The sequence below is a fragment of the Equus asinus genome, chromosome 13 (genome assembly GCF_041296235.1).
Source record: "Equus asinus isolate D_3611 breed Donkey chromosome 13, EquAss-T2T_v2, whole genome shotgun sequence".
NCBI lineage: Eukaryota > Metazoa > Chordata > Mammalia > Perissodactyla > Equidae > Equus > Equus asinus.
In genome coordinates this window covers 37,179,816-37,431,509 of record NC_091802.1, presented here as the reverse complement: position 1 = coordinate 37,431,509, position 251,694 = coordinate 37,179,816, and the positions used below count along the sequence as shown (strand labels likewise).

Genomic DNA, 251,694 nt, shown 5'->3' with positions numbered 1-251,694 from the left:
TTTCAGCACTGCACGAACCTGCTGGCCGGAGAGCCACGGAATGCAGGACCGACTCGTAGCTGATTGGATGAGATTCCAGCCCAGGGCCAGATGCAGACCTCCAGAGAGCCCAGCGACAGAAGAGGCTATAATGTCTCCCCGACCACCCGAATCAAAATAGAAACAGGACCAATTCATAACACACCTCCAAGGAAGTCCAGCGAAGTTCTCATCCCCCCACTTTCATGATGACTTCTCTGATGTGTGCTTGAAATTTCAACTACCAGATTTTTTGGGAAAGATTTCTAATGCCCCTGCTTCACTAATGCTTAGGAATGTGCTTAGTTTGCCTTTAGGTAAGCCAGAACCGCTCAGTTCCAATTAACTGATCCCTATCCCCTTCACATCCAAGGTTTCTATGAGCATAAAGCCAATTTTGTGGTGTTCTCCCCTCCTTTCTCACCATCAAAAACCCTGCCAACCTGCTCATCATTTCAACCCCTCTCCTTTGATGGCCGAGTCCTCGTGCGACTTACTAACCTTTTCTTCCCTCACAAACTCTTTGGCTTTTTAAAAAAGATATCAATAATATCTTTATTACAGGGGCTGGCCCTGTGGCCTTAGTGGTTAAGTTTTGCATGCTCTGCTTCAGGGGCCCGGGTTCGGTTCCTGGGTGCAGACCTACACCACTCACTGGTAGCCATGCTGTGGTGTTGACCCACACACAAAAAAAGAGGAAGATTGGCACAGATGTGAGCTCAGGGTGAATCTTCCTCAGCAGATAATAATAATAATAATAATATGTAGTAAAATTAATTCTAATTTATTATTATTATTATTATTGGAATACTGTAACATTAAAGGAAGCTTAGGGGCCGGTCCTGTGGCTGAGTGGTGAAGTTTGCATGCTCTGCTTCGGCAGCCCAGGGTTTCGCAGGTTCAGATCCTGGATGCAGACCTACCACCACTCATCAAGCCATGCTGAGGCAGCATCCCACATGCTACAACTAGAAAGACCCACAGCTAAAAATATATACAACTATGTACCGGAGGGCTTTGGGGAGAAGGAAAAAATAAAATCTTTAAAGGAAGCTTAGAAAAAGGGTAGGGTGGGAAATCCTCATAGCTTTTCTACCTTAGCATAGCAACTTTAGCCTCTTTGTGTAGTCTCTTTTATTCTTCATTTCCAAGCATAATTATTCTTATATAACTGTAACCATAATATATAAACAATTTTGTATCTGCTTTTTGCCCACTTAATATCATATCTAAACATCTTTTGGGTTGTGGCAGAGTTTACATGTTTCTGGTTTTTAATGGTTGTGTAATAATGTCCCACTGAAGGAATGTGTTTGAATTTAACCAACCGTCATCCTATTGTTGGCAATGTAAGTTGCTTCCAATTTTGCTATTATATAAACAGCTCTAAAATGAACACTTTCAAGTATAAAAGGGCTTTAAGTAAAAGGCCTTTACTTTAGAATTATTTTCTTAAGATATATATCCAGAACCAGGATTACTAGGTTAATGAATATGAAAATCCTATAGCTTCTGGTTTTACTTATCTAGTTATTAAGTTATTTATTTATGTCACCATATTATTGCCCAGAGGGATTCCAACAATTTGGACTACCACCAGCAATATGCAATTATAGCAGGCTCACCAGTCACATGATCTCTTGGGAATCCCTTCCCTCTGTACCCAAAGTTGCTAATTCCAGACAACTTTTATACCTTCTGGCCATGTTTCTAACGTTTCTACGCCCTTCCACGTCTCTCCGCCCCTTTCCCAAACCAAAATTGGTGGTGGGCAGTGCTCTAACTTGGAGGCTACCTATGAATAATGTAATCATAAGCCCTTATGTGGGTATAGTTTTTTAAGCTTTCCAAAGAATTGTCACCTACACCATCTCACTGACTGCTCACAACCACGCCCCGGAGAGGGAGGGCAGAATTATTAAGCGAGCCAGGGATTGCCGCTTGTTTCTCTCTCTTCCTGAAGAGGGCTTACACCCAAGTCCCTTTATGGTGACACCTGAGCAGGGGGAGAAAGAGTGTGCTCAGTGCTATGGAGCAATGAGACTTGGGCACGGCGAGTCCGTTTCTCCCAGTGAACAGGCACATTCTTGACGAAGTTCAAGAGGACTAAGCTACATGAAATCTTGACCTTGGGCTGTTCCCTTCCTTCCAGGTAAACAGCCAGCTCCACTCCCCCAGCCCTCCGCAGCAGCTCCTGTTTACCAAGCCCTGGAGGAGGAGTGGCTCCGTTTACCTAAAGGTTAATGTTAACTGGAGGAGAGAAAACTGACCCTGAATTTGGCCTCTGGAGTTGCGGGTTGTCTCTACCCTTTTTTGAGTCCTTGCCCAAGTGATGAGAACAAACCATGGCTGCTTATATTTGTCTGCCTCAAAAAGAACAGAAAAACAGTCAAATTCTGGTATGCTTGCACAAGAGGGCCTCGGGCACATAGAGCAAGGAACGGAGCCGGTGTTCATCATGGCATTCCCGCCTCCTTCCCCTGTAGTCTAGGCTACCTATGACACGAGCGCCACTGGATGGCACCTGAGACAGGTGCAAGATGGCAGACAACTGGCATTGCCACCAGTGACTGTTTTTGCTTTGTCTTTGGTCCCCTGGTTTTCTCTCCCCCGAGTCCTCTCCTTCCTATTTCATCCCCAAGACTAAATCCTGCTGGCTTCTCTCCAAAAGCTCCTGAAAGAGAATATCTCACTCCAAGGTTGCCTACCAGCGGCTTGCTTCCTAGATCTGGCCTGCAGAAACGTTTACTTGGCCCACAGTAATGTGTTGTTGTTACAGTTGTTAAACAGAGGTAGTTGCCAATAACTAGAAAATGTAGATTTATCATAAAAATCCAGATTTCCATTCCTTTTGGAAAAGTAGGTCCCCATTGCTTCATGCCAGCAATCAACCAGAGCTGAGTAACGGCTCCCTCCTTAGATATTTTCCAGTCTGCCCCAGTCCCTAACATTCCCTATTGTCTCCCTGATACAGGAGCCAAGTGACAGCTGTCCTTATGCTATTAGTTTCCTTATAGTAGTATTAAGAGTTCCGGAAGGAACATTTTCCTAGGGTACACTACATCTGAATTTACCCATCTACATCTGAATTTACTCCTCTAGGCTATCTCTGGCCTCCCAGCAGCAACCAGTTAGAACAAAGCTGCTTTCCCCAGGGCGGGACACAAAGCATTATAATGCGCTCATTTTCAGAACAAGAATTAGCTCTGACCTTGCTGGAGCCAGAACCCTCTCGGTCTTTTCAGATGTGGGCCTTATTGGGCTCTTCCAGACTTCTCTTTCCCAGTCTCAGCAACCACTCTCTGCCAACCTGAGGGTTCCCACCCAAGTACGCTCGTAGCCTTGAGGAATGAAAGGAGGCCAGGCAATCGATTCAAAGGACAAGGCCCAAGGAGAACACAAAAGAGTGAAGGGGGCTGCTGCTGGCTTCCCGGGATATACATACATCCCGGCGTAAGGGCCTCTTGCTAAGGCAGCTGTGGTGAAGTGGCGAAGAACTCAGATTCTGGAGTCTGTCTGCCTGGATTTAAATCCCAGCTTTACCCTTCCTAGTTGTGTAACCTCGGGCAATTTACTTAACCTCCATCTGCCCTAGTTTCCTCATCTGTAAAATGGTTCACCCAGTTATGGGAATTAAATTAAATGAGTTAATTCATTTGAGTTAATACAACGCGCTTAGAAGAGTGCCCGGCACACAGGAGGTGCTCACTAAATGCTATCTATCATTCTCAGCTGTTCGGCCCTGGACTATGAACTCCCTGATGGAAGAGGCTGTGTCTGGGAATTCTCAGCCCCTCCCATGGTGTCCGGCACATAGCAGAGGTTCATATGCTTCCTGAATGAACAGACTGGAAGAACGGATAAATGCATGAACTAATTTCACCTAAGGCTCATTTTCCTCATCTATGTAATAGAAGTCTTGCGGTGAGCATTAAATAAATAACATTTATTTAATACTTCCATATAGCAGGCACTTAAAACACTTAGTTTCATTCACTTATAACAGTAGCTACTATTTGCAAGCTACTTAGCAAGTAACAGGCATCATACTAAAGCACTTTACACACATAGTATCTCATCCTCATGATATCATGTCACAGATATGATCTTCTCTCCATTACAGATGAGGAGACCGAGGCCCGGAAAGGCTAAGGTAGAGGCAGAGTTGGGATGAGAAGCCGTGTCCGTTTGACCCCACAGCCTGTCTCTCCTCCACATTCCACCCGCTGCCTTTCCCTCTCTGCTGATCACTCACTAACGGTGGGCCGTAAAGGGAAGCAACTGATCTCCGAGCTCCCAGAAGCAGCCTTCGTGACTTCAGTCCCTTAAGAATCAGTTAGTTCCACATCATTTTCCCTAAAGCCACTGCTTCTAAATTCCCACCTCCAGGAAGGGGCCTGGATCTCCCCAGATTTGCCATAACCTGGGAACAGCTCCATTGTTTCTACTTTGTATTTATTTTCACTTTCTTTCCCTTCTTTTCACCAACGTCCACGTTGTACCTGGGCTCTTATTTGGGGTGTAATTAGAACATTTTCTAAGCTCTTATGGAATTCCTGAATATTACAGCCGGAAGGGACATTAGAGAGTGTCTGGTTCAACCTGTTTGTTTTTTAGAGGTTTTGAAATCCCCCTGCCCAGCTAGGGAAAGAGACTTGCACAAAGTCAGAGAGCAAGTCAGCAGAGCAGGACCGAAGCCCTGGCTTCCTGCCCCACTGTGTACCTTTCCATTATGCCAGGTTAGAGGGCAGGCAATGCGGCCTAAGTGCTTTGGGGAGGTTAAACAAGAAGACTAAGTTGTGCTACAAATGTAGCAAACATAGTAAATACCTCTTCAGTTTTTCTTAATGACACAAGACACATTCCGTTCACCTTTCCAAATAGGATAGTCAAGACAGTGAAAAACTTTGATGTTTCCTTCCATTTTAGTATGGGGTTTGACCTTGGGATCTTCCAAGCCAGAGGCTGTCAAATCCTGTTTAGACAGCATGAAAATGACCTTCATTGGCCACCAGGGGGAGGGGATGAGCACTGGGATGGCTCCATGCAAACACATTGCTGGTTACTGGGGACATTTCACAGGGACCACGTCTCACGTCCACTTCTGAAGGACTGTACATGTTGACTACTCTTTCTTCCCCTGAAGGTGTTGCAGAAGGGTGGAAAATGTTTAGTGCTTTCTTTTGTAAAGCTGAATTAATAGGGGTGTCCTCTAAATGGGTGGAAAGAACCATTTGGCAGTTAAGAAAGATTGGAACATGTTCCAACTTTTAACCAAATTTTTTCATCCTGACCTTCGCAGCCTAGGCTTTTCTTCAGTCTGTAGGAACACATATAGCACTGAAGAGCTCTCCCATGATGTCTGCCTGTGACTTCCTTCTCTTCCTCCAAATAATAGGTTTTCCTGCGCCCCTCTCCCCTTTTCATCCTTTGGTCCTCATTCCCCTACTAGAAGCATCCCTCTGAAGGCTTCCAGTGGCTAGCTCTTGGAAAGGACCAAGTGGATGGGTGTGGGGAGACGTGGAGGGAAGACCTCTGGATCTTGCTTTCAGCTTTGCCTCTTTGACATAGCATATCATAAGAAGCCAAGCGATTATCTCCTTCCTTCCTCATTCCCTTTCTTCTCTGTGATGACAGGATCACCAGGAAGATAAAAGCTTCATATCTAGAAAAGTGCTTTGAGCTTTGATGCAGGCAGGATAAAATAACATGTCTTTTATGGCCTTTTGGCTTTTCATTCTAGCCACCCTTTGAATTTCAGCACAGGGCCTGAAGGGGTCTTTAGCATCACACGGACTAACAAGGGAGGGGTGTGGGTACTCAACTGCTCAAGGGGTTTGCCAATAAGAAGGGCTGAGAATGACGTGCCACATTCACTGGGACAATAAGAATCTTGCTGGGGGCCGGCCCTGTGGCCGAGTGGTTAAGTTGGTTAAGTTCCTGTGCTCTGCTCTATCGGCCCAGGGTTTCCGGCCCAGGGTTTCACCGGTTTGGGTCCTGGTCATGGACATGGCACTGCTCATCAAGGCACGCTGAGGGGGCATCCCCACATAGCACAACCAGAGGCGCTCACAACTAGAATACACAACTATGTACTGGGGGGCTTTGGGGAGAAGAAAGAATAATAATAAAAAACGATTGGCAATAGTTGTTAGCTCAGGTGCCAATCTTTAAAAAAAAACTTCTTGCTGACTCAGATGCCATCTTTTATTCTGCTGGAAACTGGGGAATTCTGCAAGATTGGAAGATGCAATTTTCAGGGCAGGCTTATGCCCAGCCATTTTCTCCACAATACTCAGTGTGTTACTAGCAAAGACAGATGGCTCTGGATCCAAATCCAAGCTCTACCACTTACTAGAAGGGTGACTGTGGGGGAGTAACTGAGCCTCTTTGTACCTCAGTTTCCTCACAAGTAAAATGAGCGTAATAATGTTCATCTTATAGAGTCATTTTAAGGATTAAATGGGTTAATATTCCTATTGCTCTTAAAGCAGTGTTTGGTTCAAAATAAGGGCTTTATTGTAAAATGAAAATATAATGGTAGGATTGGTGTACATATTAAATGACTTATTGAAATGCCTGGCACATACCGGTGCTTAGTACATGTTAGCTCCCTTCCCTTGTCATCCCCAGATGTAAGTTACATTTTTGCTAGGATCCAAATCCCACAGGAGAACTTTCCTCAAGCCTGGAAGAGTTTTCCTTCAGGAGGGTGAGACATAAAAACTGGAAGTGAAAGAAAAAGACTGGAAAAAGGATAGGGGTATTTGCAGAGGCTGTGCTGCCATGAAAAACAGAAGTGTGTTTCTGGGAGGTTTCTCCAGACAAAGGAAGAAACGTGATCAAGAGAAAGATCCAGAGATGGGGAAGGAGGAGAGGAAGAGATCTGTGCATTCCCAGGGCTCTCTGGTATAAGGACAGCTCCCTGGGGGCACCAGGGTTGGTAAATGGAGGGAAGGCAGCAAGTGAGGGTGCACTCGGAGGGCGACCCGGGTTCAGGAGGGACGTGAGGACAGGAAGAATGGAGCTGGGAAAAGAAGGGTCGATGTGTGGGCAAGGTCCTGGCCTTGGGGTCTTGAGGATGAGAAAAGGGCGTGAGGGTATTTTAGCGGAAACTTGAGTAAGGAGCCGGGAAGAGGGCGCTCCTTACCAAGACCTGCTGAGGAGAGCTGAGGTACGGAGCCGAGGGGGAGCAGGGGCCGTGAGGGTGAGTGGCTTGTGCTGTAGAACGTCACCAGGGAAGGCAGAGGGGTAGCCCTGGGGAACTGGTACCGTGGGGGACATCGGGTTTTCACTGGGAAGGCACTAGGAGGCCGCGATCTGGGGCTAGCCCCTGGCTTTGGGGCGCTCTTACCCGCGTTTCCCACTCCCCGGTCTCGCCCCGCTGTACCGCTCCAACCACACTCGCGGGCCCCTCCTCGAAGGATTAAGGAGACGTGCTCCCACTGGCCGCCAGACGAGCCCTAACCACCACCCGCGCTCCTCCTAACTTGGGGTCCTCCTGGCCCTCACATTTGCATATGGGGCTTTCTAGGCCCTCGATTGGCCCCTGCGGTAGGCTGCCGTGCCCCGCCCCCTTCCGAACCCAATTAACCGCCTGGCGCTCGGAGAGAAAAGCGCTCCAGGTTGTCCCGGGAGACGCCGAGGACGCTGGGCCGCGCCGGCGGCGCGCGGGGCCGACCACCGCTCGTCCTGCGCGGGTCCCTGCCCTCCCCAGCCCTCCCACCCCGTCCCACCACGCGCCCCAGCCCGGGTCCGCGGCCACCCCGGCCAGCGCGGTCGGGGAGCCTTGCGCAGGCGCGGCCGGAACATCGGGGTGGGCGCGGATCCGGGGGTCTGGCTCCCTCGCCCGGCTGCGCTGGGCTGCGCTGAGCGAGGGGGGTCTGTACATCCTTAGGCCTCCAGGGAGATAAATATCCACAACTAGGGGCAGGAGGCGCCGTGCGGAGAGCGTTGGATTGAGACCCAAGTCAAGATCTCAGGCGTATTACTGCTTGTGTAACCTCGGGCAGTTGACATTATCTCTTGGAAGCTTAGCTTCTTTAAAGTAAAATGGGTATTGAAAACCTATAATGAACCGCTCAGACTTAGTAAATCATCCGTCTACTCAGAGTGTGTAGGGGGCTCGTGGCCCCTCTACTGAACTGGCCGATAAGAGAGGGCTGCCTGGAGCTCGGGGGTCTTGGCTTCTCATAACGTCTTGACTGTCCTCGGACAGATTGGGAATGAGAGTAGAGAACGGATTCAAATTAATTGTGGTTTCCTTCGGTTTCCACCTGTCTAAGCCCAGACTCCTGCCTGCGAAGGATTGGCAGTCAGTAGAGCTGTTTCTGCCTGGGTTAATTCAGGATGGGTGAAAGAGCAAAGGATCGATTTTAAGTTCCTGAACCCTAATGATTTTAGGAAACTCCCTTGTGGATTGATCCAAGGATTCTTGTTGCCTATTTTCCAGATGCTTGACTTGGTGCCACTGAAATGCAGCTGCTCCTGTGAAAAAGAATTGTTTATTCTTAGACTTCTGGAAGACTATGGGTCATTCCTCTCTACTGAGGGCTCTTGGAAGACATGTGAGGAGGAGAAGCAGGCCCTTCTTTGAAAACCTATAGTCAAGAGAACTAATGGAGGAGGCCAGATCCACATCTTTCATGTGAAGCCTGTTGGAGCTGGTCCAGGAGAGTTTCCCAGAGGATGTGAGCTTTTAGCAGATTCATTGGGAGCATTGCATCCGATGAGAGTGCCCAGTCTTCATGCTGTGCTCTGATAGGATGCTGGAGGAAAGGTGAAGGGACTGAAAAAACCCTCCAGCATAGTTTTCACTTGAAATGAAAACATTTGAGCTACAGCAGATGCAGAAAGATGTCTTATCTGAATTTCTCTTATCTAAATAAAGCAGAGCTTTATGAGAGTCACCTGCCACAACTGCCTCCCTCATCCTCCAGGAAAATTGCCAGGGAGGCAGGCTCTGTCCTTGGACACATGGACATTCCAAAAAAATTGTGTTAACAGGTCTCATCAGGGTCTTCCATCCTTTGAAGCCCTAAACCTCCCTTTTTAAGCTGATGTATAAACGTTTATCTCTACCTGTTTGAAGAGTTACTCACTCCTGAGTGCTCTCATATATATGTGAATATACTTTGTTACCTTTTGCACCTAAGTTGGTAGAGGAAAAGTTTTCCTCCCAACACAGGACACTGTCCCTTTACCTGCTGATCTGCGCAGGCAGGAGGCTAGAGGCAAAGGCATAGCTTAGCCCCAAGCAGACACTGAAAACCTGCTCACCCTGGAGGGCCCGAGGGGGAACCAGCAGCCCATTGCTGCTCTTCTAGAAACCTTTCTGCCGTCCTGTTGTCTTCCCTCTTCCCTCCAGGTGGCCCTGGGCTATCTTGCCACTCCCCCTCTCCAGGGCTCTGGGGACCCAGGTGACCATCATCAACTGGCCACCCAGCAGATGCTTCCCTAAGACCAACTGCCCCAGCTCTGTTCCCCTCCCCCATCCCGCCTCTTTCTTTCCCCAGTGTCCTACCAATCTGCTCTGCCACGCTCCGCTCCCGCTTTGGTCTCACATCCCTCTGGAGTGATATTGTGATGGAAATGAGGGAGAGGATGCAGGAGCGAGCAGCAAAGATTTACCGCTTCCACAGGGTTTCCATTAAAATCCCTGACAATCAGTTATTTATGAAAGGGCTGGCTGCAGTGGGAGCTAATAGGCCAGAGCCTGGCACTGCTGTCCGTTCAGGGGTGATCACAGGAACAAACGCAGGGTGAACAGTAGAGCTATCCCACTGAAGAGCAAAGGCGGATTTGACCCCATCAGACATCCCCTCCAGGGCCAGAGAGCAACAGCCAGGAAGTCAGAGAGCATCCGTGATTTGTGATTTGTGCCGGGCAAACCAGAAACAAACATCCACATAGCAAACACTGAGGGTTTTTCTGAGCCTGGTGTGAAAGGCTGAAGCAATGTGTTGGAGCGTCCTTCCAGTCATCAAAAAACTTAGACTGGGTCCCCTCCTCTGAGCTCCAACTCAGAGGCAAGAGTGTGCAAAAAACGCAGATCTTAAGCTGCTGTTTTCAGTGTCTTTCTGTTCCTAAGGCACCACTTGACTAAATAAATCCCTCTGAAGGTTGTTGGCTCTACAGTTGACACGCAGACTCTGTGTCTCAGTTTGGGACTCTTCTTTTAAGTAGTTAATGAAAAAAAGAGTCCTCCTTCTGCCCGCCTGAACCAAGGTCCCTCCTGTGATAAATAAATATAAACAATAGGATATATTGGAGTATATGAGGAAGCCATTTGGTGTAAAGCTAATTTGGCCTGACCTTGTTTTTCCAAAAGGGCCTGACATGGCCGTTGAGCATGTGTTGTACATCTGCTTTAAGCATTTACTGTGTCCCAAAGACAAGAAGAACAAATGCCCTTAAGATAAAGATGCAACTTCCCCCACATTGGCCTTTCCTTAAGGATAAGCATCTCTCCCTAGGCTGGGGATAATTGCTGTGCTCACCTGTGACCACCCAGCTTGAGACAGCACACCTGCTACCCTGCTGTGCCGGCTAGGCAATCTCACGATGGTTGTAAAAAGGACATTCCTATCATACGTGATGTCTGCTCTTTGTTCTAAGACAGTATATAACCCACTCTGTACACCCCACTTCCTTGGTGCCCTTCCTTCTTTGGGGAAGAAAGGCCCCGGGCTAGTCCTCAGATCTAGCTCATAATAATCTCACCCCAATTTTGATTTATACATTGGTTATAGATTATTTGCTTGACACCTGGAAGCCCTTTCTTCCTGTGCCAGTCAAAATATGTACCAGGCGTGGGGTAAGGAGTGAAATGAGGCAAAGATGCTTAGAAGATCTTTTTTTTAATTCTTGTGCATAACTCGGATTTTTTTTTTTTTTTTTGTCTTTAAGTCTGTAGTCTACGAGGGAATGTTGTAGAAGTGTGTGCAATCACAGAATCAGGATTCTTGTTAAATCAGAGGAGATCTTAGAGACCCCCTAGTATTTCTCCTGTTTTCAGAAGAAGTTGAGACCCAGACAAATGTGACAGCTTGGCCAAGGCCTTGCAGTGGCTTCCTAGAGCCCACTTCTCCTTCCTTCACACCCTCTTATTACTGTTATTGGTGGAATAGAAACAGAAATTGCTGCCCAGCACCTCTTTTGAGTTCTCCGGGTTTGAGGCGCATGTGAGGGAGCCGAGAGAACCCCTGGCACTGGGGCTGCTTGGCCAGGAGCAATGGAGCTTCCAGGCTGCTGTTTTTGATCTTGTCCTTCTTTGTCTTCCCTCTACCTTCTGGGGAAAATGGCTTTCCCTGAAAGGAGCTCTTCATGGTTGTTTCTAGGCATCCTTTTCTTGATGGGGATGGCTCTTGGAAACGAGTTCCATAGAAAGTGCCCTGACTGCAGGAGAAACATGAGGCACGCAAAGCAGATTGTTGGGTGCCGTGGGAGACACAGAAGCACATGCACGAATACACACCCTACGTGTAGCCAAGGATCCTCTGTACTCAAAGTTCCCCTTTAATTTTTCTTCAGAGTACTTGGAGCATCCACTTCCCGTTAACACTTATTTTTGGTCAAACGATATGTATGTGTGAAATGGGTACACAGTACAGAGTCCTCTTACTTACACATTGGTATCATTTTGTGTGGTAAAAATAATAATATTTAGTCAAATCTGGCCTTCCAAGCCAGTTAAATACATGCCGAATCTTTGCTTGTTAATGACTGTTTATTCAATAGTAAGTAAATTATGGTAGAATCACCACTGTAACAAAAAATAAACCAATAATTAGGAAGTTTTATAGTGATATAAAAGTTTTTCTACCTAATAGCACTAAGTGAAAAAAATTTTGTAAAGGCTATGACTATAATTATGTCAAACATGTATTTATATACATAAAAAACTGAAAGAAATGTTAAGAGAATTTTCAAAAACAAGGTTAAAGCCCCAGCTCTCATACAGATAGAAAACAGTATTAAGGATTTTATTTAACTCATGCAATGAGGGAACCAGTCAGTCAGATGGTTCAGCTGGTTCAAAAAAGCAGCAGCACAATTTGTCTGAGAAAAGGAATGTTGACAGGAATTGAAAATGGAGGCAAAACTGGTTTTTTCCACAAGGAAAAGAGGCGGAAACAATCAAATCTCTGTCAGATCAGACAGAAATTGCTTGCCTACCAATTACCTACAATTTACACCGTTGTAAAATAATTCCCATAGTCAACTCGAATCAGCTAATTCAGGGAAGGGTGTCCAACAGACAAATTTTCCTCTGTAGATGATAGTCTTGAAAACATGAGTGGGATTATGGAATTTTGTTTAGTTTACTTAATGTAGTTTTTTAAAACAAAGACATCTCTCTCAAATTTTTTAAGGGAGCGTTGCAAAGTATCTTTAAATATTAACATCCCCTGAGGTGTTTCACAGGCGATTTGGTGTCCCAGCACATTTTAGAAACACGTGGTTAATGTGAGGCGTACCTGGCTCCTGATTCTCCTGAAGTTTATAAAACACCATCGTTTCCCTCCGTGGAGGAGCGCCCAGTGGTAGCCCAACCTAATTAGCAGTCTCCGTCTTCCATTGATTACTCAGTCCTTCTCTTCCTCAAACCTGGGCATAGGAACTATCTGTACTTTGTAGGTCATCCAATTGCAGAGTCCTAGGTGGTTACGGAGACAGCAAGCTTCAGGGATAAAATTCCTCTCACCCTCTTTTTCCATGGAGCTGAGAGTCCAGTGGCCATAAACATTGCTACTGGGCGGGACTGGGCAGGGCCGGAGCGGAGGGCAAGGGTGAAAGGAAGGAGCAGCTGCTGCTTGGCACCTCCTCCTAGGCTGCCTCCTGCATCTCCTTCTTACCACAGTCCACATCCCTGTCACCCAGATGCTGTAGACGGGCACTAGCCAGGACAGTGACCACAAGCCATATATGGCATTAAAATTAAATTAAAATTCAGTCCCTCAGTCACAGTAGCCACTTTTCATGTGCTCAGTAGCCACATGTGGCAGTGGTTATAGGACCCAATAGTGCAGATATGGAACATTTCCATGGTGGAAAAAAATTCTACTAGACAGCACTGCTGTGGATGACCACTCACTCTCTCCGTCTCAAATTTCTTTCCCATCCTTTTTTCCCACTTGCCAGGCTTGCTACTCACATAAATCAAATGTCACCTCTGACAAAGATTCTCTCTTTGACCAAACTTTAGTTAGGTTCTTCTGAGCCCTTTTCTCGACTATACCTTGACCTGGGGCTTTTGTTTCTGTCCTTGCTGAGTCCACTTTTAGCAAAAATCCTAAGTCAATTTAGAGAGATTCCCTGACCCCTGACATGTGATCAACCCCTGGCCTACCTTCAGCAATAATCCTATTAAATCGGTTTGGCAAGAATCCCCCACGCTTGATGTCTCCTCTTAGTAATTTTCCGTCCACTGACCCCCATCACTCTGCTCATTCGCTATAAATCCCCACTTGTCCTTATTGTATTTGGAGTTGAGCCCATTCTCTCTTCCCTGTTATAATGTCCCCATTGCAATCAGCCTGAATAAAGTCTTCCTTACTGTTTGAACAGGCTTCAGAATATTTTTTTCTTTGACACCTCCTTGATGAAGCCTTGCTTCTTGCCCCTAGGAAAAATTAATTCTATGCTATCTTAGCACTGTGTAAATTCCTCTTCTAAAGCCAATATCCGGTGGTGTTATACTCATTTATGCATTTGTCTTCCCTTATAGGTTACTGAACTCTCGTAAGAAGTACAGTGAGTGTAGTGATTAAGAGTGTAGTCACTTGGATCAGAATGCTGGGTTCAAAGCCTTCTGATGGCACTTCCTAGCTGTGAGCTGGGGCAAGTACCTTTGTCTCTAAGCCTCAATTTTCTCATCTGTAAAATGGGGATGATAGAAGTATTTCCCTGTAAGAGTTAATGAGCTAATCCACTGCATCAGGCACAGAATCACTATCGTCACCCCCGGTCTTTGTTTGCCTTCATACCCAACAGTTGAAGATAGGAGTGGAAGATTTTCTCTGTAGGTCCGAATGTCAATTCCCATTCCTTCAGCATCCAGTCATAAAGGGTGGCGCTTGCAGCCTTCCCTTGACACTTCTATTGGAAGTAAATCAGACTCATTAGTTGTTTTTAATTCTGTACTTTCAAATTTGTCTCCCCCAAAAGATCAGCAAAACAACCTTTTGATGGGACAAAGCTGAGTTTATTCTTACTGCAGTCGGGAAAGACACTACTCTGACAGAGCTCCAGGAGCAGCTCCGAGTGGGGCAGGACAAAGTAGTGGTATTATTGAGACTTTGAAGTCTGGTTTAAGGGAGGTGGTTTTTCAATACAGTGGGCAGGAGTTGATTGGGATTGGGTAAAGATCATGATATAAGAGTTTAGGATTGGTGGACACAGCAAGGCGAGGATTTTGAGGCCAGGGGTTCCAAGAGTCTTGGAGTGTACAAAATTGTCATGTGATGCTTTCTATTGAAGAGTCGATGGTTCTTTCAGGAAGCTCCTAAAATGAACAGTGGATTTATTTGCATTTTTAACTTCCAAGCAAGACTGCATGAAATAGTTGTCATGTTAATGCAGACAGTAAGCTGTTGGGTGTGGGAGTTTCAGTTCTCAATGCTTTTTAAAAAGCTAATAAGTAAAATTAAGGGAAATGGATCCAGGATACTGAGGGCTCTTATCCCTGTAGATAGAGCTCAAAATGGAAAAGTAGTATTTTGGCAACTCAGAAGGTGATTGGAACTTTCGACAGAAGCCCCACTGTCTGGTTTACTCATCATTTTCCACCATCCATTCATCTCAGTTGAATGCCCACCTTTGTGAGAAGGCAGAATTAAGAATGCTCATTCTCCTGCCTGACACCTAAAGTGGCTTTAGGGGCATAATTTCCCTGGTTAGATGACATAGAAAAGTTTCTTTCCACATTTAGACGATTGCCACTCCTTGGAAAAGGGGCACTTCTGAATTTAACCTTCCATAGATAGCACATGCCGTGTTTAACTAGCATCTTCTAGATGTTAAAGAAATAATTATTCAGACACTTGTTAAAATGGTAAGAGAGACTTTATTCAGGACTATTGGGACAGGGATATTACCATAGGGGAGAGAGAACGGGCTCACCTCCAAATACAATAAGGACAAGTGGGGATTTACAGCCAAGGAGCAGAGGGAGGAAACAAGGGATAGAAAACTACTAGGAGGAGACATCAGGGTAGGAGGATTCTTGCTAAACCCACTTAACAGGATTCTTGCTGAAGGCAGGCCGGGAACTGATCAGATATCAAGGGTATGGAATTCTCCCTAAACCGACTTAGCGGGATTCTTGCTGAGTTTATTCTCATCGCAGGTAGGAAGAGCACTACCTCGGCAGAGTTAACGCTGAAGAATAATTTCTTTATAGAAAGAGAATGATGAAACACAGAAACTGGGCACCCACGAAGATTTCTGGGTCTCCTAGGGGCAGGTGGGAGGCATGATTAAATGCCAAAGAGAGTCTTATGTATAAGACTCTTAGTGAAGTGTTAAGTGGCCGCAGGAGAAGGATGAGGATGACCTCTCAAAGGCTCTTCAAAGGTGTGGAGCTCCTTCTCGTTCAGGAATGAAAGAAATAAAGTTTGTTTTTTTCCAAAGTTAAGTAAACGGCTCGTTCTAGGGGATAAAATAGGCTCCTTGGGATAAATAGCTGTGTGGGACTAGGGAAAGCCATAAAGCACAGCGGAGCAGCCCCTGGAGCCAAGTCACCGGCGCACTACAAGTCCCGGCAAGCATCGGAGTGAGGGCGGGGCTTGCTGGCCGTTATGACGTTGTGGGCGGGGCCAGACGGGATCAGCTTTCCCTAGGGTTTTTAGCCCCGCCCCTGACCCCTTCCCTGCCCTGTTGCTGTTGCGCCGCCGTCGGCTGCAGGCCCCGGTGAGTCCCTGGAGTGAAGGAGGGTAATTAGGGGCAGTTGGGCCCTCGGGTTCCCGATTCAGACTTGTAGTCCTGAGAAAGGGTCTTGGGCCGGTGAAGGTGCGGCCAGTTTCGGTTTTCACCTCCTTCCATCTTCTTGGGGTGACAGTAAGTGGGAGCGGCGTCCTGGAAGTCCTGGAGCCCCTTCCGCGGCCTCGGAGGGGTGGAGGCAGTTTTCTCCCGAAGAGGGCAGGACTTCAGTGCTTGTGAAGGCCTTCTGGGCCGCGTGGCAGGCTCCTTGGGCAGAAGGGACCCCTCTGACGGGAGTGAGGGTCTTGACGTCACTGCGTCATGCCCCCTCCCGCCGGCCGAGGTCGTGGCGGTTCCTTAATCCCTGTCCTTGACGTCATCGCCGTTTGCTTCCAGGCCGAGGCGGGGCCTTGCCCAGTCACCCGAGGGCAGTTACTTTCTCTTTGGGCCTCAGTTTCCCCGTCTACGAGCAGGCTTGATCCCTGATACCCCTTTCCTTCAGATCAGGCCTTCTGCAATTGGAGATGTTCTAGGCAGCCTAGAAGAAAAAGCAGCTGGAGAGAAGTGACCTGCGTCTTTACAGCTCATCTCCCATAGCCCTTCCCCACCGCCACCATCAGCCCACTACTCACAGTAGGATCTCGACCCCTCCCAGGGCATGTTGACTTTTTTCTATCACTTGGATTCTTTGCCTCTGGTGCAAGCCAACAAGTGGCCGTGGTTGCAGCTGAATAGAATAATGCAGATGCTGCATGTTATGACTTCTCTCCACTGTTAACAAAGACCGTTTAAAGGGCAGGACTTTTCAAGCAGTAGGTCTTTGTAAATGATGTGGTGCACGTGGTTAAGGAATATCCAGGTGACTCACTTTCACAGGTAGTTTCAGAGGACCTCGACCTGAAATTCTTTAACAGACATGACAGCTGTGGTGTGGAAAGGACCCTCAGAAAGGTAGTCAGTAAGAGTTAGCCAGCACTGAAGTCCGTGTTGTCTTTCAAGTCAGATGGTACATCTAGGACGCTTTAAAATTCTCGACTGTGCTTATTGATAAAATACCTTTCTTAATTTTGGGGATGAAAAGAGAGAGAGTTAAAATGAACTCTTTCACTTCCTTTTTCTTTCACTTAGGGTCATCATTATAGCTGGGAAGTTTCTTAGAGATATTCTAGCCTGAGGCATGCAGTTCACTGATGAGGAAACTGAGGCCTAAAAGGGGAGGGCGTGTGACTTGGCCAGGGTCTCAGAGCTGGTTAGGAGCAGAACAAAGACATGAACCCAGGTCCCTTGGCTCCTATCCTAGTCCCCTTTCCACTACAAACACTTCAGGGGTGTATCACTGTATCACTTCAGGGGTTAGCATAGTCACCCCTTTCAAGCAAAAAGTGCATAATCTGGGGCCAGCCCTGTGGCACAGCAGTTAAGTTCTCATGCTCTGCTTCAGTGGCCTGGGGTTCGTCGGTTCAGAGCCCAGGTGCTGACCTACGTACCACTTATCAAGCCATGCTGTGGCAGTGTCCCACATATAAAATAGAGGAAGATGGACACAGATGATGTTAGCTCAGGGCCAATCTTCCTCAGCAAAAACAGGAGGATTGGCAGCGGATGTTAGCTCAGGGCTAATCTTCCTCCAAAAAAAAAAAAAAGCAAAGTGGATAATCTCAGTAAAATGGAGATTTAATACATAGCTTTGACCTTTTCACACAGTTTCTTCTGGTTGCCTGCATTCATGTCCCAGAACTATTTTTCTGTTCTTCCCTCGTACTGCTGGCACTGTGGTGCTGTGGGATGTGGGATGAGGGCCTGCTTAGAACAAGCTGGGCAGCCAGTGCAAACAGTTGGTAATGAGTAGTGTTAAAAGTCTCCTGGGGGGTATAAAATTTTTCTGAAGCACTCTGAAAGATTTTAGGTAAGGAACTTGGAAAATTTGGGTTAGAGCAAGTGGCCCATTAACATGAGGACAAGTGACTGTGTGTCTTTACTTCTGCTCCCTGTCTCAGGCCATCTCCACCGTCAGTGTTCTCTCAGGGTAGTTCTGTGTAAGCATCTCTTCCAGGACCAAGGTGGCCTGGGAGTCAAATCACTGCATCCATTTTACTAATTGCTAATGGTTTAGAAAGTTAATTGGGCACAAAGATGAGGGAATTAGATTAAATGTGAGTTTGGTTTTTACTCGTCTTTGTTTTTACTGTTCCCACATGAAGAATCGATTTGCATTTCTCTCTTGGCTGTGGAAGCTTTTGCTTTCCTTCTGTGAACGAATCCAGAGAAACTACATATAATCTTCATTTCTCTTAAAAATATATGCCCACTGGTATAAAAGGCTAATGTAAAAATGTTGAGCATTCTTTAAGGTAAAATTTTAGTTTTTTTTTTTTTTGATGAAGTTATCTTTTTTTTTTATTTTAAGATTTTATTTTTTCCTTTTTCTCCCCAAAGCCCCCCGCTACATAGTTGTGTATTCTTCGTTGTGGGTTCCTCTAGTTGTGGCATGTGGGACGCTGCCTCAGCGTGGTCTGACGAGCAGTGCCATGTCTGCGCCCAGGATTCGAACCGACGAAACACTGGGCCGCCTGCAGCGGAGCGCGCGAACTTAACCACTCGGCCACGGGGCCAGCCCCAAATTTTAGTTATTTTTAATAAGGTCTCTTCTTTGTGGCTTTGGAAAATTGGTGAGTTGATTTGGTTGAACATTTGCATTGTTAGAATCTGAACCAGGAAGCTTTCGATATTTTTAAAACTTTTCTGCTAAAAAGCGTATCGGTGTAATGTACAGATTCACACGGAAAGAGTGGAAGTGGAAGTGGCCGTTGTTCCTTTTCTTCAGGAAAACATAAGAGGATCTGCCCTCACGGACAGTCCTGGGAGGAGCATATTAGGTTTGAAAAGCTCATTCGATGAAAATGTGTCAGATTTTCTTAGGAGTCGGTTCAGGGGACTCATTTTAAAATACATTGCTGGGCCAGCCCAGTGGTGCAGCGGATAAGTGCACATGTTCCAATTTGGTGGCCCAGGGTTCGCTGGTTCGGATCCCGGGTGTGGACATGGCACCGCTTGGCAAGCCATGCTGTGGTAGGCGTCCCACATATAAAGTGGAGGAAGATGGGCATGGATGTTAGCTCGGGGCCAGTCTTCCTCAGCAAAAAGAGGAGGATTGGCAGCAGTTAGGACTAATCTTCCTCAAAAAAAAAAGAGAGAGGCTGTACCAAGCCCCCATTCTTATAGCTGGTCTTGCCTTTCAGAGAAGCATCCATGTGCAAAACAGCTCGCCAGAGTTTGAGTGTGTAGAAGGTGGGTAATGGAGTATGAATTTTATGGGCCCTTAGGGAAATCAAATCTGTGCCTTTTGTTTTTTGGCACCATGCCACTTGAACCAGCTTTGCCAGCTGAACCAGCCATACCAAGAATTGACATAGCACTTGAAGATTATCATCTCCTCACTCTGTTTTAGAAAAGAGAACACTGCGAAACAGCAGCTTCTCCAAAGGTACCCAACAAATTAAGAACAGGGCAAAAAAAGAATTAGCCCCACCGGCATGCACACCGTTGTTTACCTACAAAGCCCCTTCCTTTCATTTTTTTTTGATGAATTACATGCATATCTTATTCATTTATTCAATGAATACTTAATCAGCAATTACTATGGGCTAGGCATTATGTTGTATATACTGTGGTGATAGCATTATGAAGGAAAATACAGGGAATATGGTACTTGGGTCAATTGAGAGACAAGCCTTGAAGTCCCTGTTACCTGTACTTTCTTCACGATCCTTCGACAGAGGACAGATAAGTCATTTTACCTGCTCAGAGAAATGGTGCTCCAGGCTTAGGACAGAGAGGATATGCTGACCTGCTATGACTGGAAACCACTAGGAAAGATAGGGCTCTGCAAGCTGAGAAGCCCCCCTGCCCCACCCTCCTATAGCATCCAAGAGATCACACAGGCAGCAGCTTATCGGGAGGAACAAGGCCCGACCTAGACTGGAATGTGACCTCTCCCTTTAGAAAAACTGATCTGAGGTTTGAGGTTAAGGATGTGGCTAAACTGTCACAAACCAGAAAGCCAGTCTATTTCTTAGTTCCTTCACTCAATCCCCAGAAGAGACAGCTCAGTGCCCCAAAGTGCCTTGTCTTTGTGAAAAAAGTAACTTTTGGACGAGTTGGACGAAGAGGCCTGGTTGCTCAAAGTTCAAAATGAAACCAGGAAATAAGTTGGGCGGGGCCGGTCTTTTGCGCATTTGCATATGTACAGCTCCTCGTCTGCTGTGTGGAGCTGCAGTGTTGTTTTCATTTCCCGGTAAAAGCCTGGCTTCAGAATCCTGGACTCACTAAATGTTAGAGGAGGGAGGCGCGTGGAAGACGGAGCATGTGACTCTGGGAGGCAGGAAGTATCAGGTCTCAACAGTTCAAAAGACTTTGCTTCTTTTATGTATTGTTTTTACCTCCCAAACAGTTTCCCATCCATGATCACATTTTATCTGTCCTTTGACCTGGAAAGTGAAATACGGGTTATTATCCCTATTCTATAAACAGAGATTCAGCCTTGCTTGCTGTCTTCCATGGGCTGCATTTTTCTTTTCCTTTGCTTTTGTGCATGCTGTTTCTTTCACCTGGAATTTCCTTACCCCCAAGCCCACTTGTCAAAATCCTAATTTTCCTAGAGGGCTTATCTAAGATTCTACTCACTCCCCGAAGCTCTTCTTGGTTTTTCTAGCCAGTTGCCTCTCTCCCTCTTGAACCCACGAGCGTTTTGTTATTAGCCCCATTTCACAGATGAGGAAACAAGCATACAGCCCAGTGGATTAACTAAATTCCCCAAGCTCATGCATTTAATAGGTGGTGAAGCTAGAATTTGAGCTCTGCCATTCTGATTTCAGAACCCATGCTTGTCACCACTGCAGGTCAAATAATAATCTCCTTTTCTCATCTTCCTTCTTGCACCTATGCCCAGCTTCCAGCAGCGTGTCTTAATATATGGAAGGGCCCAATAATTATGGGGAAAATGGAATTGAATGGAAAAGCTGAAATCTAGAGAAATCGACATTCGAAAAGTCATGGGGCTTGCTGGAATGAAAAATCTAGAATCTAAGTCTTAAAATTCTCAGCTCAGGTTATTTTCCTTTAGGCTACCTCACTTATTTAAGACATTTAGAAAGGGAACAAACTAGCTACAAGCAGAGAATAAGGGTATGTGAGGGTGGTGGTGTCTGTGGGTGAAGAAGTCAAAGATCTTCTCAGAAAAGTCTTATAGTTTAGAAAGTTATGAATGCAAACTGGCTCAAAGTGAAAGAGAAAGCAAGTTGTATGATCTCAATACTTGTCAGGCTGTCGCTTTTCCTGTCTTGCTTGGAACGGAATGTTCCCTGGGTGAGAGCCCAGAGATCTCCAGCATTTCAGACAACCATTTCAGAGCCTTATTCTATCTCATATCTCATAACAGGACCCCTACCATGGAAGAGATCACAGAAGACCCCCCCACATCAGCCATCTTGCTGGATCATTGTCATTTCTCTCAGGTCATCTTTAACAGCGTGGAGAAGTTCTACGTCCCTGGAGGGGACGTCACATGCTACTACACCCTCACCCAGCATTTCCTTCCCCGTCGGAAGGACTGGATTGGCATCTTTAGGGTAAGTGGTTAATTTCCTATCAAGTGACTGGAAATTAGAGGTGAATCTTCATTACCTGAGTGTGTGACCATCTGTGTATTATAAGCATTCTGCATATTATGTCTGATCAATTTTTAAATCTTGCACTAAGCTCCCTAGCACTTCCCCTTTCCTAAACCAACATGTGCTATGGGACTCAAGTTTTAATTTCAGCTGCAAGCTAAAATAAGATGGCCTATCATACAATCTCCAAGTTTTATTATGCTTGCAAAGACCAAATGTAAATTGAAAATTATCCTACTTTAAAATATTCATCTATAACTTGACTGGGATGGGTGGCCCCTTATATAATTTCTCTGACTTGAAACATATTTCTTTCTTAGTAGAGTGTTTAATTTGTTTGTGTTTTGGTGAGGAAGATTGGCCCTGAGCTGATATCTCTGCCAATCTTCCTCTATTTTGTATATGGGATGCTGCCACAGCGTGACTTGATGAGTGGGCCTATAGGTCTGCACTCAGGATCCAAACCTGTGAACCCCAGGCCACTGAAGCAGAACGTGAGAACTTAACCACTACGCCACCGGGTTGGCCCCTGTACTTTGTTTTAATGAGTATTACAAATCTGGAAAGGATGTTGAGAAGTTACCTGGTTCGACATCCTGCATCCAAGGAGTTTGTTCCTGAATAAGTGTCTTACCTTTTTTGTAAAGATTCCCAAGGACTGAAGGTTTATGAGCTTTCTCAGTGACCTCTTCCAGTGTCTAATCAGTCAATTGGTTCAAGTACAGAAATGGTACTTTTTGGGCCAGCCCAGTAGCTCAGCAGTTAAGTTCGCGCATTCGATTCGGCGGCCTGGGGTTCGCCGGTTCAGATCCGGGGTGAGGACATGGCACCGCTTGGCAAGCCATGCTGTGGTAGGCGTCCCACATAGAAAGTAGAGGAAGATGGGCATGGATGTTAGCTCAGGGCCAGTCTTCCTCAGCCAAAAGAGGAGGATTGGCAGCAGTTAGCTCAGGGCTAATCTTCCTCAAAAAAAAAAAAGGTACTTTTTTATTATAGTCAGCTTACTGTCTGCCTCCCTTCTGCCCAATCTGTGTCTCTAACATCACACACACACACCCCATAATGACAAATCTTCCTATTTCCAGAGACAGGAGATAAAGGTCAAATTGAAGTAATTTACACTGCTGAGTCCCAACGTCAGTGACCTTTGTTTTGACATCTCAGTATGTCATGTGTGTGTTTGCCAATGTTGTTCATCCTGAAATCAGACATTCTTCTTCACTGTAGTGTGAAGGAGCTGGTGCTTATTCACATCCCTCATTGAGTGATTTTTCCTTAATTGTTTGGAATTCCGAGCTACCGATGGAGCCATGGATGCTAGTGTTTAAAGGGTGGGAGAGTAGACAACGAGAAGGACGCTGGCAGGTATCGTGACAGCTCCCGAGACTTCAGGATATTGAATCATAAGACCAAAAGATGTTCTAACATAGAAAACTGACACACTAGTGTTTTCTGTTTTGGAAAGAAGACAGTAGTTGTTTTTTCTTCCCTATGTGTAACAAAGCTGTCCAGTAGAGCTTTGCAATCAACACTGCCCAGTAGAGCTTTGTACAGTAGACATAGCTTCACTGTCCAGTACAGAAGCCTCTAGCCACGTGTGGCTCCTGAGCACTTAAAATGCGACTAATCTGACTGAGTAACTGGCTTTTAAATTTTATTTAATTTGAATTGATTTGAATTTAAATAGCCTCATGGCTAGTGGCTATCATATTGGGCAGTGCAAGTGTAGACGAAAATAACAGAGGATGATTCACAACTACTTAGTAGGCTTTGAAATGTATTCTGTCACTTTTCGTTGTGACAGTTTTATTTCTGTTTTGCTTAGGCTGATTGTATGCCCCGAGTACTCAGTCACTTCTGGAAACCAAGTGAAAAGCTTATGCTTTTTAAAAACAAATGTTTAAAAACATTAAAAAAAGAAGAAAGCTGCCTGCATATTTGGAATGCTTCATGCATTTCAGTGGGATTGCCATACCTCAGTAAAGAAATCGTGGCTAATCTAAAGAATGGCCTCTAGTGTTCGTTGTCCATAACGTTACTGATTTGAGCAGCAACCACTTTGAAGCCTAGAAGAAAGTTTTAAGACTAACAGAGAGAACACAAACTTCTTGAGAACATACAGTGTGCTGGGTCCACGGTGAGGGGATGTGTGTGTGTGTTTTCTGATTTAATGCTCTCGGCACGGCAGCTCCCTCAGCTTAGTGGTGCTCTCTCTTGTGCACGGATGAATACAATGAATATGCTCGAGATGGTGACTTTCCCAGGGTCTCCCAGTGAGTGGATGGTAAAGCAAGTTTGACTCCCAAACCTCTACTTTTTCTCTTCTGTTCTGCTAAATTCCTTTAAACGACAGATGGTAAATTGGAGAATTAAGAGGTGACTGAAGTTTTGTCCTGCATATCTCACTTCTAAAGCTCTCCTGGTGTTCTCTCGCTGTAGTCTTAATCATATGCCTCAGCTCCTTATCAAGTCTAACACTGGTGCTTCCTGGCACCCAGTAGGCACTGGTGGAATGGGTTTGCTGTGCGCTCTGCTACGGCTTCTCAATGCAGCAAAGGCTACCGCCTTCAGTGGAGCCTGAAGTTGGTGGAGGCAGCTTTCCTTCCCTCCGTGAAAGTCCTGTGCTCCATGCTCTCCTTTACCTGGGCATTTAAATGTTTCCCCGCTTTCCGAGAGGAGCGACAGCAGGCCGCGAGAGGCAGGCTGGGACCAGGACTACTCAGGTCGGGGAGCCCAGGACAGAAATTGCAGGTGGCTAAAAGTTGCTTCCTTGTTCCAAGGCAGCAGTAATTCTTCGGCCTTCCCAGGTGCTATTTTGGTCACAGTGCATTAGGAAACTCCAGGATGTGAATGAAGGCTCCATAAAATTCCTGCTTCCTGGCCCACCGCCGGCTGCAGCGGCTCTGAGATGCTTGCAGCAATGGGGTGTGTGTTAATGAGACACTAAAACATGCCCTAGGATCTGCTGACGAGCTTTCAGTGTAGCCTTTCAACCCTGCCCTGGCTCCTTAATATATAAAAATGGAACTTATTTTTATTCCTTCTTCCCACTGGGCTCAGGCAGGGTCAAAATATGGCAATAAATGTAATTTTGCCTCTCTCTGAGTGTTCTCGCCTTGAAGACACAACGGCTCTCTTTCTATTCTCTGGTGTGCTCTTACCTTCCAGATCCGATTTGAGCCATCTTTTACCCTGTTCGCATTTAGTGAGAATATTTTCCACTTAGCCACCTTTCTGCTCTGAGGCATACTGTACGGTATCCTTGTAGCTTATGACTGATTGCATTCAGTACCTGGAAGAGATTGTTACTATCTTTATCCCCAAAAAGGCTTCATTAAACATGCATTAAGAAGAACACTGAAGAGAGAAAGCTGTGTAGACTGGACTCAGTTATCTGGTGTCTTATAATCTAAGAACTCTCTTGCCCCTCCACCCCCAACACACACATTATTCAAAACATACATTTTTTAAATGCAGTAGTATAATCAGGTTGGTATAGGGGACAAGACTGAATTGGACAGAGGAGAGGACAAACCAATGGAGAGGGCAGATCAGGGTGCTTTCTGATTAAGAAGTTCCAAGGCCACTGTTGTAAGAAGATAGCAGGATCAAGGTTCGCACTCCCAGAACTTTTTCCCCAAACACACTCAGTTCTCTCTTTTTTTTTTTTTTTTTTTTGAGGAAGGTTAGCCCTGAGCTAATATCTGTCGCCAATCCTCCTCTTTTTGCTGAAGAAGACTGGCCCTGAGCTAACATCCATGCCCATCTTCCTCGGCTTTCTATGTGGGACACCTGCCACAGCATGGCTTGCCAAGCAGTGTGGGTCTGCACCCGGAATCCGAACCGGTGAACCCCAGGTGCCAAAGCAGAATGTGTGAACTTAACGGCTGCACCACCGGGCTGGGCCCACACTCTCAGTTCTATGTCTGACTTGGAGAAAAAATTTTTGGAACTCTTGTCCTGGGTGTTGAGTGGCCAGTGTTCATTTCTTTCTAAGACGGGTATTTTGGACTGTGTATGCCTGCCAGTTTTTAAGTGCATTGGACATTTTACCGTATATTGTCATCATAAGTGAAAAAACAAGACTTGATCCATCGTGAGTGGATCTTGTCATAATGAACTCATTCTATTGTATTTTCAACATAAACAAATAAAAAGTAAGTGCATTTTAAGAAGACATGGCCACATGAGGATCTCCCCCGAGCACTGTCAGATGCTGAATGCGAGCCTCTTGTCATTGCAGGTGGGATGGAAGACAACTCGTGAGTATTACACCTTCATGTGGGTTACTTTGCCCGTTGACATAAACAGCGAATCAGCCAAACAGCAGGAAGTCCAATTCAAAGGTGAGGAAAATGCTGGATCAAAGGTGTTGAAGACAGTTAGCAGCTAAGATTAATTAATTCTCTTGAATTTGAGCTTTCTGAGGCAGATAAAAGACTTCCAGATTTTTAGTTTTCTGAATAGACCTTATTTTGGATTAAAAATCATGTTGTGTTTTCAGCTTATTACCTGCCCAAGGATGATGAGTATTACCAGTTCTGCTATGTGGATCAGGATGGTGTGGTCCGGGGGGCGAGCATCCCTTTCCAGTTCCGTCCAGAAAATGAGGAGGACATCCTGGTTGTTACCACTCAGGTCTGTAAACATGTCACTTTGATCCCTTCTTGGCACTAAGAGTAGCAATTCCATGGGCCAGCCCCAGTGGCCTAGTGGTTAAGTTCAGGGCACTCCGCTTCAGAGGCCCGGGTTTTGGTTCCTGGGCGTGCACCACACCCCTCTGTTAGTGGTCATGCTGTGCTGGTGGCCCACATACTAAAAAACAGAGGAAGATTGGCACAGATGTTAGTGCAGGGTGAATCTTCCTTAGCAAAAAAAAGAGTAGCACTTCCAGAATAGGGTGGAATTTGACTCGCGAAGCCTTTATTGAATGTCGAACAGATATGGTTGGGAAAAATTTACCCAGTACTCACTCAAACCCACTCAGGAATGACTTAGTATCATTAGCAGGAATCATAACAATAAATGATTTCTCCCTTCTCTAAAACTTCTGTAACTCAGTTGGCATTCATTTATTCCCGTAACTTTTCCAGTTGCTTAATTTTTGTCATCTGCACAGCTTATTACCTCAGTAAAGATAAGGTCTTCTGGGGAGAGAAGCACCAAATATTCTTTGTATCTCTCAGTTCTGACTCAGAGCCTGTCATACGAGAGTATTAAGATTTATGCACTCACTCGATCGTTTAACAGGATGCCTCCTTTCCATCCAAAACCAGGTAGGCGTTATAGTAGGCACTAGGAATACGGTGAAGAATCGATTAAAACACTGTCCCTGGGCCTCAAGGAGCTAAGTCCAGTAAGAGAGACAAAGAATACTAAGTGTGTGCGAGAAGAATCTATATTCTTCTTCCATTCTCCCTTTTAACTTTTTATGGCCTTAATTTTCTTTACCTTTCTTTCTTGGTAATGGCAGACTCGATGCTGCAATTGTACAGACATACCTCTGTTACTCCCTTCCCTACATGCTGAGGAGCTGCACCCATTTGGGGTACACAGATGTCACTACAGTGGGTGGGACTCAGCCAGACCCCCACCATCCCCTACAGAGACTAGAATATCTGTTGAGCTATAAAGGGTCAAGTGTGAATTCGTAGAATGCTCTTTCATAGGGTGAAGTGGAAGAGATTGAGCAGCACAACAAGGAGCTTTGCAAAGAAAACCAGAAGCTGAAGGACAGCTGTGTCAGCCTCGAGAAGCAGAACTCAGACATGCAGGCTGAGCTGCAAAAGAACCAGGTATGGATGCTGGTTAAAGGTGAACTTGGAGTATGGAGATCAGAGTTGGACGGTGCCTCTTATCCAGCACTGTCTTCTGTTTTGCTTGTGATGTCACTCCCTTATACATATCTTTGAATAGGCACAGTGTTAAAAGTTTTATATGGGTTATTTAAACTTTGTGGCAAACCTTTGCACTAGGTACTACTGTCATCCCAGTTTTATAGTTGAGTATCCTGAGGCTGAAAGGGATTAAGTGATCTCTTATACAGCTGATCAGTGGTAAGGCCAGGATTCAAACCCAGGCAGTCTGACTGCTTCTTTCCATTGTCTATTAATAATTTGAAATATTTATTCCAATTAGCTGGAATGTGGACATCAAGAGAGACAAGAGAGTATTAAAGTAAGGTCGTGGGTTATCCAAATTCTTTGCTACTTCTGTTTTGAATCATCCTTTAAATCAGCAGGTGGTGAATGAGAGTGGAGAATGCTAGAAGCTAAAGAGGAGTGTTTTCTCTAAAGACTTTAAATTGATTACACCAAGGTCAAAGCTTAGAAGTTTCCAGAACACACAGACCTTGGCAGTTACCACCTGTAAAGCCTTGATCTGCAGGTGAGGAAACTGAGGCCCAGAGGAGAGGAGAAGAGGTCTGTTTAGTGATGACACTGGGTTAGGACCCACTTCTCTTGACTCCCAGACAGTGCTCTGTTCTTTACACTTTGCTGTCACACAAGTGCCTGTGATGTCCTCAGCCCTGGACTGGTATATAAGTGTAGGTGGCAGATCCAGCCTGCAGACCTGGCCTGTCCCAGGCAGTGAGATAACAAAGGTGGCATAGGCGTAACTCACAATCTGGCTGTCAAGAACCAGTGTGTGGTCAGGAGCCCTACAGCCCACCTGCCAGGTTCCAGCCAAGGAATCAGAGGGTCTGAGTTCTCGGGTTAGCTCTCCCACATACTTGCTACCAGTTATTATAATGATAACAAAAGTCACTGTTTATTCAGTACCTAGTATGTGCCAGGCACTCTAATGAAGCACATCTCTTCACTTAATCCTTACAACAGCCCTGCAGCTCAGAGTTTAAGCAACTTGTTCAATTCCATAGTCACTTCGTGGCTTTGGAACAAGCTGGGATTTGAACTCTGGTATTTTGTTGTTAAAATCCATGCTTTTGGGGGCTGGCCCCGTGGCCAAGTGGTTAAGCTCCGCTGCAGGCGGCCCAGTGTTTCGTCGGTTCGAATCCTGGGCGCGGACATGGCACTGCTCATCAAACCACGCTGAGGCAGCATCCCACATGCCACAACTAGAAGGACTCACAACGAAGAATGTACAACTACGTACCTGGGGGCTTTGGGGAGAAAAAGGAAAAAAATATAAAACCTTTAAAAAAAAATCCATGCTTTTTAGAGGCCAGATCATACGGTGGTTAGGGACCTTGTCTTTGGAGTCACGCAGACTGGTTCTCCCATTTATTTGATGAACTGAGAGAAATTTCTTAGCATCTTTGAGCCTCAGTTTCCCTTTCTGTAGAAAGGGCATTGATAATACCTGTTTCCTCAAAGAGATACCAGTACACTCATGTCCATGGCAGCATTTCTCACCATGGCCAAAGGGGAGAGGCAGCCCAGGTGTCCAGTGACGGATGGATCCATAGACATGGTGTGGTGTGGGCATACAATGAAATATCGTTCAGTTTTAAAAGGGAAGGAAATTCTGACACATACTGCCACACGGATGAACCTCGAGGACATTATGCTGGGTAAAATGGGTCAGACAGAGTGACAAATGCCATGTGCTTCCACTTACATGAGGTACCTAGAATAGTCACCTTCATAGAGACAGAAACTAAAAGGGTGGTTGTCAGGAGCTGGGGGTGGGGGCTGGGGCGTTAGTGTTGAATAGGTGCAGAGCTTCCGTTCTGCAAGGTGAAAAAGAGTCCTGTGGGTGGATGTGGTGGCGGTTGCCCAACAATGTGAATATACTTAATGCCACTGAAGTGTATGTTTAAAAGTGGTTAAGGTGATAAATTTTATGTTATGTATGTTTTACTATAATTTTTTAAAAATAAAAAATGATTTAAAAAAGACTATAAACTAAAATTTTTTTTAAAAAAGATTGGCACCTGGGGGCTGGCCCCGTGGCCGAGTGGTTAAGTTCGTGCGCTCCGCTGCAGGCGGCCCAGTGTTTCGTTGGTTCGAATCCTGGGCACGGACATGGCACTGCTCATCAAACCACGCTGAGGCAGCGTCCCACATGCCACAACTAGAAGGACCCACAACGAAGAATATACAACTATGTACTGGGGGGCTTTGGGGAGAAAAAGGAAAAACATAAAATCTTAAAAAAAAAAAAAAAAAAGATTGGCACCTGAGCTAACATCTATTGCCAATCTTTTTTTTCTTCCTCTTCTCCCTAAAACCCCCCAGTACATAGTTGTATATTCTAGTTGTGTGTGCCTCTGGTTGTGCTATGTGGGATGCCACCTCAGCACAGCCTGATGAGCAGTGCCATGTCTGCGCCCAGGATCTGAACCGGTGAAAACCCCGGCCACTGAAGCATAGTGTGCAAATTTAACCACTCGGCCATAGGGCCAGTCCCTAAACTAAAAATTTTTAAATCTTAGAGCCAAAAGCAGGGAGTTGTTATTGATGCACAAAATTGGCTTCTGTGCAGAATGAAATTGGGGAAGGAGAAACAAATATCGAAGACCAGTATGGTGGCCACTAACCACATGTGGCTATTGAACATTTGAAATGTGGTGTATTGTGATATACTGTAGCATAAAATGTATACCCGGGGGGCCAGCCCCCTGGCCGAGTGGTTAAGTTCGCGTGCTCCTCTTTAGCAGACCAGGGTTTCACTGGTTCAAATCCTGGGTGTAGACATGGCACCTATCATCAGGCCCTGCTGAGGTGGCATCCTACATGCCACAAGTAGAAGGACCCACAACTAAAATATACAACTATTGGGGCCGGCCCGGTGGCGCAGCGGTTAAGTGTGCACGTTCTGCTTCGGCGGCCCAGGGTTCGCCGGTTCGGATCCCAGGTGCAGACATGGCACTGCTTGGCAAGCCATGCTGTGGTAGGTGTCCCACATATAAAGTAGAGGAAGATGGGCACAGATGTTAGCTCAGGGCCAGTCTTCCTCAGCAAAAAGAGGAGGATTGGCGGCAGATGTTAGCTCAGGGCTAATCTTCCTCAATAAACAAATAAAAAATAAAATAAAATAAAATATGCAACTATATACTGGGGGGATTTGGGGAGAAGAAGCAGAAAAAAATGTATACTGGATTTTGAAGACTTAGTATGAAAAAAATGTAAAATATTTCCTTTTCATTGTTTACATATTGAAAAGATATTTTAGGTATATTGGGTTAAATATATGCTCTTAGTGAACTTAATTTCATCTGTTTCTTTTTACTTTTTTTTAATGTAGCTACTAAAATTTTTTAATTATATATGTGGCTTTTGTGAATTTATCGGATAGCACTTTTCTAGGAGAAAAGCAACTTTATTTTGTCCACTGCTGTGTTTATAGTGCCAGAACAGTGTCTGGTGTGTAATAGGCACTCGTTAAATATTTGTTTAATGAATTAATGGACCAATATAAGCTCCAGTGGAGGAGAAATTAAGGTAGATGCATTTTTAATATGGAAAGGACATATTAAGAACATTTTATATGGAAGTCCCTTTACTTGGATATTTCATTCACTGCTGTGTCATACTCTGCTTGACTTATAATTAAATAAATGTTGAATAAATGTTTGGATGCCTGAGATACTAAAAACTGTCTTAGAAGTGATCTGTGCCTTTGATGTTTCAATCTACAGGAGGAGCTAGAAACCCTAAAGAGCATCAATAAGAAGTTGGAAGAGAAAGTGAAGGAGCAGAAGGACCATTGGGAGACAGAACTGCTTCAGTGAGTGTAATTCTCCGATGGGAGGCGCTGCTGTGTTACGGACGCCCTTAGATGGGGTCAGGTTAGATTGCTAGAATTTGTTAGAAAACAGTCTTCCTGTTATGACAATGATAGATATGATTCTCCCCCTTTGAATCATGAGCTCTTTGATTCTAGGTTAGAGAATTAGTATCAGAATGATGAGAAGAAATGAGGTAAATTCAAGTATTAACATTAAGTATTGAATACTTGTAGTTTGAAGTCAGGAAGCCAAAACAGGACTGAAGAAGAGGGTAGTGGACTTTTAAATAACTCCGTAGGCTTAGGGTCAAGGCAGCCTTAAATCATTGAAGGCCTGGGGGTGCTGACCTGGAATCAGCATGTTTTTCACATAGTCGTCTCCACGTCCGCAGGCTGAAAGAACAAAACCAGAAGATGGCCTCAGAAAATGAGAAGATGGGAGTCAGAGTGGATCAGCTTCAGGTAGGTAACGCCACCCTTCGCCAAAGTGTTTTCTTAGTCTTGCCACCACTCTTCTCTGGTGGCCTGGAAAGTTGTGTTTCATTGTTGTGATGCCTAACTGTGAACCTTTCAAAGCATCGGGCTAAAGTTTCAGAGCCTGTGTTTTCTATTCTTGACCCTCCACACCCTTTTTTTTTTTTATAGTCACAGTCCACAAGGAAGTGAATAATATGTTCAGTTTTTATTTATCATGAGCTCTCAAGAGGGATGACTGTCATCTGTACCAAGATTTTTGAACTTTTTTCTTTTAACTACAAAATCTTTTCGAGCAAAATCTTACTCAAAAACCTGGAACGTAAAGCAGAGAGCTGCAGAAGCGCTGTCATTTTTAGGAAGCTGTGCTTTAAAGAGTGATTTGTTACATTTTACTTGGTTGAGTCTCAGATTCTTAGTGTAAGGTCCAGAAGCAGAAAAGTAAGGAAGTTCTAAGGGGTATTTGGCAGCTGGGAGGTGCTGGGAACACACATCTCTTTATGTTGCTGTACACTAAAACGCATTGTTCCTGTTTAGTTTTCCTTCTTTCATATCTTGGTTATATTCACTATTTCTGCTTTAGGCCCAACTATCAACTCAAGAGAAAGAAATGGAGAAGCTTGTTCAGGGAGATCAAGATAAGACAGAGCAGTTGGAGCATCTGAAAAAGGAAAATGGCCAGCTTTTTCTCAGTTTAACTGAACAGGTAGAGTCATGGAAGAAATCAACACTTTTAGGTATTTGCAAGAAAATATATACGTTGTTCTTTCTTTACTCTGTCATATACCTGGATATCACTGGCTCTGGGAAAGGTCTCAGAGGAAGCCATCTGAAATGAGGTATCTCATGGCTTTCTCAGAAACTAATAAGAGAAGACTCGCTTCTCTCTCCTCATCCTGCTTGCTCATTAGCTCAGCAGGCTCTTGCCCAGTGTGTGCGTGTGTTTTCCCAGCAGTGGTACTGATAATCTGTTTTTGTGCAGAAGGAGCACCAGAAGAAGCTCCAGCAGACAGTGGAGGAGATGAAGCAGAAAGAAACTACTGCAATGAAGAAACAACAGGAGTTAATGGCATGTCTGTCTTTGGATGGCTATGTGGGAGGGAGCCGAAAGAAAGGAAGGGATAGGGTCTACTTTCAGGTGATGGAAAGGGTAAATAAGATAGATTAGATAGCATTTACCTCTGGACATTTTGCTCTCTACCCAAAAGGACAGAGAATCTGCCATTTACCAAATGTTTAGGAGAGGTGGGCATTTCTAAGGTGTGATGAGTGATAAAGGAATATTGAAAGTTGAAGTTTATGATAAGTTGTAGCAAACAGAGCCTTGGGCTCGGACTCACACAGAATAACCCCTGCCTCCTTAAAGAGTTATCGTGGGGGCAGACAAATTAATGGTTATAATGTTGAGTTCTACAATTGGAAGATACTACAGTGGTCAAAACAAATTTTGTTATAATTAATAATAGCCATTATCATCATTATAAATTCTTCTGAGCTATAGTAATATACTAATGAAAGGCTAATTGACTAATAATTTTCCATACTATATTGTTGGAAAAGAGGCCTCATGGTGATGATAGGTGCCTAGAAGCCCCATTTTCTGAGTTGATGCAAGGACATGAGAAATCTGATGTCTAGAGGATATCAAACTATTGAGATTGGAACTCATATCATATCCATATATATGGGATATATAAGATACAGTACTATACTACTATATATAAGATACTGTATGTTTTAGCATGATATAGTAAAGAGTAGAACAAAGTTTGAAAATCCACAGCTCATGGGTTAAGTTTAGCCCACAGAAATGTTTTATTTGGCCTAGGTGTTTTTTTAAAAAATTGAATTGTTTACCAGCAACTAAATATGGGAACATTTCCCATTAAAGAATTTTGTATTTCCAGCTTCTTGAAAACTTAGCGGCTCTGGCAGCCTTGAGCCCGCATTGCCCCAGCAGCTGGAGCTGGAGCTGGAGCTGAGGAGCTGCTGCAGCCTTTAGATGGGTCCTGTTCACTCCATTTGGCTGCAGCCTTCGCTGTTTCATTGCATTCAACTCCTTCATTCAATTGCATTACTTCCCTGGCCCCTATTAGCACATTTGAGTTTATGACCTCTGATGTAGCAAAGAAATTATGGATTTAAATAATCTAGAGCCATTCAAAGGGTTGAGCCTCCTTATAGCAGGTATGGGTTTCTTTGGTTTTCATGGAATGTCTTTTCAAGACCCCGGGGCTCCCCAGCTTTCTGATAGCAAGTCTTCATTCCTCATGCATCTGAAAGGCCCCTAACAATGAGGACTATGTATCTTATACTTCAGGAGCCTAGGAACAAGAAAACAGCAGTGGAAGAGCAGTTAGTACAAGAGGTGGAACGCCTAAAGGCAAAGGTAGAGACCGGGAAAGCCTGTTTCTTAGAGAAGTACAAAGAGTGTCAACGGCTCCACAAACAGATCAGGCAGCTCAGGGCTGCTGCGCTGGTAGGTGACAGATGAGGGGCCCAGAAGCAAGGGCTAGGAAGGTTTATGGTCCTGACCAAGACCACAGCACTGTACACCCTTGTTAAGGAGAGAAGTTTATCTCTCTGCTAAAAAGAGGAGGGATGTGGGGCTGGCCTGGTGGCTCAGCGGTTAAGTCCGCATGTTCCACTTCGGTGGCCCGGGGTTCGCTGGTTCGGATCCCGGGTGTGGACATGACACCACTTGGCAAGCCATGCTGTGGTAGGTGTCCCACATATAAAGTGGAGGAAGATGGGCACGGATGTTAGCTCAGGGCCAGTCTTCCTCAGCAAAAAGAGGAGGATTGGCGGCAGATGTTAGCTCAGGGCTAATCTTCCTCAAAAAAAAAAAAATTAAAAATTAAAAAAATAAAAAGAGGAGGGATGGAGTGTGCGGCCAGAAACCAGCCTGGGGAATCCCTGAAAATATGGGCCCCAGCTCAGCCATGGGTCCCGGGGAAGGTTTTGGTAACCATTGAGCAGGTTTCTGTGCAGACTCAGATAGTCCTTTCTTATTTCTGCCTTTTGAGGAAGTGAAGCAGGACCAGAAGACCCAGCAGGAGCCAATGGGGATGGGGAGCCAGGAGCCTGCAGTCAGCACTGTCATCGGGTAGCCCCCTCTTGCATTACTACCTCAGGGTCGGCTAGAAGCGCACAGCAGTTTGAGCACCAGCATTCAAATAAAAAACCTTGGAAAAAAACCACACCTAGTAGGATTAGCTTAAGTGTTTTCGTGAGGTATGCACACGCGTATGTATGTAGGTAGGAGACGGAAGCAGTGAAGCCTGCCTGTGAGTTTTGTGTTCATGAAACTAATCAGGTCAGCCCATCCTACTGGGAAGCCCAAGACCCCTCCGGGTTCCTTGTAGCCTTGGATAAATGCCTTCCAGGCTTCCTTCTTCCTCAGTGTAACTTGAATCCAGGTGTCTGTCCTCACATGGGGGGAGTCAAACCAACTAACCCTGAGTGCTTCATGCTGTGTTGGGTGACATGTTTATTCAAGACAAAGATGATTCTTTCCATTTTTGGGTGAGGTTAAACAAGGCAACATCCCTAATTCTGATAAGGCAGTCTTGAGGTTTCCCCCAAACTTACTTGTTCTCTCTTGGGTTGCTTAAACTCCCAGCTAAACCAAAAGAAACTGGCATCTTGATGCCAGCTCAGGCCTTCAGGCATTTTGTTAAGTCACTTTTCTGCAAGGCAGCATCTGCCACTCCTCGCTGCCCCAGTGCCTTCTCCCCACCTCAGTCCCACCACTTTGGAAAGCCAGCTCCGCTCTGATCCCCGCGTTTTACCCCACCTTGGATCCAGATTACAATATGTGATCCTAATCTGAATTCTTTTATTATTGACAGGACCAGAACTTTGACCTGTCAAAAAGACTGAGTGAAAACAAGATTATATATGATGCTCTGCAGAGAGAGAAGGAGAACATGGAAAGAGAAAATGATGTAAGTGTGTCAAAGAGGGTAGAAAACCCCAAGGTTTTAAGGGGAAGGAGCAGGGTGACCCAGAGATGTGATAAAAAGAGAAACAAAAGAGCTCTTTCTGGGACAGTGGGTGAGACAGTTGCTCTTAAACAAAGAGTAAATTTAATCTGGTTTCCTAATCTACCGCAAATCCCTCTCTTTGTTCTTTACCTAAAACTTGTTTGGCATGGCAGTAGTCAACTTGAAAGGAAGAGCTTTGATGAAAATCTGACTTAGTATTTTTGCTTTTAATTTCACAGCCATTGTAAGTATTGTCTTTGAGAAGTAATATCCTACATCACTTTTATGCTAGCTGAGGAACCCTTTTCTTAAGCCAACTTTTTCCTTTTTCTCTGCTGCCAACCCAGGAGCAGAAGTGGTAGTCTGTACCAGTGCTGGACCCATGGTAGGCCCCTAAATACATGCTATGCATTGACTTATTCCTCAGTCCATCCATCCATTCATTCATTCATCCAACCAGTATTTCTTTTCTGCATGCTCTGCTTTGGTGGCCCAGGGTTTTGCTGGTTCGAATCCTGAGTGCGGACATGGCGCCGCTCATCAAGCCATGCTGAGGTGGCATCCCACATGCCACAACTAGAAGGACCCACAACTAAAAATACACAACTATGTACTGGGGGGCTTTGGGGAGAAAAAGGAAAAATAAAATCTTTAAAAAAGAAGGTGTTCTAGGCAGGAGACTAAAAGAAGCATTCTGCTCTCAATAATGTACAACAGTTTCAACCTTAATATAGCTCCTGCCACCCTCATATAGCCACACAACTTTTGTGCCCCTCCCTTCAGTTGGAATGTATTTAGAGATTTAAAATTATTTTTTGCATTAATCTAAACAAAACTCAGTATATATTTAAATTCAGTTATTAAGAAGTTAGATCTTTGGAGTTGAGGCTGCTGCTTCCCCTCTTGAAGAATTATGGTTTCTCTTTTCTTGGGCCTCTCCAGTGCCACAGTTAATTGAAAAGTACCTGCAATGTGCATCCCCTAGCCAGTTCCTCGTGGCCGTTCTTTGCTGTTACCTTTCAACATCTCTATAAATATTCTGTCCTTAGCTTTTGAAGAGGGAGAACAGCAGATTGCTGAGTTACATGGGTCTGGATTTTGACTCTTTGCCGTATCAAGCGCCTACTTCAGATCAAGGAGGTGCAGGACAAAACCCCAGACTTGTCTATGGAAATCCATATTCTGGTAAGACAGCTTTGCCATTTGAGCTGGAAGGCCCCTGCCTGCATCCCTTTTCCCCTCACAAGTTTTCTGTGTGTGTCTGAGATGCTAATTAAGACCAGTCCCATTGTTAAGACTTGCTGGGCAGAAGCTGAGGACCCAATAGAAAGATTGCCAGGCAAGAAGTGTTAATTGAGAAATAAATCTGAATCTGGAAGACGCAAATCAGATCATTCGCCTAGAGGCAGCAGACACAAATTGAGTCCCGTGGCTATATTCCAAATAGATAAATCAGAGAAATGTCTCTATGTAGAAGATATACACATCCAAAGCTGAGAAAGCTAATTAGGGTTTGGAAATGGAAGCACGGGAGGCGGGTCATGCCGCCCCGGAATGGGCAGTTCCAGCAGCCACCCTGATGGCCTGCCCAAGGGTAGCAGGCGTGTGCTCCACAGAGAGCCCTGGGTGGCTAGGAGGCCAGAAAGTGGGGGTAAACACCAGTCTTAGCTCTCAAGGACTGGTGGTCGGATGTCCTCGTCAAACAATGCTCTTTCCTCTTTTGTCTCCAAAAGCAGTCTGAAACCTCATGTGCTTTTTTTTGGACAGTTTAAAAGCAGGCATGTTCTCTTAAGAAGCCGAATCGGATCTTTGTAACAGGCAGGGATGCAAGTTTGTTTTTTTCTTTAAAAATATTTTTAAGCATTTGGGAAACAACTGCTTGGATTCAGTCTTAAAATCTATTCTCAGACTATTTCTTGGTAAATTGTTACTATTTTTAGTAAAAGCTCATTTTCCCCACACTTAAAATAGGTTTATTGGGGTTTTTTGGTTATATAACGTATACATGGCTGTGGAAAATGCGACTTTATTATTTTGTCCTCTTTGTCCTTTATCGTTGACTTAGATCCCCTCCAGCAGAAGTAAATGGTACAGCTGAGAGAGAGAGTCAGAGGCAGTGGGGAGAAAGGGAACAATGACGGTTACATGAAACAGCTGTAACCTGTTTACAGCTTCTCCAATTGCTGGAGAATCTAGCGATGATATTTTTTCATTGAATGACATCTTTTTCATTACCCTCAGGTATCCAGGAAAGTTCCGCCCCTGGCCAGGTAAGTATTGGATTCATGAGATTGCCCTCGTCAGATCCTTGAGAAAACGCCCCTTCCTGCTCCAGTCCATGGGAGAAGCATAGGGAGACTGGTCCATTTTGGTAACTCCAGAAGTCAGCTGGATCAGTTTGGTCAGTACCCAAGGCTGAGCGAGCCTGTTGAGGGTGGCAGAGGAAAGCACAATTCATCCATCAGCATTCTGCTCAAGATGGCCACTGTGAGAGGAGTTTGGTGGCAGGACCAGGGAGGAGATGGGAACTAGGCAGCTAGCCAAGCAAGGTCTGGCCAGTGCCCCTTCCCGGCTGGAAGCTGTTTAACTGCTTCAGCGATATTAGGGCCTCTCAATCCTGGGGTTAGAGAAAGCCCCAGTGTTTATCTCCAAATGTGAATTTATTCACATTTTTCACCATGTGCCAAGCGTTATCGTAGATGCTGAGGATATAGTGGAAAATAAGATAGACATGGTCTGTGCCACCTATAGCTTACATTTGTGCTGACCTCTTTGCTCTTCCTCCCAGCTCTCCATCAAGAAGTGCCCCACCTGCAATTCAGACTTGGCTGATGACATTTTTGATCCCACCTTGGAGCAGCAGCACATGCAGTCCCTTTGTCTGAATTGTCCAATTTGTGACAAGGTCTTCCCAGCAAAGGAGAAGCAGATCTTTGAAGACCATGTGTTCTGCCACACTCTATAAGTGTCCCAGCCTCTTGTATCGATACTATACCTAGAGTTTATAGAGTAGAACCTGTAGCTTCTACTATGAGTTATGACCCAAGATCCTGCCTAACCTGAAATTATTAGGGAGGCGCTCAGTCCTACTGCCCTAAAGATGGAGTCATGTTTGTTACCTGAAGGATAGTGTTAAGGGCTGTTACTTCCATCCTTGTGAGTTACTACCTTTTAAGTCACATAACTCTAGCTGTGTCAGCCTGTCACCTGTGGTGCCCTTTCTTCCAAGGATCTCCAATACAGGAGCCCTGGGATGGAACTGACCTGACTCTTCACAAGCCTGACTCCGAGTACTAAGTGAATAAGTTTCCAAGTTGTTCCACTGCCTTTCAAGATCGGGCTTGGAGCGTATTTGTTCTCAGACGTCAGTCCTAACCCCAGAGCTGGACATTGACTGGAGGTTGAGAATTCCTTCCTCTTCCTCCTCCTCAGGCCTCTTTCTCCAATTGCTTGCATTATACTAGCCAAAAATGGCACAACAGAGAACTCAGAAATCTAATTTGGATACCAAAGGTTTCTCATCTTGATTTCTCACCTCCCGATAGAAGCAGCTTATTCCTGAACCATGGACACGAAATATTATTTCAATCACAGAAAGCCTTCTTTCTCTCTGGATACCACTGATTGGCATTTTCTACTCTTTGATCTTTCCTATGCACATAACTTTTATTGTTGTAAGTCCTTTCTTAATGGTTAGTAGGAGGAGTTAGAAACTGTATGGGTTTGCAACTTTTGAGCAGGTGAGTTTGAATATGGATGTCAGAATAATGAAAACTATTGTTAATCTTCTTTAATACTAAAAATAAACTAGTCCTCTATTTCAGGGACTTTGGTAATTTAAAATAAACCTTGAGTTTATGGTCTTTTATTTTTAAGCTTATGGGAAAAGTGTAATCAAAAGGATTGTGGGAATTATAGGTCCCACCAGTGATTTCTCTTCACCTGTCTTAACTAGTCAAGAAAATGTCCTGGTAGTTTTCTTGAGGTGGAGAGAGAGGTGACGAAGCATTGGTTTGAGAAATTGGAGCCCTGACTTTCTCTGCATTTTTGAAAGGGGGCAGTGTGGATTTAGGCGCCCTTTGTTAACTAAGTTCAGTTCTCTCCATCCAGGTTTGCCTAATTGAACTATGAGAAAGCAATTCCATTTTCTGTCCCTCCAAGGGACTGAACAAATGGAAATGGCTCCCAGGCGGTCAACCAGCTGGCCCCTATAAAGACTTTTACAAAAACTTTTGAATGATGTGAAACATGGCGTCGTGGATAAGGTTGAGCCAACGATGGCTCTGCCTTCCTGCTGGGATTTTCTCTGGTGCCATTGGAGTTGTCCTTAGACAGACTACAGTGCCCTGGTCACAGCTTCTTGCCTTCAGTTCTCCTTTGGTAAAATAAAGATGAAACTATACGGCTCCTCCTCCTCTATCACATTTCAGTAAAAGGTCTCTCGGACTCATAAGCCTTTTGCCCCTGAAGAATCAGATGTGACATTGAGAGTAACTCTGGGATAGGATATAACAGGGAGATGGTAAAGCAGTGTTCTGGCAGATACCCTTCCTCCCTGTGAAATCTCTTGCTCCCCAGATAGGTCCAGTGAAGCATTGCAGTTCCATTTTTTTGTACTAGTCAGCTCTTAATTAAGCACATGAATGGAGGGGTGCACATAATGCAAATGAGTGAATACCATTTTCTGGTGAATTACCAGCCCCTTTGCCCCTGCTACCCCGAGGGTTACCACGATTATCAACAGCAGCAGGAGCCCTTCCAACAGGCTTGGTAAAAAAACAGAGGAGGTGTTAATGATCCTTTTTGCTGGATGTAAAACAAAGCATCTTTAACCACTGTTCATTATCCCCAGCTGCTCTTACCAAGGCTTTGAAGGGGAAATTATGCTCCAGGCGGCTACTAGTGCTAAAGGAAACAATCATTCTTATATAATCCACTCCTCACCCCAGCCTTTCCCTTTACACCCCTTGCACCCACACATTTTATAGCTGTAAACTACCTGCAAAACCAGCAGGAAGATAGGGGAGCAAATAGTGTTTGTATCTAAATTGGATTTTAGAATCTTTGTACTTATTATGGCAACAAGTTTTCCTTCCTAATTCATTTTCTCTTGGTCTAATATTAAAATATTTTTGCATTACCTTAGCACACTGACTTGATGAGCAGTGGCGAAGTCACCCTGGCACATGCGAGTGCGAGTGGTGAAGGAAAGCTACCTAAAATCAGCAAAGGGAGAGTTGGCAAGAAATGGTAAACCTAGGCCCCCTAAGAACACCTGTAGCTTCAGCTGTTTTCCCGGGTTTTGCTAAAAATTGGGATGAAATGAAGCTGCCTTGATGTTTAAATATCATTCTCCTATGATTCGAGTGGTTTTCTACAGTGGCCATGGGTTGCACTGAGCTAAGCATACTCTAACCTGGTCTCCTAGCAACAAACGTTAATGAGACGGCTGGCTGGGCTTGAGGGATGCAGTCCATTACCTAGGAAAACAGCAAAATGGGACTAAATACGGAGATCAAACCCAAAGAGATACTCATCTAATTCCCCTGAGTTAACCAACAATAGGCCGCTCAAGCTCAGGGAAATGATGCTAGCCCAGTGCTCTCCTTAGCTGATCTCATACAAATACTAAAATAACGTCTTTACATGCATGTAGTGCTTTGTAGTTTAGAATAGAACTATATTCACATATTCCATGTGTACTTTCAGCAATCGTTTGAAACAGACAGCTAACTCCCATTTTTATTTTATTTACTTATTTAATTTATTTTTTTATTGTGGTCATAATAGTTTGTAGCCTTGTGAAATTTTCAGTTGTACATTATTATTTGTCAGACACCGTATGTGTGTCCCTTCACCCTTTGTGCCCATCCCCCAACCCCTTCCCCCTGGTAACCACTCAACTGTTCTCTTTGTCCGTAAGTTTGTTTATGTTCCACAAATAAGTGAAATCATATGGTGTTTGTCTTTCTCATTCTGGCTTATTTCACTTAACATAATACCCTCAAAGTCCATCCACGGTTGCAAATGGAACGATTTTGCTTTTTTATGGCTATTTCATTGTATATATATACCGCATCTTCTTTATCCAATCATTGGTCGATTAACTCCCCCTTTGTTTTTTAAAGATTGGCACCTGAGCTAACAACTGTTGGCATTCTTTTGTTTTTCCTTTTTATCCCCAAATTCCCCCAGTACATAGCTGTATATTTTTTTTAGTTGTGGGTCCTTCTAGTTGTGGCATGTGGGACGGCCGCCTCAATATGGCGTGATGAGCAGTGGCATGTCTGCGGCCAGGATCCAAACTGGAGAAACCCTGGGCTGCTGAAGCGGAGCGTGCGAACTTAACCACTCGGCCACCGGGCCAGCCCCTAACTCCCATTTTTATAGATGTGAAAATTAAAACATGAAGAAATAACCTGCTAAAAGTAGAAGCAACCTAGATGCCCAGCAATTGAAGAATGGGTAAATAAAAGATGGTTATCCATACAATGGGATATTTGGCAATAAAAAGGAACGAACTCCTGATACTCGTCACAATATGGATGAACTTTGAACACGTGCTGAGTGAAGCCAGTCACCAAAGACCACATATTGTATGATTCCATTTGTATGAAATGTCCAGAATAGGCAAATATTCTATAGAAACAAGTGGATTAGTGTTTTCCTAGGGCTGGACGTCGGGGGACATGGATTGCTAAGGGGTATGGAGGTTCTTTTTGGGGTAAAGAAAATGTTCTAAAACTTATTGTGGAGATAGTCACACAACTCTGTGAATATACTAAAAGCCATTGAATTACACACTTAGAATGGGTGAATGATATGCTATGTGAATTATATCTCAAGTTGTTATAAAAGATTAAAAAATAATTTGCTGCAGTCATCCATTGTGGCGTGTCTTACACAGAGCACGTTCAGCAGTGTTGACCTTGCTTAGAGTACGCTTATCTGAGTACAACCCACTGCCACAACAGTTGTGGGTTCTCCCCCTACCTTGGCCTGGAGGCAGCAGCTTCAGTTGTGATTAAAAGGGTCCAGGCAATTAATGGTAGCCCACCATTTGGCCGGCAGCATTAGTCGTCTCTGGGAATATCTATTCTGTGGAGATGAATGTACCCAATAAAGTTGGGGGAAAAAGTCACGAACCCACAACTCCCAGGTAATCATATTAAGGGAGCCAGCCTGCTCTGTCTAATGTTATTACTTTCTCCCTCTGGGTAAAAAGAATACGACACTCAAGGGGAGTAAGTCTATTGTTTACTCTGTCAATCAACATTTATTGAGCACCCACAGTGTGTAGAACTAGTGTAGGTCCAGGATTGAAAAAAATAGAAGACAAGCTCTTCCCTTAGATGTACAAGATTAATGAAGACATTCTCTCCCCCTTCAGGGAGCTCTCAAACTGCGGGGGCAGAGAGTCTCAGGTTTCGAGGGTCTTCATCTGATGGGGAAAGAGAGAACCACCCACAAAAGCAATTTAAGGACACAAAGATTATTAAGGGAAGTCATCTTGCAAACTGAGGGCATAAGGGCTGTGGGACCTGAGTGTTAATTAAGGTGTGACCAAAGCCCGAGATAACGATGTCTTTATGACAGTCTGCTTTGGAAGAGGGTGGGGGACAGAAATGGCAGACAGAAATGGGGAATATCCTGAGGGTCTCCACAAAGTGGGAGGGAGAAGTGAAGAAGGAGAAGCTGGCCTAGAATGCAAAGGACTTTTAAGCAGAAGTACTAGCATATGAAAAAGAAACCGGTTTCCGTCCTGAAAGACACTACAATCTAGTTGAATCACACCTAACACAAGCTCCTCTGAGCTCAGAAGGGACAGGAATGGGGGTGGGGAAGGATGGTGGTTCTAGGGTACAGGAGCATCTGAGTCCCAGGCTTCAGGACTCTCAGCACTCGGAGCTCCAGGTAACACAGATAGCAGCCCTTGCCATCTCATCCTGCTTCTCTGCCTCTGATTCAAAGCTTCTTTCACTCTAGGCTGACTCTGCCGCCTGGACCACATGATGTAAAAAATGGTTGCTGCCAATAGCTCTGGGTTTTTAAGCTACTCTGCTAAACAAACAATAACAACAAAACAGGTTTTGAAAGGATGGGAATCTTTTAGCCCAATTCTATTTCCCCGAGGGAGGGATTCAGGGGCCCTGCTAGGGGGAACCAGTGCAGTGCTCACTCCTTGTTCAATCAACTGTGGCCAGAGGGTGTGGTCCCCTTGCACCAACACGGCTGCTCCCAGTTGCCGTGAGGATGGGGAGGGTTGGGTATGGGGACAGGAAGATACCAGAGAACAGTTGCGAGCTGAGCACAGAATGAATGACTGCAATAATATGTAACAAATGCACCCTTACACAATGCTGGTGGGAGTGCAAACTGGTGCAGCCACTATGGAAAACGGTATGGAGATTCCTTAAAAAACTGAAAATAGAACTGCCATATGACCTGGCTATCCCACTACTGGGTATCTACCCAAACAATTTGAAATCAACAATCCAAAGTAACATTTGCACCCCTATGTTCATTGCAGCACTATTCACAATAGCCAAGACATGGAAACAATCCAAATGCCCATCAACTGATGATTGGATAAAGAAGACGTGGTATATGTATATACAATGGAATACTACTCAGCCAGAAAAAAGACAAATTCATCCCATTTGCAATAACATGGAAGGACCTGGAGGGTATTATACTAAGTGAAATAAGCCAGTCTAAGACAAACACCAGATGATTTCACTCATATGTGGAATATAAACAAATACATGGACAAAGAAAATAGTTCAGTGGTTACCAGGGGAAGAGGGGTGGGGGGTGGGGGGGTGGGCACAGCGGGTGAAGGGGAGCACTTATGTGGTGACAGTCAAGAAATAATGTACAACTGAAATCTCACATCGATGTAAACTATTATGATCTAAAAAAAAATCTACCAAATGCAGGGGGTGGGAACGTGGGATTTGAATCTGATATTAAAAGATGAATGGGCCTTAGGTGGAGAAAATTGGGGAGGGCAGAGTAAAAAGCCGCAGGATGGAATCCCACTCAGCAATAAAAAGGAACAAACCTGGTGCATGTGATAACTTGACTGAATTCTCCAGGGAATGATGCTAAATTGTAAAGGCATTTTAAATTACATAGATTAGCGATTGCCAGGGGTTAGGTGGAGGCAAGGGGAGGGAGAAGGCCGGTGGGTGTGGTCTAAAGGACTATGCTAGGTGGTGACAGAACTGTTCTGTGTCCTGACTCTGGTGGTGGATACACAACCTACATGTGATACAATTGCAGAGAACTAAATACACACAATGAGAACCAGTAAAATGGGAAATCTGAGTTAGACTGGTGGATTGTATCACTGTTGACCTCCTGGTTGTGATATTGCACTAAAGTTTTGCAAGATGTTACCATTGGGGCAAAATGCCTGGAGGGTACAGAGGAGCTCTCTGTACTATTGCTTACAACTGCCTGTGGATCTATAATTAACTCAAAATTAAAAGTTTCATTTAAAAGAGAGGAGCTTCAAAGAGCATGTCAAGATGCGGGAATCGCAGCCATCCGTGTGATCAGGGCACAGTGTTCCTAGTGGGCACAGTGAGAGAAGGCTGGAAAGAAGGTTAAAGCCAGTCTGGGAAGGGCCTTGTGTACCATTCTGAGGAATAATCTGGACTCGGTCCTATTATAGGCAATAGAGAGCTTTTGAGATTTTTTTTACTAGGGGAGTGATATAATCAAATTTATATTCTAGAATGATCCCTTGTTTCTAGGTTGTAGAAGCACCATGGAGAATGAATTAGCAGTCAGAAGCGGAAGCCTGGAGGAAGGGGGGCCGGTTAGAGACCATTGCAGGAGTCCAAGAGAGAGCGGCAAGGGCCTGGACCAGACAGCGGAGATGTACAAGGGAGGAAAACCCAAGCTATTTAGGAGTTAAAATCAACAGGATTTCTGTGATCAATTAGCTGCCAAGGAATCAGGGTGTATGAGTTTCCTAGGGCCGCCGTAACAAATGCCCACAAACTGGGTGCCTTAAAGCAACAGAAAGTTATTCTCTCACAGTTCTGAATTCTGGCGGCTCTTAAAAGTTCAAAACCAAGGTGTTGGCAGGGCTGCATTCCCTCCCGAGGCTAATGGGACAGTCCGTTCTTTCAGTGGCTTTTGGCATTTCTTGACTTGTGGCATCACTCCAGTCTCTGCCTCCAGGGTCACAATGCCTCCTCTTCTCATTTGTGTGTCTCCTAAGGACACTTGTCAGTGGGTTTAGGACCCACCTGGATAATCCAAAATAAACTCCTCTCAGCATCCTTCATCACATCTTTTGTCACGTAAGGCAGTACTCTTTAGCCATATAAGGTAATATTTACAGGTTCTGGACGTCTTTTTAGGGGGTCACCATCAACCCCCTACAGAGAGGTGGGGAAGAACAGCTGATTACTCGGACTCTGACCCAGGCCGCCAAAGCAGACACTACAGAAGGAAGAGAGCTCTCAGGGAGGGCGTTTAAGTTTCAAGCATATTGAAGAACTTGTAGGGTTGGTCAGTAGGCGATTGGATAAAGGTTTCAGCAAAGAGCTGGGTTGGCACCACAAACTGTTATTGACATCGGGCCCTATAGCTGAAGCCACAGGAGTGAAGGAGCTCACCCGGAGAGAGTACATAGGAAGGGTGACTTGAGGACAGGCTCGAGTAACATCAACTTTAGCAGTTAGGCAGAGGACCGGAAGCCATCCGAGAAGAAAAGAAAGGCCAGGAGAGAAGTGGCAGCCTAAAAGCCAAGCGAGAAAACATCTTCTGAAGATGAGCTCGCTCAGTAGTGTCAGTACTGGTAGGGCAGGGCCGGGAAGAAGCCTTTGATTTTAGGAACTTAACGTTGATGTTCAGATGTTTGGTTTCTCTTTAAAAACCACTATATCCTCATCAAAGAACATTTGAATTGAAAGAAAATTAAAGTCAAGCATAGTTCCATCAACCAAACACAACTGCTATTACCATTTCCATCCAATTTTTTCTATGCATAGAGGAGCTTTAAAAAAACAAGACTGTTTAGGGCCGGCCTGGTGGTGCAGTGGTTAACTTCTCACATTCAGCTTCTCGGCAGCCCGGGGTTCACCGGTTCGGATCCCGGGTGCAGATATGGCACCGCTTGGCACACCATGCTGTGGTAGGCATCCCACATATAAATAGAGGAAGATGGGCATGGATGTTAGCTCAGGGCCAGTCTTCCTCAGCAAAAAGAGGAGGACTGGCAGTAGTTAGCTCAGAGCTAATCTTCCTCAAAAAAAAAAAAGACCATTTATTGTTGTGTGTGTGCACGTATGCATGTGGGTGTCTGCCTTGATTTCCAACATAAGCATCCTTCTCCAAACCCTCCTGGGGGATTTGTCCCCACCTAGGGAGACAGTTCTGGACCTTGGTGAGGGCCACAGGACAGTGTGCTGGATGCGGACCTCCAGACCTGGGGCCCTGTCCTGCACCGTTTGGCCTGGACAAACACCAGGCACTCTTCCCTGGGTCAATATTTCACATCTCTTGCCAGAATCTAATCCATCTTCAACATCTGCTCCCTGTGTGGTTGCTCTCTGCCCTAACACCTCTGACCCCTCATGGTCTCTCCCTCCAAAACAGGCTCTCTGCCCGCACCCAGGGCCAAGGTGCTTTCCCCAGCTCAGCGCTTCTTGGTGTTGATTCTCTTTTCCTTTTTAAATCCTCTAAACTTTGCCAGAGCCAATAATCTCCCTCAAATTACAGGGAGAAGCCCCCTCCATCTGGAAGCCTTCCCTGATTACTAAACACACAGGTGCCGGGTAAATGCTGTTGCCTCGGGTTGAATTCAGTGGCCCTGCCTAATCTTCAGTCCCTGCCGGTCCCCTCTGTGCGTTTGTATGTAAATGGTCACTTCCCCTGTGTCTGCCAGGAGGCCCAGAGCACGCTCTGACCACACGTCCGGATTGCCAGCTGCGCTTCCTGCTGTCGGCCTGTGGGAGCGCTGGGGACACACCTTCATTTGACCAGCATCTCAAAATAGACAGGAAAGAGAAAACCCATGCAGAAATGTCAGAAAATATACCGCAGAGTAACAAGAAATTGTTACCAATGTTTGCGCTTTTGCTCCCCACCATTATCTGGAAAAGGCATTTTCCAATTGCATTTCTTTTGCTTTATGCCTATTTTGTTCCTCTGATCAGCTCCCAAGAACAGGGACAGACTTTTTTCTCTATTCCTTCCCCTCAGGTCGAATCTCTGACCCCAGGAGCCATCACTTATTCTATGATTCATATCCAGCATATGTTGAGTGTTTAAGAACTGTTGCCATCCCCTTTTATAGAGAAAGGAGCCAAGGCTCAGAGAGGCAAGGCCTTGAGGAAGGTTGCACAGCCACAGGAGGCTGGGCCGGACCAGGGTTTGTACACTGTACTCTTGGGGGAAACAGTAAATCCTGCTGCAGGGGGAATGGGAGGGGTGGGTGTGGAGCCTGAGGCTGGCTTCCTCTCACCTAGCCATTCTGTCGTCTCTGCAATAAAGTTCAGAGTCCAGGAAATTCCCTGCAAGTGACAATGACTCTGAAACTTTCCCGAGGATGAGAACTGCTTGCCAGCGCCTCCCTCACCACTTGCTATCCTCTCCGTGGACACGCAGTAACTCTTTGCAAATAGCCAGGCTTTTCAGCTTACCCTCAAGTCAGGACAAATCCTCCTCAGGAGCCTCTAGTGACAGCCAGGCCCCCATCCAGGCCCAGCCCCCATCGGGGACCCATCTCTGCTGCCCCCTCAACCACACCCTTCCTCCCTTTCTTCCTTCTTCCTCCGGGGAGTTTTTGCAGCTCAGCTCCTGCTCAGCCAAAGAGAAGCAATTGTTGATGTGAGCAGCGGGGAGATTTAGGAAGGGCCCAGAGGTACTTTGAAAACAGAAATTTATGGGGCCGGCCCCGTGGGCGAGTGGTTCTACTTCCATGCCCTCTGCTTCTGCAGCCCGGGTTCCAGGCCCAGGTTCGTGGCCAGATCCCCAGCGCGGACCTACTCCACTCGTCAGCCAAGCTGTGGAGGCATCCCAGACAGAAAAAATAGAGGAAGATTGGCACATGTGTTAGCTCAGGGCAAATCTTCCTCACCAAAAAAACCCCCACAAATTTACTCCGGTCTGGGAAACAGCTACAAACGGGCGTCTTGGCAATGCAGGCACCCCATCTCCTGGTTATAAACCCCAGGCAATGCTAGACAGACGTCTGGTTATCAACTGTCATGGATTCAGGAAGCCAAACAGACCCGCCCATCACCGAGGCGTCTCCTCCAGGCCCCCGCCTCCAGGAATGACCACCCACTTGGGAAGAAACTGAGGGGGAGCTTTTACAATGTGCTCAGGCTTCACACCCTGTGTTGTTAGGAGAGTCTTCCTGTAGCCAACTTCAGTCGCTGTGAATACATCCTGAACAGGATTCTTTCTCCTGTTCTCCGTATGCTATATCACATCTCCTTTTAATCTGGATAAAATAATAGGCATTGTGTGCTTGTGTGGTAAGCACAGTGGCGAGCGTTTTGTTTGTATTTGGCCATTTTAATCTCACAACAAACTGTTAATTATTAACACGTGAACAATTAATGGTGAAAGGTGATGAGGATCCAGGCTGCCCCTGCCCCAGGGAGAAGCCCAAGGCTCCTCCCTAGTGCTGATCTATGCCGTCCTTGGGAAGCACAGGACGGCCCGGCCTGATCACATCTGATTCCTGTCTAAAGTTACAGGACCGCCCAATAACCAGACCCCACCTGCACTGAGACCATTTTAATGACTTTTTTCATGATCTTTCCTTTGTCTTATAAAGAAATAACTCACATACCTGTGCTTTATAAGTTTAGCTCTAACCCTCAACACATTGCAGCTCTCACTGCCCCTGGGTCCTGTCCCCATGCCTGCAGCTCTCACTGCCCCTGGGTCCTGTCCCCATGCCTGCAGCTCTCACTGCCCCCGGGTCCTGTCCCCATGTCTGCAGCTCTCACTGCCCCGGGTCCTGTCCCCATGCTACTCCATGCTATTCTCTGAATAAAAGAGCACCACTGCCAGACCTTGAGAGACCAAGACATCTTTCTTTCGACTCCTCGACTCACCAAGCCCACATCAAAAGGTATCATTAATATACCCATTTTAGAGATGGGACACGGCGACTTAGAGACGTTGAGTAAATTACCCAAGGTCATACAGTAACAGAGTTGGGGTTCAACTTCAGAGCCCATGTGCTTAATTATTAATTAAGCTCTGTGTCTCCCTACAGTTTTCTTTTCTCCAAATGGGATCATTTCACTTCCATAAACCTGTCCTTATTATTTCCCTTTGAGTCGGGAAACCCAGAACTGGTCCCAAAGACCCTGAGTAGACTTATGTTAGAGACAGAGCCATGGAAGCTTTCCTTTCCATCACTTATTTCAAACCCTGACCATGTCCACACCGGCCTTTACCCCTGTATAGCCCCGTCTCGCTCAGAGCCTTCTCAACAAAGTTCTCCGAACCCTGACTGGAGGACTGCACTAGCATTCAGGAAAGCTCGGGCAGACCAGTGGCCCTGGTCACAAGGGAGAAAGGAACCCCTATTTGCAAAGCAGCTGTATTTGCTCATTAAAAACCACTTCAACAAAATTCATTTCAGGGACAGATATTTGGGGAGGCATTATGTTCTCAGTAGTTTTGATAGGAACTCAGCATTGAATTCCTCCTGAGGAAGCAGCAGAGAAAAACACTGTGAACATCTCCCGTCTTCTGTGGCTGGGTTCCCCTTCCTCCCACCCACCTCGCGTACCTCATGCACCACTGCATCCCCCCTCCCATTCTCTACCCCACGGGGCCTGTGACTGGCCCCAGGTTTTGACAGCCCCGTAGCTGCGCCTCCAGAGTAGGCAGACTAGTAGAGCATCATGGTAAGGAGCCCAGATTCCAGAACCAGACAGCCTGGCAGCAACGTTAGGCAAGTTACTCAGCCTCTTTTGGCCTTGATTTCCCCATTTGTAAAATTGTCACCCACTAGTTGCCCCCAAGGAACTCAAGGACGGGTTTGGAAGCATTTAACTGTTGTTCCAAGTTGTTTTATCCTTTTCTTATGCTAAGGAGACGCAATCACCAACCACAGTGAACCAGACCTCAAGAGCTCCGCCTAGGACCTTTGCCTTATTTTTCATGCTAAGATCTCTCCCGGAGGAGCTCAGGCCTTATTGTCGTAACCTGCAGTGTAGGTGGAAGCGTGCTTTCCAGCTGAGCCTGCAAAAAACGAATACCCACCTCCCCCTTTTGAATATTCATTCCCCATCCGAAATAAATGTGCCTGCTTCCTTTGTTGGGGGATGCCAGGACTCTGGAAATGATTCCTCGTGGCCTCCTATTTGCTGCAAATCTACCTTACTTTGTGAGACAACTCCTTCTGGTGGAGAGTCTGATTTAGCTCGCCAGGAGGCAAGCCCACTTTGGGTTCGGTAACAAAATGACAATGATAATTATAGTCCCTACTTCAGCTAGATGAGTTAAAATGTGTAAAGCATTTAGAGCAGTGTCTGACACACTAACTGTGAGTGCGCAATAAATGTTGCACTCTGCCACTCAGTGAACAGCCCCGTGGAACGGGGCAGGCCATTTTGAACGAGGTACGGCAGAGCGATGAAGAGCACCGGGTTTGAAGTCAGATGGCCTTGCCCTCCGATCCTGACTTTCGACAACTTACTTAACCTCTCTGACCTCGGTTTCCCTATCTGTGAACCGAACCTAATGAATCCACCTCTCATTAGGGCTATTGAGAGGATTAAATGAGACAGTATACTCGACGGGCTTAGCACAGGGTCTGGCCGGAAATAAGCGCTCAGTAAGCGGCCCTTGTTACTACTGTGATTAACTCCCTGAACGTCAGTCCCTTCCTGTGTAAACTGGAGACAACAGTACCCCAGGAATTCTGTAAGGCCTGAAGGACGCGCCGTGTAGTTCCCTCTGCCTGTCTCCTGCTCTTTTGGGCTGCACCACCTACTGCGTGTGCGACCCTGACTCACCTGTCAAGCCCACTCAAGATGCTAGCTCTTCCAGAAGCCTTCCTGGGTCCCACCCAGTGCTTTCGAGTCCCTGAGCGCTTCTGACTTGAATTCAGAGTCACAGACTCTGTTCTTGTCTCCTGTCCACCCCACCCCTTGAAGCAGAAGACCCAGGGGACAGGCCTCTTCCTATTCGATATGTTCCCAGTGTAGGCACTGAGGTAAGTGCGGTACCACTCCTCTCCCCTCTTACCTTGAGATCAAGGAAGATGGTGGTTGAGGGTAGCCTTTGTTACCGGCTGTAATCTTCGTGGGCTTAGGCTCCAGAGCCCTCAGCAGGAAGAGGGGGACCTGGACCTCCACAGCCTCTGCCTCAGGTGGAGGCTGAGCTAATGAGCAGTGCCCTGAGCCCTCTGGCAGGGAGTCTGGGGTCCTCTTAACGCTCCATCCGCTTTCTCCCTCCCAGGGCCTTTTCAAGGGCATCCATCGGGGCATGCTCACATCATGTCAAAAATAGTAAGATGCGCTCACACCCACACGAAATGTAACATATACGTAAACCACGTACAAGTGGAGGTGCAGCGATTGGTTGACGTTTTGTTTTATAGCCATTTATTTAAATATTTATGAATTTCCATTTTGCAATTTTCTTTTTTCATTTTGAAACCAATAACTTTTTTCCATGTTTCAACCATAGTCCCTAGACCCTAGGCCTCTGTCTAAGGGATGGGCCGGTAGTGCCTCCAGTGCTGAAACGGGCTTGGTTAGATTCTGGGGTCCTAGCGCTTGTCAACTCCAGAGCCCCATCTGGACCACGCCCACCCGACCGATCTATCTATCATCTATCTACCAATCATCTATCTATCATCTATCTATATACCTATCATCCATCCATCCATCTATCTATCTATCTATCATCTATCTATCTATCTATCTATCTATCTGTCTGTCTATCTATCTGTCTATCTATCTATCTATCATCTATCTAATCGATCGAGTTACCTAGGGTAGAAAAAGCGCTTTCGGGTGGAGGTTAGAGCAGCCGCTCGTGGTATGAGACTGCCCTCTAGAGGTTGCTCCAGGAAGGTGCAGGGGGAAGCCCCTTCTATTAGGCTATCAGCCCAACCAACAGCTCGGTGACATTTATTGAGCGCCGATCTATACCAGGCACCATGTACGTGTTCTGGGAAGAAAAGATAATACAAAGAGGAGTAAAGCTCATCCCTGTCGTCCGGGAGGTCACCATTTTGTAGCAGCGACTGCAAACACGTAAACGTACGATTACAGTTCAGTGCAGTAACCCCTGTAATAGATGCGTGTATCAAATTCTACGGGATCACAGCGGGAATGGGAATCAGTCTGGGGCAGTAGAGGAAGGCATCACAGGGGAGGTGATATTTAACTTGGGCCTTGAAGGATGAATAAGAGTTTGACAGGCAGCACTGGGGAGGAAAGACATTCTGGGCAGAGGGAACCACATGAGCAAAGGCAATGAGCACACTGTAGAAGTGCAGGCTTGTTGGGGGACCAGTGAGAGGCGTGGTAGAGCTGGAGCGTGCATAGTATGGAATACTGCAAGACCCATCCAGAGAGCCAGGTGGGGCCAGACGGTGAGGAAGCTCCCACTGGAAAAACAAGGACGCGATGCTCTGTCCAGGACCCTGTGCCACACAAGAGAGAGGAACCTCTCTCCATTCCCACTGCCCCGGCTTGGTTAAGGTCTTGCACTGGGCTCCTTGTTTCTCCTCCCTTCCACTCCTACCTGTCTTCCACATTGCTACCTAAGGATGTTTCTAAATCATGGGGCTGCTCCTGACTTCTCTGTACATAAATCTCTTCATTGTCAAGTCAACGTGCACAAGACAAAGGCCAGACTCTCAGCCTCACATACAAGGGGGTGAGTGTGGGGCTCTTTCAAGTAGCGAGGACTTGAACCACGCTGAAGTTATTTATGTAACGGGGGTTTGTTATGAGGCCATGTGGGGAAGTCAGGAGGACAGGAGTCTCAGCCACCAAACAGCCCGGCCATGGGGTGACCAGAAGGTGACTGAGCGGTCCACAGGGCTGTAAGGCCGCTGCAGGGAAAGCAGTCCTTCACTGGCACACGTTACACATTCCTACAAAAGTGGATGAGAGTGTGATGTCTGAAAGTTGAGCAATTGGCTTATGTGTTAGAGGAAAGAAAGTCTGGTCCCAGAGAGCACAGATATCTCAAAATACCTAAATATGGTTCAGAAACGGAATACAATAGTGACTAAGAGTATGGGTTCTGGACTCAGACTGTCCTGGCTCCATGACCTATTGCTTATGAGATTCTAGGCAAATTAGGTGACCTCTCTCTGCCCCAGTTTCCTTTCCTGTAATAATAGCTTAGTACCCATTTCGTACATTATTGTGCAGATTAAAAGCTTCACACATGCCAAGTGTTTGTAGCCGCGTCCACATAATAACCGCTCACTACGTGCTCTCTATTGTGACTCACGCAGGTCTTGGCGGGCGAGTACTGTTAAGTACAATTATTCCCGGAAGTAGCCCATTCTACACGTTCTCCCTTTCTTCCTGTCAGAAATAGAAACCCCACCCTTCAGCCTTGGCAGGTAAGTGGTGGCCCAGCCAGAGACCAGATTTCATCGCCCTCCTTGCAGCGAGCTGTGACCACGTGGCTTCGTTCTGGCCAATGGGACATGAGCAGTAGTGAAGTGTGCAACTTCTGGGTCCCACCTTAGAAGGAAAAAAGTTGCTTGCTCTTCACAGTTCCCCTTCCTGCTGACTGAGAAGTGGCCTAGACACAGAGACGGCAGCCACATGTTGAGATGGCAGAGACATGCTGAAAACCCCAGGCTACTCACCCCTCACTGCTCCATGAGACAGAAACGGTCTGTCTTACCTAAGCCACAGAATTCCGGGGCCCTTTGTTACAGCAGTTTAGTGCGTGTCTTTGATGAATGCAGCACCTTTTTCTAAAATAATCCTTCCCTGTTAGAAAAGTGGGCAAAAGGCATGAGGAGATAGTTTACTCACACACAGAAAAGATGTACAAATGGCCTTTATATATATGAAAATATGCTCAATTTCACTCACAAAGAAGAGAAATGCAAATGAAAACCGCATTGTAATACTGTTTCTCATTTATCAGATTGGCAGAAATTCAAAGTCTTGACCATACTCCATTGGCGAGGCCGTGTGGGAAATAAGCACTTTCATTTGCTGGTGTGTTGTTGGTGTGACATAAGAAGAAACATTAACCTGGGATCTCTGCCACCCCCCACACCCCAACCCCCCGCATCATTGTCATCTTTGTCGACACAGAGCTCCTAAAACCCTCGGGATTTCCTGAGTGTAGGGGTGAGAGGAGCATATTTTGTTATTCACAATAACCCCTCCCAATCTTACCTGAGCTTGTGCTAATGAGATGACTCTGGAGGATGGGGCTGGTTGCCAGAGGAACCAACCACCATCAGAGGGTTGGCGCTTTCAGCCCCACTCCCCAACCATCCCCACGATGCCCCCACCTTTGGGGAGGGCAGGTCTGGGGATTAAGTTAATCACCAATGACCAATGATTCAATCAATCATGGCTACATAATGGAATCTCCATAAAAACTCCAAAGGAAGGGGTTCCAGGAGCCTCCGGGTGGGTGAACACATGAGGGTGCTGGGTGGGTTGAGCACCTGGAGAGGGCGTGGAAGTTCTGCCATCCTCCCCACACACCTTGCTCTATGCATCTCCTCTGTTTGACTATTCCTGACTTGTATCCTTCATAATAAACTAGAAATAATGTCATGTGTTTCCCTGAGTCCTGTGAGCCATTCTAGGAAATTATCAAATCCTGGGACCAGGTCATAGGAACCCTACATTTATAGCTGGTTGGTCAGGATGGGAGGCCTGGACTCGTGACTGGCGTTTGAAGTGGGGGACAGTTTTCTGGGCAGTTTCTGAGCCTTTATCCTGTGGTGTCTGCACCAGCTGGGTGGTTAGCTTCAGAATTTAATTGAATTGCAGGACACCCAGTTGATGTCTAGAGAGTTGGAGAATTGGCTGGTGTGGGAAAAAACCCCGCACATTTGGCGTCAGAAGTGTTGTTGGTGTGAGGAAAAGAAACAGAGTTTTCCTTTAGCTGGTGGGAGTACAAAACCGTGTGTCCCCTATGGAGGAGGGTTTGGCAATCTCCAACAAACAAGGTAGGCATTTACCCTTTGATCTGGCAGTACCAGTTCTAGAATTTACTCTGAATATAACCCTCCCAACAATATGAAAAAGTGTACACACAGTTTTTCAGCATTATTTGTAATAGCAAAGAATCAGAAATAGCTTAAATGCCCAAACCTAGGAGATTGGCTAAAGGAATTATGGTACATCCGTGGAGTGGAGTATTATGCAGCTATATATATATATAAAAAAAAAAAGAATGAGGAAGTTAGCTTTGAATTGATATACAGTCGTGGTCAGGATATATTGTTAAGTGAAAAAAGCAAGGTACAGGGGGCCGGCCCCATGGCCAAGTGGTTAAGTTCGCGCACTCCGCTTGGGTGGCCCAGGGTTTCCCGGGTTCAGATCCTGGGCACGGACATGGCACCGCTCATCTAAGCCATGCTGAGGCGGCGTCCCACATACCACAACTAGAAGGACCCACAACTAAAAATACACAACTATGTACCGGTGGGGTTTGGGGAGAAAAAGGAAAAATAAAAAAAAAATCTAAAAAAAAGCAAGGTACAGGGGCCGGCCCGGTGGTGCAGCAGCAGTTAAGCACACTTGTTCTGCTTCTCTGCGGCCCGGAGTTCACCGGTTCAGATCCCGGGTGTGGACATAGCACCGCTTGGCAAAAGCCATGCTGTGGTAGGCATCCCACATATAAAGTGGAGGAAGATGGGCACAGATGTTAGCTCAGGGCCAGTCTTCCTGAGCAAAAAGAGGAGGATTGGCAGTAGTTAGCTCACAGCTAATCTTCCTAAAAAAAAGCAAGGTACAAAAGAGTGTATAGGTGTAGAGTGCTACCTTTCGTGTAAGAGAAATATTCTCAACCACAAATGGGATTAAGGGCAACAGGGCATTCAACACAGGAGAGTGACAAAGGGGAAGGTGACGGTGACAGCTGGACTGCAGGCTTAGAGACTGAGCAGTCCAGATGGAGCAGGGGGATGAAGGGCTCTTGGAGGACAGGCTTGACCTTGTGGAGAAACATGGAAAAGCCACTGGAGGGAGAGGAAAGAATTACAAGTGGCTACAAAGAAAACTAAACAATGAAAAAATGAGGCAATTAATTCCAGGCAAGCCAAAAACTTGCTTAAGAAAGGAATGTAATAATAGTACACTATGTGGCTCAGCTGGGGGTCATAGTTATATAGTCACAAAATGTAGCCATTAACATTGAATTAACCGAAAGTTATGATACGTGGAGTGTGGAGGTGTGCAAGAGGAGAAGTTGGGTGGAAATGAAGGGAGCTCTATGCTCATCTACCATGATAATAAGTAAAATAGATGATGTCTAATGTTCAGAAATTAGGATTTAACAGTATAAGCATATTATTTACAAATACGGTGGTAATGCCAGAGGAAACGTGGTTGCCTCTGGAGTGTAAGACTGGAGGTGGGGAAGGGTCAGGCAGGGAATTGATATTTTCCATCGCAACCTTTTAGTACCATTTGCTTTTTAATTATGTACACATATTACTTTAACTGGAAAAAAATGTTCTTCACTTTGAAAAACGATAAATGGAAAATTGCAAACTGGAGACTCATACTAGCAGTAGTAGAAGCTACGGAGGTGTGAAGGGGATTGGAGAACCTGGCCCTGTTCCCACTCGTGTTGTCAGAACGCCTTCTATCCCTCTGATTTCAGCCAAGACTGCACAAAGGAGGATCTTACTGGCAATTATCTGACCAAATCCTGAGATGCTCGAGTTTTTTAGGACAAAATAACGGACTTAACTTGGCTTCCCCCAGAAGCAGACCCTGGGTCAGTTTTTGAGGACAAACAGTGCTACTGGGTGACAATCCCAGGAAGTATGGGCTGGGAGGGGAAAGAGGAAGTGAAGGAAGGAAGCCAACACGGTGGTATGTTAATGAGCAGATGACTGCTGTGGGCAGCTGGCTCAATCCTGTGTGGAGCCCACCTCGGAGTGTCCCAACGGAGAGTGAGAAAGCCAGGGTATTTATCCACCGACTCCTCCCCACCATCGCTGGAAGGCTACCCCCAGTGTGAACTCCCGACAGCTGCCCTGGGGCTGGCCGGCCCCAGCAGAGCATGCCTCCGGTGGAGAGTCGCAGGTGCTTGATGTGGAGAACCAGCCGTCTCTTCAGGGAAGGGACATAACGGGGGAACCACGAACGCCAAAGGCATACAGGAGGGACACTGACGTCGTCTGCCAGAGGCCTGAAAGGAACTGAATCTCCTTTTCTTCTGTCGAGGGGTGAAGTTTCCCCAGAAGGGGCTGGGATGTGCTATATGGAGATGATTGAGAGGAGAAAGCTGGTGAGAGGGAGCATCCGCATTAAGCATCCTCCTTTCTGAGGCCCCGGATGGGAAGTCCCTCCCCTTGTACGGTTTGAAGGGACTTGTAAGATAAAATTACTGCCTTTCTTTCTCCATATTCTACTGCTCTTTTGAGCTCCTTCATTCATTGTTGCCTCGTTTGTGTTTGGTGAAGGAAAGACAGGCCCATCATTTTATAGGGTCTTCTGTTGTAATAGCCTGGAAGCCATCAGTTTACCCTCCACCTGTATTTCAGTAACTGCTAGTCACCCCTCATGGTGTCAGCTTTGTCTGAGGACTCTCTTCTGTCACGGCCGCTAGGCAAGCGCAGCAGTTCCTGGCATAAATCCAGACCACAATGTCCAGAGTGAGAAAAAGGATAACTCTTTTTTTTTTTTTTTTTTTTTTGAGGAAGATCAGCCCTGAGCTAACTGTTACCAATCCTCCTTTTTTTTCTGAGGAAGACTGGCCCTGAGCTAACATCCGTGCCCGTCTTCCCCTACTTTATAGGTGGGACAACTGCCACAGCATGGCTTGCCAAGCAGTGCCATATCCGCACCTGGGATCCAGGCCCGTGAACCCCGGGCCGCTAAAGCAGAATGTGCACACTTAACCGCTGTGCCACCGGGCCGGCCCTTGAAAAAGGATAATTTATCCATCTTGTACCTCTTTCTTAGGAACCCCCTGGCAGACTTGCCCTCATATATCATCGGTCAAACATGTTCACATAGAGGGACCAACCATCCAGCCTTGCCTGGAACTGAGGGGTTTTCTTGGATGGAGGACTTTCATGCTAAAACCAGACAGTCCCAGACAAACTGGGCCAGTTGGTCACACTCGTCCTATGCTGGAGTGGCTACCATTGGTGTCCTGCTCACATCACCCTTGCTGGGCTGGGGATTTCTCTGAGGGTTGACTACTAATGACTCACAACTGTCTTCAACTCCAAAGAGTGGCCTTCAGCTGAACCGGAGCCACCTCGCTATGGTGGCTACGGCGCCGCCAGGCCTGCACCTCCTCAGGGGAGTCTGTAGCCAGTGATTGACTCACAGCGGGCTACAGAAGGTTGGCCCCTCACTCCAAGGCGGGAGCAACTGTGCAGAGCAATTCATGCTCCGGAGCCCCCAGGAACTCCGATTGAAGCTAATCACCAAGCGAGACCATAGCCTTGCTTTCCTTTTCCCCGCTTTCCTCACTGCCTTCTCCTGAAGAGACAGGCAGTCTGTCCATCAGCCACTTGCACAAGGACCCCTGGCTCAGGCCGTGAACCTAACCTAAGACACTGACCGTTGCTAAACCAGGCGACAGCAAGGGAAATGGAATTGCCATGATTCACCTCAGGTACTGCCCCTGGAACTGGGATGGAGTGCCCTTCTGCTGACACATATGACACTGTGGAGAAGGAACACCCGGCCCAAACCAGTGGACGACTAAGAAAGAAAAAGGAGAGGAAGACAGGATTATTGATAGGGCAACCAATCAAACAGAGGCGCTGTAGCAAGTAACACTCTCAGGGGAGGGAGAGAAGTAATCCCGTCACCTGTGGGCCACTCATTGTATAAGGAGCAAAGTTTGGGACTTTACGACAGTTAAACCCCAGTTTTTGCCCCCTGTAAAATGCCCCTGTATCTTTATAATAAATCCTCCCAATTTTTCAATAAACTAACTTGACTTGGATTCTGTTACTTGCAACCAAAGAGTCCTGACTGACGTAGAAATGAGCATTCAGAGCAGAGTTCATTTAATAAAGCTTGAGAGAAACTGGACTCAGCTGAGTCGGGCGGAGGGGTGCAAGGAGGAATGTGTGACCACAAAAAGGGAAGCCAGCAGTCCTTGCTACGTGGCAGTGAAGTGGTTGGTTCAGCTCTTTGCTGTTGTCTTATGGCACTCAGCCCATAAGTCCACCGAGACCAGGGCCTCAGGTGACTTGATAGCACAACAGAGCGTGCTGGTTGTTGTCTGTGGACTTCAGTAATGAGCAGCCAGAGACAAGCTGCTGTCCAGCAACGGCCCACTTTAACAAAAGATGGTGACGCCAGGGCGAACTAACTGAGATTGCTGCAGTCAGATGAAGCACCAGCCTTGAATCCTGCGGGACTGCGGTGTCGGCGTCTCTGATTCTCTACACCTCCGCACAGCCAAGAAGGAAGTTAGAGCGTTGATCAGAAAACGTAAGATCTTCGCTGCTGGAATGAGGGCGCCGATTCATCCATTGGACAGATAGTCACGGAGCACTTCCTCCCGGCCAGGTACTGTTCCAGCACAGTGAGCAAAACAGATGAAGATCCCTGACCTCAGGGAGCTCAAATTGTAGGAGAGAGAAAGATGATAAATAGTAAAGGTAACAAACAGTTACATTTTTTGTGACTGGTTTTTTTTTTTTTTTTGAGGAAGATTAGCCCTCAGCTAACTACTGCCAGTCCTCCTCTTTTTGCTGAGGAAGCCTGGCCCTGAGCTAACATCTGTGCCCATCTTCCTCTACTTTATATGTGGGACGCCTACCACAGCATGGCGTGCCAAGTGGTGTCATGTCCACACCAGGATCCGAACCAGCGAACCCTGGGCTGCCGAGAAGCGGAACATGGGAACTTAAGCGCTGCGCCACTGGGCCGGCCCCGTGACTGTTTTTCAGTGAGAGTAATTGTTTGTGAAAGGCACAGTAGAATGGTATGTTAGAAGGTGCTAAATACCATGGAGGAAATAATAGAGCAGGCTAAGAAGTTTGGAAAGAGTAGGGAAGTGGTGGTTGCGATTTTAAATAGCGAGGTCAGGGCAGGCCTCATGCAAAAGGCAAGATTTGAGCAAAAACATGAAAAAACTAGGGATTGAGCTATGTGGACTTAAAGGGGAAGGGCAAGAACATGCCTGGGCGTTCAAGCAACAGCCAAAAGGCCGTGGGGCAGGAGGGGAGCGTGTGGGGGAGCTGTAGGAGGGGTCAGACAGACAGTGGGGGACCAAGTGGGACGGGGTTTCGGGGGGTCGGTTTTTACCCTGAGAGAAATGGGAAGCCACTGCAGGACTTTCAGCAGAGGAGTGATGTAGTGTTCTTATATCTTAAAAGGATCTCTCTGGCTGCTGGTTGGATGGGGACAAATGACAAAGAAGCAAGTGAATGCAGGGCAAGTGTCAGGAGGTCTCTGCAGTAACCCAGATGAGAAAATGAAGGAGGCTCGGGCTAGACCAGAGCACTGGAGGTGTAGAGAAGTGGTCAGATCCTGGATGGAGTTTGAAGGCAGACCCAGCATGGTTTCCTGGCATTGAATGTAGGCTGTAAGAGAAGCCAGCTTTGTTTAAAAAAAGAACAAACACCAAACCTTAGGTCTCCCCAAAATATCTTCCATTGAGCCCCCTCTGCTGGACAGATATGAAATTGCCTCCCCTTTTTAAACACCTTCCAGATAGTGGTGGAAGGTGAGTGCAGGGTTAACCTCCCAAGGCAGATTAGAGGGGAAAGACTCCCATCAGACACCTACACCCTGATTATTCCCCATCCGTACCCTGCAGCTAAGACCCTTAATTGGAGAGGAATTGATATAGACGAGCAGAGCGCCCTAGGCATGCCCAGATCTGAATCTTTACCAGGCCTGGGAATCATCCAAGAAAGACAAGATTCCTGGTTTGGGCTGTACAGCAGAGATCCCCAGATGAAATTCTCAGGCCATCAAGGTTTTATGGGAATTGTAGCACCAGAAAAAAAATATGTAATGGTGGAGAACAGAGGCCTGAGATTTTCTTCAACCAATGTTGCTGGACGACTCAGTCCGGACCACATAAAAAGGAGACCAGCAACCGTAGGAAGCCGATGGCCAACCTGCACAGCTCCCTACAGGAGTGGAGCAGTCCTGAAGGATGCTGGATATGCAAGGGAGGTCCTCCAAGCAGGTAGAGCCTAGGGACCGAGGAACTCAAGCCACTGCCTAGAGAGCGAGTTACACAGTGATGCCCATGAGATTTGCTGGTTCTGTCATGTACCTGCACTGACTTGTTCAGCAAGATACAGCACAGCCTCTGGACCAATGGCCAAGTATGGTGCTTTCATGGAGGCTCCCCGTTAAACGTTTTTCTTAAGGGTAGGTGTTATAATTGTCCTTTTTTTCTTTTTTCGTTTCCCACTATCATATACAAGTAGTGATTAACCGTAGGTACTGCTAATCAGAACTAAAGTTGGGATTTTGTTATGGTCAGTAATATACAAGGAAATATACCTTATAATTGATGCTAACAGGAGCACGGGTAGTTAGGAATATTTTGTGTCAGGAAAAATTCAACAAAATTAGATGAACACTGACGACGGCTGTGCAACAATGTGAAGGTATTTAATACACTGAACTGTACACTTAAAAATGATTAAGATGGTCAATTTTATGTTATGTGTACTTTAACACAATAGAAAATTTTCGAAAAAAGTTAGATGAACATGTCTTGATCAGCAAAATGCTGGGAGATGCAAAATTGATTTAAAAAATAGATGGTACCATTTATTTCTTAAATCATATGAGAGAGAGGGAGGAATTAGGCTGGAACTTGGAAGAACTTTGTGCAAAGATAGTGACTGAGATCCTTAGGCTGAAGATCTAAGTTGTGGATAAAATGAAATACAATAAACCCAGGTGGTCAAAAAGGTCTTGGCACTACACCTGCGTAAATGAACCAAGTGTCCATGAGTCTGTCCTGATCGTTGCACCGTCTGAGAACTTTGCTGCATGGAAGGAAGCCCAAGTGAGCCTAGGGGGGAGCAATATATTCATTGTTTGGTTCATAGATGACAGGAAGATGTGGAGTCACACCAAGGCCAGATCGAGCCTGAACTAGAAGACTAGACATCAGTGGGATCCTATGTACTTGAGAAACGGCTGCCTCGTTAAGTTGCTTCTGGATACTAGCTGGACATGGATGATTTTTAGCTTTGGGAAGAAGATGAGTTGTGGTTGTCGTTGAGGCGGTTGGGTCATGCTTGGTGGAGTCATCTTAGACTATATCGGGAGAAGGGATGTGTACAGTGTGCATGCGCACATGTGCTAGGCAACATGGCCTACAACGTAGTGAAGCCCTCTTGGGTGTCTGCCTGGCTATGAGCCTTCACTTCCACTACTCTAGATACCATGCCTCAATTCTTGGTATGGACTCCAACAGTTACATTTGAAAGCTTTTCCTTTGTTTATGTCTAAATGCATGGTTTTTAATGTTTTGATTTCTTATTTGATTATATTGTGGTCAGAGAACACAGTCTGCGTGATATTGATTCTTTGGTATTTATTGAAGCTTGCTTTGTGGCTTAGTAAGTGGTCAATTTTTATAAGTGTTCCATGTGTGCTTGAGAAGAATGTATACTCTCTGATTGCTGAGTGCAGAGTTCTGTATAAGTTCAATCAATGAAGGTAGTTAATTGTGTCGTTCAAATCCTCTACATTCTGGGTAATTATCGGTCTGCTGGATCTGTTAATTACCGGCAGAGATGTGTTAAATCTCTCACCAATGATGGAGAAGTTCTGAAATTTCTCCTTATACTTCTGTCAATGTCAATTAAACGCATGCAGTTTAGAATTATTATATTCTCTTCATGAATTGAACCCTTTATTAATGTATACATGATCCTCTTTTCTGTAGTAGTGCTTTTTGCTTTAAAGGACATTGTGCCTGATATTAATACAGTTATTGAAAGCCAGCTCCTCTTGGCTACTTAAGAGCATTGCTCCGGAAGTCCTCTCTTTCTCTCCTTTATCGTCAATTTTTTCCATCTGTGTTGGTTTATTCCAATCAGCATAAAATCATGCTGCTAGGGCCCGCCTGGCGGCCCGGTGGCACAGCAGTTAAGTTCAAAGGTTCCGCTTTGGCGGCCCCAGGGTTCTCGGGCTGGGATCCCAGGTGTGGACCCACGCACCACTTGTCAAGCCATGCTGTGGCAGGCGTCCCAATATAAAGTAGAGGAAGATGGGCACAGATGTTAGCTCAGGGCCAGGCTTCCTCAGCAAAAAGAGGAGGATTGGCAGGAGATGTTAGCTCAGGGCTAATCTTCCTCAAAAAAAAAAAAAGAAAGAAAAGAAAAGAAACCCCATACCCATTAGCAGTCACTCCCTCTTCCTCCCAGCCCCTGGCAACCACTAATCTATTTTCTGACTAGATTTGCATATTCTGGAGAAACTCCAGATAAATGGAATCACAAAATATATGACTTTTTGTGTCTGGCTTCTGTCACTAAGCATAATTTTTTCAAGTTCCATCTATGTTGTAGAATTTACTTCATTCTTTTTTTATGACCAAATCATATTCCATTGTATGGATATGCCACATTCTATCCATTCATCAGTTGATGGAAACTTGGGTTGTTTCCATTTTTTGGCTATTATGAATAAAACTGATAGGAACATTTGTGTACGAGTTTTTCTAGGGACATACATTTCATGTCTCTTTCTGGATACATACCTAAAGTGGAATTGCTAGGTCATACGGTAATTCTATGTTTAACATTTTGCGAAACTGTCAAATTATTTTCCAAAGTGGCTGCACCATTTTATATTCCTACCAGCAGTGCATGAGGGTTCTATTTCTCTACATTTTCACCCACACTTGTTGTTGTCTCTCTTTTTGAGCATAGCCATCCTAGTGGGTATGAAGTGGTATCTCATTGCAGTTTCAATTTACATTTCCCTGATGGCTAATGACTGAGCACCTTCCCATGTGCTTATTGGCCATTTGTATATCTTTTTGGAGGAACGTCTCTTCAGATCTTTTGTCCGTTTTTAAGTTGGATTGTTTTTATTGATGAGTTGTAAGAGTTCTTCGTATATTCTAGATATGAGTCCCTTATCAAATACATGATTTGAAAAATTTTCTTGCCTTCTGTGGGTTGTCCTCTCACTTTCTTTTTTTTTTTTATCGGGTTCATAAGTCCTCTCACTTTCTTGATGGTAACCTTTGAAACACAAGTTTTTAATGTTGATTATGTCCAATATATCTATTTTTTTCTTTTGTTACTTGCGCTTTTGGTATCATATCTAAGAAAATATAGCCTAATGCAGGGTCATGAAGATTTACATCTATTTTTCTTCTAAGAGTGTTATAGTTTTAGCTCTCACAGTTAGGTCTGTCCTCCATTTTGAATTGACTTTTGTATGTGGTGTGAGATAGGGGTCCAGCTTCATCCTTTTGCGTGTGGACATTCAGTTTTCCCAGCACCATTTGTTGATACTGGTATTCTTTCCCCACATTGAGTTGTCTTAGAACCCTTGTTGAAAATGAACTGACTGTAAATTTAAGGATTTATTTCTGGATGCTTAATTCTATTACATTGATCTATCGTCTATCCTTACACTAATACTGTCTTGATTACTGTAGTTTGTAGCAAGTTTTGAAACTGGGAAGTGTGAGTCCTTCAACTTTGTCTTTCTCTTTCAAGATCGTTTTTGCTGTTCATATGAATTTTAGCATCAGCTCTTCAATTTCTGCAAAGAATCCAGCTGGGATTCTGGCAGGGATTGCTTTGCATCTATTGATCAACTTCGGGAGTCTTGTCGTCTTAACACTGCTAAGTCTTCCAATCCTCGAACCTGGGATGTCTTTCTATTATTTGTCTTCTTTAATTTTTTTCAATATTTTCTGTACTTTTCAGTGTACAAATCTTATAATTATTTTGTTGAATTTATTCCTGATAATTTTATTATTTTTGATGCTATTGTAATTGGAATTGTTTTCTTAATTTCATTTTTGGGTTGTTCATTGCTAGTGTATGGAAATACAATTGATTTTTGTATATTGATCTTGTATTCTGCCACATTGCTGAACTTGTTTATCAGTTCTTTTTTTTTTTTTTCTTTTAAGGAAAATTAGCCCTGAGCTAACATCTGTGCCTATCTTCCTCTACTTTATATGTGGGACACCTGCCACAGAATGGCTTAATAAGCAATGCCACGTCCGCACCTGGGATCAGAACCGGCAACCCTGAGCCACCGAAGAACAGTGTGCGAACTTAACCACTACACCACTGGGCTGGCCTGTTTATTAGTTCTAAGAGAGTTTGGGGGATTCCTTAAGAATTTCCATATACAAGATCATGTCATCTGCACACACAGATAGTTTTACTTCTTTTTTTTTTTTTTTTGAGGAAGATTAGCCCTGAGCCAACATCTGCTGCCAATCCTCCCCTTTTTGCTGAGGAAGATTGGCCCTGAGCTCACATCCATGCCCATCTTCCTCTACTTTATATGTGGGATGCCTACCACAGCATGGCTTGCCAAGCAGCGCATAGGTGCGCACCTGGGATCCGAACCGGCGGACCCCAGGCCACCCAAGTGGAAAGTGAGCACTTAACCACTGAGGCACCGGGCCGGCCCCGCTTCTTTTCTGATGCGAGTGTCTTTTATTTCTTTTTTATTCCTAATTTCCCTGGCTAAACTCTCCCATACAATGTTGAATAGAAGTGATGAGAGCAGAAATCTTTGTCTTGTTCCTGACCTTAGGGGAAAGCGTCCAGTCTTTCACCATTAAGTATGATATTAGCTGCGGGTTTTTCATAGATAGCATTTATCGAGTTGAGAAAATTCCCTTCTATTCCTAGTTTATCGAATCTTTTTATCATGAAAGGATGTTGGGTTTTGTCAAATGCTTTTTCTGTATCTGTTGAGATGGTCATGTGTTTTTTGTTCTTCATTCTGTTAATATGCTTCACTGCATTATTTTTTTTATGTTAGACAAACCTTGCACGCCTGGAATAAATCCCATTCAGTCATGTCATATGATCTTCTTTATATGTTGCTGGATTTGGTTTGCTAGTATTTTGCTGAGGGCCCTTTCATCCATATTCATAACAGATACTGATCTGTAATTTTCTTTTCTGGTGATGTTGTTATCTGGTTTTGGTATCAGGGTAATACAGGTCTCATAGAATGAGTGAGAAGTGTTCCCTCCTCTTTTATCTTTTGTAAGAGTTTGTGAAGGATTGATGTTAATTCTTCTTTAAATGTTTGGAAGTGGGGCCAGCCCCGTGGCCGAGTGGTGGAGCTGGTGCACTCCACTTTGGTTGCCCAGGGTTTCGCCAGTTCGGATCCTGGGCCCAGACCTAGTACCGCTCATCAAGCCATGCTGAGGCAGCGTCCTACACAGCACAACCAGAGGGACCTACAACTAGAATATACAACTATGCACCTGGGCGCTTTGGGGAGAAGAAAAAGAAGGGAAAAAAAAGAAAAGATTGGCAACAGATGCTAGCTCAGGTGCCGATCTTAAAAAAAAAGAAAAAATGTTTGGAAGAATTCACTGGTGAAGCCATCTGGGCCTGGGCTTTTCTTTCTGGAATTTTTTTTTTTTGCGACTAATTCAGTCTTTTTACTTCTTATAGGTCTGTTGAGATTTTCTAGTTCTTCTTGAGTCAGTTTCTACAGTTTGTGTCTTTCTAGGAATTTTTCCATGTCATCTAATTATCTGATTTGTTGGCATATACTTGTTCATAGTATTCCCTTATAATTCATTTTATTTCTGTAAGGTCATTAGTGACATTTCCTCTTTCACTCCTGATTTTACTAATTTGAGTCTTCTCTCTGTTTTTCTTGGTTAGTCTACCAAGATTTGTCAATATTGTTAATTTTTTCAAAGAATCAACTTCTAGTTTTGTCAATTTTCTCTATGATCTATTCTCTATTTCATTTATTTCCATGCTATCTTTATTATTTCCTTACTTCTGCTTGTTCTGGGTTCGGTTTTCTCTTCTCTTTCTAGTTTCTTTTTTTTTCTTTCTACTTTTTCTCCCCAAATCCCTCCAGTACATAGTTGTATATTTTAGTTGTGGGTCCTTCCAGTTGTGGCATGTGGGACACTGCCTCAGCATGGCCTGATGAGCGGTGCCATGTCCACACCCAGGATCCGAACCAGCAAAACCCTGGGCCACCGCAGCAGAGCATGCGAACTTAACCACTCACCCACGGGGCAGTCCCTCTTTCTAGTTTCTTAAGGTGGAAGATTGTTGATTTCTTAAAGTGGAAGGGTTGTTGATTTCAGATCTTCCTTCTTCGTTTTTTTTTAAAGATTGGCACCTTAGGGGCTGGCCCCGTGGCCGAGTGGTTAAGTTCACATGCTCCACTTTGGCGGCCCAGGGTTTCGCTGGTTCACATACTGGATGCAGACACGGCACTGCTCACCAGGCCATGCTGAAGCGGCATCCCACATGCCACAACTAGAAGGACCCAAACTAAAAAATACACAGCTATGTACTGGGCAGACTTGGGGAGAAAAAGCAGAAAAAAAAAAGATTGGCACCTGAGCTAACTTCTGTTGCCTATCTTTTTTTCTTCTTCTTTTTCTTTTTCTCCCCAAAGCTCCCCAGTACATAGTTGTATATTCTAGTTGCAGGTCCTTCTGGTTGTGCTATGTGGGACGCCACCTCAGCATGACCTGATGAGTGCTGCCATGTCCACGCCCAGGATCCAAACCAGTAAAACCCTGGGCTGCTGAAGCAGAGCATGCAAACTTAACCACTCGGTCATGGGGCTGGCCCCTCCTTCTTTCTTTTTTTTTTTTAAGATGTTATTTTTTTCCTTTTTCTCCCCAAAGCCCCCCAGTACATAGTTGGATATTCTTCGTTGTCGGTCCTTCTAGTTGCGGCATGTGGGATGCCACCTCAGCATGGTTTGATGAGCAGTGCCATGTCCGCGCCCAGGATTCGAACCAACGAAACACTGGGCCGCCTGCAGCAGAGCACGTGAACTTAACCACTCGGCCACGGGGCCAGCCCCCCTCCTTCTTTCTTAATATAGGTGTTCTACAGCTATAAATTTACCTCTAAGAACAGCTTTAGCTGCATCCTATAAGGTTTGGTACATTGTGTTTTCATTTTCATTCATTCTAATTTTTATCTGTCACCATATATATGTGCCCCTTTATACCTATCACCCACCCCCAACCCCCTTCTCCTCTGGTAATGACTAATCTGTTCTCCTTATCCTTGTGTTTATCTTCCACATAAGAGTGAACTCATGCAGTGTTTCTTTTTCTCTGTCTGGCTTATTTTACTTAACATAATACCCTCAAGATCCATCCATGTTGTTGCAAATGGGATGATTTTTATTTTTTATGGCTGAGTAGTATTCCATTGTATACATGTACCACATCTTCTTTATCCATTCACCAGTTGATGGGCACTTGGGTTGCTTCCATGTCTTGACTATTGTGAATAATGCTGCAGTGAACATAGAGGTGCATAAATCTCTTTGAATTGTTGATTTTAAGTTCTTTGGATAAATACTTTGTAGTGGATCATATGTTATCTCTATTTTTAATTTTTTGAGAAATCTCCATACTATTTTCCATGTGCTGCACCAGTTTGCATTCCCACCAGCAGTGTATGAGAGTTCCCTTTTCTCTCCCACATCCTCTTTTTCTTTCCCACATCCTCTCCAAAATTTGTTATTTTTGTCTTGGTAATTATAGCCATTCTGTCAGGTATAAGGTGATATCTCATTGCAGTTTTGATTTGCATTTCCCTAATAATTAGTGATGTTTAACATCTGTTCATGTGCCTGTTGGCCATCTGTAAATCATCTTTGGAAAAATGTCTGTTCCTATCCTCTGCCCATTTTTTTTAAGATTGGGACCTGAGCTAACACCTGTTGCTAATCTCCTTTTTTCTTCTTCTTCTTCCTTTCCCCAAAGCCCCCCAGTACATAGTTGTGTATTTTAGTTGTACGTCCCTCTGGTTGTGCTATGTGGGACACCACCTCAGCATGGCTTGAGGAGTGATGCCATGTCCGTGCCCAGGATTTGAATTGGTGAAACCCTGGGTGTAAGAACTTAACCACTCAGCCATGGGGCCAGCCCCCACCTGCCCATTTTTTGGTGGTGATTTGCTTTTTGTTGTTGAGTTGTATGAGTTCTTGATATTTTTTGGAAATTAACCCCTTCTCAGATATATGATTTGAAAATATTTTCTCCCAGTTGGTGGGTTGTCTTTTCATTTTGTTCCTGGTTTCCTTTGCCTTGCAGAAGCTCTTTAGTCTGATGTAGTCCCATTTGTTTATTTTTTTCTTTTGTTTCCCGTGCCTGAATAGACATGTATTTGAAAAGATGCTGCTAAGCCAGATGTCAAAGAGGGTAATACCTATGTTTCCTTCTGGAAGTTTCATGGTTTCAGGTCTTACGTTCAAGTCTTTAATCCATTTTGAGTTAATTTTTGTGTATAGTGTAAGATACAGGTCTACTTTCATTCTTTTGCATGGGGCTGTCCAGTTTTCCCAACACCATTTATTGAAGAGACTTTCCTTTCTTCATTGTATGTTCCTGGCTCCTTTGTCAATTATTAGCTGTCCATAGATGTATGGTTTTTGTTTCTGGGCTTTCAATCGTTCCATTGATCTGTGTGTCGTCTTTGGGTCAGTACAATACTGATTTGATTACTATAGCTTTGTAGTATATTTTGAAGTCTGTGATTGTAATGCCTCCAGCTGTGTTCTTTTTTCTCAGGATTGCTTTAGCTATTTGGGGTCTTTTGTTGTTCCATATAAATTTTAGAATCCTTTGTTCTGTTTCCATGAAGAATGGCATTGGGATTCTGATTGGGATTGCATTGAATCTATAGATTGCTTTAGGTGATATGGACATTTTAACTATGTCTATTCTTCCAATCTACAAGCATGGAATATCTTTCCATTTCTTTATGTCATCTCCACTTTCTTTCAATAATGTCTGATAGTGTTCAGTGTATAGGTCTTTCACCTCCTTGGTTAAATTTATTCCTAGACATTTTATTCTTTTTGTTGGGATTGTAAATGGGCTTGTATTCTTTTGTGTGTGTGTGTGAGGAAGATTGGCCCTGAACTAGCATCTGTTGCCAATCTTCCTCTTACTGCTTGGGAAAGGTTGTTGCTGAGCTAACATCTGTGCCAATCTTCCTCCGTTTTATGTGGAATGCCACCATAGCATGGCTTGACGAGTGGTGCTAGATCTGTGTCGGGATCTGAACCCACAAATGCCAGGCCACTGAAGCGGAGGACATGAAATTAACCACTATGCTGCCAGGCTGGCCCCATGTATTCTTGACTTCTCTTTCTGCTAGTTCATTACTAGTGTATAGAAATGCAACTGATTTTTTTTTAAAGATTTTATTTTTGCTTCTTCTCCCAAAGCCCCCCGGTACATAGTTGTATATTTTAGTTGTGGGTCCTTCTAGTTGTGGCATGTGGGATGCCACCTCAGCATGGCTTGATGAGTGGTACCATGTCCACGCCCAGGACTCAAATAGGCAAAACCCTGGGCTGCCGAAGCAGAGCATGCAAACTTAACCACTCGGCCATGGGGCCAGCCCCGAAATGCAACTGATTTTTGTAAGTTGATTTTGTACCCTGCAACTGTGCTGTAGCTGTTGATTATTTCTAATAGTTTTCTGATTTCTGGATTCTTTAGGGCTTTCTTTATATAGGATCATGTTGTCCACAAACAGCAAGAGTTTCGCTCTTCCTTGCCAATTTGGATGCCTTTTATTTCTTTTTCTTGCCTCATTGCTCTGGCCAAAACCTCTAGCACTATGTTGAATAAGAGTGGTAAGAGTGAGCACCCTTGTCTTCTTCCTGTTCTCAGAGGGATGGCTTCCAATTTTTCACCATTGAGTTTGATGTTGGCTGTGGGTTTGTCATATGTGGCCTTGACTATGTTGAGGTACTTTCCTTCTATATCCATTTTATTGAGAGTTTTTGTCATAAATGGGTGCCGGATCTTGTCAAATGCTTTCTCTGCACATATTGAGGTGATCGTGTGATTTTTATTCCTCATTTTGTTAATGTGGTGTATCGCATTAATTGATTTGCAGATGTTGAACCATTCCTGTGTTCTTGGTATAAATCCCACTTGATCATGGTGCATGATCCTTTTAATGTATTGCTGTATTCAGTTTGCCAATATTTTGTTGGGGATTTTTGTATCTATGTTCACCAGCAATATTGGCCTGTAATTTTCCTTCTTTGTGTTGTTCTTGTCCAGTTTTGGTATCAGGGTGATGTTGGCCTCATAGAATGAAATAGGAAGTGTTCCATCGTCTTCAATGTTTTGGAATAGTTTGAGAAGGATCTTTGGAATAGTTTAAAAAAAATCTTTTTTGAATGCTTGGTAGAATTCTCCAGAGAAGCCATCTGGTCCTAGACTTTTGTTTTTGGGAAGTTTTTTTTTTATTACTGTTTACATCTCTTTACTTGTGATTTATCTATTCAGATTCTCTATTTTTTATTGATTCAGTTTTTGGAGGTTGTATGAGTCTAAGAATTTATCCACTTCTTCTAGGTTATCCAATTTGTTGGCGTACAGTTTTTCATAGTATTCTCTTATAATCCTTTGTGTTTCTGTAGTATCCATTGTGATTTCTCCTCTTTCATTTCTAATTTTATTTAATTGAGCCTTCTCTCTTTTTTTCTTGATGAGTCTGGCTAAAGGTTTGTCAATTTTGTTTATCTTCTCAAAGAACCAGCTCTTAGTTTCATTGATCAATTCTACTGTATTTTTAGTCTCTATTTCATTCATGTCTGCTCTACTTTTTATTATTTCTCTCCTTATGCTGACTTTGGGCTTTTAAAAATTATGTTTCTAGTTCTGTTACGTATAGTTTAAGATTACTTGTTGGAGAGTTTTCTTCTTTGTGGAGATGGCGCTGTATTGCTATAAATTTCCCTCTTAGAACTGCTTTTGCTGATCCCATAAGAGTTGGCATGATGTGTTTTCATTTTCATTTGTCTCCAGGTATTTTTTAATTTCTCCTTTGATTTCTTCATTGATCCAATGGTTGTTCAGGAGCATGTTGTTTAGTCTCCACATATTTGTGACTTTCTCAGCCTTTTTCTTATGGTTGACTTCTAGTTTCATAGCATTGTGGTCAGAAAAGAAGCTTGATATGATTTTAATCTTCTTAAATTTATTGAGGCTTGTCTTGTTTCCCAGCACATGGTCTATCTTTGAGAATGTTCCATACGCACTTGAGAAGAATGCGTATTCTGCTGTTTTTGAATGGAATGTTCTCTATATATATCTATTAAGTCCATCTGGTCTAGCTTTTCATTTAAGTCCACTATTTCTTTGTTGACTTTCTGTCTGGATGATCTATCCATTGATGTAAGTGGGGTGTTGAGGTTCCCCACTATTATTGTGTTGCTGTTAATTTCTCCCTTTACGTCTGTTAATAGTTGCTTTATACACTTTGGTGCTCCTGTGTTAGGTGCATATATGTTCATAAGTGTTATGTCTTCTTGGTGGAATGTCCCTTTTATCATTATATATGGCCCCCCTTCGTCTCTCATTGTCTTTTTTTTTTTTTTGAAGTCTCCTGTGTCTAATATAAGTATGGCAACACCTGCTTTCTTTTGCTTGACATTTGCTCAGAGTATCACCTTCCATCCCCTCACTCTGAGTCTGTGTTTGTCTTTAGAGCTGAGATGTGTTTCCTCAAGGCAGCATATTGTTGGATTTGTTTTTTTTTAAAGATTGGTACCTGAGCTAAAATCTGTTGCCAATGTTATTTTTTTTCTTCTTCTTCTCCTCAAAGCCCTCCAGTACATAGTTGTATATTCTAGTTGTAGGTCCTTCTGGTTGTGCTATGTGAGACACCACCTCAGCATGGCTTGATGAGCAGCGACACATCCGTGCCCAGCATCCGAAGTGGCACAACCCTGGGCCACTGAAGTGGAGCACATGAACTCAACCACTCAGCCTTGGGGCCAGCCCCTGGGTTTTGTTTTTTAATCCATCCAGCCACTCTGTGTCTTTTGATTGGAGAATTCAATCCATTTACATTTAGAGTGTTTATTGATATATGAGGGCTTAATACTACCATTTTATCTCTTGTTTTCTGGTTGTTCTATATTTCCATTTTTTCTCTTCCCTTGTATTTCTGGCTGCCATTTCAGTTTGGTGGTATTCTGTGATGGTTTTCTCTTTATGATTTGTGTCTCTGCTCTGATTTTTTGTTTAATGGTTACTGTGAGGTTTGTATAAAAGATCTTGTAGATGAGACAGTCCACTTTCTGATAGCCTCCTATCTCCATTAGCCTAACCAAGTTCCATCCTTTTCCTCTTCCACTTCTAAGTTATTGTTGTCACAAATTATTCTGTTTTGTGTTTTGAGTTTGTGAGTAAATTGAAGTATTTATAGTTATTTTTGATGCTTTCCTTTCCTTTATCTTTTATGTTATAATTGTTTGCTAACCTGTTCTGATAGAGAGCTGCAATTTTCAGATTTTGTCTATCTATTTATCTCTTTGCTCAAGGCTTTGTAAACCTTTGCCTTTTTGTTTCAGGTATGAGGGCATCCTTGATCATTTCTTGTAAGAGAAGTCTAGTGGCAATGAACTCCCTCACTTTTTGTTTATTTGTGAAAGCTTTTCTTTCTCCATCATATCTGAAGGATAGTTTCACTGGATAGAGTATTCTTGGCTGAAAGTTTTTGTCTTTCAGTATTTTGAATATATCACTCCAATGTCTCCTAGCCTGTAAGGTTTCTTCTGAGAAATCCACTGAAAGACTGATAAGAGTTCCCTTTTAAATCATTCTCTCTGCCTTGATGCCCTTAATATTTTTTCTTTGTCATTGGCTTTTGCCAATTTTAGTATTATATGCCTTGAAAAAGGTCTTTTTGTATTGATCTAAGTAGGAATTCTATTGGCTTCATATATTTGTAAGTCCAGTTCTTTCCCAGGTTTGGGAAGTTCTCAGCTACGATTTGTTTGAACAAGCTCTTTGTTCCTTTCTCCCCTCTTCTCCCTCTGGAACACCTATAATCCTTACATTGAATTTCCTAATTGAGTCAAATATTTCTCAAAGAATTTCTTCATTTTTCTATGTCTTAGTTCTGTCTCCTCTTCCACCTGGTGAATTTCTATTTTTCTGTCCTCTTAATCACTAATCCTGTCCTCCATAATGTCATATCTGTTTTTTAAGGTTTCTAGGTTGTTTTCTATCTCATTCATTGTGTTCTTCATCTCCACAGTTTCTGTTTTCGGGGTTTTTGTTTGTTTGTTTGTTTGTTTTAGAGTTTCAATCTCTGGTGAAGTATTCCTTCTGATCATTACTTTTATTCCTGAGTTCATTGAACTGTCTTTCTGAGTTTTCTTGTAACTCATTGAGTTTCTTTATGACAACTATTTATTTTGAAGTCTCTGTCATTTCCATTTAAATTTCTGTGACTTCAGGATTGGTTTCTGGAGACTTGTCATTTTCCTTCTGCTCTGAAGTGTTACTTTAGGCTTTCATGGTGTGTGATGAACTGATCCTTTGCTGAGGCATTTGTAGTAGTATCAGGTCATAGATTCCACCTGCCACCTCTGGAGGCAGCGTCTGAACCTGCAGCATCTGCTGGAATTTGTGCTCATAGGGCTCATCTGCATTTGCCCACTGGCCACAGCCAATTGGTGGTTCACACACACACAAGCAGGACACTGGTGTGGAACTGCTGCCTCGGCCAGGGACCAGACAAGCTGGTGCACTAGGCATAGGGAGAGGGCACTTCATTTTGCACATGCCGGCTTGCTTGGTGCTCACAAGTGGTTTGCCTGGGCTGCTTTGTTTGGTGGGGGCGTCCACGCAGTGGCTGAGCTGCACCACTCGGTATGGAGTGTTCCTCTGGGCTGGGCTGTAATTCTGAAAGTACAAGCATTTGCGCAAGCTTGCCTGCCGCCCACACCTCCTCATACAGTCATGCACAAGCTGCTATGTGACAACCTGTGACCTAGGACACTGCTGCTGGGGAGGGGGAGAGGATCTGCTCTCCTCCTTCCACTGCTTCCTGGGGACCCAGTACCCCCCACCTTCAGATGTATGGCTGTGTGGATCTCTCAGATGTCCTATTGTGCTTTGTAGGGAATCCACTGTTCGTTAATGAATGTCCATTTGGTTGTAACTTAGTGGGGAGAGACTAAGGAAACAACTCACTCTGCCATAATGCTGTCATCACTCCTCCTCTTGTCGTTTCTTTTACTGTATTTTTTGAGTTCAGCCTGGAGTTCATGGGTTCAGATCCTGGGTGCAGACCTACTCACCGCTCGTCAAACCATGCTGTGGTGGCATCCCACATGCAAAGTGGAGGAAAATTGGCACAGATGTTAGCTCAGCGACAATCTTCCTCAAGCAAAAGGGGGAGAATTGGCAACAGATGTTGGCTCAGGGCCCATCTTCCTCACCAAAAAATGAAAAAGCATTTATATTGCCTTTTATATTTACCTATATATTTACATTTGCTAGTGCTCTTTATTTCTTCATGTGGCCTCTACTTGTTGTCTAATATCCTATCATTTCAACCTGAAGGACTCCCTTTAGTATTTCTTGTAGGACAGTTCTGCTAGTGATCAATTTTTTCAGTTTTTGTTTGTCTGGGAGTGTCTTAATTTCTCGTGTCATTTTTGAAGGATAGTTTGCTAGATATGGAGTTCTTGGCTGACAATCCTTTTCTTTTGGCACTTGAATATGTCATCCCACTGCTTTCTGGCTTCCATAGTATCTGGTTGGAAATCAGTGGTTAATCTTATTGAGGATCCTTTGTCCATGATGAGTCACTTCCCTCTTGCTCTTTTCAAGATTCTCTCTTTGCCTTCATCTTTTGACAGTTTGGCTATGATGGGTCTAGGTATGATACACTCTTTCTTTGATAATCTCATCCAGTCTCAGAATGTTAAATGCCAACTATTTACTGATGACTCCCCAATATAGATTTCAAACCCAGACTCCTCCTGGACCCTGTACTCATGTATTCAAATGCCTACTATCATCTTCTCTTGAATGTCTAACAGTCACCTCAAACTTAATATGGTAAGATTTCAGTCTTAACCCCACTTTCCAAAAACAACCCTGCTCTAATCACAATCAAACCTTATCTCAGTTAATGGGGACTCTATTATTCCAGCTGTTCAGGCTAGAAACCTTGGAGTCATCTCTAACTCCTCTCATTTTCTCAACCTCATAATCCATTAATAGCATTTCTATGGCCTCTACCTTTAAAATAAAACCAGACTCATATCACTTCTTACCACTTCCACTGATACCATCTTGGTCCAAGCCACATCATCTCTTATCTAGATTATTACAATAATCTCCAGCGGGTGTTCCTGCTTGTTCCCTTGCCTCCCCATGTCCAACTCAATATTCTATTCTGAGTTATCCTTTTAAAACGTAAGTTAGACTATGTTGCTCCTCTACTCAAAACCCTCTAAGGGGTCACCTTTTCACTCAGAGTAAAAGCCAAAATTCTTATAAGGCCAACATTTACAATGCCTCCTCTCCCACCCCACTACCACAACCATCATCTCTCCAACTTCATCTCTAATGACTCTCTCTCTTGCTCCCTTCTCTCTATTCAAACTGGCTCCTTGCCATTTCTAGAATGTGTTAATCATGCTTCTGCCACAGGGCCTTTGCACTTGCTGTTCTTTCTGCCTGGAACACTTTCTCCCCAGATAGCCTCATTCCTTATTCCCCCTCCTTCAAGTCTTTGTTCAAATGTTACCTTCTCAGTGAAATTTTCCATTGTACATAAATTGTTTTTTCTCTGTGGTAGCTTTTAATATCTTTTCTTTGCAGAGTAATCTGTAGTTCTGCTAAAATGAGAACAGGTGTTGATTTTTCTTTTTCATAGTTGTCTTATTTGGGATTTGTTGAGATTCCTAAAGGAGAGGATTCATGTCTTTCATCAGTCTGGAAATTTCTAAGCCATTATAATTTCAAATATTGCCTCGTTCCCTTTCTCTCTATTCTTTCCTTCAAATAGTCTAATTAGATGGATGTTAGCTCTCATTCTGCCCTCTGTGTTTCTTGACCTCCTTTCCATATTTTTTTTAAAGATTTTATTTTTCCTTTTTCTCCCCAAAGCCCCCCAGTACATTGTATATTTTAGTTGTGGATCCTTCTAGTTGTGACACATGGGACACCGCCTCAGTATGGCCTGACAAGCAGTGCCATGTCTGCGCCCAGGATCCAAACCGGCAAAACCCTGGGCCGCTGAAGCAGAGCCTGCAAACTTAACTACTCGGCCACAGGGCTGGCCCCTCCTTTTTATATTTTTGATCTTTTGTTTCTCTGTGCTACATTCTGAATAATTTCCTCAGACCTATTTTCCATTTTGCTAAATTTTCCTTCAGCTGTCATTAATCTCTTGTTTAACCTATCCATTAAGGTTTTTCTTAATTTCAATTACTATATTTTTCTTTCTTTCGTCCTTTCTTTTTCTTTCTTTTTTTTTTTGAGGAAGATTAGCCCTGAGCTAACATTTCCTGCCACTTCTCCTCTCTTTGCTGAGGAAGACTGGCCCTGAGCTCACATCTGTGCCCATCTTCCTCTACTTTATATGTGGGATGCCTACCACAGCATGGCATGCCAAGCAGTGCTATGTCCACACCCAGGATCCGAACTGGTGAACCCCAGGCTGCCAAAGCGGAATGTGCACACTTAACTGCTGTGCCACCGGGCCAGCCCTATATTTTTCATTTTTAGAAGTTTCATTTGTTCCTTTTTCAAATCTGCAAGTTCCTTTTTATACCATCTTGATCTCTCTCATTTTTGTTTTTTATTCCTTATGTCCTTGATCATTGTAAACATACTTATTTTCAAGTAATAACAAACACATCTGTGACACCATGTGCCAAGCACTGTTCTAGGTACTTTATAAATATTAATTCACTGCATCCTCATAACAACCCTATAGAAGGAAATGGAGACAGACAGAAGTTAATCGACTCGCCCAAGATCGCCTGGATAGTAAGTCGAGCATCTGGACTAGAGTCTAGGCAGTCCCGAGGCATTTTACATTGTTTCAGCCCAGGAACATCCCCTGTCCTGAATCACTTTTTTTTTTAAGATTTTATTTTTCCTTTTTCTCCCCGAAGCCCCCCCAGTACATAGTTATGTATTTTTAGTTGTGGGTCCTTCTAGTTGTGGCATGTGGGACGCCACCTCAGCATGGCCTGATGAGCAGTGCCATGTCGGTGCCCAGGACCTGAATTGGCAAAACCCCTGGCTGCCGAAGCGGAGGACGCAAACTTAACCACTCAGCCTCGGGGCCAGCCCCCTGAATCATTTTTATTGCCACTTCCTTTGCCTGGACATCCCTGGACCACAGGGTATAGATTTGAATCCAAAGCCAACATAAAGTATAGTCTTGTAGTTATAAACTCTTGGGAAAGTTTTTTCCACCCAGAGCCTGGAATAGGTGACAAGCTTCCTTGTTACCTCCCTGTGGATGGATTATTTTAAGTCTACCCTTCAAAGGGTATAGCCTCGTGTGTGTGAGGAAGATTGTCACTGAGCTAGCATCTGTGCCAACCTCCCTCTATTTCATGTGGGACGCTGCCACAGCACGGCTTGATGAGTGGTGCTAGGTCTCCACCCAGGATGTGAACCTGTGAACCCTGGGCTGCCGAAGTGGAGTGTGCGAACTTAACCACTAGGCCACTGGGCTGGCCCTATAGCCTTTTGAAGATCTTAGCTTTACTTGGAAATTTCAATTCCAACTCCCTATCTTACACAGGCCTCAAACCCTTCTGTCTCCATGAGGGATTAAAACTCAAGCCACTTCAATTTCTGTGACTAACAGCCCTTTCTCTATCCCACTGTATTCCCAGCCATGCTGGCTCCAGTTTAATGCTACATGTTTACTGCTCTGGTTATATGTTCTCTCTCTGTTTGGGGACCCTAAGGACTTTCCTTATTTCTTATGAGCTCAGCTATGCATTTAAAAGCTAGCATTTATCATCATGAATCATCTCTTCCCCTCCCGCCAGCCCTTCCCCCACCAAAAAACCCTCCTTTTATATGTGTTACCATTGTTGCTACAGAATATATCATCACCAGTTGGGTCATTTGGCAGAGGAAGTCTTTTTTCGGACTGTGGGAAATTGGTAATTTGGATATAATACAGAATACATTTTCTTTTAGCTGTCAAAAACAGCTATGCATTAAAGGCTATGCATTTAAAAATATATTTGTGATATTTTATGCAGCATTTTTAGCTGTTGTGGCAGGAGGCTTTTCAGAATATTTAGTCCAGCCATATTGCCGGAAATGGAGGTGCAGCATCATATTTGAGCTGTCCCCTGGCCGCAGCTGATTGGTCTAAGACTGGATATGCCAACTCTCCTGGGCTTTTATACATGTGGTTCACTCTGCCTGGAATAGCCTCATCCATTCTCACCCTCTCCCTTCACATATCTAGCTAACTTATATTTATCTTCAAAACTCAGCCCAGAAATGTTTTTTTTTTCCCTAAAAGACCTTCCTTGGTTCTCTCCACATGGGGTTCGTCCCTCCCTTCTTTGTATTTTGCAGGTAGTTTTCTTGTGGTGCTCATTAAGACAACAGTTTTAATTAATTATTTACATATTTATTTTCCTGCTAATTCTGAGTTTCTTTAGGGTGGAAACTGGCCCTATTTATCCATGTATTCCCAGCACCAAGTGCCATGCTTGGAACTGTTAAGTGCTCAAAAATGTTTGCTGAACTGAATTCCTAAAGTGAGAGTGAGGACTGGGCTTGAAGGAAGAGAGAAGATCTGAGATAAGACTCTAGCTGGAAGAGGTGGGTTTTGAAGAGTCAGAAATACCTTGGGAAGAGGAAGCCGCTGGTTTATAATCCACAAGTTTGCCCTTTGCCGCCTTCATCAAAAGCATTTCTGCCAACTCGGGAATTCTCTCGGAGTTCCCACAGAAGTTTTCTGGCCTCCTCCAAGCCAGCTGGTATAACTCCCAAGATGTCAGCTCTGGATTTGAGGTTTCCCAACTACCTTCCACTTCACCCAGCCTTTCTGGTTCACCAGGACTTTTTACTTCAGTAATTAAAAGATCACCTCCACATATACTATCTCACTTACTCCTTATAACAATCCTGTTGAAAAAGGAGTATCTCCCTTTTATAGATGAAGACAGAGTCTTAGAGAGGTTAAGAGCCTTGCCCCCCAGGGGCCGCGCCCAGTGGCGCAGTGGTTAAGTGCGCACGTTCTGCTTCAGCGGCCTGGGGTTCACTGGTTGGGATCCCAGGTGTGGACATGGCACCTCAAGCTGTGGCAGGCATCCCACGTATAAAGTAGAGGAAGATGGGCACGGATGTTAGCTCAGGGCCAGTCTTCCTCAGAGGAGGATTGGCAGCAGATGTTGGCTCAGGGCTAATCTTCCTCAAAAAGGAAAAAAAAGAGAGACAGACTTGCTCCAAATCATCCAGCAGTGCTCCAAATCATCCAGCAGTAGGTGGCACTGCCAGGACTTGAATCCAGCTTGCTAAACTCCAAAATTTGAGTTCTAAACCTGACACGGAACTGCCTGATTTCCAGGAGGTCACAGGAAAAACTTGACAACTTTGAATGTGTGCTATGAGTACAGCTATGCGACAAATCTGTATGTGAAAACAAAATTAAGAAATATAGCCAAAGTCAGGGATGATCCACACGAAAATATAACTCGTCCTAGAGCACTCACAGAAAGGGAATATTCACCAACCAACAACCTAGGCCTGGCATTTATTTTGTCTCAGATTGCTGTAAGGGAAACAGCATTAACCCTGTTTTGCAGGTTCTTCAATTTTAGGGAGGCCCACGAGCTAATGGTTAAGAGCTTGTGCTTTGGACCCAGACAGACCTGGGTTCAAATATTGACTTTACCTCTTACCAAATAGGCCAAACGGGAGAAAGATGTTCTGTAAAATGGGGAAATCTGTAAAACAGGGATAATAATTCCTGCTTAAAGGGTTGTTGTAAGGATTAAATTACATAACAGGTGAAAGCACCTGACACAATGCTTTGCCACCTGGGGAGGGCTCAATAAACAATAGCTTCTAATAGTAAAGCCACAAGAGATTCTGTAATCTGCTCAGAGATACACATATCCATTTACATGGCAGAGTCATGATAGGAACTCAAATCTGTGTGATTTCAAAACTCCATTAGTTCCATTACACTATGCTGGCAGGCTATCTTTGGCCTCAATCTTAAAATATTTTTCTAAGAGTCCAGAGTTCCGATTTCCCAGATTAGTATAATTTTTAATATTTTTGTTATAAATTTAATACATCCTCACAAAAATATAAATGAACCTTGTTACATGGTCCAGAACTATTAAAACTTAATTTTCTTCCAATCTTTTTTCCATATTTTTTTCACAGTGGTATACAGTTTTGCGTTTTTCAAGCCTTACATCAAGAAAATTTCTCACTGTAAAACACTTGCCAGAAACATGATTTTAAATATCAGCTTATTTCATCAAGTGAAGATATAATTTATTTAACCATTTACCATTTACTTGTTTCCAATTTCTACAAACTCTGCAACGTACATCTTTTGAAGAGAATCTTTACATTTCTGACTTTTAATTCAGGATAGATTCCTGAAGAAGTGATGTTCGTGGGTCCAAGAGGATGTAGTTTAAAGGCTCTCAATTTCCCAAGAACTTCTGGGCCTTTCAATAAATAAACGTCAAACTGCTTTCAAGAAAGGCTTTCTAATTCATACTCTGACCAGCAGGTTAGGGGAGTGCCTGGCTCACATAAATAAATAAATAAATAAAAACTGCTCTTTCGATAAGTGCGAAATGTTGCGTTTAAACTTCTAGTTCTTTGATTAATGAAACAACAGTCTTTCCTTTAATTTATATTGTTTCTTTAATGAATTGCTTGTTCCTATCCTTTGCCCGTTTTTCTATCGAGGTAGGAAGTGTTTTATCCTTAGAATGTTGTTTTCACAATATAAGAAATACTTTAGAAAGCATCCGGTCGGTGGTCCAGGACTGCTGAACACCGGCAGAAACCCACAAAGGCGCGCTCGCCCACTAGCGAACTTTCAAGGCCAGCTGGCCGCCTTTACGCTCCACGGCGGAAACAAGCTTTCCACAAATCACCAGGGCGGGAATTGCTGCAAAGGCGTTGGCTCTCCCAGCCCGAGGAGGAACGTCTCGCGGGATCTCAGCCGTCCTTGGGGCTTCCGACCGGACTACAAATCCCAACATGCAAAGCGCCTCAAGGTCCGAGCGCCCGAATGAAGGCTCAGGGCCAAGGTCATGTGTCTGGCTGCGTAAGCCGTCCGGTCATCTCTCCCCCGCCTTTTCTGCGGCTGCCACCTTGGCCGCCATTTTGTGCGGGAGTTTATGGAACCTCTGAGTCCCACCGACTCTATGGTCGAGCATTTCAGAGATCGACCAATCGGAAGCCAGATATAGGGGAAAACCCCGCCTTCACCCGCAGGGAGGCGGGAACTGCCACGAAGCTCCTGTGGAGAGAGAGGAAGGAGCTGCGGAAAACCAATAAGAAAGGAGGAGTTGAGGATGTTAACCAATGGGGGTGCAGGAGGATTGCGGCCAATGAGAATGGGGGGACCCCGAGACACGTGGGTGGGGGAGCTGAGCGCTGGGACCTAGAGCTAAAGCTGGGAGGTGAGTCAGTCACCTTGAGCGGGGCGAGCGCTGTGGTCCGAGCAGGGGCAGCGGGGCAGTGGGAGTGCAGGTGACTTGGGGCCAGAAGCCAGCGATCGGCAGGGGTGTGGGCTGGGCTGTGTGGACGGGCAGTTGCCCCTAGGTCCGGGCGAGGCGATGGGCGTTTATAGCCTTAACAATTAATGTTAGTTACCAACGGTAATGGGCGATTAACTGTCCCGCTGAGGCGGGCCGAGGACTGCTGCGTAAACTGGGCAGGACACTGCACGGCACCTGCACGGTGTCTTCCTCCAGTCTGTCAGGAGACCATCCTCTCGCTACGTTTCCCTCCTGGGGCTCGGGCCTCCTTCCTCTACTTCCCATCTCCGTGACCTTCCTTTGCAGACCCGCCGCGCTGAACGTAGTGGACTGGGGAGTTCGCGCGGACACTCTGACCTCTAATGCCCTCCTCAACTGGGGCACAGTGCAAGGAAGAGCGTGGTCCAGGGAGGACGGGCGGGGGTGAAGGGGACGACTGAAGGTCGCCACCATAAGCAAACAATGAGGCTGTCAATGGGATTTTTTTTTCTTGTGCAGACTGAAAAAATGCAGACCACCGGGGCACTACTCATTCCTCCTGCTCTGGTAAGCTGCGTCTCCGGGGTGATCTGTAGTGCCAGATGTGGGAGCCATCAATGTTTAATGAATGAACTGAGGGGAACTTGGCCCCCTGTTGATGTTGGCTCTTTGGGGAGGCTGTAGGATGTGATGCAGTTGACCCCCGTTTATTTGGATCTGTAAACCAAGCTATCTTGGTTTGGAATGTGGTCAGAGAATCTGGATCTGACCTTTACCCCCGCTCTGGCTTGGCTATAGTCAGCCCTCTGAAGCAGTGGTTCTCAGCCTTGGCTGCACATTAGAATCATCTGGGGAGCTTTGAAAAATCATGCCCAGGATGCACAGACTCTGAGAATGGAGGCAGAACCCATGCATCTGTGTTTTTTAGAACTCTCCAAGAGATTCCAATGTTCTGTCAAGTTTGGGAACCACTGCACTAAAAAACATTTCCAGAAAGCCCTATTACAAAGGGCTTCCCTCAGATGGCTGTTTCAGGAGCCTCACCAGGCTTACTGTCCACTCCACTCAGGGTGTGTAACAGTGAGTACCATTTTAGCAAAATAAGATTTCGCCCTTCTGATTCCTTTGGTGATCTGAGTACAAACCCTTCCTGTACCTGGTTTGATAGTAGTCTGGGTTTTTGTTCCATTCTGGGCTACTGGATGTTAGGGCTGTGGCCATTGAAGTGAACTTTGGTACCCAGAGTTAAATGGGAATACTGCCACTCCTGAGTACACCAAGGTCTCAGGCCAGCTGTCTCTGGTGCAGGCCTAGCTGGGAGAAACAGGAATACATCAATTGACCTTGAAATACATTGGGCTTTTCTGTTTATAATATTTGTAGTCTTCTTTTTTTTTTTTTTTTGAGGAAGATTAGCCCTAACATCTGCCGCCAATCCTCTTCTTTTTGCTGAGGAAGATTGGCCCTGAGCTAATATCTGTGTCCATCTTCCTGTATTTTATATGTGGGACGCCTGCCACAGCATAGCTTGAAATGCGATGCGTAGGTCTGCACCCGGGATCCCAACAGGTGAACCCTGGGCCACCAAAGCGGAACATGTGACCGCTGCACCACCAGGCTGGCCCCTGTAGTCATTTTGGACTGGAGCTCAGCAATTAGTTGGTTTTTTTTCCATGCCTGACTTGGCAGGATGTGTCTTTCTGATTTTACAGGTCCGCTGTTGTACCAGGGGTCTAATCAGGCCTGTGTCTGCCTCCTTCCTGAGTAGGCCAGAGATCCCATCTAACCAGGTAAAGGAGTATGGACCATCTGATGAATTTCCCCAGACAGGGGTCCTTCAAGTTAGCTGAGTTGCCTTTAGGCCAAAGTGGGAGGAGAGTTAGAGAATCCGTGGTGTTTTAATAGTTCTAAGTTCCCCAAGGTGAGCATTGTGGGTGAGAAACTTGTAAAAGTGAGGTTTCCCTAACCGCGAGATTTCCCTAGCCCCATCTGGAAACAGACCCTAAGACTAATTCCCAGCATGCTCTGCGGTCTGAGCATTCTGTACTTGACAGGCAGTTTGCCAACATTTCCGAGCTCAGGTGGGTGGGGTGAGGGTGTGGAGTCAGCCACCTGTCCTTGTGCCTCACTATCTCCTTGCTCTCTCTCTTCCTCTCTCTCCTTCCCCACTTTCCTCTCTCCCCTTCCTTTTAGCAGCCTTCCTACAGCAGCTCCCCACTCCAAGTGGCCAGACGGGAGTTCCAGACCAGTGTTGTCTCCCGGGACATTGACACAGCAGCAAAGTTTATTGGGGCTGGGGCTGCCACAGTTGGCGTGGCTGGTTCAGGAGCTGGCATCGGAACAGTGTTTGGCAGCTTGATCATTGGCTATGCCAGGTAAGTTTGAGAGTGGCCAGGAGCATCTCCCACCGTAAACTCCACCCTATTTTGGGGAAGCCTCAGCAGGAGGAGCTCCCTCTAGCTTCTGGTTGATTTCACTTACCTCTTGTTTTCTACAGTGACCTCTGAAGCAGAATTTAAATATGTTTCCAACCTGGCTCACTTAAATTTACCATGTTGGTACTCTGCTTGCTTGTCCAAATGCCTCTCCCAGTTTGAGCGCTCCCCATTATGCAGGCTAGGCCCTCTCATAGTTTGAGCATTCCCCGTTTACCTAACCGACCTGGGTCCTCCAGCACCTGTGCCCTCACCCCTTCCTTTCCCTGCGCTGTCATCGATCTCTGTCCCTGGCAGGAACCCGTCTCTCAAGCAGCAGCTCTTCTCCTATGCCATTCTGGGCTTTGCCCTGTCTGAGGCCATGGGGCTCTTCTGTTTGATGGTCGCCTTCCTCATCCTCTTCGCCATGTGAGGCTCCATGGGGGTCACCTACCTGTCCCTGCTGCTTCGACTCCAGGCCCTGCCCAGTGCTGGAGTGTGCTAAGCTTTACCATTAAACACAACGTTTCTCTAAACCCATGTGCCTGTGCCTCTGTCCTTTGCCCTTGGAGAGGGCCTTGGTGGAAAGATGGGACAAGGGAAGTGGGATTGGGTCAGCCATTGGTGATTAGGAACTCCTCAGGGCCAAGCAGTAGCGCCCCCATGACTGTAAGAACATGGAGGGTTCTCTTTATCTCCCAGGGAGAGCATGGATTTGTCTAAGTAATGATATTGGTGCTTTTTCCCAAATTAGTATAATAACGTATAACATTTTTGCTGGGGTTTTATTTGCACCAGGCTCTATACCAAGTGTTTTACGTTTGGTAGCTCCACAAGCCTATGAATGATGAGTACAATGATTATACCTGTTTTACAAATGAGGGAACCCAGGCTTAAGGAAGCAAAATAACTTTCCAGCATCGCAGAGCTGGTAAGGGGCAGAATGGGGATTGCCCCTCAGCCCAGCCTAAACCTTTAACTGCTGTGCTGTCTCATCTCTTTTCATTTTGGCTACACAATTGAGGTGGCACAAATAGGGAAACTTGGTCCCAGAGAAGTTGTCTAGCACATTAGCCGCAGAGGTACGCCTCCAACTGTTGCATTTAGCCTAACACAATTGTAAGTTTCATTTTCGTTCTCAGTTAGCCTTTGTTAGGTGTTCTCGAGAAAGCAGGTGAGGTACACAGTTTCTGTTCCTGGAGAATTTACAATCTTAACTTTGCTAGGGATAAAAAGGGTGTTTGGGGTAAACCAACTCACGAAATGCTTAGAGAGCTTCACACAGTGTCCTCCTCGTGGTCTCAGTCTGTGCCCAGCAGGCTCCCCTGGCTTGGCTAAAGTGGGACTAATTACCCAGGTAAAAGAAAGCTAAGCTGATTGATCCACATTTGCTGCTTCTCTAAGCCCTAGCAGGAGCAAAACATGGACAGGATGAACAGAGATGCTGGTAGACGTGGCCGGTCTCAGATGGTTTCAAAAGGAATAATAACAAATTAGTGGGACCCATTGGGTAGAAACGTTATACCTCAACTTACTGCAAAACTGTGAAATACTGAAACCAAGAACATTTCTGATTAGCTTTAAGAACACCTTCCAGCTGAAGGGCAACTAGCAAAGGGTTAAACACTAAAAAATGTGTCGATAAGAATGGATTCAATTTACATGCAATTTAAAGACAGTCATGCAGGTATTTATGTGCGAAGCATCATCCTGGGAGTCTTGGGGAAGGCAAAGAAATCTAAGGTCCTTCCCCTTGAGAAGTTTGGGGCATCAACAGAGTGGAAACGGTACTGAATGATGCCATACGTTATTGAATATGTGGGTACAGACGCTATGTGCTAAAGAAGAGGGAAAGTGAGGAGGCTAGTGCTGTAATAACATCAGCTGACACTTGAGCAGGCCAACGATTCCATCCACGTCCATCTAACATTCAGCAGTCATGGTCTTCTACCACAGGATTTCTCGACCATGGCACATTCGGAGCCAGATAATTCATTGTTGTAGGGGCTGTCTTGTGCATCATAGGATGTTTAGCAGCATCCCTGGCCTCTACCCACTAGACACCAGTAGCAACCTCTCTCCCCCAGTTGTGACAACCAGTTGCCAAATATCAGATGCTTCCTAGCTGGGGGGTAAAATCACTCCCAGTTAAGAACTACTGGTCTACCCTAAGCCGCCGCTTGTCCTCTTAGCCTCTTCACCTTGAGTAACTCTCAGGTTGTCCATAGCAAGCTAGTGATAGAACCTGAAGCAGAGCCCAGGAATCTCAGAACCAAAGAGAAGGAATGGAACTGAGGTTGAACTGGCAGCTGAGGTATCGCCTAGGGAGCAATGGATTAACTGGTAATGCTTTTACGCAAATGGAATGCAGTATTCCCTTGGGATGGCAGGTTGGCATCCTCGCCAGGTCACTACCCATCTGGTGGTAATCAAGGAGCAGCCCCCAGGGAAGGTGGTTGCCTTTTCCTTCCTGTGAAGCTCCAGGAACCTAGTTTTTGCTAAGGGGCTGGTAAGAATTTCCCTTCATCATGGGCTCCAAATAGCCTTGGAATTGCTGGACTTAAAAATCCAAATCAGCAGGGTTGGGAATGTGTGGGCCTATGGAACCCTAGAGAGTCAGGGAGAATGCTCCCCCACCCCCAACCAGGCTAGTTCATCCATTACCATTGAGGTTCTGTATCTAGGGTCTATGGTCCATAGATGGAACCAGTTCGCTTAGTGCAAAATATTTGCAGCTGGATACAGAGGTGCATTGTTCTTGGAAGAGGTTCCAATGCTTTCATTACAGTCTCAGAGGGGTAGTGATCAAAAAAGAATCAGTAACTACCACCTTAAGAGTTCAGCGTGGAAGCAAAGAGCATGGACTTGGGAGTCAGAGGGGAGTGCGAATCCCAGCCCTGCCATTTTCTAACAGGGAAGTTAATGATCTCCCCTGAGCCTTGATTTCCTCATCTCTAAAATGGAGATAAGAGGGGCTGGCCCCGGGGTATCGCAGTTAAGTTCCCACGCTCCCCTTCGGCAGTGTCCCAGGGTTTGCTGGTTTGGATCCGGGGATCTGGAGGCAGACAGCCACACTGCTTATCAAGCCATGTTGTAGCAGGCGTCCCTCATGTAAAGTAGAGGAAGATGGGCACAGATGTTAGCTCAGGGCCACTCTTCCTCAGCAAAAAGCAGAGGATTAGCAGTGGATGTTAGCTCAGGGCTAATCTTCCTCAAAAAATAAATGAATAAAATGGAGATAAGAACAATTCATAGTGATTGTGACAACAAAATGACATAATACAGGTAAGTATATGCAAATAATGATAATACATGTAATTATATATACAGTATCAATGAGATATATGTAATATAAAGATGTATTGAGAGATACATAATAAGATGACACATAATGCATGCTGTATTAAATTTTTAAATATAACTATTATTACCTATAATCACCAGGTCTAAGAGTTGATTTCTCCTTTTAGTCCAGGGTTTGTGACCTGGATGGGAACTCTTCATCAATCCCTGGCATTGAGCCCTAGACAAAAGGCTAGGCCCAGGAGCGACAGGGCTACTCCAGAGGGCAGTAGGACACAGGACTTTGGGGTAGGGGAGGAGAAGGTTCTTCAGCACGTATCTTGTTAGAGGTTGAGGCACAACAGTGACCTGAACTCTAGGACACTTGCTGGCCCCTGTCCCTGAGGGAGGGCACTTGCCTAGTTGCCATGAGCAAGGTGCTACCAAACTTTGTAGCACTAGGCGATGGCTCAGCGCAGTGCTGGCGGTGCTGGGGAGGAGAGAGGTGCTGATCCAAGTTCCTGCAGGAAGACCTTTCCGTTGTGTCAGCCGTCCCCAGAGGGCATGGGAGTGCCTCCAGAAGGCACGCTCTTGCCCTCTGGCCGAGCTGCCAGTGAAAAGCAGCCAGGTGTTGGCTTGAGAAAGTCAGTGAGCACTGGAGTAAGCAATGCCAACTTACAGCATTCTGCTAGCCTCTCTCTGGCCCTTCCTCTTCGCCAGCTTAGAGGCCTCCTAGAGTTCCCTCGGGAGGTGGTGAGCCGGTCCTTTAAGTGGCTGCCACCCTCTGCAGCCCTTCAGGCATTGATTTGCACATTCTTCATGTGAACTTGGCTCAGCCCTTTGGAAAGAAAATGAGCCTGTCTGAGGAGGAGGGGATGAAATCCTAAAGATTCAGGGCCAGGGGAAGGGCAACTGGCTACCGTGTCCTCATTTCCATTCTGTTCACCAATCCTGCAGACGCACTGAATGTCGGGTCCTAGAGATACAAGGTGGGTGCTCCATGCTTCCTGCCCTGGAGGACATCATAAGCAGTAGCTAGACAGATGAGTAACCAAACCACTAAAATGAAAAGTAGTATGAGCTATAATAAAGGGATTAATTAATTAATTGTGGAGTAATTAAAAATGACTAATTAGGGGCTGGCCTGGTGGTGTAGTGATTACGTTGACGTGCTCCGCTTCAGCAGCCCTGGGTTTGCAGGTTTGGATCCTGGGTGCGGACCTAGCACTGCTTGTCAAGCCATGCTGTGGCAGCATCCCACATAAAGTAGATTGGCACAGATTTTAGCTCAGGGCCAGTCTTCCTCACACACGCACAAAAAAAAGACTAATTAATAATAATAATAATATGCCTGGAGGTGTTAAGGCTTAGAAGAAAAAGTAATATTCCAGCCAGCCTTGAAGATCAGTAAGAACAGTAAGAGTTAATACTCATTGAACATTTACTCTGGCTGGGTATTGTGCATATTCATTACCATATTATCTCTTCTTTATAGCTACTATTATTTTTACCAATATTACTGATGAGGAACAGAGGCTCAGAGAGTTTAAATAGCTAGGATTTCCCCTGGTAGACTAGAGGGAAAGAGTATTCCAGCTAGAGAAAATATGAGCAAAGCCCTAGAGGAGAGAAGGTATGTGGGCAAGTGAGGAGCCAGTTATTTGGACACTGCTTGCCACTTTGCAAAACACTTCTGGAAATGTCACACTTTATCCTCAGAAACCGCCCGCCCTCCCCCCCCACCAGAGGTAGCATTTATCACCATTCTATGGATGCAGAAATAGGCTCAAAGAAGATATTTGCAGAATAGTACAGATCAAATGCTTGAACCTCTTCTATCTGAATTTAAGGTAAGTGTTGTATGCCCCATCCTAATGGACCTTGTCCTTGAAAACAATGGTCCAGGAGTGAGGAGGGGATGCCCTGAGGAATCCTCACCCCATGGGCCATCTTTAGGCCTCTGCAGTCTGTAGCCATGGAAGAGTCATAGAGTAGTGTTTTTCTTTGTGTGTGGTTACCCAGCAAGCTGACTTTTGACCATTTTAATAAATAATACCCAAGCAAAATTCTAGAATCCTTCAAAAATGAATGATGCGTATAGCTTGAATAGGCAATAGATGCACAGCATAACATTTAAAAGGCACAAATAGGGGCCAGCCCAGTGGCGTAGCAGTTAAGTTCGCCTGTTCCGCTTTGGCAGCCCAGGGTTTGCTGGTTCAGATCTTGGTTGCGGACATGACACCGCTTGGCAATAAGCCATGCTGTAGTAGGCGTCCCACGTATAAAGTAGAGGAAGATGGGCACGGATGTTAGCTCAGGGCCAGTCTTCCTCAGCAAAAAGAGGAGGATTGGCAGCAGATGTTAGCTCAGGGCTGATCTTCCTCAAAAAAACAAATAAAAAAAATAAAAGGCACAAATAGGTATATATAAACATACACATCTTTTTGGCCCACCTCATCAACAGCCAAACCATCCAGAGGCAACTACTGTTACCAGTTTGTTGCATGTTCTTTCAGAGACATTCTGGCATCTTTATTATAGAGTGGTAAAACACTATACCAACAAAACATGAAATCTGTATAAAATATCTTATTGATTCATCTTGCTTCATGTAAGCCCCTAAGCTGTACCAAGGCCCTGTGCTGGATTCACAGATAATACATGGTCTTGAGCCCCAAGAGTATGTCTCTGTGTGCGTGTGTGTGTGTGTGTGTTGAGGGGTAGGGTGTGGGAGCAAAAGGTACTAAAGGACCATAATTAGTACAAGGTAAAGTGAGATAAGTGTGGGAGAGTTCCAAGCTGTGACGGTACCGCATAGTGGTTAAAACTTTTTCTCTGGAGTCAGATAGACTTGGCTTACAGCCCCAGTTCTGCCGCTTGCTCTCAGTGTGATCCGTGTAAGTGATTGAACCTCCGTAAGCCTCTGTTTATCCATCTGTCAGAACGGACTAATAATAGTACTTACTTCACAGGGTTGTTGAAAACAATAAATAAGACAAAGTATACAAAGTGCTCGGCACATATTAAGCACTCAATAAATGTCAACTAAAAACATAAATTTTTAGCTCTCAATGAATGTGACCATTATCATTCCAGTCCATAGTCCCTTACTGGAAAATCCACAAAGCTGTGACAACTGGACTTCTTTTTTTAAAAACAAATTTGGTGGCAAAATATAATCCAAAGCGCGGCTATTCGTCCGATGTATTATGAATATTCATAAGCGTACCCAAATTATTATGAATATTCATAAACTTTGCTGCAGAAATATGTTTGGTGACTGGATGCTGCCCCAGGCCCCGCTAGGAGTGTTACTCTAAATTCTGAAACACATGTGGCCCCAAGGCTTCCCGGATCCGAATATAAGCCTGTATTCTCTCTGATGAGAAAAGGGAAAGGTTTTTTTAGACGGCTTGTTTTTTTTTTAGTCCATAGTATTATTTTTCATAAATCTCAGGAAAGTCCTGAAGAATCCTCCTAGGATTTAAACTCACAGCCCCTTGCTTCCTGTATATTCAAGGACTTGTGGGGAAAAAAAATACTGAGGTTGGAGTCAGGAGGTCTGATTTTCTTCCCTTTACCAACCTCCTCTATGTCTGTTTCATTATCCCTATGGCAACGCCTAGCAACACTGCCTGGCCCTTCATAAATGTACTCTAAAACGAGGTAGTTTTTCACTCGCAAGTTCTGATTCCTTCCTTCCTCTTGATCCTGTTGCAGGCAGCGGACAATGGCAGCCTGCCCTCCGTGGGTGAGGGTGCGGAGAGAAATCAGAGCCTTTCGCACAGGAAGGGCCCTAAGCGAGTCAACTCATCTCCCCAGCACCTCCCTACAGGGGAGCTGGATCCCCAGTCCTACCCCATGGGCACATCTGAGGGCCGCTCTTCTTAAGAGGGAATATGGTCCTCCCTTCCTCCCCTTTCAACATTTGAAAATAAAATATTTCACGGAATTGGGCCCTCAACTGCACCGAGGCGTCCCGACACGCCTCAGAACCTCCCCAGCAAAGCCCAGGACCAACGCAGGCCCAGAATCCTCGCGCGGCCCGCTAGTTCCTCCCCCGCCCGCCGTGGAGGACCGTGGGTGGACGCTCTTGCAAAGCGCCTCTCGCTGGTCGGGGCGGGGGTGGGCGGAGCCAGCGCGGCCCGGGCTGTGGAAGCGGAGGGTGGGGACACTCTGGCCCGGCTCTCGGTGGTGCGGGAGCGGGAGGGAGCAGCGGCCGCTCTGGTCGGCGGACGTGCTGCGGAGTAGTCCCGGAAGCGAAGCAGCGATGGCGGAGAGTCCGACTGAGGAGGCGGCGACGGCGACGGCGGGCGCCGGGGCGGCGGGCCCCGGGGCGAGCGGCGTCGCTGGTGTTGTTGGCGTTAGCGGCAGCGGCGGCGGGTTCGGGCCGCCTTTCCTGCCGGATGTGTGGGCGGCGGCGGCGGCAGCGGGCGGGGCCGGGGGGCCTGGGAGCGGCCTGGCTCCGCTGCCCGGGCTCCCGCCCTCGGCCGCTGCCCACGGGGCCGCGCTGCTTAGCCACTGGGACCCCACACTCAGCTCCGACTGGGACGGCGAGCGGACCGCGCCGCAGTGTCTACTCCGGATCAAGCGGTGAGCCGGGGTTTTCCTCCCCCAGCCTGGAGCTCCGGGGCTCGACCTTCCCCGCCCCCCACCCTTTCCCACCGCGACCCCCCCGCTGCCGCCGCGCTCCCCTCGTAGCTGCCCAGCTCCCCGGCCCACGTCTTGCCAGCCCCGAGAGTCCGGATGCAAGTCCCGTCTCCCCCCGCCCCCAGCCCCGCAAGCACCAAACCCCTGCTCGCGTGCCCGGGGCCGACCCCGCCCCTCGGCCACCTCCCGAGAGCCCTCCGTCTCCGTTCCGGACACCCTCCCCCATACCTGCCGCCCGAAACCCGACCCTTTCGCGCTTCACTAACACCCCCTCCTGCCCTCCGCGCCGCCCGTCTTCCCACTTCCCCACCCCAACCTTGCTAGATGCTGCACGAGGCCGCACCCTTCGATCCCCCCGCCGTCTCCTCCCCAGCCCCGTTTGTAACACATAAACAGCTTGCTTTGCCGGCCTCAAACTCGAGGCCAACCTTCTTTTTCTTTCGCTTCTCCTCAATCCCTCTCCACATGGTCGTCTCCCCGAGTCTAGATCGCTCCCCTCACATACCCGCAATCTTCCCTTGAACCACTTTTCTAGAACCCCCAAGCTGTCCACTCTCACACCTGTTCCAGGAAGTCAGGCTTCTTCCCCGCGTCTCACTCTGGTTTGTAATATCCCAACTCAAGACTCTTTCCTGTAATTTTTCTCTGGGCCATCTGGTTTACTTTTCTGAAGCGAGTATACCCAATTCAAATAGAGGAACATAGGCCCAAGTTCTTTCTGTGCTTATTTCTTGGGTGACTGATCTTAGATCATATCATTTATTAAATAATATGTCTGCAAAAATGCTTAGCATAGTACCTGTGGGATGGGAAAGGGGTAATGTTTTTTAGCTGCCAGTTATCCTGAAACCTGTTTCCTGGTGACCAGACTCCTCTCGCCATGCCCCCATCACAGTCATCCTCCTCTAGGTAACCTCCTTGCCAAGTTCCAAGTCCCTTCAGGTGTCTCTGCCTACCTCTCAAGGTTGTAATAAAAATTAAGCAGCACGTTCTGTGTAAAATACCAGGCCCAGTGCCTGACACAGGACGCCAACTCCATCAGGGTTGCCACCTCCAACTTGAGAAAAACTCAGCTCTCCTTCTCAACTCTTGTGCTCCCTCAGCCATTTCAGTCTTCCAATCCTGACATGCCTTTGAGTTCTGCCAGCACTTCTTTGCTCTGCTCTGCCACTTATTTGCACTTTTTTATGTCCCTATGTATCCTGCCAGGTCCCTAGACTTTTCCCACCTAGAATGTTCCTTCTTTAGACTCTTGTCCACAACTGATCCCTTCTTGTTTATGAGATAGCACGTAGAAATCCTCTCATCTTCTGCAGTAGTCACTACGTGTCATCTGCCAGGTGTGAGATTCTGGGCAGTTTCAGAGGGTCCCCTCCACACTCTGAAGAGATCTCCACCCTATTAGTCTCCTGGGTGAGGAGACCGTTCTGACGCCCTGCCAGCTCACTGGCCTCTTATAATCCCCTTGCCAACAACGGTCTACTGTGTGGTTTATGGAACTGGTTTTTTAGCGGAGTTGACTCTGCCATCCCAGTTACTGAAACATCTTCATTTAGCATTCAGCCGTAGTACCTGGGAATCTCGGAGGTGGGGAGTGAATGAATTGCCATGTGGGAGGAAGTGAGAGTGAATGGGATGTGGCTTTTCCGGGGTGACATCTGATGCCATTGGGATCTCTGATTCCCCCCCCTTCCCTCCCCTCCCCCTGAGGAAACAATGCCTCTTTGATAATAATTTGCTCTCTGCTTGCCTGACAAGTACTCAGCTGAGATTTCTCAGCCAACAAGACAGTGCAAACATTTATGGTACCAAGCACCACTTTCTCGAACCCTGGCCTCATTGAGGTGATGACAACTGTTCTGCTCAAGGGATTCCCCTTTTTTCTCCTCTCCCTCACTCCCTCCCCCACCCCCTCTTGGTGTTATACAGGGATATCATGTCCATTTATAAGGAGCCTCCTCCAGGAATGTTCGTTGTACCTGATACTGTTGACATGACTAAGGTATGTAACTTGGTGGGGGTCGGGGGTTATCGGGAAATTGGGCCCATAAACTTGAAAGAGCGTAAAAGAGATTATCCAGCTCACATCCCTGGTTACGTAGATGAAGAAATCAAGACCCCAAGAGAGTAATTGGCTTGCCCAAGGTCACACAGTGAGATGGAGCAGAGTCTTGAACAGGTGTCTATTATTAGGGTGCCGGTAGGTCCTGGTTGCCTTGGAAAATCCCAGTTTACACCTATCGTCCCAGCTTAACTATTGGTATGGCACTTTTTCACTCTCAGATATGCTCCAGTTTGGATCTTAAGTTATACGGTCACCCTGTTCATTTTACTACCCAGCTCTTCCCCATCCTGCCTCTCTTGACCTTTTAAGATGCTATAAATCAGATGCAGAGAAGGTTGGAGATGGGGCAAGCTTGAGTGAACAGTGTTGTAGTTAAAGGGCCTTGTGTAGGCTCCTCTCTGTGCTGGCTGGTTTTGAATATCCCTTCCACCCCAAAGATCGTTCCTCTCTTGTCATCCACACACAAGAGCTTCAATTCCCTGCACAGATACCTTCTCTGTCATTGAGCGCTGTATGCTCAGAAGTGAATTTTCGCTTAAACTGCTGTTGGGAAGAAATCAGATTTTCTAAATCTAGTGTTGTTTAAATGAAAACTCATAGTTTCAGATTTCTTACAATAAAAATTTAGACTTTGTATCATTGGCACGTCTGTTTTGTTTTGAGTAGGTTTCCCTTTAAATTGACTTTTTCTTTTTTGTGGTTGCAAATGTTTTTCCTGGGACATCTTGTCCTCAGTCAAGTATCAGTGTTAATATGCTAGTCCCTGGGGCCCCAGAACTGATGTCATGTCGATACCATTTGAGCTGGCTCTTCCAAGTGACTGACGGCTAAAAGATCATCCAGAGCGCCACCGGGCAAGGGAGGGACTGCAGACTGAGGCCTTGGTCTGCAGGGCCATTTGCTTTTGCTGTTTAAATTCTGAGCAGACTTAAGTGCCCAGGAGCCTTTGTAGAAGAAATCTAACTGAGTCAGTTCAGGTTTTCCTCCCTTCGGGAAGGGAAATCTTGTTTAATAATCATGGCTGGAGGGGGCCGGCCCCACGGCTGAGTGGTTAAGTTCATGCGATCCGTTGTGGCGGCCCAGGGTTTCACGGGTTCGAATCCTGGGCGCGGACATGACACCACTCATCAGGCCCTGCTGAGGCGGCGTCCCACATGCCACAACTAAAAGGACCCACAACTAAAAATACACAACTATGTACCTGAGAGCTTTGGGGAGAAAAAGGAAAAATAAAATCTTTAAAAGAAAAAAAAAATCATGGGCTGGAGGAAGAGAATTTAATGTTCTGTTGTAAGTGCTGCTGATTTTTTTTTTTGAAACCTACAGTATTGGGGAAAGTTCTAGGTGTGGTCTAATGGCTCCAGGTGGACCCTGAGTCTTCCCCATTTTTCTTTATATCTTTGACACAGCCAGATGCTGCCTGAGCCTCACCCTCCACAGTAGGTTTGATGCTCTGCGGAGGAGGCAGACACCCCAGGCCTCCATCACCACCCTCAGCTCTGCACTGTTACTGGCACTGGTGCTGTGGCCTCCACTCCCTTTGCTCTTTTCCATTCATCTTCCCTCCTCTTTGTGCCACATAAATGGAGGGTGGAGTTGCATCATACGCATGTTTAACTAGGCAAAGCCAAACGTGTGTACTCAGTAAAAATATGTATTATTTTCTTAAAATTAAGCATGCTAGGGTAATATTTTACAGATGCGTATTATATTTTGCACATTGGTGTTCTATTCCTGTGTTATATGTAACACCAATCAGGAAAGCCTGAACAAAAACTGTACGTTAAGGGAGTTTTAAGGGACACTCAAGGGTGATTTTGACTAGATTCAGTTTTTCACGTTGGGCTCTGACTTCAGAATGTAACCCCTGAGTAAGTTGCCACTCCACTGTAGTGGGATTTCATAAAATTCCAAACATATTTGTTAGTCTGAGTGAGCACAGGCTGTTCCTTCTGCATGGTGAGGACATGGAATATGGATACCAGATGAGGGTCCTGCTTCTGGCGTGGGTAGCAAGTGGAAGCCAGGAGGGGTTGGGATGGGACATCACCTCACGATTTTGAGATGGGGTTTTATTTTGCAGATTCATGCATTGATCACAGGCCCATTTGACACTCCTTATGAAGGGGGTTTCTTCCTGTTCGTGTTTCGGTGTCCGCCCGACTATCCCATCCACCCACCTCGGGTCAAACTGATGACAACGGGCAATAACACAGTGAGGTTTAACCCCAACTTCTACCGCAATGGGAAAGTCTGCTTGAGTATTCTAGGGTAAGAGGAGACTTCTAAGTGGCCAAGTTGGTTGTTAGCAAATAATTACTCCAGGCCAGCCTTTATCAACCAGGGTTCCTCATCTGAACCACAGAACACAGAAAATGATTGGAGTGACTGTTTCCTTAATTCTCCCTGGGATGGTGCATGACTAGTATCATTTTAGATGCAAAACAGAAGTTAACTCATGACATGCAATGGATGCTTTAGTGAAGTGGTTCCCCTGAGCAACAGCAGCAACACCTGGAAACTTGTAGCCGTGCAGATTCTGAAGCCCCACCCTAGACTTCCTGTATCAGAAACTCTCGAGAGGGGGCCCCGCGATCTGTGTCTTACAAGCCTCCAGGTGATTCTGGTGCACACTCCAGTTTGAGAACCACTCCCTTAGGGCATCAAGGCTTAATTCTCTTCCAAACAGGTTGAGAAAGGCTGCATATCTGTGCTATTCAAGATTGTGGGTGTCTGTCTTCTGAGTCTCTCAATGAGTGGCTTTGGAGGCGGTGGTGGTGATAATGATGATTATGATATTTTAACAACTGAATGAAAAATGTCTGAGTTTGGAAATCACATCAGCTATGAAACACAAGTTTAAAGTATATTTTGTTTCTGGTCTGGGTTCTACCAAGATTTCACTTCATGTAGTTATCATCCATTCCCTTTTAATTGCCTTAGGAGTTAAAAATTCAGAATGGAAATGTCTTCTAGCATTTTCTGGATTGGTCTTTTTAGTGTGGTCTGAATTTCCCTAGGGCAGAGAACAAATGCAGGTTGAAGTTGAGAAAGTTGCCCAAACTGATGACATTGTTTGCTTTCTTCCTGTCCGGTACATTTCCAGGTTTATGTAGGGAAAAGGCAGCTGAAACAAACTGGAGACATGATTCTTTTTTTCTAATCTCTCAGATCCAGGAATGTGTTCTGTGATTATGGCATTGAGGGAGTCTTTTAAAGGAGGTTGTCCTTAAAGAAGTTGATTGTCTCATTAGTGTATATAATTGTCTGTGCTGGTAGGATACTGCTATATATAACCCACAGTGGTGAGGAGATTTAGTTGTTCCTGTATGAAATTTGCTCATGAAAGTGTTTTTGTATTAGGTTCTCCTTCATTAGACTAATATAAAGCTATTTTGAGCAAACATCAGCTCACAGTAGACACAGGGGAAGTAAGGTGGTGGGGTAAAAGTGGCAAAAGAGTGTTGGGTGGAAAAGGAGAAGCTACCTTGAAATTGAAAATTTGCCACGAAGAGTCACAGTAGAAGATTCCCATGCGTTCTCAGTTGACTATATTCACTTTATCAGCTTCATTCCTTTCCTCCCTACCTAGAAAAAAATTCTGGGCTGATTTACTGACAAAGAAAATTTAACAAAAGTTCACCCTGGTGACTTCAATCCCCGACTTTGTGAAGCTTTAGAGCGCACAGGGTCTGGAGTTCCTGGGGGCGCAAAGCTGAGAGGAGAGCAGGCTCTGATGGAGGTACTGTTCAGCCTCACTCACCTGGGCTTTCCTCAAGTCCAGCAGGGGAAGGGAGGTGGCCAGTTAACTTCAACAAGCCGGTCCTGGCTCAAGGTGTGGTCAGCTTTCAGCTCAGGTGCCATCTTTTCAATTAATTGAGCTAAGAATACATTGTCGTTAATGTCCAGGTTGCCCTCCTTCTTCCAATACTTGGTCAGGTTTGTGAAAGAGCGGAGCAATTGTGCTGTGTTCAAGATGTTTTCCATGTATCATTTTTAGACACCCCCCCTCCCCCAAATCTAGAAATGCCCCTTATTCGTTTCCTGCCTGTTGGCAGAGTTCTCTAGTCTTCAGAGAGTTTGACATGCCTTGAGGGTTTGATACAGAACTGGATCCCTGATCATCAACCCCACCACATGACCTCTAACCAGATGGCTTCGGTCCCCTCTGTGCTCAACTTCTCTCTCCTCACTAACTCCATTACCACCTATAAATAAATAAGTAAGCTCTTTGAGATGCACAGAGGTTAACATTTAGACTGCCCTTGGAGCTGTTTTCTCACCCTGTTCTTTTCATTTTGGTGAACAGAACTTTCCCTGGCTACTGTTTCTTTCCTAGCCCAAAGAAAATCCCTTCAAAGTTACCTTGCTTACTTTACTCTCTTTGCTTTTGTCCCACTTGATAAGAGGATTAGGCAGTTGACTGATTTCTGGTGAATGAGGGTGAGACAGAGGCTGGGAAAATCCAGAGTATTAATAGTGAAAGAGAAATGTTGAGTCACTCGTGATGGTGCTGCTGGGTCCCAGGGTACTTGTGCGCTGGTCTTTCTGTGAGGGCCTTTCCCATCTCTCTCGGCCTCATCCTCTTCCCTGCCCTCTGGTGTGTTTTGCAGTACATGGACTGGCCCTGCCTGGAGCCCAGCCCAGAGCATCTCTTCCGTGCTCATCTCCATCCAGTCCCTGATGACTGAGAATCCCTATCACAATGAGCCTGGCTTCGAGCAGGTAAGGCCAGATGGGCCAAGCTCTGGGATGTGCAAATTGGGTTTTAAGAGATCTGAGAGGTCTGCTTAAGGGACTTTTTTCCTTGACCTGGCTCAGCCCCGTGTATTAAATTTGTCACTGTGGGAGAAAAAAGGAGCTGGCATGTGTGCTCCTTAATAATGAATTTTTTTCCTTGTAAGTTACAGTAACACTGTCAAGTTAAATCCATTTTACTTGGATTAATCTACCATGTGGAAGTCAGTGGAGTCATTTGGAAATTAATTCTGAGCCTACTTTGGGTTCTTCTATTTGCCTCCATTCTCCAGTATCACTTTAAGGTGTTCCTTAGTGACTACTGCTGAGCCAGACATTCTTCTGGAGTTATGAAGTTACTGTTACCTGCAGGGCCAAAAGAGCTAGTGATTAGCTAAGACAAGAATATTTTAGTCAACACTGCCAAAGAGAAGGCAGAAGAAACTCACATTTTCCAAGAGTATGCTATATGCCAGACGCTGTGAAGTTTTTATATATAATTTCTCACTTAATCCTGATAGTAACTCTGTGAGATAAATATTATCCCCGTTTTTAAATGAGGTAATAGTGGTTCATACAGGTTAATTAACCTTCACAAGGACACACAGATGAGGTAGGACCCAGGATTTGCCCTGGAGCCCAGAGTTCTTCCCTTTTTCCACAGTGACTTCCAGGATTACTCAAGAGCACAGGAAAAGAGTTCCAGTGATATTCCCAAAAGATGAGGATTCAGTCTAGGTGATAAAAACAGTGTAATTCATTTGAAACTGTAAGATAACACTAACGTTGATGATTCTTTTATGAACTTGAACAAAGGAAAATGCCATTTAAGAATGAACAAAAAGGGGCCGGCCCTGTGGCTGAGTGGTGAAGTTTGTGTGCTCTGCTTCGGTGGTCCAGGGTTTCGCCAGTTTGGATCCTGGGCATGGACCTAGCACCACTCATCAAGCCATGCTGAGGCAGCCTCCTACAAGCCACAACTAGAAGGACCCACAACTAAAATGTATAACTATGTACTGGGGAAATTTGTGGAGAAAGAAAAATAAAAAATAAATCTTTAGAAAAAGAATGAACAAAAATTATTCCCTAAACCATCCTTTCCAAACAAATGGTGTATTTGATTTCAGGAGTGAGTAGAAATGGAATTGGACCCATTGGCTAAGCAAGGAGCTGATTTTTAGGTCTTTCCTTGTTTGGAAATTCAAGAAATGTGACTTTTATTCCTAATAGTCCCAAATGTTCTTAGTTCGCAGCACCCTCTCGTCTTGGTAGGTTTTTCACAATTCCCCAGGCAGAAAGAAATGCCACACTGTTCCATTTGTTAAGTAGTTAGGCCAAACAACTTTCTTCTTTTTTAAATAACCGTGATAACTTCATGATAGGATGTGTACAGCTGTTGAGCACCACACAACTTTTTAAAATCTTGGAATCAGATTGGACTCACTTCTGTTCCCCATTGTTTTCGTAAGCTACTTGCTATTTATGAAAGTAGTGACTGAAAATCCAGCTTCATAAAGATAATGTGTCATCAAAAAGAATATAATGCAGTTTTGTTTTGTTTTGTTTTTTGAGGAAGATTAGCCCTGAGCTAACTGCTGCCAATCCTCCTCTTTTTGCTGAGGAAGACTGGCCCTGAGCTAACATCCGTGCCCATCTTCCTCTACTTTATATGTGGGACGCCTACCACAGCATGGCTTTTACCAAGCGGTGCCATGTCCGCACCCGGGATCTGAACTGGCAAACCTTGGGCCGCTGAGAAGCGGAACGTGCGCACTTATCCGCTGTGCCACCGGGCGGCCGCTGCAATGCAGTTTAACATTAAAGCTGAACCACTTACCTGCAGCTCGGAGCTCTTGTGTGTGACGGCTGTTGAATACTTAGACAGTTTAAAATATCCCACAGCACCCCTGTGACTTCACTGTGGTGCATTTTGAGAACCATGGTGCTAGGCTGAAGATACGTATCTTTCCTGTTCATCATCCGTTTTTATCAGAGGCCAAGGGTCTGGTTGACTGGGGTTGGTGGTAGGAGGAGCGCTGAAGAGCAAAGGGATAGTTAAAGGATGAGAGACTATATTCCCTTTTGTTCACACCTGCACATTCATATTAGCTTTCTAGACCAAAGTTGGAGTTTTTCTTTTGAAAATTTCAAGTTCTGCTTCTGATAGATTTATAATAGTTGATTCAGTGATAGAGGGACCCTACAGATATGTAAAGGAGTTAACCAGGAAGCATCCTGATATCTATGGGTTTTTTTTTTTTCTGAGGAAGATTAGCCTTGAGATAACATCCACTGCCAGTCTGCGTCTTTTTGCTAAGGAAGACTGGCCCTGAGCTAACATCCGTGCCCATCTTCCTCTACTTTATACGTGGGACACCTATCACAGCCTGGCTTGCCAAGCGGTGCCATGTCTGCACCCGGGATCCGAACTGGTGAACCCCGGGCCGCCAAAGTGGAATGTGTGCATTTAACTGCTGCGCCACTGGGCCAGCCCCTATAGGTTTTCTAGACTGAGACTTCTGATGTCTTTTATACTTTTTGTCCCACCATCATGCTTCTATTTGGTTGTTTCCCATTTAATCCTTATCTGAGAGGCCTTTTAGTTTAGACTTAGGAAAATTTGATGGATCTACTTCGCTCTTTATAGGTCGAATGACCCATAACAGAGGATGGGTATTGGTATGAATGAGGGGAGGTGAATGGTCTCAAAAATAAAGGCTTAGTTGCTCTTCGTACATCTGTGGTACAGTAGGAAAGGTATCCTTTCATTTCATTAGCTTGGGTCACATACCTGATACTAATCCTGAAGTTTCTTCCCATTAGCTTTTCTCTTTGTCTAAATTTTGTACTTGGACACTGTGGTGTCTGTCACGTTACAGGAAAGACATCCAGGAGACAGCAAAAATTACAATGAATGTATTCGGCATGAGACCATCAGAGTGGCTGTCTGTGACATGATGGAAGGAAAGTGTCCCTGCCCTGAACCCTTACGGTATGTGTCAAGACAGCCCACTTGGTACTTGGTATTCCTTTGGAGATTTAGCTCCTTCGTACCTTTGAGAACCTTTGGGGCAAAGTCCAGTGTTGGGCACCAGAGGGAGATAGAGAAGGAGGAAAGGTGCAGTTCCTGCTTTCAAGAGCAAGTGGCTGAGGGTTACCCAAGAGGAAGTTCAGAGCTGCTCTGTTCCTGGAGAGCGCCAGGCCTGATGGGAAAGACCTAGTGCCTGCCTCAGGGAACACCCAGTTTGATGAGGACCAGGACATGGTAAAGACATTTAACTGATCTACAGCCAAATGAGGTGTAGAGCTCTTCATGATAAACCCATTTCTTAGCATTCAGGTTTATTTCTAAGTGTTAAAAGAAGATGATCAAAGAGTTAATGAAACAAACTTTCTAGAATTTCAAGTAAGGTTTGGGATTAGGGGTGGCCTATGGGAAAATAAATGAGATTGAGCAAGTCATGAGTTGAAGTTGGGATTTGAATGATTGGTATTAACAGTCTTTCTCATTTTATAATCCCTAAAGTATAAGGGAAGTCAACTGTGGGCAGTCAGCTGTTATTTTTCCATAGAAAGATTTTTGTAGGAAACCAAATCTGAGCTTGGGAACTCTAGCTGTTTAGTTTGGCCTTAAGGTTAGATGGTGAAGAGGTCACTGCTTCCCCACCTTCTTCCTAACTTAAGCTTCTCTGCTTGTTTTCCAGAGGGGTGATGGAGAAGTCCTTCCTGGAGTATTATGACTTCTATGAGGTGGCCTGCAAAGATCGCCTGCACCTTCAAGGCCAGACTATGCAGGTAATGCAGCCCCTGCTGCTGACTGCAGAGGCCTTACGGCAGACCATGTAAAATCCCCCGTGATGTGACATCTGCATCTGTCCTAGAATTCAGAGCCAGAAGGAACCCGGTTCATTTGAGTAGCTGAGGCCCAGAGAGGAGACTGAGTTGCCTAAAGTCACGTGGAGTCGGTTCTGAATTCCTGCATAAAGTAGATACTCATGAGTGGAATCAGAATCACCCTGCTTTTATCCTGAAACTCCCTCCCTTCTTGTTCAGTAGTCTTTTTCCAACCAAGCACATTCAGCTCTCTCAGAATCTTGGGGACTATAAGAGTCATCTATTAGAATTTCATCCCTAGCACAGAGGGGCGCTAAGAGGAAGAGGGCTTAGGGAAACCTTGGGTATGCAGTGCTACATGTTGAAAGATTTCTATTACAAGGATGGTAACCACTTGTTCATTCTGTGCCTCTACTGGGGAAATATGCTTCCACTTCCAATAGAAATGCAGAATTTAGGCTTGTTTTAAAGAAGAGGTTCTTATTAAACCAAATTGTAAATCAGCTCACATATAAATGAGCTGGTTAGTAAGAAGGTGAGAAACCTTCCTGTCCTGAAGGACCGGTCCTTGTGTCTTTTGGATCATTTATAGGTGGTCTTGCTTAGAAACGTGGAGACTTGGATAAGTGACTAAGACCTGTTAAGGTTTTCTCCAGCTCCTCTTGGGCTATTTCCTCCACCCACCCAACAACATCAGCAGTAGGAGTAAATGTCTTGTTTCCTCTGGTGCTGCTTAGAAATGGTAGTTTCCCTATCCTTCCTTCAAGGCCTTCCCACCCACCTGCCACATTGAAACTCAAAGGGCAAGGCCGGCTCAGGATTAACTTGTTTCCTGCCCCTTTTCTGAGAGTATGTTGAAGAGGATGCACACTGTAGTGTGTTCCCCATCAGGACTTCTCATTGCTGGTATCCAGCAGCATTTTAAATATTCAGTCTGTGAAGGAAAAATAACTTTGATGAGGCAAGGAAAGGGAGGAGCAGCATCTGGGGAGAAGGAGAGTGGGTGGAAATGGAGCCAATGATGAAAGGAGGAAGATTTGGAAGATTGACAGCTCCAGAGTAAGTGTGGAGTTCAGCCTTTGGGGAGTGTAACCTTCGGAAGTGAAAAATGAAGGCTGTAGTGGAAGGAGTTTATGTGGGAGAAGCAGACAGAATGTGAGAGGAAAAATCATGTACCTTTCTGTGACTGCCAAGGAAAGAGGTCTCCACTTGTTTGAACACTGGCAATGCTACTTTGCTGCCGCAGTCCCTATATAGCATTTTAAATTCCTTTTTTTATATCCTCCACCCCATCCTTAGTTATTTTTGAGACTTTGACAGCCCCTTTCTACATAATGTTTGGAGATGTTTGATCTAATGACAAGGACTAGGATTGAGGTTAGGTGGCCCTGGAGTGATGCCCAGAAACCTGGACAAGAATGTGGTGACGGTCCCTGGGGTGCTTATCTGGAAGTCAGAACTCCTGAGTTCTAGACCTACCTACAACCTTAGAAAAGCAAATTACACTTTTTGAGTATAGGAAATAAAGAATAATTTTTCCCTTGTATGGTTTTTATGAGGTTAATTGAAAACATAGGCACACGTAATGATTACATCCCTGCTTTTTAATTTCTTTTCCCTATCTATCTTGCTTTTACTGTGGCCCCTTCTGCATATTGGCTTGCTTTTGAGGAATGCAAACACATTTTAGTGTCAGCCCAAGTCGGACTTCTCTGGGGTGGTAAACATGCCATGATATTCCTAAACAAAGATTATGTTGTCTGCTGTTTGGAGCTATCTGTGCTGTGCCCTCCTCTATTCCCGTGACTCAGAAGTTGAGCATGTGTTTCACATGGGTCCAAAGCCGCTGTCTCTAGGGTGAGCCACCCAGACTTGAATCTTCCATCCCGCTTGTCTCCTTTCCCCCACAGGATCCTTTTGGAGAGAAGCGGGGCCACTTTGACTACCAGTCCCTCTTGATGCGCCTGGGACTGATTCGTCAGAAAGTGCTGGAGAGGCTCCATAATGAGAACGCCGAAATGGACTCTGATAGCAGCTCTTCTGGGACAGAGACAGACCTGCATGGGAGCCTGAGGGTTTAGACCCTGCTCCCTTCTCCCCTCCCCCCACTCGAGAGTCCCAGCAAAGTCCCTTCCCCCCACCCCAGGGATGGAGAGGCACTGTGTATCTCCCTCCAGACGTGACGTCATCCTGCAAGATGGCAAGAACCAAGCAAGCTTGGATCCCAGAGTGTGGGAGTGGGGAGGCTGTTCCGGATCTGACCTCCTTGGCTCTCGAACATTTGGGGCTATGTTCATCCCATATCAGGGGCCAAGGTACCTGTGCAGGAGCACCTAGGGCGAGGGTCTCTGGCAAAAACAAAACAACGAACACACCTCTCCACGTGGCCAGCCCCTTAGGGATAGGTGGGAGGCAGAAACTGCAATTCCAAGAGGGAGTGTGCCCAAATGATTTATGGGGATACCTGGAAGGGAGCTTGGGGTGGGGGGCCGTCTGTGACACTTAAGCAGTCTGGGTGGTCGTCTGTCTGTCTGTCTGCAGTCTTGAAGCAGGGCTTCCCAATGCCCTTTTCCTCCCTGCCTCTCTTCCTCCATTATTTCCCACAGGCCAGCATAATTTTGTTTTTCCTAATTTATAGTCACTGTTCTAGACAGACCAAAGAGAAGGAACAGTGGTGGAGTCTAGGCTGCTGATCAGTAAGCTTTACCTAGCACCTGAGCACCTTTCTCCCCTGCCCCCCGTTTCCTCACCCCTTCCTAGATTTAAGACAGAAGGTAAATGTGACTGGGACTGAACTGAGGTCTTGGTAAAGCCTGCACAGGCACCGTAAGAAGCTGAAAATGCCGTTTGTTCCCACAATCACTGATCTGAAAAGTTCCCAACACAGGCAGCTGCTGTGTGTATGGGATTAGAGCCACTACATAGAATAGTCTCTTACAGATTTTCATAAATACTAGTCACAATGAGGGTATTTCTCCTGGGGGTGGGGTGCGGGGGAAGACTGATGCTACTCCCATTGTATTTTCTTTGGCTCTCCTCGTGTATTTTCACCCCAGCCTGTAGCGTCCCCCCCCTCCCACTTTATTGCCCAGGGACTTGTGGGGAGCAAGGGTAGCCAATGGCAGAGGGGATTGGGGCTGGGACTCTGGAGACCCCTCCCCTCCCCCTCCCTCCCAGCTGCTCTTTGTCACTGGCTCTGATGGGTGTTTGCCTGGCTGTGTCGCTTCTCTGTATTTAGCTGCAGTGATCCTTTGGCTGGTTGGCTCAGAAAAATGTGCTTTAGGTGCCCTGTGATACTGGGCATCAAGGGAATCCATCCTTCCCCTTTCTGATGTGTTCTCCCGTACTTTCCAGATTTCTTACTGTTATGGTTCCCAGTGGGGTATTGGCGATCCACATGACACAGGGCCTCAGTCAGTATCCAGCCACGCGTCAGGGAGAGGATAACTTGTACCTGCTCTGCCCGCTGCTTTGCAGGCCTCTGCCTTGTGGATCGTGGGACTTCCTTGAGGGGGTTGGGCACAAAGGAGAATGTCCTACTTGGGAGGGCAGGAAGCAAAGAAACTGGACAGGAAGTGGGCTTGGGAAGCGGAAGTTTATCTTGAATACCTGAAGGCTGGGTCTCTAAACAAGGAGACCCAGAAAGGAACCCTGCTTCCAATTTTCCTCTTCCATTCCCGGAGCTAGTACAGGGCTTAGAAGAATGCCCTTGGTCTGTTGGTCCAGTGTTGTCCGTCATCCATTTAAGTGTTCCCACTTTCAAGTGACAATCCTCTCCTTGGCCCTGCCATGGGCAGAGCATGTCTGGCATACCGGCCTGACTTTTACGCCCTAATCTTGAGTTGAGGAAATATATGCACAGGAGTCAAAGAGATATGTCTTTATATCTGACTGTACATAAATGAAGTTTTTTTTTTTCTTTTTGGTGCAATAAAGTTTGTTTTGGCAGAAGGAGGAAGCGCCTGTGGGTATGGGAGGGTTTGTGAAAAGGAAGAATGGGATCATCTGACAATCACACCTCTCACCTAGGCCTAAAACTGTCAGGGAGAAAGTGTTCAGTGAATTGTGTAGAAGCTGAAAACTTGGGTTACATGATGTAGGTGGAAGCAGGACTAATGGTGACAAGAGTTTCCCACCAACCAGAAATAGGGTCCATTATTTTTGAGGCTGTAGCTCTGGCAGTCAGGGAGAGGAATGCCATCTTAGCCTCAGTTGCTTCCAAAGAAATGCCTATTAAGAAACTGGGAAGTGAGTATGTCCCACAAGGACAGGCAAAGGTAGAGATGGGCTTAGACCACATATCCCCTGCTAAGGGGTGGATTGTTAGTGTGGATAATCCAAGCCATTGGGTTTTCAGTTTTCTGATACTAAACCTGCCCTTCTTAAGAATTGACTATTCAAACTATGAAGAGTGGGCTCCCAGCTCATCACCGCCTTCCCTACTTGCTGTTGAAGGCTCCTGCGTTTTAGTGCACAGGTTTTTCTTGGCTAACCCTGTGTTTTGGAAGAAATTACACCAAGTATCCTGCCAGCTTGTGCCATGCAAAGCCATGATACAGAAAAACATGGACTCTGGGGTTAGTGGACCTCCACTCCAGCTTTGGCTCTGCTTGAGTTGGTGGCCCCTGGTAAATTAATTCGATTCCTCACCTGCAAAGTTAAAGATACGTACTTAACTTTTAAGGTTGCTATGAGGATTAAATGAGGCGTACATAGAACTGGGCATAGGGTAGGTGTTCAGTAAATGATTCTCTTTCCCAGTAAGGCTAGAGGGACGTGATCAGTATAGGAGGGAAAGCTAGTAGGGAATTTGAGCAATAGAATACCACATCCACTATTGGTTGATTCCCCTCGAATTCCACTGTTTTCTTCTCTAACCAGCATTTAACACTGACCTCTATTTCCTTCACACTCAGCCGAGTCTGCCATAACCTGGAACCTCTACAGAGGAAGCTGGAAGAGACTGAAAGAGTGAATGTTACTTACTGGTCTGTTAGGGTCTTGTTGAGATAAGGAACATTTCATAAGGAAAAGGTTTGAATTAACAGAGGCTGTAATTTATGTCTCAGGGCTACAACGAGACTAGAATGTCTAGCCAGGAGACAGACGGCCTTCATTCAACCCCAGCTCTACCAGAAACTTGTAGATGGCCTGTGCAAGTCATTTTATACGTGCTCGCTATTATCTGTTACTCAGGTTATCCTTACTGGATAAATGAGGTTTTCTCCAATAAAGATGCAATGTGAAGGCACTTTAAAAAATAAAATAATGGGTAAAGAATATTGAGGGAAGAAAAAACTTGGAAGATTTTTTCTTTCTTTTTTTTTTAAACAAAGTTGTCCAGGTTTTATTCACCAACAGCTCCTCCCTCTTCTCCCTGTCTGCCGTGTGCCCCCTCCCGTGCTCCCAGAGTCAGGGGAGGGCTTCTCTGGCCTCCTCAGCGGTGATCTCCTGGGAGTAGAGGTCAGTGAAGAGAGCGGGCAGCCAGTAGTGGGCCTCGCCTGGGGCCTGCAGGTCCAGCCAGGCCAGCCCTTCTTTCAGCAGGTGTTCCTGGAGGGGAAGGGAGGAAGAGTCGTTTGAGAAAGGGGAGTTTCCACAGGTGGGATAGAAACAATCCCCATAGCTATTTTGGCTTCACTGGGGTTTTCAGACTAAATCCACGAGTGCCTTCACACATTTACAAAACCAAACTGGAGTGATCTCTTTGGCCTTGACCTTTGCCTGAGGTGTAAAAAAGGGCACCAAGTCACTTAACCTGTGCTGCTGAGAAAGAGGGTAAAGACAAGTAGAGTGATGTGGAAGGAATGTAGGGCTACAGAAATATTTGCTATATGGCCTTGAGCAAATCACTGACTCCTGTTCCCTAAAGCAAAATGGAGATCACTGTCTATCAGTTAACTTACTAGGTAACAGGCAGATGTGGGTAAACCTTTCTGGAGAAGAAAATGTAAGAGCCATATTAGTATTAGAATGGACTCAGTTTTTACAGCTGGAAATAGGCTCAAGATGGGTTGGTTCTGCCCAGTATCATTAAGCAGATGTTGGTGATCCCCACTTTCAGATGGAATTAAGTCTACAGTTAACTGCCTGGATAAGGAAGGTAGTGAAAGCCAGGGCTGCCACATTTTCATGCTACTCCCTCTTCACATCAGTCTTAGTATCATGAAATTTGTATATATAAAACTATATAATATGCAATATAATAGCATATAATTTTAGCTGTGTAATTATCGTAAGTAGTTAATAGTTCCCTTCACTCTGCACTAACAGTCTTACTTCCAGTACAAACTATATTAACCATCTGACCTAGCTCTAGAGGTCAGGAAGGGGGAGCAGGTGTTGGTGACTCCCCAGTAGCAGCGGCAGCCTGATTCTACACACACGCCAGGGTTTGAAGCCTGCCTTTGTGAGTTCTACCTCTCAGTGCCGTCTTCACAGAACTGCTGCGGGTCACTTCTAGTGTGGCAGCAGCAGCCTTTAAGGCAAGAGGCCAGCAGAGTGAGGCTTAAGCTCCTACCTGTGTGGTACCTATCGACTCACCCACTCCCATCTGGGGCCTGTCTTTCTGGGCCATCCTGCAAGTCACATACCAGCACTTGCCGTGCTCGCTCCGTCTCCCACTTAAGACTGGCTTTGACATCACTGACAGTCACGTAGCCGTTTTTCTGAAGCAAGGAAGAATGGGGAGTAAGTTAACAGTGTGCTTTCCCTTGGAACCCAGGGACAAGTGATTTAACCAGACAGAAGGAAGAACTCCCCTTGGGTGAAGCCTAAGTGACCACAGAACAAGAACGTTTTAGAGGTCCCAGGAGAGAACAAGTGATTTTCAGGGTGACAGAGGTTGAGGGGTTCGGTCTTAAAAAGTAGTGTCCTTGGCACTGAAATATTAATTCAGACTTTCTCACAGAACTTGAGTATGACAAGAGAAGATTCAGAATGATTAACTGGTAGGAAGGAATGGTGATAATCATAAACTGTTCATAATCTAAAATATTTACATATTCGGCCTTTGCCCTGCCTCACCCTACCCATTCCCCGATCGAGAAGAGCCCCTCCCTTATTTAGTTTTGTTCTACATTATAGAATTAAGAAAACTGAGTATGTCTTCCCTAAATACATGATAAGAATTTGGGGGAAGATGGTATATGTTTAAGGCACGCTGAGGAACAGGGGCATGGCAAACAAGATTAAACATTTGTTTTGAAGAATCCATAAAGTAGTTTTAAGAAGACATCAAAGAATTTGTCTACCCAAGGAAATATAGTTAGTTGTCTGCATGTCTGTCTACTCCACTAGACTGTAAGCTCCTTGAGAGCAGGAACTATATGGTTCCCATCGTTCTATGCCCCACAGCCTAGCCCAGGGCTCTGCACCACAGCTGCTCAATAAATGTCTGCTAAATAAGCACAGGTCTGGATAATGCATCCATTAGACAGTTTCAGCAAGACCTGAAGGATGGGGAGGAGATCAGAGCTGCTTCAGAATCCCCTCCCAGACACCCTTACGTGCATGTGCAGGCACCCACGAGCACACACGTGCCCCCACACACACTCTCTTGGCACACCAGTACAGTACCTCCGCCAGCTGCAGCACCACAGTGTGATCCATATTGAGCTCTGCTGGAACAGACTGAATGAGGTAAGTGCCACCCACAGGGATGATACCGAAGCCAGTGCCAAGTGCCTTTAGTTTCTTGATGGCCCTGATCAGGTCGTCTCTGAGGTGAGGAAGAGCTGCTTAAAGATCCTTGGCAGACCAGACCTAGCAACAATGCAGTTTCAGCTCTGCCCTGGGCAGGATACCCTGAGAGAAAACTTAAAAGGCTGCACAATATTTAACTATGTCAGTAAAAAGGCAGGGTTAAAGGGCACCAAATGGTGCTTGGACATTCAAGGGAGATGGTATAGGAGCCAGGCTCTCCACTCAGCAACCCATTCCAACACCAGACACAGGTCAAAATATGCCCAAAGGAGCCCATCAGGCAATGTGCTTGAATGAGCTGAACATAAGAGACAATAGGGAGTAGTGTGAACTATGGCAAAATAGAGAATGCTTACCCATTTTAAAGGGGGCAACCCAGCGATTATTGCCATGTGGAAATACAGCCCCAATAAGGCCAGGTTTTCCGGTTTCTTGACAACTAACTCAAATTAGGGAAAAAGAAAACCCACAAAACAACGTGTGGACCACATCTTCAGCCCACATACTGACAAGGCTTTTTTACCTTTTCTCAAATTGGAATCACACATAGAGGCTGGTGAACCGAGTCAATTTATACCCCATCTTCTGACCCCTAACGCCTTCCCTAGCCTTTCTCAGAGCCTGCTCTAGTCTCCTTGACCTCAAATCATCTCAAGAGTGCACACAACCCTAAGTATGTTAAAAAACTACATATGTATACATGAAAAAAACGCTTAGAAGGAAATATGCCAAAATGTTTAACAGTTGCAATCTCCCAGCTGAGAAATAATGGGTGGTTTTTGGTTTTTTAATCTCTCTCTGTATTTTCAGTTTTCTAAAATGAAAACATTTTTTTCTGATCATAAAGAGGAATAAAAATGATTCCTAACCTAGATATACGAGCGATAGGGAGAAAACATTTCCATCTGATTTTTAAAGAGCTTTCTATACTCCAAGGGGCTAGAAGGCAAGACTTACTGGCTGACGTCCTGGGCAAATTTGCCCCTTCCTTTCAACACCTGCTGATGGAGCTCCTCCAGAGTTATGAGACCTATTGGAGAGCGGGCACAGAAGGCAGATGAAGGATTACCTCTGTGACTAAAACAAACAAAAGCAGCAGCAGCAGCAGCTTTGAAAAACCATAAATGCTCTCTTGACATCAAGGCTGTGTCTGTTCACAGCCAGTGATTTCCAACTGCTTTTAAGTTTTCTTTCTTTGTTACCTGACTTCAACACAGACCACTCCATGTGTTTATTAAGATGACTCCGCTGGATAACCATTTTTAAGGTAAGATTTTTGGGAGCACAGAGACTCATCAGAGAGTCTCCACACCTTGGAGAGGCAGCGCAGGCCTGCAGTTACTAATGAGCAAATCATAACCCAGGGACATCATGCGTCAGGGAGAAAGGCCTACATCCTACCTCCCTACTATTTTCTGTAATGACCAGGGGCTAGGTCTTTGGAGAATAGAGACAATCATTCAGGAAATTCCATTTCCCCTTGGCGACAGAGACCTGCCATGGATTCAACTGCATGAAGCAGCTAAGATGCTTCTCAAGACCAAACAGCTTCTCGAGCCCTTACTGGTCTGCAGACTGCAGGATGGGAAAGATCATCTTTCAACGTTTTCTCCCTCTCAGAGAAGGCCAAAGTCCAAGCCACAGGACCTAGCCTCTCTCACCTCCATTCCGGTGCTTCAGAGCCAGGCACACTTCAATAATCTGGACGCCCAGCTCATAATAGAAGTCTCCCACGCCGAGCATCTCAGACCAAAATCCCTTTCCCGCTAAAAGACAGGAAAACAAAAGCTGGGTTATTCATTAGTTCCACCTTTTCCTTCAAAGCCAGATGAAACACTATCTGATGGGAAGCCTTCCCTGCCTGGCCTTAGACCCTTCTGCTCCACTGACTACTCACGTTCCTCAACACGATCGGACTCTCGGTGGCTCCCGTTAAAGAACGGGCTCAGACAGTTCTTTTTTTTTTTTTAACCATGCAACAGTATCTTTTATTGTGTATGGCTTTTTAAAATTATTTCTCAATCTCTCCATACACAGGCAAAAATAAGGGTACCATTTAACATACTGGAATTTGCAAACTTGATCACTGACTAGATAAGTGAAAATTATCCCTAAAACATGCTTAACCAGGAGGCCAATTCATCTGCCAACCTCCAAGCACATGGAGATGAACATGATAGACAGACTGGCCCCCATCTGAACCTTCATTCACCACCATTCGGTAACTGTTCTTCAGGCCCAGATCAGCAGCACATTTCTTGCCAACAATCATTAAATGTCCAAGAAGACTTTCATCATCATCTTCTGCTACAGAAATCTGGGATATATGTTTTTTGGGTATCATCAGAAAATGTGTTGGCACTTGAGGGGAAATGTCATGGAAAGCAAGGCACTGGTCATCCTCAAAAATGATTTTGGCTGGGATTTCCTTGTGAATGATCTTCCCGAAGATCGTGTCCCCACCAGGCCGAGTGGCCTGAGCCTTAGTGATCTCATCTGCCATCTCAGCCTCCCTCCCTCGCAGCCGCCTGGGGAGAAGCTCAGGAAGAGGGAGGGTGAGACAGTTCTAAAGGGTGAGCAGTCTAAAAGGCATTTCTATTTGGCTGCTACTTCTGGCCCAAGATTCTATAAAAAATGAGTTTTCCTTTCTCAAAGCATACAGTGAAATGTAATGGGATACATGGTCTACACGAGGCTAAGAGAAAGACTATGCAGACCTGGCATTCAAAAATCCACTGAAGGGGCTGGCCCCATGGCCGAGTGGTTAAGTTCTCATGCTCCGCTGCGGTGGCCCAGAGTTTTGTCAGTTCAAATCCTGGGCGCGGACATGGCACCGCTCATCAAACCATGCTGAGGCGGCATCCTACACGCCACAGCTAGTAGGACCCACAACTAAAAATACACAACTATGTACTGGGGGGCTTTAGGGAGAAAAACGAAAAATAAAATCTCAAAAAAAAAAAACCACTGAAGACAATATTTTCTTGAGTGACAAATCCAAGTTACAGAGTAGTAATTATAGCATAATCCCATATAAGTAAAAAAAAGTTTATAAATATGACAAAGGTATCTAGAAAGATACACTTTAAACTGTTAACAGTACTTGATCTCTGCAATTAAGGAACAGGGTCAGGAACTTCTACTTTCTCTTGTTTTTTCTCCTTTGTTGATTGACTACATGATCACATACAACTTTTATTAAAACTCAGTATTTTTTAATAAAGAGAAAAAATAACCATAACAAAATTCCACAGTAGATCGTTCAAGGGAAGATCATGTACACTGACTCCTCAGCCTGCAGTGCAGCCTCTCCATCTTTCCCATCAAACTGCACAGCCATCCTGCTAGGTACTCCCGAAAGACTGCATCCCCTGGATCTCCCTGTAGGCCCTTCTAGAGGATACCCCAACAGTAGTGATGACAACGAGGTGAGCTTTTGTCCCTTAGGAACCCAAGGAGAACACTGGACCCCTAGAGACAACTCCTTACAGGCCAGAGGATCCACCCCAATGGTGGCACACATGTCCTGGAACTGCACCCGGAACTCAGGGTTCTTCCGGATTTCCTGCTTGTGCTTGCTGGCAAATTCCTCCAGGTTGGTTTTGAACATGTCCAACTGCTTTGACATCTGCAGGATGCACAAGAGGGAGATTAGGGGCAGCACAGCCAGGTGATAATCAGATGCCAAAAATAGGTCCCTTGCTCAGTGGCAGGGCAAAGGCTGAAATAACCCGTCTCCTTCAGGCCTAACATCATGCTGTTCACTGTTCCCTTTCTTGCTATCCTTGCCTCTCCTTCACAGTAGTGTCAGAAGAAATGAGATGCTGTCATGTTTCCTCAATTCTAAAACACACTTTTTCACATCTTCTTGTTCTAAAGTCAGGAAGCATCTAACGATGTGCACGTCTAATGTGGTACTTCTTTTCTTTTTCCCAGAAAAACTGTTATTAAATTTAAGGTGCACCTAATAATCCATTTTGTCTTAAAAATGAGGGAATGCAGGATTCACCCAGTGGGAAATCTTCAGCCACTGACAGAAAGGAAGCCTGGCATGAATTAGGTGTGCAGTGTTCTTTCATCTCTGACTCATGGACCTCCTTGGGCATCAACTCCAGATAAGGAATCCCTGAGGGAGGGGTGTGGGTCTACCGGATTACATTCCAAAACTAAGCACAAATGGTGTGGGGATTTTCCTACATCCTATCACCCCTTCTCTTTCCCTAACTAACGAAGCCTATCTTCTACCCCAAGAGTAACCACTCCTGGGCCAGCATCTCCTCATTTGCTACATATTAGAAACTTATGAATTATTATAATCACCATTTCTAATTGATTTCCGCATGTCATCTCCCCTGTGAGTGGGAGCTTTTGAAGAGCAGAGCCTGGGTCTACTATCTCTCCTCAGTTCAAGGGCCCACTTCCCTGCTTCACCGCCTCCTCTTCTTCACGAGGCACAGTAACTGAGTAAACTCAGGGCACGGACAGAAAAGGGAAGCGCTAAGAAGGAACCCGTGCAGGAGCCGCAACCCCATCACTCACACACATTTCTGGTCTGCACCTAGATATGATGGTGGTGGCAGAGGGTGCCACAGGTTAGGCAATATTTTCATGTTATTCTTAGGCATTTAAAATAAAAACCCCAGAAGACCGAAATCAAACAGCTCTACCACTTACTAAGCATATAACCTCGGATAAATTACTCAACACTTCAGTATCCTCAATTCTAAACTGGGAAGAATAGAGTTCCTTCCTGACAGAACTGGGAGGAGAAATGAAAAACATAGTGTATGCAGGGGCCGGCCTGTGGCCGAGGGGTCGAGTTTGTGCTCTGCTTCGGCAGCCCAGGGTTTCATCCGATCAGATCCTGGGCGGGGACCTAGCACTGCTCGCAAAGCATTCTGGGGCAGCGTCCCACACAGCAGAACCAGAAGGACCACAGAAGAACTAGAATATACAACTGTGTACTGCGGGGCTTTGGGGCAAAGAAAAAAAGGAGATAGTATATGTAATGAAAATGGGGGCCAGCCCAGTGGCACAGCAGTTAAGTTCACACATTCTGCTTTGGTAGCCCAGGGTGCCCCGCTTTGGACCTACACACTGCTTGTCAAGCCATGCTGTGGCAGGTGTCCCACATATAAAGCAGAGGGCATGCATGCATGTATATATGCACATATAAAGAAGATGGGCACACGTGTTAGCTTGGATCCAGCCTTCTTCAGCAAAAAGAGGATTGGCGGCAGATGTTAGCTGAGGGAGGGAGGGAGGAAGGAAGGAAGGAAGAAAGAAAAAAAATGGGCACGTGCCTGGGACGATATAAGCAAGTAATCACTCAAACATGTTTGTCACCATTGTTATTAGCAAGTCCCCTAAAAGATCTCAGCAGCCCATAAATCGAGGTTTGCCAAAATACTCTATTTTTAGTTCAATCCAAACAATCTAGTTTATATCAAAGGTGCCCTGTCCAGCCTTGTCAGGTCTCCCTTCCTGCCTGGAGCCCTCCAACCGACTCACCTGGGCCAGCTGGTCCTCAGCCAAGACAGTCCCTCGCTCCTTATATTTGGCCTGTCAGACAAAGAGACCGACATGAGTTGAGAGAGTGGGCGCTGGAGGCTCCCACTTGCACTGCCTCAGCAGAAGTATGAAAAGAGGAGGGTCTCTCTTAAATGGTTTTTCTTAGGGAGAGGGATGAGGAAGTCGAATAGACGACTCGTCTGTAGTTAAATTTGGGGAAGCAGGGGAAAGGGCTGGTGGATCTGGGGATGCTGACATTCCAATCCACCGGAAGCTAGAGAAACTCAGTTTCCAGGGACGCGAGAAGCCCGTGTCAGATTCTGTCGGGAGGCGATGAGAGGCTACAGAGCTCTGCTCCGAGAGACGTCGCTCTGGCGGGTCAGGGGCGGCCGTGGGTCTTCCTTCTTGCCCTCACCTCGGCAAGCTTCTTCTTGGCGATGGCGCCGGCTCCCACCCCGCGGCGGTGCATCCCCGCCCAGGGCCCGCGGGCCGCCCCGCTGCCGGGACCCCAGCTCCCCGCGTCCGGAGATCCGCCGCCGGCTCCCCAATGCGGAAGCGCGGGCCGCGCGTCATCTCCGCGCGCCGGAAGCTATGCGTCCACTTCCTTCCGCGGGGCCGAAAGTCTCCCTCCGCCAGGGGCCCGGCGGCCCCGCCTTCCGCGGGTGGCCCAGCTCCGCGAAGCTTGGCGGCGGGGAGGGCGGGCGGCCGGGATGCCGAGAGCCTGTCGGCTTTGTGCGGCCTCGTGCTCCGCACCGTCGTGGACGCCTCGGACCCTCCCTCCCTCCCTCGACGGCCCCTCCACCGCCATCGTCTGGAGGCCAACAGTGCTCATTAGCTGCCTACTAAGTGTCAGGTCCTGAGTTGAGCTCCAAGGATTCCGTATTGAGCATAAAACAGAATCCATTCCACGCTGTTGGAGCTTCCCTTTTGGAATCACGCGCAGAAATTCTGACTGGGAAAGGCCTTACGGTTAATAACTTGGACTCTGGAGTTAGATTGCCTGGCTCCATAGTTCACTTCCACTGCATATGGTCTGGTAACTTCAGGCAAATTCCTTAATCTCTTGTGTCCCACCTTCTACAGTTGTGAAAGAGTAGTACTAACGCATGAAGTCATTGTGAGGATTAAGTCAGAAAATAGATAACAAAGCATTTAGTACAATGCCTGGCACATAAATAAATATCAGCTGTGATTGTTATTCGTCAGGTTTGGGGTGGAATCGGTCATCTGTTTGTTTAAGAAGCTCCATAGGTGATTTTGATAACGTACTGAGTCTAACAAACAAGGAGCTAACGGAGGATTCTTAAGTCAGCGAGGAATAAGGTCAATTTTTTTTTTCTTTTTCTCCCCAAAGCCCCCCGGTACATAGTTGTCTATTCTTCATTGTGGGTCCTTCTAGTTGTGGCATGTGGGACGCCGCCTCAGCGTGGTTTGATGAGCAGTGCCATGTCGGCGCCCAGGATTCGAACCGACGAAACACTGGGCTGCCTGCAGCGGAGCGCGCGAACTTAACCACTCGGCCACGGGGCCAACCCCTCAAATTTTTGTTTTAAAAAATTAGTGGCAACCTAGACTTAATTAAGTCGGTTATAGCCGTCCAAACTAGAAATGCGGGCCGGAACTAAGACAGTGGCAGTAAGGATAGAGAGAATGGGACAGATTCAGGACATATTAAGAAGGTGGAATGGGAAAACTGCTAAGATCAGGGCAGAGTGAGTGGGAAAAGTCAGCAGGATGCTCAGTTTCCTGGCTTGGGCAACAGGGTGGTGCCATTGGGGGTGGGAGGAGACCAAGGATGAAGTTGGGCAAATACTTATGAGTAGTTTCTGAATATATTGGACTTGAAGTCTGTGAGGCATCACAGGAGAAACGGCCAATTGTCATTTGGATGTACTGGTCTAAAGTTCTACAGAAAGAGCTAGACTGGGCTACAGATCAAGATGAAAGCATGAATGTGAATAATATTACCAGAGAGGTTTCTGTTTGTTGTTGTTGGTTTTTTTTTTTTTTTTTTGAGGAAGATTAGCCCTGAGCTAGCTACTTCCAGTCCTCCTCTTTTTTGCTGAGGAAGCCTGGAACATCCGTGCCCATCTTCCTCTGCTTTATATGTGGGACACCTACCACAGCATGGCGTGCCAAGCGGTGCCGTGTCTGCACCTGGGATCCAAACCGGCAAACCCCGGGCCGGCAAGAAGCGGAACGTGCGAACTTAACCGCTGCGCCACCAGGCCGGCCCCCTAGAGACGTTTCAAGTAAAAGGATAAAAAAGGATGGGAGCAGAGATTGGTGGCAGAATATTTAGTTGCCATTTTGGGCCTTGAGGGATGAGGGAACCATGAGCCCAATGAGCCTGGGTCCCTGAGAATTTTGTGGAGCAGAGCTGTCACACCAGCCCAGGGCTGCCTGCTTCTGGATGTTTATGAGAAAGAGAGATAATGTTCTATCATGCTAAAGCTACTGTTATTGTGTGTTTTCCTGTTATTTGAAGCGGAATATAATCTTAAAGGATGCAAGGACCAAAGCTAAAACAATCATTCAGCCTTTCAGAGTCATACCTTCAGATTCACTTTCATATGTACCCTGAGACACTAAACTCAGATAGCATAAGCTCCTATAAGACACAAACTTATACTTTCTCCGACACAGATTTGTCCCCTCCAACACATACTAGCCTTTTCAGACACAATCTCGTACCCACTGACCACCTCCAATATACCTACCCACCCCCTCCATAAAAACACTCTAGCCCTATACATACACACACTGATTCTTTTTTTTTTTTTTTTTTGAGGAAGATTAGCCCTGAGCTAACTACTGCCAATCTTCCTCTTTTTGCTGAGGAAGACTGGCCCTGAGCTAACATCCATGCCCATCTTCCTCTACTTTACACGTGGGACGCCTACCACAGCATGGCTTGCCCAGCAGTGCCATGTCTGCACCTGGGATCTGAACCGGCGAACCCCGGGCTGCCGATAAGTGGAACGTGCGCACTTAACTGCTGCGCCATCGGGCTGGCCCTCACACGCTCATTCTTACTACACCAGTCTTAACACAAAACCTTGGTACCTTAGGCATTCACTGATACCATCTGGACACACCTGCTTCGTTTCTCACTCTTTGACTCACACTGTATGACTTAGGTTACACACACTGATCCCTCACTCACACTCATGACCTCAGATTTAACTATTCATCCCGTCAACTGCACACTAACATACTCTTAGGTACACACATTGGCCCTTGACAAACCTCATTTCTACCCTCAAGCAGACCTGCTTATTTCCTTATTCAGACACATTTGTTCTCCTTTATCATTTTAGAGAAAGTGTGGTGACCAGTCATGTGCTGGTAAATGTTGAACAACCACCTCTCCAGGTTGGGAAGGAGGAGCTCTGATTTACAGCATTTGCCACTTTCCATGGTGTAAATACTCTGACCATGGCCAATTTCAAGCTATCAATGGTTTTACAACCTGCTCACAAAATTCCTGACAATTTAACGATGGCTCTCAGAAGCGCTCTGCTCCAGTACACCGTTGAATGCATGCCCATCACAGATGCCCTCACTTGCTTTAAGTGGCGCACTGGCCTTGTGGCAAGGTGGCTGAGAGCATGTGCTTTTAATTCTCTGCCTCCTGGAGGCAGTGTAGTCCGGCGTCAACAGTTACTATGTTATTATCTTAAAGGGTTGTGATGAGGCTTTAAATGAGATCACCACGATTTTTCAAAAATGGTGTTTATAAATTTGAAGAACAAAAACCAAAAAAATAATTAAAAACTTCAAAAGTTGGGAAAAAGTGATGCTTATAAAGTACTGAGCTCTATGCCTGGTCCATAGTAAGAACATTGTACAAAATTTGTATGGGGCTAGCCCCAGTGGCGCAGCAGTTAAGTTCACGCGTTTCACTTCTCTGCAGCCCGGGGTTCGCTGGTTCGGATCCCAGGTCTGGACATGGCACCGCTTGACAAGCCATGCTGTGGTAGGCATCCCACCTATAAAGTAAAGGTGGGCACGGATGTGAGCTCAGGGCCAGTCTTCCTCAGCAAAAAGAGGAGCACTGGCAGTAGTTAGCTCAGGGCTAATCTTCCTCAAAAAAAAAAAAGAACATTGTACAAAATTTTTTAAAAAGTAAGCTTTTCTGATTCACTGATTCCCAGAGATACCCAAGACGCTAGAAAGAGAGAGCCAAACTCGTCCCCAAGACAATCAGTTCTATCATGGAGAATCACTAAAATATATCTTTTGAGCAAAGGCATGCTCTAAATGGTGTGGTAAACACTCTCAGTCCTCCAGGAGTTTAGAGGAGAGGAAACCAAAAATGCCAGAGCTGGAAGAGATCGCAAACTGGTAGCCCTCAGGCAAATTCAGTTCTCAGAAGAATTTTTGTTTGGTCACCAGGATGCCTTTAGGTAGCAGTCTCTTCCATTTTCACAGTCCCTATCTTTCCCATTGTCTTACACCCTCCCCACTTTGCTCATTAATGTTTACTGGCCTAGCCCTTCAGCCAATCCAGGATGCCACTCCCTGATTTTAAACTAATACCCTTGTACTTTTATTTTATTTTATTTTTGTGAGGAAGATTGGCCCTGAGCTAACATCCTGCCAATCTTCCTTTACTTTGTATGTGGGATGCCAGCACAGCTTGGCTTGATGAGCAATGTGTAGGTCCACGCCCAGGATCCAAACCGCCAAATGCGGGTGGCCAAAGTGGAGCACACAGACTTAACCACTATGCCACTGGGCTGGCCCCTACCCTTGTATTTTTAAACTGAGCTTTAGGTAGTGTGAATAATAATAACAAAGGTTAACTTTTATTGACCATTTACTTTGTACCAGGCCTTATCTTAATACTTACCTCAACCCTATGAGGTGGGTACTTTTTAATCTTATTTTTACAGATGGAAAACTGAGCTTCAGAGAGAGGAACTAACTTGCCAAGTCACAGACCTAGTAAGCGATTTGAATCTAGGTGTGTTTGACTCTACTAAAATATGGCTAGATCAAGGGGAGAGGGGAGGTCATCCCAGGCAAAGATAACCCACGGCAACGGGGAGAAGGAGAGACAGCCTTGCTTTCTGTGGATGTGGGGCATTGGGAGAAGGCAGCAGACCGAGGTAGGGAAGCTTTGAACACCGGAAGATAGAGGTACTGTCGTTTGGACAAACTGTCCACTTGCCTCCACCTGCACTACCATCACCCCAGTGGAAACCTGCAATCCTGCAAGAGCCTCTTCGCTGGTCTTCCTCTTCCACTTTCATCCCTGTTCATCTCAGTATAATCCTCCCTGTCATCGGTGTGATTGCTTTGGAATGCAAATAGATTTTCTCTGACCTGCCCCTGCTTAGAATCCTTCAAGGACTTGCCCTTGCACTGAGGATAAAATCCAAAAGCTTTAACATGGCCTTTAAGGCCCTGCCTCTGCCCCCTGCCAGCCTCGACTTGTGCTATTCTCTCTACTGCCCATTTTGCTGTATAAGTAATAACACTGGCTAATATTTATTAAGGGTCCCTCATCCTTTATCTGCCCATTTAAATGTCATTTCCTGAGAGAGGCCCTCCTGGCTCCCCACTCCATCTGGATAAGGCTTCTCTGTCCTCTCATAACACCCTAGTCTTTCTTCACATAATGTAGCATGTTATGTGATTATTAATATGTTTGTGTGTTTAAAGATTCAGGTCTGCCTCCGTCACTAGGGTGTAAACATTGAGGGAGAGCCGTGTCCTGTGTCTGTCTCCATCATTGCTGTATCCCCAGTGTTCAGCACGGTCGCTGCCTATGCTAAGTTTCCAATAAGTGTTTGCAGAATAAACAGATGAATTATCAGATGGATAAGCGCCCTATCTCCTTTTCATTGGGTGGCACGCACACACAGACAGACACACTGTTAGTGCTCAGTAGACATTTGAATAAGTTTCGACAATAGGCATAAAGATTTATTTCAGCTTAAACTTTATTGATTTGGCTTCTCTTGGGCACCCTGGAATGGGGCTGAGGCAGGAGCTGAGTAAGTGAAGGGCAGAGTCCAGTCCTGAGCTGGCTTTGGTGAGAGTCACTGAAATCTGTGGAGAGAGGAGGGGAAGTGGTGGAGAGGAGGTTCATTTTCAGCTTGGAGTCAGCGAAGTAAATTTATCTTGGAAACCAGCCATAGTTCAGTTGCTCCTACCTCCAAATTACCTTTCTAATTATAAGTATTCAAAATAAGCACAGAGAATGTTACCCACCTTCCTGTGGAGATGTTCTCATACTCTCTTCCCCATTGTTCTGGTCACCTTCCTCTCTCCTTTCTTACCCTCTTACAGGAAACTGTCACAGATTTGTTCCCTCACTCCCTCACTAGCTTCCCAGCATCAAGGTCTTAGTGCATTTTGGATTCTGTGCCTCGGTGTCTGGTGTCTGCATCTTGAGTGGGTGTCCTGTCTCACCCATCGGGTGCATGGCCCTCTCCATGGTATTTAGCCATCCCTTGCTTCTGGGACATAATAGATTGAAGGGCTTCCTAGCTGGTGAGGTAGACTCAAGGACCATTGAGACCAGCAGTGGCTGCAGAGAAGGACAACATGCCTCCAACTATGGCGGTGCCATCACTAGGAAGGTGCCATGGCACGAGGGTACAGAGGGAAAGCTGAGAATAGGATGGACAGTTCAGCTCAGGTGGGCAGGGGGATTGAGAGCAGCATCTCACCTGGAGGAAGTTTCGAAAGAAATGTAAGTAGTAATAATAGCTGCCAACATTACGAACTCTCATTACTCCACAGACGTTGCCCTCTGCTTTTTCCTTTACATTATCTTATTTAAACCCCACAATAATGCCATGAAGTGGTTAAAATAGCTCCGATTTTCATGAAAACACCAAGGTTCAGAGAGTCTAAATAATTTGCCAGTGTTTGTTGGGGTGAAGATCTGAGCATCTGCCTGACCCCAAAGCTCAAGCTTATAATCACCATGCAAGACACTCAAAACCACCAGACTCCCCTACCTGCGCCTGTAGAGCTCCATCTGGTCCACAAGCCAGGCCAGCAGCTCTTGAATCAGTAAATCCTTTAGCAAATCTTCATCGCAGGGGTTCCTGGGCAGGGAGCTGCAAAGGGGAGAGCCTCAGGCAGGCTGTTTTAGCCTGGGCCCACCCAGGAGAGTAAATACAGGGCCTGGGATTCCAAGGGGGAACTGGGCTTGGGGGGAGGGAGTCAATACAGCTGCCTCTCAGTTATCTCAGCTTTCAAAGCCCCACCCAGATCTGTCAGCCAGGGAAATATGGGCTCTTCAATATAGGCAAAGTCGAACAGAAATCTGGTGGGAGACATCCCATGAATTCACCTCTACAAGTATCCGAGAATGAATTTCAGTAAACCCAAAAGGTGACTGGGAACATTCACTCTTTCGAGTGATCTCTGCCACAGACTCCTCTCAGAGAAAGTAACTGGTATCAGGGCTCGGGAGGGTCCCCCTGTTCCACAAACAACCTTCCTGAAGTTTGGCAGGGAAGGCAGTGCCCACGGTCTCCTTCACTGCCCCTCTCCTTGACTCAGTGACTCTGCACACGAAGTCACCAATCTTAGAAACTCTGGCCCCAAAACCCCTCCCAGGACCCCATCCTCCCTCTATTCCTCCTAGGCTTCTCCCTTAATCTCAGGCTGACCTTCAGGAGTTCAATAAAGACCCCTCTTTGAACTCTGAATGGAAGGGGATGCTTATCTCTGGGTCTTGCCCTGCTCTGGAGTCTGGGAGAGGGAACAGTGAGGCAGGGGCAGCTCAGGAGGCCCCACCCTCACCCCTTCCCCTGTGGGCTGACTCACCCCTGCTGCCCCCTCTCCTCCTCCTTCTTCCTGTTGGATCGATGGGTCAGCTCTAGGGCCCGGGCCTCCCTCTGGGTGATGTTGTGTTTCCAACTGGGAAGACAAAGATTAGGAAGTGGGTGAGCCTGGGGAGACCAGATATTCTCCAGTCCAAAGACCTCCAATCTTTTGGTACCTCAACCCAAGGAGCAGAGAGTACCTCTTTCTCCACTCAACCTCCCCACTGCTTGTCTTCAGCTGCCAGTGAATAGCTTTCCAGAATGTACCATGTTGACCAAACAGTGAGGGCAGGGAAAGAGATTTGGCAAAGAGAAGGAGGAAGGATGAGGGCAGTTTATCCTATTTCCAAAGTCTGAAACAGCCACCATCAAATAGTCATTGGCAGCTGCTCAGCTCTCCCTGCCTTCATCCCCAGCCCCCTGGGGATCCTCCGTGAGCCCCACACATTTTCCCCAACCCTTCCCCTTAGAAGAAAAGGGTTGGAAGATTGCCCTAGTCCTGCCCCCAGACTGGACTGCTGCCCAAGTCAGGGTCCTGGCCAGGGCCGCCATGTTGTCCAGTTCCCCATCATCACCTAAGTGAAAGGCACCACCTGGAATTGTGCATCATGTGGCTCGTGTGGCCACATATGGTGCCTGGTCTGAACGTAGGAAGGTAGAGCCGGAGAACGGGGTACAGGAGGGAGGTGTACAATAGCTCACTCATTCTTCTTCCCCTTCTGTGCCAGCAGCCAGTTCACAAAGTCTTGTTGGCGGATCTTGTCCATGGCGATACTGTAGTCACTGATGAAAGTCCCCTCAGCATACCTGGGGCCTCGAGGTTGGGAGTCACTGACCTTAGTCTGGAATCTGAGAGGCAGGGAGAGATAGAAACCAGGACTCCATGGAAGGGGGAGGGGGTGCAAGGAATCACAATGCCAGGGTAAATGATTGTCCCTGACAGGAGGCTGACATTTGAAAACAAACCAGCCCATTTGTTGGGAGTCAGTTTTTATAGGGACACTCTCTTGTCTATGCATCAAGACCCTAGGACTTTAGGACTTTAACTCAAGGGCCTACTTCCTGCATCCTCCATGTATGTGGCTCTGGCTTCTGGACAGAGCGGGATCAGGGCTCCCCCTCATCCCAAAGGACTGAATCTTGGTTCCCTCCTTTACTCCTCTTGCCCTGGCCACACCTGACTCAGTTCTTTGCTTCCCAGTCAGCACTTCAATGTCTCAGGCCCTCTCTAAGCCCTTTAGTACATGACCCAGTTTAATCCTCAGAATACTTCTAGGAGGTAGACACTATTTATGTCCCCTCCCCCCTTTTTTTTTTTTTCCAGAAAGATTAGCCCTGAGCTAACTACTGCCAGTCCACCTCTTTTTGCTGAGGAAGCCTGGCCCTGAGCTAACATCCGTGCCCATCTTCCTCTACTTTATATGTGGGACGCCTACCACAGCATGGCGTGCCAAGCAGTGCCATGTCTGCAGCCGGGATCCGAACCGGCGAACCCCGGGCCGCTGAGAAGCGGAGCGCGCGCACTTAACCCCTGCGCCACCGGACCGGCCCCTATAACCCCTTTTTGTGAATGAGGAAACCAAGGTGCAGAGAGATTAACTTAGCACACGGTGTAGGTGGCAGATTCAGAATTTACCCCCAGGCAGTCTGGGCCCAGGTGTATACTCTCAACTTCTACATGATGTTGTCTCTCCTTGCACATGGCTCTGACGGCCATATTTACATAGCTGAATTTACACGGGCATATGGCTTATCCTGGCATCTGAGAAAGCCCAACTCTTTACTCACACAAGTCTCTTTTGGTCCCTCAAAAGACAGACAGAGCCCCCTGCTGTATTCACTCATAATACTCCCTGCTTTTCCTCACAATACTTGTGATGGTTTGCAACTCGCGTCCATCATTCTTTCTCTGTTCTCCCCTTGGGCTTAGACGCTCTGTGAGGGCAGGAAGTCTTTGTGGTCCACTCTTTGCAAATATCGCCTGTGCCTGTCACACAGGAGGCCCTCCATAAAATTCGATCAAAGGTGGGGGCCAGCCCGACGGCACAGCGGTAAAGTGCCCACGTTCCGCTTTGGCGGCCCCGGGTTTGCTGGTTTGGATGCCAGGTGCGGACATGGCACCGCTTGGCAAGCCATGCTGTGGCAGGCGTCTCACATATAAAGTAGAGGAAGATGGGAATGGATGTTAGCTCAGGGCCAGTCTTCCTTTAAAAAAAAAAAAATTGATCGGATGTATGCATAAATGAGTGGTTAAGGCTTTCTTTAGGGAGGGAGATGCTGTCATCTATTCCAGACACTTAACCACTGAGAAGTCCTTCTCGAGATCTAACCACAGTCTCTCCGGCTGCAAGAGTAGCTCGTAATAAATACTCTCTGGTTCTGTCCTCACTCTGTACTCAGACTGCTGGCAGGTTTTCCGTTGAGCTTCTTTCCTTTTGGCTTGGGGTTCCTCCCTTTCTCACTTCCTTCTTGAAAACCAGAACCCAGTCACCTCCCCAGTCCCCTTCCCTGCGGGTGACCCCCCTCACCCCTACCTGGCGTGACCCTCTTCCTTCTCTCCTAGCACCACGGCCAGGAACAGGGACACCAGCAGCAGAGAGAGGGTCTTCATGGCCACCATCTTCTAGCGGTAATTCCTGAGATAAGAAAGAAAAGGACCAGGCTGAGGTGGAAGCACCATGCTGAGGGAGCAGCCAGCGTGGCGGCGCATTGCTGGCGCCTCAGAGCCTGTGCGGGTTCTGAAAGCTGGGGGCCACTGAGCCCTGGGGGCTGGAGCTTTTCTAAGAGGCTGGAGCAACACCTTGGGGAGGGTGGGAGGCTTTAGAGTTAGCGTCTAGAAGGGACACGGAACCTGGCCAAGAGGTGAACCTGCTTTTGTTTTGTTTTGCAGTGGAGTCTGAGTCGGGTGGGAGGAGGGCAGTGGGGGAGGGATCCAGGCAGGAGAAAGCAGCGAACACCTGTGTGCCTGGATAGACCCCCCCCCTTCCCAGCTCCAGTGGCGAGACATCACAGGCATGTGGTTTGGCAAGATTCTCCCCTCAGAGCCCTCCAAAGTTCATACCAGTCAGCCTCCCGCTCTCAAGTGGGCTGTCACTTAATGCATCACAGCCCTCTTGCCCTCAGTGAAAATGGCACGTGGGACCATCCCACTCTCTCCTTCTCAGGCTTCACTATCTCGACTCAGGGAGGTTCTTCCTGAAGTCTGACCCTTCCACCGAGGGCTTGCCCCGTTTCATCCAGGGGGGTCTTTGGTAGAGATGAAGAGCAGGGAGGAACCTTCCTCCCAAGCCCTGGAAACCGAAACCAGATCTAGAGATGTGCGGGCTGCAAGACCCCATCTTCCTGCCTTTGTCATCTGCATGGTGGAGGAACCGTCAGAGCCACCCTCTTGTTTCCTACATAGAAGAAGAGCACGTGAGATGCATGGGTGCTGAGCATCGCAGCGGGGCCCAGATCCGCCTCCTCTCCAGCATCTCGTCCATCCCCTGTCCTGGCTTTCCTCTTACCAGGCTCCCTTTCTGGCTCTTCCAGAAGAAGGACAGGGCAGGGGAGTCTCTTCCTCCTACCTTCTGGCCCTTCAGAGTCCGTCTCAAGAAAGTCTGCTGCTGCTCCTTTATATCCAGGCATCACTGACCTGCTGATTAGCCTAAAAGCATCTTATCTCAAGAAATTAAGCCCACAGCTCCCGCCACATTAAGTCCATTTGACACGTAATAAAGTTGTCCTTTCCACCTGAACTGTGCTAATTGGTGATTAACATTTGGGTATCTCCAGCTGCTGCCTGGGGGCTGTCCTGGGTAGGGTACCTTAGTGCCCCCTCTCTTCTTCCTCCTTCTCTCTTCTGGGCACAGGGCCCAGTGTTCTCCCATCCCCCACTTCCTTTATAGGTGGCCTCAGTTAGAGAAGATGCCCTTGGGGAGAGCAGAGTTGGGCAGGGTGGCACTAGCTGGGAGAGGGGCACTCTTGTAGGCAATGGGCTCCTCCTGGGTCAGAGAGAGTGGGGCCAGAGCAGTTTGAACCCCAGCTCTGGATAGTGACCTGGGGCTTTGGCAATGCGGCAATGTCCCCATAGTGATATGCAGGGGGTGTCCTGGGTGGCTGAGTAAAGGGGTGAGAGAGAGAGGGCAGAGGGCTGAGAGCACATGAAGACTGAGGGCTTCTTGGTGGCAGCTTGGGCAACTGAGAACTTCCACTCAAGCTGTCTCCCTGCTTAGGGGCAGGCAGAGCAGGGAAAGAGGCACGTTTGCACCCTGGGCACTGGGGGGAAGGTGGGGCAGCTACAGCTCTATCTGGAAAGATTTATGAGTCTCAAGGCTCTCACCTCAAGTGTCTGACGCTCTATATGAGAGAAGTGTCTGGTCCTGTCTCTGCCATCAGGCTGGGGACTCCTGAGGTCATGCTGTGCCTCCCCGTCAGAGGGGAGGACTCTCCACGGCAAGGGCTTTGTCTCCCTGAACAGGCTGGGGGCTCTCTGAGATCAGAGTGTAAGACCGGGGCTGCATCTTCTCCATCACACAGAGCCTCCCTGAGGCTGACGGCCACGTCTGCCCCCTCAGACTGGAGGCTCCCAGAGGGGCTCCTTCACCTTCCTCTGGGTACACAGCACATGGCTCCGTCCCCGGGGCTCTCAGTCAGGAAGGGGCAGGCGCAGACCACATTTCTGGCAGACAGACCTCCAAGGCCTCCTTCCCAGGCTCTCCCTTCTCCACTTGCCAGGGGTACTTTGAACTACAACCAACCAAGCTCCTGCTGTGCCTATTAGCTCCAGGGCCTAATAAAGGCCACTTTCCTTTCCAGGTGAACTCCCCAGTCTGGGAGCAGCTCCAGCATGAAATTAAGTGTGTGTGTGGGATGAGAGGTAACCAGACCAGGGGAGCAACTCACCTCTGCTTCCTAGAAACCTCCCCGCCCACCACCCATTTTTCACCATCTAGAAAAACTTCTTTCTGGGCAAGCTTTCCAAATTCCATCTCCCAGCTATCAATGGGCAGACATTAGACATCAATTCAGATTTGGCCTCCAAAGACGTGAGGCCTGCTTTCGATCTTGTTTCCTGGTGAGTAACACAGTTAATAGGCTCAGAAGGATTTGTGTCAAAACCTGGGCACCCCTGCCTGGAGGCACAGGGTTTCCAAGAAGAACGGACGTCATTCCCTGAGACCCCTAATTCTGCTGCCAAACCAGAGTCGAGGAAGCTTCTGTGATGGGTCCTGGCAGCCTGACCTGCTGCCTGGTGCTCTCGGGATTTGTTTTGGGGTGGGCTGCTCAGTTGTATTTTAAATCCCCACCCCACCGCCTCTTCAGGGGGACCGTTCTACCACCCCCCTCCCTGTTTCCCTTTGATCTTTGGCTCCCATGCTGTGCAGTGGACAGACTAGGGAGAATGTGGCCTGGGCCCCAGGGTGGGGAGGGAGGGATGTGGGGAGGACCTGGGAAGGAGATCAGAGAAGATGCCAAACTCCCAGGGAAGCCCACAGGCCCCCCTCAGGGCATGTTGGGAGGTCGGAGGTGGGGTTGGGGGGGAATGGAAAAGACAGCCTTGGGAAGTTTCTGAGTATCAGAGCCTGCTGGACTTGATCAAAATAGTTCAATAAATCCAACTGGCACCTCGACCAGCGCATCCACGCCATGGTGAGAAGTGCCCTGGTCCACAGAATCCAGCGCAGTGCAGGGGTGGAGCAGGGAGGGGAGGCTCAGGAGGTGGCAGAGCCTCAGTCCACGGCGGAGAATTTCCAGGATGAGAGGAGTCAGGGAGGACACAGGGATGGGGAGGCAGGAGGGCACCTCCAAGCAGCCGGAAGCCCAGATACGAAGACTGATGGCCCAGACATGTGGAGTGTTTGGTTTGGGCGGTATCTAAGGAGCCATGGAAGTCAGGGATCAGTGTGGGAAGCAGGTGAGGGCAGCGCTGTTGCAAGAGAACCCAGGCTCCCTCTTGCCAGACCCTTGTGGCTTCTGAGTCGAAGCCCCAGGTTGAGAACTGGAAGGAAGAGCAGAAGAACCTTTAGGGCTAGTTGGCTCTCCCAGTTCATGGTGGTGACTCACCACCCCCAGGGCCCACAGGGCCATTGCAGACATTCCAGGCCCAGCTCTGCAGCCAGGCCAGGGTGACTCAGAAGGCTGGCTGCAGTCTCCCTGCCGTGGACTCTGCTTCAGAAGTTCACTTGGTCTTCAAGCTCACCGGCTGACTCAGAAAGCAGACATCCCTCTCTCATCTCCCTGGCACCAGGTGGCAGATTTACAGTTGTCCCCCTTTATCCGAAGTTTCACTTTCCACAGTTTCAATTACTCTCAGTCTCAATTACCCAGGGTCAACTGCAATCTGAAAAAATTAAATGGAAAATTCCAGAAATAATTCGTAAGTTTTAAATTGCACACCATTCTGAGGAGCATGATGAAATCTCAAGTTGTCCTGCTTGGTTGTGCCCAGGATGTGAATCATCCTTTTGTCCAACGTGTCCAGGTTGTGTATGCCACCCACCTGGTAGTCACTTAGTAGCCCTCTTGGTTATCAGACTGACTGTGGAGGTATCATAGTACTTGTGTTTAAGTAACCCTTACTTCACTTAATAATGGCCCCAAAGCGCCATCAATCTCTTACTGTGCCTAATTTATAAATTAAACTTTATGGTAGGTATGTATGTATAGGAAAAAACATAGCCTGTATAGTGTTTGGTACTGGCCGTGGTTTCAGGCATCCACTGGGGGTCTTGGAATGTATCCCTCGCAGATAAGGGGGGCTACGGTATTCTTCTCCTCCTGCAGAGGAAACAAGAGATGACCAAACCTTGACAAACTTACTGAGTCATCTGGTCTACCCTGATTCCTAGAAGGACTCCATCCAGCTTTCCTCCCCAGTCACATCACGAGCATGGGCATGGTCCCAAACATTTTTGCCTACCCCAGCACTTAGTACCAACTCAGGTCAAGAGAGATACATTCTAGAGGATCTTCAAGAAAAAATACACTACCTACAGCCTCTTCTGGCCATCTGCAGCAAGGGATCAGCTTGGAAGTCCCCTCTCTGTTCTAACCCCAATCCCTCTCCCTATTTTCAAAAGCTATTTTGTCCGCTTTTGTTTGTCAAGAAAAGAGCTCAGCCCTTAGTAGTTGCAGCCTAATCCGTGGGAGGAGAACTGCAGTGAAGAGTTAGGGCTGTGAAGGGGCAGCCACAAGGTGCTCGGTTCAGCTACAAGGTGTTGGATGTTTCCTCTACACCAGTTAGAGAATTGGTGGTGCATTTAGGATAAAAGGCCAAAGGGCTGGGCCTCCCAGACAGCGAGCAGTGCAGCGTTCCTGAGCTCCTCTTTCTCCCAGGTGGGAGCACCTCCCAGGGAAAGGAAGAGAGGGGTGAGAAGGGAGGGCTTTGCCTGCCTTTTCCTTGCATGTGCACATGAAGGACAGAGCAGTTTCCGGGGTCCCCAGTGAACCCCACCCCCATTCCTGCAATGGGTACGGGGACTCCAGAAAGGCAACCCTCATTATTTGGATTAGAGAGTAGCCTGGTGGGGTGGAGAGAGGAGTGGAGGATTCAAACCCCAGCTCCACCTGCCCACCACTCCCCAGGTTATGTTTGGCTTTGGGCAAAGCCCTCATCCACTCTGAGCCTTAGCTTGCCCGTCTCTAAATTGGGGAGAAGAAAACACAATCTGCCCTTCTTACCTCATAGTAAGTGTGAAGTTAGTGTCTTGTTAACATGAAGGCATCCTGGGGGGGTGAGTTGGCTGGTAGTATTCTCTGGAACGATCTCCTCCACTTCACACTATGGTGAGAAAGAAATAAGATGAAATAATAAAGCCAGGCTGACCCAGCCCCGCCCCTGACAGGAAGGCTGTGAAATTCCCTATAAGGGGTGAGGACTCTGGAGACAGACCCAGCAATGCATACTTGTGGGGTGACCTAGAGTGACAGGCTCTTTCTGTGCTTCAGTGTGCCTTTCTGTAAAATGGGGAATGTGGTAGTTCCGATCTCAAAGAATTGATTTGGGAAACACAGATACTTAGAAGATATATTATGTTACATTGTGTCTTGATATATTAGTTATCTTTTGCTGTGTAACAAAATTACTCCAAATTTTTGCAGCTTAAAACCGTGAATGTTTATTATCTCACACAGTTTCTGAGGATCAGGAATCTGGGAGTGCCTTAGCCGGGTGGTTTGGCGCAGGGTCTCTGATGAAGTCGCAGTCAGCTGTTGGCTGAGCTACAGTCTCAGAAGGCTTGTCTGGGGCTGTGGGTCACCTGCCAAGCTGACTCACGTGGCTGGAGGCTGGAGGCTGCAGTTCCTCACCATGCAGACCTCTCCACAAGGCTGCTCACCACGTGGCTTCTTCCCTGAGAGCAAAGATACGCACCCGAGATGAAGGCCTGATTTAAACCTAAATCCAGAAGTGACATACTGTCACCTCAGCTATATGCCATTGGTCACACAGACCAACCCTGGTATGATGTGGGAGGGACTACACAAGGCTGTGAATGGTGGCTGGGATCATTGGGGGCCACTCAAAGTTGGCTACCATCTACATAATCAGCCCTAGAAAATGTTGACCACTATTGTCATTATTACAGAAGATGCTAGATTCATTAAAGATTTCTTTTCATTGTCATAAACTCTGGCATTTAATACCTGTTTATACTTATCTCAGTCCCCTTCTCTCTATAAGACTGGGGACCGATATGATTTTAGATACTGAAGACAGAAAAAACAAGTAATTTCTCTAATATTCTACAAAGAAAAGCAGAGTACAAATATCAGACTGAGTTGCTTTCCAAAAGCGTACTTGCTGGTTAGGCAGCAAATACTTCATGGGACAGACTTATACTCAAAAATGTTTTTAGGGGCCAGCCTGTTGGCGCAGCGGTTAAGTTCGCACGTTCCGCTTTGGCGGCCCAGGGTTCGCTGGTTCGGATCCGGAGTACAGGCACGGCACCACTTGGCAAGCCATGCTGCGGTAGGCATCCCACATATAAAGTAGAGGAAGATGGGTACAGATGTTAGCTCAGCGCCAGTCTTCCTCAGCAAAAAGAGGAGGATTGGCAGCAGATGTTAGCTCAGGGCTAATCCCCCTCCTCCTCCAAAAAAAAGTTTTTAAATTGTTGTTTATCTGACATTCAAATTTAACTGAGCATCCTATATTGTTACTTGCCAAATCTGGCAACCCTACCTGGAAAATTTTTAAAAATTCCAATGCCTCAGTACCCAGAGACTCCGATGTCATTAGTCTGCAGATTTTTAAAACCTTTCATTTGGAAATAATTTAAAACTTACAGGGAAGTTGCAAAAATAATACAGGGAACTCCAACATACACACAAATTTACCGACTTTTACCATTTTGCCACTTTTGTTGTATAATTCTATTATCTATCTTCTAAACATTTGAGAGTAGATTATATACATCATGCTCCTTTACCATTTAATATTTTCATGTATATTTCCTAAGAACAAGGATATTCACTCATACAACCTCAATAAGTATAATTATGAAATTCAAGAAATTTAACTTTGATATAAGGCATATAGTCTATATTACAATTCTTTACAATTATTGTCCCAATAATGTCCTTTTGGGTATTTCCCCTCCATTATTAGATCCAGTCCAGGATTATGTATTCATTTAATTGTCATGCCCCTTTTATTCTCCTTTAGTCAGTTTCTCAGCCTTTCTTTGTCTTTCATGGTACTGACTTTTTTAAGAGTATAGACCAGTTATATTGCAGAATGTTTTTCAATTTCCATTTGTTGGATGTTTCTTCTAGATTAGATTCAGGTTGTGCATCCCGGTCGGAATACTAGAAAAATGAAAGTGTGTCCTTTTCAAAGTATTGCCCTTGGAGGAACAAGATGTCTACCTGCCCATGATTGATGATAATTTTGATCACTTGGTCAAAGTTTGGTTGGATTTCCCACTGTACAGTTACTATTTTTATCCTTATAACTAATAAGCAATCTACAGGGAGATACTCTAAAACAATGCAAATATCCCCTTCCATATCAGACTTCCCCTACCCTCAGATTTATTTAACAACCATTGATGATTCTTGCTTGAACCCATCTTTACTATGACGATGGAAAATGATCATTTTCCAATTCACCACTCCCTCCACAGTATTGGGACTTTTAAAAGCAGCATTCTTGAGGGATGACACATAATTAACTGCACATGTTTAATTTAAATTGTACAATTTGATGTTTTGACATATATTTTCTTCCATGAAACTGTCACTACAATTAAGGTCATGAACATATTTATCATCCCCTAAATTTTCTTGAGTCCCTCTCTCCTACTATTCACTCCCCCCTCAACCACTGATCTGCTGTCTGTCACTGTAGATTAGTCTGTATTTTCTAGAATCTTATAGAAATGGACTCGTACAGTATGTACCGCTTTTTGTCTGTTTTTTTCATTCAGCATACTCATTTTGAGATTCAATTGTATTATAGCATGATCAATAACCCATTTTTTTATTGATGAGTAATATTCTTCCATCATATGGAATTTACAGTTTGTTTCTCCATTCACCTGTTGATGGACATTTAGGTTGTTTCTAGTTTTTGGCTATTACAAATAAAGTTGCTATGAACAATTGTGAACAAGTCTTTGGATGGACATATGCTTTTATTTTTCTTGGGTAAAAACCTAGGATTGGGGTGTGCTTAACTTTTTAAGAAACTGTTTTCTAAAATGGTTGTAACATTTTACATTCCCACCAACTGTATGAAAGTTCCAGTTCCTCCAGTCTTACCAAAACTGGATATGGTCGTTCTTTTTAATTTTAGCCCTTCTAATAGGTATGTAGTGGGGTCTCACTGTGATTTTAATTTTAATTCCTCTAGTGACTAATGATACTGAGTGTCTTTTCACAAGCTTATTTGCCATCCGTATATCTTCTTTGGTGACACGTCTGTTCAAATCTTTTGCCCATTTTTTTGTGGGGAGAGTGTTGTTTGTTTTCTTGTTATTGAGTTTTGAGAGCTCTTTGTATATTTTGGATATAAGTCCTGTACTAGATATGATTGACAAATATTTTCTCCTAGCCTGTGGCTTCTCTTTTCATTTTCTTAATAGTAACTTTTGAGGAGCAGAAGTTTTTAAAGTTTTGGTGAAGTCTGGTTTATCAATTCTGCTGTGTATGAATTTTGCATTTGGTGTCACTGATTTGCTTTTGGTGCAATTGTGACTTTGCCCTAACCCAAAGTCACAAAGATTTTCTTCTAGAAGTCATGGTTTTTAGTTTTACAGTTAGTTATATGACATAAATGATTATATTTAGGTATATGATTGAGTTAATTTTGTATATAGGCTGGAATATGGAAGGAAATTTCTTTCTTTGCATGTGAATATCCAATTGTTCCATTTGTTGATAAGATTGCATTTTCTCCGTTGAGTTGTCTTTACACCTTTGCATAAAACAAATTGTGATACATGTGTGGATTGCATTGGGATTTTTAAATGCTCCACTGGTATAAAGACAAGAGCAAAGACTTGGGTCCATGTGCACTTGGTTTAGAATCCTGGTTCTGCTCCTTATCTGTGGCATAGTTGACCTATAAAGTAGAAACAATGATACTATCGTACCTCAGGGTGTTTACCACGATTTACAATGTTCTCTCCCTGTCTCTTCTTTTCTCTTCTGCTCTCCTCCTAGGCAAAGTGCTGGAACTAAGAAAGCTGGTCCTGAGTAATATTTCTCAAACCCTAGGGTCCCCAGATCCAGGGCTCTAAGAATGAAGGAAGACAGGTGTAATGGGTACAGTGGTATCTATGGGCTATTTTCAACCAGTTAAGACATTTAACACAAATCAGACATTTGCTCCAGACAAGGCTGTGTGGGCAAATTCCAATTCCAAGTCCCTTTGCTTTTGGTGGAAATAGCAGCACCTCTTGCCACTTGTGTAGAGAAGAAGTTCTGCTCAGCCACTCAGTATGAGAACAATTCTTTATGATTTGATCATTGGAATTTTTTGACAGGCAACATTTTTCAAAACATTGAGCTCATGGAGAAACAATAAAGAAGATCTTACATGGTGAAAATAATGGAAACTACTCAGACAAAGGAAGCAACATGGATCCTGCCCTGTGGTTTTCAACATGTTGAAAGACATGGTCCCAATGCAAGAAACTCCCAGACCAATGAGGAAGAAATGGGCTTCACCCTTAGAGGATTTCCAGTGAATGCAAATGAAAACGAAAATGACTCAAGCATGGGAGTTGAAAGGAGCAATTTATCTGGAAGATCCAGGACAGACTGGGCAGGTGTGAATCTGAGTGCTTGCTTCCTGTTGTTTACCATGCTGATCCTAAGTTTTAGCACATACCCTCTCAGTTTATTATGAAAACATGCATAATTAATCAGACTTTTAGCTAAACTCAAGATACATCCGTGATTGATCAGGGTGCGTTGCAGTTAACCATCAACCCTGGTTTGCTAATAAAAGGAGAATTTCTGGCTACATCAAATCTTGGAAGAGCAGATAACCCAAAACTATTCCCTATTTGGCTTGTAAAGGTATTCTGGGATGATTCATTTGAATACCCGTTTGACTTTTTTTTTTAAGTTTCTTATAAAAATATAATAGTCTAGAAATCTTGAAAAATATAGCAGAGTGGAGAGAGAGAGAAATAGGGAGAGAAGGGAAGAGATAGAAAGAAAGAGAGACAAGAACAGAGAGAAATACACTAATATTTTCAAATCCAAAGAGTTACTGTTAACAGTTTTTTCCAGGCTTTTTATTACTTCAGTTAATTTTTATTATGAAATATTCAAACTCGCCAAAGAAAATATAAACTATACACATACAGTTTCAAGAATAATAAAACAAACACTTGCTTAGCCACCACTCAGATTAAGAACTAGGACATCCATCCCCAGTATCTTTGAAGTCCCTGTGAGCCCCGCTACGATCATCCCTGGGCTACTTCCCAGAAGTAACCACATTCTGGAATTTTATCATTCTCTTTCTTTTCTTTAAAGTTTAACCTTTTCTGGACGCCTCCCTAAACAATGTATTGTTTAGTTTCAGATGTTTTTGAACTTATATAAATGGAACCATAATGTGTATATTCTTCAGTCTCTGTTTTTGTTTTTAAGTCAGCATTGTGAAAATTATAAACTTGAAATCAGCATTAGTGAAATTCACCCATATTGATACGTGTTGCTGAAGCAGATTCATTGTCACTGCTCACTACTATTCCATCGCATGACTGTACCTGGCTTAACTTATTCATTCTCTGGTCGATGGACGTTTCTAGGTTTTGTTATTATAAACAATGCTGCTGGGAATATTCTTGTACACGTCTATGGGTATCCAATGTGCAAGAGTTTCTGTAAAGTAATTTCCAGGCTTTTATGCACAAGTAGTATTTTTTTTTCAGATGGTTCCAAACACATGGATTATATGAGCACAATTACTTTTGTGATGTGCATTTTTTTAAAACTTCTTCCAAGTTTTCCTAAACCCTTTTTGAACATAATTTTTAATGGTTACATAATATTTTACCATGTGGCTATGTTAAAAGTTACTTGAAGATTCCTCTATTTTTAAGCATTTATACTGCTAAGTTTTTTTTTCTTGACTGATAAATAACACATCTTTGCTCATTAAGATTTTTTTTTTTTTAGATTTTGCAAAAGCTAAATTTCTTTTTGCCTTTTAATATCATGGTAAAATATACATAACAAAATTTATAATTTTAACCATTTTTAAGTGTAAAATTCAGTTGTATTAAGCACATTTTCACTGTTGTGCAGCCATCATACTATCCATCTCCAGAACTTTCTCATCCTCCCAAGTTGAAATTCTATACCCATTAAACACTAACTCCCCACCCCACCCCCTCCTCCCAGCGTCTGGTAACCACTATTCTACTTCCTGTCTCTATGAATTTGACTATTCTAGTACCTCATGTAAGTGGAATCACATATTTGCCCTTTTGAGTCTGGCTTATTTTACTTAGCATCACATTTTCTGGTTCATCTATGTTGTTGCAGGTATCAGAATTTTGTTCCTTTTTAAGGCTAAATAAAATGTTTTATGTACTGGACTTTTGGTAGAAAAGTTACTCAAAAGCGCAATTTTTAAGTCAAACAGTACGAATTTTTAAAGGTTTTCGTCGCCTTAACATTGTTTTCCCACAGCCATGTAGGATGCTTTACTTCGCTATATTCTTACTAGTAATGAGTATTAGAAATTAAAATGTGTTTTCATGACCTGCTTAATTTTTGCCTTAATCTAGCCTGCTGTAAAAATTGGTTTGTCTTTTCCTTGAGTGTTCACAGGTGATCTGGTAGCTAGGATATTCAATAAGCATCTGCTGTGGGTAGGTGGTTGGATCAGACATCCTGGGAATCGCTGAGCTGGAAGGCTGTCTTGGGGTGCCATTTTTGCTTTGGATGAAATACAAAATAGCAACTCTTTACATGATTAGTGGGCTGGCTGCTAGTTACATTCCAGAAGGAAGACCCTAAGAGAGCTCCTGGCAGGAGGCGCATGTGGACTGTCCCTAGAGATCGTCATCCTGGCTGTGTGGCATCACGGAGATCAGGATGGGAAAGGGATGTGCCAACTAACGCATGGTTGCCACTGACTGACTGAAGCCCTGAGTTGAGAAGAATTCTGAGGCTATTTGACAAGGAACAAGGGAAAGAGGATGCTCATCAGTGGACATTGGGTGCAAGACTTGGGCGCAACAAGCCCAGAGATACCTCTTGGTTGCTATTATTGATGTAGACCTATCAGCCTTTTGAACGACTACGTTTACTTGTGTTTCATCTGATCATCGTGGAGTGGAGTACTGTATTTACAAAAAAAGAAAGAAAGAAAGAAGAAAGAAGGAAGGAAAAAGAAAGAGAAAGAAAGAAAAAGAAAGAAAGAAAGAAAGAAAAAGAGAAAGAAAGAAAGAAAGAAAGAAAGAAAGAAAGAAAGAAAGAAAGAAAGAAAGAAAGAAAGAAAGGAGGGAGGGAGGAAGGGAGAGATGGAGGGAAGGAAGAAAGGAAGGGAGGGAGGGAGGAAAAAAAGAAAAAGTACTTACAGGCTGAACACAGCATTTTTAACCCTGTCTTCTTCCCAGACAGTATCAAAAGATACTTATTTAATACATATTTTTGGACACCTGTTGGCACTGTGTTGGACTCCCTGGATGATATATAGTCTTTGCCCTCAAGGATTTGATACATAAAATGTTAACAACATTAGTTATAAGCAACATAAGACACAGAAAAATGATACAAAGAAGTAATAGTGTCTAGTGACTGTTCAGACAATCATGCTGGGAGTACAGGGGTGGAGGAGCTCTGGGGTCTGAGTCACCCTGGGGTTCTCCTCAAAAATGTAACGAGTTTCTCGTTTTTGTGTACAAAATAATTCAAGCATCTCTGTATCCTTCCACTTCACCAGAAATAACAGTACGAATGATAACAAGTTAGTGATAGTGGGAAAGGAAGAAGAAAAAGGGAAGGAGTGAAGAAAAGACAGAAAGTTTGGGGTGGGTATATTGATTAAAAAGAGGGAAGAAATGGGTTGAGGGGCAGAGGCGCCAGAGAATAATAAAAGGGGGAAGAGAAGTAACAAAGAAAAAAGAAAAACAGAAGAGCGTTAAGGTAAAGGGGGAGGAGGAAAGGAATTGACAGTGTCGGGAGTAGGAAGAAAAATGGAGGAACAAAAGGAGGGGGGAGAGAGAGGGGAGGTGCGGGGGGAGGGGCAGGGAGGAAGAGGAAGATAGGGAAAGAGACCATAAACCTCATTTCAGAGCAATTTAGAAGGACCTCTAATATTTGTTTCCTACACATTTTAGAAACACATTTTAGAAATGCAAAGAAAATCAGGAAAATTTACTCAATAATTTATCATACAACTGCTGAGCAAATACTTTCAGGTTGTTTAAGAACGGAAGTTAAGTTGTGTTAATAATAATTCTTAAAAATTTGAGAATGTTTATGGGAGAGATGGTTAACCCATAAAAATCAGAAATCACTTTTTGAAGTGTATCTCAGTTTAGTCAACTAGTTTTTTAAAAATAACATATTATTAGGTGGGGGTCTCTTTTCTTTGTAAAACTGGTTTGTTTAACACAGACAGATTGAAGCGTTTTTTTGTGAGTATTTTAGTGATGAAATGTTGGTGAAATTGGGTATGTATTAATTTTTTAAACTTAAATATGAAAAACCGTAGTAGCATTCCCTCTTAAGCTCTGAAATATTTGTCAGCTACTCCCCCCCCCCCAAATCCTAACTGAAACAGAAGTAAAATCAATTAATCTTATCATCAGGAGTAAAATTTTAAACAAGCAAACAAAAATAATTTGCTTTCCAGATAGAAAAATTCTTTTGGTCTTAAAAGGCATAAATGTTACATAGCTAAAATTGAATTAACTGCATGGAGTTTGATGTTGTAATTGATTCTTTTTGAATTAAAATCACTTAAATATTTAGAAGATACATATATTTCAAGTATAAAATTATCTCATTACTATTTCCACCTTAAATAATATTTACTTATGGATTCCCTTTTTTGTTGCTTTTTACAATTTGTTTTATTTTGAAAAATAACATTTATTTCCTTGTCTTTCCTTGAATTGTACAATTTCCCCCAAAATTAACCAGTGATCTATTTTGCCTTTTGTGCAAAATAGGGACTAAACAAAGTGGTTCATTATCTTTTAACCAAGGGAGTTTGGAGTGGGAAAAAAGCAGAAGGCAGTACTAGCGTAGTGGGAGGAATGTTATTGACCATTTCTTTTACATGTGTCAATAGGGGCTAGTGTGCTGTAGTGTAATTTACTAACACATTGGGTTTGGAAACACCCATTTTTTAAAAAGTTAATAAAATAAATGATTCCCTTCCTTATCTAAAAGTTTCTGCATTGTAAACCTGAGCCAAAACAAAAAGGTGGGGAGTTTTGTCACACACATTGTGTGACCCCTAGAAAAACAAATGATTGTTCTTAAAGTTCTTTTTTTCTCCTTGAGTCTCTTCTATCTCTGAAATAAACACATTTCTTTTTAAGGTTTTAAACATTGAACCCTTTTAAATAAGAATTTGAAGGAGGACAATTTCCTTCTCTGCTTACAATTCTTTTACTTTTTATATAATTAATTATCCTTATTTATTTGACAGGAGAAAATGCTGCATGTACTTTTAAATTGGGACTAATTTACACTTTTTCAAGGTTTACATGCATTTAGAAAAGCCACACTAGACTTCAAGTTGCAAGAAGAAACAAAATATCCCCAGGCAATAAGAATGAAAAAACAAGCAAACAACAGCAACAAAACAAATAAAAACCGAGCAAACAAAAACAAATTCCTCCAAAAACTTTGAAGTCAAAGTAGCCATATGTCAGGGAGTATGGATTTTTCTTTTTCTCTGTTTTATAGAAACCATAATTTTATTTCAAAATTGATTATGATTCATTAGAAAATAAAAAATGGAAAAATTCTATTTTAATGCATTTCTCTCCTGCTTTCCAATTTTTTTGTCTTCTCTTTTGTAAAACATGCTAAACTTTTAAAATAGAAAGCCATTGATAAATGTTAGATTTGAAATGCAATATTTATTCTGGGGATTTATCCAAAGGAGCTAATCAAAAGAGGAAAAAAGTTACATGCCCCCAAAATGTCTATTCAGCACTACTTACAAAAGTAAAAAAATTTGATGTAGCCTATATATCTAAAAATAATGATTAATAAATAATTAACTTACATCTACTGGACTAAATGTTACATGTCTGCTAAAAATGATAGTTATGAAAACTTTGAGGCAGCATGGGAAAATGCTTATGGTATAACAGAAGTGAAAAACTAAGATAAAATACGATGACAAAATATAAAATTATTCTAAATGGATAAATACTGGAAGAAATATTCAAAAATGAAATTAATTTTGTATGACAATAGAGGAATTGTTGATTTTTTAACTTTATATTTCCAATTTTTACAAATGTTTTATTCTCTTAATTTTTTTTTCTCTCTGTATGTAATTGTAGGTTCACACTGAAGGAAAATGGATCAAAATCCCATCTTTAAACTGGAATCAAGTTTCAGTGTTCCTGAATTCAGAGAACTGAATCCTGTAACTAGACCAAATATTTCTCCAGGAAAAATGAAGGAGGAGGAAGACGAGACCAAGAAGTATAACATCAACAATAATACATTATTATTATTAAAGAAAGAAAACAACAATTTATCCTGCATATATATTTTTAACTCTAACAAACTAAATTTAATTCTGCATTGAAGGTTAATCTTTCCCCAAAAAGCTGTGTGGAAAAAAAACCTGGAAACAAATATAATGTTTATTAGTTGTCTTTAATATTTAAAAAACAAAGAAAAGAGTGATGATAAATCATGGCATCCCAACACGGCCCATGCCTGTCCCTCACCTCGGAATGTGAGTCTTGACAAGAAATAACCCTTCTCTCAGGTTAATTTTAGTGCTGAGCTCACTCAGAGGGGAGAGATGAAGCACCAATCAACATCATTCAGTGCCCCCAACCCCAGCCTAAAATAGCCAGGTCACTGAGGCAAGGCTGATTTGGGGGCTAAAAAGGTCTGCCTCTCACCCCAGCTGTCTCCAATCTCTTGTGTTCTTGCAGCCTCTGACTATACACAGAAGCCCTTGGTAGTGTGTGTGTGTTGGGGGGGGGGGGGGATTAGAATTCAGTGAAACAGCTGATTTTTAAAAAGAACAAATCAGTTACAATTTAGCAATAGTTGGTAAAACTTTAATTTAATAAATTCATATTTTTTCCTTTCCTGTCATTTAAAAGCATTTAAACTAATTCCAGTTAACATCTAGACTTCTATTATATTTTTTAAATGGAAAAAATCAACCTAAAAGTGAACTGAATTCAATTATTTTAAATTTTTTTGTTTCTCTTTGAATCTAGGATAAGAGGTGGGCTGCATTTCACAGGCATTGAGAGGTCTGGGTTGAGATTTTTGTGGGGTGTAACTTGCTTTTGTTTTAGGAATAAAGAGAGAGAGTAGTGGCTATGTCCCCCAGGGAGAAAACTTGAGAGGTGCTTCTATTAATTCCTAAAGATTTAAATCAAATGAAGGAAACAGCACTTAAAGTTTCTGGGAACTGAAATGTCCGCCCTAGTACCTTCTTCTTTGTCCCCCAATCTAACAGAAAAGATTTAAGGAGATTGGGGCTCCTCTTTAGGAAAAGGCCAAGGAACACAGCAGCCTTTCTGAGACCATCTTTTAGCCCTTTCAAAAGTCCACACACATCACCGAGAAAAGTCCGCGGGAAACAGACCCACACATTCTGGCCAAGATAATTTTTTTTTCTGGACTCGTAATTTTCCTATGAATTTTCTTTGCTCTGCAGTTTGTATTAGCTTGTTTTTCATTAAAAAAATGTTTATTGAATGCCTATTATGTGGTGGGCACCGTTTCCAGCTCGTTGGTTTGTTTTAAAATTGTTTATGGTGAAGAATTGACTAAATATTGAGTGAGAAACAGGGGGGAGGGTGGGAGGAGGTACCGAGGGTGGGATACAGATGTCAGCCACCCCAAAATGCTTTTTCTACTCAGCAACTAATGGCTTACACTATTTTAATTTCTGTCGCCCTATGGAAAGAAAAAAAAATCACAAAAACAAAAATCCGACAAACACGTGGCTGTCCAGAACAAAACGGGGATTTGGAGGATGGGTTTTGAAGGTGGTGGAGACGGAGAAACCGAGCTGGAAGGCTTCCCCCGCCCCCACGCCCAAGCCCCATTTCTTTTCAGCGCGCGGGGACAACCGGGAGGGGGACAAAGGTGCAGCGTTCTGTCTTTTAACTCCCGACTTTGTGAACGGCATGAAATCGTCTGGCAGAAGAGCGGTGCGCCCAAGTCGGAGTCAGCTCACTGACTCTGCACACAAAATCACAAGGAAAAAACCCAAGGCTTTCATATCGGTGCAGCCAACACGTGTTGCGGAGTCGGCCCGGGCTGCAGGCGACTGAGACAATGGGGTCGGGGGCCGGGAAAGGGAGAGTGACCCCCTTCCTCACCTGCCCTCGCAGCACGCGTGCCCCCGACAGGATTTCTCCCTCCTGCAGAACCCGGAGCAAACCCCGAGCTTCCGCCCAGTTCACGGAGACTCTGGCTTTACTGGAGGTCCACCTCCCTCTCTCCCCGGTTCCCTGGCCAAGGGGGCTCCGGGGTCCCCGGGCCGCGCTCTCCGCCACCCCCTGGTGCCGTCCCAGCCCCCGCCGCTGGAAACTCGTTGGCCGCGCTCGCCCTTCGGGCCGGGATCCCGGTTGCGCGTGGACCGCGCGTCCCGCTCTCCGCCGTGTATCCGGGACGCCGAAACGCGCCGCCAACTGCCCCCTCCCCCACCGCCGAGACGGGGCGCGACCGCCCACGTGTCGCCCCTTGCCCAGTCGGGTCCGTCCCTCGGGCTCCCGGGGCCGGAGGATCCGGAACGAGTTGGTCAAAGGCGAGGGAAGGGACCAGGGCGGATCCGCTTCCCCCTCCCCAGGCACGGGCAGGGGAGGGACCGCCGCCCCCTCCTCCGAGCTCCCGCCCCTCGCTCAGCCGAGCGCCGAGCGGAAATTACCCCCTCCCTCCGCGGGCCTGACCTGGGGACGTGGGCGGGGCTTCGCGCTCGGCCCCCTGCCCGCGGCCCCTCTCCCGCCTTCCCGCCCGGATCCGAAGCCTGCACCCCAAACAAAGTTCCGGGACCCGAACCCCGCGCTGGGAAAGCGACTGTCGCCGCGCGGGGTGGAGCGGGCGCAGGGGACTCCACCTGTCTGTCCCGGCGCCAGGGAGGGAGAAGGGACCGTTCGGCTCACCCGATCACTCCCTCCCTGAGACCTCCCCCTTCGGTCCGCCCGGGTCTGCTCACGCTACCACTCCTCTTCCTCCCCTCCAGCATCCACCCCCCCCCCCCGGGGTCATCTTGGGCCGGAGCCGCGCGTTCCCCCAGGACCCCGAGACCTTGTTGTTCAACAGCCGAACCCCGGGTGGGAGCCACCCTTTCTCCCGTGGGAATCCCGAAACATGATTTCCTGTGGATTCCTCGCTCCCAGCCGCGACCCCCCGTGTTCCCAGCTTCCCGGTCCCGCGCTCGCAGGGCCCCTCGGTCTTGGATTCCCGGAGGCGAGGGAGTCTCCTAGGGCTGGGGCCGGGAAGGCCCAGACCCCCTACTTGAAAATGTAGGGGAAGAGCGCCCTTCTTTTTAAATCACCGGCTCGCGCGACCCCCTCCTGAAGACCCTAGAGTCCTCGGCTTCTCTTTGTCTCTCTCGGCCGTCCCCCGCCTGTCAGTCGCTAGCAGTTAACCGGGGTAGGGTGGGCAAACTCCCCCATCCCCCGAACACACGAATAAAAAATCACCGTACATTTTACCCATAAAGAGGTGGGAGATTCTGGGCGCGACCACCCTCCCCCAGCTAGGGCCGGGGTAGGGGGATGGGTGGGGGCGGGGCGCCTCCCTTGGGGCCAGATTCTTGCAAAAGGGGAGGGGGCGAGTAGAGCTTCGGGAGCGCAGACTCCCCCACCCCGCCCAGTTTACCCGGGGGCGAGTTGAGCGCCCCCCCCAAGGCGGGAGATTGGTGGGCTGGGCCGGGCTGGAGGGTCGATGGGCCCGGAGGAGTCGGGGGTCTTCCCCTGCAGGGTGGGTGGGGGCTTTCACCACGTGGCTTCGCCTTTTTTTTTTTTTTTTCCGCTCCATTTTTTTTCAAGTCGATTTTATTTAGAGGCGGCGCCAGGGCGGCCGCGGAGAAACGTGACACACCAGCCCGCTCGGAGGGGTTTCGGACCGAAGGGAAGGAGCAGCGCCGCGTCGTCCGCCTCCCAGCGCGCCGCGGGCACTTCTCCCGGGCCTCCCCGAACTCTGCCGCGACCTCTGCGCGCCCTCGGGCCGCCCTCCCCGCCGGGCTCCGGACAACTTCAGGGGTGGGGTGCAAAGAAAGTTTGCGGCTGCCGCCTCCGGCCTCCCGCCTCTCGGCCTAGGAGGCTCGCCGCCCGCGCCCGCTCGCTCGGCCTCGCCAGGGACCGCGTCCCGCCCCGAGCCCGCCACCATGAACAAGCTTTACATCGGCAACCTCAACGAGAGCGTGACCCCCGCGGACTTGGAGAAAGTGTTTGCGGAGCACAAGATCTCCTACAGCGGCCAGTTCTTGGTCAAATCCGGCTATGCCTTCGTGGACTGCCCCGACGAGCACTGGGCCATGAAGGCCATCGAAACTTTCTCGGGTAAGAGCGCACTCACGGCCCCGAGAAAACCACAACGAAATCCCTGAACAACGGAGACCTGCGCCGCCTCTGTCCTCGCCCGCCAACTCCTCTCTCCCCGCGGCCTGCGGGCTCGGCCTCGGTACCCACCCTGCACCCAGCTCCTTCGACGCCCCCTCCGGCCCCCACTCCCCTCGCGCGCGCAAATATTCGGCATCTCCTCACCCCTTCCTCCCAACCCGAGACCAGAAGCTGGAGCCTTTAGTAAGGTGATCCCCTGACCCCCCACCGACGGGGCGGGAGCCCCCGTGGGCAGTAGTGGGGGGTCGCCACCAAGGCGACCCGGTCAGGGCGTTATTTCCACGTGAGCCCCTCCCTAGCGGCGGCTGGAGGCCCCCGCCCCCAGCGCGAACACCCCCAGCTCCCCTGCCTCCTCCTTAGGCCTTTCCAGGCGGGGCAGGGGTCCCCGCTCCGTTTCCGATCTCCTGGGTTTCCTTAGGGACCGCAGCCTTCGGACAGGACCCGAGAGGAAGGGGGTCCCGCCTCCCGCCCAGGGCCTGGGGCTCGAGCCATTCTGATTTGAAAGTGGGGCGTGAGCGGGGTGGCGCGGCGGCGGCGGCGCCGGGTCGCCATGCTGCTTCCCGAGCCGCCGAGGCTGGGCCGAGAGGCGCGCGCCGCCGCCACCGCGGCCGCCGGGACCCTCCCTGCGGGGCCCCGCTCCGCTCCCCCAGGGCCTCTCCTCCCGACCAGTCCCGACAGGTGACCGCCCAGCCGCTCGAAGCCCTTCTCCCTGGCTCGACCGAAAAATAAAGTTTCATCCCGCACCCCCCTCCCCCCCGCCCTGCAACACACTTCGGGAGAAACGGAGAGCCTTTCTCTCTCGGCCCCTTCTCCCCACATCTGGGAGCCGGAGAGGCGGCCGCGCACTTCTCCCAGATCAGGCTCCCAGAACGACCCGCTGCTCAACCGGCCTCGATGAGATAATAGAACGAAACAAAAATAACGAAAACACAATGAATTTATAGATTCCACCATTCCCAGAGCGACCTTTTCTCATCCGGCTGCGGAACTCACTGCCTGATTCCTAGGAAGATCTCGGATCCGAGTAACTCCTGAATTACCCCAATGGCTTTCTCTGTCCTTTTCCCGCCCCCCTCCCCCCCCCCCCCCATTCAAGTTCTCATATTGTCTCCCTCTCTCCTTGTTTTAATCTTCAGGGAAAGTGGAACTGCAAGGAAAACGCTTAGAGATTGAACACTCGGTCCCCAAAAAACAAAGGTAGGAAAGAGCCTTTCTCCGGGCGGGGATGGGAGCGGGGTCAGTCTGGGGCTCTGAGAAGCTGTGTTCTGGGGTCCAAAGTGTCTCCAGTGGAAGAAACCCATTACCGGCCTTCCCACCCCCAACTCCGGATGTTGGGGGCAGGGAGGGAAGACTGGCTAAGATCTTGTAATGAGTGGTTTACAGCTTGTAAAAAAAATAAATAAATAAGCCGGGGCTGGGGTGGGCTCAGAGATGTTACTTGGAGAAGTGAAAGGGAAAAAATAGGGGAGAAACTTTGTGGAGTTTGTTCAAGGGGTGTGGGGCCATTTTTGTGGGGAAGCTAAAAAGGTTTCAAGAGTTCAGACTCATGGACATTTCTGCAACTTCCTAGCAGGCCTCGTTTTCTCTGTTTTTTTCCCCACCCTTCACTCACCATAATTCTTCAGTGGATTGGTGGGGGTCTCCTTCCACTCCCTAGGGGACGTGGAATGAGTTCCGTTTCCCAAAAGAATTATCTTATACTTGCGCTTCATTTATATTTCTGCAACAGGCATGGACATTATTTTGTTCACAGAGCCCTACTCCTGGTCCCTCACATGCACGTCCTCCCCTCCCAACTGGATTTTGCAAAGAATATGCTTTGGCCGTACTATCCTTTGCGAGCCCCCCCCCCCCCCCCCTTCAGTCCATTGTTACAAGGGGACCATCTGGGGTGAGAGCTTTGTGTTCAGGCTGTGAGCTAGGGCTCTTTGGAGGGTCTAGAACTCCCTGGATGAATGGTGTGCGTGTGTATGTGTGTGAGAGAGAGTGAGTGTTCCAATACCTTTCTAGCCTCACTTCAGCAAAGTGGGGTACCTCTATCATGTTATCCCCAAATCCGATTCACGGTGGATTTCAAATCTTTCATTGAACTCTGGCTGGGAAGTATAAGGGCAGAGTCTTTCTGCTTTCTCAAATCTGACTTTAAACATGTTGACAGTGCAGAGTTTTCTCTCTGTTGCAAACCCCAGTGAATCTTTGATCCCCTCTCATTTCAACTGGAAACTTGCTGCATTTCAGAGTAGTCTCCGGTCTTTTCAGGGTGGGAAGGTGGAGATGGGTGGCTGTGCTTTTTTGGAGGCTGCTAAGAAGATCTAGAAAGTTTAATGTGAGATAATCTGTCCAGTGGTTTAGCTTGAGAGATTTAAGTAACTTGGAACTATTGTATCTATAGATGATCAATATGGCTTGTAACTATGTTTACAGAGCTTGTGACTTAAGCTCAAGTGCTTGAAATACTCTGTTATTGGAAAGGCAATTAGAGTTAGGAGGAAAGAGGCAATAAAATCGGAAGGAAGAAAAAAACGTCTTATTTATTATTTTGAAACATTTCCTGGAGATGGGAATAAGAGAAAAACATACACTGACACTAGTAGAGTTATTGAGAAGATTGTGGGTATTTGAACTGAAATATCCACAAAATATTCACATTTTGAAATATTAAAAAAGCTGAGTTTTTGAAACATGTTGATGAGAAATATCCAGAACAACTGGGATTCTGAAATATGTGGAAATTTTTCTTTTGCTCTTTAGGATGGTTTAAATTTTAAAGGGAATGCAGTGAAAAGAAGGAGAAATAGCAAAATGTGATGAAATGGAACCTCAAACATTTATATTTTAATTTTTATGGTGCTCTGTATTTATGGATCTTTTTCCCTAAGCCATCTGCTTGATTTCAAGCCATTTTTAGGTTCCCTGTTCCCTCCAAAATGTCTTACTGAGGGCTCTTTTGAGTTGGGAGGGGTGGGTTTTGTGAGAAGAGTGGGTACAAAATCTTCCTTTCCACACCCATATTATCCTAAATTCGATCTTTTGTGTGTTCTCCCCCTTCCTGAAATAATTTTTGAGCACAAACATTGAGTCAGTTCTGTTTTATTTTTTGGGGGTAGTGGTGAGAAGGCACTTCATTTTTCTAGAATGAATCAATTTTTTAAATTTTGGGATTTAAAAAAAGAAAGTTTGTTTTCATGAAGTCAGTTTGCTCTATCATTTTGTGTTCTTTGAGGAAGCATGTTGTGGTATGTGTTTTTAGTCTGTCTGAAAAGTATTCATTTGGTGTGTATACTGGCTTTTTCAATCTCATGTATAGAACAGGAACTAGTTAATTAACTATGACTAATATCTCGAGCAAAGTGAACAACTGTACATATATATTTTGTGTATATATACTCTTGTGTTTTCACTGTTTAAAATAGAGAACTCTTCTTGATGCACTCAGTTCCAAATGAATAATGACTGTAAACATTTCTGAGAGATTCATAAAAACCTAAATGTTCCTGTTTTTTTTTTTTTTGCTTTTTGTTGTTTTAAAGGGTGGAATCAAACAAAATACTACAGGAGTTACCCTGAGCACCTCTGATTTTGAAGTATTAATATGTTTTGTTCTAACTTTGTATCTGTTTGATAAATGTAATTTGTACCCTTTTAAGAACCCAAGAAACTGAACACCATACATCTAAACTGAAATGGTAATTTGAGTTTTTAAAATGGGTGACATTAAATTTCCCTGACGTCTTCCTAAACTCCCTCTTAGTCAGTGTTGGAATTTTGATCAACAATTTTGTCTTTTTGTTGAGAACTGGCATATAGTAACTGTCAAATATTAGGACAAAGGAGAAAAACCAAAAGTATTTTTAAGACAGTTGTGGAAAGGGTTTGCATGTGTATTTTATTTTGAGAGACTTAAGAGTAGTTAAGATAAAGGGCTACCCTCTTGGTGAGACTTGTTTATTTGGGGAAATGACTTGCTTTTAAGGGAATTAAACTTTTGTTTCATTTGCCAGTATGTGTGCCTTTTCCTAGAGGAATGTGACCTAAAGATAGCATACCTACTGTCAACTGGTGTCATCAAAATAAAAGGTGTTGCTGTTAAGAAAAAAATGGAAGAGATGTGTACAGATTTTTCTCAGTGCAACGAGTTCACATTAAAGACTCTGATTTCCTTAGGCAGGTTAATGGTGGTTCTTTTCTCTAAGCTGACTTAAAATGAGGTGGGCCAGCCCTTTCCCTTAAATTTCCAACTATTAAAAAAAAAAAAAACTGGTCTCAGCCATATGTGTGAGAACTCAGAAGAGAAAGTGTTCAACTTCATTCTGATTTTACAGCTTAATTTTCTAAAGTTAGCAGCTTTAAAAATCTCTGTGAAGGGATGTCTTGTAAATGGCAAAAGTATTATTTTTAATTTTAAGTGATATGCAGAGGCTCTGAAGAAATAATTGGATCACTGAATGTTTTCAAAACAAGCAAGAAAATTTTGCCCTGGGAAATGAATTTGCCTTTAATGAAAATTGTTCTGAGGGGCTGAAAATGAATTATAAGGGGGGTTAAGAAACAAGGGAATGTCTTTCTAAAAAAAAACAAAGGAGTAAAAAGTGCTCGAGTGGGAGGATTTTCAGGCACTTTTGTTTTAGTGGTTGTAGTTAAAAGATACATCTGATCCCCATATTCAACAAATAAGTTTAAACTAGAAACAGTTTACGACACTTTTAGTAAAAAGGTTTTCTTACTAATATTAGGTTAGCTCTTTGGGTGTTAAATAAGTTTAAAAAATGGTTGATTCTTAAATTTTTCTGCACTGTTTGGAGGAAAGGTGGAAACCAATTCACTCTCCCCATTTTAATTTCCGCCTAGAAAGTAAACTTGACAAATTTAAATTTTCTTCACTGCTAGAGAAATCCTGAACTTGTTCCCATTTAGTGCTCAGTGTTTCAAGATGACTTCCCTAAGGACGCTGGTATTTGAACATGCTTTGGAAGAGTTGTAGGTTTCCAGAACCCTGTATTTTCTGACCCAAAGTGGAAAGATGAAATTTTACTCCATGGATTTCCTAGATGGAGAACTTTGGAGTAAAGAAGGGGAAGAATTATAATTCCCATCACAAATTTATTCAAAAATAGAGTTAGCTGTTCCAAATGTAAAGCTTTAATGGTGCAGTGTTTGGTGGAAAAAGAGCAAAACATTCTTTCTTATAATTATGTTTTAGAGATGAAATACATGACATTAACCATTGGAAGAATCTTGATTCAAAGGTTCTGGGCTTCTAATCTTTTTAAATTACCTTAATATATGCCATTTGAATCTGTTTTATGTGTTTGGGTACTTTAAGGCTTGTTTTCTGAGTTTGTTTATTCTACACTTTAATGTGTAACAGCCACTTGACAAAGATACCATTCAGATAGGCTAGTGGATATACGATTTTAAAACATTTTTTAAAAATTTAGATCTGGTTTAGTTAGTGGAAAGAGGAAACGGAGACCAGCAAGTGCTATTTGTTGAAGTTTGGGGATTTTTGTGTTGAAGAGATACATACTGGTTGTACCTGTGTTGATTTGGGGGGGGGGGGTTGGTGGTGACAGTGTTATTAGAATAAATGTATGAACCGAAGGCGTTTGAAGAACAGACATTTTGCGAGCTGTTAGATTTTAAATTCAGTCTTGTTTGCTCCCCATCCTCTTAAAAGATTCTTAAAATGTGGCTAATGCCTTCCAGAAAGTGCAGCTTAGATTTTGGGATGGGAGTGTTAGGGAGAGAAAAGGGGAGGAAAAAAACAGCAGGGGAGACTGGAGAAATCAGACGAGTTCGTCCTGGGTTGGAAATTCCAGACGGGGGAAAAAAAAAGAGAGAGAGAGAGATGGGGGTTGGGGTGGGTTTCCCGCTTCCCTTTTAAAGAGGAGCGGCTGGAGGCGCCCGGCGACCCGCGGCAGAGGGGGTCGCAGACACCGGGCTTAGAAGATGGGTGGTAGATTCGGGGACGGCAAGGCTATTTTTGCTTTCGGCGTTGCCTGCCTTCCCTTCCTCTTTTCAAAAAGCAGAGAAAGTCGCGGCGCGCTGGAGGCGCTTCCTGGAGAGCCCGCGCCCGCGGCCCTGGCCTGGCCCTTCCCCGCCCGCCCGCCGAGCCGCCCGGCCTCGCAGTCTCTGCCCGCGCAGCGCCGGGCCCCCGCCTTCCCCCGCTGAGCAAGCCCCTGCCAGGAACATCCGCAGGCCTGGGTCTCCCAGGAGCTTCCTTCCCCAGGGTCCCCGAGACCTCGGGCTGCGGGGTGCCAGCCCACAGCCTCCGCCTTAGTCCTTGGAGCCCCCAGATCCCAAAGCTCGCCCACGTGGAGAGTTTCCCCCGGCTGTGGGGCGCAGACCTTTACAGCGCCTGGGCTGTCTGAAGACCCTTCCGTCCTGAGGCAAAAGCAGAAGGCCCCTGGGTGAATGTGAAGTGAAGAGGCAGGGGAGAGGGGAAGAGAGTGGGTGAGGGGAAAAGAAGAGGATGAGAGAGGTGGAGAGAAAATGGAGGTGCACGTAGCTGTGGCCCTTTCCCAGTGTCCGAGTTCCCTTGGCCATCGGGCATAGAACCTGGAAGAGTTAACAGTGTCAAGTAGTCTGTAATCTTTAGAAAACGGACTGTCTCCACGTCCCAAAGGCTGACTGGAACAATAACGAAGGGAGTAATAGTAACCAGGGGCTCTATGATGGATTTTATTCATGTTGTAAAAGAGAGACAACAGGTCCTCTAGTTGGCCACTGGCTAGGCTTTGAAGACCTTTCTCGGGGTCTCAGCCAGTGTCTGACTCCAGCTTAATAGAAAGTTTACCCCCCAGTTCCACCTGTGCTGAACACATTTCCTCTCCTGGCCTGCACCTTTTTACATGCCTGTCGAAACAAAACAAGAAAAGGTCTCTCCTCAAAAAACACGCACTCAAGAAAGTGCATGTTCATTTGGTTCTTGATAAAAGTTTGATTTGGCTAGAAGATGAAACTGCAGGAGAGCACCTGTGATAACACAAGCATGGCAAGGAAGCGCTGCCAGCAGAGAGATGTCCAGTCCCCCCAGTCCACTGACCGCATTCTAGTAGGAGAACTGGGGCATACCCTCAGATTTTGTTCAAAGGCGGCTGTGTAGTTTTTTGTGCGTGGAAGGGGTCGTCCTGGTTTTGAAAAAGCAGAGCCAGCTTTGGAAGACCTGCTTCTTAACCTACCTTTGCAGCGCAGTAGGTTTGCAATAAATAGCCAGGGATGAACGAACAAAAGGCTTGAACAAGCTTTCCCCCTAAACACCAACTGCTGAAACAAAATGTGTGTTGATTATGGGTTCATCACAGGAGAAAAGGAGGTCTGGACCTCATCATTTTAATAGAGTTGGAGAAAACCTGATTGGCAAACACTGAAATGTAACTCTATACAGAACAAACACCACCAGACATTGCTGTCCTATTGCAGAAGTCCAGGCTTCCAGGATTTGAAGTTCTGGTTGTGTGGCATGGCTCACCATCAGTAAACCGCTTTTGAATGGAATACACAGCAACCAGCTGGATGAGTACAAGAATTTATGACCGGCTTGTCCAGATAACTTTGAAGACCCCTCAGGACAAGTCTGATTATTAGACAAGGGCCATTTGGGTGGCTAAAAGCATATAAGGGGCCTGTCAGGACGGGTGGGAATTTTGCTCAGAGTTTAGGGGGAGGGTTGTGGAGAAAAAAAATCTCTCTTAGAGAGGAGGCAGAGAAATGGAGGAGCTCTCATTTTTTCTTTCCCTTGCTGCCATGTCTGTTTCATGTATTCTGGTCAATCCTTTCACCATTTCCTTAGGAAAAGGGGGTTAAGGAAAACTTCAGTTTTTCTTCATTTTGAGTTTCAGTTAAAAAATTAGTCGTTCCTCCAGATGTTTTGGCCACTTGAAATGGAAAATGTTAAGTCTGAGTGAAATTTGATTGGATAGTTTAGTTTTGTTGATTGGATGTACTTATCTTTAAGAGGAGAAATCAGAGAATTCAGAAATTAAAAAAACAGTTTTGTTTAAAGGTTGTTTGTGGGGTCAGAGTTCTCTGGTGACGAGAGCAGGGCGGACAGGAATCATTCAGAATTCTTGGGGTTCAAGGAGAGAGGGAGCTGTTGGGCCAGTCTCCTGACCTGCCCTAGGTCCCTCACTCAGTCCTCCACGGGAGTGCGGCGGGAAGGTCTCCCCAGGAGAGTCCAGTGTCTCAAAGCAAGAGCTTTGGAGTGGGCATTGATTGCGAAACTGGGAAAGTTATGGTAAACTCCTGAAGCCTCCATTTCTGTAACTGTAAACTGGTGCTATCACACATTAGCGATGACGATGATGATGATGATGATGATATTGTTTTAGATATGGAACTCTGCCTCCTGTCTGGTCTCCGTGTGTGGCAGCTTGGGGCATATATCTAAGGCAGTAGGTTAGGATGTTTACATACGCATAGGGAATTTGGCATGTATTTGGTACAGAGCAGTGATGGGCAGGCATAGTGAAAGGCATATGTGTAGTAGAGTGCTTGATAACCTGTCTGCTGAAAGGAAAAGTCACGTTTTGGGAGAGGGAGATGGAGCCCACCAGGGCAAAGCCCCAGAGCTGTAGATTATGGACCTCATCACTATGTCCCTTACCCATCTTCAGACAGAAGGCTTGAAGAGACGGGGCAAGGATAGTGGAGAATGCTACTGATGGTGCCTTATGGGAATGGGCCATATATTCTATTGTTGGTGATACTCTGAAGCCAGGCCAGGTTCCTAGCCGAAATTTCACACATTGGGGCTATTGTCACAGGTGCATGTAGGGTAGGGATATTGGTGAGGGGAATCATCTTGATTCTGCAGATGAGGTAGCTAATGTAAGAATTCAGGATGAAGGGGACTGTGTGAGTCCTTTGGAGGGTCTGAGGAAGGAAGAAATGAGAGCAGCTTCCTGTACCTGGTGGGAGATGGGCATGTTGGTCCTAGTGTTCTGTGCTTGGTAAGCTAACAAAGTAGGCATTCAGGAGTTGGGGATCCCTAGATGCCCAGGAAGTGACTACTTACATTGTTCTTCCTGTGCCCTTGTAGGGGACAAAGCCACAGTGGCCTCAGATTGTTTCCCTGGCCCCTTGATCTGGAAACAGTCCCCAGAGATGTGTTCAGAACCCATCTTCATGTTGACTTCCTCTCTTGAGCCCACCCAGCATGAGTGGGTGCACACACACATAACACAGATCACAGCCCCTTTCGCAGGCTCAGTCCAGGCAATGACGATTGAACCTTCTTCTATGGATCGAGGAGGGGAAGGGCTTCCAATCCGGATGTGGTTTTTGGCCATTTAACAGGCTTGTGACTTTAATCAGTTACTATAAAGGGTTTTACAATTAGTTTATGCAGAATGATGTGTATTGCCTCTTTTCTGGAGTGGCATTTGGGATTGCTTGGGGCGTGTCAACTTTCATGAGGTGCTCCAGGGAGGAGAGAATCAGGGGAGACAGGAACTAAAGTGGGGGCAGTTGGCTGGAGTAGACTTGTTGAGGATGTCTATTCAGAGTTAGAAATATTTATTCTACTTCCTCCTCCAGGTCTCTGAGTTGCTTGGGTGGAGAAGTCCAACTGTAATAGAGAGCAGTTGCTTTGGCAGGGTTTGGAGACAGAACCCTAAATTAAAGGGCAAAAATGATCCTTCACAGACGTGGCTGTTGGTGGCTGTAGCCAGTCTGTTCTGAGCGATGACTCGATGTAACAGGATGTTGGCTGGGGAGACAGCAGGGTTCAGAAGAATATTTTCTTCACTCCTCTTGTAGTTGTAGTGTCCACTCCAGCAACTTTTTATTTAATGTAGAAGAAGGGGAAATCTAGCTGACTGAAGTTCTTTTATCTAGAGGGTTTTCCTCCCTGTGTTTATTACCATTTGATTCAAAGCTGCTGCTGCTGCTGGGTTTTTAAAATAGGATAGTGATACCTGTCCAGGATAAGCTGGGGGAAGGAGGGAGGGGAATAAAAGGATCTTTGCAAACCTCAAGAATCTCGGTGAGATAATCTTTCTTTCACTTTCCTACCCTTGCCCCTCGCTGACCATCTAGAATGACTAGTTTCCTTTAAACTTCTAACTAGAAGAGGAATGATGCCTGTTGAGACCCAGGCTCCTTTGGTCTCCTCGTCAAAACATCCCGTGGTCAGCAACTTTAGCCTGGGGGTGTGTGGGGGGTCTTTGCCACTCAGTCATTAGCCATTTTTTTTGGGAGAGGGGGTGACTTTTAAAATACATGTTTATATCAAAATTCCACATAAGAAAATATTGAACAAAATATGGATGTCTGTGATAGCTTGTGTATTGCTGCAGAGGTGGTACCTTTGATCATGCTTTTGCTCATTTTTGCATGCATGCATTCATCTGCTTATTTTCATCTCTTCAGAATCTACTATTGCATGACATGCCCTCTGCCAGGTACTGGAAATACAGTGAGGAACAAATGAAAGACCTTGGTCTTAGAGTGGAGATGGAAGGAAATATACTTTATCAGATCATTTTTTCCCCAGGAGCTTTAGATTTTTCACTTTATCTTTGGTATTTAAAAAAGATTATTTTTAATGTAGTAAAAATGTATATAAAATTTACCATAGTAACCATTTTTAAGTGTACAGTTCAGTCGTATTAAGAACATTCACATTTTTGTGCAGTCACATCTCCATTCATCTCTAGAACTCTTCAACTTGCAAGGGTGAAACTCGGTTCCCATTAAACAAACAATAACTCCCCATTTCCCGCTCTCCCCCGGCCACATTTAAACCATTGCCAGTTTTGCTTTGTCCTATACGGTGGTCACCTCTTCATCCTATATAAAATGGGTGTCTTTGCCTGACTCTTCTCCTGTATTAAATACTTATTATTGGTTTTTTATTTAGCACGATTGCATCTCTTTCAGGGTGGGGAAGGGAGGCACAGGGGTTAAGAGAGAAAGAGCTGCACAAAAGAGGTACAAGATAAAATTCCTGCCCTCCAGCATTTTCACTTTAGATCCAGGAAAAGCTGTGGGACAGCAGAGGCCAAGACACTATGTCCTAACATGAGAGGCACACAATCTCAGGAACTAAAAGAGAGGAGCTTTGAGCTAAGCTGTTTTGGAGGATAGGCAGAAAAAAGGGAGCTTGGATTAAGGAGAGCATTGCGAACAGACAGGGCGATATTTGTGGGAACACAATTCATCTAGAGGAGAGGGGGACATTCCAGTGGGGAGAGGCCCTCAGATAGGTAGGGCAGGTGTCCCTGTTTGTCTCCCCTTTTGAGCATCTTCCTTGCTCCTGAGCACTGTGTGAGGTGATGAGGGGCAAAATATGAGTTACAGGGAGCAGTTATTGAGTGTCTACTCAGAGCGAAGCACTTACTTCACTGAATCCTCCTAAGAACCCTGCAGGTTTACTTTCCTTCTGCACAAGAAGAAAGGGAAGCTGGGAGTGGTCACAGTAACTTAGCCGAGGTCATGCCTTGAAGAAGTAGTAGTGTCGGGATTCAAACCCAGGCCTCTCTACCTCCAAGGCTGAGCCCTCTTACTAGCGGCAACAGGTGATCCTCTGATACTCAGAGGAGCTGAGTCTTATCTTGAGCTTTTTTAGGGGGGGAGAGCATAAGCTCAGCAAATAAAAATGCTGCCCAACATTAACTTCGCCCTGCTCTGAACCGCCTCCTTCCCCACGTATTTCATACCTGCTTTGCCTAATATTTTCCTCCCACTGTTGGGATTTTCATGCAGTCTTGAGTGGTTGAAGAAAGCAAAACTCTTCCTTTCTCTGGGCAGCTAAGATGAGAGGTGGGAATTCTGCTCTTGGGACGAAATAGCCCACGGAGAGCCAGCTGGATGGAGTGGAGAAGGACTTGGGGTGGGGTTAGAATTCAGGGATCAGTCCCAGCCTGTCCTTTCCCCAGCTGTGTAAACTGTGGGATCTAGGGACAGTATCTTTCCCCGGGCCTCAGTTCCTCATCTGAACTCTCCCCATCTCCAGAAACCCTATGAAATAGCTGGCTAAGTATTTTGGATCCTAAGAGCCTCCGTCCTCTGGCACTTGTGGTAGGCACCAGGGCTGGAGCCTTTGGCTGATTTTTTTTCCCTCTTCCTTTTGTTTGGGTTCAACCCTGGGGAAAATGGGAGGAAGGGGGAAGGGCAGCTTCCCCTCCCCTCCCCCTCCTCCTAGCAGGAAGGACAAAGAGTTGACCTTTGTTACATGCCTCCAGAATCATAATTCATAGTTCATGCATGTTTTTGAGGAGCAAAGAACCCAGTTACCTTTTTTCCTGACCAGCAGGAGCAGGCGTCATGGTGTAGTGACACTTGTTGGCTAGTGTCACCTTGGGCTAGTCACTTCACCCCTCTGCCGTTTTTCGAAACTGCAGAATGGAAATAAAAATATCCCCAGTCTCCTGTGGTTGTTTAGAGGCTCAAATCCAACTCTCCTCGTCGCTCTAGGTCCATAGGAGAGTGTGGGTGTAAAGAAGTACTTTGTAAACTCCGAAGGACTGTGCAAATGTGAGTTAGTAATAAGATTGTGGTTAAACGATGACACCCCAAAAGGGCAGACAAAGAAAGTGATTCTCACCCCCAGACAAATGTCCTCCTCTGCATGGGGGAGAGTATGACCCTTCGATTATAACTTTTCCGTAGAGGTTCCCAGAACGCCTCTGAAGGAGGGTCTTTTCTCTCCAGGCCCGGAAGGCCCCTTCGTTCGGTTCCCCCTGCCCAGCCCAGCCCACTCCCAGGCCTCAGTTCCTGCCTTCTCGGTGGGAGGCCTCTCCGCCCGGTCCTGCCTCCTCCCGCAGCCCAGCCGAGGTCTCTAAGGAATGCCGCCTCCCGGGCCATTTTCTCCCCTCCAGCTTCTGCGGCCCCACTTCCAGCCCCCTCCCGGCCCCCTCCCCCAGCCGGCTCCCACTTAAATGCTTGCAGGCCTGTTTGCAGGCGGGAAGCCCCCTCCCCCACAGGACCACCTCAGTCACAGCCCTGACCACAGGGAGGTCGGGTCTGGATTTACTAAAGGACCCCGGAGGGGGAGCCTGCCCCTCGCTGGCTGCCTGGCTCGCTGCTAGGGTCGGGTTTCGGCCGGTGGCTCTGGAGAGAGAGACAAAGGGCAAAGTCCTGGTCCCCACCCCCACTCGGCAGCCCCCGGCGCGGGTCCCCTCCCCCTCCGGGCCCTGCGCGGGCCGCCGAGGGCCCCTGGGCCGGGCGGGACTGGCTCGGAGCGAGTCGGGGTACGGAGGGGGTTCTGGTGGCAGAACATTCTAGACCGCCGAGCCCCGCGGCAGACGGGGCCTCGGGGGCATCCTCTGTGCCCCTCTCCTTGTGCTCTGCCTACTCGGCCCACCCAGCGGCCGGCATGGGAGGGTGGGCGCTACGCTTTCCCGGGTTAGGTGAGAGGGACTGGGGGCAGGGGCCGACCCATGTGGGCCACAGGCCCGGCCGACGCCAGCCCGGCCGCTCAGCTGCTCGGAGCTTCTCAATTGCCCGTTCATGAGGACTCCCCTCCTCCCCCCCAGCTGCTGCCAGCCCTCCCCCACCATCAGCTGCTGCCGCCCTTCCCAGGCACCTCTTTCTCCTCAGTTGCCCTGCCTGCTCTCGCTTTCCACTGTCCTCCCCAGTGAAAGGCTGTCTTCGCCGCCCCAGGTCCCCCTGGCTGTTAGGGCCCTTGCCCCCTGCTCCTGGCCGAGGATGGCTGAGAACCATCTTGGAAGGCGCCATTAGTCCTCCCGGACAGAAGTCCCTGGTCTTTGAAGAGAAAGAGAGGGCATTTTGCTCCGGCCCCGGCCAGGCAGAACTCAGGATCAGTATCCCCGTTCGAGGAGGGCTGTTCTGAGTAAGAACTATCCCACTAGGAAGAAACAAACACCGGCTTCCTGAAGTTGCCGACCACCAACAGGTCTTTGTTGGCAGCTGGAGGGGGAGGATGGATCTCTGGCCGTTGTTAACCTCATGTTGGAGGCGCACACCCAGTGCTCCGCTAATCCACTAATAGGATAAATTATTTTTTTTAAATGTATGCTTGGAGACGCTCTCCTCCTTTCCCAGGGAACACCAACCATCTCAAGAATTACTCTAACTGCCATAGGGTGTTTTTCTCAGTGCAGAATTGTGACTTGCAGAAGACTGATTTCTCCTGAGGCTGGTCTGGTTTCCTTTTCCTTGCTTCTGAGAGCTCCACCTCAAAATCCTTGTTTTGAGCTGGGCTCTCAAGCTTGCTCTTCCCTCCTGATGAGAGACTCAACCCTTCCTCCATTTCTGGGGCATGTTCTGCATGCTTTCCTCTGAGCGCCAGCCCCATCCTCAGCCGGGTCTCTGGGCCCCAGAGTGCCAGACCTTTTGGCTCTTAAGCTTCGTGGAGAGATGCTGACATCCCCACGGAGAGTGAGGTGAGAGCTAAACCAGCATCTCCAGTGAGGCTGGGGCAGGAAATGGGCTTTCTAGTCCCGCTGGGCCTTTCCCTCTGTCAGAGCATATTAACCTCCACCCCCAGGGATCATCCCTGAAATGCTTCCCACTGCCAGCCTGCGAAGGATGGTGAGCAGTGTCCCCAACCGTTAATTTCTTACCCACACCATCCCTGCCTCCACCAGGAAGGCTGCACTGCACATTTGGTCACCTCTTTTCCATTTGTCCCCACTGGTTGGGTTTATTCTGATGGTTTCTTCTCCACACATCCCCACTTCCCAGCCTCTCTTTCTTTCCACTTCATGCCGTAGAGCTCACACGGCCAGCTCCCGCTCTAGGAACCACTCAGGTGAAAGAGCGAGATTCTAGGCAGAGAGAGCTCAGTGGAGGGAGGGGGTGGCAGTTGGCCCATGCAGACTTAGATTTTGTCTGGAGAGAGTTCCACTGACTCAGAGCTTCTGTTTTGGCTTCCTCTGGTGCTGCCCAGATGGGCAAGAAAAAAACATGGGCTCTCTTGTCAAACCGTTTATTTCCATGATGAGTGAATTGAGTCAAGTATTCATCCTTGAGGTTTGCTTGCTCTCTGACACCAATTAGTGCCTTGCAGTCTGTGTCCCACCTCTGGCTCCCTTGCCTATCCCAAACCTAGATGAAATTTTGCGAGATGGAAGTTTTGGTGACTACCCTTTCACCCTGCTAACAAATCTCTCTGACGGTCATCCAGCCATATTATAGGGAAGTTAGCTCTTCTGCGAGTTAAATCCTCTGCCCAAATTAGAGCCGCATGCAGTAAAAGCCAGTTGGCATGCACTTAGCCATACAGAATATGGGCATCTTTCCTGATGCTGACATTGGGTATACGGCTTCTGCAGTGTTAAAATGAACACTTCTTGTCAGAGAGAAAGCCGTGAAGTTTGAGATCAACATAAACCAGCCCGGGAGGAGAGCTGAGTTCTAGTCCTACCTCAAAGTTGCCAATTCTCTTTCTTTTTCCTGAACCTCAGATGCTCCTCTATAAAATGAGGATGATGGGTTAAGACCCTCTCAGATCTGAGAGGCTTACCCCTCTCCTGCCTCAGTGTGTGAATTTGGTTTCCTCAATGTATGATTCCTGATTTCCTTCAGCTGGCACTCCCTAGTTCCTGGTTAGTGTGTGTGTCCTTGGTCTGGGGAGTGGTCCCCCTCTTCTTTCCTAACTCAAGTAGCCCAGAAGCATATTAAACAGAGTACAAGAGGCTTCCAAAGGAGAGTGAATAGCGTTCAGCTCGGAGTTTCTCCTGGAGACTTGCCTTTCCTTCCTGCTTGTCCCCAACATGAGCGCTGGAGTCAGAGCACACACGGGACAGCACATATGTGCCACACACATTTAAACAACCGTGTTCAAAGGACTGCAGATACATTCCAGGGGTGTCCTTGTCCTACACTCTGGCATTCTCCTTGGTGGTGGTGTCTGCTCTGCCTGGTCTTGCATCTTCCAGTAGGTCAACATTTTCCTTTCCAGCCCCTAACCTGCCCAACAGCGCACCCGACAGCCCGATGGCTCGCCTGCCCGCCTGCCCGTCTGCCCTGTCTCTAGATCAGCCTGGCACGGAGCCCTGGGCATTGGGCCAGCTCCTCCTCCCCTCCCCAGCCCCGCCCCCTTTCTCAGCTACTGCCATGCCTGAAGCGTGCCAGGTCCGCCCCCTTCAGAAGCTTTCCTGAACAATTATTTCTTTTCTCCACCCTATAGGGATAAGAAGGCAGAATGGGGAGGAAGGACTAAGTCATTGGTGATCTTATGGAAAAGGCAGGGGTTGGCACGTTAGGACATCTTTTATGTGTGATTTCCAGCTGGGAAAAACTGGGGAGGGAGCCAGCTTTGGGAGGGTGCTTCTACTTCTGTGTGAGCCGCGTGACTGTTGTTGAGGAGTTCGCAGGAGCACCCTCTTCTGAAGGGGTCCAGTGGACAGCCCCCCTCCATGCCCCAGTTAACCGTGTCCGTTCCCTTCTCCTGTCCCAGACCACGCTGGGCTCCCCTGCTGGACTGTAAGCTCCATGAGAGCAGAGGCATGCCTGTCATCTTCATCACTCTGCTCTGCACTGTAGCGCAGGGCCAGCACCGGCCAGTAGAAGTGCAGCAGGAGCCAAGCATGGAAGCGTATGTTTTCTAATAGTCACATGAAAAAAAAAAGTGTGGAATTAATGTAAAAGATTAATTCAAAAATTAATTTGAAAGATCATTAGTTAACATGAGATCAATATAAACAGATGTTTTACTTTTGGGGGGGTACTAAGTCTTAGAATCCAGTGTGTATTTTATTTTCTGCTTAGAGCCCATCCCAATTCATAGGCTAAGTTTTCACTGGAAACATTTGATCCATATTTAGGTTTCATAAAATTTACAGATGAAAAAGTTAAACTATAAATACTTAAAATTCAGTTCCTCAGTTGGCAGTAGCCACATTTCAAGTGCTCAATAGCCACATATGAATAGTGGTTATTGTAGTGTGGACAGCACAGGCCCGGTGCATAGTAAGTGCTAAGAAAAATCTGTGGAATGAATGACTCCCGTAGCTGGACTCCAGAAACCTTGAGGAGAGTCATGGAGGCCAGCCAGCTTCTTGACGGCTGATTGGAATTAAGTAAGTCTGGTGTGTTCCTGCAGGTTCAAAGCATCTTAGTTGCCTGCTCTTTTCCAATATCCAAGTAATAACCCCAACCCCATCCCAAGTCAAGCTTAGTAGTTTTCTAAGTCCCTTAGGCTAGTTTCTTCCTAATTGCCTTCAGGCTTGAGTGAAGACTTGGATGGACCTCATTGGGGATGAAGTCAAATGTGTAGATATGTGGGAGGATGTGGTAACTTTGGGTTTATGGATGGATTCCAAAGTCTTCATTAACCCTAAAATCTTGAAATTGTGCAAAATGTTTGCGTTTTTCTGGTGGAGAGTGTTGTTACTTTTCATCACATTTCCTAATGGGAACCAAGTCTCAAAAAAAAAAAAACAGGTCAAGAACTACTTACTTAAGACCATTAGGGCACAGAAGGTCTCTCTAATTAAGAAAGTATTTCCCTGGGGCCGGCCTGGTGGCGCAGCAGTTAAGTGCCCACGTTCTGCTTCGTCAGCCCAGGGTTCACCAATTCGGATCCTGGGTGCAGACATGGCACCACTTGGCAAGCCATGCTGTGGCAGGCGTCCCACATAGAAAGTAGAGGAAGATGGGAATGGATGTGAGCTCAGGGCCAGTCTTCCTCAGCAAAAAGAGGAAGATTGGCAGTAGTTAGCTCAGGGCTAATCTTCCTCAAAAAAAAAAAAAAAAAAGAGAAAGTATTTCCCAATAGGAGGACAAGGGTTGACCCCTGTCTGGGGACACAGACCTTATTTTCTAGATGTGAGAAACTGAGGTCCAGAGAGTTGACAGCTTGACCTACCCAAAACCACACAGCCTGCTAATCAGAGAATCACAGCCTGGGGCACGGGTGGAGGTGAAGGGTATAATCTGGGGATCCCGGTTTAATCCTAGTTCTCTGCCAGTTTAATCCTAGTTCTCTGCGAGATGAAAGTCCAGGTTTAACTCCTGATAGGAGCCTCTGGGGAGTGGGGCCCCAAGCTTGACGAGATTTCCAAAACATACTATTGCCTCCTCCTCCCCACCTCCCTTGGGCTTGCCCCACCCTGGTTTAAAGGAACTACTCCCTCTAGGGAGGGGCAAGGCCATCTGCATTGAGGATGGCACCCTTCCCTCTGGGAATAGGGGTGGGAAGAGGAAGGAGCGGGTTTGCAGAGGATTAGAAAAAGAGCACTCCCTGGGGTGGTTTTCAGCCCTCCTCCTTACTGTTCTCCCAGTGTGCCGTCTGCCCTCTAGGGAGGCCCCATTCTGAGAAGGGTCCCATCTGTGCATCTGCTCCTCACTCCTCGGGACCCCAGGCCCCTGCTCCCTTAGATTCTTGCTAATAAAACACCTATGGGAAAACCTCCTTAGCTTAGATCCACTAATTTGGAACCTGTGATGACTTCAAAACTAGGTGAGCTAGAATAATCTTTTTGTGTGTGTGTGTGTGCATTTTGTTGTTGTTGGTTTTTTTTTTTTTTGAGGAAGATTAGCCCTGAGCTAACTACTGCCACTTCTCCTCTTTTTGCTGAGGAAGACTGGCCCTGAGCTAACATCCATGCCCTTCTTCCTCTACTTTCTATGTGGGTTGCCTGCCACAGCATGGCTTGCCAAGTGGTGCCTTGTCCGCACCCAGGATCCGAACCGCCGAACCCCGGGCTGACGAAGCAGAACGTGGGAACTTAACTGCTGCGCCACTAGGCCAGCCCCATAGAATAATCTTTTTTAAAAAGACATTTTTATTATGGAAAAAAAAGTATAAAAAAGTGGAAAGGATAATGTAATAAATCCCATGTACTTACCACCTGGCTTTAAAAATTACCAACTTGGGGGCCGGCCCCATGTCCGAGTGGTTAAGTTGGCATGCTCCGCTTAGGTGGCCCAGGGTTTCACCGGTTGGGATCCTGGGCGCAGACATGGCACCACTCATCAGGCCATGCTGAGGTGGTGTCCCACATAGCACAACCAGAAGGACCTACAACTAGCATATACAACTATGTACTGGGGGGCGTTGGGGAGAGAAGAAGAAGAAAAAAAAGAACATTGGAAACCGATGTTAGCTCAGGTGCCAATCTTTAAAAAAAAGATTATCAACTTATATCTAATCTATTTTCATTTATGCCCATCCCCTGATTATTTTGAAGCAAATCCTAGACATGTCGTTTTATCTGTAACTGTTTCAGTATGTATTTCTAAAATATAAGAACTTAAAAAAATCACTATGATTTAAAAAAATTAACGCGTTAACCATCTAGTCAGTGTTCAATATGCCATAGAATCACTTTTCAACTAACCATGGAAATATGCAGCTGGAAAAAGAAGTTACTGGTTTAAGAAATTATAGGTGAGATGTTTTGACTTACCGGAGAGCAGCATCCACTCAGCAGGCCCGCTGTTCAGCACGTTGTGTGAACTCTGAATATTTTAAATTTGTCCTCAAGCCTAACATGACTGTATTTTGGCAAAGGCCTTTTTGTCTCCTTCATGCCATCAAAAAGGCAGCACCAGGGGACAGTGCAAAGAACCTGGAAGCAGACAGGCCTTGGGTTCAAATCCCAGCTCTGGCTCTTAGTAGCTGTGTGAGTTGGCAAAGATACTCAACCTCCTGATCTCAGGGCCCTGGTAGGTAAAATGGAGCCGTCACCCTCCCTGGCAATGGCAGGCTTATAGGAGGTGCTGAATCTCAGAGCCTGGCATCTGGGAAGTACCCCTCAGTGTTAGGCTCTTCCCTGATTGACCTGTCTTCCTTCCCATTCCGTCTGAGTCAGTGACACTTCGCTGTAAAGGATGAGAGCTTCCTGCCGAGGGAGAACTCCCAGCCATCCTTCCGGGTGTCCAGCTCCTGTGCCTCCTGAATCTCCCGTCTTCCTACTTAACTCCTTATGCTTTTGCATGAATGCTGTCTCTCTGAATCTCCCCTGGGCTTGAGAAGAATAGTCACTCCATCCCTGTGGCCCTCATGTTCCCTGGCACCATTAGAGAGGTGCATCTCTTGTGTTGCTCTGTATCTGGGGAACTGCCACAGGGCCTGATAACTACCCTATACACGTCAGGGTAGAGAGGTCAGAAGCCACAGGGTGTGGGCACCCAGAGAAATTATTAGGCTGATGCAACCATCGCCTACATTGCCAGGGGCTGGCGGCTCCATTCTTTTACTCAACAGGTTTGTCAGCTCTGGGGTGGGCGGGTGGTGGTTCATGGCCCTCTAGGAGTTCTCTTGCTTTTTCTGAGCGGATATTGAGGTGTAGGCACTCCAGCGTCTGCTCAGAGTGTAGTGCCCTATTACCTGTAGGCTGATCCACTGGTGTGAGTCCCTTTAGTTGTCACAGGGAGGTGGAGGAGTGGGGTGGGACTCAAGGCTGTGGTATTTCCCACTATGTTCCCACCAGTGCAGAAGTCTAACAATTTTACTGTCACGCTGAGCGACTCCTTGTCAGCCTGGCCTGCCTCTTCCTATGCTTCTCTGGATACCTGCAGGCTTCTGCGGACAGGCACAGGGACTAAGGACCATGGCATGGCAGGCACTGTGCTGTAAGTCCTCACAAAAGCCCCATCCGCTTTCCACATGAGGAAACTAAGGCGCCGAGAATGAAGTAAGCGGTCACGGTGCTCTTAGCTTCCATCTGGATCCCCCAAGCCCTCAGCACGCTGCCCCAGCCCAGCCCGCAGTGAGCCTTCCATAAATGTTTGTAGGGTGAATGAGTCCTGGGGAGAGGGTCCTTGGTACAGTTCCCAACATCGCCCTGTGTGCTCTGGGCCTGAAAGAAATTAGGTAGCACCATACTTAACAGAAACCAGGCGAAGGGTTTACCAGGCAAGGTTCTTCATGGCCTCTGTTGTGTTTTTGTCAGGGTCGGGGGCTTTGCTGAAAGGAGGTTTGGAGGCCTGAAGGGGCCTGGTCTGGGTTCCCAGGATTGGGTGCGTGTGCCCTAGAGGGGTGGGTGAGTCTCTGCCTCTTGGGGGTGGGGGAGAGCTGCCAGGATGTCTTTTCTTTCATTGGTTGGGTGGCCCTGCCCTCCTCCCCCTCCTTCTCCTGGAACATTCCAGACATTCCAGACTGCCATTGCTTTCAGGATATGGATTAACATCCCAAGCTGAGATTTGATTTCACTACCCCATCCCCTCCCCATCTCCTCCCTACCCTGAAAAGAAAGCCCCTAAAACTGGGAGTTTGGGGTATTTTTGACCTTTGACCTGAGATTATACTGAGGGACCATCTGAAAGAGCACTCCTCAAACTGAGCTCCTGCACGGGGTACGCCCTTATTGGTTTGAACTCCCAGGCAGGCAGCCCGCACCTCCTACCCTCTGTCCGGAAGAGTTCGCGTGAGAGGTCCTCTCAGCTTGGGTGACCCCTGTCATTGGCATTAAGCTAGATCACTATTCTCAGGGGGCATGATACTTCCAGCTTTGGTCTTCTTTCTCAAGATTGCTTTGGCTATTTGAGGCTTTTTGTAGTTCCATAAAAATTTTAGGATTATTTGTTCTAGTTCTGTGAAAAATGCCATTGGTATTTTAATAGGGATTCCTCTGAATCTGTAGATTAGTTTGGGTAGTATGGACCTTTTAACAATACTAATTCTTTCAATCCATGAGCACGGTATATCTTTGCATTTTTATTTGTGTCATCTTTAGTTTCTTTCATCAGTGTCTTAATAGTTTTCAGTGTACAGGTCTTTCAATTCCTTGGTTAAATTTATTCTTAGGTATTTTATTCTTTTTGATGTAATTGTAAATGGCATTGTTTTCTTAATTTCTCTTTCTGATAGTTTGTTGTTAGTGTATAGAAATGCAACTGGTTTCTGTATATTTATTTTGTATCTTGCAACTTTACTGAATTCATTTATTAGTCCTAATGGTTTTTTGGTGGAGTCTTTAGGGTTTTCTCTATATAGTGTCATGTCGTCTGAAAATAGTGACAGTTTTACTTCTTCTTTTCCAATTTGGATGCCCTTTCTTTCTTTTTCTTGTCTGATTGCTGTAGCTAGGACCTCCAGCACTGTTGAATAAGAGTATCAAGAGTGGGCATCCTTGTGCTAGATCAGTGTTCTCAATCTTCCAGTGGTGTGATCATCTCTTCCTCAATTCTCCAACAGTTTGACTTTCACGGTGAGGGTTCCTGCATTTTCTCTGCCCATTTGGTGTTGAAATGAGTTGTATGGGAAATCCCTCCCAAGGGCAGATGCCATAGGGCTCCCTTTTGTCCAGTGAATTGAATCACAAGGTGGCCTGGTGTGGGATCCGAGGATCTGGAACGGGACTTGTTTCTGATCCTTACTCTTTTGTCCTGCTATCGTCTGACCTCCTTAGATCAGGTTCATGAGTCAACAACCAAAGTAGATTGCCATAGACATAGATTCTCTTCACCATTTATCCTCCTTTTCCCCTAAGTTGTTTTATCCCAGGAAGAGATTTCCTTAATGTATTTCATCGATAAGACCTTCCACGCTCAGAACTGCAGAGCTAGAAGGGATCTTAAAGACCTTTCTGTTTCCACGTACAGCTGAAGACACCTGAGTTGTCAGGGATGAAACGAGTGAGCTGGCCCAGGACAGAGGCAAGACGGAAACATTTGCAGTTAGAGTTTAGCATCCCATCCAGTGTGTTTCCAACACCCCTCCCCTCCAGCTTGGCAAGAGCTGACATAGGCCCCTTGCATATCAGTAGGAATACTGAAGCCTGAAGCTATTAGTGGTTGAGACAGATGAACATCCCATCAGAGGTGGTTTAAGGGCTAGAGGTGGACTTTCTTGCTTCCTAGTCTGGTTTTCCCACATGACACTATAATTTGGTTAGACCATGTCTCTGATCTAAGAGTTTGTGATCAAGGATATGCAGACATAAATGACACTTGACCAACACAGATCAAATTAATTGAAATTTTTTTTTTCAAAGATTTTACTTTTCCTTTTTTCTCCCCAAAGCCCCCAGGTACATAGTTGTATATTTTTAGTTGTGGGTCCTTCTAGTTGTGGCATGTGGGATGCCGCCTCAGCATGGCTTGATGAGCGGTGTCATGTCTGTGTCCAGGATCTGAACTGGCAAAACCCTAGGCCACCAAAGTGGAGCATGTGAACTTAACCACTTGGCCACAGGGCTGGCCCGTAATTGAAATGCTTTAAGCCCAGAGATTAGGGCATCGATTTGGGTATTGAGCAGTTAATTACCCTGGGAGTCAACCTTGAACCTGAAACCCTTCCTCAGAGAAAATTAATTTTTTCTTTTTTTTTGCTGAGGAGGATTCACCCTGAGCTAACATCTGTGCCAATCTTCATCTATTTTGTATGTGGGTTGCCACCACAGCATGGCTGCCAACAAGTGGCGTAGGTCCAAACCTGAGCTGCTGAAGTGGAGTGTGCTGAACTTAACCCATAGGCCATGGGGCCGGCCCTGAAAATTACATTTTTAAGAGGCATATGCAAACTGGGAAGGGAGAAAGTGTAGTAAACTGGGAGGAAGCAAAGTGGTGGTCACGATGCTGGGTTGTGTGTGTGAGTCACTCCCATCTTCACATTCAAAGATGCGTCTCTTGTTACACTGAAGTCCTTACGCCCAGCCGTGTCTAAGCTCTTTATAACCCTATCTAACATCACGCCATACCACCCGGTGAATAGGTATTATCCCTGTTTTACAAAGGAGGAAACTGAGCCTCAGAAGTTAAATAAGCTTTTTGAGATCAGTGCTGTTAGGTGGAGCACAGTTCAAGTCCGGATCTACAGGGAGCACTAACAGCTGCACTGTTATCCTGCCGTAATGTGTTTGCACATGTGCCTCCTCTAATAAATGGTGAGCACCTTGAGGCCAGGCACCTGGTCTGTTTTGATTATTGCTGTGCCCCAGCATTTAGAACAGTGTCTGGCATGAAGTAGGCACCAATGAAAGGTTTTAGATTAATGAATAAAGTCTTAGGTAGCTTTGTATTCCTAGTGCCGGAAACAGTGGGTGATATTAGGTGGTTACTGAATAAAAGAACTGGTGAGAAAGCTAAGTAGAGAGGCAAAAAATGCGGCTGTAATTTTAGGGGATTATGTCACCCTCGTGCTGAGGGCGCCTGATTTCGGCTTTCCTGTCTGTGGTGGCACCGATGGTAATTCTCTAAAGTGAGGCGCCCCTACCCCAAATCTCCATTCCCAAAGGTTATCATTCTTAGACGTTATCATTCTTAGACTCTAAGACTTTGGTGTTGAGCAGAAGGTAGGGAGATAAAGACTGAGACGAGGATTAAAAACTGCAAAGTCACAGGCCCCTAAAGCATCCAGAGCTGTCACTAATCCTGTTCCCTCTAATTTCAGGAGTCGGAAAATTCAGATCCGAAATATTCCACCCCAGCTTCGATGGGAAGTAAGTGATTGGGGAAACTCTGAATGGCGTGGGGTAGTGGAGACTGGAAAGGAAGTCTGGGTCAGCCTCAGTTGGCAGAGATGACTGCGAAGTCGCCTGATGGTTTGGGGCTAGGCCAGGAGGGTCCCCTTGTGCTGAGGGGAGGTTGGTTGGGTCTCATCCTTCACCCTGTTAGCCCTTTGGGCTCTTCCTGTGGTGAGAGGCATTAGAGAGGTGAGAAGGGTGTTCCTTGAGTCCACAATTTCGTGATGGCAGAAGTTGGTTTAGGGACCCAGGTCTGCTTCTAAAAAAGCCCTTAAATGCCTTTTTGAGCTCAAGTGCATTTCTGTAAAGATACCCCGATAGGTCACCACCAGCATTAGTACCTCAGAAAGGGCAACCTGCACAGGCAATAATGCTAAATCCCCACCTAGGCTCTGCCTGGGCCCCAGGGCTTTGGATGAGGGCTGCCCAGTGGCTGGCTTTGTGGTAGTTCCCAGGATGCTCAGAGTAGCCTTCCTCCTTTCTCCATGCTTCTAGGTACTGGACAGCCTCCTGGCTCAGTATGGTACGGTAGAGAACTGCGAGCAAGGTAAGAGGGGCAGAGGTGGTGGGGCGGGTGTTGGAGGGGTTTGGGCGGGGTCTCTTCTGCTTCATTTTTCTTTTCTTTTTTTAAAAGCACTTCACTTTTTTTTTTTTTCCTTTTTTTCCCCCAAATCCCCCAGTACATAGTTGTATATTTTAGTTGTGAGTCCTTCTAGTTGTGGCATGTGGGACGCTGCCTCAGCATGGCTTGATGAGCGGTGCCATGTCCGTGCCCAGGATCTGAACCGACGAAACCCTGGGCCACCACAGTGGAGCATGCAAACTTAACCACTTGGCCACGGGCCTGGCCCCCTGCTTTTTTTTTTTTTTTAAAATTTTTTTTTTAAAGATTTAATTTTTCCTTTTTCTCCCCAAAGCCCCTTGGTATGTAGTTGCATATTTTTAGTTGTGGGTCCTTCTAGTTGTGGCATGTGGGACGCTGCCTCAGCATGGCCTGATGGGTGGTGCCATGTCTGCCCTCAGGACCCAAACTGGTAAAATCCTGGGCTGCTGAAGCGGAGCGGGTGAACTTAACCACTCGGCCACGGGACCGGCCCCCCCTGCTTTGTTTTTAATTACGAAATTTACCTAGCACACCAAAAGAAGGCAGAGAGACAGAATGTATGGAGGGAGATATGCTGGACTGGGGACCTGGACATGTGGTCCTGGCTGTGGCTCCGCTGCGTATCTCTGGAACAGGTTTCTCCTGTTTCCTGAGAGGCTTGAAGAGAGTCACTCATTCCCAACATGGGGTCCCCAGGCTCCTAGGGGTCAACCAAGGTGGAAATAGAGGTCCCAGGATTTTAGAAATAGTTTAAGAATGGAAATGGTGCACTCGGCCTGAGTAAGTCTGCACGGCTTTTACTTTAAAAGCTTCACGAGTCATTGTTTTTGGCTGGAGTAATCAACGGGCTATCTCTTTTGCAAGAAGCTCTGATTATCAGCTACATGTCTTTGGTCAATTAAAAAAAGAAAGCAGAGGAATTACTTAGTACATATTGATGGGCAGGCAAAATCTCTCAAGAGTGGGCCCACAGAAGGAGAAATGATAAAAAGAATTCTAGATCATAAAAAGTTTGCTATGATTTTTGAGGTTTCTCCATTGCTTAAGATTATAAATTATGTTCAGAGGGAATGAGCATAAAATAAAATATGTAGTGGTTTTGATTGGACAAAAGGTAGAGCTTGGTCATTAGGTAGACAAGATACAGTTAGAATTTGTAGATCTTCTGGAAATCTAGAAAATCACCAGGTCAAGATTTAAATATTCATCTCCGAATTCTTGGTGGAAAGGGGCAAGCTGTCAATCATAAATGACTAAAACACTTGCCCGTACAGAAGTAAAGTGCTGAATCAATCAAACAGGCTCTCTCCTGCTCGAATCCTGTGGCTTCCGTTTTATCATAAACGCCAGGGCGCAACTGGACGCACTGATAACCATTGCCCCGTACTGCACACAGCGCAGGCTAACGGCTGCGGTACTCCTGGACAAACAGAGCAACGTTGGGCGGTGGCCTGCAGACAGGTGCCAGGCCCAGCAGGCGTCAACACTAGTTTAAGTTTATCCAGGTCTCACCAGGGGGCTGTTGCATCCAGTGTCTGGAGGGGGATCCCTGCTTCCTGGAGGGAACAGAATGGGAAACGTTTGATTTGGTTGGACAATAGAGAAGGTCTTCAAGTCTGCTCAGATGTCACTTTCGAAGTGAGGTGCTTTCTGTCCACCCTATTTAAAACTGCACCCCTGGGGCCAGCCCAGTGGCCGAGTGGGTAAGTTCACGCACCCCGCTTCGGTGCCCCAGGGTTGCACCGGTTCAGATCCTGGGCGTGCACATGGCACTGCTCATCAGGCCATGCTGAGGTGGTGTCCCATAGGCCACAACTAGAAGGACCCACAGCTAAAAATATACAACTATCTACCGGGGGGCTTTGTGGAGAAAAAGGAAAAATAAAATGTTAAAAAAAAAAAAATAAACCGCACCCCTTACCACTGCCTCCCTCACCCTGATTTATATTTCTCCAGAGCACCCGTCACCCGTCATATGCTATAGAATTTGCTTATTTCACTTACCGCAGTCTTCCGCTTCTAGAATGTAAGCTCCATGGAGGCAGAGGTTGTGTTGGTTTCATTCACTGCTGTATTTCCATTTAACTGGAAGATTGTTCTTGCAGACTCTCCCTCACCACTGAGGTGAGAGAACCGTACCGAAGGCCAGAAGGGTTAAGAGTGTCTGCATTGTGGTTTTGTGGTTAAGTACCTGCTCCTCAGTGTTGTGGGGGCAGAGGCTTGCTTTTTGCCTCTTCCACCCCAGGGTTGAGCAGGCCTAGGGGGCCCGAAATCATAAGACCATCATGTATAAGACAGAAGGTTAATTTTATTAATTTAAAATGAGAAGTATGTGCCCAGATCGCCTGGAATTCGTCCAACCCAGTCTCCCCGCCCCGTAGGAAAGAGTATATGGTCATCTAATGAAAATCCAAAAGCTGCTCGAGATTAGGACCTTGATGGGATTAATGACTGGTGCCATGAATTTATGATGGCCTGAATATGTGCATTTCCCTCGCCAAGATGTTTGGAATACTCACTCAGGAAATCCTTCCCCTGGAAAAGATGCAGACATATTCTTTTTTCCCTCCGTAGACTCCCCAGCAGCCACTCCTGTGAACCCACTTAGCTAGGTCATCATGCACGTGCGTTTGATTAATGTAGCCTTCAGGATACTTAGGCCTCTAAAATAGAGCTGGGTGTTCCCCGAGTCTTTCAGCCATATCCTTACAGACCATTTCTTGGGATGTTTACTTCTTTAAATTGCTAATCGCACTCAGTGTGTGTTGATTTTTAACTAGTTTAACTTTCCAAGGGTAAATTTTATCTCTCTCGGGTTGTTGTGTGTGTGGGCGCATGCGTGCTGGCTGGGTGTTCGCCCTGCTGCCTAACTGCTGTGTTGACTACATCCTTTTGTACACCCAGATCTCTTGGGGGCTGGGTAGGAAAATCAAAAGAAGACATAGAAAGGAAAATGCAGGAAGGTTAATGTGAATTTTCTAGGAGTTCTGGTGAAAGGGACCTGAAAGGGAAGTGTTTGTGTCGTCATTCAAGTATTTCATAAGCTCCAAAGAATCAGCTAGATGCCTCCTTCACCTCACAACGTGGAAGGATGAGCCTTAAGGCTCGGGATTCATCGGCGGCATCGCCAGATTTCGCTGCTCTGACCCTGGCCTCTGTTTTTGCTCCCCCAGTGAACACCGAGAGTGAGACGGCAGTGGTGAATGTGACCTATTCCAACCGGGAACAGACCAGGCAGTGAGTGGGCTGGAAAGTGGGGCTGGGAGGGTCTTTGCGGGGTGTTGGGAACTGGGCCCCCCGATTCTCGACAGGATTGGGTTCCAGGCAGACAGGAGTCCCCAGCTGGGTTCTGATACTGTTGTAGCCAACCCCAGACTCTCATCCTTTGGTTCAGGGATCTCAGCGATTCAGAAACTCACCAGGATTGAAGGCAGATACATCAGAGGGAGGGACCCAGAGACCTTCGAGGGAAGGTGGGAAATCCTGGGGGCGGAAAGGTGGCCTTCTCTTAGGTTTCCCGCTGCAGCAGAACTGCAGCGTCCTTTGCTGTGTTTATGGCGCCATCTAGTGATAGTGAGGAGGAACTGCGAGATTTAAAAAAAGGATTGGTTGACGTTATGATGGGGCCGGGGCAGACATTTTATTGCCCGGATCGCCTTTGCCCAGGGTACGCCTGCTAGGGTCCTTCAGTCCCTTCACACTCACAGTTTCTAGCTCCTTGATCCTTTGGGTGAGCAATTATGCTTCTCACCCACCAGTACTGAAAACTGTACACTTTATGCATGTACTCATTTATATCCATATCTGACCCTGTTTTTAAAGGCCTTTTGCCACGTTTGGCTTTTGATGGCTTTCTTGCTTCTTCAGTGGGTTGCCTCCCACCCTTCTGTTTCCTCCAGCTTAGTGATGCATTGTAAAATCCCACCACTTCCCCAAAATGCTATTTTCTTTCAGAAGCCCACTGGGCCCAGAGTTTTCTGGAGGTGCCTACTGCCCCATGTGGCCAATCTATGGTCTTGAGCCTGGCTTTAGAGATCATGGCAACACTTGCCCACTCCTCCGCTACCTGTTGTTGCCTTGTTAACATTTCTAACCAGAATCAGCTTTGGGAGTGGATGGGGCTTGCTGCCTCCCTTCACTGTTGTCCAGCCTTGTTTTGCAGGCATCCTAGCTATACTTAAACCTCTGCGTCCAAGTGGTAGGGAAGCCATTCCGTCTCTAACTTTCCCTTTTCCACAGAATTTCCTTAATCATAGAAGGTGCCAGACTCAACAAGTGTAAAAACAAATCTCTTGATTTATCATGTTTTAATTTATTGTACTTATTTATCACGAGTCACATGATTTCTCACCTGACTCCTATATGATAGGTGGTTTTGGCTGAAATTAACAAGCTGATCGCAAAATTCAATAGAAATAACTTATTTACATTTCCCTTTGGTGTACTATGCCATTTAGACTGGAAGGTTCTCTAAGGTGGAGGTGGGAGTGGGGGGCAGGTGGTCATCTCCTTCTTTAGCTGTTGTTCCATGCTGTAACCCAGTAGAGTGCTTTACACGTGGAGGGGATTTGGTGTGATTGACATGGATTGGAGTGACCCGTTGATTCTCCCTGTGTCCCCAGAGCCATCATGAAGCTGAACGGTCACCAGCTGGAGAACCACGCCTTGAAGGTCTCCTACATTCCTGACGACCAGATAGCACAGGGTCCTGAGAATGGGCGCCGAGGGGGCTTTGGCTCTCGGGGTCAGCCCCGCCAGGGCTCGCCTGTGGCAGCGGGAGCCCCTGCCAAGCAACAGCAAGTGGACATCCCCCTGCGGCTCCTGGTGCCCACCCAGTATGTGGGCGCCATCATTGGCAAAGAGGGTGCCACCATCCGCAATATCACAAAACAGACCCAGTCGAAGTGAGTCTTGGCTGTTGGGGAATGGAGGCAGGTGCGAGGAAACACCTGGGGAGGTGGGGTGCTTCCTGGAAACACACTGGGGGGCATCAACATTTACCTCTTAGGAAATGTGGCCTGGAGCATGTTCCTTTCTCTTCATTCAAGGGTCACTGCTGTCAGTCCTAGCCTCCTAAATAGAGGGGGCAGGTGGGGAGGTAGAATGGGCCTGGTGCCATTTGGTGGCGGTGGCTGGGCTGTTGTTAGTAAGAAGGGCTCTAAAATTTCTCGTAGAAAATCTCGTCAAGCAAATCTACTCTTGGTGAGTCAGCCACCCGTCAGAGCTCTGCGATTTCAGCACTGCTTGTTGGCGTCAACAGGGCTGGCCAGCAGGGCGAAAGCCAGGGCCCTCAGTAATAGGTCACAGTTCTGCCCCATGTCCCATTCCACCACAGCCACATCTCTTCTCCAATCCTTGTAGCGGATCAGTATACTCTGGAAAAGAACAGGTCACATTATGTCCTTATTTATAATAAATCCTTTATTACTTTTAATTTGGGAGCATATACCTTCCCTTTACAGTTGTTTCAAGACAGAAACCCAGCATTCAAGGGGAAAGAACAGCTTGAGAGTTCTGGGCTCTTGATTCCCACCCCTGTATTCCCGTGATAGATGCCATTCTTCCACCAACCACCTCCTGACTGGGGCAGGATCCATAGCAACAGGCTGGTCATGTGTCCCTGGTCCTCTCTCTCAGCCCTTCCCAATTCTGTGCTTGATCAGCTTTGTTCCAGGAAGAGCAGGCCCTGTGCCTTTGGTTGAGGAGAGATGGGGGAGCCCGAAGAAGACCTGGTTTCACAGGGGACAGCTAACCGTCCTTGTCCTTGTGGTCCTCAGGATAGACGTGCACAGGAAGGAGAATGCAGGTGCTGCGGAGAAGGCCATCAGCGTTCACTCGACCCCCGAGGGCTGCTCCTCTGCCTGTAAGATGATCTTGGAGATTATGCATAAGGAGGCAAAGGACACCAAAACGTAAGGCTTCAGCTTTTCTTGGAATGTGGGGACTGCCACCCTCACCACTCCAGCACACGCTTTATTAGTAAGAATAGAGAGATGTGGGAGGTACAGTTTGAAATTGTACAAAAGGACATAAACTGAGAAATGAAATCCTCCTTCCCACAAGTGACAGCTCGTATACCCTCCTAGAATTTCTGTGCACTCACGAATGTGTGCATGTGCATGTCTGTGCACATATATACGTGCACATGGGTGTTTGAGCATAAATAGGATCATATGAACATTCTGTTCTGTAGTTTGCTTTTTTCATTTTCGTGCATCAGTACATATTAATCCACCTTATTCTTTTTATAGCTGCATAGAATTCTGTAGTATGACTATCTTAAAGAATACAGTTGGATGAGTTTTAACATGCGCATACCCGTGAAACCATCACCACAATTAAGATAACGAACATATCCATCACCCTCATGGCACTTGGTGCCCCATTGGCAAGCCATCCCTACCTTCCCATTTCTCTATCCCTAAGCAACCACCCATCTGCTGATTTTTGCAATCTTCAAATGTAATTTTATCCTGTGGTTTGTGCTGGAATCCCCACATCTGGGGTGGCTTGACGACTGAGTCTCAACGTGGCCCACCATTTAAGGAGCTCTTGTCTCTTGTTTCCTCCCCTGTCTTCCTAAGGGCTGACGAAGTTCCCCTGAAGATCCTGGCCCATAATAACTTTGTGGGGCGTCTCATTGGCAAGGAAGGACGCAACCTGAAGAAGGTGGAGCAGGACACAGAGACGAAAATCACCATTTCCTCGTAAGGCTCTCTTCCATTTCCCTCTTTATGAATGGGATGCCCGGTGGCCCAGGCTTGGCAGTGTTTCATTATTGAGCCCTAATGCTTGCCCCTTAATTTGGATGCAGTTTCTGCTTATTGGAGAAGAATCAAGAAGTGGTAAAGAGCATTTATTTCTATAAGGGTTGGAGCTCTGCCATCACCACTGCCATGTGGGCTGGAGGGCTGTGGGTCGGGTGCTGCCTCCTCAGTCCTCTGCCCTGCACATCATACCTCAGGTGCTCTGCATCTCCAGGAGGGAGCCTGCAGCTGAGAGCTAGGGCTTCAGGGGTTCAGGCATGTCTCCAGGCCATGGGACAGACCCTGGTCCTTTTGGCCTATGCTCTCTCTGCGTGGTACCTGCCTTTCTGGGAAGAACCGGAGCTAAGGGGGCAGGTTAGCTCCTCTTAGGCCATCTTCTTAATTTTGTCGGAGACTTACTGGTGGGCAGAATAACCGCTCTGTTCCAAAAAGGCACAGGAAATGGATTGCCTTGAACTGCTGGGGAAACTTCCAGTCACGAGCATCTTTCTTGCTTTACCAGCGATGAAAACCTGTCTGTGATTGGATTCCTTGCAAGTAGATGGGTTTCGCTTGGGTGTTCTCATCTCCCTGCACTTCACTCTCTGTGCCCTAGTTGTGAAGCAAAGCCCAGAGACACACTTTTTGCCAAAAGTTAAATAGCCTGTAGCAATGGTGGAGCTGTGACTTGTCTCCAGCCTGGCCTGGGCCTGTTTTGTCTGTGGAAGGGTGACACTGCTCTGCTCTCCCCCCAGGCTGCAGGACCTCACCCTCTATAACCCCGAGAGGACCATCACTGTGAAGGGGGCCATCGAGAACTGCTGCAGGGCCGAGCAGGAGATCATGAAGAAAGTTCGGGAGGCCTATGAGAATGACGTGGCTGCCATGAGTGTGAGTGCCGGGTGCCTCTCCCCACCCTCCTCTGAGCCCGAGCCCACCACAGGACTGTGTCTTCCCTGTGGGGTGGGCATGCCGTGCGCTGTGTGGCCTTGGAGCATTTACTTTGCTTTTGAACACTGATTCATCAGAAAAAGGCTTTTACGTTTAGTTAATAGGCGTTCACCTGATTCCTGGGGTGGGAATGGGGTTCCAATCTTGGGCTTCAAGTTCTGTGGTCTCCTGTAAACATGTGTAAAGTTGGTGTTTATGTGTACACTTTAATGGGAAGTAGGTCCGTAATTTTCATCTGGTTTTCAAAGGGGAGTACAGATGTAGGGTACATGACCACAAAGGACAGTCCTAGAAGTCAAACGGAGCTCTGCCCCTGCCACTCCTCACAGTGCAGGGCTGAGCCCATCGTTTACTCCATCAGAGTGGAGTAAACCAGAGAGGAGGGACTTCTGAGGGCGTGAGACTGGTCGGCTCTTCTGGTCCGAGTTGCTAGTTCTTGGTTCAGTGAGACCAGCACGTCGCTCACAGCTGCACACCCTGAGTGTGTATGTGAGTGTATGTGAAAACCAAAAGCTCAGGCAGGGGTTTGTGTAAAGGCGTATCGTTCTCCTGTTTTTGGCCCACTCTCTGGGGGTACTCACCCTCTTAGTTCAGCCAGGGCCACACACAAAGGACCGCTAGACCCCCTCAGAATGAGCTGACCTTCTCTCCTTCCTTCTCCAGCTGCAGTCTCATCTCATCCCCGGCCTGAACTTGGCTGCTGTAGGTCTTTTCCCAGCCTCGTCTAGTGCGGTTCCTCCGCCTCCCAGCAGCGTCACTGGGGCCGCTCCCTACAGCTCCTTTATGGTAGGTGCAAGGTCTTATTACAGGGGACCCCTGGGCCTGTCTGTGGCCTCTCTTAAAGGTCCCACTCTTGTGGGAGCCTCGTGTTTGGGGATTTGCAGGGAGAGGGAAGGGAGGTCTGGAGATGCTCCTCTGCATTGCTCCCAGCCACTGGTGACCCTTCAGAAGGTTAACTGCTTGGAGGGCGGCCTTGGAGATGCTGGCAGCACTCTTCCTCTTCCCTCGTCTTCTTCCTCTTGTCTGGCTTCTTCCTTTTATTCCTGCTGGGCAGAGGGACAGCCAAAGAGCATGTAGCCCAGGTTGGCTGCTGGGTGCCTGCACCCCTTCTTCCTTGAGGCTGCGCGGCAGGGGTGTGGAGGGGCTTCGTGGCCGGGCCCCTTGGCTTCTGTTGTAACAACATGCCCTTTTATGCAGCAGGCTCCAGAGCAAGAGATGGTGCAGGTGTTTATTCCCGCCCAGGCGGTGGGCGCCATCATCGGCAAGAAGGGGCAGCACATCAAGCAGCTCTCCCGTTTCGCCAGCGCCTCCATCAAGGTGATCTGCTCTGTCTCCTTCCAGGTCCCAGACAGAGGAGTGCTCTGCTCCCATCACCTGCTACTTTTGTTCCCAGATGCCCCATCTGGCTGGTGTGGGGGCCTTTTCCCTGTGGAATAACAGTCCCCTTGGCGTTTGGCCTTGCTTGGTCCTCCATGGAATGCCTTCCGAGGTTCTGGATTTTCAGGCCAGGGAGGAGGCAGTATTGTAGCGTAGAAAGAAAGCTTAGGTTCTGGCACAGACTGACTTCGGTTCCAATCCCAGCCCCTAAGCTGTGTGACCCGAGCTTCCGTCTCCTCATCAGTACAGTAGTCACCATAACACTGCAATAATGCAGCCAAAGCCTCTGGCTCCGTCAGTGCCTGGTGCATGGTGGTTGCTCAGTAAATGTTAGCTGTCTTTCTACCTTCCCTGGCCCACGGAGTCCCACGGAGAGAGTGGGGAGAATCTGTCATAATGAAACAAAGGCGTTGTTAAATTTCCCAGGTGTAAATCTGCATTTGTTTCAGTGGCTGTGGTCCCTGCTCTCCTTGCATTCCTGCATTGGTCATCTCATCTGTGCCCCTCTCTCCACTGAAACCCCCCCAGAGATTGGGAGTGGGGAGAGAGGAGAGGCGGGGAGCCCTACTTAGGAAATGTCACTGAAACAAATCCACCCATGCCCTCCAAACAGATTTGGTGCAGAAGCAACGACCTTGGGGTTCGATGTCTTTGTTCTTGCCTCCCCATGTCCTCAGAAGTGGGGAGTGGAAAGTGGGGTGGTGGTAGGGGACTGGAGGAGGTGGAGACAGTGGGCACCTCTTTGACCAGCTCTTTGCTTTGTAGATTGCTCCTCCTGAAACTCCTGACTCCAAAGTTCGTATGGTCATCATCACTGGACCCCCAGAGGCCCAATTCAAGGTTCTGATCTTATTTTTTTTCCAAGCTGGACACACAGAATCAAGATGGGGTGGGAGTACAAATCGTGCCACGTTTGTCAGCTTCCCTGCAGAGATAGGGCTTGTATGGCTGCTTTCAGACTCACATCAGACTTCATTTCTGTTGACTTCTGCTTCCTTTGTTACTTCCTGAGGTCAACAGGAATATGGGAAAGAAGAGGGAGTCTGAGGGCGGCTTCTGTGCACTCTGCTTTAGTTTCTAAGGAAGGCCTTTGATGCCAAATTCCCTTCTCTCTTTTATGTCCCTACTATATCCGTGTGTTCTTGGACTTCTGATCAGACAGTCAAAAGAACTGATAGTAACTTTGCCTGACAGGGTTGGAGAATGGCAGCTTCAGACGCTGTTGAGTGTCTGACAGCCTGCCCTCCAAGTGACTGATAGCTGCCATTCGGGCAGGGCCTTGAGTTGCTAGCCACTGCCTTGTCCAAGTACGTGCAGTCATCCCAGACCCCACAGGTCTGGTTTGTAGTTTATGAATTATATTCTGATGGGAAGTGTGTCTTCAGTTACTCTACCCAGGTTCTCCAGTATTACAAATAAGCAGAAGGGATGTGGAAGGTCAATGCTGTTGGCCCTTTCCTTTCACCTGGCCTAGATGATCGACCCTGCCCTAGGTGGGGTGGGCCTGTGAGCCAGAAGGGGCTCAGGTGGAGCCGGGGGCTGCACTTCGTGGTTACCACGCTTCCCTTTTGTCATGTCTGTGCAGCCCACTGATTAACAATGACCTCCTCTTCTCAGGCTCAGGGAAGAATTTACGGTAAGCTCAAGGAGGAGAACTTCTTTGGTCCAAAGGAGGAAGTAAAGCTGGAGACTCACATCCGGGTACCAGCGTCAGCAGCTGGCCGGGTCATTGGCAAAGGTGGCAAAACGGTGAGCTGCGAGGGCCAGGTTGAAACTTCTGGACTTTAGTCCCCAAAACCAACAGCTCTCCCCTGGCTGTCTGCTCCCTTGCCCTGCTCAACCTTAGGACTCCTGATTTGCCCGTTTATTTGATTCTACTCCCCAAGCTCAGCTCCCGACGACTGCAGTTTCTTCCTGCTAGTCACCCGCCTCTTCCTCTAATCGCACTCGTGCTGTCTGGACGGCACCCTGAGCTCCTCTCTGCCCACCCTGCTCCCAGGTGAATGAGTTGCAGAATTTGACAGCAGCTGAGGTGGTGGTGCCAAGAGATCAGACCCCTGATGAGAACGACCAAGTCATCGTCAAGATCATTGGGCATTTCTATGCCAGCCAGGTACATATGGCACTCCCCCATCACAGGAGGGTGGCAGGAGCCCAGGGATCAGAGAAGCAGGACTCCAGAGGTTGACCTGCATGACCATGACAGGTCCTGTGGACTCTGGGCTGGGTCATTTTTCTCTCCCAGGGGTTAAGAGTATGATGTGTACATGCTTTATTTTCTCTTAAGACTCACTTGATTTAAACAACATCCATATATAGAGTATATATTATATATAAAACAATATCTAATGTGCTATACATTATATATTAATGGTCTTTCCTCTTCTCTAAACTTGGTCCCGCTCTAAGCCCTTATTTCACTGGATAAGAAGAGAAATTGCTGTTATCCATCACCCAGTCTTGTTCAGGAAATAATAACAACAACAGTAATGATATCACCCTAGATTTCCTTTTTCCAGTGCAGTCCCTTCATCCTTCCCAGAATGACTGCTGCATCCCTGGTTCCTGTTCTCCCACCCTCCCATTCCCATTCCAGAATTCACCATTCCTGCACTGCCTCCAATGAGCCAATCGGCACTGCCCTGCGTTGGGACTGACCCCAGAGCCTGGAAAGGAGTGTGAATATCAGGTTTAAATTTTCTGAACCTCAACAAGTCAGAAAGCATGATTGGAAGCTGATGGCATTATCCTAAAATCCTCTTGTTGGAACTGGAAGGGATGTGGAGACTATTGGACACAGCCCCTTCCATTCATAGAGGATAAGCATGTCACAGCAGGCTTGTGGCCTGTGGCTGCTCAAGCAGTCAAGGGCAAAACAGGAACCCAGAACCCCAGCTCTCGGCTGCCAGTGTAGTGTGGCTGCACGGCATCGAGAACATAGATTTTGGAGCGAGAGGCTTTGAGCTCCAACCCCACATGGCCTTTCCTGCTGTGTGACCTTGGATAAGCAACTTTCTTTGACAATCCTTTGAGAAGCATTAATAAGAGCCACAAGAATACCTAAAATTTATGTGTTTCTGATAAACACCAAACACTATTCTACATGGTTTATGTATATTAACTCATTTAATCCCCACAACAGCCTCATTTTACAAATGAGGAACATGAGGTGTAAGAGGGAAAATGATATAATCAAGGATCCACAGAGCCAGGATGTATTAAATACCAAAGTAGGGAAAATATTTGTTGGTTAGAATAAGTGAAAAACTATGTAAAACACCAAGCACGGGGTCGACAGTAAGAATAATAGAAATATTAATTCCACATTCTTTCCCCAACCTAGACCAACTTTGTTTTTAACCAAGAAACCAAGGACTCAGTTTATGGAAAGGGAGACATTCTGGTAAAATATCGGTCAAGTGAATCACATTTTGCTTTTTATTTCCCTTATAAAACTTTGTTCTTAGGCAAGAAACTTTTAAGAAGTAAAGAGTAAAGATACCGATCCTGTGGTATTTTGTCGACTTTCACAATGGACACGATGGACGTTATTTCACTGCTTTTTGTTGTTGTTAATCTGTCTCTGGGCATTTCATGTGTAGTGGAGTTGTGATTTGTGACAAGGTCTCCTAGTTTATGACCCTCTGATGACATGTATCCCTGGAACAAGAATTCCATTTTGGGTCTGCTAACGTATGTGTCAACTTTGTCAATTTTTAGACTTTGTCAAGTTTTAAGTTCTGAAGGAGTTTATACTACTGTTTCTCCTGTGGGTGCCCCCTCCCCGCCACCCACCCGTGCTGTGTGACAGGGCTCAGGGTACTCAAAGGCAGAGAACCTTAAGGTCATTCTACCCTCAATCTTCCTCTAACTCCCATGTGTCCTATTCTGTTTGTTGCTAGTGTCTGGATCCTGATGGCCTCTCTTCTCGTGTCAGGCTGTCTCCTTGCCTTTGGAAGTCCTCACTCCCTCCCTCTTGCCTATTCTCTCTGCAGATGGCTCAGCGGAAGATCCGAGACATCCTGGCCCAAGTTAAACAGCTGCACCAAAAGGGACAAAGTAACCAGGCCCAGGCACGGAGGAAGTGACCAGCCTCTTTCCATCCCGTTGACTCAAGGACCACGGGCTGAAGTCGAGAGCGCGTTCTCCCCAGCAGACCTGAGAATGAGTGGGAATCAGGGACCCTCGGGCTGGGATGGAGATCAGGTTTGCCCACTTGGTTGAGAAAGATGTTCCAGTGAGGAACCCTGATCTCTCGGCCCCAAATACCCAACCAATTGGCCTAAGACTGCCCGCCCCTCAGGATGTCACCATGGAAATTCTAGCTCAGGGTGCTTTTAAACGTGGATTGTTAAGTAAGGTCTCAAGGTCCCACCGAGAGGGTAGGTCAGACCCCAGTGGGAAGAGAAATAAAATTTCCTTCAGGTTTTTAAAACATGCAGAGGGGTGTTTTAATCAGCCTCAAAGGATGGTTTGCTTCTTGACCCTAAAATCCTTCCAGCCTTCTCTGACTTGGTTTATTGATTAAAATACCTCTATTCTTGTGCCCTGCCATGGCCTCTTCCTGTATTCACACTAATTGTTTTATCTTTACTGCTACCAGAAAAAGTGGGAACCAATGCATTGCTCTGCTTCTGTTATTGACTCAAAGGGAGAAGACACGTCAGCCTCTGTAGTTTAATTCCAATCCCTCCCTAACCAACCAACAGGAACAGAAAGAAGTAAAGAATGTGGGAGAAATGGGGAGAAAGATGATTAAATATATAGTAATCCACGTTTAAAAGGAGCGCCCTTGTGGCTGATCTATTCCAGATCACCATCATGAAAAATTGGCACAATGAAAATTTCACCCACTCTCCTGGGGCTTCCCTGCTAAGATTCCCCGCCCTATTCGTGTCCCTCTAACCGTACAGGTCCCACATGGTCTCCAGGTGCACATGGGTGGTGCTGAATGCTCAGCGGGATAGGGGCCAACCACTGTACTGTCCCTGATTCCCACCATTCTCAGGCAGATTTTATATTTTTTTAAAGTCTATTTTAATGATTGGATATGAGCACTGGGAAGGGGACACTAACTCCCCTTGATAAAGTCTCAGTTCCATGGAGGACTTGAGTGGCCCCAAAGGCTGCCACTGTGCCCTCACCCCAGCCCATGTGCTCTCATAAGGGCTGGTTCCCAGAGGCAGGGGTTGCGGGGCACTCCCCTCCCCACGGCACTGTTCCCTTGGTGGTGGGGGGATGTGGAACCCAACCCTGAGCTCCCGATAAAGCTAAAGTCCATCATCTGGCATATATTATGGCTGTTCAGTAAATTGGAGAGTATTTGCTTCTGTTTATATCTTAGAGGCGTATTTAACTGATGGCTCCTGCCTCCCTGAATCATCGGCACGATGTGCCTAAAAGACGAAGTTCAAAATACCAGCAACCTTATGCACAAAGGGGTAAATAAGCTTAATTTATTAATTTACCAGGCTCAATAAGATCCCGTTTGAAGTTCAGCCCTTAGGGAAGACAGCAGACATCAGTTAAATGAGGTCAGGCCTCCCCTCCTAATATACTGATTGTCAGTGCATGTTAGCCAGGCGGTGCACTTTAGCTGCCTTGGACAATGCTATCAAGTGTGCTGGGAAGGGAGGAAAGGCCTCTGCATGTGGAAAAGCCTGTGCGTGGAGTCCCCTCCTTCCGACATTGCAACAACGACAGTAACAACAAGACAACCATGATATGTGGGCGGAGTCAGTCAGGTAATGCTGTGCGCGGAGTAAACTACCTCAAGGTATGAAGTTACCTCAGCAATTACTTTCCTTTTTGTTCCCCCCCACCTCTTTTTTTTTTTTTTAATCTTTTTTTCTTTGCGGCTTGCTGATATTTTATATAAAAAAGAAAAGCAAAGCAAAAGAGAAGCTGATAGTCTTGAATATTTTATTTTTTTAATGAAAAGAAAAAATGAGAAAGTTATGTTTCATAATTAATTACAACATGAGCCAGTGTAACCCTTTAGGAACTCTCTCTGGAGAACAGGCCCTGTGGGAAAGGCAGCGGGGGCTGGCGCCTTGGGAGGAGGCTGGGGCTGAGAGGGAGGCCCAAGCTGAGAGAGACCAGGGCGAGTGAGGCTCTGATCTCAGACTCCCAGATTTCCCGGCCACTGGCCTCTTCTGGATAATCCTGCCTCAGGGGATTCAGAGGCCTAGCAGAGCGCTGGGCCCCCAATGACAAAACACCAGTCTCCAACAACGGCCATGGTCTCCCCTCCCCCTTGGGTTGAAGGCCACCCCAGCTGGATTTTCCCACCAGTGGTGCTGTTGAGATTATTTAAAAATATTGCCTCCGTTTTATCGAGGAGAGAAATAATAACTGAAAAAAAAATATATACCCTTTTAAGAAAAAATCTATACTTCTCTGTCTAAAAATATGGGAGCCAAGATTCCGTTGGTGGAAGAGACAAAGCCACCCTCTCACCCTCGGAGAGGTCCACCTGGTTTGTCATTGCAGTGCTTTTCATTTGTCGTTGCTGTTTCATTCAAACCCATCTTGCTATTCTCCTTGGTTTATATCAATAGACCAGGGGCCAATGGATACTCAGATAACTGCCCCCTCCCATCTCCCTCTCTTCTTTAGATGGATCTGATTGATTCTAAGAGTGGACCCAAACTTAGGGAAGTCTTGATTTAGGGTGGGTGGCAAGGAGGGGCGAGAGATCCGGGAACGTGACTGGGGACAGGTTCCCACCTCGTTTATCTCTTATCACTTTCTCCCCATGACGTTCCTTGGTGGCCCCCAGAACTGTCTGCCCCACAGAGAGGAGAAAGCAGGAAAGCATTTGGGGGTAATATCAGGCCAGTATAATTAAGCTTCCCACCTGTCCTAACTACAAAAAAGGGTCTCCCAACTTCCATCCCTGGCTCTATATGCTTTAACCCAAAATGAAGCAGATGACATTCAGACATCGGCCGTTTAGTGATTTAAGGCGAATTTCCAGCAGCAAGCATGCTTTGATATCTGGTTCAAACTACCATCAGAAAAAGAAAATCCCACAGTACCTGAAATGTGATTGTTGCAGTGTTCAGTTTCCTTGGGATCCTGCTCCCTTCACACCTTATGCCCACATCCTTTTCCTTTGGTGGATTCAGCTCCCAGGAGAGATCAGGAAGTGTGGCAAGGGACAGTCAGACTTCACTTGGATATTAGGCACAGCTCCACTCATTGCTGATACTTGCCCAGCAGGAAAATGGTGAGAAGTTAAACTATCAGAAAGCAAACGGAATATGGTTTGGTGGTTAAGGTTTGGCGGGATAAAGGGCCTGTCTTGGTGGGTCTGCCTTTGGCCCCTAGGCCGGGGCGTGGGCAGTCCTCTGCCCTCCTGCCCAGTGCCTCCGTTTCCCCATCCTTAGCAAGATAACAAGCTAGCTCAAAAAGCACTTGGGAGATTGGACGATCTGAGAAAAGCGACTTTAAAAACCGCTTCTGTGCTCTAAGATATATATGTGTATGTGCTACATATATATTTTTAAGAAAGGACCATCTCTTTAGGATATATTTTTTAATTCTGTGGAACACATAGAAAACCAAAATGGTTTGATTCACTGACTTTGAAGCTGCATCTGTTACACCCCAATGGCTTTATCCCCTCTGGGTCTGGTTGCCTTTGAAGGTTTGGGCTGTGGACTCGGCTCCTAGGAGGGGTCTGGGGAGGAGAGAGCCAGGTTTAGGGACAGGAGTTTGTCACCTTCTACCCTCTCCTCCCCTCCTCCCAGTCGTCCTTGGTCGTTTCCTTTCCCCTGAGCTCTCCACTTCTGGGGGCAATAGGGAGCTATTCTCTTAGTTATGCCTCACTATTGGCAGAAAAGACCCCATGTAAAACCCAGAGAACACTGGAGGGAACACTCCAGTTGGTTCTATGTGTCCGTTTTCCTCTGTGCCAAAGACAGACAGACAGAGGCTGAGAGAGGCCGTTTCTGAATCACAGTAATAGCCATCTTTCGACATATACCTGGGCTGTCTGAGAGGGGAGGGCTCTTGGAAACAGCGTGAGCTAAAGACGCATCCCTTCCCTTCTGAGGCTCCGGGGGCTGTGGGGGCGGATGTGCCAAGGGGAAGGGAGCTGAGAAGGGGGTCGGACGGCTCCTGGTTGCACTTTGGGGAAGGAGGGAAAGTTTGGGGCTCCTCCACATGGGACTGCTCTCCGTCCCCTGCCCCCTCTGCAGAGACAGCACGGAGGGTTCCCTTCAGGCCTGGCAGACTGGCAGTGAGGAGGGGCCTCAGTTAGCTCTCAAGGGTGCCTTCCCCTCCTCCCACCCCAGACACATCCTCTGCCAAACTGGGAACCAGCAGTGCTATGTAACTACCTCACAGAGCCCCAAAGGGCCCGCCTGAGCTTCCCGGTTCCCGAAGAAGCTGGTGCCTCTAGTCAACCCTCTGCTCCCATCTCTCATCCAGCGGTGGGGGATCTCCTCCTTTCTTTCCCTTGGAGTGTTTGTGTGGAGGTCCTAGTGACTGACATTTAAACCATGCAACTGTTTTCGCCTGTTTGTTGAAAACTGGTAGAAGGAAAACAGCACAGTCTGACACAGTAATTATAGGAAGATGGAAGAAAAATCCTCACTGCCAGGGGACATAAAGCCATTTCCCTTCCAAACACTCAATGATTTAGATGCAGAACATTTCTCTTGGCTTCAGACTTAGAGCAACACCCGCGGAAAACTTCAGTTTCTTTCCTTTGGATCCATAAGGCTTCTCTACTGGGGCACAGGACAGGGAGGAGGCCTCGTGACCGAAGGTGGATTGTGAGGGTGAGGGCCGGAGCCCCAACCCTGACCCTCGGCCCTGTGCCCCTCCTGGGGGCACAGTCTGATGGCACCACTACTGGTGCCTTAGTATGGTTGAATCCGGACTGACAAGACAAAAGAAAAGAAAGAATTTTTTTTCTTAAATGAAATAGCAGGAAGCTCTTTGGGAGCATGTGTTTTGAGTAACCACAGGTGATGGATGCTACGAGTATAAATGGATTAACTACCTCAATCCTTACAGTAAGATTGGAACCAAGGGCAGGGACTCGTGCATAAGGATGTGAATCCCAGCCAGGAGGAGTGAGTTGAGGCTTGTGCCACGAAAGGTTTGTCCTTAAGGAACAGGCAAGGCCTGCCTGATCCCCCACTCAGATCGATTGGGTGGGGAGGGCTGGCCGTTAGGTCCCCCCATTCTGCCTTCCTTGCCCTGGGTTCTCATGTTTCACCCCTTTCCCTCCAGTTTGCCCCTCTCTCACCTGCTATACCTTTGTTGGACCAGAGGGTGAGGAGAAGAATTACCTCCTCTCTTCGTTCTGTCAGAGGGGGTTGGCTGGAGGTGAAATCTGGGGCTTGGCCCGGAACCCACCACTTAGCCCCACAGCCAGGAAACCTGGTGAAGCAGAGCTAAGACCTCTTCAACAGGGTTTCTTTGAGATGCTCCACCTCCACTGTACCCCCTTCTCAGTCTTCACGGGGATAGTTGGCTCTAGAAGGAGAAAAGGTGGAGCAGGATCCTGTGTCCTGAGAGTCGGAGGCCCAGCCCTCTGGTCCTCTGATGGCTCGGGTGCCTTTGTAGTCGGGGAGTCCACTGGGCCATCCCAGCCCCTCCCCACCCGCTAATGGACCTCCTCATAGAAGCCCCATTTCACTTTTGTTTTATCTACCTCTTAGCAAGACAATAGAGAGAAATTAGGTAGTGGCAACTCCACTTGCTTAGGTTAGGGGGGAAAAAGATTTCTTTTTCCAAAGGAAAAAAAAATATTACCTTAAAAATACTTTCCAAAAAATTAAAAAACCAAAAAAAAAAACAAAAAAAAACAAAAAAAAAGAGGGAGACATTTTCCAGTGACCACTGGATTGTTTTAATTCCCCAAACTTTTCTTTTTTTCCCCCATAAATAAGTTTCACTCTTCGGCGATTTTCTCCACTTGTTTAAGATGATGTGCTATTCTAACAGGTACAGCTTTCACAGTCTGCCCCCTGGCTTGCCCCACCCCACACCCCAGTCCTGCCAGCGAGTCCTGCCTGAGCTTGTCACCCCAGCAAGAACAAAGGCTTTGTGTGTGTTGGGGTGATTAAGTCTTGACTCATCATTTCCACCCCCGTGGGGTTGGGGGCTGCTTGTAACACTTCTCTGCAAATTTTATGTAACCCGTTGCAATGTAAAGGTGTTCAAGATGAATTTCAGCAGATAATGAGTTAGCATTACGAATAAACATTCTCTACCACCGTTTGGACTCTCCCCTTTCTCCAGCATCTTGGTCCGGGTCCCGGAAACAAGAATAAGCCAAAAGAGTCCCCTCCCCGGAGGCATAGTGAGTTGGTATCCAGTCCTGAGACATCACTTACTCAGGATACTGAAAATGTATTTTTATGAATGCAAAGCTTAGTGGGGGCTGGAGGGGGGAACCCTGCTGGTGATGGTGCTACCCTCTTCTGTAATTGTGGCCACTTTGAACATTGTACTTTGATGGAAATCTGCCAGCCATCACCACTCGGATTTTGATTGTACCCTTTCTCCCACCCTTTAATCTGTTCTTTACTTTGTCGGGGGAGGTGGGGCAGTTGGCTCAGACTTTTGGAGCTTGTTCTTTTGCTGGATGAGCACTCAAATTTTCTTTCCTGCAAAGATTGTTTCAGCCATAAACCACTTCATTCCGCTGTTTCAATTTCAAAATAAAAGGAAACTTATATTGAAAGCTGAGTGTGTCTGTGTCTCAGGGAGGGTTTTCGGGGTCTGTTGGCTGAGATGCCCAGACCTTCAGGGGTCAACCTCAGTGTGAGAGACCTGGTTCCCAGGGACCAGAATCACTCGTGCAAAGTGGGCATTCTTCTTACATTTGCAGGATGGCATAGAGGAGTGGCTTTTAAACGGTGCCTTGCTCTTAATTTCCTTTGCATATTGGAGTAGGGTCTCCACCATTAAAGAAGTTGCACAATCATTGTGCAGAGCAGTCCCACTTGCTCTGGAGGTGAGGACGACGTGTTGCTCTTTCTGACACCCGCCCTAAGAAAAATGATGCCAAGGGCTTCTTTTTCTTCCTGGAAAGGGAACTTGGTTACCATCTACCATGACTGCATTCTCCTATTTCTCTCCTTTTTGAAGGCGAGATTGGTGGCGAGACAGCCTGGTGTGTGACACAGCCTGGACTCCAGCTTGGCTCTCCTGATGGCTGGTTCAGCTCTTTCTGCTATATCATCTGTCTGTCAAAGATGACGTGATGGTCCTGGGCAACGCCACGCTTAAAGGAGCATTCTGGGTTATCTGTGAAGTATAGATGTGCCTTGCACCAAGTGGTGGCGTTCTGCAGTCTAGTGTGGAAGGAACACTAAGGACTATCTCTCCCTCCCATTAGGTTTCAGGGCTGCACTGGATATTGAACGCATCGTGATACCTTACACAGAGCACATATTTGGGGGGAATATTTGCCAAGTGTGGTTACCCCAGTCTCTTCCTTCCTACACTTGCCCTCTGCATCTTTTTTTTCCCTACTTAACTCAATCTTCTTTGAAAAACTTATAAAGTGAATCTGGATGGGTTAAGGTCATTAGGCTAGATTTAGTATTGCTGTCAATTGTGCCTTCTCAAATAATTGAATAAATGTTGGGACATGATTTTCAAGTCTTGGTGGAAGCTTTATATAGGAGGTGAATATTTATTTGTTCCCTGCCTTGTTTCGGAAATAATTAAGGTGGCTTAAACAGGGGAATGAAACCCTGTGGATAGTTTCCTAGTAATGGCCAATATTTGTTGAGATAAAGATTGTACTTCTTACACACATTTAAGGAATTAGAGGCCTTACATGATGGATTATTTATTGAACCCTCACAACAATCCTAAAATGAATGTTATTTCCATTTTATAGATGAAGGAACGGAAGATCAGAGAGGTTATGTTACTAAAGTCACTCAGACATTGATTCTAGAACCCGGACCTTTAACAGTACCGCTTACCAACATCTCTGCAAAAGAAATCTTCGTTGGTGCATGTGAGCCCAGACGAAAACTCTAAACTCAGCTCTTGGTTTACTAGAACACCTTATTCTTTTCACTGTCTGTGTAAGTAATAAACTATAAATCTACAAGTGGCTCTTTGTATCTTTACTGGTCAAATCAGTCAGACTTTGGCCTTGCCTTGTCATGTGTGCATGAGCTTAACAAATTTGGGGCCCAATGTGGGGCCCATAAAGTTACAGTACCCTTAAAAGAAGCCTGGAGACCGTGTCCGCCAGGTTAGGGGATAACATCTGTGCCCCAGGATCTGGCAGTGCAGCCCTCCCCTAAGTGGTGGGGGAGGGGAGGTGTCCTACCTGTTCAGGGGCCGCGTGGGTTGTGAGTTGGATTGGGGGACGGGACTTCCTGGGATCTGACGGCAAATGCAACCTGTTGATAAACATTTGTAGGTCAAGCAGCTAAAGGTAGCATTTGTGCCTTCAGGTGTTAAAAATGGGTTTGAGGCTGAGTTAATGGCCACTTAAATCAAAAGTAAGTGCAAAGCTGTGCTTACCGGTGCGAGTTGTTCCCTCAGCTCCCAGCTCCTGCGTAACTCCTGCAGTGCCTGTGTTAAAACTCCTTGGTCTGTGTTTCTGTAAAAAAGCACCTAATAGAGTTTGGGCAAAGCCCTTGCAGTGAAGGGAGGAAAGAAAGGGGAAAAAAAGATAAAGTAACTTGCAAAAGTGACGGGTCTAGCCCATTCATTGTATGAACTGTTGTAAAAATGTATAATTGGCATTGAAATGTGTCACAGGTTTGAATTGTGAATGTGCATGAAGTGTTAGAAAATTCCTCGGGTGTCCAAAATTTTCACTCTATAATGATGTCTTGTTGTTTGACAAGTTAAAAGTCTCATTCTTAGTGGCCTTGGCTGCCTGCCATTGGGAGCAACCACAACCATAAGCCTCAACAAGACTCAGGGCCTGCTTGCCAAGTAAAGTGTCTTGAAACAAGTGTCTTGAATTTCTTTTGACAATCAAGGGAAAACTGCTGTTTTTTACAAAGTGAGAAACTCTATGTTCTTAATTCAAAACTTGTAACTCTTGGCCAAAGTTGACCTACTCGTCTTGCTGTAAAAGAGGCTATATTAGTGTGCTAGGGCTGCTGTAACAAATTACGCCAAAGCTGGTGGCTTGAAACAACAGTTCTGGAGGCCAGAAGTCTGAAATCAAGGTGTCAGCAGGTCTGTTTCTTCTGGAGGTCCTTAGGGACGTCCATCCCACGCCTCTCTCCTGAGTCCTGGTGGTTGATGGGAGTCCGTGTCCTTCCTTGGCGCATAGACGCATCACTCCAATCTCCGCCTCCATCTTCACATGGCCTTTTCTGTGGTTCTGTCTGTTTCTGTCTCCTGGAAAGACAATCATCATTGGATTTAGGTCTCACCCACATCCAGGATTATCTCGTCTCCAGATTCTTACACGCATCTGCCAAGACCTGTATTCAATTCAGGTCACATTCTAAGGTGAGAGCCTGGCATATCTTTTGAGGGGGACACCATTCAACCTATTACAGAGGCCATACTACGTGGGGCTTTGGCCCACCTGCCTCTGACAGGTTGGCTACATTGGATTTTTCATCCCACTTTCCCCCTGAGGTTGATAAGATCACAACGCCCTTTTGGAAAAAGACAGGTGAGACCCTGCAGGCCGACTAACCGGCTGTGGGTCAGGATGGTAGCAACCCTGGTTGCTGAAGCATTTGGTGACAAGGAGAACAAGTGGTGCTTGACTGTGGTTTGGGTTGGCAGTTAGAGTTAGAGGTAAAGGGGAGAGGACCCCGTAAAGCTAAGGAAAACATAGTATGGTGGTTGTTCAGTTATGCAGAGTTCTACTCAACAATAAGCGGGAAAGGAACATTAGAGATGGATTTGGGCAAAAGCCCAATGTCTTGGTCAGCTTGGGCCAGTATAACAATACCATAGATCCTATGGCTTATAAACCTTATAAATCACAGAAATCTTTTTTCTCACAGTTCAGGAGGCTGGGAAGTCCAGAAGCCTGGAAACAGGTCAAGGTAAATGCCCTTCAGGCTAAAGAGGAGGAAAAGAAACAAATTGAAGGTCCAGGCTGTAAGACAATGTGGACCTGGCATTTACTCCAGGGAGTCCGCAAATGGGATTGATGGTTTGCGCATGAGAGAAATTCTCACTATCACGCCACAAGAGGGCCACACAATTTAAAGATCTGGGCTACAGCAGGAGAAGCTGCCCAGCAAGCTTTGGCATTTACTGTGGACAAAAGAGGACCAAGAAGGCTTGGAGCCCCTGCTGAGGTCTGTGCTGTTGAGACTGCTGTTGGTCTGATGCCTTCACACCACGTGTCTACCCAGACGTCACTCCCTTCAAGAACAAATAGGACGAGGGCAGAAGCTGAGGTCCCTTCTTCCTAAGGAGGGCTGGCGGCCATAGGCACTGCTCAAGGTGTACTCAGGACTTGATGGCAACCAAGGTTGCCAAACCTTTTCAGTCCTTTTGGACACTGAGATATGAGTCACTATGGTGCCAGAAAGCACTCATGGGCATGGCTGGAAGGCTATTGCCACCAGATTTGGAAATAACTCTCAGTTTGGACAATGGACTGCTGTAACACTATGAGTGGGCCCCTTGGGCCAATACACACTCAAGTGGTTGTCGCTGATACTGCTGGAGAAATGCCATAATCAGAACAGTGGTCATGGGACAAGTCCATAATCAGGAGCCCACCAGGCTCCCCCAGTCTAGTCTTTTTTTTTAAAGATTGGCACCTGAGCTTACAACTGTTGCCAATCTTTTTTTCTTCTTCTCCCCAAAGCACCCCCAGTACATAGTTGTATATTCTAGTTGTGAGTGCCTCTGGTTGTGCTACGTGGGACGTCGCCTCAGCATGGCCTGATGAGTGGTGCCACGTCTGCGCCCAGGATCCCAACTGGCTAAATCCTGGGCCACCAAAGTGGAGCACGGGAACTTAACCACTTGGTCACGGGGCCAGCCCCTCTAGTCTTATTATTACTGTGAACCAATACAGGATGCTAGCTGGTGGGGGCAGGGGAGGGACAAGAGGTCACTGTACTGACCAAGAAGCTAATGGAGGCAGAGATGCTTAAGAAATGATTTTGCCTTATGATAGCCTGTGTGGCCAGTGAAAAGGCCGGTGGTACCTGGCATCTCCTGCAAACTCAATGAGGCATAGTTTCTGCTTGTGCCTACTGTTTCAGGCACAACGTAACAATTGTACAGTCCATTACACAGACGGAAGGAGCCTTGTACACAGTGGGGAATGTTGTTAATGCCAACTTCAGCATCCCACCACACCCAGATCAGAGCCAATTTGTCTTCATGTGGCTTAGGTTACAATGTTTTCACCGTGCTGCTGCAAGCCGATCTAAATCTCTTCTACAATTTGTCACTACTGAATAGGCTGAGACCTAGAGAAGGCTTAAATCTCACCAGCAGAGTCCTGGTACCATTCCACGGAGACGTTCTGATTGGAAGGACTAAGGGCGGCAGACGGACTGCCTTAGGTAAGACGGTTAGGTCTCTAAACAGGGCTGGAAGATTGACCCTGACAAGAGTCAGGGTTCAGTCACCCAAGTAAAGTTCTTGGGAACTGTTAGGGGCTGAGTGGTGTCCCCTTAAAATTCGTATGTTGAAGCCCTAACCCCCTGGTACCTCAGGATGTGACTGTATTTGGAGAGAGGGCCTTTAAAGAGGTGATTAAGTTAAAACGAGGCTATTGAAGTGGGTCCTAGTCCAGTCTGCCTGGTGTCCCTGTAAGAGGAGATCTGGGCACAAGGAGAGACCCAGGGATGTGTGACACAGAGGAAAGGCCTTGTGAGGACAGGGCAAGAAGGTGGTCATCTGCAAGTCCAAGAGAGAGGCCTCAGGAGAAACCAAACCTGGTGACACCTTGCTCTCAGACTTCTAGCCTCAGAGCTGTGAAAAAATAATTTCTGTAGCTTCGGCCACCCAGTCTATGGCATTTTGTTATGGTGGCCCTAGCAAATGGTTTCAAACTGGGCACAGGCAAGAGAATTCTGCTTAATGGGCAGATTTGTAGGCTGTGGTACTTGTCCTAAAACACGCCCCCAAATGTACCTTGTGACCAATTCATGGAGTCATGGGACTGGCAGTGTGGTCTGGTGCCTGGCTGGAGTCAAATGGATCATCAAGTCTCAGGCACTGGGAACAAACATTATGGCAACAGATTGCATAAGACCCTCGCCCCCTGTTTGTGAGTCATGTGGATGCCATGGAAAAGGACCCTTCAAGGATGGAAATCAGTGGAAGTGACAAGCCATTCAGATCTGCACTTCCTGAGCGAGGACAGTAACTCCCTGGATACACTATCACACGGTGGTCATCCATGAACAATTCACATCTTTACCCTAAAACAAGGCCTAGCAATTACAGCACACGAGGCTAAGGGAGCCTGGATAATGTGCCGGGACTGCCAGCCACATAGTTGAGTAGCAAAGGCAACTTCAGAGACTATAGCAGGGATATCAGACCAGCTGGTCTCGGCAAGCAGACCGTATAGGTCCCTACCCTCCTCTTGAGGGTACTGCTGGGCACTGGCTGCAGTAGACACTGTGTGCGTTTCCTATTGCTGCTGCAGCAAATTGCCACAAACTGAGAGACTTAGATCAACATAAATTTATCATCTTACTGTTCTGTAGTTCAGAAATCCAAAATACGCTAAAACAAGGTGTTGGCAGAACTGCTTTCCATTCTGGAGGCTTTAAGGGAGAACCTTTTCTTGCCTTTTTTAGTTTCTAGAAGTTGCTCGTGTTCCTTGACTCCTGGACCCCTTCCATCTTCAGAGCCAGCAGTGGCTGATCCAGCCTTCCTCACATGCGTGTGTCACTCTGACATTGACTCTCTTGCCTCCCTCTTTCACTTATAAGGAGCCTAGGGATTACATTGGGCCCACCCAGATAATCCAGATCTTCCTACATCAAATTCAGCTGATAGCAACCTTGATTCCATCTGCAACTTGAATTCCCACTGCTAGGTAATATAATATATTCACAAGTTCAGGAGATTAGAATGTGGATATCTTTGGTGGTCCATAGATATCTTCTCAGGATGGCACTGCCATCTCCATCTGCATGGGAGATGGGTGCCATAATATTCAAGGACTCTTAGACGGCCCATGCCACGTTTTTGGATCCCTGAACACGTGCAATCAGACAATGGCATTGCCTTTGTAGCAAAAAGTACTCAGTAGTGGGCAGCACCTGGAACATTCGCTGGACTTTTCACACCCCTTGTCGTTCTCAGGCAGCAGGTGCCACTGACACATGGTATGGATTTTAAAAAAGGAAAAACTGGAGAAGAGTAACTGGACAACCCAAGTTCAGTTTTCAGCGGAACACTTCAGACAGGCAGTTTGGCCTCTAAATGTGGCAGTTCCCTCCCATTTAAATCAATTGCTTAATCACGAGGTTGGGGAGGAGGGGAAGAGGCCCATAATGGCTGTAAGAGACCCAAACCACATAATTAACCCTTCTCACTCCACCTTCCCCCCTCCCACATCTACCCCTGGGAGACCAGGCTACTGGAATTTGCGAGTAACAAAGAAGGTTGGCAACTCTCCTGGTGCTTCTTATGCCTCCCTCCCCAACCCCCCATCACCTAGCTATGCTTGCTGGATTTGGGCAATTATGGACATTGATGATAATGATCAAGAATACAAAGTGACAACTCCTAAGGTGGTCCTGGCATAGCTCACATGGGGTAGATGTTCTAGGATGGTACAAGGCATATAAGAAACTGCTGAACCACCTAGGGATGAGGCTGTGTGTGTGGTGGACAAGACTTGGGGAGGCTGGAGAAAGGGGAAGCTGTTGCTGCAGAGTCTGGTCCTACAATCATGTGGCCGTGGAAGGAGGGGAAGAATCCCTGCTTCTGGGGAGAGAAAATCTCAGACCTCAGGAGGTTAGGTAATGAAGCTAAGTCAGGCAATGAGACAAAGCAGGGTGACTCAAGCACTGTGGGCAGAGATTTGTGGGGCTGGGTAGGCCTCCCTCTTATTTCTAACTCCCCTCAAGTGGGTCTTGTTCTATTGTGACATGATGGAGCTGCAGAGAAGGCTCCCGCAGGGTTCTCCTTGGGGAGCCTGTCCCAGGGCTGAGTCACCACTCTCTCGGGAGGAGAGAGGAGGTCTCCAGGTGTGCAGATTCCACCACCCACCTTTCCACTTGGTAGCCTGACCCATGCCGGTATGTCAACTGATTCCCGGTGCTGCATTATCCGTTCCAATAGGCTGAACTCTGTCTGTCCTTTCCTGACCAAAGCAGAGAGCTCCACCACTGCCCCACCCCGAAGGGAGGATGCCAGATGAGGAGAGCCCAGAGCAGACTCCTGACAGTTCAAGAGGGCAGGGGCAGATGGAGCAGAGTGCTTCCAAAAGATGCTCCTGCAGGAGGCTGGGAAGAATGAGGAAGTGGCAACATTCCCAGCAGCGATGGTTTCCAGAGCAGAGATAAATCTACCTATGTCGTTGAGGGCAAAACTGAGCCTCAGGAAGGGAAAACAGGGTGACACAGCGAAGTTCAGGGGAGTTAGGGGGTGGGGGACAAGACAGACAAGAAAACTGGTCAAGGCTGGAAAACTAACCCAGAGAAGGCAGGAAAGAGAGGGGACTCAGGGTGGGTTTGCACATTATTGTCACTCTCCAGAATAACGATCTTACTCAAAGGATCCTTGTTTTCTGGACATCGTCTAGGGGTGAAACCACGCATTCAGATGCAAACACCTAAGTCTTCTGCCTTCTCTTCTCTCGTCCTTGCCCAGATGGCTTTTGTGGCTGGTTTGCTAATTGTTTGAAGCCAAAATTCTAACCCAGTCTCAAGCCATTGCTGGAAATAAGGGTCCAGAAACGGTCCAAACAGCTGTCTGCTGTGCACCACTAGCCTGTGAGAGCATCTGCAGGCTTCTCCCTGGGACAGAGCCGGGCCATCCCTAAGGGAAAGAGCCTCTGTACCAGGAAGAGGGAAGGACGTTTCTGGCTGCAGTGTTGCAACACAGAGGAAACGTTCTCGTTCCCAGGGAGAGCTGGAGCTCGTGGCATTACCCCTGGGGACTGAGGAGCCCTGTGATTGCCCATCCCTGACAATTGGGGGTTGGGGGTGGATCCCATACGGTGTACTCAACGGAGGAGTTAGCCTTGAGCAGGCTTCTGAGGAAACTACTGACCTTAGGATAACTCTACTCTGCCCCCAGCCCCATTTTCTCCATGTTCCATAGCTAGGAACTACCTTCTTGACCAGCCTGGAAGAAATCAGCACCTGCCTGATTCTCCTCCATCTGGACTCCTGGGGTCAAAAGCAGCTCTACTTTCTCTGTAGGCTCAGCCTTGACCTTGGCTCCTTCAGACCACAACATCCTTCCTGCTGGGCACTAACCCTGGGTCTGCCATCACTCAAACTCTCCCCAGGCAGAGTGTGGGAGCTACATAGACCTACCCTCAAATCCAGAAAAAGGCCTGTCCACTCATCTACGAGACAGAGATATTAATACTTAAGTCCCAAGTTGCTTTGATAATTAAGAAAACAAACTAACATGTTTAATCACTGCTAAGATTACATCAATTGTAAAATGCAGCATCGATTCAGATGTCACTATGAAAGGAAATGCCATCACTGCTTCTTTTTGAGATTTTTTTTGGTAACCATTTTCTTGAGTTATAATTCCATATTATAAAATTCACTCATTTAAAGTGTACAATTCCATGGTTTTTGTATATCCATAGAGTTGAGTATCTATCACCATGCTCTAATTTTAGAACGTTTTTATCCCTTCCTCCAAAGACACCCCATTACTGGTCACTCCCTGTAGCCCCTTCCTTCAGCCTCTGGCAACCACTAATTTACTTCCTGTCTCTATAGATTTGCCCAGTCTGCATATTTCCTATAAATGAAATCATACGATAGGACTGGCTTTTTTTCATTTAGCATAGTGTTTTCAAGGTTCATTCATGTCATAGATTTATCAGTATTTAATTTCTTTTTATCACTAAATAACATCTCACTGTATGAGCTTTGTTTATCCATTCATAAGTTCATGCATGTTCGGCTTGTTTCCACCTTTTGGCTGTTATGAGTAATGTCGCTGTGAACATTCCTGTCCAAGTGTTTGTGTGGAGATGTATTTTTCTTTCTCGGGTATATACCTATGAATGGAGTTGCTGGGCTATATGATAACTCTATGTTTAACTTTTTGAGGAACTGCCAAACTGTTTTCCAAAGTCGCTGTACCATTTTACTTTCCCTCCAGCAATGTATGAGGTTCCAATCTTTTCGCACCCTCACTAATACTTGTTATTATTATCTATCTGTCTTTTTGATTATAGTTGTCCTAGTGGGTGTGAAGTACTATCTCGTTGTGGTTTTGATTTGCGTTTCTGATGGCTAATGATGTTGAGCGTGTTGTCATTGCTTCCTATCACTTAGAAATTTTATTTTAGGGGCCGGCCCAGTAGTGTAGTGGTTAAGTTCATGTGCTCCACTTCACCCGCCCAAGGGTCATGGGTTCAGATCCCAGGTGCGGATCTACACACTGCTCATCAAGCCATGCTGTGGCGGCATGCCACATACAAAACAGAGGAAGACTGGCACAGATGTTAGCTCAGCAACAATCTTCCTCAAGCAAAAAGAGAAGATTGACAACAGATGTTAGCTCAGGGGCAATCTTCCTCACCAAAAAAAAAAAATTATTTCATTGAAAGAACCTTTTTAGACTTATTTGCACACTTTTTAAATCATATATTACTATTACGCATGCATAGGAGTGAAAATATAGGCAGCTTTACACCTAATGCTTTTAGCAGCTGCTTACAATTCCTGCCTAGCTTCACTATTTCATTAGAGATTGCAATGTTGTTGATATTCTAATTCTATCATTCCTTATTTATTTATTAACTGGAATGTTTCTATAATGAAAACTTTCCCTCATGAGCTATTTGGTTGCCCTGAGGAACAGTTCATACATAAAAGACAGGATAAATGCTTGAAATTTTCACCTTTATTTACCTGTTTCCTAAAGAACAAGTTGGTTTCCAAGCATTCTCCAAAACCAAAAAATATTTTGAAATATTATTATGAATTCAAGAGTTTAAACATCATTGATGTGTTTTAACTCATTGCTGTTGTCATTCTTTTTGTTGCTTGGTCCAGTGAGGAGACAGAAGCCATATCAGTTATCTGGAAAGATAGAATTTAAAATAAAATGTTGTTAAGAATCGCTAACATGTGTCCCCATGTTCATTGCAATATTATTTACAATAGCCAAGATATGGAAACAACCAAAATGTCCATCAGTGAATGAATGGATAAAGAAAATGTGGTGTATCTATAAAGGAATCTTATTCCTCACAAAAAAGAAGGAAATCTTACCATTTGCAACAACATGGGCGAATCTTGAGGACGTTATGCTAAGTGAAATAAGTCAGACAGAGAAAAACAAATACCGTATGATCTCATGTGTATGTGGAATCCAAAAAAACTGAAAAACCAAACTCATAGATACAGAGAGCAGATTGGTGGTTGCAAGAGATGGGGGATTGGGAGTGGGTGAAATGGGTGAAAGAGGTCAAAAGGTACAAACTTCCAGTAATAAAACAAGTAAGTTATGGGGATGTAGTGTGCAGTCTGGCAACTATAGTTAATGATACTGTATTGCATATTTGAAAGTTGCTAAGAGTAAATCTTGAAAGTTCTCATCAAAAGAAAAAGATTTTGTAACTATGTATGGTGACAGATGTTAACTAGACTTATTGTGCTGATAATTTCATAATATATACAAATATCGAATCATTATGTTGTACACCTGAAACTAATATAATGTTATGTGTCAATTATACCTCCATAATTAAAAAGAAATTGTTAGTTAGGTATAAAGTTGTTAAGGAGGTAACTCAAAGTGTAAACAGAGAACCCAGGGTATCACAGAGTTAGAAATTGTCTGAAGTAGCTACAAATAAATGGAAGAAGTTGCTTCTATTGACTGTTTTATCTTAAGATTTTTGGTTACTTCTTTCCTGCTTCTCATGTCCAGAAATTTTTTATTGTATGTTGGACATTGTGATAATGTTTTGTGGAGGTTCTAGATTATTTTATATTCCCATAAAGAGTATATATTTTGTTCTGGCAGGCAGTTAAATTACCAGTCAATAACCCTGTCTTATTCAAGTTTGGTTTTAGGCTTTGTTATAGGGGGTTTATTTTTTATTTTAGTTTTGCCTTTATTCTTGGAGTGTATGTGGCCTTACTCCAAGGACATGGTCTGTCTGAGATCTCAGATTGTTCTTAGAACAGCTGAGATTGTTTGCTGAGCTTTCTTTATTCTGAGTTGGGAAATCTGTGCTGACCACAAGAAACCAGATCTAAGAAGCATAGGAATAAAATTAGACTTTGTGGGAAATTTGCTGCCCCCTCAGTTGGCCCTTCTGGAGAGAAATTTTATTTTTTAATTCAATGTTTCACTTTTGATTTCTCAGAATTGGGTTTTCTTCTTCAAACTTTGAACAAGAGTCTCTATACTGAGCAGACAGAACAAAACAGGTGTAGTTTTGGGGTTAAGAGTGTTAAAGATTCTGGAAGAAAGAGGACAAAGATTTAGTCTTCAGTAGAAGTTTTGGACTGCTTATGTTAGAAAAAGCAGAGGTTGGGAGAGTGGAGGAAGAAATGAAACAAATATAATTTGATAGAAAAACAAACTCAATTTTTTCCTTTTTTTTTTTTTGGTTGGTATGTGTCAAATAATTTTTATTTTTATTTTTTTCAGTTATTTTATTGAGGTCATATTGGTTTAATTTCAGATGTACATTATTATATATCAGTTTCTATATAGACTGCATCATGCTCACCACCAATAGTCTAATTTTTGTCTGTCACCATACATATGTGCCCCTTTATGTCTATCATCCAGCCCCCAACTCCCTTCCCCTCTGGTAACCACTAATCTGTTCTCTTTATCCACGTGTTTGTTTACCTTTCACATATGAGTGAAATCATATGGTGTTTGTCTTTCTTTGTCTGGCTTATTTTGCTTAACATAATACCTTCAAGGTCCACCCATGCTGTTGTGAATGCGACGATTTTGTCTTTTTTTATGGTTGAGTAGTATTCCATTTTATATATATACCACATCTTCTTTATCCATTCATCAGTTGATGGGCACTTGGGTTGCTTCCATGTCTTGGCTGTTGTGAATAATGCTGCAATGAACATAGGGGTGCATAAATCTCTTTGATTTGTTGATTTCACGTTCTTTGGATAAATACTCAGTAGTGGGATAGCTGGATCATATGATATTTCTATTCTTAACTTTTTAAGAAATCTCCGTACTGTTTTCCACAGTGGCTGCACCACTTTGCATTCCCACTAGTATGAGGGTTTCCTTTTCTGCATATCCTCTTTAACACTTGTTATTTTTTGTCTTGGTAGTTATAGCCATTCTGACGGGTGTAAGGTGATATCTCATTGAAGTTTTGATTTGCATTTCCCTAACAATCAGCGATGTTGAACATCTTTTCATGTGCCTGTTGGCCATCTGTATATCTTCTTTGGAAAAATGTCTGTTCATATCCTTTGCCAAATTTTTGATTGGGTTGTTTTTGTTGTTGTTGTTGAGTTGTATGAGTTCTTTATATATTTGGGAAATTAACCCGTGTTGGATATATGATTTGCAAATATTTTCTTCCAATTGGTAGGTTGTCTTTTCGTTTTGTTCATGGTTTCCTTTGCCTTGCAGAAGGTTTTTAGTCTGAGGTAGTTCCAATTGTTTATTTTTCCTTTTGTTTCCCTTGCCTGAGTAGGCATGGTATTTGAAAAGATGCTGCTAAGACTGATGTCAAAGAGCGTACTACCTATATTTTCTTTTAGGAGTTTTATGGTTTCAGGTCTTACATTCAAATGTTTAATGCATTTTGAGTTAATTTTTGTTTATGGTATAAGATAATGGTCTACTTTCATTCTTTTTCGTGTGGCTGTCCAGTTTTCCCAACACCGTTTGTTGAAGAGACTTTCCTTTCTCCATTGTATGTTCTTAGCTCCTTTTTCGAAGATCAGCTGTCCATAGATGTGTGGTTTTATTTCTGGGCTTTCAATTCTATTCCATTGATTTTTGTGTCTGTTTTTGTGCCAGTTCCATGCTCTTTTGATTACTATAGATTTGTAGTATATTTTGAAGTCAGGGATTGTGATGCCTCCAGATTTTTTCTTTTTTCTCAGGATTGCTTTGGCTATTCAGGGTCTTTTGTTGTTCCATACAAATTTTAGGATTCTTTGTTCTATTTCTGTGAAGAATGTCATTGGGATTCTGATTGGGATTGCATTAAATCTATAGATTGCTTTAGGTAATATGGACATTTTAACTACATTTATTCTTCCAATATGTGAGCATGGAATATCTTTCCATTTCTTTGTATCTTCTTCAATATCTTTCAATAATGTCTTATAGTTTTCAGTGTATAGGTCTTTCACCTCCTTGGTTAAATTTATTCCTAGAGATTTTATTCTTTTTGTTGAGCTTGTGAATGGGATTGTATTCTTGACTTCTCTTTATGCTAGTTCATTATTAATGTATAGAAATGCAACTGAATTTTGTAAGCTGATTTTGTACCCTACAACTTTGCTCTAATCGTTGATTATTTCTAATAGCTTTCTGGTGGATTCTTTGGGGTTTTCTATATATAGGATCATGTCATCCACAAACAGTGAGAGTTTCACTTCTCCCTTACCAGTTTGGATACCTTTTATTTCTTACTCTTGTCTAATTTCTGTGGCCAAAACCTCCAGTACTATGTTGAATGGGAGTGGTGAGAATGGGCACCCTTGTCTTGTTCCTCTTCTTAGAGGGATGGCTTTCAGTTTTTCACCATTAACTATGATGTTGGCAGTGCGTTTGTCATATATGGCCTTTATTATGTTGTGGTACTTTCCTTCTATACCAGTTTTATTGAGAGGTTTTATCATAAATGAGTGCTGGATCCTGTCAAATGTTTTCTCTGCATCTATTAGGATGATCATGTGATTTTTATTCCTCATTTTGATAATGGAGTATATCACATTGATTGATTTGCACATGTTGAACCATCCCTGCATTCCTGGTATAAATCCCACTTGATCATGGCATATGATTCTTTTAATGTATTGCTGTATTTGATTTGCCAATATTTTGTTGAGGATTTTTGCATCTATGTTCATCAGTGATATTGGCCTATAATTTTCCTTCTTTGTATTGTCCTTGTCTGGTTTTGGTGTCAGGGTAATGTTGGCCTCACAAAATGAGTTAGAAAGCATTCTGTCTTCTTCATTTTTTTTGAATAGTTTGAGTGTAGATATTAAATCTTTGAATCTTTGGTAGAATTCTCCAGAGAAGCCATCTGATCCTGGACTTTTATTTTTTGGGAGATTTTTGAACACTGTTTCAATCTCTTTACTTGTGATTTGCCTATTCAGATTCTTTATTTCTTCCTGATTCAGTTTTGCGAGGTTTTACGAGTCTAAGAATTTATCTATTTCTTCTAGGTTGTCCAATTTGTTGGCATATAGTTTTTCATAGTATTCTCTTATAATCCTTTGTATTTCTGTGGTATCCATTGTAATTTCTCCTCTTTCATTTTTATTTATATTTATCTGAGGCTCCCCTCTTTTTTTCTTAGTGAGTCTGGCTAAGTGTTTATCAATTATTTTTATCTTGTCAAAGAACCAGCTCTTAGTTTTATTGATCCTTTCTATTCTATTTTTAGTCTCTATTTCATTTATTTCTGCTCTAATTCTTATTATTTCTCTCCTTCTGCTGACTTTGGACTTTGTTCTATATTTCTAGTTCTGTTGGGTGTAGTTTAAGATTACTTATTGGAGATTTTTCTTCTTTATTGAGACGGACCTGTGTTACTGTGAATTTCCCTCTTAGAACCACCTTTGCTACATCTCATAAGAGTTGGTATGTTGTGTTTTCATTTGCATTTGTCTCTAGGTATTTATCGATTTCTCCTTTGATTTCTTCGTTGATCCAATAGTTGTTCAGTAGCATGCTGATTAGTTTCCACATACTTGTGACTTTCTCAGCTTTTTTCTTGTGGTTGATTTCTAGTTTCATAGCATTGTAGTCAGAAAAGAAGCTTGATATGATTTCAATCTTCTTAAATTTATTGAGGCTTGCCTTGTTTCCCGACATAGGGTCTATCTTTGAGAGTGTTCCATATACACTAGAGAAAATTGTGAATTCTGCTCTTTTTGGATGGAATGTTCTATACATATCTATTAAGTCCATTTGGTCTAGTATTTCATTTAAGGCCACTGTTTTCTTTTTTTCTTTTTTTTTTTATTGAGTTATTGATAGGTTACAATCTTGTGAAATTTCAGTTGTACGTTAATGTTTGTCAGTCGTGTTGTAGGTGCACCACTTCACCCTTTGTGCCCACCCCCCACCCCACCTTTCCCCTGATATCCACTAAACTGTTCTTGGTCCATAATTTTAAATTCCTCATATGAGTGGAGTCATACACAGATTATCCTTCTCTCCCTGGCTTATTTCACTTAACATAATTCTCTCAAGGTCCATCCATGTTATTGCAAATGGAATGATTTTGTTCTGTTTTGCAGCTGAGTAGTATTCCATTGTATATATGTACCACATCTTCTTTATCCATTCGTCTGTTGCTGGACACTTAGGTTGCTTCCACGTCTTGGCTATTGTAAACAGTGCTGCAATAAACATTGGGGTGCATAGGACTTTTGGGATTGCTGACTTCAAGCTCTTTGGATAAATACCCAGTAGTGGGATGGCTGGGTCGTATGGTAGTTCTATTTTTAATTTTTTGAGGAATCTCCATACTGTTTTCCATAGTGGCTGCACCAGTTTGCATTCCCACCAGCAGTGTATGACGGTTCCTTTTTCTCCACAACCTCTCCAACATTTGTTGCTATTAGTTTTAGATATTTTTGTCATTCTAACGGGTGTAAGGTGATATCTTAGTGTAGTTTTGACTTGCATTTCCCTGATGATCAGCGATGATGAGCATCTTTTCATGTACCTATTGGCCATCCGTATATCTTCTCTGGAGAAATGTCTGTTCATGTCTCCTGCCCATTTTTTGATTGGGTTGTTTGATGTTTTGTTGTTGAGTTGCGAGAGTTCTTTATATATTATGGATATTAAGCCTTTGTCAGATATATGACTTGCAAATATCTTTTCCCAGTTAGTGGGTTGTTTTTTTGTTTCAATCCTGTTTTCCTTTGCCTTGAAGAAGCTCTTTAATCTGATGAAGTCCCATTTGTTTATTCTTTCTATTGTTTTCCTTCTCTGAGAAGGCATGGTGTCCGAAAAGATCCTTTTAATACTGATGTCAAAGAGTGTACTGCCTACGTTTTCTTCTAGAAGCCTTATGGTTTCAGGTCTCACCTTTAGGTCTTTGATCCATTTTGAGTTTATTTTGGTGAATGGTGAAAAAGAATGGTCAATTTTCATTCTTTTACATGTGGCTTTCCAGTTTTCCCTGCACCATTTGTTGAAAAGACTTTCTTTTCTCCATTGTATGCCCTCAGCTCCTTTGTCAAAGATAAGGTGTCCATAGATGTGTGGTTTTATTTCTGGGCTTTCAATTCTGTTCCATTGATCTGTGCACCTGTTTTTGTACCAGTACCATGCTGTTTTGATTACTGTAGCTTTGTAGTATGTTTTGAAATCAGGGATTGTGATGCCTCCCGTTTTGTTCTTTTTTCTCAGGATTGCTTTAGAAATTCGGGGTCTTTTGTTGCCCCATATGAATTTTAGGATTCTTTGTTCTAATTCTGTAAAGAATGTCATTGGGATTCTTATTGGGATGGCGTTGAATCTGTAGATTTCTTTAGGTAGAACGGACATTTTAACTAGGTTTATTCTTCCAATCCATGTACATGGAATGTCTTTCCATCTCCTTCTGTCATCATCCAATTCTCTCAGAAAGGCCTTAATTTTCATTATATAGGTCCTTCACTTCCTTAGTTAAATTTACCCCAAGGTATTTCATTCTTTTTGTTGTGATTGTGAATGGTAACGTATTCTTCAGTTCTTTTTCTGTTGGTTCATTACTGGAGTATAGAAATGCTACTGATTTATGCAAATTGATTTTATACCCTGCAACTTTGCTGTAGTTGTTGATTACTTCTAACAGTTTTCCAATGGATTCTTTGGGGTTTTCTATATATAAGATCATGTCGTCTGCAAACAGCGAGAGTTTCGCTTCTTCCCTCCCTATTTGGATTCCTTTTATTCCTTTTTCTTGCCTGATTGCTCTGGCCAGGACCTCCAGTACTATGTTAAACAAGAGTGGTGATAGAGGGCATCCTTGTCTCATTCCTGTTTTCAGGGGGATGGCGTTCAGTGTTTGCCCATTGAGTATGATGTTGGCTATGGGTTTGTCACATATGGCCTTTATTATGTTGAGGTAGTTTCCTTCTATGCCCATTTTGTTCAGAGTTTTTATCATAAATGGCTGTTGGATCTTGTCAAATGCCTTCTCTGCATCTATTGTGATGACCATGTGGTTTTTATTCCTCAGTTTGTTGATGTGGTGTATCACGTTGATTGATTTGCGGATGTTGAACCATCCCTGGGTCCCTGGTATGAATCCCACCTCATCATGATGTATGATTCTTTTGATGAATTGCTGAATTCCGGTTGCCAAAATTTTGTTTAGAATTTTTGCATCTATGTTCATCAGTGATATTGGCCTATAGTTCTCTTTTTTCGTGGTGTCCTTGTCAGGTTTTGGTATCAGCGTGATGTTGGCCTCATAGAATGTGTTAGGAAGTGTTCTATCTTCCCTCATTTTTTGGAATAGCTTGAAAAGGATAGGTATTAAATCGTCTCTGAAAGTTTGGTAGAATTCCCCAGGAAAGCCATCTGGTCCTGGGGTTTTATTCTTTGGGATGTTTTTGATTGCTGTTTCAATCTCTTTCCTTGTGATTGGTCTGTTCAAATTGTCTGCCTCTTCTTGAGTGAGCTTTGGGAGATTGTAGGAGTCCAAGAATTTATCCATTTCCTCTAGGTTATCCGTTCTGTTGGCATATAGTTTTTTGTAGTATTCTCTTATAATTTGTTGTATTTCTGCAGAGTCTGTTGTTATTTCTCCTTGCTCATTTCTGATTTTGTTTATTTGAGCTTTCTCCCTTTTTTTCTTTGTAAGTCTGGCTAGTGGTTTGTCAATTTTATTTATCTTCTCAAAAAACTAGCTCTTTGTCTCATTGATCCTTTCTACTGCCTTTTTTGTTTCAATAGTATTTATTTCTGCTCTGATTTTTATTATTTCTCTCCTTCTGCTGACTTTGAGCTTCATTTGTTCTTTTTTTCTCTAGTTCAGTTAGGTGTGCTTTAAGGTTGCTTATTTGGGATTTTTCTTGTTTGTTAAGATGTGCCTGTGTTGCGATGAATTTTCCTCTTAATACAGCTTTTGCTGTATCCCATATGAGTTGGTGTGGCATGCTATCATTTTCATTTGTTTCCAGGTATTTTTTTATTTCTTCTTTAATTTCTTCAATGATCCATTGCTTGTTCAGTAGTGTGTTGTTTAGTCTCCACATCTTTGTGCCTTTCTCAGCTTTTTTCTTGTAATTAATTTCTAGTAAGGCCACTGTTTTCTTGTTGACTTTCTGTCTGGATGATCTATCCATTGATGTAAGTGGGGTGTTAAGGTCCCCTACTATTATTGTGTTGATGTCCATTTCTCCCTTTAGGTCCTTTAATAGTTGCTTTATATACTTTGGCACTCCTGTGTTATGTGCATATATATTCATAAGTGTTATGTCCTCTTGGTGGAATGTTCCTTTTATCATTATATACAGTCCCTTGTTGTCTCTTATTGTCTTTTTTTCTTGAAGTCTCCTTTGTGTGATATAAGTATGGCAACACCTGCTTTCTTTTGCTTCCCATTTGCTTGGAGTATCGTCTTCCATGCCTTCACTCTGAGTCTATGTTTGTCTTCAGAGCTGAGATGTGTTTCCTGGAGGCAGCATATTCTTGGGTCTTGTTTTTTCATCCATCCAAGCACTCTGTGTCTTTTGATTGGAGAATTCAATCCATTTATATTTAGAGTGATTATCCATATATTATTGAGAGCTTAATACTGCCATTTTATCTCTTGTTTTCTGGTTGTCCTATATTTCTATTTTTTCTTTTCCCTTGTGTTTCTGACTGCCATTTCAGTTTGGTGGTTTTCTGTGATGGTTTTCTTAGTTGTGTCTTTATTTGTGATTTGTATCTCTGCTCTGGTTTTGGTTTTTTTTTTTTTTTTAAAGATTGGCACCTGAGCTAACATCTGTTGCCAATCTTCTTTTTTTATTTTTTTCTTCTTCTTCTCCCCAAAGTCCCCAAGTACATAGTTGTATGTTCTAGTTTTACGTCCTTCTGGCTCTGCTATGTGGGACACCACCTCAGCATGGCTCGATGAGCAGTGCTAGGTCTGTGCCCAGGATCCGAACTGGTGAAACCCTGGGCCACTGAAGTGGAGTGCACGAACTTAACCACTGGACCACGGGGCCAGCCCACTGCTCTGATTTTTTGTTTAGTAGTTATCATGAGGTTTATATAAAAGATCTCATAGATGAGATAGTCCATTTCCTGATAACCTCTTATCTCTATCAGCCCAAGCAAGTTCCCTCTCTTTCCTCTTTCCCTTCTGAGTTATTGTTGTCACAAATTGTTCTTTTCTACAATGTGAGTTTGTGACTAAATTGAAGTGTTTATAGTTATTTTTGATGCTTCCCTTCCCTTTGTCTTTTATGTCATAATTGTTTACTGACCTATTCTGTTATAGAGCTGAAATTTTCTGATTCTATTTATCTACTTATCTCCTTGCTCAAGGTTTTGCACATCTTTGCCTTTTTGTTACAGGGAGGATGGCTTCCTCCACCTTTTCTTGTAAGGGAGGTCTAGTGGTGATGAACTCCCTCAACTTTTTTTGTTTTTCTTAATCTGGGAAAACTTTTATTTCTCCATTGTATCTGAAGGATTGTTTCACTGGATAGAGTATTCTGGACTGAAGGGTTTTGTCTTTCAGTATTTTGAATATATCATTCCATTCTCTCCTGCCTGTAAGGTTTCTGCTGAGAAATCTTCTGAAAGCCTGATAGGGGCTCCTGTGGAGGTTATTTTCTTTTGCCTGCTGCCCTTAATATTTTTTCTTTGTCATTGACTTTTAACAGTTTTAATAGTATATGCCTTGGAAAAGGTCTTTTTGCACTGATGTAAGTAAGAGTTCTATTGGCTTCATGTATTTGTAAGTCTAGTTTCTTCCCCAGGTTGGAAAGTTCTCACCTATTGTTTCTTTGAACAAGCTCTCTGCTCCTCTCTCCCTCTTTTCTCCCACTGGAATACCTGTAATCCTTATGTTGCTTTTCCTAATTGAGTTGGATATTTCTTGAAGAATTTCTTCCTCTTCTTCTTCTTTTCACTGAGGAAGATTTGCCTGATGTAACATCTGTTGCCAATATTCCTCTTTTTATATGTGAGCCACTGCACAGCATGGCCACTAACGAGTGGTGTAGGTCCACGCCTGGGAACTGAACCAGGTCTGCTGAAGCAGAAGGTGCTGAACTTAAGCACTAGGCCACCAGGGCTGGCCCTCTTCATTTTTAAAAAATGTTAGATCTCTCTCCTCCTTCACCTGAAGCATTTCTATATTTCTATCCTCTAAATCACTAATTCTGTCCTCCATAATCTCAGCTCTATTTTTTATTGATTCTAGATTATTTTTTATCTCATTAATTGTGTTCTTCATGTCCAGAGTTTCTGTTTCTTTTTCGTTTTTTTAGAGTTTCAACCCCTTTCATGAAGTTTTCCTTCTGTTCATTAATTTTATTCCTGAGCTTATTGAACTGTCTTTCTGGGTTTTCTTGTAACTTGTTGAGTTTCTTTATGATAACTATTTTGAATTCTCTGTCATTTAGACTGTAAATTTCTATGAGTTCAGGATTGGTTTCTGGAGACTTGTCATGTCATTTTCCTTCTGCTCTGAAGTGTTATTGTAGTTCATCATGGTATTTGATGAAGTGATCCTTTGCTAGTGCATTTGTGATAGTATCAGGTCACAGAATCTACCTGCCATTACTGTGGGGGAGCACCAGCTGTGTTTTCTGATCCTGCCCTGTCCACTGGAAGTTTTGTGGGTAAGGCTAGTCTGCATTTGCCTGGGCTGACTGCCATTGCTCTGAAGGTTGTGTTCACATGGGCAGGGCTTCTGTGCTGGGCAGGAGGGTTGGGCACTGTAGATGGCGCCTCTGTGCCTGGCAGGGGACTGAATGGCTGAGTTGCTGCACACTAAGTGGGAGTCTTGCCTACAAGTGAGCTGAGCTACCACTCAGTGGGTCCTGTGGGTTCCTGTTCTCCATGGGTGTGAGTGCCTTTTGAGTGGGCAGGGGTGCTTTCTTGTCTGCACTGTGCTCAGTGGACAGACACCATTCAGGGGCTAAACTGACACGACTCACTGTAGAGTGTTCCCATTGGCAGGGCCACCACCATACAGTGTGCTCCCATGGGCAGGGGTGCAACTCCAAAAGTGTTCACACAGTTTTGGCTGACCCCACCTCTTACAGTCATGGCTGCTGCTGTGTAAGGATCTGTGACCTGGCTCACTGCTGCTGGGAAGGGGGAGGGGTGCTTTTTCCACTGCCTCCTGGGGATCCAGCCCACTCTCCTTCAGATGCACAGCTGTGTGGATCTCTCAGACATCCTGTTGTGCTGTGCGGGTAATCTTGTGCTGGTTAATGAATGTCTATTTGGTTGTAACTTAGAGGGGACAGACTAAGGGAACAAATCATTGTGCCATGATGCTTACTTCACTCCTCTTTACTTTTTCCTTTCTAATAAAAAATTGGGTGAGTTAGTAAATGCTCTAGGCTAGACACTAGGAGTCTGAGGTCTGTTCTCATTGTTTTCACTATCACCAGGGACATTTATTTCAGCCAAGTCTCAATTATGTGTCATTATGGAAGGTCTATGGATAATTAGAATTTTAAACTTTCACCCTAAGCAATAGCTTTATCTGCCTTCTCTTTCTTCTAAACTCTTTACCAGAACCACTCACACATAGAGAATACCATGATTTACAAAACCATGATTTGGAAATCTCTCTTGTTCTCTTCCTGTCTTTTGGTGGAGGTGCTGTGAGAAAGAAGTGGACTGGTTAATCCATAAGCATAGCACATCCCTCTTGAATCTCTGAGAACCATCTGCATCCCCTATTCTCAGGGGCTTAGATTTCCATCTGACCTCCCTGGAGGCTCAAACAGGCCATTAAAGTACCATGGAAGAGCACTAGTCAGTGGTGGGGGTCCTCGAACCCACGGATCTCCTCCCTTAGGGAGGTGGTCGATCTAGTAGATACCTTCTGGTGCCCATGGGCTGTTTTCTACTTGAGGTCGTCACACTTAGGGTGATGGAATGATGTACAGGAGCAATTTGGGTAGCTGAGGATTCTGGGGTGTGAACTCAGTTTGGACACAGATGTAGGGATGGAATGGTGTTCTGGTCTTATGGTGCCTCCAGTTGCGAGAGCCAATCTTATCCTTTTCCTCCAGTGGGGGCCTTGCAGTAATGCTGTCTAAGTGATTACACTGCCTTGTCTCACACTCACTTGCTCTGCCTAGATGCATCTCACCTTTGGGATGAGTTCAGAAGTGGTAGAAGCCAAACAGGTGGCTAAGCAGGAAGGGGATGCAGCAATAACACAGGGTCACATGATTGAAAAGACTCATGAAACTCAGCAAAGTATACTTCTATAAGCTGTAATAATGACAAAGGATACAATACAGAGAAGAAGGAAAACCCAAACAAACATCAAAGAGGTCTAAGACTTCCAGGCCCTTTCTCAGTTACCTAAAACATGCTTTTTTGGGGGGTGGGGATCGCAAGCCACCAAGATATATATGAGATATGTAGGTCTTGCATAAAAGCAAGATGACAGAAAACTGAAATGCTATGGACTGATTTTATCTTCTCCGAATTCATATGTTGAAGCCCTAGCTCGCAATGTAATGGTATTTGGAGATGGGGCTTTTGGGAGGTAATTAAGTTTAGATGAGGTCATGAAGGAAGGGCTCCCATGATGGAATTAGCGTCTTTATAAGAAGAGACACCAGAGAGCTTGTGCTCTCTCTCCACCATGTGAGCACATAGAGAGAAGGTGGCCATTTGCAAGCCAGGAAGAGAGCTCTCACCAGAGCCTCACCATGCTGGCACCCTGATCTCAGACTTCCAGACTCTAGAACTATGAAGAAAGAACTTCCTTTTGTTTAAGCCACCCAGTCTATGGCATTTTGTTATGGTGGTCCTAGTTAGCTAATATATGCAACCATGCTCTTCCAGAACAAAAAGATCAGGGGAAGGCAGGGCAAACTAGCTAAGCCTTTAGCTGGGTGAGAATAGCTAATCTAATTTCATTCATTTATTGAATGCCTACTATGTTCCAGGCGTTGTTGGTACTGGGGATAGAGCATTGAACAAAATAAATGAGATCTCCACTCTCCTGATGTTTACATTCTGCAGGGAGCAGGCGGTGAGGAAGCAATAAACCAAGAAAGAGATTAACATGTAAATATCAGGTAGTGATAAGTGCTGTCCAAAAGTAAACAGAGAGTGACTAAGGAAATACATTAGTCTGGAAAACTACCCCCACTTTCTGGGAGGTGATGTTAAATTGAGGCCTGGGTGCCAAGAAAGGACAGCCATGTGATCTTGAAAACTATTCCAGGCAGGGAACAGCTGACATAAGGGCTGCATAAGGAAAGGAGCTCAATGTGCTTGAGAAAATTAGATAAGGCCTGTGGGGATGGAGAGGAGTGAGGAAGGTGGGGAAATAGAAGGTGCAGTCTGAGAAACAGTCAAAGACCAGATCGTGTAGGCCATGTTGAGAAGTCTTAATTGTAGTCTAAGTCAGCAGAGAGATACTGGATGGTTTTTAAACAGGGAAGTGTCATTATCTGATTCACCCTGTGATGTGAAGAATGGCTTGTAGAGTAAGAGTAGAAGCAAAGAGACCAGCTAGGAAACTTTTGTAAAAAAGAGAGTAAATAAATGATGGAGATTTTGGCAAGAGTGGTACCTGTGGCAACGAAAAGAAGTGAACAGATTTGTAACAGGAATTGAGGTATAGGGGAGGAAGAAATTTTCCTCTACCTTCTAGGTTCTACCGGCTAGTCTAAGAATTAGATTGACATGAGACTGAATAACAAGAGAAAATTGCACGAAGTTTAATAACACGTATACATGAGAGAAACAGTAAAACTGAGTAACTCAACAAAATAGCTGAAGCCACCACCTTAAATACCATCTTCAGCTTAAGACAAAAGAGGTTGTTGGGGGTAGTGGTTTGGGACTTCAAAGGGGAGGAAGGCAATTCATGTGGAGGTGGAAAAGCAAGTGCTTGGTAAATACGTGTTTGCCATGCCTTGTAGAGACAATAAGACATAAAAGGACTCTGGTAAAATGGGCCTTGCTAGGTTCCTCCCTGTCTACCATACCTAGTTCATATCATAATGGTTATCTATGATGTATTTCCTTCCTGGAAAGGCCTTTTATCTTAAATTCTTTGAGGCAGTTAGGGAGAAGTTCAATTTTTCTTCCAGAGTCTTTTGTTCTTAAAAATAATCAGCCCCAAAGTAATCCTCAAGTCGAAGAGACACATTTTGGGGTGGCAAATTCTGCTCCCCTACAGTTCTGCTTTGAAAGTTCTCCAAGAAGTTTCACAGTCCAAAAGCTGAGTTCGTAGGTTGTTCCATCTCACTGAATCAGCCTCTTAGTCATGACAATTAAATTAATTTCAGAAGGCAGTAATGCGGGTGGCCTCCCAAACTTAGGCCTGTGTTGTGTAAGAAAGCAATCAAGTATTTAATAAGAGGTGTTTCTATGGAAACAAAAGAAAAACAGACGTTAATGGTTGGAGCAAATTATAAACCAGTTTCTGCACCCAGAGGGCAGCCAGTCAAGATTTCTAGTGTCAGGCTTGAAGCATCTTTTGCAGTTTGAAATGTCTATGATGATGTCATTGAGTGTTCAGGTAACTTTCTGAGTGCTTAACACAGCAACAGGCATGAACATTGTCTAAACAAGGGCCATTGTGGTGATCTGTCTTAAATTTATATCAAGTTGTTCAGCTTTAGTTTGCAGGGCTTCAGGAAAAAGGATGGTTTCAGTTCTTAATGATTACAGATCAAAAGGATGGGAAAAAATTGAAAATATTAGTTTTGAGATTTGTAGCCATATATTTGGGGAAACTAGAAGAATTCAGAATCCAGTCCAGTTTACAGGTAGAAAACAAAAACCTCAAAGACAACTAACAGAACTAGAATTTAATATCCACAAAGATATGCTACTGGAACATAATTTTTCTCTCTAAAATCTCCCTCATCTCCAGCAAAGATAGCCAAATTAAGACTAATTTGTTCACAAAACGAGTCTAATTTCAATGAACTTGGCCTGTTTATTTACATAAGTACAGCAAGAATAGCAATTGGTCCTATAAGCTCTTTTAAATCTGCTTTGCTGGAACTTTTCATAAGGAATCTCAGATTGAACTTTGAAATGCCTCTTGAGACCAGGAAAGCAAAACCAATGACTTATCAGATTCTGCCTGCAATACCTATAGATTTGGGTGAATTCCTCTCTTCTCAAGGTCCCCCAAATATTCTGATGTTCTTGCACCTGCCATGAAGTGATCTTCCTTACTTATCTGGTAAGAAGTTTGTTTGGAACCCTCTAAGCAAGGTACCAGGGTGATATTTCCAAGAGGCTTTGGTTGTTCCATAAAGTCAAGCTTTGTTCCTTAAAGCTGTCTGGTCATCTTGCTAGGTTCCTCCCTTTCTATCACACATATTTCATCTTATACGATAGTTATCTATGGTGATAGCTCCTCCCTGGAAAGGCCTTGTATCTTAAATTCTTTTAGGCAGTTAGGGGGAAGGTCAACGTTTTTCTTCCTGAGTCTTTTATTCTTAAAAATAACCAGACCAAAATAATCCTCAAGCCAAAGTGACACATTTTTGGGGTGGAAGAGTGTACTCCCCTACAGGGGCTTGCTGATAGGTTGGGTAATAGGGAACAGGGAAAGAAAGGAATCAAGGATGATTCCAAGAATTTTGACTTGAAAAACTTGTTGGAAGTTAGTGCCATTTACTGAATTCAGGAAGACTGTGGGATGATTGGATTTGGAGAAAACTCAGGAGTTTTGTTTTTGACATATTAAGCTTGAGATGCCTGTTAGACATCCAAGTGTCAAGTGGACAATTAGCTGTGTTGAGTAGATAATTGGATATAGAAGTGTTGTATAATAAAGAATTTGTCTAGTATTTGTACGTGCTTCTTGGGAGATATCCTCTAAATCCTAGGAATTTCCTGAGTGACGTGATTGTCTTTGTTTTTCATGAACCCCTGGATCATTCCTGCACCTATCCTAACAAGATGACTCAAATAAGGGCTGGCAAGAAAGACTAACAATGTAGTTGAAGGGTTGAAACTTCAAACCAGGTGATATCAAGCCCAACCTCCAGTGAGGGGCGAGGGGCTGGACATCGAGTTCAACCACATGACTAATGATTTAATTAATTATACCTATGTAATAAAACCCCAATAAAATTCCCCAGAATACCCAAAGCTTGTTGAGCTTCCTGGTTGGTGAACACATTGATATGCTGAGTGTAGTGTCCTGATTCCATGGGGAGAGGACCTAGAAGCTCTGCATTTAAGACCTTCCCAGACCTTGCCCTATGTGTCTCTTCCTTTGGTTGGTCCTGATTTGTATCCTTTATAATAAAACTATAATAATGAGTACAGGATTTCCTGATTCTGTGAGTCATTCTAGCAAATTATTGAATCTGAAGGGACATGGTAACCCCTGAATTTTTAACCAGTTGGTCAGAAGTGTGGGTGGTCTGGACATTCTGAACTTGGTGTGTAAAGTGAGGGTACTTTGGAGACTGTGCCTTTAAACCTGCGGAATCTGTGCTAACTCTGGGTGGTTAGTGTCAGAGTTGAATTGCAGTATTACAGCAAGTCTGGAGTTTAGGGAAATGGTGGAGATATGGATTTGATAGTCATTGGCTTGGAGATGGTAGTTAATGCCATTGCCTGGGTGAAATTTCCCAGGAATACTGTACAACTGGAGAAAGAAGTCTCAGGAATGACCTTGGAGCACTCTAACATTTTGGGTTTGAGCAGAAAAAGAGTCAGTAAAAAGATTGGAGACTGGAAAGCAGCTTCCAGGTGGCTTGCTCTATGCAATGGTACATTAGCAAAAGCAATGAAGGCAGAGATTTAAAAAGGGTTTGCCCTCTCTTGCTGAGTTTAGGAACCCTTCTGCCATGTGTGAAAAAGCTTGCTGGAAAACGAGAGACCAGATGGAGCAGAGATCAGTGGTTCCATCTCAGGTTTCCTTAGACCACTCAGCCTGCCAACAATCAGACATTTGGGTAAGGCTCCTTTAGATCATCCAGCCCCAGCTCCGGCTGAGCCAGTCCAGACCAGAAGAGCTTCCAAGTCAACTCATAGAATTATGAGAAATAATGAATGCTTGCTGTTTTAAACCATTAAGTTTTGGAGTAGTTTGTGTTACCAAACCAGTTTCATTTTACCCACTACACAATTATGCCAATCACCAAGACAACAACTTTGCAAAGAGAAAGGATTTAATCAGAAGGCAGACAATCAAGGAAGGAAGAGAGTCAATCTCAGATCTCTCTCTCCAAAAATGGGTACTCAGGGATATTTATGAGATAGAGGGGCAGGGTGATCTGAAGTGTGGGAATAGATGATTGGAGGTAAGGAGAAGTGAGATTATTGATGATCTGCACAAGTGTAGTCAAGTTTCATGCCTCTTCATAGGACACATGTTCACAAAATGGTGGTGGCCTCATGATCTGAGGGTGGAGTTTTTAGCTCCTTGAGGTAAAAAAAAGTCACTTGTCAAGCATTTTCACAGACGCAGTTGATGGATTTGTAGTCTCAACCAACCTGAACTGGACAAGGGGTCTCAGTTTCTGAAAAACTACTCGTAATTACTTTATTGATAAGATGGGGCCAGTTGAACTGGTCCTGGAGGGCCTGTGGTTACAAATCTCCCCTTTTTGTTGTTCATCTGTAAACCTTGAGGAAAATGGGGTAACAACTGCTCTAGCTTCTTCCTGCTGATATGGGGCATAGGTTATTCCATCTCACTGAACCAGTCTCTTAGTAAGGTGGTGATGCAAGTGGGTTCCCAAAATTAGGCTTATATTATGTAAGCAAGTAACCAGCTATTTAATAAGAAGAATTTCTGGAGGAACAATAAGAAAAACAAGGTTAATAATTGGAGCAAATTATAAACCAGTTTCTGACCCCAGGGGCAAGCCAGTCAAGATTTCTAGAAGTCAAGGTCAAAGCATCTTTTGCAGTTTGAAATGTCTCTGATGATGTCATCAGATGTTCAGGTATCTTTTTTGTGTATGTGAGGAAGATTACCCCTGAGCTAACATCTGTTGCTGACCTTCCTCTTTCTGCTGGAGGAATATTGTCCCTGAGCTAACATCCATGCCAATATTCCTCTATTTTTTTTTTTTTTGAGGAAGATTAGCCCTGGGCTAACTGCTTCAAATCCTCCCATTTTTGCTCAGGAAGACTGGCCCTGAGCTCACTTCTGTGCTCATATTCCTCTACTTTATATGTGGGACACCTACCACAGCATGGCTTGCTGAGCAGTACCATGTCCACACCCAGGATCTGAACTGGCAAACCCCTGGCTGCTGAAGTGGAATTGTGTGCAATTAACCGCTGTGCCACCAGGCAGGCCCAAACTTCCTCTGTTTTGTATGTGGGAGGCTGCCACAGCATTGCTTGATGAGCAGTGCACAGGTCCACACCTGGGATCTGAACCCATGAACCATGGGCTGCTGAAGTGGAGTGCGCAAACTTAACCACTATGTAACCTGGCCAGCCCCTCAGGTATCCTTCTGAGTGGCTTACACAGCAACAGACATGAATCTCTCTTAAGTTTATATCAAGTTGTCCATCTTTAGTTTGCAGGGCTTCTGGAAAAAAGGGTAGTTTTACTTCTCAATAATTCCAAATGAAAATGATGGGGAGAAAATGGAAAACACTAGTTGGGAGATTTGTAGCCAGATATTTCAGGAGACCAGAAGAATTCAGCATCCAGTCCAATTTATAGATAGAAAACAAAAATCTCAAAGACAATTAACAGAACTAGAATCTAATATCCATGAATGTGCACTATAGTTTTTATTGAAACAATTTTTCTCTCTAAAATCACCCTCATTTTTACCAAAGATAGCCAAATTAAGACTCACTGGTTGGCAAAATAAGTCTAATTTCAATAAACTTGGCCCAATTATTTACATAAATACAGCAAGAATAGCAATTGATCATATAGGCTCCTTGAAATCTGCTTTGCTGGAACTTTTCATGAGGAATCTCAGATTGAACTTTAAAGGCCTCTCAAGGCCAGGAAAGCCAAACCAAGGATTTGTCATCAGACTCTGCCTACAATGCCAATAGATTTGAGTGAATTCCTCTCTTCTCTTGAGAGTCCCAAAAATATCTTGAGGTTCTTTGCACCTGCTAAGGAAGTGATCTTCTTTACCGACCTGGTAAGTTTGCTGGGAATCCTGTAAGAAAGGTACCAGGCCAACATTTCCAAGAGGCTTTAGTCCATAAAGTCAATCTTTGTGCCTCAAAGCTATTTGGTCATATCTGAGTCTATGCATATTTCTCTCAAATATGATATTCAGTCAAAGCCTTGGTAATATAAGCAATATTTCCAATTGTGTCCTTCTACAAGGAGATTGGATTCTTACTGAACTTATGCAAATAATTATATTTCCTTAAAAATAAGAATACTCACTCATCAAGAGTTTCCAGATTCTGGAGGGATAAAGCATGGAGAAAAAGAGAAATGTTTCACTTCTGCTTTGAAGATATAATTTACAAAATTGCTATAAGTCATAGTTAGCTTAAGAGAAAAGAGAAAAAAGTTTCCTTAAATCTGGAAAAACAAAACATTTAAAAAATCAGCCAAATTTCAAACAAAAATTCATCAAAATTATAATCATCCTCATCAGTTCACTTAGTCCTATGTACTCAATTCTTGATCTTCTATTAGCAGTTTTACGATGCCATCAGCTTCTCCATTAGAGTTCTGTAATCTCTTACCCAGCTCAGTTTTATAATCTGAAAGTTTATCAGAAACCTGCATTCTAGAGCTAATGTCAGAGTCCTTTCCATGAGTCTCTCTGAAGATGAAACATATCTGCAAAAACATCAGAGTAAAACAACAACTATCTGAAAATGGCAAAAGACTCGAAAAGGGCAATTGCCAAAGAAACTTGGCTATTTCTGTGACATACAACAGTTCAAGATAATAACTATAATTATAGCTGACAACTAGGACAGAGCAGAATTTTAGGAATGTTATATAATTTTTAAAACACTTATATCAATAACATTTACCCACATAATATCATAGGTCCCTATGAAACAATGCTTAGTTATCCATTTAACCGAAGTGACAACAGATGTTAAAGGTAAACAGCTTAAAAAATAAAACACCTTAGTTCTTTTCATAGAGAGATTTTACTATTTTAGAACATAGGAAATCATTTTAACAAAACATAGATTTTTGTCTTTTAGTTAGATTGACTCAAAGGTAAACAAAACTTTTTATAATCTCATTATCAAGAGCAAACTAAAAGTCCAGGAAAAGTATCCTTTTAAGAGAGAGAAAACCAAATTCTAATTTTGCACCAGTTTACTTTTGATATTAAAACTCATTCACTTAATTAAACTCATTTCAATCTTAGCCAATTTGACCATGTACAAAACTCTTTCTTCAGGCTTCCTCTTCCACAAACCTTCTATAACTTTTTTTTTACATTCAGAATTTGTCCCATGCCTTCTTTTTTTTTTTTAAAAAACATTTTTTTTCCCTTTTTCTCCCCAAAGCTCCCCGCCGTTACATAGTTGTATATTCTTCATTGTGGGTCCACCTAGTTGTGGCATGTGGGACGCTGCCTCAGCGTGGTCTGATGAGCAGTGCCATGTCCGCGCCCAGGATTCGAACCAACGAAACACTGGGCCGCCTGCAGTGGAGCGCGCAAACTTAACCACTCAGCCACGGGGCCAGCCCCTGTCCCATGCCTTCTTTTGTTTCCCTCCCAGTACTTTGGACAAATTTATCTTTCTAAAAAAAGCAAACAAATATTTCCAGTGTTTATACCTTCTTTACTGAAAACATACATCTTACTTTTCTTGAATACAAAAGTGTTTTCCTCAATTAATTTTTAGTAGCTTTAATTACATATATTAATTAGAATTCTTAAGGCTTACCAACCTTAATTTTTAGTGAAAACTAAAGGGTAAGCAATTATGAATTGTCTTTTATGTTACCATTCTGTGGCTTGGCAAATTTATAAATAATTTCATAATTCCTAGGAATGTGTTACTTCATATTACAATTCTTCATAAAATACAAGACATGTTTACTAATAGACCCAAAGATCTTTTTTTCTCTGTAATAAGAAGCCAAAATTAGGTAAACTTAGACATGTCTAGTGATAATGTTTGAATATTTTATCTTATTTGAAAATGAGCCAGTCAATGAATTTTTTATCATTTAATTTCACCTAGCAAACATTCAAAGTTTCAAGTTACCAGAGCAATTTTGGGAGTTATCTTAAATATACATGCCATTACACGAAATTATTGTTAAAAAGTTCACCCAATACTTTTATCTTTTTCACATCTATTCAGTTTACTCATTCCCCATAATTATTTAGACTGCCTATATAAACTTCTTAAGAAATTAGACAAAATTAATATCATTTTAAGTTACTATTTTTGCTAGCCAGTTTTGTAATAGAGATAACATCAGCTTTTTGACCAATAAATGTAGAATAAAGGCTGCATGTCTGCATTATATCCAATGCTGATAACTCTGAGGACATGTCCATTCTAATTAAATCAGCCATCTTAAGTAAGTTTTCAGTTATCAAAGACATTTATATTTTGTTAATTTAAAAGGAATTTGGGTTAATTTCTATTACATTTAGAATAAATTTCTGTAAGTGCTTACTTTAAACCAATTAAATAGAGCTTTCAGAAATTATGACATTCAGAGGTAGAAAAATATCACATATATAATATATACAGACACACACATAAATAACAGACAGATGCAGCAAAGATTTTATAGACTCTGTTTTAAAATTTTTCCTTAGATTTTTGGGCAAGGGTGCTTTCATAGTAGTCTGCATCTCCAAAAGCTTCTTTCCCCAGTTTTTCTTTCTTTCTTTCTTTCAGTCTTAGGAATCCAGGATGGTCTAGATAATAGCTCCTGGAGAGGTCACAATTTTTTGAGATTAACAGGGGAGATTAGTTACTTATCAAAGGACTAACATGCCCATCCACTTACATTATCCTTAATTTTTCTTTCCCTCTGGGTGGATAGTTTAAATTTAGGGAAGAAGACCAAAAAAATTCCCATCAGGCTTTAAATATCAGCTTCTAATTTGGCTAGATTTCTGATCATAAGTTACTAAATCCTTTCAAATATCTTGTTCAGTTTCAGCTGGAACGAACAGTAATTATTCCTGACAGCAATAAACAACTCCATTAATTTTTTTATTTTAGCTTCCCTTTAACTGTTTAAGGGCAGCAGTTTCCCAGAAAATCTCTGAATCTCATTAACTCTGGGAGGGGCCCTCTTGGGTCCTCCTTTAAAGGTAGATTGTGGAGGTATCTGTAAAAGCCACTACTTAACAAGTGCACTTCTTAAATAATCTCACCTAGTTGGAATGTGCCTTCTAATGGCCAACGTACAAGTCTAGGAGGCTCAAAGGAGCCCCACAGTGGCCACTGTAATTTTAAATTATCCTGAGTTATCTTGATCCACAGATCCAGCCATTTTCAGTTATCCCCACAATATAATTTAAAATACGATCAGGCATAAGTGATGTAATCAATTTTATACAAAGCCCATCATTCCTGGCTGATCCTGTTGGAAGAAGGTTGGCACAAAGACAAAAACAAACAAACAAAAAACCCTAAACAGCTGTTCTTACCTCTTCCGCTGTCACTTCGAAACCTCTTGTTGAGGTGTCTTGGCCACGAGGGTCAAGCAACACTGACTGTGACTTGGGGTGATCAGGCGTCCCTGATCCATCACCCAGTCTGTCCCTCAGGGATTCGTACCAGTCCTTGGGAGAGGGGCTCCCTTAAGAAACTGTTCCCAGAGGCTCCCTCTGTCCCTTCCTGGGGAGAGGGACTCCCTCAGTTCATTGCTGGGGAAAAGCCTCTCCTTTGCCTCAGTTTATTCCTGGGGAGAAGACTCTCTTCTCCCTCAGTCCTGTGTGGGCACACACACCCTGTTCTGATGCTAAACCAAAGGTAGACTTTATGTTGGCTCGTGGGAGATCTGCCTCAACTCAAACGAAGTGGCAGAAGACAAAAGTCTAAGTGTGGCCACACGTGCCAGTTCAGTAAGAGTCAGTAGGGAGAGTCGGCAGTTAAATACTGGGCAGGACAGTCCTGGTTTCCCTCCTGTTTGCAAGCCTCCAGCAACATAGGTGATTCAGCCCAGGATATGCTGCTGCAGCCCATTGCTTCATCTGTTGGGAGCCAAGAGGCAGGAATCAAGGAGAGGAGCCAGTGACTATTTCAGTCCTGCCAGAGCTGCCAAATTTTGGGGAATGTAGCCCAGAGGGCTACAGGTAGCGATAGAACTAGTATTTCCCATTGTTTCAGAATTTAGGCAAGACGGGTCAAAACTATATTTATGCTGTAGCTAGATCGGATGTCCTAAAACCAGGACCCTCACAATGAAGGCCACATCAAGCCTTCCTTTTCGGAAGTCAAACCAGATGGAAGAAGAAATAAGAATTTGGTCCCTTGTGCCAAAGTTACTCACCCAACAGACATCTTCCAAACCCAGAAACCATTTCTTTATTGCAAAGTGAAGTTATACACTGGACCTGGCAGCGCCAAGCCAGGAAAAAATCCTAGAATGGTTCCTGGGACAAGTGGGCCCAGGCAGCTACTGGACTCATCCACAGGTTCTCCACACTGGCAAGGGGCTGATGAACTATGGGCAAAAGAGTCCATCTGGACTTTCCTCCTGGTTGGCGCTCCAAATTGTTACCAAACCACGTGTGTTTTGCCTGCCACATGATTATGCCAATCACCGAGAGGACGAGTTTGCAGAAAGAAAGGACTTAATCACAAGGCAGCCAAGGGAGGAGACGGGAGAATCAATCTCAGATGCGCCTCGAAAATGAGGACACAGGGATACTTATGGGGTAGGGAGCGAGGTGGTCTGAAGTGTGGGAATAGATGATTGGAGGTAAGGAGAAGTGAGGTAATTGATGGTCTGCGCAAGCGTAGTAAAGTTTCATGCCTCTTCATAGGACACGTTTATAAAATGGTGGTGGCCTCATGATCTGAGGGTGGAGTTTTTAGTTCCTTGAGGTCAAAAAGGTCACTTGTCAAGCATTCGCGCAGGCCCCGTTGATGGGTTGGTGGTCTCAACTGGCCTGAACTGGACAAGTTGTCTCAGTTTCTGAAAAACCGCTCTTAATTACTCTGTTGATAAGATGGTGTCAGTCGAACTGGTCCTGGAGGGCCTGTGGTTACATTTGCTATACAGCGAAAGCTAACTGACACAGGCTTGTGTCTTAATGGCAGCGTCACAGGTTTTTCTGAGTCCTCATATGGTCACCAAATTTGTATAGATGGAAAAGTGCTCAGAGATAAAGATATTTATGAACTCCTGGATAATGAAGATAACTCAGCTGGATAGTCTGCGGCCTGGAAGGAGCAAGATTGAAAGATTGGAGAAAGGAGGTCTAAAGAATACGTGTGTGGATGGACCTATGGGAGTGAGCATTAGTGTGCGTGTGTTTATGTTTTCCATCAATAACCATCAGACGGTATCCACGTCAGAGGCACTGAGCAAACAGATGGATACACTAATTTATTCAGTGGGTGTCAGCCAGCCTCTGTCCTTGCCCTGACCCCTTCCATGGTGCTTGCCAATAGCCCTATGAGCAGAGTAGCCATGGTGGCAGGGATGAAGCTATGAATGGGCCTATACATGGGCTCCTGACACCAAAGCTGATCTACCTTCTGCTGCTACTGCTGAATTTCTCACCTGTCAGCAGCAGAAACTACAGCTAGGCCCTCAATATGGCACAATCTCTTAAGGAGACCAATCTGCCACTCAAAGCCAGGTTGATTACATCAGACGCTTTCTATCCTGGAGCAGGTAGCTCCGAAATGGAATTGACATATCTTCCAGGCATGAGTTTGCTTTCCCTGCCCAGCCACCCCAGTGCTTGCTCAGTAGGGGCCCAGGTACAAAGTGGCCCTAGTGGAGACAAGTTCTCTTCCCAAGGTTGATCTAGGAACCACTGCAGAGTGCCCAACTTTCCAACAGCAGAAACTAATACCAAGCCCCCAAAGTTCCCTTGGGAACCAGCTGGCTACCTGGAGGCAAGTGGTCTTCACTGGACCCTTTCTCATCACGGAGGGGCAGTGCTTTGTCCACATGAGGATAAGACAAGTCTTCTGGGTATGGATTTGCCTGCCCTACCTTCAGGTGCTTCTGCCAGCACCCGTGTCATGGCCTTACAGAATACTTCATCTATCACCATGATGTCCACCATAAAATGTGGAATGCCAACCAGGGGATATATTTTATGGCGAAGCAAGAATGACAACAAGCTCATGCTTACAGAAGTCCTGGTCTTAACAAGTAGCCCCATCACAGCGGCTGACAGAACAGCAGAAGGGTCTGCTGAAGACTCAATTACACACTAGCTGGGAGACAATAGCCCATGCCTTTGGTGTTCTGTCCTACAGCATATGGTACATGGGCCCACCCCTAACATTTGCAAGGTTAAGGCAAGAATATAAATAGAGGCAGACAGACATATCATATGTCTAAATATTTTAAAGTTATGAATCAGGCTAACAGCCAAATACAATATGTTCTGCCTCCCTACCTTAACAAATACACCTTCCTAATGAATTGAAAACTCAGGTTTGAATTTGGAGTTTTTGGGTCTCCGTAGTGCAAGGCAAGCCAGCCCGTAGGTGTAGGCTATGGACCAGCCCCTCTCTTTCCTACCACTGATTTTGTCTTTCCATAAATTTGTATGAACACCCAAACTTTCACATCCCAAGCTCCATCCACATGCTCTGCAATTAGCCAACCCTTGTTCACTCCATGAGCCTAGGGCTATGTATGCTGACGGCGGCAGCACAGGCCTAGGGAAGGGAACTGTGCAGACTCTGGAGGGCGGGGAATTCCAGGGTCCTGGGCACGCAGAGTGGCCTGGAGGCATGTAGGCTCCAGGTTGCCCCCACAGGAAAAACAGAGTAAGGCCTCTCAAGTGCAGGGCTCAAGTCAGTGGCCCTTTTTTGCCCAGGTCTAAGGGGCATATGCGTTAAACCAGTGGCCAGTATATACTTCTTCCCCTTAGCCTGAATGCATGAATTGAGGAACCAAGGGATGAAGGATGCAGTAGTCCCTCTCACACGCGTAATAACCTGGTTGAATAATTTTTCCTTCCCATCCCCCATGCCCTCAAGTTTGGGCATGTGAAGGTTCAAGTGCACAAGGAGGAATGTTCTCACGTCGAATGCACTTGTTTTTCTTAGCCTCTCATTTGCACCTGTGCTGCCTTGATTTTACTCGTGAGGCCACTGGACCAGCTCTGAGTCACCACAGGTGTAGGGAAGGCACTATTTGTCCCAAGGCAATGGCAGGGAAGACGCAATAGCATCATTCCAATAGCTCCTCTCCGAGTTTACACACCCGTAGTCGACTGGCCTCCAGCCAAAGCTACTGCCCTAACCTTGCACCCACCCCTCCAGCCCTGGGGTTTTTCCCAATCTTCCCATTTCATGGTATTTTTCCTCTATAGTTAATTCAGCATATAGGTAAAAGCCAGAACCATGCCATAGTTCATTTCTAAATATTTAGCAATTCGTATTCAGATTTCCCCTTTAAGTTGTGCATTATTTGGAAGTATGTGTCTCAATTTCCAAATCAGTAGGGGTTTCTGGCCTCTGTGTGTGTGTGTGTGTGTGTGTGTGTGTGTGTGTAATTCTAATTGCATTGCATTGTGGTTAGAGAATGGGTCTGTAAGTTATGACTTTTTCGAGATTTCTTTTGGGCATAGTAAACGGTCCATTTTGTAAATGTTCATGTGTGTACTTAAAAAGAATGTGCATTGTCTATCTTTGGGGTGCGTCTATGTGTGTGTGTGTACCTGTGTATGTGCACACACACATTTGATCAAGATTGGTAACTGAGTTGTGCAATTCTACTAAATCCTCACTAGAATTTTGTCTACTTGAACTGCTTCTGTTAAAATCTCTAGCTATAATTGGACATCTGTCAATTTCTTCTTATAATTCTTTCTATTTTTTTGAGGTTTTAAGGGGAGAGATGATTTCCCGATTCTCCTACCAACACCTGTTAATATTCATTGTCTAAAATTTTATTTTTTCTGATTTTAGTATTGCCCTATCAGCTTTCTTTTAGTTAGCTATTTGCCCAGTAAATATTTTCCCATCCTTTCATGTTTAACCTTCCCGTATCCTTTTTGTTTTGTTTTATTTTGGTTTTGGGTATGTCTTACCAGGATCATATAGCTCACTTTAAAAATCCAAATTGATAGATTGTCTTTTATATATGAGTTTAGTTCTCGTATTTATCGTGATTTCTAATTTTGTTGGCGTATTTCTGGCATCTTATTTGGAGTTTTCTAATACACATGCTTTTAACCTCCCCTACTCCCTACTGCTTTTCTGTTTTCTGTTGGATTAAGAAAATTTTTCGAGCCAGCCTTGATGGCCTAGTGGTTAAAGTTTGGTGTGCTCCACTCTGGTGGCCCAGGTTCGGTTCCCAGTTGCAGAACCACACCACTCGTCTGTCAGTAGCCATGCTGTGGTGGTGGCTCACACAGAAGAATCAGAAGAACATACAACTATACACCACTATGTACCAGGGTTGTCGGGGTGGAGAAAGAAGGAAAAAGGAGGAAGATTGGAAGCAAATGTTAGCGTAGGGTGAATCTTCCTGTGCAAAAAATAAAAAAGAAAATTTTTGTTTTCCATTTCCCCACTTCTCTCTTTGTTTGGAAGATATACATCTATTTCTATATGTTTAGTTATTACTCTTACATTCTTAACGTATGTACTTATCCTTATATTTTTTCCATCAAAATCTAATGTTGATCAAAACATCTTTCCTCCTTCTGAGCAAGATAAGAATCTTAGCACTTTTTTTCACTATATTCCAAACTTTCTCTCTCCATATTTTATGCTCTTGTTTTCCAATATTTCAATTTTCAAGTATTTACATATTTTAAGTTTAGGTTTTTAGGTGTGCACAAATTAGTCATTATTTATAATCAATAATTATTTAGATACACCAGCTTGTGTTATTGATTTCTCACTTTACTATTTCTCATCGCATCCCACTAATTTCCTTCCAGGTATATTTTCCTTCACTCAGGCACATCCTTTAGCAGCTATTTCAGAGATCTTGGGATTGAAAAAATCCTTTTATTCTTTTTTTTTTTTTTTTTAAGATTTTATTCTTCCTTTTTCTTCCCAAAGCTCCCTGGTACATAGTCGTATAGTTTTAGTTGTGGGTCCTTCTAGTCGTGGCATGTGGGATGCTGCCTCAGCATGGCTTGATGAGTGGTGCCATGTCAGCGCCCAGGATCCGAACCAGTGAAACCCTGGGCCACTGAAGCAGAACACGAGAACTTAACCACTTGGCCACAGGGCTGGCACCAACCCTTTTATTCTTTGTAAGTCTGAAAATGCCTATTTCACTTCACCCTTGAAGTTGTGTATAAGATTCTAAATTGAGAGCTGGCCCTGTGGCATAATGGTTAAGTTTGCGCACTCTGCTTTGGCAGCCTGGGGTTCACAGGTTTGACTCCTGGGTATGGACCTACCTACTGCTCCTGAAGTCAAGCTGTGGTGACATCCCATATACAAAATAGAGGGAGATTGGCACAGATGTTAGCTCAGGGACAGTCCTCCTCAAGCAAAAAGAGGAGGATAGGCAGCAGATGTTAGTTCAGGGCCAAGTTTCCTCACACACACACAAAAAAAGATTCTAAATTGAGAGTTATTTTCCCTGAGCACTACTTGAGTCTCCAAAATATAATTGCAATGTCTCCTGACATCTAGTGTTGCTCATAAACAGGCTGCTGCCAGTCTGGATATCATTTCCTTTTTAGAAATCTTTTAGTATTTGCCTCTTTTTCTGGTAGTTTTAAGTTTTCCATTTTAATCCGTGATCTTCTGCAGTTTCATCACAATATGTTGATTTGCTTTTATTTATCCTGCTCAGCATTTGGTGTACACTTTTCAAACAGAGGAGGCATACCGCTTTCTTCAATTCTGGAAAATTCTTAGCTATGAATTCTTTGAATATCATGACACTCCATTATTGCTATTCTTTTTTTTTCTCCCCAAAGCCCCCCAGTACATAGTTGTATATCCTGGTGTAGGTTCCTCTAGTTTTTCTATGTGGATTGCTGCCTCAGCATGGGCTGACAAGCAGTGCTAGGTCCGTGCCCAGGATCCAAACAGGTGAGCCCTCGGCCACAAAGTAGAGCATGTGAACTTAACCACTCAGCCACAGGGCTGGCCCCCCACTATTCTTTTCTAGTAGAACTCCCATCAGATGTCTTCTGGACCTTCTCATTTAACCTTCCTGCCTCTTAACCTATTTTTCATTTTTTTCAAGTTCTTTAATTCTCTCTGTAGCATTCTGGAGAATTTCTTCAGATCTGTCTGAGTTCCAGTTCATGGAATCTCTTTTCAGCTAAGTCCAAATAGTTTTTATCTATCCACTGGTTTTAATTTTAATGCTTTTTTCCATTTATAGACTTTCTATCTGAATCTTTTTCAAATCCACCTGTTGTTTTTTCCATAATATTCTGCCTTTGTTTTAAGGATTCAATTTCTAACTATAATGTGGTTCTGGCTTTTACCAATATGCTGAATCAACTAGAGAGGAAACACACCATGCAGCTTCCAGGCCTGGGACCTCATGACACTGCCACCAGGTACCCAACCAAACCCTGTGGTATCAGGTACCTTGAGGCTTATGCAGCGCCACTCCATAGAATGAAGCACCTCTGTAAAGTGCTCACAATGAATTGCTCACAAGCTCCACTCTGTTGTCCCCTGACCACTTGGGTCTCCAGGAAGCCTCTGAAATAATTATAGACCAATGCAACTTGGTAGTATTCACAAGGGAGTCAGATTACGGGCAGAGAATGCCGTTAGGCATCCTTTGAAGTGTGAGGTCATTCTGTTCCTTGGCACAGCAGCTCTAGAGAAGTTGGGAGCCAGTGAGGGCACACTGGGTAACTGATGAACGGTTCAAGCATGAACAAAAGTTTCCTAAGCAGCTTTAGTGGTAATTGTGACTGGTTCATCTGGTACCACGTTCCCTGTATTTACTCTAGAAAGAGAATGCCATGTCCATGTGATAAAAACAGTGCACCTACAACATCTCTGCCCTTGCTTTCTGTCTGGGCCTGTGCCCCAGGGCAGAACAGAGCCACTTAGGTGAGTCTCAGCTCTGAGAAACCAAGAGATTTTCTTAACTTGTCGGCGGGGACATGAGTAGAACCTGGAGTCAGTGGTATATGGAGAGCTGAGGATTTATGAATGGAATGGGTATTTAATAAGTTTTCCAAATCCAGGCAATGGGCCTGAAATTCAGGGGCATGACATAAAGACTGTGTGGTCCCACACTACAGACCTGGAGATGAGTGAGGGAGCTGCAGGCACGGTTGGGGTGTTATGAATCAGTTACAATGGGTAACGATTACAGCCAAATGGAAGAGGGCATGAGGGCAACCCCAGCATAAAATTTGTGTGGCTTCTTGCTACAGCGGAGGCTGGGGGATGTTATTGAGCCGTGTGTCAGGAAGAAGAGGGAAACACAGGCACTGATGAGCCCTCCTGGTCTCTGACACAGGGATTATAGCCCAAGGGGTTATTCAATCTCCTCATCTAGCCATGGCAGTCCCCTTTATAGCCAGACAACTCAAGTTCATATATAAAAACATAAAGGGTACTTATTTATGGAGCCAGCTCAATTCTCCCCCTCAGTTTTTCATGGATGTGCCACATGGATTAGAGAAAGATCACTAAGAAACTGCACTAGCTTGGCACTACAAAGATGGAATAATTTAGAAATAAAAATTTTTTCCCCTTTTTCTCCCCAAACCCCCCAGGTACACAGCATAGTTGTATATTCTTCATTGTGGGTCCTTCTAGTTGTGGCATGTGGGACGCTGCCTCAGCGTGGTTTGATGAGCAGTGCCACGTCCGTGCCCAGGATTCGAACCAATGAGACACTGGGCTGCCTGCAGCGGAGCGTGCGAACTTAACCACTCGGCCACAGGGCCAGCCCCCTAGAAATAAAATTTTTATAGATGACTTAGCTACAAAAGATGGCTACAACTACTGCTGCTGATGGAACTCTGGGGCCAGTGCCAGGGAGGGACATAACTCAGAAAACAATAGAAATAGTTTGAAAGGGGTTCAAAATTTAATAGTGAACATTTTATTGTTTTCAGAAGTATAGGAAATTATGTTAATATTTATGGTTACAAATACTGACCGCTGAGAATCTATGACCACAAATACCGTGAAAATTAATAAAGGAAATCTCAACTAAAATTGGAGTTGAAAGGCCTGTGAGGGAGCTCTCACCTACCACCCCACCATCAATAACTCCCAAACAGGAACACTTCAATTATCCCAAACAGGAAGACATCAATTACAATGTCAATTACTGCAAAGTTACAGACTTCAACAGAAAGGGAGGTACCTTGTGCTCCCAGACAGGAAGTAAAATTACTGCTCCGTCAGGAGGAAGAAAGTCTCCCTTCCAGCCCAGTAACAAGCCCAACCAATGGAAGAGGCTGCAGCTCAGCCAAGGAGAAACCTTCCTCACCTACACTTTTACTTTCCTACAATGAACTTTAATTTTTTTTTATACACAGAAGCCCAACAAGTGTGTTTCTTTCTTTTTCTTTCTTTCTTTTTTTTTTTTTTTTTAAGATTGGCACCCAAGCTAATATCTGTTGCCAATCTTCTTGTTTTCTCTTCTTCTTCTCCCCAAAGCCCCCCAGCACATAGTTGTATATTCTGGTTGTGAGTGCCTCTGGTTGTGCTATGTGGGACGCTGCCTCAGCATGGCCTGATGAGCGGTGCCATGTCCGTGCCCAGGATGTGAACTGGTGAAACTCTAGGCCACCAAAATGGAGTGCGTGAACTTAACCGCTCGGCCATGGGGCCAGCCCCTGAACTTTCATTTTCTCCTTGCTGATAACTTCCTTTCCTCCTCCTCACTCCCTCTGCCTGACGATATGAAGTCTTCCTTGTTGCTAACTCCTGGGAGTCTCTCTCTGCTTGCCAGATGAGACGCTGCTCAATTCATGAATTGTTTAATAACGCCAATTACATCTTCAAATGTACTCAGCTGGATTTGTTTTCCAACAATACCAACCCAGAAAAAAATGGATACTGCTTGGTAGAAAACTGAAGCAAAATTCAGTTCCTTTAAGTTCCAGATGGCAGTTCCTGGACCAAAAAGCTGTGACAATATTTGAAGACACCTCCCATGGGGTCCAAACCTGCAGATCTCTGATCCCAAATTCTGATGTGGAAATGAGGGGTCCTCACAAAATTCTAAGAGCTGACACATCTTCTTAGAATCTTCCATTCTTCTTCTACTGCTAAGATATAGGAAGAGAAGTAATGGAAGGGGAGACTTAAGATAGCCATTGATGAGCATTTTTGATTTTTGATGTCCAGACTAAGTTTGAGGCCCACGACTGTTTTGTGGGGAAAGCACAGTGTATCAGGCTACTATTGCGACAGCAGTGCTGTGCAACAAACAGCTCTAAACTCAGTGGCACACAACAGTAAGCATTAATTATCACACTCAGGCTAACAAGACAGTGGGCCAGCTGGAGCAGCTCTGCTCCTGTGTCTCTCACTCTTCTGGAACAAGGGCATTTTTTTCCCTGTGGCGCTGGCAGCAATGCAGCAATGTAAGTAGAAACATGCAATGCTTCTGAAGTCCTGCGATTGTTCTGGCACACTGTCACTTCTTCCTCTACCCTATTGACCAAAGCAAGTCATGTGGCCAATCCCAGCACCACTGGATGGGGAAGCACACTCCTCCTCTATGGAGAGAACTGGAAAGTTGCATCACAAAAGGCATGGATACAAGGAAGAGTATCCACGGGAACAATAATGCAAACCACTACGTTCCTCAGTGGTTGGGCATGAGGAGGTATATATAACCCGACTCTACAGACTTAGGATGGTGAGGGCCCTGCTGCGAGACTGAGAAAGATGAAGACTGAAAATTGTACATCAGACTTACCAACGTGAAGCAACGGTGATCTTGGCTGACACTGTGGAGTAGAATCCATATGTGGAGATTGAGGAGTGTGTGGCAGGTGGAGGAATGGTGGCAACGAGTACAGGCAACTCTGCAGAGAAATCTGGCTGTGAAGAGAGGGAGGAGAAAAGTAGCTGAAGAAAAAACTGGGGAGGATTTTTCTTTTTTCTTTTTTTTCCCTTTTATATTTATTTATTTATTTATTTTTAATTTTTAAAATTTATTTATTTATTTTATTAAGATTATGATAGATTACAACCTTGTGAGACTTCAGTTGTACATTATTGTTAGTCATGTTGTGGGTACACCACTTCCCCCTTTGTGCCCTCCCCCGACCCCCCCTTTTTCCCTGGTAACCACCGATCAGTTCTCCTTGTCTATATGTTAACTTCCACCTATGAGTGGAGTCATATAGAGTTCGTTTTTCTCTGTCTGGCTTATTTCGCTTAACATAATACCCTCAAGGTCCATCCATGTTGATGCGAATGGGACGATTTTGTCCTTTTTTATGGCTGAGTAGTATTCCATTGTGTATATATACCATATCTTCTTTATCCAATCATCAGTTGCTGGGCACTTAGGTTGGTTCCATGTCTTGGCAATTGTAAATAATGTTGCGATGAACATGGGGGTGCATGGGACTCTTGGAATTGCTGATTTCAGGTTCTTAGGATAGATACACAGTAGTGGGATGGCTGGGTCATAAGGTATTTCTATTTTTAACTTTTTGAGAAATCTCCATACTGTTTTCCATAGTGGCTGCACCAGTTTGCATTCCCACCAACAGTGTATGAGGATTCCTTTTTCTCCACAACCTCTCCAACATTTGTCACTCTTGGTTTTGGATATTTTTGCCAATCTAACGGGTGTAAGGTGATATCTTAGCGTAGTTTTGATTTGCATTTCCCTAATGATTAGTGATGATGAGCATATTTTCATGTGTCTATTGGCCATCCTTATATCTTCTTTGGAGAAATGTCTGTTCATGTCCTCTGCCCATTTTTTGATCAGGTTGTTTGTTTTTTTGTTGTTAAGCTGTGTGAGTTCTTTATATAGTATGGAGATTAACCCTGTGTCGGATAAGTAGCTTGTAAATATTTTTTCCCAATTAGTGGGCTATTTTTTTGTTTCAATCCTGTTTTCCCTTGCCTTGAAGAAGCTCTTTAGTCTGATGAAGTCCCGTTTGTTTATTCTTCTATTGTTTCCCTCATCTGAGGAGTTATGGTGTCCGAAACGATTCTTTTGAAACTGATGTCAAAGAATGTACTGCCTATATTCTCTTCTAGAAGACTTATTGTTTCCGGCCTAATCTTTAGGTCTTTGATCCATTTTGAGTTTATTTTTGTGAATGGTGAAAAAGAATGGTCAATTTTCAATCTTTTACATGTGACTGTCCAGTTTTCCCAGCACCATTTGTTAAAGAGACTTTCTTTTCTCCATTGTATGCCCTCAGCTCCTTTGTCGAAGATTAGCTGTCCATGGATGTGTGGTTTTATTTCTGGGCTTTCAATTCTGTTCCATTGATCTGTGCATCTGTTTTTGTACCAGTACCATGCTGTTTTGATCACTGTAGCTTTGTAGTATGTTTTGAAATCAGGGATTGTGATGCCTCCGGCTTTGTTTTTCTTACTCAGGATTGCTTTAGCAATTCGGGGTCTTTTCTTGTCCCATATGAATTTTAGGATTCTTTGTTCTATTTCTGTGAAGAATGTCATTGGGATTCTGATTGGGATAGCGTTGAATCTGTAGATTGCTTTAGGTAGTATGGACATTTTAACTATGTTTATTCTTCCAATCCATGTGCATGGAATGTCTTTCCATCTTTTTATGTCGTCATGAATTTCTTTCAAGAAAGTCTTGTAGTTTTCGTTGTATAGATCTTTCACTTCCTTGGTTAAATTTATCCCCAGGTATTTTATTCCTTTTATTGCAATTGTGAATGGGATTGAGTTCTTGAGTTCTTTTCCTGTTAGTTTATTGTTAGTGTATAGAAATGCTACTGATTTATGTATGTAGATTTTATACCCTGCAACTTTGCTGTAGCTGTTGATTGTTTCTAATAGTTTTCCTATGGAATCTTTGGGGTTTTCTATACATAAGATCATGTCGTCTGCAAACAGTGAGAGTTTTACTTCTTCATTGCCTATTTGGATTCCTTTTCTTTCTTTTTCCTGCAGAATTGCTCTGGCCAACACCTCCAGTACTATGTTGAATAGGAGTGGTGAAAGTGGGCACCCTTGTCTTGCTCCGTTTCTCAGAGGGATGGCTTTCAGTTGTTGAGTATGATATTGGCTGTGGGTTTGTCATATATGGCCTTTATTATGTTGAGATACTTTCCTTCTATACCCATTTTATTGAGGGTTTTTATCATAAATGGATGTTGGATCTTGTCAAATGCTTTCTCTGCATCTGTTGAGATGATCATGTGGTTTTTGTTTCTCATTTTGTTAATGTAGTGTATCACATTGATTGACTTGTGGATGTTGAACCATCCCTGTGTCCTTGGTATAAATCCCACTTGATCATGGTGTATAACCTTTTTGATGTATTGCTGTGTTCGGTTTGCCAGAATTTTGTTGAGGATTTTTGCATCTATGTTCATCAGTGATATTGGCCTGTAGTTTTCCTTCTTTGTGTTGTCCTTGTCAGGTTTGGGGATCAGAGTGATGTTGGCTTCATAGAATGTGTTAGGGAGTACTCCATCTTCCTCAATTTTCTGGAATAGTTTGAGAAGGATAGGTATTAAATCTTCTTTGAATGTTTGGTAGAATTCTCCAGAGAAGCCGTCTGGTCCCGGACTCTTATTTTTGGGGAGGTTTTTGATTACTGTTTCTATTTCTTTACTTGTGATTGGTCTATTCAGATTCTCTATTTCTTCCTGATTCAGTTTGGGGAGGTTGTGAGAATCTAGGAATTTGTCAATTTCTTCTAGGTTGTTCAATTTGTTGGCATATAGTTTTTCATAGTATTCTCTTATGATCCCTTGTGTTTCTTTGGTATCCATTGAGATTTCTCCTCTCTCATTCCTAATTTTATTTATTTGAGATTTCTCTCTTCTTTTCTTAGTGAGTCTGGCTAAGGGTTTGTCGATTTTGTTAATTTTTTCAAAGAACCAACTCTTTGTTTCATTGATCCTTTCTACTGTCTTTTTTGTTTCAATATCGTTTATTTCTGTTCTAATTTTTATTATTTCCCTCCTTCTACTGACTTTGGGCTTTGTTTGCTCTTCTTTTTCTAATTCTGTTAGGTGTTGTTTGAGGTTGCTTATGTGAGATTTTTCTTGTTTAGTGAGGTGAGCCTGTATTGCAATGAATTTCCCTCTTAGGACTGCTTTTGCTGCGTCCCAAATGAGTTGGTATGGCGTGTTTTCATTTTCATTTGTCTCCAGATAATATTTGATTTCTTCTTTAATTTCTTCAATAATCCATTATTTGTTCAGTAGCGTGTTGCTTAGTCTCCACATTTTTGCACCTTTCCCTGCTTTATTCTTATAGTTGATTTCTATTTTCACAGCATTATGATAAGAAAAGATGCTTGATATTATTTCAACTCTCCTGTATTTATTGATGCTTGCTTTGTTTCCCAAGATATGGTCTATCCTTGAGAATGTTCCATGCTCACTTGAGAAGAATGTGTAACCTGCTGTTTTTGGATGAAGGGTTCTATATATATTTATTAAGTCCATCTGGTCTAATTTTTCATTTAATTCTATAATTTCCTTGTTGGTTTTCTGTCTGGATGTTCTGTCCATTGGTGTTAATGGGGTGTTGAGGTCCCCTACTATTATTGTATTGTTGTTGATGTCTCCTTATAGTTCTGTTAAGAGTTGCTTTACAAATTTTGGTGCTCCTGTGTTGGGTGCTTATATATTTATAAATGTTATGTCATCTTGGTGGAGTGTCCCTTTTATCATTATATACTGTCCCTCTTTGTCTTTCTTTATCTGTTTTGCTTTGAAGTCTACTTTGTCTGATATTAGTATAGCGACACCTGCTTTCTTTTGTTCATTATTAGCTTAGAGTATTGTCTTCCATCCCTTCACTCTGAATCTGTGTTTGTCTTTGGGGCTGAGGTATGTTTCCTGGAGGCAGCATTTTGTTGGGTCTTGTTCTTTGATCCATCCTGCCACTCTGTGTCTTTTGATTGGAGAGTTCAATCCATTTACATTTAGAGTGATTATTGAAATGTGGGGGCCTACCGCTGCCATTTTATATCTTGTTTTCCGGTTGTCTTGCATTTCCTTTGTTTCTCGTCCCATGGTTTTGGGATTATTAATTCAGGTATGTAAATTTCTGTATTGGGTGTCTTCTTATTTGTAATTTGTGTCTTTATTCTTGTTATTTGTTTAGTGGTTACCATATGGTTAGTATAAAACATCTCATAGATGAGATAGTCCATTTTCTGATAGCCTCTTATTTCCTTAAATTAAAACCTTCTATCCCTTTTCTCTTCCCCTTCTAGGTTGTTATTGTCAGGTTTTTTTTTTTTCCTTCTTTCTTGTGTTGTGAGTTTGTGGTTAAAATGACAGGGTTATATTTATTCTTGGTGTTTCCCTTCCTTTATCTTTAATGTTTTATTTAACTTTTGCTAACCTGTTCTGATGGAGAGCTGCTACTTTCTGTTATTGTCCTTCTACTTATCTCATTTGCTCTTGGTTTTGTAGCCCCTTTCCTTTGTTTGATTTTTCAGGTATGAGGGTTTTCCTGAGCATTTCTTGAAGAGGAGGTTTTGTGGCAATGAACTCCCTTAATTTTTGTTTATCTGTGAAAGTTTTTATTTCTCCATCGTATTTGAAGGATATTTCACTGGGTAGAGTATTCTTGGCTGCAGGTTTTTGTCCTTCAGAGTTTTGAATATATCATTCCACTCTCTTCTAGCCTGTAAAGTTTCTGCTGAGAAATCTGCTGATAGCCTTATGGGGGTTCCTTTGTAGGTTATTTTCTTCTGCCTAGCTGCCCTTGGTATTTTCTCCTTGTCATTGACTTTTGCTAGCTTCACTACTATATGCCTTGGGGTTAGTCTTCTTGCATTGATAAAGTTTGGAGATCTATTGGCTTCTGTCACATGAAGTTCCATCTCTCTCCCCAGATTTGGGAAGTTCTCAGCCATTATTTCTTTGAACAGGCTTTCTGCTCCCTTCTCCTTCTCTTCTCCCTCTGGTACACCCATAATCCTTACGTTGCATCTCCTAATTGAGTCAGATAATTCTCAGAGAGTTTCTTCATTTCTTTTTAGTCTTAGTTCTCTGTCCTCCTCTGCCTTCAGCATTTCTATATTCCTATCTTCCAAATTGCTAATTCTGTCCTCCATATTATCGGCCCTACTGTTCAGTGCGTCTAGATTTTTCTTAATCTCCTCTATTGTGTTCTTCACTTCCAGTATTTCTCTTTGGTTCTTCTTTATAGTATCAAACTCTTTTGTGACATAGCTCCTGAACTCGTTGAGTTGTCTATCTGAATTCTCTCTTAACTCATTGAGTTTTTTAATGATGGCTGTTTTGAAGTCATCATCATTTAGGTTATATATTTCATTGTCTTTGGGGTTGTTTTCTGGGTATTTGTCATTTTCCTTCTGTTCTGGAGATTTAATATATTTTTTCATATTGCTTGATGGTGTAGATTTGTGCCTCTGCATAGAGATAGAGTTTAGTTACTGCTTCCACTTGTTTCTGCTGGTGTGGTGGGGGAACAGCTGTTTATACTGTACCCACCAGGAACCCTATCAGCTGTTGCTAACTACGCCTGGCCCCCTCCTCGTAGTCACAGTGGTCCTGTGGGGTTCCTCTTCAGCTGTGGGGGCAGTCACAAGGGGGCTTCAGGCTGCTGGTGCCTACTGTTGCAGACCACCTAGATGTGCTCCCTCCTTAGGGTCTGCAGCGGTGTTATGGGCTTTCCCAGCAGCCAGGGGCAGGATCACCTATATTTGCAGCTCTGTCACTGTCGACACCCACAAAATCTCACTTGTCCACTATAGGTCACAGCAGAGCTATGGGCATCTTCTGCAGTCTGTGGTTAGCTCACCTAGCTATGCTACTTTTGTCCCAGGGTCTTCCAGCCTTGTGGTTGCCGGGTGGGTGCTCTCTACTAGTGCTGTGCAGAGGCTTTCGCTGAGCCTGCTGTAAGACTGTAGAGTTTCCCCCTGGGCCATGGAACCGGGCAGCTGGAACTCCACCCAGCCCCAGTCCTCTCCCCCAGGATCTCAGGGGGCCCCTTGCCCTGTCAGGGGGACAGCCGGAGACTGTGAGTTCAGTGGTGGCTGGCTGGCTGCTGCTCTGCCTGGGATTCTCCTCTTTGGGACCCTCCCAGCATTCTGAATACTGGGAGGAGCCTCTCCACTAATGGCGAGTAGAAGCTTTCCCTGCTGCCAGAACGGGACCCAGAGTTTCCCCCTGGGCTGCAGAGCCAGCCACTGGAACTCCACCCAGCCCCAGTCCTCTCCCAGGAGATCTCCGGTAGCCCCGTGCCCTGACTGGGCAACAGCCGCAGTCTGTGAGACCAGCAGCGGCAGCTGGCGGGCTGCTGCCCCATTCGGGTTTCTCTCCGGGAGCCTCCTGGCGTTCTGGATGCTGGGTGGAGCCTCTCTGCTAATGGTGAGTAGAGGCTTTGCCTGCTGCCAAAACGGGATTTTGGAGTTCCCCCCTGGGCCACGGAGCCGGCCGCTGGAACTCCACCCAGCCCCAGTCCTCTCCCAGGAGATCTCCGGTAGCCCTGTACCCCAACCGGGCGACAGCTGCAGTCTGTGGGACCGGCGGCGGCAGCTGGCGGGCTGCTGCCCCATTTGGGATTCTCTCTGGGAGCCTCCCAGTGTTGCGGATGCTGGGAAGGGCCTCTCTGCTAATGACAGGCAGAGGCTTTGCCTGCTGCCAGGATGGAAGCCTGGAGTTTCCCCCTGGGCTGCGGAGCTGGCAGCTGGAACTCCACCCAGCCCCAGTCCTCTCCCAGGAGATCTCCAGTAGCCCCATGCCCTGACAGGGCGACTACCACAGTCCGTGAGACCAGCGGTGGCAGCTGGCGGGCTGCTGCCCCGTTTGAGATTCTCTCCGGGAGCCTCCCGGTGTTGTGGATGCTGGGAGGGGCCTCTCCACTAATGGCGAGTAGAGGTTTTCCCTGTCGCCTCCGGTATGGGACTCTGGAGTTTCCCCCAGGGCTTAGGTGTAATCGCGTGGGGCTTAGGTAGGGCTGTGGTCACCTGTTTCCACCATCGCTCCTCTGGTGTGCGCACCCTCCTGCCCTTGGTGTGTGGCGATGTTCTGGGGGCCTCCGCTGGAAGAAAGCCGCTTGCAGGTACTAGGCTGTTTGGGGGTCGGGGTCAGAGAGTTTTCACTTATCTCCACCTCCTCCTGGGGGGAAGTCTGTCCGCCTTCCGATGTATAGCAGCACGGGTCTCTCAGGCGTCCTGAGATGCTATATGGATATCCTTTGTTAAGCGATGAATGTCCAAATAGTTGTAGATTCGAAGGGGGAGAGACAGAGAAGACTACTCACGCCTCCATCTTGGTCAGGATCCCAGGATTTTTCTTTTTTAATGAGAGAGGCATGACGTGTTTAAATGTTGCCTGTAAGGGTCTGGTAGAGAGGGAGAAGTTGAAGATACAGGAGACAGAAGAGGCAATTGATAGGGCGGGGCCCTGAGAAAGGGCAGGGAGGGACCCAGGGAACAGTTGAGGTTTGCACTACATGTAGTAGGAGGGACCACACTGGGTCCCACTCTTGACTCACAATGAACTTAGAGTTGACATCAATGCCCCATCTTTTTTTACAGCTGGTGTGGGTATATTCCGAGCCCCTTTTCCTGTAATGGAGCATCAGCGTTTTGGATCTGAGTGCCCCTCTGGACATTTATACCTGCAAATTTCATCAGAATAGGCTCAGGTATTACTAGATAGAGCCAAGTTTCCTTTGGTCTCATTTCTGTCATCTAGTATATTAGCTACACTTCTCCTCTTTGAATCATCGGCGAAATGTCATAAATATGTAAATTAACATTTATTCTTCTTATTTTCATCCTAATTCTGGGTGCTGGTAGGAGGAGAAGGTGGAGACTTTAAGAGTCTCTACATGTTATAGAGAAAGAATGTGGCAAGAGAAGAGAGTAGAAATTGAGACCCAGAGAGGTAAAGTGACCTTCTCAAGGACACACAGAGAAAGGCACAGCTGGAGATCCAGTCAGAATCAAGTCTGTTGCATCTTGGTTTAGGGTTCTGTCACCCCCATTCTGCTGATGCTGATAACTCCAACTGGCAACTGTGGAGTCTCATAAATGTCTCTTTGTCCTTTACTACATGTCTAGTGTGTCATCCATGATGTAAATCTAAGAGTTGGGCAAACTCTAGAGTCATGTCAAGATTAAGACTGTGATTTTCTTTTCAGCCACAATTAACACCTGACTAAAATGGCTTATGCAGCAGGGCCATTGGTCACTGCTTTACCAGAAGCCAGAGAAGCCTGCTCCTCAGAGTTTTCAGTGACTCTCCAGGGTCACTGAGCACCCAAGCTCATACTGTTTTCCTCCTCCACTGTCCTTCCTAGTGTTTCTCTTCATGGTGGAAAGACTAAGGCAGCAGCTCCCCAAATGAGGAAAGTGGGGCAGAGGCTTCTCCTCTTACATGTCTCTCTTACCTGAGGCCCCCAGCACGCTTCCCCTAAGCTCCTTTCCAGCCCCAGCCCCAGGCCAAGGCACGTGGAAGAGTCTGGTGCAGAGAGAGGAGCACTGTTGGGATCCTGATGTTTCAAATCTCTTTCCTAAGAGTGGGTATTCCAAGCTAGGATTCTGTAGTAGTCAGGGTTCTCCAGACAAACAGAACCAACTGACCAACAGGGTATCTGCATCTATCTAGATAGATAGATAAAAATAGATAGATAGATAGATAGATAGATAGATAGATAGATAGACAGGTAGACTGATTCATTATAAGGCATTGGCTCCTGTGATTATGGAGGCTGAGAAGTCCCAAGACCTGCAGATGGCAAGCTGAGACCCAGGGGAGCTGATGGGATAGTTCCAGTCCAAGTCTGAGAGCCTGAGAACCAGGAGAGCAGATGGTGTGAGTTCCAGGCTGAGTCTGAGTCTGAAGGCAGGAGAAGACCGGTGTCCGAGCTCGAAGACAGTTGGTCAGAGAGAGGAAATCCTCTCACTCAGTCTCTTTGTTCTATTCAGGCCTTCAACACATTGGATGAGGCCCATCCACATTGGGGAGAGCAATCTGCTTTTCTCAGTCTATGCATGCAAATGTTAATCTCACCCAGAAACACCCTCACAGACACGCAGAGAATAATGTTTAACCAAATATCTGGGTATTCCACAGTCCAGTCAAGTTGACACATAAATCCCCCAGCAGATTCCAAACAACTCCAGGCACTCTGATCCAATCTGATCTGGTGGTGTTTGCTTTCAAGAGGAAAATGACGTTGTGGGAATCCTGGAAGCCATCTCCCTACCTTGGTCTTTCTTTGCCTCTGAGGAAAATCTCATTCCTCCTTTACTCTAGAAATGAGTATTAGTAGGAAAGTCTAGCATGATGTTTTTGAGATCAGGGCCACTGATATCTTGTTCTCTGCTGTGCAAGCCATTTGTCTCATCTCGCCCTGGGGAGACGCTTTTTCTGTGTGTCTGTAATGTCAAGCAAAGCCTTGGAGGAGATTCTGGTACATTCAGGTGCGTTTATGCCTAGAGAGAGAGGGACAATGTGCACAGAATACAGAATGTAAAGACATTATGGCGGAATGAATAGGGGTGTGAAGGAGCGAATGAAATAGCATTAAAGAGACTTTAGAGTCTTAAAAAGCCAGTCCGGGTGCTCTAGTGATTATGATTCAGTGCTCTCACTGCCATGCCCCAGGTTCGTTTCCCAGTCAGGGAACCACATCATCCATTTCTTGGTTGTCATATTGTGGTGGCTGCGTGTTGCTGTGATACTGAAAGCTATGCCACTGGTATTTTAAATACCAGCTGGGTCACCCATGGTAGACAGGTTTCAATGAAGCTTCCAGACTAGACAGACTAAGAAGGCCCTGGCCACACAGTTCTGAAAAAATTGACCACAAAAACCCTATGAATAGAAGTGGATCATTGTCTGATACAGCACTGGAAGGCGAGAGGATGGTGCAAAAAGACCAGGTAGGGTTCTGCTCTGCTGTCCACAGGGTCGCTAGGAGTCGGAATCAGCTCCATGGCCCTAATAATAGCAAAGAGTCTTAAAAATGTTATTAAATAAGTATATACAAGTTGTTAGTATTTACTCACATGATAAGCACTGTTCTAATTGCTTAACTTGTATTAACTCTTTTAATATTTGCAACAGTTTGGTGAGCTAGGTCCTATTATCATCATCATTTTACAGATGAAGCAACTGAAGCACAGAGAAATTAAGGGATTTCCCTAAGGTCACACAGCTACGAAATAGAACAGAATTTGACCCAGGCAGTCTGTTCTAGAGTCTATGCTCTTACCTGACTTACTACTTTAACTTACTCATCCCTCCAAAAATGAAAGAAAATCAAAATCCATCCAAGCAGTGAGGAAATTAGATGCAATCTTGGAGAGGGTAAAGCCTTCAGTATTCTCAAATTTAATGAAAGAATTAGATAATGGTACCTCATGGACTCAAAGAGATTGGTCCTTTGAGAATTCCCCAATTATAGGATACAGATTTGCAAGTCCCAGCTAGCCGAGCATTTGTTTAAATCATGAAGAGTCAAGTCTTGCATCCCAGTAAAAAAATACCCAGCTCATAAACAGCTCGGCCTGCTGAGATGGTAACCCTAGTTATTTCTGGGTACAGTGAAATTGTTTTCTTAGTAATGCAATTTATTTTAACCCCTGGATCCTTCAGAGCTAAATAAAGAGATGATAAAATAAGTCAAACCCGTAGTAATTTTATGTCATATTCAGGAATAATTTGTGTGTTAGTAATCTTTTGGGTAACAGATTCTAGACTTGTGATACTCAAAGAGAAATGTATGAGATGTACTAAGTTTATAAATAGTGATGGAATGGTTTTAGAGAACTTGAGATTTACTATGTTTTATCAATTTAATTGATTAGGTTTTCCTGGGTGGTTAAAGTACTCGGAGAAGTTTTGTTCATCAGATCAGAAAAGTGAAGTACTTAAAAAAGAGAAAACAATGAATATGAATATATCACCCTTAAGAATGCAACTAGAGGGGCCGGTCCTGGGGCAGAGTGGTTAAGTTCGCGTGCTCCACTTTGGCGGTCCAGGTTTTTGCTGGTTCAGATCCTGGGTGCGGACCTAGTACTGCTAGTCAGGCCATGCTGGGGTGGCGTTCCACATGCCACAACCAGAAGGACCCATCACTAGAATATACAACTATGCACTGGGGGGCTTTGGGGAGAAGAAAAAAAGAAAAGAAGATTGGCAACAGGTGTTAGCTCAGGTGCCAATCTTAAAAAAAAATGCAACTAGAAATGTTTTAAGGAATTTAATGCACTAAGATTGTTGTGGAAAAGAAGGCTGTCTGACCACCCTTGCACAGTGGAAGTCCTCTGAGGCTTGTTGCTAGGGTTGGTGCCAGGAACTGGCTGCACAACCTGGGACTACATTCCCAGGCCCTCTGCACTTGAGTGTGCCCAGTGACTAGCTGTGGCCAGTGGAAGGGAATAGAAGCTATATATCCTCTCTAAACCGAGGAGGTTAGGTATCTGCCGTGCCTTTCCCATGAGCTTCTTTCTATTGAGTGATGACATTAAAGGTCACGTGTTGAGGATGAAGGGTTTACAAGATGGAAAGAGCCTGAGTCCCTTAATCATCCTTTGGAGGAGAGTCACTCAAGAGAACAACCTAACCAGGAACATCTACTGTGGTCTTCATTTTATTTTTAATGCTATTTTTTTCTATTGGCACCTGTGCTAACATCTGTTGCCAATCTTTTTTTTCCCTTCTTCTTCCCCCCAAAGCCCCTCAGTACGTAGCTGTATGTTCTAGTTGTGGGTCCTCTGGATGTGGCATGTGGGACACTGCCTCAGCATGCCTGATGAGCAGTGCCATGTCCGCGTCCAGGATCCAAACCAGGGAAACCCTGGGCTGCCGAAGCAGAGTCTGCGGACTCAACCACTTGGCCCCTGGGCCGGCCCCTACTGTGGTCTTTACATGAGCAAGAAATAAACGTTTACTGTGTTAAGCCGCTAAGATTTGGGGGGTGTTTCTCAATAGCTATTACCAATTGTTGGCTGATCCAGTTGTGAATGAGGCTGTGTGCTAGTTATTCTCTGTTCCTCCAGACCTATCCTCCACCCTTCTCTGCCTTGTCCTGTACTCCGGGAAGACATCTGTAGTCTGTAGGACTCACGCTCCCTTGTCCTCCTGCTTCCAGTTGAATTCAGTCAATGGGAACAACGAGCAGGAAATTAGAGAGTGGAGGAAGAAAGAGATCAGAGTACAGTAGTCCCTTCTTATCCGAGATTTTGCTTTCCATGATTTTAGTTACCCATCGTCAACTGCAGTCTGAAAATATTAAATGGAAAATTCCAGAAATAAGCAATTCATAAGTTTTAAATTGCACGCCATTCTGAGTAGTGTGATGAAATCTGGCACCTTCCGCTACATCCCATCCAGGACATGAATCATCCCTTTGTCCAGCATATCCACACTATACACTACCCACCTGTTGGTCACTCTGTAGCCACCTTAGTTATCAGATTGACTGTCGCAATATCGCAGTGCTCGTGTTCAAGTAACCCTTATTTTACTTAATAATGATGCCAAAGTGCAAGAGTAGTGATGCTGGCAATTCAGATAAGCCAAAGACATGTTATTGTTGTTAATCTCTTCCTGTGCCTACTTTGTAAATTAAACTTCATCATAGGTATGTAGGTATAGGAAAAAACATAGTATATACAGGGGTTGGCACTATCCGTGGTTTTAGGCATCCACTGGGGGGCTTGGGATGCATTCCCCTGTGGATAAGGAGAGACTACTGTATTTACTCCCCAGCTCCCTCCCTGTGGTTGGGCAGTGGCTGTGGCTCCTCCATCTAAGGCCACAGCTCTTGATGGTTTCAGATATCCCTCTTCCCACCCCTTGCCCTTCAGCCTAAGGTGGTAACATCTTCTGGCCATTGCTAGTTGCCGAGGGCTTCACCATCCCATTTTGGTTTCCTTAATCCTACCCACATCTCTGTAAATAGTTCCTTATTCAGGCTCCCTTCAGTTAAGCCCTTTTGAGTGAGCCATATGTTTCCGCCTGTGAGGTTGACATTGACCGATGCACGTAACTGTTTGAGGAAGTTTAAATATTAATCAAAGTTTCCCGTGAAACTTAGAATTAAAATTCACTGGATTTATTAATAGAAATATGTCTTAGTTGGCTTTTGCCACAATAGTAGATAGCAAACCATCCCAACAGTGCATACAACAAGGATTTATTCTCAAGATCTTGGGTACAGAATCAACTATGGTTCAGTGGATCTAGTCCGGGCTCAGCCGAATGACTCTGCTATAGACTGCTGGTCAGCTGGCCTTGGTTCCAGGCCATGGGTTGGGTGTGAATCTGATTCCTGGGTTTCCTTCTGGAGCCAAGGTCGCAGAGGCAACAGGCAGGAGCAGAGCCAGGCTCTGGAGTTTATCTTTTAAGCAGTGCACCATACTGCCTCTTGAAGCTATCTAGACGACTTAGAAGACAATTGAGAAGAAGTCTTCATCCTCTCGAGTCTGTGTTCCTTTTGCCTTGGTCCATGTAAATGATGTACTTCGTGACCACCAGGGTCAGGCTGAGGCCAGCAGGGCAGCACCCTCAACTTCCACCCTTGCCTCGCTCTTCCAGACTGGGCCCTGGTCCTTCCCGACTTTCTCTCTGTCTCCTCTGCATCTCTCCCATACTCAATAACCTGGACCCCCCCACACCCAGGCAGCACAGGAGGTGTAGGGAGTTCGATCCGGCAGACCTGGCTCCAATCCCTCGGTGTCCTCTCACAAGTCTCTGAGTTTCACTTTCTTCATGTGAAAATGAGGCAAATGCAACACGGAGGGCCTGAGAGTGTTCTGAGTGTCAAACGGTATAATAAAATTCATCCATTCCTTTCTCCAGCAGATATTTCTTGAATATCAACTATGAGCCAGCCTCTATGCTAAGGATACAATGGAGAGCAAAACAGAAGTGGTACTGTTTTCCAGGGAACGTGGAAAACAGGCAACAAACAAACACACACCCACGTTAATATACAACTACAGACTCTGACCGAGACTGTGACTACACAGTACCGGATGCTATAGGATACCAAAAGAAGAGTCTGCTCTGGTCTGGAAAAGGCCCCTTTGAGGAAGCGACTTTTAGCCAGAGACTGAAAGTAAAAGCCAGACAAAAGAAGCACGGGACATGGAGAAGTCTTTCGGGGGAGAGTGGCTAGCACGGGAGAGCTGGAACACATTTCAGGGCTCACTGAGGTCCTAGCACCATCTTCAGGACTTCTCCCCTTAAGGGCTAACCCTGCACATCCATCTCTTCTCATTCTTGAGCAAATTACATCACTTCCCTTTTCCTTGAGGTTATGGCAAGCCGGGTGTTGGAGGAGGCAATCAAGAGGACGAGACTGCCAGTTGACCCACAAGCTGGATCCGGGCAATCAGAGACTCCTCACCAGCCCCTCTGTCTTTGGAATATATACTCTTCCTATCGTTCCCACAGTGGGAGCTGCTCCAAGGATGTAGCCTTGAGAGAGTAAAGTGTTGAGACCCTCTGGATGGTACATGAGATTGAACCCTGTTAAGGCTTATATATAACCTTTAAGACCCTGGCAGGTGGATGGAGAGATCTGCTTGTCTCACAGCCTCCCGAGACAAGCCTCGTAAATAAGTTCCCTTGCTTATTAACTTGACACCTACTCAACTGTATTGGGCTGCCTCTTTCTTCAGTCTCTCCTTGCCCTCCGTGTTTGGGGGCCAGTTTACAAACCAACACTAGGGTGTTTTGTCCCTACTCCTTTGGGTCTCCGAACAGCTAGTCCCCCGTCTTCTTTTATCTTTCAACATACATTTATTGAGCATCGGCAAGGACTGGATTTGGGGAAGAGGAAGGGCTAGTGAGGAAACAATCCAACCAGTCAAGGCAATCATTCATTCATTCAGTCAATGAATAGTGCCAACTCTGAGCAGGCCTGTGTGAACCTCTGGGAGTGGAAACATGAATAGGTCATGGTCTCATTCCCCTGGAGCGAAGAAGTGGCTATTAGGCACCACCACTTTGTAGAGTGTCAGAAATCATTTGACTTCCTTCTTCCTTGAGCTCCCCTCCTCTTGGCCAAAAGCACTGTTTTCATTGGACCAGGATGCAAAGCCGGATTAATCAGTCTCCCAAGAACCTCATTCAGAAAGTTCAGGTGTGGCACCAGGATCCACTGGATGCATCTGAGTTCCTTGTG

General features: G+C 45.2%; 7 protein-coding genes and 1 long non-coding RNA gene across 15 annotated transcripts; 4 read left to right on the top strand and 4 right to left on the bottom strand.

Moving 5' to 3' along the window:
* The first annotated feature begins 15,815 nt into the window (after positions 1–15,815).
* On the top strand, positions 15,816–39,608 carry CALCOCO2 (calcium binding and coiled-coil domain 2). Of its 2 annotated transcripts, XM_070483074.1 has the most exons (14): positions 15,892–15,930; positions 19,179–19,227; positions 21,377–21,566; positions 25,852–25,954; positions 26,113–26,246; positions 27,278–27,403; positions 31,213–31,301; positions 31,694–31,763; positions 32,359–32,481; positions 32,758–32,844; positions 35,627–35,722; positions 36,811–36,946; positions 38,003–38,031; positions 38,550–39,608. In XM_070483074.1, the coding sequence occupies exons 3-14, from the start codon at positions 21,387–21,389 to the stop codon at positions 38,724–38,726; spliced, it is 1,350 nt and encodes a 449-aa protein (XP_070339175.1). In that variant the 5' UTR covers positions 15,892–15,930; positions 19,179–19,227; positions 21,377–21,386; the 3' UTR covers positions 38,727–39,608. The 2 variants fall into 2 exon arrangements, with proteins under 2 accessions (XP_070339174.1, XP_070339175.1); XM_070483073.1 differs by lacking the exon at positions 19,179–19,227 and having other exon boundaries at positions 15,816–15,930.
* Positions 39,609–83,241: 43,633 nt separating this feature from the next.
* Positions 83,242–86,584, top strand: ATP5MC1 (ATP synthase membrane subunit c locus 1). Of its 6 annotated transcripts, none has more exons than XM_014833911.3 (5): positions 83,242–83,577; positions 84,154–84,201; positions 85,347–85,424; positions 85,831–86,009; positions 86,367–86,584. In XM_014833911.3, exons 2-5 carry the CDS (start codon positions 84,163–84,165, stop codon positions 86,479–86,481), a joined length of 411 nt encoding a protein of 136 aa, XP_014689397.1. In that variant the 5' UTR covers positions 83,242–83,577; positions 84,154–84,162; the 3' UTR covers positions 86,482–86,584. The 6 variants fall into 6 exon arrangements, with proteins under 6 accessions (XP_014689397.1, XP_014689395.1, XP_014689396.1 ...); XM_014833909.3 differs by having other exon boundaries at positions 83,281–83,577; positions 85,828–86,009; XM_014833910.3 differs by having other exon boundaries at positions 83,501–83,647.
* Positions 86,585–93,472: 6,888 nt separating this feature from the next.
* Positions 93,473–108,533, top strand: UBE2Z (ubiquitin conjugating enzyme E2 Z). Its single transcript, XM_044744413.2, has 7 exons — positions 93,473–93,923; positions 95,910–95,982; positions 98,129–98,316; positions 100,659–100,770; positions 103,662–103,774; positions 104,487–104,577; positions 106,527–108,533. Exons 1-7 carry the CDS (start codon positions 93,601–93,603, stop codon positions 106,695–106,697), a joined length of 1,071 nt encoding a protein of 356 aa, XP_044600348.1. The 5' UTR covers positions 93,473–93,600; the 3' UTR covers positions 106,698–108,533.
* On the bottom strand, positions 100,967–109,650 carry LOC139040040 (uncharacterized). Its single transcript, XR_011493798.1, has 3 exons — positions 109,512–109,650; positions 102,620–102,818; positions 100,967–101,148 (listed from the first exon to the last, which is right to left on the bottom strand). It is a non-coding gene; the product is annotated as an uncharacterized lncRNA (long non-coding RNA).
* Position 109,651: 1 nt separating this feature from the next.
* SNF8 (SNF8 subunit of ESCRT-II) lies at positions 109,652–118,447 on the bottom strand. The gene is made up of 8 exons (XM_014833622.3): positions 118,244–118,447; positions 117,829–117,879; positions 115,807–115,945; positions 113,979–114,083; positions 113,275–113,347; positions 112,192–112,333; positions 111,207–111,281; positions 109,652–110,166 (listed from the first exon to the last, which is right to left on the bottom strand). Exons 1-8 carry the CDS (start codon positions 118,295–118,297, stop codon positions 110,029–110,031), a joined length of 777 nt encoding a protein of 258 aa, XP_014689108.1. The 5' UTR covers positions 118,298–118,447; the 3' UTR covers positions 109,652–110,028.
* LOC106826340 (adenosine 5'-monophosphoramidase HINT1) lies at positions 114,302–114,944 on the bottom strand. Its single transcript, XM_044744414.2, has one exon. It carries the CDS (start codon positions 114,818–114,820, stop codon positions 114,440–114,442), a length of 381 nt encoding a protein of 126 aa, XP_044600349.2. The 5' UTR covers positions 114,821–114,944; the 3' UTR covers positions 114,302–114,439.
* Positions 118,448–123,765: 5,318 nt separating the features above from the next.
* Positions 123,766–129,224, bottom strand: GIP (gastric inhibitory polypeptide). Its single transcript, XM_070482152.1, has 6 exons — positions 129,128–129,224; positions 128,156–128,257; positions 126,324–126,470; positions 125,623–125,715; positions 124,806–124,907; positions 123,766–123,888 (listed from the first exon to the last, which is right to left on the bottom strand). The coding sequence occupies exons 2-6, from the start codon at positions 128,239–128,241 to the stop codon at positions 123,879–123,881; spliced, it is 438 nt and encodes a 145-aa protein (XP_070338253.1). The 5' UTR covers positions 128,242–128,257; positions 129,128–129,224; the 3' UTR covers positions 123,766–123,878.
* Positions 129,225–147,523: 18,299 nt separating this feature from the next.
* IGF2BP1 (insulin like growth factor 2 mRNA binding protein 1) lies at positions 147,524–187,570 on the top strand. Of its 2 annotated transcripts, XM_014833855.3 has the most exons (15): positions 147,524–147,808; positions 149,005–149,065; positions 172,116–172,164; positions 172,684–172,735; positions 175,966–176,029; positions 177,415–177,696; positions 178,570–178,704; positions 179,377–179,499; positions 180,294–180,429; positions 181,153–181,275; positions 181,687–181,806; positions 182,632–182,706; positions 183,484–183,615; positions 183,866–183,979; positions 185,862–187,570. In XM_014833855.3, exons 1-15 carry the CDS (start codon positions 147,634–147,636, stop codon positions 185,952–185,954), a joined length of 1,734 nt encoding a protein of 577 aa, XP_014689341.1. In that variant the 5' UTR covers positions 147,524–147,633; the 3' UTR covers positions 185,955–187,570. The 2 variants fall into 2 exon arrangements, with proteins under 2 accessions (XP_014689341.1, XP_070338252.1); XM_070482151.1 differs by lacking the exons at positions 177,415–177,696; positions 178,570–178,704 and having other exon boundaries at positions 185,862–186,410.
* The last annotated feature ends 64,124 nt before the right edge of the window (positions 187,571–251,694 follow it).

What these genes read in the sequence shown, in the direction of transcription:
- CALCOCO2 (XM_070483073.1), top strand. Translation starts at nt 21,387, where the DNA reads ATGGAAGAGATCACAGAAGACCCCCCCACATCAGCCATCTTGCTGGAT. An exon ending in AGAAACAACAGGAGTTAATG is followed by an intron (nt 32,845 to 35,626) that starts GCATGTCTGTCT and finishes TATTATTGACAG; the next exon opens with GACCAGAACTTTGACCTGTC. An exon ending in ACATGGAAAGAGAAAATGAT is followed by an intron (nt 35,723 to 36,810) that starts GTAAGTGTGTCA and finishes TTCTGTCCTTAG; the next exon opens with CTTTTGAAGAGGGAGAACAG.
- ATP5MC1 (XM_070483071.1), top strand. Translation starts at nt 84,118, where the DNA reads ATGAGGCTGTCAATGGGATTTTTTTTTCTTGTGCAGACTGAAAAAATG. An exon ending in CAGAGATCCCATCTAACCAG is followed by an intron (nt 85,425 to 85,827) that starts GTAAAGGAGTAT and finishes CCTTCCTTTTAG; the next exon opens with CAGCCTTCCTACAGCAGCTC. An exon ending in TTGATCATTGGCTATGCCAG is followed by an intron (nt 86,010 to 86,366) that starts GTAAGTTTGAGA and finishes TGTCCCTGGCAG; the next exon opens with GAACCCGTCTCTCAAGCAGC.
- UBE2Z (XM_044744413.2), top strand. Translation starts at nt 93,601, where the DNA reads ATGGCGGAGAGTCCGACTGAGGAGGCGGCGACGGCGACGGCGGGCGCC. An exon ending in TGTCTACTCCGGATCAAGCG is followed by an intron (nt 93,924 to 95,909) that starts GTGAGCCGGGGT and finishes GGTGTTATACAG; the next exon opens with GGATATCATGTCCATTTATA. An exon ending in GTCTGCTTGAGTATTCTAGG is followed by an intron (nt 98,317 to 100,658) that starts GTAAGAGGAGAC and finishes TGTGTTTTGCAG; the next exon opens with TACATGGACTGGCCCTGCCT.
- LOC106826340 (XM_044744414.2), bottom strand. Translation starts at nt 114,820, where the DNA reads ATGGCAGATGAGATCACTAAGGCTCAGGCCACTCGGCCTGGTGGGGAC.
- SNF8 (XM_014833622.3), bottom strand. Translation starts at nt 118,297, where the DNA reads ATGCACCGCCGCGGGGTGGGAGCCGGCGCCATCGCCAAGAAGAAGCTT. An exon ending in CTGAGGACCAGCTGGCCCAG is followed by an intron (nt 115,946 to 117,828) that starts GTGAGTCGGTTG and finishes TGCATCCTGCAG; the next exon opens with ATGTCAAAGCAGTTGGACAT. An exon ending in TCTGAAGCACCGGAATGGAG is followed by an intron (nt 113,348 to 113,978) that starts GTGAGAGAGGCT and finishes GCTCTCCAATAG; the next exon opens with GTCTCATAACTCTGGAGGAG.
- GIP (XM_070482152.1), bottom strand. Translation starts at nt 128,241, where the DNA reads ATGGTGGCCATGAAGACCCTCTCTCTGCTGCTGGTGTCCCTGTTCCTG. An exon ending in AAGGAAGAGGGTCACGCCAG is followed by an intron (nt 126,471 to 128,155) that starts GTAGGGGTGAGG and finishes CCTGCCTCTCAG; the next exon opens with ATTCCAGACTAAGGTCAGTG. An exon ending in GAGGAGAGGGGGCAGCAGGG is followed by an intron (nt 124,908 to 125,622) that starts GTGAGTCAGCCC and finishes TCCCCTTTGCAG; the next exon opens with CTCCCTGCCCAGGAACCCCT.
- IGF2BP1 (XM_014833855.3), top strand. Translation starts at nt 147,634, where the DNA reads ATGAACAAGCTTTACATCGGCAACCTCAACGAGAGCGTGACCCCCGCG. An exon ending in GGTAGAGAACTGCGAGCAAG is followed by an intron (nt 172,736 to 175,965) that starts GTAAGAGGGGCA and finishes TTGCTCCCCCAG; the next exon opens with TGAACACCGAGAGTGAGACG. An exon ending in CCCCAGAGGCCCAATTCAAG is followed by an intron (nt 182,707 to 183,483) that starts GTTCTGATCTTA and finishes TCCTCTTCTCAG; the next exon opens with GCTCAGGGAAGAATTTACGG.